Source organism: Abrus precatorius, unplaced genomic scaffold (assembly GCF_003935025.1).
Source record: "Abrus precatorius isolate BTA unplaced genomic scaffold, Abrus_2018 Scaffold9, whole genome shotgun sequence".
NCBI classification, from domain to species: domain Eukaryota; kingdom Viridiplantae; phylum Streptophyta; class Magnoliopsida; order Fabales; family Fabaceae; genus Abrus; species Abrus precatorius.
The window spans coordinates 30521578-30802300 of record NW_020874439.1 but is presented as its reverse complement, the minus strand read 5'-3'; the positions used below and the strand labels follow the sequence as shown (position 1 = coordinate 30802300).

General features: G+C 30.5%; 31 protein-coding genes, 2 non-coding genes and 2 pseudogenes across 59 annotated transcripts; 21 read left to right on the top strand and 14 right to left on the bottom strand.

The window, feature by feature from the left end:
* The first annotated feature begins 4378 nt into the window (after positions 1-4378).
* On the top strand, positions 4379-9448 carry LOC113849126 (cell division control protein 6 homolog B-like). The gene is made up of 17 exons (XM_027478782.1): positions 4379-4552; positions 4652-4721; positions 4815-5035; positions 5171-5245; positions 5317-5417; positions 5561-5667; positions 5774-5833; positions 6003-6076; positions 6274-6324; positions 6534-6583; positions 7290-7383; positions 7877-7966; positions 8444-8506; positions 8630-8725; positions 8867-8956; positions 9142-9171; positions 9290-9448. The coding sequence occupies exons 1-17, from the start codon at positions 4439-4441 to the stop codon at positions 9293-9295; spliced, it is 1392 nt and encodes a 463-aa protein (XP_027334583.1). The 5' UTR covers positions 4379-4438; the 3' UTR covers positions 9296-9448.
* Positions 9449-14516: 5068 nt separating this feature from the next.
* LOC113849125 (disease resistance protein RPM1-like) lies at positions 14517-18345 on the top strand. The gene is made up of 2 exons (XM_027478781.1): positions 14517-15552; positions 15944-18345. Exons 1-2 carry the CDS (start codon positions 14955-14957, stop codon positions 17965-17967), a joined length of 2622 nt encoding a protein of 873 aa, XP_027334582.1. The 5' UTR covers positions 14517-14954; the 3' UTR covers positions 17968-18345.
* A 13238-nt stretch (positions 18346-31583) lies between these two features.
* LOC113849613 lies at positions 31584-34419 on the top strand. 2 transcript variants are annotated; one of them, XM_027479633.1, is made up of 3 exons: positions 31584-31720; positions 31864-33351; positions 34134-34419. In XM_027479633.1, the coding sequence occupies exons 2-3, from the start codon at positions 31988-31990 to the stop codon at positions 34381-34383; spliced, it is 1614 nt and encodes a 537-aa protein (XP_027335434.1). In that variant the 5' UTR covers positions 31584-31720; positions 31864-31987; the 3' UTR covers positions 34384-34419. The 2 variants fall into 2 exon arrangements, with proteins under 2 accessions (XP_027335434.1, XP_027335433.1); XM_027479632.1 differs by having other exon boundaries at positions 31586-31697; positions 31857-33351.
* A 5116-nt stretch (positions 34420-39535) lies between these two features.
* LOC113851193 (transcription factor MYB119-like) lies at positions 39536-41674 on the top strand. The gene is made up of 3 exons (XM_027481667.1): positions 39536-39990; positions 40105-40231; positions 40877-41674. The coding sequence occupies exons 1-3, from the start codon at positions 39536-39538 to the stop codon at positions 41672-41674; spliced, it is 1380 nt and encodes a 459-aa protein (XP_027337468.1).
* A 3332-nt stretch (positions 41675-45006) lies between these two features.
* On the bottom strand, positions 45007-47266 carry LOC113851360 (annotated as a pseudogene).
* A 6042-nt stretch (positions 47267-53308) lies between these two features.
* Positions 53309-54690, bottom strand: LOC113851448. Its single transcript, XM_027481935.1, has one exon. The coding sequence runs from the start codon at positions 54521-54523 to the stop codon at positions 53309-53311; it is 1215 nt and encodes a 404-aa protein (XP_027337736.1). The 5' UTR covers positions 54524-54690.
* Positions 54691-66179: 11489 nt separating this feature from the next.
* Positions 66180-73990, top strand: LOC113848932 (sodium-dependent phosphate transport protein 1, chloroplastic-like). Of its 2 annotated transcripts, XM_027478363.1 has the most exons (10): positions 66180-66586; positions 67257-67364; positions 67477-67632; positions 67812-68027; positions 68249-68458; positions 69426-69563; positions 69902-70003; positions 70278-70343; positions 70550-70634; positions 72017-73990. In XM_027478363.1, exons 1-10 carry the CDS (start codon positions 66227-66229, stop codon positions 72112-72114), a joined length of 1539 nt encoding a protein of 512 aa, XP_027334164.1. In that variant the 5' UTR covers positions 66180-66226; the 3' UTR covers positions 72115-73990. The 2 variants fall into 2 exon arrangements, with proteins under 2 accessions (XP_027334164.1, XP_027334165.1); XM_027478364.1 differs by lacking the exon at positions 69426-69563 and having other exon boundaries at positions 66190-66586.
* Positions 73991-74259: 269 nt separating this feature from the next.
* Positions 74260-75977, bottom strand: LOC113851192 (cytochrome P450 86A1-like). The gene is made up of 2 exons (XM_027481666.1): positions 75307-75977; positions 74260-75142 (listed from the first exon to the last, which is right to left on the bottom strand). The coding sequence occupies exons 1-2, from the start codon at positions 75975-75977 to the stop codon at positions 74260-74262; spliced, it is 1554 nt and encodes a 517-aa protein (XP_027337467.1).
* A 4298-nt stretch (positions 75978-80275) lies between these two features.
* LOC113850327 lies at positions 80276-80881 on the top strand. Its single transcript, XM_027480823.1, has one exon. The coding sequence runs from the start codon at positions 80403-80405 to the stop codon at positions 80673-80675; it is 273 nt and encodes a 90-aa protein (XP_027336624.1). The 5' UTR covers positions 80276-80402; the 3' UTR covers positions 80676-80881.
* A 1313-nt stretch (positions 80882-82194) lies between these two features.
* Positions 82195-82575, bottom strand: LOC113851190 (josephin-like protein). The gene has a single exon (XM_027481665.1). The coding sequence runs from the start codon at positions 82573-82575 to the stop codon at positions 82195-82197; it is 381 nt and encodes a 126-aa protein (XP_027337466.1).
* Positions 82576-86011: 3436 nt separating this feature from the next.
* Positions 86012-99984, bottom strand: LOC113851635 (phosphomethylpyrimidine synthase, chloroplastic). Its single transcript, XM_027482176.1, has 13 exons — positions 99043-99984; positions 98309-98374; positions 98060-98194; positions 97844-97909; positions 97281-97466; positions 97107-97193; positions 96904-97017; positions 96669-96793; positions 96462-96570; positions 88746-89056; positions 88461-88588; positions 87145-87971; positions 86012-86692 (listed from the first exon to the last, which is right to left on the bottom strand). The coding sequence occupies exons 1-13, from the start codon at positions 99871-99873 to the stop codon at positions 86012-86014; spliced, it is 3666 nt and encodes a 1221-aa protein (XP_027337977.1). The 5' UTR covers positions 99874-99984.
* A 1523-nt stretch (positions 99985-101507) lies between these two features.
* Positions 101508-106103, top strand: LOC113851189. Its single transcript, XM_027481664.1, has 5 exons — positions 101508-102889; positions 103110-104040; positions 104658-105059; positions 105690-105950; positions 106038-106103. Exons 1-5 carry the CDS (start codon positions 101703-101705, stop codon positions 106101-106103), a joined length of 2847 nt encoding a protein of 948 aa, XP_027337465.1. The 5' UTR covers positions 101508-101702.
* A 1658-nt stretch (positions 106104-107761) lies between these two features.
* LOC113849425 (beta-glucosidase BoGH3B-like) lies at positions 107762-113468 on the top strand. Of its 2 annotated transcripts, none has more exons than XM_027479332.1 (9): positions 107762-108086; positions 108629-108833; positions 109130-109220; positions 109733-109878; positions 110307-110550; positions 110808-110912; positions 110995-111177; positions 112240-112441; positions 112791-113468. In XM_027479332.1, exons 1-9 carry the CDS (start codon positions 107936-107938, stop codon positions 113267-113269), a joined length of 1806 nt encoding a protein of 601 aa, XP_027335133.1. In that variant the 5' UTR covers positions 107762-107935; the 3' UTR covers positions 113270-113468. The 2 variants fall into 2 exon arrangements, with proteins under 2 accessions (XP_027335133.1, XP_027335131.1); XM_027479330.1 differs by having other exon boundaries at positions 107770-108086; positions 108575-108833; positions 112791-113453.
* Positions 113469-119818: 6350 nt separating this feature from the next.
* Positions 119819-122547, bottom strand: LOC113849329 (transcription factor DIVARICATA-like). Its single transcript, XM_027479170.1, has 2 exons — positions 121100-122547; positions 119819-120717 (listed from the first exon to the last, which is right to left on the bottom strand). The coding sequence occupies exons 1-2, from the start codon at positions 121525-121527 to the stop codon at positions 120198-120200; spliced, it is 948 nt and encodes a 315-aa protein (XP_027334971.1). The 5' UTR covers positions 121528-122547; the 3' UTR covers positions 119819-120197.
* A 6903-nt stretch (positions 122548-129450) lies between these two features.
* LOC113849140 (laccase-4-like) lies at positions 129451-134068 on the bottom strand. 2 transcript variants are annotated; one of them, XM_027478814.1, is made up of 6 exons: positions 133905-134068; positions 131999-132150; positions 131626-131870; positions 131323-131451; positions 130229-131149; positions 129451-129889 (listed from the first exon to the last, which is right to left on the bottom strand). In XM_027478814.1, the coding sequence occupies exons 1-6, from the start codon at positions 133995-133997 to the stop codon at positions 129759-129761; spliced, it is 1671 nt and encodes a 556-aa protein (XP_027334615.1). In that variant the 5' UTR covers positions 133998-134068; the 3' UTR covers positions 129451-129758. The 2 variants fall into 2 exon arrangements, with proteins under 2 accessions (XP_027334615.1, XP_027334616.1); XM_027478815.1 differs by having other exon boundaries at positions 129470-129889; positions 130229-131146; positions 133905-134056.
* A 5176-nt stretch (positions 134069-139244) lies between these two features.
* LOC113849142 (protein NRT1/ PTR FAMILY 8.1-like) lies at positions 139245-142200 on the top strand. Its single transcript, XM_027478816.1, has 4 exons — positions 139245-139350; positions 139454-139671; positions 140467-141026; positions 141405-142200. Exons 1-4 carry the CDS (start codon positions 139245-139247, stop codon positions 142198-142200), a joined length of 1680 nt encoding a protein of 559 aa, XP_027334617.1.
* A 2961-nt stretch (positions 142201-145161) lies between these two features.
* LOC113849139 (protein NRT1/ PTR FAMILY 8.1-like) lies at positions 145162-148820 on the top strand. 6 transcript variants are annotated; one of them, XM_027478810.1, is made up of 5 exons: positions 145162-145432; positions 145776-145994; positions 146084-146301; positions 146769-147328; positions 147626-148770. In XM_027478810.1, the coding sequence occupies exons 2-5, from the start codon at positions 145889-145891 to the stop codon at positions 148458-148460; spliced, it is 1719 nt and encodes a 572-aa protein (XP_027334611.1). In that variant the 5' UTR covers positions 145162-145432; positions 145776-145888; the 3' UTR covers positions 148461-148770. The 6 variants fall into 6 exon arrangements, with proteins under 6 accessions (XP_027334611.1, XP_027334612.1, XP_027334614.1 ...); XM_027478811.1 differs by having other exon boundaries at positions 145180-145437; positions 145877-145994; positions 147626-148670; XM_027478813.1 differs by having other exon boundaries at positions 145180-145326; positions 145877-145994; positions 147626-148580.
* Positions 148821-149685: 865 nt separating this feature from the next.
* On the top strand, positions 149686-150446 carry LOC113851415. Its single transcript, XM_027481881.1, has 2 exons — positions 149686-149786; positions 149935-150446. Exons 1-2 carry the CDS (start codon positions 149753-149755, stop codon positions 150324-150326), a joined length of 426 nt encoding a protein of 141 aa, XP_027337682.1. The 5' UTR covers positions 149686-149752; the 3' UTR covers positions 150327-150446.
* A 707-nt stretch (positions 150447-151153) lies between these two features.
* On the bottom strand, positions 151154-152852 carry LOC113850448 (protein OCTOPUS-like). The gene has a single exon (XM_027481003.1). It carries the CDS (start codon positions 152802-152804, stop codon positions 151257-151259), a length of 1548 nt encoding a protein of 515 aa, XP_027336804.1. The 5' UTR covers positions 152805-152852; the 3' UTR covers positions 151154-151256.
* A 3138-nt stretch (positions 152853-155990) lies between these two features.
* LOC113851443 (probable E3 ubiquitin-protein ligase RNF217) lies at positions 155991-157362 on the bottom strand. The gene is made up of 2 exons (XM_027481925.1): positions 156372-157362; positions 155991-156258 (listed from the first exon to the last, which is right to left on the bottom strand). The coding sequence occupies exons 1-2, from the start codon at positions 157172-157174 to the stop codon at positions 156180-156182; spliced, it is 882 nt and encodes a 293-aa protein (XP_027337726.1). The 5' UTR covers positions 157175-157362; the 3' UTR covers positions 155991-156179.
* Positions 157363-161439: 4077 nt separating this feature from the next.
* On the top strand, positions 161440-164076 carry LOC113849761 (glutamyl-tRNA reductase 1, chloroplastic-like). Its single transcript, XM_027479904.1, has 3 exons — positions 161440-161759; positions 162176-162417; positions 162496-164076. The coding sequence occupies exons 1-3, from the start codon at positions 161507-161509 to the stop codon at positions 163624-163626; spliced, it is 1626 nt and encodes a 541-aa protein (XP_027335705.1). The 5' UTR covers positions 161440-161506; the 3' UTR covers positions 163627-164076.
* A 3055-nt stretch (positions 164077-167131) lies between these two features.
* On the top strand, positions 167132-169180 carry LOC113851188 (uncharacterized protein At3g49140-like). The gene is made up of 9 exons (XM_027481663.1): positions 167132-167335; positions 167435-167537; positions 167695-167720; positions 167839-167895; positions 168007-168099; positions 168182-168337; positions 168492-168629; positions 168963-169058; positions 169163-169180. Exons 1-9 carry the CDS (start codon positions 167132-167134, stop codon positions 169178-169180), a joined length of 891 nt encoding a protein of 296 aa, XP_027337464.1.
* Positions 169181-170575: 1395 nt separating this feature from the next.
* LOC113851187 (probable E3 ubiquitin-protein ligase RNF217) lies at positions 170576-171076 on the bottom strand. The gene has a single exon (XM_027481662.1). The coding sequence runs from the start codon at positions 171074-171076 to the stop codon at positions 170576-170578; it is 501 nt and encodes a 166-aa protein (XP_027337463.1).
* A 1508-nt stretch (positions 171077-172584) lies between these two features.
* On the top strand, positions 172585-173220 carry LOC113848855 (histone H4). The gene has a single exon (XM_027478214.1). The coding sequence runs from the start codon at positions 172643-172645 to the stop codon at positions 172952-172954; it is 312 nt and encodes a 103-aa protein (XP_027334015.1). The 5' UTR covers positions 172585-172642; the 3' UTR covers positions 172955-173220.
* A 2420-nt stretch (positions 173221-175640) lies between these two features.
* LOC113848853 (calmodulin-binding receptor-like cytoplasmic kinase 1) lies at positions 175641-180276 on the top strand. 2 transcript variants are annotated; one of them, XM_027478212.1, is made up of 6 exons: positions 175641-176101; positions 176409-176653; positions 176833-176998; positions 177363-177452; positions 177647-177945; positions 179588-180261. In XM_027478212.1, the coding sequence occupies exons 1-6, from the start codon at positions 175855-175857 to the stop codon at positions 179894-179896; spliced, it is 1356 nt and encodes a 451-aa protein (XP_027334013.1). In that variant the 5' UTR covers positions 175641-175854; the 3' UTR covers positions 179897-180261. The 2 variants fall into 2 exon arrangements, with proteins under 2 accessions (XP_027334013.1, XP_027334014.1); XM_027478213.1 differs by having other exon boundaries at positions 175693-176101; positions 176842-176998; positions 177647-180276.
* Positions 180277-182628: 2352 nt separating this feature from the next.
* Positions 182629-190856, top strand: LOC113850214 (alpha-glucan phosphorylase, H isozyme). 7 transcript variants are annotated; one of them, XM_027480648.1, is made up of 17 exons: positions 182629-183008; positions 183111-183155; positions 183252-183504; positions 184161-184340; positions 185003-185179; positions 185271-185356; positions 185472-185661; positions 185999-186091; positions 186575-186753; positions 186880-186997; positions 187079-187207; positions 188224-188442; positions 188531-188734; positions 189018-189176; positions 189598-189861; positions 190049-190239; positions 190662-190856. In XM_027480648.1, the coding sequence occupies exons 3-17, from the start codon at positions 183280-183282 to the stop codon at positions 190786-190788; spliced, it is 2541 nt and encodes an 846-aa protein (XP_027336449.1). In that variant the 5' UTR covers positions 182629-183008; positions 183111-183155; positions 183252-183279; the 3' UTR covers positions 190789-190856. The 7 variants fall into 7 exon arrangements, with proteins under 7 accessions (XP_027336449.1, XP_027336447.1, XP_027336448.1 ...); XM_027480646.1 differs by having other exon boundaries at positions 182633-183008; positions 183111-183135; XM_027480645.1 differs by adding an exon at positions 187992-188036 and having other exon boundaries at positions 182850-183135.
* A 1425-nt stretch (positions 190857-192281) lies between these two features.
* On the bottom strand, positions 192282-196421 carry LOC113849649 (serine/arginine-rich splicing factor SR45a-like). 10 transcript variants are annotated; one of them, XR_003502121.1, is made up of 8 exons: positions 196315-196421; positions 195200-195222; positions 195023-195109; positions 194303-194411; positions 194017-194166; positions 193763-193866; positions 193475-193538; positions 192332-193368 (listed from the first exon to the last, which is right to left on the bottom strand). XR_003502121.1 is itself a non-coding variant. In XM_027479696.1 (7 exons), the coding sequence occupies exons 1-7, from the start codon at positions 196315-196317 to the stop codon at positions 192659-192661; spliced, it is 1146 nt and encodes a 381-aa protein (XP_027335497.1). In that variant the 5' UTR covers positions 196318-196421; the 3' UTR covers positions 192282-192658. The 10 variants fall into 10 exon arrangements, 1 of the variants encoding a protein (XP_027335497.1); XR_003502125.1 differs by having other exon boundaries at positions 192348-193368; positions 193763-193854; XR_003502128.1 differs by having other exon boundaries at positions 193293-193368; positions 193763-193851.
* Positions 196422-203304: 6883 nt separating this feature from the next.
* Positions 203305-221115, top strand: LOC113849395 (DExH-box ATP-dependent RNA helicase DExH11). 2 transcript variants are annotated; one of them, XM_027479288.1, is made up of 23 exons: positions 203305-203556; positions 205282-205539; positions 205730-205984; positions 206104-206172; positions 206399-206477; positions 206646-206815; positions 206930-207052; positions 208177-208278; positions 208561-208761; positions 208873-208983; positions 210666-210733; positions 211145-211511; positions 212848-213003; positions 213068-213178; positions 213378-213431; positions 215263-215520; positions 216894-217003; positions 217610-217763; positions 218850-219312; positions 219718-219932; positions 220053-220291; positions 220476-220602; positions 220697-221115. In XM_027479288.1, the coding sequence occupies exons 1-23, from the start codon at positions 203422-203424 to the stop codon at positions 220907-220909; spliced, it is 4038 nt and encodes a 1345-aa protein (XP_027335089.1). In that variant the 5' UTR covers positions 203305-203421; the 3' UTR covers positions 220910-221115. The 2 variants fall into 2 exon arrangements, with proteins under 2 accessions (XP_027335089.1, XP_027335090.1); XM_027479289.1 differs by having other exon boundaries at positions 206945-207052; positions 220697-221113.
* Positions 221116-238537: 17422 nt separating this feature from the next.
* Positions 238538-238609, top strand: TRNAM-CAU. Its single transcript has one exon. It is a non-coding gene; the product is annotated as a tRNA-Met (tRNA).
* Positions 238610-248924: 10315 nt separating this feature from the next.
* LOC113849964 lies at positions 248925-252420 on the bottom strand. The gene is made up of 4 exons (XM_027480246.1): positions 252076-252420; positions 251153-251245; positions 250416-250550; positions 248925-250316 (listed from the first exon to the last, which is right to left on the bottom strand). Exons 1-4 carry the CDS (start codon positions 252313-252315, stop codon positions 250275-250277), a joined length of 510 nt encoding a protein of 169 aa, XP_027336047.1. The 5' UTR covers positions 252316-252420; the 3' UTR covers positions 248925-250274.
* Positions 251916-251987, top strand: TRNAG-UCC. Its single transcript has one exon. It is a non-coding gene; the product is annotated as a tRNA-Gly (tRNA).
* Positions 252421-255255: 2835 nt separating the features above from the next.
* Positions 255256-257497, top strand: LOC113850182 (protein GRAVITROPIC IN THE LIGHT 1). The gene is made up of 2 exons (XM_027480591.1): positions 255256-256021; positions 256523-257497. Exons 1-2 carry the CDS (start codon positions 255340-255342, stop codon positions 257299-257301), a joined length of 1461 nt encoding a protein of 486 aa, XP_027336392.1. The 5' UTR covers positions 255256-255339; the 3' UTR covers positions 257302-257497.
* A 382-nt stretch (positions 257498-257879) lies between these two features.
* LOC113849464 (mitochondrial uncoupling protein 2-like) lies at positions 257880-262446 on the bottom strand. The gene is made up of 9 exons (XM_027479388.1): positions 262265-262446; positions 261112-261330; positions 260948-261026; positions 260205-260338; positions 260011-260109; positions 259799-259903; positions 259358-259432; positions 258835-258921; positions 257880-258266 (listed from the first exon to the last, which is right to left on the bottom strand). The coding sequence occupies exons 1-9, from the start codon at positions 262334-262336 to the stop codon at positions 258243-258245; spliced, it is 894 nt and encodes a 297-aa protein (XP_027335189.1). The 5' UTR covers positions 262337-262446; the 3' UTR covers positions 257880-258242.
* Positions 262447-264377: 1931 nt separating this feature from the next.
* Positions 264378-266062, top strand: LOC113850126 (proliferating cell nuclear antigen). The gene is made up of 4 exons (XM_027480501.1): positions 264378-264775; positions 265154-265306; positions 265410-265507; positions 265658-266062. The coding sequence occupies exons 1-4, from the start codon at positions 264457-264459 to the stop codon at positions 265886-265888; spliced, it is 801 nt and encodes a 266-aa protein (XP_027336302.1). The 5' UTR covers positions 264378-264456; the 3' UTR covers positions 265889-266062.
* A 472-nt stretch (positions 266063-266534) lies between these two features.
* On the bottom strand, positions 266535-268315 carry LOC113850442 (annotated as a pseudogene).
* Positions 268316-280723: the final 12408 nt, after the last annotated feature.

Sequence of the window (280723 nt, the reverse complement as noted above, 5' to 3'; positions counted from 1 at the left end):
AAGTGATAAGGAGTTTGGTATCGTTTAAGCAACTTTGATTAGATTCAAATTAAACTGGATGAGAAAAAATTAATTATTATAATTTTTATATTTTTATATATTATGAATATTTTTAATTATTAAATAAAAATAAATAATTATATATTTTTAAGATCATAAGTATACATACAGTACATTTTATATTTATTCTATATAATAATAAAAATATTATTTAAAATGCGTAAGTATAGTACATATTTATAAAAAAAAAATCCATAAACATTGATTCCATCGCAAAGTTACTTAAAGTATAAATTAATTTATTATTGAGAAACTTTAAAAAAAATGAATTTTTATCATTAAGCAAATATATCAACTAGCAAAAGTTGCTTTACATAATCTTAAATTTGAATTTCAATAAATATAATAGCATTGAATACTTAAAAGAAAAGTTGTCGGCCAAAGTAATTTTACAATTTTAACAAAATTATTTATAATAAAAAATATATGTAGTCTAAAATCTAAATAAATAAAAATAAAATAATAACAATTTAATTACAAAAGTTAAACACACTCCTAACAAATTTTATTTGCTTTACACTAAAAGTTTTAAAATTAAATTATGTATTTAGATTCTATACTTGACATTTATCTACATAATAGTCTTTATATTTTTAAAATTATGTTTTAATTCTTATACAAATGATTTGTTATGTTTTAATGGTGTTAACATTGTTGTAATAATAAAGAACAAGACATAACACATTCATGAAGAACTAAAAACATAAGTTTTTTTTATCCTTTAAATACAACGACTAATTCATAAGCAAGTGTTAAAATTTATATTTTAATTAGAAGTAAAAAATAAGTTACAAAATAAAAGAATTATTAATTTAAACAAAATTAAAACACACAAATATTTAAGTAAAAAATCATTTATGGTATGAGATCATACATGTTTATTAATAAAATTTATTGATTTAGTAAATATATAAATAATAATAAAAACAAATATCATAGTTAGTAAAATACTACATGTAGTAAAAATTTTTAACACAATTTAAAAACATGTAAGCATGTATAGTCTTTTTAAGTCATGTAATATGATAAAAATGTATGTATATATATATATATATATATATATATAATTTTTTTTTATCTAATTGATAGAAAAGTAATAAAATGACAAACTAATAAGATTTTCCATTGATTTAATAAGAATCGCTTATTTATATTGTGGTAAAAAATTTATAAATTTATTTATATAATAAAGATAATTTTCTAAAACTTTAAATAGCAGTGTAATTTTATATTTAAATACTGTAATTATTTCATTTCTCATATGAAATATGCATATATATTATAAAAATTGATACATCACATAAACAAAATACAAACTTAATTAAGTATCTCCCTTCAAAGGTTACACAAACACTTAAGTAGAAAATTTACTTTTAAATTATACAGCTTCTTTAGAAATTAAACACTTGATTAATATAATAAAATGTATTATACATAAATTGATATAGTTACATGTTATAAAGTTATAATAAAAATACTAATCTTGATATTTTATTTATTATTCTAAAAGTAGAATAAAATGTAAAAAACACACATAAGTAAAATTATTCATTAGTCAATATCAAAATGTTAAAAAGATAAAATTGGTTTATAATTATATGCATTTTCCAACTAAATTTGGTATATTATATTTTTTAAAAATTATAATAAGTTAAAATTCATATTTAATTTCAATATTTGATATACAAAATAGTTGTTGTACTTAAAAATATTTATATTTTAGTTCATATACTAAAAAAACTTATATGTTAATTTCTCTACTTAAAATATCTGATATTTTTGTCTTTACATGAATATTTTATTAAAATTTGCTCTCTTTTATCATTTATGTTATTATAATATTATAAATTAAAATATAAACAACATATACTAAAACATAATAAAACACTTGTATAAATATTAAAAAATAAGTCTTTTAAATATAATAATTATTTTATAAATATAAGTGAGTTATTTTGTATTTTAGTTATTATTTGATGGAAGTATTAGGTAATGGTCGTTAACCCTTCAAGTTGAAGCTTTTAAGCATTAATGGAGATAGAGGCAACATGAAAAGGTTAAGAGAAAAGAGCAAAGGTTTGTCGGAGATGCGAGTGAGGATTGATTGTGTCAAGAACTTTGTCAGCAATGGAGTGGCTTGATTGTTGTTGTTGTTGTTGATGGGTTTGATCTGAGATCATTATCTTGCATAGGATTTATACTAAATGCAAATAATAATAAGAGTGACCATAAAGTAAAATGCAAGTAATAATTAGATGGAACTGTGAGAGCAAGTGTTTGGAGGCAAGGTCAATTCAGATATAGAATTCTAAAAAGTTAGCAATTAAAACATACTTTGTCTCCCAAAAGTCTTCAATTCCAACCCCACCCACCACTGAACCCTGTGGCTATGGTTAGCAACTGACCTCAGCATGCCATGCCCTTCTTTTTATTTTCCCCTTTCTTTGTTTGGGAACATTTTATTTTCATACTTTTTAATAAAATAATATTTTTATTGCTTAAATTTATTTTTTAAAAGCAATGTTAAAATATTTTTAAGTCATTTAAAAAAGTTAACAAAATAAAAAAATATACCTACAATACCATTCTTGTGGTTATAGATTTTGTTTTGTATAGTTTGAGACAAATATGGTCTCAACAATCACTCGTGGAATGAGACACCATCAAATTGTGCCAAAGGTGTTAATGTGAAAAATACTCTAATGGTTAAGAGATAATTTAGAAAGGTGATAATATGAACATAAGTATTGTATTTTGTTATTTATGAACGTAACCTCAATTAATTTTTCTTGACTTTTATAATCTAATATAATTGTGGAATTTAACTTTAGTTAACATGTATTTATGTATGTTAATTCTGTTAAATCCTGTAATTGCTGTTAATGTTGTATCTTATAGACACACACGTTGTACTAGATTGTCATATCCAATCATATTAATACAATTAGTTTTTATTTATTTAAGATACCATTATTTTATTCGTGTTTGTGATACAATTTTTTAACAGGTATGAACTTCTGATAATTTTTTAAAATAATTTAACATTAAATGGAATTGAACATCTTAAACAAATCACATTGTGATTTACTTGTGTTATGAGACAATGAAATAGATCTCCATGACTTGCTCTACTTGTTTATTTTAAGATTAAAAATATATTTAATTCTTAGGTTATGGATAGATTGATAAAAAGATTATTTATATTAGTTAATAATAAAATTGTTATAATTTTTATTGATTATTATTGTAAGAATATATTAACTTAATAGATAATATAATTTATTATCGTTATATTATTATTATCACAAAAATATTATTGTTTGAATTATGTTTGATAAAATATTTGTTTTACATTATATCAAAAACATTTCTTCAAGTATTAAAGTATTTTATATACGCGCATCTACGAACGTATGTAGTACAAAATATAAAATAAATAAATAAATATATATATTTATTTAATGTTATTAATAATTTTTATATTACCTATTGTCAATTCATATTAATACATAATAATAAAATAATTATTAACTAGTTGTATAATTTTCTTTAAAATAAACTATATTTTTTATGCTCTATAATAGAATATATATATATATATATATATATATATGTATATATATATATAAACAAAATATTGTTTGATTATTGATTGAATAAAATATTTTTTTACAACATGATAAAAAATTTATTATGTCATAAATAAATACTTGATTGTGTATAATAATTAAATAATATATGATGAGAGAGAGAGAAATGTATAAAAATTAATAAAATAATAGTTAAAATTGAAATTTAATTTTGAAATTGAAAAAGAAAATATAAGCTTGGATTTATAAATATAGATATAAATAGTATTGCAAGTAATTTTTGGCAAAATGAGAAAACGGAATATTTTTGTGTTTGGGTGTCTTGCAAGAAAAAGTTATTTACGATAAAAAAAAACAAACCGAGTCACTTTTATTTGAATCTATTTTTATTTAAACAATGTCAATAACACATTCTTAATTTACATTTTTATTGTATTTTTTTGTCATAAAATAAAATTTATTTGGATTTTAAGAATATGAAATCTCATATTCTATCTACTAGACCTCATTTATTATTTAACGAAATTCACACAATTTATTTATTTATTAATTAATAAGATCAATATATTAATCTTCTTGTATACAAAATCTGCCCAGAATAATGGCGCGGGAAAACGAAAATCCCCGCGCCAACGTTTTCCCGCTCTCAGAACCTTATATCTCTCTCTTCTTTGATCTCTTCAATCTTCAATCTTCAATCTTCATTCGTAAATTCTATTCCATTCTTCAAACTCCAAATCCCTAACTCTATTCCCTTTCTACTTTCTCCTTTCTCAACATCAGCATCAATGCCAGCAATCTCCGCCAAGCGCAGACCAAAATCTCACGCGCCACCCCCTTCCTCACCCATCCGTAAATCGCCTCGCCGATGCGTCGCCGCATCCCCCAAGTCCGCCTCCACTGTAATCCCAAAATCAACCTAATCCTAATTCTCCAGCATTCACACTTATGACTACTTTTGATTCGTGTAACTGAATTGGTTTGTGGTGTTTCATTTATAGGGAAACAAACTTGAGGCTGATGAAAACCAAGTCAACATCGTAGTTGCGAAACCCAAATTGAATCCCAAAGGTGAGCTTCGTTTTTCCTTTATTTTTTTATTTTATTTTTGTCTTTGTGGTGGGAAATTTGATTTATGTTTTACTTGTGTTGAGGAAATTGTAGACGGTGAGCAATTGAAGACGGTGAAGTTGGCATTGCACTTATCTACTGCGCCATCTACGGTTGTGTGTCGTGAGGAGGAGCAGAGTGTGGTTTTAGGGTTCGTGAAGGGGTGCGTGGAGCACCAAAAGGCTGGGAGTTTGTACATATGTGGGTGTCCTGGAACGGGGAAATCGTTGTCTATGGAGAAAGTGAAAGAGCTTTTACTCAATTGGGCTACGGAGGTGTGATACACTTGTTGACTTCATGTTATTGTTGCTATGATTCATTGTAATTGTGTGGTTGGTTGTGTTTTAGGTCTTTAATTTCAAATATTTAGCAATTTATTGATCCTCCCACTAATACAATCTAATTTGCAGGCAGGTCTCCCCCTGCCAGATGTTTTATCTCTAAACTGTACATCCCTCGCCAATACGTCTGATATTTTCACTAAGGTAGGATTGCCTAGTTACATTTTATTGTAGTCAACACTATCAGTTGACTGACCCCCCTTCTGTTTTAGCAGATACTTGGGTTAAACAGAGAACGGGGTAAAAAGGTTACGGCCACACCCTTACAGCAACTTCAGAACATGTATTCTCAGAAACCTTCTATCAAGAACATGACGTAAGAAGCAAATCCTTTCCCTGGACTAAGACACATTAGAAATCTTAACTGAATCTTAATTGACAGGCATATATGATTTTCTTCTTCTACTTGTTTCTGTAATTTGGATGTTATTGAAGGTTAATATGACTCCATTGTAACAGGTTGATAATAGCTGATGAATTAGATTATCTGATAACCAAAGACAGAGCTGTGCTTCATGATCTTTTCATGCTCACCACTTTCCCGTTTTCTAGATGTATACTAATAGGTAAATTTCTTACAAATGAGAACTTGTTTCTGACTTTGTTATAACACTGAACTTATAAAATAATCTGGGCTATGTTGGACTTATTGTGCTTGTTTACTTCATGCAGGTGTAGCGAATGCAATTGACCTAGCTGATCGATTTCTTCCAAGGCTTACATCATTAAATTGTAAGTCAAGCCAAGAAGTTTATACAAACATCTTTCATTTAATTTCAAACTTGGTGGATATTTTCTCAATGACTTTAGTAATGAAGCCATCCTTATAGTTGTTTACGTCCCCAAACATTATTTTTCCTTTTCTCTTATTTTTAAAATTCTTCCATTTGTTTTTTTCTAGGCAAGCCTATTGTTGTAAACTTTCGAGCTTACTCTAAAGATCAGATCCTCAAGATTCTTGAAGAAAGATTAAATGTAAGATCATTGCTTTTGAACTTGATTGGGTTTTAGGGTTGTGACATTTTCAACTTGAATAATGGATGTTGGAAGAAATTTATCATTGTGAAGTTTGCTTAAAAAACATCTGCATGGCTTGATGGAAGAAGAAAAAGTTAACCAAATTTTATATTTCTTGTTGAATATTTTTATTAATAGCTTTGTCTCACTGTCAGGAACTTCCTTACACTGTATTCCAACATCAAGCACTGGAACTATGTGCTAGGGTGAGTCCATTTATCATCGCCCAAAGTTTATATTTGCTGTTATCATGTACAGTCTCTACCTGGGATCTTGCATCTAATAAAAGATTTCGGTTTATGGAATTGGTTTCAATAAAATAACTAGTAAGAGGAGAATAAAAAATGCTATCATAATTCATCTTGAAATAATATACATGTATTATGTGGAACCTAATTGGCACTGCACTTTGCAGAAAGTTGCTGCTGCTTCTGGAGATATGCGAAATGCTCTTTGTATATGCAGGTCAGTCATTTTTTTCATTATTGTTGTAAACTATTCTTTGGCTTTTATACCCCATGATATTTGAAATTGAACCTATTCATATAGATGGATCTTGAATTTTGGCATCCATGTATGCTCATTCGTCTAAAGTGTCCATTTTATTTTACCTTTTTTATAGAAAGATTTAAATGGAACTTGGGTGCATGCGGAACTCATTCCTGTTTTTTTTTTTTTTTGTGTTTAAATTTAAATTTTATGCTATGGTATTTGAAATTGAACCAGGAACTTATTAGGCATCTTTCAGCCTTTCAGGAGTTATGACTGTGCTAGTAAACCAGCTATTATAGAGGGTTTAGAGTAGGACGAATAAGAAGGGCAATGAGGTAACTAGGACTGAGTGAGTTAGTTACAATAATACTTGTCCATCAGACAGTTAATTATATTGGGTGTGGTTGAATTGATATTTCAGTTAGGGGAGTTCTTAGGTCACTTGAATGCTTGGGAGGGTGACACTTTTTTTTCGATTTTTCACTCCATCACTGTTCTTGTATCTTTTTGATACTTACCTAGGGATTGAGTAAGTGAAAGTAATACAATTCCTAGAATCCTAGTTCATTTCTCCAATACTGATCCATTCTTGTTAGATTGCTTACAAAAGATTTGTTTTTGCGATTAGCCAGAGTAAAATCACCGTGGGAACAAGTTTAATGGTTATTTTCTTTTTCAGGAGTGCAATAGAGATTCTGGAAGCGGAAATTAGAGAATCTGCCTGCAATTTGAATACTTCATTGGAGGAGAAATCATCCTCTGAACACATTCTTGCTACAGCTTCTGATTTCTTGAAAAAACGAGAATTTGATGTTGTAAGTGCTGAAATTTTTTTTTCTGATTTGCTGGCTTACCCGTGGATGGAGTTGTGCTGAAAATTGTGAACCATTTAGGAAAGGATAAAATAGAATGAAAATAATAAGCATTTATTACACATCTCTTTTGATTCTTTATTAGGTTTGAATGCATTTCCTCAAGTTTTGTTCCAAGTTTCAAATTCAACCACCTTAGTCTTAGGTGTTGTTACAACTTATAAGTAGTACAAGATATTGGCAACTTTGTTTAATAATAGCACTTAGTATAATTAATTTGTAGCTGCAATGAACTATTTTCTTTAATCAAAATCTGCACTGTCGTTAAAGTGTTAAAGACAGGGGAGCCCCAGTATACAACAATTTTAAATTTACTAAATGGTTAGAGTTCTTCTGTTATCTAATCTTCCTCTTCTTGTAGCTAAAAGCCTAAGTTCTTCAAAATAAATTGTAGGTAAGGATTGATCATATGGCTCTTGCCTTGTCCAAGACATATAGATCGCCGGTTGTGGATACAATACAGTCTCTGCCGCATCATCAACAGGTAAACCTGAACTATGAGTATGTCATGTTATCTACTGAGCTAAGGCTTCTTGTTACAAGAAGTAACATAACTTTTCAGTCCTATCAAATGTGCTAACTGACCTGCTCTGCCACGGATCTTTTAGTCTCTACAGTCCTATTTGTTCAAATTTTTTTTGTCCTTGTATTGTACGGATTCTCCATCTTCTGCAATGAGCTAACATGTAAGCTAGAAAGAAAGATGGAAAAAGGGACCTTTGTTGATTAACCGTATGAACTGTTGTAGAAGTTTATAGTCATTGAAGGGTAGGCAGAGAAACATTTGTGATAACAAGGGTAGGTAGTTAGTTATTAAAGGCTTGTTTAATAAAGCACTCAACTAACCTAAAGATCTTTGACTGGGTACTGGACGTGTAATTTTTTTGCTTGTTTAACTGAATACTGAATTTAACACTAGGTACAGACTATAACCTTTTTTCTGGATCTGTCCTATTTGCAGATTGTACTCTGCTCATCTATAAAACATTTTCGTGGAGCCAAGAAAGATACAATCCTTGGAGAGGTATGCTACACCCGCACTCAAGGACTTGACCCAGTTTAACCTATATATATATATATATATATATATATATATATATATATATTTATTTATTTATTAATTTCTAAAGTTTTAATAATGATGCAGTTGTATAAATCATATATGGAGATATGCAAATCATCACTGATTCCCCCTGCAGGAATCTTAGAATTTTCAAATATGTGCAGAGTGCTAAATGACCAGGTATTTAAATCTATAATTGATTTGAATATGAATTTCTAGATGTAGCTTCCTGCAAGTGGATGAAATTCATATTCAAGTATGATTTATCAATGAGGACAAGTGATAATAGGCAAGTTTATGAAACATACAATACAATTGCAGGGGCTTATTAAACTAGGTCAAGCTCGAGAGGATAAATTGAAAAGAGTAACGCCTAAAGTAGATGAGGGTGATATTACTTTTGCATTACAGGTAGTCTTTCACTTCCTTGAGACTTTGCATTATTCGATTTTTGTTATTCTTTAATTGACTGTATCTGTAGATTGGCAGTTCATCTTAAATAATTTTTTTGCCATTTAAATTCCATGACACAGGGAATCCGTTTTTTTCGAAACTGTCTTCAATGATTTTTCTAATGGACTGTGGCTTTCATTCAGCTTCATGTGAGACTATTCATCCATATATTATTAAGGTTGGAAGCTTTTGTTGGACCTTTTTTCTTTTTACACACTTTTAAATGTCTTGGGCCTTAACACTAGACTTTTTTTGCCAATATTGTAATAACCTGTTTCCTTGTACTTGTGCAGGTGAGTTCATTTGGCTCCGACTGCCGTCTTCAGTAAATGAAGTGGTCAAATGGACATAATTAAACAGAGTTGAAACCACGTGAGCAGAGTTTTCAGCAACGAAGCAGGACCTGTTAGATTTTAAAAAAAAATATTTTTATGCTATTTTATTTATTTATTCTCTGCGGCAAAAAATAGCAATAGATACATCCTTGATTTCACGGTGAAAGTAATTCTTTTCTCATATGTTGAAATCAGCCATAAATGTTATATTTAGCTGAGAAATACCTCGGCATGTTAATTGTAATATAGTTCTTGAAATAGTTGCAATCAAATGCAAAAATTAGTTTGATGGAATTTTAGTGACAAGAGGTGAGGTGCATTAAGCAAATAATGTTTAGCTAAATATGCAAGTTCTTAAACTTCATCAGTTTGGGCTGAAATGTGGTCATGTGCACGCTGTTTGGGCAGTTTTTCCTATGTTATGACAAGATAAGCCTTTAAGAGGGAATATTTGCTAACTGATTATTATTAAAATGTCTCGTTTGTTTGCCACAATAGAAATGTAACCTGTTGCAATGTCGTTCATATACTTGTTTTTTTTTTGTGTGTATTCAATCGTGCATATTTTGCATGTGATGATTCTGATTTTGGTGCATTTATAACAGTTATTACATAAGAAAGTATAAAAGTGTAATTTTATTTTTCTCATAAAAATTTGTCATTTTTGTATGCTTAAAATAAGTCTTGAAGAATAATGTTAATAATAATAACAAGACTAACAATGATAACAAATGAAAGTGAAAGCATTTAGAGAGAAATATATTTTGCAACAGGTCAATTCTCAAAGTTGAAATTCGATGAAAACAAATTCTTCTTTAAGCATTCTTGCTGCTCTTCCCTAAAATGTTGCACTAGATTTGATAAAATTTTAAATTAAAATGAGAAAATATTGTTTGTTTGTCCTTCTTTAACCCATAAAATATTAAGTACACTCGGACTTGTATGCCATTCATATAATGAATTGAATTTAACTGAGCTTTGTTTGCAAAATAAAGTGTTTGAGATTTGAAATTAAACTTTCAGATACTTATAATAACCAACAAAACTTGGTAATGTTTATAATTCAACCGATTATGTGTTCAAAAAATTGGTGGGATAATAGAAGCGAATTGTATTGTTTTTCTTGCCAAATAATAATATATTATAACGATTAGAATAATGAATAAGGATTCACATAATTAAACTTTAGCTCGTCAAGGATGATACTACAATACAATCAATCCATGTTTTGTTACTCATAAAATTGGGTCCCATTTTGCTTAAATTACGATTATCTCAAAACGTATTTTGTCATGTTATCATTGCAAGGTTAACATAGACAAGGTTATGGCAATATTTAGTGATTGTGCCATTGCGAAAAAACAACCAAAAAATGCATTCTCATCACAATGTTTTTTCTTTTTCTTTTTATCAAATAGTTATAGATTAAGAGAGCTAACGAAACTTACAATCAAGTAATTACAATATTACACCGTAAAAGATCAAACATGCATATTTAATACTAAATACAACTTTATGACTACAAAACACTAACATTAAAAACTAATCTCCCACTTCCCAGCATAATAAACATAATTACAAAAAACATGCTTCTCTTCTCTCTCTTTTTTTCTCTAGATTAGTCCAGTTTGAAGAAATTTTTTTACCTTTCAGATTATCACAAGTCTTAAGGTGGTTCCAATAATTTAAATGTAGGAGAGAAAGGAGCCAAATACAGTAAAAAAATAAAATGAAAATAAGATAAATAGTAAAAGAAAAGATAGAGAAATAGAACAAAGATTGGGAAGAAAACTCTCAACATAGACAAAAACCCACTGTGTTAAGGATAGTGGCAATAGTAATAAGAAATTTTGTTAAATATATTTGACCTTATCAGAAAGTATTGTCATAAAAAGAATACCTTACCCAAAACTACCTTCTCATAAACACATGATCTATCTAAAGAGAAAAATTGGCTAGCATTTATCCAAATCTAAAAAAATATGGTGTCACATTTCGGCCTTTCCTTTCATCATAGTGAGCAGCCAAGCACAGTAAAATTAAAGTAACTAAGGTGGTAGTCTTCACTAAATTAATTAGTTGCAACTTGAATTCAATTGTAAAATGTTAAACTCAAAGTTTAAAATATGAAATATATTTGTTGGTTAGTAATATACCTTTGATGTAAGGTGTGTAGGGTAACAACTAAATTAAATACTTATTTAACAATTTTTTATTGTATAAGGGATTTATACTATAAATATAATTATAAAAATTGTAGACAAAATTTGAAAAAAAATATTTTAATAAATATATAAAAATAAATTTATTAAAACAAGTTTTAGAAAAATCATAAAAGTCATAAATTATTTTCATAAATTCTTCTTACATCCTGTTAATTTAACGTATTTTATTATTGATTGAAGTTTACATGAGTCATGCTAAATTATATGAGATTCAAATCTTCGTATAACAAGTCCTCTTTATTTGCATTGAAATATGCTTGAGTTTTAAATAAAAAATTCAGATAACTACAATTTAATAACCAAAAAAACTTGGCAATAGATATAATCCAACCAATAATGTGTATTAAGTTTTTCTTGTAAAATAATACGATATTATAAGAATTACAATAATGTATACACGTTTAAAATATTAAACTTAAGCTTCCTCAATGATGGTCAATTAGAGTACAATCAGTCCAAATTTTGCTACTCCTATTCAAAATTTGGGTCTCATTTTGCTTAAATTGGGGTGATCTCAAAACGTATTTTGTCATGTTATCATTGCAAGGTTTCCCTACGTCATGGACAAGGTTGTGACAACAATCTTTACTAATTGTATCATTGCCAAAAAAAATCCCCAAAAATATTTTCTCACCACAATGTGAATGTAACTTAACTGCACAATCCTTCAAATAATTTTCAAATGGTGATGATGGCCTTGGTGCAAAATTAGCATCACTAGAAAGACTGTGAACTTCATCAAGTTGTGTTGAAGAATGGCTACATTTATTCCAAAATTGGTTACTCCTTTGTAAAATTTGGGTTCTATTTGCCTTGAATTTTGGTGATTGTAGAACATATTTTGTGAAGCTGTCATGGCAATGTTTTCCCATGTCATGGACAATATTATGGCAACAATCTTTGCTAACTGTTCCATTACCAAAATATATTTTACCAAACACATAGAGTTCATCACATGGTGGGTGTAACTTAAGCATACAATTCTTCAAGTAGTTTTCAAGCGATGACAATGGCCTTTCGTCATACTTAGTATCAGTAACAGGACCCTCAAAATCTTCATATGAAAGACTTGTTTTGACGAACAAAGTAGCATTAGCCATGAAGATCACTACCATTAGACAAAAGTTTTTGAACGTTGCCATCACCTTTTGAACAATAAGATTTTATTGAGGCCACTAAAATGCTTGTTTGTACTAATATATGAACAATAAGAGCATATTTATACATGAAAATATCAACTTATGAATGAATTTTTGTAACTTATAAGGAAAGAAACAAAATAAATTTAATTGTTCTTTATTATTTGATAAATGCTATTCTTTTCAGTTTTCCTCTACACGAGTGCTCTTTAATTTTCTTCTCCATTTTAACGTTTGTGTACAAAGGTATTATTTCTTATTATAGTTGTCAACTTAAAGTTACCAAATTAAGCAGAAAATTGCAATTATTATCTTGTAACCGTGCAACAGGTTAAGATGTGTTTAGTTGGAGGAAGATTAAGATGGAGATTAGAGAACAAGCATAGTTTTCTCTAAACATAATGGAGAAGAAGTATGAAGAAAAACTTAGTTCACACAAAAATGCTTGAGTTAGTGCTATTTTCCAATGTTGTAGATAAACTTGTGGAAGTTTTAAGAGTAAGAAAGACTTGTGTAGGCTTTGGCCCAAATTTATCTTGTATTATATTTGTACTTTGAATTTGGATCTTGGATCTTTAGTAGATGAAAAATGGATTTTAAATAAATAAAATTATGATTAATGTAATAATATTAAAAAATTATTAAAAATGTAATGAGGAGTTTTTAAAAATAAAAACATACCCTTAAATTGGTTCTCCGAATATTAACATTTTTTACCATATAAGTTTCCCATAGATATTTAACCTTTCCATATTCATTTTTAAAGAAAATGATAATACAAAATATCAAATTTGATATCTATTTTGTGTTTAAAAATTATTTTAATGGTATATATATATAAAATACGATGACACGTTAATTAAATTTTTAGTAGTATAAATATTTACCTTTTAAATTAACTAGACAATATATATTTTGTAATGACTTAATCATGCTCATGGTCCTTGGTATGCAAATTATTGTTGTCTTTTAATTTGTATTATTAGATTTGTAATTTTTGTATCCCACACTCATAAGCAATGAGTGAGTCAATAGTTTGATCCAGTCAACGCTCATCGCTAATTGTATTGTCCAATGATTTCAAAATCCTTCAGTAAAAACAAGTATTGAAGTGTCATGTGGCTGCTAGAGTGATCTTAGAGCATAAATCTTCCAATGAGCCTTATATATAAGCTTTAACAAATTGAGTCAATTGAAGGTCATTCTGGTTATGCTTAGCAATGACACAAGTTATGCTTTTTTGCTTTAGACTTAATTTCTAGACCTCACTTCTTGATTGTTTAGTAACATTTGTGGGCAGATTCATCTCATTTTCTACATTAATTAGTTTGCTCAATTCCGCGTTCTCATCTGTACCGTAGACCTTAACTTAATTACGAACTATCAATCAATTATTGCCTCCATTTTTTTTTTCTCATCTTTTTATGCTTAAATTTTATGTCAATTTTCCTAAAAGTTTAATTTTCTCTTTTAAAAATATTATTCTCATTAATAAAAAAATATTGAATATTTTTAAAAAATATTTTTATTTTATTTATTGAAAAAGTTAGTAACATATTTTTTAACATTTTTTATTATTAGATCAAATTTATTTAAAATAATAAAAATAATGTAAATATTACTTTTAATTAATAATTTGGATTTGTACTTTACAATTTTGACTAATAAATAAATATATATATATATTTGAAAAATATGTTAAAGATTACATTTTTGTTCCTCCTCATCTTATTGGTTTCGATTTTGTTCATGTCTGGAAATTTAACTGCTATTGATACTTCAAACTTCTCTATTTTGATTTATATCAGAATAAGTAATGTTGCTATGAGCCATTTGTGACTCTGACTTATGTACTCTGTATTTGTTGTAATTTTCTGATTTATCAGAGTTTCACTTTGCCATATGTAGCCGAGTAATTTCCATATTTTAGTTTCTATTATTTAGCGTGTTTGGAGCTGAGTTAGTTGAAGTGGATATTTTGTGTGATGCTTAATTAGCCAAAGATTGAGATCAGATTTTTGAAACTACTATTTTGCTCTACCTGAAGAACTATACAGATGAGAAATTATTGATTGTAAAATGATTTATGATTTGGGAAATTCTATTGGCAGTTACAAAATTGATGAAAGATTTTAAGAGTATCTACTCTGACTGGTTTTATATTTGATTTTTAAGGTGTGTGTCTATATATCCATGATGGTTGCAAATCTATCAGCAAGCTTAGGTTTGTATCTTTGTTACAGGTTTATTTCATCAAATGGCAGAAATAGCAGTGAACCTTGTGATTGACAAGTTGATCCCTTTACTTAGAGATGAAGTTAATCTTCAGAGAGGAGTGCCAAACCAACTTGAGTCAGTGAAAGGCCAATTACAAATGATTCGTGCTTACTTAAAGGATGCAGATGCAAAAGCGGAAATGGGAAAAACCAACCACTCATTGAAAGAGTGGATCATGCAAATGAGACAAGTTTCATATCGTATTGAAGATGTGATTGATGAGTACTTGTTGCAAGTGCACAATAAGCTTCAAGACAATTGTGGGGTTGCTAGTGTCATATGTAAAATTTGTGACTTGCTCAGATCTGTCATGTCCCGCCAAAAGATTGCATCACAGATTGATGAGATCAGAGAATCAATAGAAAGACTCAGCAGAGAAAAGGAAACTTTTGGGTTCAATCCGTCTGCTCTAGAATCAAGGAGTGATATTACCACGCTGCATTATCTTCGACAGGGTGCCCTTTTCATTGAGGATGATCAGCTTGTGGGGATTGACCATACCAAGCATGTATTATGTAATTGGCTGTTAGAAAAAGGTAGTCGCACTGTGATCTCAGTGGTAGGCGAAGGTGGTCATGGTAATGTCCTAACTCTTTATATTAGTATTTTGAGCCGTTGTTATCTACTTAAATGATACATTAAAAAAAAAACAAAAAACAGTAGCTCACAATGTTAATATAAACGAGGGTTTGTCTAAGTTTGTTATCTCATGAGAAAAATAATGCAATCCTAGGTATATTAATGAATTTTTGTTTATGAACTTATATAGATGTCATGAACTCAAGATATAGAAATGTTGTATCTTTTTAAAGGATTCATAAAACATTGAAACATCAGTATACTGTTTTATTTTACCACTTCATATATTCTTATGAAGAGATTAATTTTTATATTTTCTATGATATTGTAACATCATATCACATTTTTAACTTTTTCAAAATTTTATTTTGTAAACTTTTTTATATCAAGGTAAAACAACTGTTGTGAACAAGGTATTTAATCAAAAGAAGGGGGAAGCATCTTTTAATTGCTATGCTTGGATCACTGTATCTCGATTGCTCAAGGGAGAGAATCTATTGAAGGATCTGCTAAAGAGATTTTATGAGGAGGCTGGCGACAAAGGATCAGTCAATGAAATTAGTGAAATGGACAGAAACGCTCTGATAATAAACCTAAGAGAATACTTACAAGGAAAGAGCTATTTGATTGTTTTTGATGATGTATGGGAAGAAAGCTTTTGGGGAGATGTAGAACATGCATTACCAAGAGACAAGGGTATGATAATCATCACCACAAGAGATAGGAGAGTTGCTGAGTTTTGTGGAGGTCATGGACCAATTCATACCTATGACACGCAACCACTGAATCATGAGGATGCTTGGAACCTTTTCTGTCTGAAGGCTTTCCGAGAAGATTGTCCCAAAGATTTGGAAGGATTGTCAGAAGAGTTTGTTAAGAAGTGCAATGGAGTGCCACTTGCAATTGTGGCTATTGCTAGTCTCCTCTCAACCAAAAATAAAAATGTCTTAGAATGGAAAAGGGTATATGATAGCCTACGCTCAAAACTTTCAAGTGATCCCCATCTTAGCTGCGTCCATCAGGTTCTGTCTGAAAGTTACCAAGATCTTAGTTACCACCTCAAGTCATGCCTCTTATACTTTGGCCTTTTCCCTGAGGATTACTCGATCAGCTGTGTGAGGCTCATTAATTTGTGGATAGCAGAGGGTTTTGTAGAGAACAAAGAGAATGATGGTCAAACACTTGAGGAAGTAGCGGAAGAATACTTAAATGAGCTTATTGCTAGGAGCTTGGTTAAAGTGGTTGAAGTGTTCCCGTATGGCCGGGTTAGACGTTGTAGGGTCCATGACTTGATGCATGATTTTATTCTCAGAAAGTGTGAGGAGCTGAACTTTTGTCAAGTGAAGAAAAGTAAGAGACTCGTGTTGCATGAGTGGACTCGGCGCTTGTCAATTGACGAATGTGTTGACGATGATCCTGTGAAGAAAAGTGTTGCAAACTATGGGCTAATACGGTCTTGTTTTCTTTTTGGGATTGATCGATACACACCAACTTCTGTGTTCGAATCATTGTTCTCAAGGTTTAAGCTCTTGGCAAGATTAGACTGTGAAGATGCACCTCTTGATTATCTTCCTAAAGCAGTTGGAGACTTATTCCATTTGAAATATTTGAGTTTAAGGTCAACCCGCATCCGCTCGATTCCCAAGTTCATTGGTAAGTTGCAGAATCTTGAGACCCTGGACTTAAAATATACTGGGGTGCGTGAATTGCCATGTGAGATTGAAAGACTTGCTAAGTTGCGTCATCTTTTGGCATATGAATTTGGTGTCGGTGTGAAATTGAAGGTAGGAATTGGACATTTAAGTTCACTGCAGAAGTTAAGAATGGTTGAAGCAAGTAATAATGGGGATGTGATTATGAAAGAACTAAAGAATCTGAAGCAGATAAGGGATTTGGGCATCTTTAATATAAATAGAAAAGATGGGACATTATTATGCAATGCTATAGAGTGCATGACTTGTTTGAGGTCATTATCAATTAAAGCAGCAGAAGAAGAAGTTATTGAGTTGGAGTCATTGAGAGTCTCTCCTGAGAGTCTCCAACGCCTTTACTTAGATGGGCGTTTGGAAAAGTTGCCACATTGGGTTCACAAACTTAAAAGTCTTGTGAAGCTGCGCTTGGATGGATCACAATTAACAGAAGATCCACTGCCTCTTATAAAAGAGTTGTCAGCACTGGTAGAGCTCCAACTTTATGAATCATATGAAGGCAACGTGTTGTGTTTCAAAGAGGGATGGTTTATGAATCTGAAGGTTTTGAGAGTTGAGCTTTCCACTTTGATAACATTAAAAATAGAAGGAGGAGGAATGCCTTACCTTCAATTGTTGCAAATACATCGACGCCCTGAAATGCTGCAGGTGCCAACTCATGTTCAACCAGTAATCAAATACGGACACTATGACCTGAGTGAGTAAATTGATTGTTTGAGCTTATTTTTAAATTAATTGATATTTTAAATTGTATATTTAGTTTCTATAATTAATTTTTGTTTATAAATTAATTTTTGTGTTTAATAAAAAGCTATATTTTAATTTTTACACGTAAGTTTTTTATACTTCACTTCCAATCGTTTACGATTTAATCTTCAATGATATGTCACTGTTAAAGATATATATCATTGCAGATTTGTTACATCAAATGGGCCTATGGCCCAAAATGCCTTATAGACTTGTATTGATGATGGGCCAATTTATAGATTTTGTTCAGATTATATATTTTTTACAATAAAAAAAACCATCTATAAAAACTTATCGATCTAAAAAAGAATTTCTCTTAATAAATGCTAACATGGTTTAGGGTTGAGACAAAGAAAGAGTTGAGGGATTTGATCCTCAGTAAAATAATTTCCATCTCTCTCATTTTCTCTATCTTAAAAGAAAAATTATATTAAATTTTAATTGAAATACATTAATTTTATACATATTTTTTATAGATTTAGCTGCACTTTAGGTTCCTATATTTTAACATGTATGTGATTTTGATCTTTCTAATTTTAATAGTTCACATCTAATTTTTTTATAAAATTTTTCGAATGTTCAAATTAAATCTCCGTCCAAAATTTTATTAATAATATAATATATTATACCGATAAATAATGTTATTAATAAAAATATTAATATATACTATCAATATATCAAGTGTTAGTATAAAATGTAATTTGTTAGTATCAATTTTAGAAATTTATACTAATAAAACTATTCAAAGAGCAGATAACTAATAGTTGGACCCTCGAAGTTGAAACAGTAAACGATGGAGACCAATATACCCCAATGCATCTACAAAATGACACCATCCACCCTAAGATATTTTCCCTCTAATAATTCATATTACCAAAATATCCCCACCACACTTTCACTTCTGTTCATCATAGGCTAAATATCATTTATTAAATTACCCATTAAAATTATACATTTCAATCAATTTAACTTTCCAGTTTACAAAAATATTATTTTAGTTTTTAAATTATTGAATATAAATTATTAAGGGAGGGTGTTTTGGTCATCTGGGTTGAAGATGTTGGTGGGAATAGCACAAGGGAACAAACACTAAGAGTGAGATAGAGATTAGGAGAGAGCTATATAGGCTTTTTATTTTGGGTGGGAGAGAAAGAGTGATGAATAGATTAGGAGATAAGGAGAATGAGATTAATTGGCGTGGCAGTGCTATCGCCTTCTCAAGGTCTTTGTCCATTAAAAAAATAAAAAGATAATATATATATATATATATTTGAGGGAGCTCTTCAATTTAATTATATTTATATCGAGAAAGTTTTATTTTATTTGACTTAGATTAGTAAAAGTTTAATATGGCTTCTAACTATTAAATGTTTAAGATAAAAATTGTTCTGAAAATTTTATATACAATATATACTCATATGTGAAATAAGATGAATGATGTAATTAAAAAAAATAAAAGATGAATTTATTATACTAAAAAGAAATGTGAGAACATTTTTATTTTAATACAAAAAATATTTAAAATTATTTTAAAATTTTACGTTATATAATATTTTGCTCTTAAAAGATCAGTTAAATAACTACTTTTAAATATTAATATTAAAAAATAGTTATACATGAAATTGATTACATAAATTGAACGTTACTTAGAAATTAGATTACAAAGAAAAATAAATTAATAAATAGTTAATAATAAACTATTTTTAAAAATATATATTAGAGAGCAGTCTAACATTAATTATTCTTAAAAGTATATATTAAAAAATAATTTTCTATCTCTTAGAAATATATAACAAAGAGTAGTTAAATGCTAATAACTTTCTAAGTATATTATTACAAAATAATTTTTATTAACTATTTTACAAGTTATAAAATATTGTTTCTGGCGTAGTAATTATAAATCAATGTGTAGAAAAGATGTGAAGAACATTTATTTATTTTGGCTTGGGTATGGGGCATCGTGTACAAGTTTGCTTCCTCTAGGGATATGTAGTACAATCATGCACACAATCCCTTCTTGTCCATACAGATAAATAGGAAATCGTTTTCACATAACCAAACCAAGATATTATATACACATAATCTATCATTTTATTTATTCAACTCAGTATACTCTTTACTTGTTTTTAGTCAAAATATGATGCATGAATGGCAACTCATGGTTCCAAGATACGTGGGAGTAACACTATATTATTTTATTAATGTGAGAAAGTGAATTATAAAAATAAGTTATTAAATTTTATATAAACTATTAAAATTAAAGTTGAACTTTTAATTTTCATTATTCATAAGTAATTGTATAGTTCAAATTTAAATTACGCTGCATATAAGCAAGGTTGAATACTTGATTGACTGAAAATGTACTGAACATCAAACCCAATTTTGCACGATTATACAATTTCTTTAAGCCTTTGATATTTTGTACTATCAAACGATATTTGGAACCTACGAGTGGCATAACAATTGATCATAGCCAAAGCTATTTCGACTCTTAATGTAATAAGACAAAATTACAAGTTTGTCGTTAACTACATGATTTGAACATGAAAAAAATAATGCATCTCAGTAGTACGTGAATTGGATTTTATTTCGTACTATTTAAATAAACAGCATTTCTATGAATTTTTAAATAAGCATCAAATATGGCATTAATTATTTTATTTAAATAACATGTATTATTTTAAGATAAATACTTTTTTTATAAATATGATTCTTTATTAATTATGTAGCTATGTATACATATTAATTCTTAATAAAGAATATTAGTAACATTCTCACTTACCCATTTTCTTAAGATTGTGTTATATGATTTGTCTCAAATTGTGGTGAGAGTATATAAATAGCAGCATTACTTAATTAACTGTCTCCGATTGGTCTGGTGTGATTTAAAAATAAGAATTAGTTAACAATTTTTTTTTAATAAATAAGAATATTTTTAAAATTATAAATACTTTAAGAAGAATAAAAACAACTAAATAGCATCCACAATAAGATATATGAAGTAATTGAATTTATAATTCTTTTTTCTGCAGCAGCGACAACAGCTAATTCATTTTGTTGTTCTTTTGTGTTCTTATTGATCAATGAGCACAAATAATTTGTAAAAAATGGATTATTATACTTTTTTTTAATAATATGAATTTTATCTTTGATTTCTTAATAATTGACATAACATAACAATTCATTATTACCTAACCACTGTAATAATTTTAATATTTTTACTATGATAAATTTAGTAAAATTAACTTATTTTTTCATAGTAATATGTAAAATTAATTATTTTATTAAGATATATATATATATATATATATATACTTTATTATCTAGTAAATTTTAATATAAGATCGAGAAAGTATTATTTTGATTTAATAATACTATTTCACTTCATCTTCTACTAATATCTTTTGCAATAAAAAAAAGTGATATGATTAAAAATACATTATAAAAGTTGTTATAAAGATTTGTGAAAAATATTATATTATATTATATATTGTGTGTGTGTAAAACGTACATTTCACGGAATGCTTTGGACATGAACCAACGTGTTTTTGAATTTTGGAATCTTTTATATGCAAAGTAACAACTGTCCTCACACAACCAAAAAAAATTGGCATATCCTAAGGTTTGAAGTCAGATTACCCTCTATTTATATATATAGTTTTTGAATTAATAAAATTAAATTTTTTACATAAATATTCTGTGTTTTTATTAATAATATATCATATTAATAAATAATTTCATTGAAATAAAAATTTAATAATATTATTAATATATTAAATATTTATATAATATTAATCTAGTATCATTTTAGTAGATCTAAAGACAACCAGTTCAAAGCAACTTATAGTACTTTGTGTTACTACATGCTCATAGGGCTGAGGTTGTCCACAATGAAACGATGTATATACTTATAAAGAATATTTTAACGTTAAGGTTAGTAATTACACTAATAAAGTAATATAAAACAAAATAATTGTATATTTTTATATAATAATTTATGCTGATACAATAATTTAAAATTAAATGATGATATATAATACCTTGTTAGTATGTTTTAATCAATTTTTTAAAATCACTCCTTTTTAAAATTGATTATTACTTATAATTTTTTTCACGATGATTAAAGAAGATAATGAAATCTTAATAAATGGAACGATTTCACTCAACTATCTATTTGTTTACTTAAAATTTATCTTACACAATACTCAAAAAGCATTTTATTCATTGTTTATTTGGAGTAAAATTGGAATAAAATGATTAATGACAAGTAAATTGAAATTGAGAGAGTAACAAACTGATTTATGCAAAAAAAATATAAATAATAAGTTAACAAATAAGCTACTCTTTCAAAAATATTAAATTAAATCAATTTTTAAGAGACAAATTTTACAAAAAAATCAAAATTAGACTTTAACTTAAAAAAAGAAGAGATTTTTGTAACATAAAATTCGAGTAACCCATTTCACCAATCGACTAAGCTTCTTAATGAAACATCTTTCGAACATCAGTCCTAGTAAAGGGGATTCAAAGGAAAAGATAGAGACATCACCCACCCACATAGCTTTCCACTTGAATTCTCCATGAAATAATTGGAGGTTGAGGCTTGAGATGAGAATCCATCAAAGGGCCCCTTTTTTTCTTTGTAATTGTGCTATGTGAGACACATGAATAAGTTTTAGTGGTATTGATCAGTACCAGGTACGAAGTCTTAAGCTTTCCAAGTTCACACTCTCTCAATATAAAGTGTTTGTGTGTTAGTCCATAGGACAGGGACAAGGGATTGGCTCATGACTGTGACCACCTTAAATGCCGTGTCGACCCCTACGCATTCAGCCAAAAGAAAAAATGCTACTCATAATAGTATGGTGTTATATTATGGTTGGTTCCACTATATTACTTTCTCTCTCGTTTTTCATTTTTAACTCATGAATTGCATGTTTTATTTGTTCTTCTTCTGTGGTCTCTGTGCCTTGTACCACATTCACACACGTATACATGCTAATTAATTGCTTGCAATCCTCGCCAAAGAATAATAATAACTAGGGTTAAGGATGATCGGCTAAGTGAAAAATGTATTAATTTAACAATAATAATAATCTATAGAGACTATTAATACTACTAATTATCAAATATAATGTTACTTTTAAATACTGATTATGATAAAATTTCTAAACACATACCCTGATCAAATTCTCATAAAAATTCAAGATTACAGCATTTTTCATCATTATTTAATTAAAGAATTAAGTTATAACATGCATGTATATCTAACAGCACTTGATCTCACATTAATCCACTCAAGTCGCATTGTCTGTAAAGACTAGCTATTTAGCTAATGGGTCTTTAGTTCGTTTTAGAATATTCTCAACAAAAAAAGAAAAAGGAATTGAAAAAAGATTGAAACCCAACAATGGTTATTGTTCCACAATAAAATCTGCTTTGGAGCAAAAGTATAAGGGAGGGGTGATTCTGAAACATCACCTAATAAAAATGATAATGACAACCGGCAGGTCAATGATTTATGGTCATACACCTAAGTAATTTGAAAGTGGCAGAATTGTCAGGTGCTGTATGGAAGCTAGCACGAACATGCTCATGACGTTTTCATTTCATGTGTGAAATCAATGAAGAAAATTTAAGCAGTTTTGGGCCACATGATATTGGTTCACCTTTACTCATCACAAAGCTTCAAAATGAAATGTGCTCTCTAACTATTCTTCCATATAGACTTCAACAAATTGGTATGTCTATGGCCTACGTGAGACCTTGAAACATCCCTTTATGTATATCAAGGGTTAACTAGTATGTTCTTATTGCATTGCTTTCAAAGAGATATATGCATGTCTGTTTTCGTGAAAATGATGCATTATTTGGTTTCTTCTTGTCAAATATTGTTAGCATTTCATTGGAATTTTATTTTTGGAAGTTTTGTTTGTTTCGTTTGATCATGTACTCTCTCCCTCGTCTTGCTCTTTTGGTTCTCTTTGCCATTCCTCGACATAGAACATGATCATTGTCACAACCCCACGCCCATAGTATTTGCATCTACATTTAGTTTTGGTCTTCTCTTTATCTCTAAAGACGATTGATTTGATCTTAGTAATTAAACTTGAATCAAAGCACTTTATCACACTTTAATTACTCTTTAGTTAAGAAAATTATTTTTTTGAGAAGCCCAAAAGAGATTATTCTTTTTGTTAATTTAAACGACCAATTTATGTTGGCCAAGCAAGAGAATGACTAATTTGTAGACCTTTTTAAATTTAATTTTTGAATAAATTCCTGGAAAAGTTTTGAAAAGTGAAAAAAGTTAATATAAAATAAATAATTTTCTCTCGTAAATTAGAAATTACTTATATTTTTTATTTTAATTTTTTTAAAATTTTAAAAATAAATTGTTTTTAATTTATAAAAATTATTTATTTATGATATTAAATTTTTTATATAAAAACTTTCTATAAATTTATCTAAACGCACCCATAGAAAGATTATTAAAGTAATATTCATGTCATCTCCATATATTGAGTATCTAAATATTGAAGTGTCATACTTTACTTATACAATTTCTCTTAACACATTTAATTCCAAAAATATATTTTAGGCATTAAATTAAAAATTAGAGATTTTAAATTGCATTATTATTATTATTATTATTATTATTATTATTATGGAAGCTTCATTCGCAAACGCTTCACTTTTGTATGCTGGAGCTGCCCTTGTGTGTATTAATTTAAATTAATTAAATGAAATAATTATATTATATCAATAATTATCTATTCTTCTTAGCACAGAAAAGGTTTAAGATAAAGAAAGGATATTATCGTTTTACGAGCACAATAATCTACCAATTCTTAATTTTTTATTTTTTGGTCCAATACCAATTCTTAAATTTAAACTCATTTGTATATAAATTATATGAACTGAAAATTTATGTTGACCAATAACTGTGTGTGTGTACGTAAACAACCTTTTTTTTTTTCGACGGTAAACTCTTTTTGGGGTTAAAATGACAAGGAATTTGGATTCGTGAATATGCTTTTCTCCTTTGGGCTCTGGTTGAACATCCCAAGTCAAGTTAGGGTCCTAGTCTCTCTAAAACTATTATTATTAATTATGTTGTATAAGAATAAATCAATCTTAATTCACTTTTAATTATGTTATTAATTAATGAGACACATTTTTACAAAGCGACTTAAGAAAAAATGAGTAAAATTCCGAGAATCAATCTATAGACATGGATCACCTCATACCCTTTTTTCCTTGGATCACCTAATATCTAGTCTTATACCATGGCTTCTTAAAGGAAGAATTTCCGAGGGTCAAATAGCATTATCCTTAATAACCCATTTCTTTTTCTCATGTTTGAGGTTAGTGATCTATCTTCAATTTGACATTAAGCACCAAAATTTTAACCTTTATGTAGAAATACACCCACCTCTATTCCCACAAGCTATGACTAGTCCATTATAATTAAAAAAAAAATTATGAATGCTACATTTTTTCTGAGTTATTGCCCAGAATTGTGGGGAGTAAAAGTGGCAGTGAAAGTCAATTGTCAAAGGAGCTTATCCCTTCATTTGAACCAATGGGATGAGAATCCTTGACATAACCAAAAACCTTTGCTCTGTAAGCAGTAGAGAATAGTAACCCCATTCACATGCCAACCTTGTCCATTTGCTAGGTTGCCTCTCCTAATACAGTAATTCAAGTAGCATCACTAGTTGTTCTTTGCAGCTTCATGCTAACAACTCATGCCTTTTCATCCATTTGGGCCCACACAACAGTCCCCAACAGTGACCCAACTTTACCAACTGGGCCCAGCATGTTTGACTCCACTCCCACAATTTTGACGGCTCAAAAATAAAGCCAGTTACGGATCATGTGCCTCTGTTCCGATGCAGACAAAATGTTCAGTCAGTTTATATTGTATATGATATGAATATAAATGTTGTTTCATTACATGTATATTAAAAATATACTAAAAAATGAGGTAAATTTTAGTAGTCTCTTAAACTTGTTAAAAGAGCATTATTTACGTTTCAACATTTGTCTCAAGCTCCTTCAAAACTACACATTTGTTGATATGAAAATCAATAATATACTATACTCCAAAGTTTATCTGTAGATAGAATGAAAGAGGTGGATACCTTTTTAATAAATATTTTTAATTTAATGATTTTTAAATAAAAAAAGTGATAAATTATTTAAGTTTCATTTTTTATAAATAAATTTTCTATTACATCCATAATGATCTGATGTGCATTTACCATTGTATATCGTTTTCAAGGAATATTTTACATATATATTGATTCACCTATCAACTTGTTAATACTGTAATCTAGGTCTTTTAATAAATATTATAAGAAGACTATGATTGCGACATGTGGTTGTTAGGGATACAACTAATAACATGAAGACTTAATAAGCAATGAAGGAAGAAAAGTAAAGTTAAAATGATAAAAAAATGCATGTAGACAGAAAATGAAGCAAAGTGAAAAAAGAAGTTGCATGTAGACAACGTTGATGTCTTAGTGCATTGAGTAAATTTCTTCTCATGCATCAAGAACTACACATGATTAAAATATTCATGTTATTATTTTCCCTCATTGTGTTGTTTAATAATCTTAATGTAATTAGATGTGTTTTTAAAAGCTACTTAAACCTAAAGTTAAAAATTACTCGAAGTTACATAATTTATGGTAGAGATATAATTTTATTCTGGACATTTTATTAATTATAATAAATTATTCAGTGCTTACCCTTCTAAAGTAAGTGAATATATCCATATAATCTTGTGAGTATTTGTTTATATATGTGCATAAACCTTTTCACAAGATAATTAACCTTATCTATTGTCAACATTTTTTCTGGATACTCATTAAGTATCATATGTGTTCTCATGCTTAATTTAGTTATGAATAATTAAAATTAAAATATTAACTCGTAAATTTTACATTAAAAAATCTATCATTAAATACATCTTCTGAATATATAAATTTACATTGACAAGATAAAAATATTTAAGAGCTATTTAGTTTTAAAACAAATATTTTCATTTGGATTTACACAAAGATATTAAAAATAAGACAAAGCAATAAAAAATTTAAAATTTAGCTTGAAAACTATTTACAAAACTTATATCTGATTGCATTATTCATCTCAAAACTATCATTTCTCTTATGTTTTATAAAAAATATTTTTTTAAATCTTTAAAATAAAAAAAAATATATCAGTCTTCAACAAATCCAAATAAACTACGTATGAACATATTTAAAGAGACATATTACATACCCCAAACAATAAAATTATTTTACCCAATTTATTTCATTTGGGTGATTATTGACATAACAAGTTAGCAGATTCATGGTTTGGGTAATGTTTGTTGGTATTTTCTGCATCATGATTTATATATTCGCTGTGCAGAAGCACGCTTTCCAAACAAAATATGAAGAATAGACATTCAGTATTTTAATATGTTATCTGCCATTGTTTTCAAATAATTCATCATATTCGCACGAGTACGACAAAGTACGAAAAGAATCTCTCCCTTCACAACACTCAGATTATTATCAAGAAAAGAAAACTGAAAATGAAATCATACCTTGGAACCAATCTGGACCCTTGAATCTCATACAAATATCACGGCTTAGCCGTTGATTTGATTCTGCTGTCTCCCTCATGGAGCCAGCTTTTGCAACTTGCCATTATTTTCACTTCCGTTTTCTCCAATTATTTTATTTTTAGTTTCATTCCACACCGTTGGTTTCTCACCCTCTTTCTTTTCCCCAACCCAAATTTTAGATTTTTTTAATATATTTCTTTTAGTGTTTTTAGTGCTCGTGAATAATATAAAAATAATCACCATGGAATTAGATAAGAGGTGTAAGATTTCTTAATGAAGATATTGGTCGCTTACTAAATAATTAGAACCCTATTGTATACAATGCGGTCTTTAGTGGTAATCATCATAAAATCTTAATTAGCGATTGACAAACTAATCCACATGTCCAAATTCATTACTTGGATTACTCAAATATCTATGTTGTCACTTTGATTTCATGAACTTGAACATTTGTTTTGCCTTATTTTCCTAGTCAATGGATTGTGGAGTAAGGTGATGGATACAATTTATATTTTGTTACAATTGTGCAGATTTGTATCATGAGGTTATGTTTTGGCGAGAATATGCTTGCAAAGAGTAATTTAGACGCTGAAATTTTTTATTTTGGTCATCGATAGTATATATCACAAGAATTCTAAGAAATTACTTGTATACTTGATTATAAATTTAGTCTTGCATAAACAATGGATAAAATTAAATAACTGTAATTAATTTTAACCATTTATATGTTATTGAAGTTAATTTTTTTTATTCATCACTTAATTGTCACATAATTGCATGTATTTATGTGTTTTTGAGTGATTTATTTAAATTTTTATTCTGAATATAGTTTTTCAAAAGTAATTGTTTATCAAATTTTAAAATTTTCTAAACAAAATTATATTGACTGGTCTTTACATACAACTACAGCAAAATGATAATATATTTAATTTTAAAGAATAAAAAAATGTGTTATCAAAACATTCCTTTAAGCCTACTTTTAAAAATAATATTTTAGTGAATTAATATTTAAATATATAAAAATATATTAGTAATATTTTGTTACCTGAAAAAGACAGACCTATTTGTCTTATGCAAGGGAGAAGCTACCTGGCTGGCAAAGAAACTTAGAAGTATGATGAATATTTTATCTTCGTTAACTTGTAAACTAACTTTGAAAAAAATGTACTATTAAAAATAGATAATTTTTTTATATATTTAAGATATGTTTTTGAAATTCACATATTAGAAAAATAAGCACAAAATAGAAATAGTGATTTATAATATTATATATAAATGGTATTAATTTGTGGTAATTTAAATAATAATTTTGATTTTTATGCTGTAAATGATATCATTTATCAACAAATAAAATTTATAAAATTTTACAACAATTTTCTAAAAAAATTTATTAATATAAATTTTAAAGATTTATACTAACAAATAGTAAATTATATTAACATTTAACTAAATGATAATATATATTAATAAATTTAGAATATTTATATTCATGATTTGATTTTTTTTAAAAGTATACTAACTAAAATTAATCTAACGTTAAATTACTAATAAATAATTTTTTATGCTGTTATTTTTAACATGAAAATATAAAATGGTATTTAATATACAACATTCCAGTGGTTTGTCACGTCTCCAAAAATGGACAAATGGTTCAACTTCAACAACTATCATCACCTAGTAAAATGCCAAATTAGCTTGCGTAAGCTCAGAATCAAGTGAAAGTGTTAGTAAAAATTTTAAAATAAATTTTCAATTGAAAATAGCTTGTTTCAATCAAATAATAATAATAATAATAATAAACGTTTCTCTGAAACTTGTTTTAGTAGCTTGAAGGAAATAGAATCAGCGACGTGGTCTCTAATAAGTAATACAAATATCATGAAGGAACGATTCTTTAGTTGATGTCGGTGATCTTGGGATTTCCAAATTATTAAGAATTAACATGTTCAGTTTAAGGTCTAATTAAATCAATCAAATCTTTACTTTAAAACTACAAAAAATGAAAATATTAGCACATTCATAATTCATGTGCCACAACTTAAACATTAAGTTAACTTTAAGAATAATGTATCTTATTATATTTATCATTGAATTGTATTTATAAGCTGGGATTATAAAATCCTACTCTTCAAATCGATTTTCCGAGAATTATTACATGAGATTTTTTGTTTATATATATATAACTACTAATTAAGTAAATATACTTTTAAAAACATAATGTTTACAATAAATTTTATTATTTAAATTACAAAACTCAATACCGTTGCGATATCATGTATTGTTATTTTTGTCTTTCATTCATTTTTTAAAACTTTCTTTTATACAGTCATGCTAAAAATATACCTTACATTTAAAAAGACAACTTTAGGTGTTCTTTTAGTGTTTCAAAACAATATTTATACATTTTAAACGCATTAGGAACAACTGTCATTTAATATTAAAGATAAATTTGTTAAGACTTGAAAACAATTAAATTATATTGAATATTCTCTAACTCTAAAAATGTTTCTTTTTATAAAAATTAACTTACTTTATATGAATGGATTTTATAGAATCAACACACGCTTTCACATATTCCATTATTTAGTAGTATTTGGAATGACTCTTTTTACCCCTTCTATGTTGAAGTAAAGATTCATTAGAAAATTGGCATGCCAAGTCTATGTGCTTACCTTATCTTTGTAGCTTCATTTTGGTATTCTATTTAAAGAGAAAAAAAATCACATTTATGATAATAAAATTGTAAATTTGTTTCTAGATCTGTAAAATTTCCATTATGCTATAAAACTAAATAAAATTAAAAGAAATGGTACCTCGGTTTTTTAAAGAAAGTATCAAGGTAAGAAACTGACTTTTCATGAAATGGTAAGATATACAAAATTAAAAAAAGTACCTTTAACGTTAATTTAAATAAAAATATTTTATAATAAGATATTATTCCTAAGTTTTCAGGTATGAATAAAATAATTGAAAGTGAAGATGTATGGGTAGAGAACAAACCTCTGCATTATGAAGAAGAGGACAAAGAAGAAAATGTTCGTAATGTGTGGACGGTAAGGATACGTGTCAGTTGCTAAGGTCATTAGAAAGGAAGGGTGGGTGATGAATCACGGTATTTTCACGACCTTTTCGCAAATTTCTCGCCGAAAGTAAAAGCAATTGTCGACACGTGTCAGTTTCTTAACGGTCAGATCGGATCCCGTGAATTTAGCCGCGTTGGACTGAAAGTTCCCCTCTACTAGTTTCTACTTTTTTTCGTCACAATACAAATAACCCCAAATTAATATATTTAATGATATTAATTACAAGATTTGTTTAAGATATTTTTTAGGTAATTAAGTTATATTAATCGAGTTTAATTTTTCGTTAATGATGAATTATCAATGTAAATTATTACATCACTTAATTTCTTTTATTCACATTAAAGCTAAAAAATTTATTTAGCACAAGTTTCACATGATTTAAACCTTTTCGTGCATGCAAGTCATATTCACAAATTTGATAAAATTAAAAGGAGAAGGTATGAGATAGTACCTTAATTAAACCTTTTTAGATGGATTAAACGGTTTAATTTAAACCTTGATAATGCTAATCACAAAAATCCTATTACTGCGGATGAATCATTATAAAAGTGGGTACGAAAAGTGGAAATTCAATATCACATACAGTGGAATTCAAATGCATATCCTCTCAACCAATCACATCCCTTCATACAAATTTTCTATTAATCAACGGTGGAAAAAAGAAAGAGAAGAAATAATCAGAGTAAATAGGGCCCCACAAAAAGACCGGTAACCTGATGCAGCTGTATTGCACGATGGCGGTTCGCATGCAATAGTGGGACCAGTGGTACCGCAACAACGGGTCAGCAACAACTGATATTTTTCTCGCTCTTCTCACACGTTTTGCCTTTCCCTATATACATCACACCCTTCCCCATTTGCCCCTCTTCATAGAATAACTGAAGCCTCTTGCGCTTCGCCTCCGCCGCCACCCGTGTCGGAAAACACTCGCCGACGTTTCAGTTCACCGGGAAGTAAAACGCAACCGCATCAACTGTTTATAGGTAGGTTCATATGTATTAGTATCGTAGCACACTCTTCCATTCTCTTGGATCCTGTTCGCCGATCCGGTTTTCATGGAAATTATTATCATTATGTTGTTAATTTCAATGACCCTTTTCTTTGTGCCTTTTAACAACGAATCTGTTTGGTTTATTTTGTAGGTTGGAGTGAACTAAAAGAAAGAAAGCCACGCACTTTTCCTTGTTTGGTACAAAAGGGTTCCCAGTTTTTATTTGGATTCTATAACTATTTAAACTGTGACTCAGAGTTGAAACAGAATAACTTCATTGATATGGGACCTAAGGTTTTGCAATTGTCGCAACCCGTTCTTCCTCATTCTCCTTCATCTCAAACTCTGGCCTCTGCGATTTCTTCTCCTTCTTCCAAACCTCGAACACGCAACCACAATGGAGTCTGCAGATTCGCGCACCGTTCGAGCCTCTTCCCAAACACACACCTTCTTCGCAGGTCAAAATCGTTCGATCATTACCCTGTTTTCACTCGCAGGGGAAGCATAAGAAGGGCTTGCAGCGCAAGCTTGGAGCCTTTTTCCGACGAAGAATTCGCCAAGAAGATCGAAGATTTGGCGCTTAAGTTTCAGCTTTCCGATGATAGTAATGGGAACGATTTAGATTCTGAAGTTTTTCCTTCTTCTGGTGAAGAGCTTTCCTCTTCTTCTTCGGCCGTGAATTTTGTGGAGGAGTTTGAGCCGCCGGAGGAGATTATTCCGGCGAATATTGAACGGAAAGCGAATAGCGTGGAGCTACCCTTTTCGTTGAGGATCATAAAGAAGAAGTTGCAGTGGAAAGAAGGGTTCAGAGAGGCAGGGGAATCAGCATATTGCTCTGTTAAGAAAGCTTTCTCTTCTATGGTGTTCATCATAAGTGAACTTCACAGTTACACTTTACAAATGAGGGAGATTCTGTTCTACGAAGATCTACAGGGGATTCTCCAAAGGGTTCAGAGGGAAATGCACGCTTCCTTCGTTTGGCTCTTTCAACAAGTTTTCTCTCACACCCCAACCCTCATGGTTTATGTAATGATCTTGCTCGCAAACTTCACTGTCCATTCAATGGGTCACAACGCCGCCATCGCCGCCGTCACGCCGCCGGTGGAGGTTTCTTCCGTCGTGGAAGGTCAAGACTGGGAGAGTCACAAGTTTGATTCCGCTGTTATTAAGACCTTCTCTGTTTCTAACTCCAACGGAAAAAACACTGCCTCCGTCGGTGGCGGCAATGGTGGCGGCGGGAAGTTCCGACCAGCGGCGAATGGCACCGATGGCGACGGCCGGTTTGACGGGTCGGACCGGTCGCCGCACGCTACGGTGTTCCCCGACGGTGGTGCGTCTTCTCAGGTTTGCAAAACAGGGGAAACAGAGTCGGTGTCAGGGCAAGAGGAGGAAGAAGCGAAGCTGTGGAAATCTATGGTGGATGAAGCTTCGATTATGGAGGTGAATCGGCGAGGAGAGGGTTTGGATCGGGATGTTATGAAAGGGTTTGTTTCGCCGGTGATGGCGAGGATTGAATCTGATGATTATGCAGAGTATTTGAGAACAGAGCTTGTTTACCAAACAGGGTTGTCTCAGGATCCTAGGAACACTCTTCTTCTTGCCAACTATGCACAGTTTCTCTACCTCGTTGCACACGATTATGACAGGTACGTGCTTACGAGACATGTTTTACTTTTTTTTTTTTTTTGTTTAACTTTAAATTTCATTGCTTTACTCGTGTTTGTTTTTAGTTGAGGTTGCATTGAAATATTTTTATCTTCTTGCACCTTATACCTTATGCTCATGGTTAAAATAAATTTTACTTGATTTAGCAATTTTAAAACGAGAAAATGTCTAAAAGGAGAAAAGGAGGAATTAATTATCATTCATTTAGCATTGATTAATTTTATAAAATATTTTAATTTAAATTAATGATAACTAATAATTTACTTTATATATCTTTTCAACGGAAAAATGCATATTTTTTCCTCTTCCATCTAAAGAAAAACATCTTATAATGTTTCCTTTATTTTTAAGGAGTATTTTGAGATATCTTTATATAATAAATAAAAGATTTTGCTTATATTAGTTTTTAGAGTTAAGTTATCTAGGGAGGTTGGGTTTGAAATGATAAAACAAAACGGGTTTTTGTCGAATTGAATATTGATAGCCAAGTATGTGGTGTAGTTTGCCTACACCACTGGTTCATGAGCAAGATCTATCGTCTTTCGCACGTGACATGCAAGTGCAGGAAAAGAAAGATTTGACACGTAACCTAGTTGACTTTTACTTTTTGACGTATAATAAGTTGAAAATTACAAGTGACGGTAAGATAAAGTATAATAATAATAATGAAGAAGATGTTTTAAAGTAATTAAATTGAGTTGCTTGCAATTGCAATATGCATGTGAAAGGTGGTTGTGTTATTGACAAATTTGACTGAACACAGAGCTGAAGAGTACTTCAAGAGAGCGATAGAAGTGGAGCCACCAGACGCAGAAGCTTATAATAAATACGCCACTTTTCTATGGAAAGTGAAAAATGACTTATGGGCTGCGGAAGAAACCTATTTGGAAGCCATTTCAGCTGAACCTAATAACTCCTATTATGCTGCTAACTATGCTCATTTCCTATGGAACACCGGTGGTGAAGACACTTGCTTCCCTTTATCTTCCCCAGATAACTCCCAAGAACTTTAAATTTAATCAACAAATATAGAGATCAAAAGAAAGGATCAAAAACAAAAAAGAGGAAATTTTGTAGCTTATATCTTTCTTTCTTTCTTTTTTTGTTTATGTTCTAAATTTTTTTATTGGGGTGGATGAGGTGAGGAGCGATTAAGGAGATGGAATAATGATCATTGTATCCTTTTGTAATTATAATTGTACATAAGTCTTACAATCGCTACTTCTTAGTTATGAATAGTTATTTGAGCAAATAATTCATTATTCTTAACTTTATTTTTACATAATGATCATGTAGATAGAAATTGAAGTGAACAATTATACAAAGGGTGTAACGTATAAAACTATGTAGTATTGGCAACAAACGGCAATGCGTTTTACTTTGAGATGATATTTTGAGTTTGAATGGGGAAATGGACCAATGACTTGTTGTCATGAGTCAACACGGCAAGTTCGGGATGCAGGATTTGCTTTTGCACATATGATCATGATCCCATATATTTTTTCTTTCCTTTTTCGTTTGTTTCACATGGCAAACGTAGTTAATATTTTTGGTTTATAAAAAAAAATAAAAATGCTTTATGAATTGGTGATGAGAGGGTCATGAATGTGATTCACGTGGGATATTCCCATGAAGATACCTTTTTTCACCTATTGCTTTTATTATTATTGAAGCGATGATTTCATTTGCTTATGTAAGCAATGTTGTTGGATTCTCGACAATTCTCAGTGGCTGCAATCAGCGATTCTTTCTTTTGCTCAGAGAATCATTGGCGATGAAGAAACCAGAAAAGCATATATGGTGAACGAGTTCCTGTAAAACGAAGGAAGGGATTTTTTTTAGGCTTATTTTCAATTTAGCTGTGATTTCCTTTTCTTCTTCTAATTAATATGATATTGCGAGATGAATCGATTTCTTTCTTTTCTACTTTGCTTTTATTGCTTTCTTGTATTTTCCAATTAACATATTGTCGTGTTGATACTTTTTCTATCCCTATTTTAAAAACAAGGAAGAAAGGGACGAAAGTTAAGCTAATGCATAAAAAATTGGGAAAGACCGTGGAAATATTAATATTATAAAAAGCAGATTCGAATTTTCTATAATCATATATGATTTATACTATACTTTCATTTTTGTTTTGTTGTCAATTTAAGAAATGTTATGATTGCATGCTAGAATGATACTGAAATAAAGACATAACTATAATCAAATTTTTTGATTTCTTTTCTATTATAAATGATATTTATACGAAGAAAGATTTTTTCACAAAATTTTAAAGATTTTATATTAAATCTGAACTTTTTATTTAACTTATATTTAACCGTTAATAAAGTAATAAATTATAACATATTAAATGTAAGTTAAATAAAAAATTTAAATTGAGATTAAGAATTTTTAGACTATATATTAATGTAAAAAGATTATATATATTCATATTTTACACTATTTACATATACTTCACATCCATTCACTACTCCATCTTATATTATATTTTGTTAAAATTTGAAACACATTGAATTTGTTTATAATTTTTATTCTTTGAATATGCTTTTGTGGACGTATACTTATTGTTTATTTCAATACATAAGAATGCCGAAATTTACTCAATTGAAAGAAAATTGTGTTTGATATTAAGAAAAAGGGATAAAACATTGGTATGGGGTAAGATCTTGAACAATAGATGAATTATTGAGGGCTTTTGATCTTGCCTATGAGATGCATTGATTATGGAATGGGTTTTGCACTATTAAGATAAAGTATTTAAGTGAAGCCAAGCAGAAAGTGACGGTATTTTCACGTGAAGTAGTAGTAGTTGGTAGGGGTTATTAGGTATGAGGTTCAGCTTATTCACCCTTTTTTCCATCCATCACCCCATTACTCTTCTCTTTAAATTGTCCATGCCTGTTTTTCTTTTTCAATAAAATACAAAAGAAGAACAAAACTATTTTATCTTTTCTATTCCTATCATTATTCACTCTTTTATTTTGCTTGTATACATAGAAACAGATCCATCATATATATGGAAAAGAGGAGATCAAATTGAAGTGCAGGTAAATAAATATATTCACCCCTTTTCATTTTAACTAAAATTAATCTCAGATACCAAATGTTTGGATTTGAATATTTTTGGAAGAAAAGTTGCTTACCACTTAAAGATTTTTTATTGATATATAATTGAAGTTTTTTACCAACCTTTTGAAAGAGGGTCTATTGCAATTTTTATATATCTATATTCACTTTTATTTTAAAAGAATTATGTAAAAATAGTTTTGTTATTGAGTCGTATTGCAATTCATTTGTCTTTTGACTGTGAATGTGGCTTGCCATATTTGGCATTAATGAAGAAAGGAACATCCAATTTGCAAAGTTGACAAAGGCAATGGGCCCTGAAGTGAAACAAGAACACCTCCTACTATTCCAATTTGTTCATCACTTCATTATATCTCCAATGAATCTTTTCTTGTGGATCAAAATAAAAAATATCTCATTACTTTTACACACAATTTGCTCAGTGCCACAAAGTTCAAAGGGTTGGGCCCTGCAGTGAGACAACACCCGCCCCCCTTTTCCCAAATTCAGATTTTTCTATGCTATTCTTTCTATTTCTATCCTTTTTTATTATAAATTTTAAAATTTATTTCACAAAGTGTTTGATTTATGTTTAAAATTTAGCTTTTAAAATGTATAAATTTATTTCTAAAACTGAAAATTTGAAAATAATAATGATCAAACTTTTAAAATTATTTTAAAAGTTACATTTAGGATGATTTTTAATTATTTGACAAAATAATAAAAATATATTGAAAATGACAACAATAATTCTTTATTTCACTGGATGGAGTTATTATATGAATCTCATCATTAGATTCGATAAAAACTAAATTTTTAAATATATTATTTACCGTAAGATATCTTTTAATAAATTTTTAGGTTCTTTTTTTATTTTTTTACATATTAATAATATGTAAAAGTAAATTATAGTTAAAATGAATGATTAAGAATAGCAATGAATAAAATAATTTTGATCATTTAAGTGTGTGGAACAACACCATAATATTTCAATAGTTAATTTAAAAATCAAACTTAAAACACTTTCTAATTAAGTAATAATGTAAAAATTTATACTATGATAATGTATCAAGATTAAGATCTAATTAAAATTAATGGTCAAAATTAGACCATTTCATGAATAATTGTTTGTTATTTCAATTTTTTTGTCAATTTTTTAAATAAAAAAATATAAAGTTAAACTATTTAATAAATTTTATTATTTTTGAACCAATAATAGGTCAATTAAAAAATTATTCACAATGATTACCAATATTATAGAATGAAAAAAGATAGACATATATTTAAAGTATTTAAGGACAATCCGTCCAATAAAAATATGAAAAAATTACATAAAATATAACTTAAATAAGTGTTTTTTTTTATTATGTGCTTATCCAAAACAACAAACTAAAAAAATAAAACTAATACACATTTAATAAAAAAAATAAAATTAATGAGGGTATTGGAGCAAGAATTATATATTAAAGTAATATCGTATCATGCATCCATGACAAGAACACCACACTAACTTCTTGACAAAAGCAAATGAAAGATGGGAGAAAAAAGAAAAGAATATAAGGGTATTAATAGTAGTTTATGGTTTTTGGTAACCCTTTGGTTTTATTAAATCTCTTCAAAATATAAAGAAATTTTCATGACATAAATTTCTTCTGTTATGCCATTAGCGTGTAAATAAAAAAAATTAAGAAATAAAAATTGTGACATAAATAGACCAACAGACTTGATACAAACATTTTAATGAAACGGTTTGCCTACTTGTTCAAATTCACAATTCATAGGTATTCTGTAAGACAAATATACTACCTAACAATCAAGAAATAAGTGCTTAAAAAAAAATAATGCAGACTTATATAAAGAAAAATAATAAATATAAAATATTAAATTAATATCAAAATTTAACGTTGTTAACCAATTACAAGATATTATAACTATAATTTTAAAGTAATTATTATAATTTTTTATAAAAATTAATAAATTTTAAAATGATATAATTAGTTGTGTAAAAAATCAATTATATTATCAATAGATTTTAATTAAACTCTTTTACTCTTTAGTATGGCCTCTATGATTGTCTTTTTTTCATAAGATAAGTGTGTAAAGAATTAGGTATAAATAAAGGCATAATTAAAAAGATAATAATTAATATCACCTAATACTTCTAAATAAACAAGTAATTAAAAATATTTTAAAAAATGAACAAATAAAAAAAAAAAGTTATGTATACATGTAAAAGCAATTCACAAGTTTTATTATTAAACCTATAAAATTTGAATTTTGATAGTGTAAATTCACAAGTAACTATTTTTTTTAAAAAAGGAACAAATAAAAAAAGTATGCATAAATGTAAAACTAATTCACAAGTATTATTATTAAACCTATAAAATAAAATTTGAATTTTGATAGTGTAATTTTTTTTTATTATCATATAGTTATATATTGTCATATATTAATAAAAAATATTAACATTTATAATGATTAATTTAAAATTCATATTTATCACATCTTTTAATTAATTAGTTAATTAATAATATAAAAAATTATTTATTTCATAAATTTGTATATCATATAGTAAAAATTTGGTATATTGCATGTAATGTTTAAAGAAAAAAATGTATGAAATTTTTTATAGTCTTTAATGATTTTAAATATATAATAATGGCTTTCAATGGAAAATTAACTCAAATTTATGTCAATATGGCCATTAATTAGTCCATTATGACTATTAAGTTACATTTTAATATCAATTACATATAACAATAATAAAATATTCAACAACTCTTTTACAAGAGAAATTTATAGAAAATTCAAAAATGAATTTAGAATTAAAATACATTATTAATGAAATAATAACACCCACTGATTCCTCCTCACTCATTACATTTTGCCCAAAAGGAAGTTCAGGAGTTACAAACATCACTGATTCCAAGCCGTTGGATATATATATAACTCAATCAATGGCTGCTAATCCATGTATCATAGAATAATCTTCATTTAGCCACCAATTTTTCCTCATAAACAACCTATAAGCTAGGCCTTACCATTAACCAATTAAGTTCTTTCCCTTTTGATTTTGGTCCTCATTAAGCATCTTTCATGAAAGGCATTGGAGGTAAAGGTGTTGGTGGAAATGCTATTACTCACCTTCATGTGTGTGGGAATATTAAGGTCACTAACCCTTCTATGTGTCGTTCAGGTCCTCCTTTGACAGCCATAGATAGGTTCTTATGGGGCCAACAAAGCCATTCCCCTCAGAAGCAAAAGCCACAGAACATTGCAAGCAATGGCCATGCAAGTGTTTTTGATGGTTTTGCTTGTTCAGGTGGCTCAACCAACAAGTGTCTCTGGCCTAACATTTCTCAAGAAGCCAACTTTATTGACCAGATTTTAGCAAATGAAGTGGCTCTGAATTGGACACAACACATCCCCACATTGTGTGTGAAAGAAGATGTGCAAGTTTTAGGAAAGAATGCCAAAGTGGCTGCACGTAGGCCTAAGAAAGGGTCCTCTGTGCCTTTGATTAAGGGACAATGGGCTGTTGAAGAAGACAGGTAGAGTAATGAGAATAACACATTGTGATATATAAAAAATTATATTTTTTATTTTATTTTGTGTGTGTATATATATATTTGCACTAAAAAATTTTATTTGATATATAATAAAAGGAAACTGTTAAAGTTGATAAAGCAACATGGTGTAAGAAAATGGTCTCAAATAGCTGAGAAGTTGGAAGGAAGGGCTGGCAAGCAGTGTCGAGAGAGATGGCATAATCATTTGCGGCCTGATATTAAGGTCAGTTTCTCGTTTAATCCTTCTGCACTTTGATGCCATGCTTTTATTTTTTTAATTATATAGTTTCATCTTAAAAAAGAAAAAAGGAAAAAATAACCTATGCCCTAGGGTTTTATTTGAAATATATACATGTTTTCTTAATTACGGAACATCGAGATATAGATTCAGATTAATCTTCGAGGATCTATTTGGTATATATTTGTATAGGCTGATCATATACTTCCTATATTTCCTTTCTATATCTCTCTCAAGAATGTAAATTTAGGTTAAACACAAAAACTAGGTGATATCACACTTCCTTAAATAACCATTCATATATTTCGTATTTTAGCGTTCAGATCATGTTTCATGTTACGTTTTCTTATATCATTGCTAAAATCACGTTAGGATTAATTATCAGATTATTACTAAAAAGGTTTCCTTAATTTTTTCCTGATAACCTTAACTAGGCTTTCTTCTATTAGTCGCTTGATTAGTGTTTTACAAATGAATTAATACAGTATCAAGAAGTACGTGCAATTAACAATTCCTTGTTTGTTATTTCATAAATTTATGGAAATTGCGTTTTATTGCCACTTAATTTGAATCGAAAAGAAATGTAGATTGCTATAATTTTTCCTTGGGTATATAACATATATGTGGCAGAAAGATAGTTGGAGTGAAGAAGAAGAGAGAATATTGGTAGAAACTCATTCCAAAATTGGAAACCGTTGGGCAGAGATTGCAAAGCGCATTCCAGGAAGAACAGAAAATGCAATAAAGAACCATTGGAATGCAACAAAAAGGAGGCAAAATTCAAAGAGAAAGAACAAAAGGCCAGCAACCTCAAATGGAAAGCCACAATCCTCTATACTCCAAGACTACATAAAAAGCTTGACTCTCACCAACACAACACCTACCACTCCTTTTGAGGACCCTATTGCAGCCCAACAACATCTTGTTTCCCCTCAACTCTCTGATTCTGTTACCAATGACAATTCCTCATCACCACTAATAGCTGAATCATATGATGATGAGTTGCTTTTCATGCAACAACTTTTCAAGGACAATTTCATTGTTGAATCTATTAATATTAAGCACTCAAAGAACAATAACTCTTCAACCTCCTTGGCTTGTTATAACCAAAGTAATGGTGATCAGCTTCTCACTGATGTCAATGAATGTGGATTTATTCATTCCAACCCAAACACGAACTCACATAACATGTTTTTTGATGAGAATCTCATTATCCCTAGAAAGACTCATCCTACCCCTACCAACTACCTTGATTCTGATGCCTATCTCTCTCACTTGCTGAATGGAACTGCAGCTTCATCACTTTGCTATAATTATGGGATTGAAAACCATAATATGGACTTGGATGTTGGAGAACAAGGTTGTTTAGAGGGAAAGAGAGAGATCGATTTGATAGAGTTGGTTTGTTCAGCTCAGCTTCTCCATTAGCAGCTTCGTAATTTAGGATGTTTTAATCATGACTCTAGTTGTGACTTTGGAATAACTATGCTGATCCTATACACGGGATTAGGATCTGCATTCTCGATCTTTTTCTCTGTTTAGATTGTGTCTCACGTTTTAAATAAATCAAATTTTTTATCGTATGCTCTTTTTTCCTTAACTGCGCCATGGTTGAACTCTAGAGACTATATCAAAATCTCAGTGTAATATGTTAGGGTTTTGCATGCCCAACCCTAATTTTTTCACAAACTAAAATTTCATATAAGTTTATTTGAAATCTCAAAATATGTTCAAAATGAGTACTATGATTATTTTTAAGTTTTTTTTTAAATACATTTGTTTAAAAACATTTCAAAAAATTAGAAGAAACAAAAATACTCTTTTAAAATGTAAAGTTATACACCTAATTCTTGCATCCTACCCCTGTACTTGTGTTATAAGGCTTGACAAAACAGTTCAACGAGTTCAATTTGATGAAGTTAATTAAATTAATTTGCTATTTTTCAAAGACAAATTGAAAGTTTTAAACTCGTTAATCCACTTAAAAATAGCGTTAAGCAATTGAGGACAGATTGAACTATCAAATTAAAGTTTTAAAAATATACAATTAAAATTAATTTTTTTTAATATAACTTACTTATACATATAATTTAGTAAATATTAATATTAATTATTTATTTAAATTAAAATTTAACTATGTATATTATATATATATATATATATATATATATATATATATAATATGAGTTAAACTCAACTTTTTTTATTTTAATATAAAGAGCTAATAAGCCCAACAACAACAAATCTAATAGCTTCAAGATTTAAGTGAAAAAAGCAAAAGGAAGAGAGCCACTTCAAAATGACGCAAATACAAAGATATTCTTAGAGGTTAAATTTAGCTGACCTATTAGCAGCTAGTTTATCTAAATACATGTATAATTCTAATGAAAATAGAGACAACTCAACCTATTTTTTTATAGGTTGAAAATAGAGATAACTTATTTTGCTTTTCTTACGTGTGATTTTGTAGTGATATAAAAATATATTTAATATTTTATGTCCAAAAAAGAATAAAACATCCTTAAAAAAAACATATATTCAAACATTCATCTTATAAAACAAATACAAAACCGAGAGAGAGAAAAGTACGATTAAATAAATAAAGAGACAGAACGAGATAAAAATAATTATACAAATTTATTGTAAAGTTATAAATTCTCGCTAGCTAACATGATATTACTTTATCGAGTTTGTCACTGAACTGTGGAGTGTCATTATGTATATATTCATTTCACGTTTAATAAGTATTTTCTTGAAAGGGTGTTTATGGATAAAATTATCCTTTAAGATGAAATAAATTGTAAAAAATAAAAAGGGTATCAATGAATATCGAATCTTCTTATTTATTGTATAAACAATGGGTAATTATCATTTTATTTTTGTTATTAAGGCTATACTAAAATGTTTGGAAATTTTTCTTTTATTGCTGTCTTTTTGGTTACTTGCTATGTGGTCTGTGCCTACAAAACATCGAAATGCTTGAAGTAAATGAATTGATGATTATATGGATCATTTTCAGGCCAATGCTTTCAATTATTCTTTACATTAACAAATCGTATAATGACGATTAATTACGGCAAGCAAGACATAAACTTGACTAGGCTTTGAATCTTGAATTTAGAAAATTCTCACGTGTGACTCCCCAATGACTTGAAGAAATTTAGAGTCACATGATGATTATTCAATTTTTTTAAAAAAATTAAAAAATATTAGTTAACTTTAATTTATAATTTTTTTTATCATATTACTATTTTATTTTATTTTTGCTAATAATTACTATTTTATTTTTTACTCTTATAAATAATGCGTATGGAGAATTTTATTCAAAATGAGAAAAAAAACAATTTTAAGATATAAAAATGCTATTTACTAATTTGAGAATAATGTTTTTTCTACGGTGGTGTCTTTGATTTTTATTTTTACATCATCTGTGTTACGTTAGTTTTTTTTTTTTTTTTTGGGTAAATTGTGCCTAGACCAAAAAAGTGATGCCTTTATGTTATGCCACTTGGGTTAACAAAACACTTGAAACAATTGCAGAGTTTGGGGGTCTACACCACATGGCAACATTTGGAAAGTCGATTATTTGTCAAAATAATTGTTTATTTATTTTGAGTGTTTCTCAAAGAGTAATATCACATCATGAATAAAATCATTTTCTGAAAATTACAAGTGGCCAAAAAGAAAAATTCAAGTATTCGATTCAAGGATATTTCTTTTTTCATGGGAAAAAATTTAAATATCAAAATATGAAATTTTTTAAAAAATTACAAGAATATAAAAAGTTCTAAAAAATTTGCAAACAAAATACTTGTAGATTATTTTTTTTACATATGATATTTAGAAATTATATATGCTGAATTATGATGTTTTTTAAAATCTTACAGAAATATAAGATTTAAAAATTATCAATAGCAATTTTTTATGTAAGTACAAAGTTTAAAGATAAAAAATAAAAAAAGTCATAAAGTCTCAAAAATTATTAATGGAAATTTTTTAAAAATATATTAAACAATTTTAAAAAAATTAAAAGTCACAATTGACAGTTTTTAAAATAATAATAAAACATTTAAAACATATAAAAAAATAGGTCAAAAGTTGCTAACAATGATTTTAAAAAATATATATTTTTATAATTTTGTCAAAAAAATCTCTATTTCTGTAATTTAAAAAAAAAACCATATAGAAAAAGCCATTTTTGGTAGTTTAAATTATTATTATTTTTAAAAAAAAATTAACATTGACAATTTTTTATTTTAAATTTTCTAAATTTTTGGAAAAATCATGGGAAATTTTTTAAACTCTAATTTGTTTAAATATTTTTTAATTGTTCCATATCTGAATCTAAGTACTTGCACCTTTGAATTTTCATATTTTCATTACTCTTCCAAAAATCCCATATTTCGGTATATATTATTTTTAAATGTCATATAAAAATAATAATAAAAACCTACATTCAGTGTCATAATTCCTGTTTCTAATACAAATATAACTACATACAAATTAAATAACACATAAACACAATGTTTTTATTCTTCAACAGGAACAGTCTTGCCAGCTTAGCAATTCTGCTTCCAAGTTCCAATACTAATGCAAGCAAAACTTTATAGTTGACACTTCTTGCAGGCGTATCACATACTTTTTCGACCTTTGAAGCTATATTAAGCATTGAATTTGCAAAGCTTAAAAAAAAACCTATATAATTATAACAAATGTATTAATTCTCACACCTCATTGCTTATTACTAGGATCTTCTGCTATCATGATATTTTGGCTCTTGCAAAGAGTACACCAGCCAAAAGACCTGAAAATAGGTGCATTATACAAGATTAAAAGGAAGATGATAATTTCCAAAACGAAATGTAGAGTGGTTGTGATGAATTACCAAACAAAATGCTGAATAAATTTGATACACTGAGATGAACTTTGAACACTAAAATGCCAGCGATAGAGATCGGAATCTTGTTTAAGGAACCAACAAGACTGTAAAACAGACACAAAAAACTCATGAGACATTGATGGATGGAAAAAGAACTCAAAACAGATAGTAAATATCTGAAAGAATCAACTTTTAGGGTGCGTTTGAGAACGTGTTAATTAAGCCATTCAATAATCTCTTTTTATATGAGGGCTTATCCCATAATTTGACCATAAAATTTCTTGGGGTAAGCTGAAAAATGTTTATTCTGGTAAGTTACAGTGAGAAGCTTATAGGCTGAAAACAGCTTATGGAAGCTATAAACTATTTCCATAAGCTCCTTATAAGCTCTTCAAAACGTACCCTTAGTTGAATACAAGAATGTTTAGGATGTTCACTATAAACTATGGTATCTTTTCTTGTCCCAAGATTTTATCCACAAGAAAACACATTGCTGTGACTTCAAACAAAACCATCCCTCCATTGATTTGTATTGAATTTCAACTGCATCAAATTACCTATATGTTGTTGGGCCAGTTTGATGTAAAAACCACATTGAGGTAAAGCTGATGGAAAGTCCAAGTAGTCCACTAGCTGTTGCAATCACCCAAAACATTGGCAGTTTAACCACGTCGCTGGAAATCAAAGTGAAAATAATTGTGAGGATGCAGAAGAGCTAGTTGAATTTTAAAACAAAGAAACATATTCACTCACGCATGTATTACATAATCCCATTCGCCAAAAAGGAAAATCATGATGATGGCAAAAGGTAAAGAAAGTAGATTGTTCAGCAACACCATTGACACTTCATTAAGAGATCCAGATTTTGTTGACTTCTTAGCTTCATCCATAACCCACCTAAGGGTAAGCTGTCTCAAAAAGGAAAACGTTTCATCAAAGATTAAGATTAAACATAACGGGAATTTGTTCCAAAAAAGGTTCTTATTCTCAAACTTCTCAATCTTAGCATCAAACAAGAAGTCTGTTACAAAATAACAATAACAACAACATGAATTACACGACATTGTTGAGCTCGGTCAAAAGGAAAATTCTCCCAGATATTATTTACCATAAGTCTGTTACAGAATACAGAAAGAAAACCAGAGCTAAATATACATACTGAATAACTTGCAGTAAGAACACAATTGATAAGCTGCCAGGCATAACCAACTGAATCATATGAGAGATCTGTAATACCACCACTGACAGCAGAGATAATCTGTATGAAGTATGAATAAAGAGGGTAAAAAAAGACTTCAAAAACTTATATACTAACACTTCAGAAAGAGTAATAACTATTAAGACCATCAGCATGTTGGTAAATAAATTAGATTGTTGAAGATTTTTTATAGGAAGACACAAAATTTGATGAATAAATCAGACTACCAGCATTTTCTTTTCTGTGATTTCTAAGAGGATGAAACAGCAAACTTCATTCTCCAACTATTCTGACCCTTAAATGTCAGAACAAAGCAATGTTTCACAAACATTGTATTATCAAGGACTAGGAAATAAAATATTAACTTTCCCTTAGTTAAGCAGTGTGAGAATCTGTTGCATACTTACATCTGCATCTTAACATCTCCCATCTTGTTTTACCTTGATTAAAAAAAATGTACAATTTGATAATTTGAACAGAGTTTTACTACTCACGTGCATAAAATTTTCATATGATAAGATATTTTTTAGCCATCCAAGATTTAAATGAGATATAAATATTTTTCAACTTGGGGTCCTAACCAGTTACTAAAATAAAATTTGTCCAAAAATAACAGCATATCAATGATGCAATTCAAGAATGCCATATACCATAAAAAACATTGCTGTCCACACTCTGGAATTCTGACGTTTTTGAAATAAATATAATTCTCCAATTGCTGTTAAGATATTTGTCATGTTCTTGAGAATTGTCACCATGGCAACATTTATGTATTTCAAACTGAAAAGAAAAATGAACCAGAAGACATTAAGTGTAGGTAGGAGCAGCACAAGATATACGATCATTGACTACAAGACTGAGCAGTGGAAAGAAAATTGACAAAAAGCAAAGTTTATTCTATACCTATACATGCCTGAGACAAGCATGCCAATAAATATCACATTGACAGGGATCCAGACCCTGATCAGCCTCCAGCTGAGTTTTTCAATCGAAATTCTATGAGAAAGAGCCAGCAAAACAACAACCAGAGTACTGATGAAGTTCTGCAAAATACAAGGCAGAATAAAGATCTCATTCTGATTGATTTTGCATTGAAATTATCATTCTTAAGAATTATAGTCTGATTAGAACCTTTTGCCATCATTTAATACTCTCATGGAGCAAAATGAAGGACATAAACTAACTTACTTGATAAAACATCAATGATATTCCTGCATTGAAATTGTAACCTGATAAAACAATTTTGTTGAGCATTATCATAGAGCAAGAAGAAACACAGTAAGCTGCTCCAGAGATAAGAGGAGAGCTTTTAGTTGATCCATGCAAACGATGGCTTTCCTCCCCATCAAGAAGACTAACACTATCACCAATGCTAGCCTTATTTGCTTTCAGAAATCTGCTTGTAAAGGTAAATGTGTTTTACATTTTACTTAAGTACCATTTTGATTAAAAAAATGAATAATCATAATATTATATGGTTAAAACGTAAAACATGCACCCCAAAGGCCCATAATTTAAACAAGAATTTTCACCCATCCAAGAACTAAAACAAAATATCACAGAACAATTTAGTGAAATATTTTTTAAAAAATGAGAAAATTACACTGACATCCCTTGAGGTTTAATTGGGTAAAACCTCAGGGGAGGTCAATGTAGTTAGCCCTTAAAAACTGATACAAAAATGAAATTTGACTCGTGAAACTTAGAAGAACAGAATAGTAATGAAAGCACAGAAAGGGAAATGCATCAATAAATAGATATAAGCCACAGAGGTGTAATTCAATTAAAAAAAAGGATTTTTAAGAATAACAAATGTGGAAAAGAAGATTTGTTCCACACCTATCGTTCAAAGCTCGGCGCTCCATGTTTGTTGCGAAGTTGTTGATTGACGTCTTTCCTTGCTCACGAATTCCACTAAAAATTGTTTGCACTGCATTCTCCTTATTATCTAGAGACATTCTTGAAGCTATGGTGGTGCTTAACCCTGGTTCTTCAGAGTTACGCTGGGTAACAATCTCTAATTTAAAATCAGATGACATTGACATATTATAAACCTGAAAGTAGGGAAAAGAGACAAACAAAACAGAAAAGAAGGAACAGTTACTTATTCCAACTTTACAAGACTAAAGATAAAGAAAATAACAAATTCAAGGAAAACATACAAAAAGATAAAAATATGTTGAGCAAAAAGACTAAAAATCACACTCCAACCAAATGAAACTTTGAAAGTGATGTTTAAATTCATGTTTCGCATTGAACCCAATATCCTGAATAAAAAATATAGCAAACAGAAATCATCTAATGTGTCATGCAATTCTTACCAGCTACAGTTAAGAACAAAAGTCATGATGAAAGGAAAACGGCAATTCAGCAAAAAGGAACAAGCAAACATAAAAGAACAACGTTAGCACCAAAGAAACAAAAAACCATCAACAACACAAACAAAACAGCAGCAACAACAGACAAAAGCTCAAAAACCAACGAGAAAAAAGTGGCTCACCGGATAACTATCTCAAACACAGTGTCCACGGCGTGATCATCCACAAAGATACAAACTTGAGCTAAATGGAGAATACCCAAATGAAGATAAATTGACAAAAACTTCAAAATCTCCCTGGGAAACAGAAGAACAGCGCCTACCCAGTTGCGAAAAAGGGGAAATCAGAGCATAAAGTGGGAAATGTCGAAACTTTTTGAAGAACACGCAAAGAGAGAAAGCGCACTTTAAGTAGAATAATGGAGATGGAGCGGATTCCGAGGGCTTCAAAGTCAAAGAGATTGAAGCTGCCATGCCCATGGAATTGGCTTGAAGAACAAGTAAGCGAACTGGAATTAGAGAAAAGAAAAGATGGGTTTTGCGTATGAATGTGAGGTTTTCGAGGGGTTTTGTTTAATCGAAATTTTGGAGCGAACATGGCATGTGTCAGCATCTCGTTCACAACCTGTTCAAATTTCTCAATTTTGTTATCTCATTTTTACTTTTATTTTTAATTTTTAATAAATTTTCTAGACTAGAATCCTTAAGATGCTTGCTAATAAAATGTTTAGGTAATTTTAATCAATCTTCCATTGGTTTATTAATTAAAGATAAAAATTTAATAAAAATTACATTAAAATATTCGAAATATTTACACACACAAATAATCAAACATATATTTTGAAATGTGTTGTTATCTTGGCTCTTTTCAAAATATATCTAGCTATCCAGACTAGTTTAGCTTAGTTTTAGTTTAATCTATGGTAAGTCACTGTGAGTTGCTCTTCATTTTCTTTCGTTTTCGTACAATTTTTTTTATGCAATCTTATAAAATGATGAGAATTATTGTGAATTAGAGTTGATAAACAAAATTATATGAATCATTACTATTAAAAATACATAAATTAAAAATATTTTTTTAAAAGGTTATCAACGATTTTATTATTAGATGAATTTACAGATATATTAAAGTCATCTATAATTTTTTAAAGTAAATTAATATAAAAAATTTAATTAAATAAAGTATAGAAAAAATATTCATATGTAACAATTAATTTATTTTTGTTACTTGTATAATTATTTCTTCTTATTTCTAAATATCACATTAATTTATTTGTAAATGGGTCATTATAATTTCGTCTTTGTAACAAAATATGCAAACTTTCAAACAATAAAAAAAGAAGCATTTCCTTATATATTAATACCTAATAAAAAAAAAGCATTTCTTTCACGCAAAATCAATATATTATATAAAAAATATATTAATAAATAAATTATAAACATACATATTACAATCTTAAAAAATTTTAAAGCGTATCATTTTGTAACTTTACAGTAGACATATTTTACTATATTCTTAAACAATTAAGAGAATGATCTCTACACCCATCCTCTAATCCTACAACTCTATCTTAGAAATTATAAGTCTTTATTATATATAAAAAAAACTAAATTAATTAAAAATTAGAGTATTGTAGAAAGGATACAATAATGCAATTTGTTTTCAAAATGGACACTCTAACTGGTGACAATAGGTAAAAAACTAAAGATGGTAGAGAGAAATAGGAAAAAAAAATAGAAAGTGAGAAAGAAAGAAAAAAAAACACGGTTTTAATTTATTTTGTATGTTACAATCAAATTTTTCTATTTATAATTTCATTAAATGTAGTTACATGTAGAAAAATTTGTTTGTAACGAGTTATATAAAAAGACAAAATTATGTTATAAAAATTCATCATAATTCTTGCCTTAATTTTAAAATGCAGGTAAAAAATTTTATTTATAATTTTATTTGTGATATTATGCATTAAATAACGGGCATTTATAAATAAATTTTAATAATAAATTTTTATGTCAATTTTATAGATAAATTTACCTAAAAGTAATATTAAAAAAAAAATTTAATTTATTATCTGTAAATTTGTTTATAATACAAACTAAAAAATTTGCCGATAAAATTTGTTTGTAATTTATGTGTTTCTGGTAGTGCATTCTGAAATCAGCTTATTAAGAGAAAAAAAAATGTAACTAAATGAAGATTATTCTAAGCCTTGTAACTTGATTGTGCTTTATGATCCAACGCCTTGGAATCAGTGATGTTTGTAACTCTTGAACTTCCTTTTAGGCAAAATATAAAGACTCGGAAGGGATCAGTGTGTGATTATAATGCATTTCCATTCCCAATTAATGATTGAATTTTCTATAAATTTGAGTTATAAAAGTGTTATTGAATATTTTTTTATTGTGTGATTGATATTGCAATGCTACTTAATAATCATAATGAACTAATTAATGGTGATATTGACATAAATTTGACTTATTTTTCTATTGTAAGTCATTATTATATATTTAAAATCATTAAAAGGCTATAAAACAATTTCATCCATTTTTTTCCCTTTAACCATCACATGCAAAAAAAAAATAAAAATTGGGATTTGAAAAGTTTAATTGAGAAATTAACAAATTGCAAGAGGTGATAACTTTAACCAGATATATACTACACTTTGTACGAATGTGATTTATGAGTTTATATAATAAGTAATAGTTTATTTTTAATTATTAGCCATTCAAAATATATTAATAATACTATTAGGAATTTAATTTTAATGCATTGTTAGTATAAAAAAATTACATAATCATTCAAACAGAATACATGTTAGGTATATTTTTAAAATTAATTATTGCAAAAATAAATCATTTTCTTTAATATAATAATTTATAACTGTATAACAGTATACAAATATGTACATATTAATGAATTTTAATTAAATTCTAATATTAAATCATTTTTATTTTAACAAATAAATCATTATCAATTATGTTAAAAATGAAAAGCATTAATTTAGTATTTATTCAATAGAAATTAGTATATTAAAAATTATGGTGTCAAATAAGTTGCTCAAATAACATCAATAAGTCAATTTTCAATTTATAAATTGAAAAATAATTACAGATACAGACACACATTAAGATTCAAAGGACTAAAAAAGGTTAAAGTATTCCATTTTTTTTTTTGACTCATAATGTGTTCAAAATTCATATTATTGTCAAATTAAAAATATTAAATGTAATAAATATTTTTCCAATTATAGCCTCACCTAAAAAAATTAAAAGAATGTGAAGGTAATTTTTTTATTTTATTATCTTCTATTTAATTTAATTAGAGCAGGTAAAAATTGGTTACTCAGCTGATTCAAACTGGCCTACACAATCTTAAGCTAGTTGGAAAAAAAAATCCAGATATACATACACTGAATTTTGTATGTATAATTATTAGTTATTCAACCAATATATAAAAAAATTATATTATCAATCAATTAAAATGTTTCTTAAATATAATATTTAAATTAACTATTATAAAATAAAATAAAATAATTTTACTAATATAATATTTTAAGTCCCAGATTTAATTCATAGTAAAAATTAAAATTAAAATAAAAATCCTCTTACATTTTACAAATTCAGTTCAATCTAGTTTGACAAGGCCCATTTGAGGGAAGAAGATATGGATACATCCTTGTTCCGATCCAACAAGGTTCTATGAACTACAAACACAAACCGAGTGACAGTTCACTGCAAACAAGGACATTTCTAATAATTTATACTTGTTCTTGTCAAAATTTCTTGAAACTCTTCAATTTATACATTGAATTTACTCTCTGTATTTCCTTCTTTTTCTTCATCCTCTCCCAAGAAGATAAAACAAAAAATACTTGAGATATAGCTTTTCAAAATCAAGGTTTTAATTAGAGAGATGCTCTAATCAAGTGGTTGAGAGAGCAAATCAAACCTAAAAGCTCTTCTTATAACAAGAAATTTATCAGTCAAATACAGAAAAACCCAACACATGCATGATACTTCAAAATCAACGTTTCAATTATAGCTTGCTTCAACTACTAGTTGAGATAGCAAATCAAACCAAAGTGTTTTCCTTATAATAAGAAACAAACAAGTCATTGCAAATAAAAATGAAAATTTTAAGCATCTTTTGCCATTTGAGAGTCGCTTTTTATCTCTTGAGACGTTTGGGGTCATTCAGAAAGAAACAATCAAGCATACTAACAAAAGGTTAGTTAAATAAAACTTATATAGTCATACAATTTCTAAACTTTAACAAGCTGAAAATTTTCACAATCTTCACATTAAAAAGCTATCCAATTACCAAATAATCACATGACAAGCAATGGGTACCATTTCTATGTTTGAATGAACCCACTATGCTATCTGCCCCTCATCACAAACTGAAAATTAAAGAAAATCACAAAGAGAAAGGCAACCCTAATAACACAACCAAAAGGTATTCACCTCAACACACACTTACATCCAACACATTTCAATTTCTATACTAAGTAGTGTCAATTCAATGCACACTTTTTTGTGCACAATGATCCAATAACCATCATTATGTAAAAAGTAAAAAAGCATCTCTTAGCTACAAAATACTTAACCAAATTAAAATTACAACCCACCATCATGACCGTTGGATCAATCTCACATAATAATCATTCATCACACACTATACACAATGACAAAGCAAGGAAGCACAGCCCTAGGATTAAACACCAACAGCTCCTCCTCATCAAGGCGTGTGTAAACTCCACTCTCTCCACGCGCCATCACCGAATCAAAACCCCCATCCTCCTTTTCCACGTCATCAGAATCGGATCCAACCCGACCCGCAATTACCCGACACACTAGCATGGCCCGCTTCACGTTCATGAAGCGAAACTCACGCTCCACGTCATCAGGAATTGACACATGTGCACGCCAGCTGGTGGACAGCGTGGAAATTCCATCAAGCTTAGGAGAAAACCCTGATTTTATGATACCACAAATATTACAAAATTGCTGTGAACAAATCGAAGAATCCCCATTTTGTCCCAATTCGCATAAGAACGTGGCACAGTGGAAACGCATGAGCTCGTTGCCGTCGGCGATGCACCGCTCGTCACGGCGGCGCGTGAGGGTGCCATGGCGCGTGGCCTTGGATTTCACGCTCTCGCGGTATTCCTCGAACTTGGAGAGGATCTTGGGGCTGTTGTGGATCTTTAGGATTCGTGTTACGCGCGGAAACTCCTTGGTTTCGGGCCAACCCGACTTGAATATGATTTGGACAATGTTGTGACCCGGGTCCGATCCGGTTAGCTCCGAAACGGCGTGTTTTGTGGATTGGTGTTGTTCGAGGAACTGGGGTTTCTGAAAGATCTCGCCGCACGCGGTGCAGGGGAAGATGTCGTTGCGGAGAGGGAAGAAGAGGTTGTTGTCGGCGGAGATATCGGATTCGGGGCACGGCCCAGTTGGTTTTTTGCGTTGAAGATCCGGAGAAAACAGGTCGGGTTGTGTTAGAGAAATGAGCGATTGGTGGGAGGTTCTTGCGGTGGTTAAGGAATTCGCGGCGGCGGCGGCGGAGACGGTGGTGTTGGCGGTGGATTGTGGGGATGATTGGGCGGTGGCGGTGGTGGTTTTACAGGACTTGGTGGAAAAGAGGTGTTTGATGAAATGCCAAGAAGATGAAAGTGCTTTGTGGGTTTTGAATTTGGGGTGGGAAGGAGAAGAGGGTTGGGATAAAGGTGAGATTTTTCGTTTCTTTGACTGCGGCGCGTGGCGGTTGTCTTGTTTTCCGGCGGCAGTGGAGGTGGTGGTGGTGAAGATGAAGCAGCCAAGGTGGACAAGAAGGATGAGAAGATAGAGGAACTTGTTGAAGAAGGTGGCAATGGATGCCATAAGTTGTGTGTGCCAAAAATAGAATCTTTTGTGCTCTCTCTCTCTCTGTCTATATCTTTGTGGATTTGTAGTCACAGCTAGCTATGAGGGCAATGCATGGTGGTGAATGGGGTGATCTTGGTTGTTCATTTCATTGCAAGTGATCAGTGAGAGGAACATGCATGAGTTAGTCACTGATGGGGTGAAGAAGGTGAGAAGGAAAGTAAACAGAGAAAGGGAAGAAAAAAGAAAGAAAGAAACAATGCAAAAGGAAGATTGATAGGTGAGGTTATAGGGTGTGGGGGCATTAGAAGAAGAAAGAATAAAGATAAAGACTATAAAGAGTAGTTGGAACGCAACTTCATTGTGTTAACTTAGCATTGATCTCTTTCTCTCTCTTTCTTATTATGTGCCTGTGTTGTGTCCCATATAGAGATTATTAATATTATTTGAGGAAGAGGGGTTTGGGGTGTGAGTGGAAGAAGCTTAAGGACACTGTTGTGTTGATGACGTACAATCTTTAACCGAAAGTAACGCTCTGTTATTCTACACTTTCCTAGTTTCCATTGCTAATTTCCCCTTCAATTCAGGATAGAAAGTGATTCTCTTGCTATCTGGTGGCACACGGTTAAGCAATTATGAAGCAAAAACTCAACTCAATTTTACCTCTTCTATGGAAATTGGAACAACCATTGACGTGGATAAGCAATTATGAAGCATTAAATTAGCTCGAGTACACTTCATCCACAATAATGAGATTCGTGTGTGAGTAAGAATTAAACTACTGTAAAAGCACAATAGGGTGCTAAATATTGAGATGGAGTATTAGCTATGCAACAATTTGATGAATGAGTTGTCTTTGTTAATGTCACATATGGTCATGTTTAGATTGATGTTGAGTTAACTTATTTTATTATTTTTTAAATATATTTTAATATTCATAATTATAGCAATTTTGTGTTTGCTAGTTTTTTTAAAATTTATTTAATATCTATTTTTTTGTTAGCTACATAGTTAACGTCTATTGATATATATATAATAATAAATTTATTTTTAAAAATAACATTTTAAATTTGAAGCTCAACATAACTCTCAAATACCAAAAATTTAGGACAAAAAAGTTGATAATGTTGAATTTATAGCAAACTATTAAATCTTTTCACCATTAGCTTACATTCAAAATTCTCATAATGTTTTGCTTATAAATGTTTTCAACACAAATTAATTGAATGGACAGTTTTCTGTATTTTTGAAGAATTATGACAATGTCAAATCAAGGTGAGAAAGATGCAATTAATTTTAAACCCCTAAAAATATGAGTCCTGCGGAAGTGTTAAATGTGCTGTTGTGTATATTTTCTCCAAAAATAACTGTACCTTAATTTTATGAAAAATAAATAAACAAATCAATCAATTATACTGATAATAAAAGACATCCCTTCCCATGTCTTTGATACAAATCATAAATGATTGGCCATCCTTTAAATAGTTCATTGCACTGTTGCAATTTAATTAGCAATTCTACTTTTTGGTAGCACATAGAAAAACTAACGAGATTGTGGATCACAAATTTATTTATTATTAAGTTGGAATATTTGATTATCAATAGTCTTTTCATTCAAAACTTTACACAATTACACAAACAACTCTATTGGAGTTTAGTTTAGAGCAGGGCCACTTTCCAATAAGACCTCGTTTTTAATGGAAAAAATTCTTTCATAATAATTTTGTCTCTGTGCATCTAAAATAACTTGGAGGCATTTGGCAAGAAAATATAAAAAAAATTTCAACACAATTTATAAAATATAAAATATTTAGAACAAATCACAAATTACTATTAATATTCAATCATGGTTGGAGGGAAAATCTAGTCCAAAAAAACTAATAAAAACATACAACAGATTTCTTTCATTTTTCTCTTTTTATTGATTGGTTGTTTTACAAAAGACAATTGTAATACTTTACATTTTTAATAGCATATTTGAGGTATAAGAATTATAAAAGGTCAGCATTTTAGTGTTAAAAGAGATTTAAAAGTTTACCTTTTTGTATAACCAATAAATATTATAAATATGTTAAAACAAAAATTGTGGGTAACATGTAATTTACAGTTTTAAACCCGGAATGTGTAGCTAGTTAAGAATTCAGAATAATTAATTACAAAGAACATGAATGCAATCCCAGACATGCAAGACAATGATGTCAGGATTGACATCTTAAGAAGGCAACAAATCATGTTTGCCATGTGAATATCATAAGAATTTTACTCAAGATTGTGATCCATGCAATGCAGATTCTTCAGCTAGCATCTTTGGCTAAGCATAGGAGAATTTTCTAACTCATGTTAATAATAATAATAATAATAATTTCCAACATATATATGACACCAACGTGAGTATCTCACGTGGAGAGTTGCTGAGGAAGCGGTTGATCCACTTGGATAACAATTTCTTATCACAAATCAAATATGAAAAATGTTAATCAAATACACTAATTAAAGAATCAACATAAAACTACTTTATTTGAAAACATAAAAATACACTTTTATAATCTTTAATATATTTTAACATAACTTATAGTAAAATTTTATTATTTATGAACTTTTTAAACTAATTCCATGACCCATAAAATATATAGTTAAGTTGCTATTAATTAATTATTGTTTAGAGGTAGCTTAAATGAAATAGCATTACAATTAATCCGTTTCTTAAGGAGAATCCAAAGTGAGCACTTGAGTTTGTCTAGTCCTTTACATAAATTTCCTTTTAAAGATTCGAGAGTACACACATGACTTTGTCTCTTAGTGCCCATTTTCTGATTTAAGTGCTTAACTTATCACCCTTTAACGCTCTTTTGGGATTGTAATAAATAAAGCTAAATGGTGTCTATTACAATGTATTTATACTGCTTCACAAACTCATTTGCATGCTTCTTATTGAGATTTGTACTATGCAGTGTCTTTGGCTCACAGACAAATGTTCCTGTCCGTTAAGGACGTTGAAGCACGTGAGAATGAGATAAGCCACTTTGTCATTAACTACAAGACACCTTAGAGGGAACTGTTTTTAAGGTTTTATTTCTCTGCTTCAATTTTAGTGCCTTATGTTCTGCTTCTGCCCAATGATATATGTAATGTATAAGGTGGGCTATCATTTGAGACCATGAATGAAACCAAGGGCTCATAATAGAGAAGTAAATTTCATTAAGATAGTGATTGTTATTAAATTCAATATAATATTAGTTTTTATTTTATTAGTATTTTATATATATATATATTTTTAAATATAATAAGTAAAATAGTTATACTAATCAAGTTGTTTAAAGATTAAATAAAGATTAACTAATAAAAGATAAATTGAAAATTATTACATAATTCTAATAAAATATTCAATTCTTTAATTTGTGTGTTTTTTTATTTAAAAAATAAGTCAAAACAGAAAACTCTCTAATCGTATGTATAAAAAAATTTCACTAATATTTTTTTTATCTAAAATATAAAAAAAAGGACATATTTTCAGATACATTAATTATTAAAATATTTATATGCTTTTATTTATTATGAGATTTATATTTACAAGACACTTATCTATTACTCATAGAAATGGTGACAATACATTTCAAAAAAATATTTTTAATTATTAGTTAAAATTTATTAAAAATTATATATTTATGATAAAAAAAATATTAAATTAAATGTAAGAAAAAGTAAAACTTATATAATTTTTAATAAATTTCAACTAATAGTTAATAATGTGTCATAAAAAGTATATTATTAAAATTCCTCTTATCCATATAAGTAGATATATACATCCATTTAATATATAAATATCAATTTGATTATTTATTAGTATAAATATTTTTGAAATGTTAAATTTATGATATATATTAATTTTTATAAGAAGAGACTAATTCCATAAGAACATGTTTCAAATCATAAAAAAAAGTACATTATTATAATTTTTAATAATTTAAAAAAAAAAGTTAACTAGTATTTGAAAGATATTAGTTAGCAAATTTTCAGATTTTTATTATTTTATCTCAATGTTCCCAAAATTACTAAGGCCATCCATCTATATCTTTAGCTGAATACTGATGTAGGAGTGAGATTCTCTAGTGCTGGAGAGATACAAAAACAAAAGACAGAAACTGCTATTAGTTTGGAAATAGTAAAATGTTAACCACTTTTGAAACAATTTCTCTTTATAAACGCTAGCTGTAGAAGCTGAATGGTAAAATAACGCAGTAAATGATGACTTTATCATATGGTTTTGTTCAAACACGGCTCAATAATATCCACAATTCCAGTCCCTATCGTCCTTTCTATCATCTGTTGAATACAAGCAGCACGTGAAGGAATAGGAGATCAGAGAAACATGATCAGTTTCAAATACATCATCTGTTTAAATTTATTGTAAAACTTGTGTAACTATATTGTATTATAATAATAGATTTTGTTTAAACACTTCTAATGCACATTTTGTTGTGAAGGCTAAACCAAATATATATAATATGGAGACTTTTTATGTCTCTTTTTTGTTTTAAATTATATAGATAATATTGCATGATAACAAAAACGAAATATCATTTACACAAACTTAATTTTTAATAACTAAGGAGGATTATATATAAATTTAATTTTTTTTAGTAAGGGCCACCATCAACTAAGGGCCAATTAATCTCATGTGATATATTCTTTGACAAGATTAATAGTCCAAATCAATTGATGTACAACATATGAAGAAACACCATCAATGGACTCTATCCCACAACATTTTTGTGCACAATTATCAGTTGAAAAATTAATTTTCTTAATTTGTTCTAATAAAACAATATATGTTCTCATTCTAATAAAAAAATTTGACTGAGGTTAATTTTAGCATATATCTTAATTATGTTTAACAGTTTAAAATTATTTCTATCAAAATTAATTTTATCCAACTTTAAAAGTAGAAAGTTGAGAAAAGCTTGACATTCCGTGTCTTCCTCTGGCTCTGATTATCTGAGGGATGCGTTTCTATTTTTTAGTGACACATCTTGGAACTTGAACTTGAACTTGATTACTGTATAAACTTGTAACTTAAGCATCAACTAGATCAGACCAGTGAGTTTCCTTCTATATTATATAACCAAATAGCCAATTTAATCAGAACTTCAATGCGCTTAAACCTTAAGTCACTGACATAATCATGGTATGATCACCTGAATGTAATGGACATGCTTCAGAATTTGAAGCCTCAATTTCAGATTTACAAGATTGAGATTGTAATAACTATTTGGCCACAACATCAAGTAATCATAATTTTTTTAATGATTGCTGTTGATTCAAATTTTTTTTTACACATAATAAAATTTGAATTTATAGAACTTTCTGCTAAATAAATCGATCACATGTAATAAAACTTCACATCCGTGCACTAATTTTTCAAGTCGTAGTTATCATATAAATTTTAAATTAAACCGAGAAGTGTTGTGTCAGAAACTTTGAATCACATAAAACATGAAGCAAATAGCCATAAATGGCTATGTACATTTAAGATCAATTTTGCTTTCTGGAAATTATGGCTATGTACATTTAAGATCAATTTTGCTTTCTGGAAATTATACTAAAGGATGTTTGAGAATTGTGGAGGGATATTTCAGAAAGAAATGATCGGTGTGTATAAATTCTTTTACTTTAACAAAAGATTCTTAATTTCATATTTTTTAAAATAAAAAATGAAACAACCCTTCAATTGGGGAATGACCTTGTAAAGCTAGTAATAATTGTTAAATGTATGTTTCTTTGACAATTTTCCATTTTACATTTATCCTGGGAGGCCTGTTGTGTTTTTCATGATGAAAGTGGGCTCCATAGAGACAAGGATTTCCATGTGGGCCACATGATATGATCTAGGTTCTGTAGTTTTGTCCCTGATGTGGGTCCAAGTGATCTTCTTTTTACTTAGTTGATCTAGAAATGTCTCTTGTTTATTGAAGCATGCCCCTTGATTTGTGATATTTATGTCTTACATTATATTAGTATGGCCTGGCCATTGTATTTTGATGAGTCCTAAAAGCTTTTGAGTACCTTATTTGACTTTCATTTTGGTGGATTTGACTCTCACAGTAAATATTAACGGTTGGTTTAGAGAATTAGAAAAAGGGTAATTTTGCTCTTGTCGAAATAGAGGCTATAGGCTTTTTAACAATTATTGCTCTATGTCCAAGTTATTCCTAGTGAGCATTTATTTCTCTTGTTAAATCAAACTAGAATCATGCTGTCACAAAAACTAAAGTGGAATGTGTTCGGATAAACACAAGCATCATTAGTTGAAAAATGACTTTCTAGTGTCACAACATTTATTTTTCTCAAAAAGTATTAATATGGGGAATGCAGATATAATTTTTCATTGGATTAGACTGTTTTATTTCTCAACCTGATCAAAATTGCGGAAACCTAATCCTACCACACCTAAAACAATTTAAAATAAAACCCAACACCAAGAAAATCAAGGAAGAATCTCAATTTTGATACGGTATGCTTTAACAATAGGTCTATATACATTGTTAAAACATCACATTTAAGACAAGTTAGGTGGGCACTAATTTTATCTATTGAACTAAGCTACAAAATACAAGCATATAATTCTCCAAGATTTTAGAACAATTTTCGTTGTCAATTTTTGATTAAAAAAAAAAAGAATCATTCTGGTTTGTATTCAAGTTTATAAGACATACAGTCCCTGGGTGGATTAAAAGCAACTGAAACTTTGTTAATCTGTTAAACCATTAGTGGCTCTGACTTTGACCACATGGTTGACTGATGAAGAGGACATAAAAAGGGTCTGAACAAAAAAGCAAGAGTCCACTATATAGGCAGTTAAAAAGAGTTTTGATTAATTGGTTCTCTCTAATGGCCTTTAAGGACAGCACAATAAAGCTTTTTACATGTTCTCTTCTTTTTCTTTCTTTATTGTTCATAGACTAAGAGAAAGCTGCCGACAGTGTGGTCACATAGGTTATGGCATATGATACAACCACTTTCATTTTGTAACAACTATCCTTGTTATTTTTGTTTCTGTGTGGACGAAAACATGATAATTTATCAGAATGTTACTATATATTGATCCCACTTTCTAACAGTTTAACAATGAAAATGAAATCTCCAAACTCCAAATATCTCTAGTGAATAATTCTTCTTGATTTAGGGGTTGTCATGACACTTTCAACATTTAAGTTTTAATGTTAATTGGTATTGTATTAATATGATGTTGTTATTAGAGCATTTGTGATCAAGTAATTAATATAAGGGTAGCTTAAAGTTTTAAAAGAGTTAAGAATACAACATCCCACTTAAACTTCTAAATGAAAGAACCATAAAATCCAATCTAAAATGAAATGGAACTTGACACCCCCACTAAGAAAAAGCAAGTTAGGCTCAAAATCAAGTAAATTTTTACCACTCGACACTTGCGCAGCATAATTTCCAGACATTTGGTTTTGTTGTGTAAATACATAAACACAAGAATGATGAAACATAAACTAAGTTCATGATTTCTAGAATAAGGAATAGAAAATGTCTCACCAACATTTGCGTCCCCATGTCAAGTGACTTTATTCACAACCCCTAATCAATAGAGAAAAGCATGCTCTTATCTGTTGATCAATATCCATGTTATTAGGCAGCTTTAATTGTGGCTTCAATCTTCGTAGTCACAACTTACATACAATAAAGAAAGCTCCACTAAGATCTTACTGATATAGGGTACATTTTACAATCTAATTAAATAGTTTCTTATGGAGGAATACACCGTATAAAATTTTGTAGAATGTTACATAAATATACACCATAATCATTTTTTTTTTCTTATTCACATTATTTTATATCAATAAATGTGTACGGTCTACTTTGACCCGACCCCATGCCATTTTCTAAAGGGTCCTCTAATTGATAACATGAATGAGAATTGAATATTCCTAGTACTCTTTTCCAAAAGAGAAGGCGGTAAAACATGCTTTAGAGGTAATCTTTGTGTTTCACAACTACCCCACAACCAAATTGAAACTCTCATCTTCTTGCTAGTGATAATTGATTGCCACTCATTATTGGCATTTTCTGACACAACATGGTGAACCTGCACGAGTTTGTGTGATTTAAATGGGTAGTTTATGCTAGCAGTTGTCGTGAATATGATGGATGGCACTTGGCACAAGTTAGACCCCACAGGAGCTACAAATTTTCTAATTTAGCAGAAGATGATAATTGACATATTGGTAACTATTTCATGCACTCCTTTGTCTAGTTATAGTTGTCTATTTCTGTGAAGTAATGCAGTAAGTTACTTCAATTAGTTGGATAGAACAAACAAAAAGGGGTGTTAGGGGTGTGTTTGGATTATAATTTAACTTAACTATACTTTGGAATAACGGATTTATTTATTTTTTACATATCTACTCAAACTATGGTTAGGTATCCAAAATCATGTTTAAGTGCATTTCAACTATAATTTTGCTAAAAGTGTCAGTTATTAATGAAATTCAGTTTATTTACTCTCCAAAATACGGTTTGGAGTAAGCAATTCAAACATGTACAGTTTGATATATACTAGTAGGTTTTTATCAGCATCCATAGGTCAATTATAAGTTTAATCATTGTTAAAATTTGTTTTATTATTAGTTTTTGTTGAGATTTATCACATACCCTCATTTTAAAATATGGTAACCTGTAATCTCCTAAACTAAAAAAGAAAAAGAAAACAAGAGGTGGTACTGGTGGGGTGTGGTGAAGGACTGGTCTTAGCCCGTAGGCCTGCAAGCTATAGAACTATTATAAAATAGGTGATCCTTTTCTTCATGGTAGTTTGTTGATTTGCATTTTGTAACGTTGATATGGTCTTCTCTCTATCTACTTTGCAGTAATAAGTACAACATAATTTACTTAGAGGTTAAAAGGAAGGAAGGCCTCTAAAGATATTGCTGTACTTTTGATAGGTACAAGAGTTGGACCCTTTTTATTTTTTTTCTAGTAATACTTTTTTACATACTTTTTAACACATTGTTTATGATTGTTTGAATTTTTTAAAACTAAAATACTTGTTTTATAAGTTTATCATTTTCTAAAAAAATACGTTAATTTTTTTTTATAAAAAAGATTGATGATCATAATTTTTTTTAAAAAAATGTACATTAATTAAAAAAATGGAAGTATCTCAAGGAACAATAATGCATCATCTATTATCATATTTAACTTCATTTTTTTCTTACTTTTTCTTGTTGAATTTAGATGAAACTATTTTTCTGTAATTATAAAATTTAGATAGTCACCGACAACTTAAATAGTTGGTAATGGTGTATACTTATGGGGCCTTTGAATGTTAGTAAGTAAGATTGAATTCAAGTACATATGAGCATTATAATAAAGTGAGGTGTGCTCATAAGGCCATATAGGAAGGAGTGAAGGAGACTTCTGCCTTACAATTGAAGTGTTAATGTAAAAGGGTAGGGGGACAGCATGGGCTATGTACCTTCTCTATTGCCATTGAAATTCTTCAAGTAAACATGGCCTTTAATGTAGTCCATTAAAGCAATCAAAATAATGGTAGATAATGACTCACATTATACTTGTAAGAAACAGATCACATATCATGCAATGCAAGGAGAAAGAGAGAAAGAAAGAAAGAAAACTCACATATATAGGGTAAAAAATATATTCATCCTCTGTTATTTGTTTTTATTTATGATGTTTGCATTTTTTTATTTTTTATTCACATATGAGAGAATTTTATATTATAATTTTAGGTCATAGGTTTGAAATGTGGAGGGAATTTTGTTATATTTTCCTTTAGTTATCTATTTTTAATTTATAAAAAATATGAGTAAATCTTCAAATATTATTTGTATTGAATTTTCTTGAGTCAAAATTTTATATTCTCACGCCTTAAATTTCTCTTACTTTTATTTATTTATTTTTTGTATTAAGAAGTCACTTTTCATTATAAATCTTAACTACCTGTTACATGACTATATACTAGTATATATAATATGCAAATTTGTTTCACTTTGTTAGAGTTAGGGCTTTAGCTGTTTATGGTGCATTTGATTAAATTTTGAAAAATCACTTCTATGATATTATTGTTTTTTCAGAAGCTATTTTTTTCCTACTTTTCAGAAGCTATTATTAAAACTATTTGTTTTGAAAATTCGCATTCAATTATTTTAAAAATTTAGGCATATTTTTATTTATAAAACACTTACATTTCAGGAAGCCATAAAGATATTCTTACGCAATCTCTCTTTCCTTACTTCTTATTTTTCATGCTTGTTATTTATAATTTTATCTTCTCTCTTCAAAAGATGGAATTGGATTCTATAACCTTTGTTCCGTAGTTTAGATTAATGTAGAAAACTATGGTTTAAAACAATCTAAATGTGAATTATATGATTTTCACCTCCGAAAGCAACTTATGGTGTATACTTTAAATAATGAGTTTTTTTTGGGCCAAGGACATTTTTGTTGTAAAGGTCTAAGCAATACTAAACTATTGTTCTCCAAAGGCCCAAACAGTTTCTTTGTGAGCAACTGGTTATTGGGCTCTTGTTCATTTTAATACAATTAAACCCTTTTTAATCACGACCCAAGGGGGGTCGAACAACACTAAATTATAAAGTTTGACAAAGAGATTTAGAAAATTGGCTAACTCATTCCCGACAATTAGCTCCAGAGAATAAAATTATTCTAAATTTATAAGAAATATTTTAATTATATTTTTAATTAATGTGAAATATCTATAAAAAAGGGGGGAAATAATGAATAAAGGTTGGTTTTAAGAATTTGGATAAAGATGAAACCGATCATCCCATGAACCGAAAAAAGAAAACTTTAGAATCCTGTTGTACTTTGTTTTTGTTCAATTTTCCTAGTGTAATTAAAAGTTTAAAGATAATTAAAAAAGAATAAATTTGAATGGATATAGAATAACCATAATTTGCATTCCAACTTTTCTAAGGAAATTTTGTCCAAAATTTGACATAAAAAATTGAAAAGGGAATCCAACTTCTATAAGGTTTCATTTGTCTATCTTATGTATAGATTAAACTACTGTTAGTTAGAATAATGTGATCTTTGTGAATTCAACGCACTTTAAAATACATAGTTGAGACTTGAGAGATGCTTATTTGTACAATAAACAAGTGCTTATTTGTATAGCAAAGCTAATTTTGTCACGGGACAATTAACTTTTTTTTTTTCACAAAATATCTTTAAAAAAGTAAACAAAGTTTTTAAGAACTAATACAAATGAAATGAATCCTAAGTGCCGTGAAAAAGAAAAACCAAATCATAAAAATTATATTTAGTTAAGCTTTATTTGGGTAAATTTAAAAAAAATTATATATTCAAGTAGTATTTACTTAAGTTTTTTAAGTAAAATGTTGAATTCAAAATTTATGAATAATAAAAAAAAGTTTCAAAGAAAGAGTTAACTTAAAGTAAAAAATTTATGAATAATAAAATCCTATAAATTATATTTGTAATTTTGATAAAAATAAATAAATTATACAGATATAGAGAGGTTTTAAATTGACTATTCCATTTTATAATGACCCAAGAGGAGGTAATGTTGTGTATGCAACCCTCCACGTGTCAAAACAAGAGCCAGTGCTGATAAATATCCTGAACTGTTCCTTAAAATCTTCAAGTGTTGAGGTAACAGGAAAAGGAACAGCAGTGCCGAACAGAGAAGCCACGATGAGTGGCAGAGCCATTGTTTCATGTTTCTCTCTGCCTTCAACTTCATCAACCTCTGCCCCCTTTCTACTCTCACGGAGATACCATCTTAACCATGCAACTTCAACTTCACTCTTCCCGTCACGGCGGTGCCTTGTTACCGGCGGCGGAAGGGGCGGTGGCAAGGTGTGGACCAATGTGAAGTCGGAGAAGAACGTGTCTGAGTCACCCAAGTACGAGGATGTTGTTGTTCAGAAGGGACGTGGTTTGGATAACTTGGAAGCTGAAGTTGCATCAGCAACGTGGTGGCAAGTGTTTCCCAAGAGATGGGTCATTGTGATTCTCTGCTTTTCCGCTTTTCTTCTATGTAACATGGATAGGGTATGTTCCTTTCTTACGTTTTTTAAACTGCATTTGTTTCTTTCTCAAACCATGAAATGAAATTTTGGTTATGTGATAGAGATAATTAAGCTGTTGAAGCATGATTAGTTGTGATTAGTTAATAAGATGAAGTTTAATTGATTATACCCAGTACAGAATTTTAGTCGAAGTCTTTGATTATGGTTTTTTATCTAGAATTGGCAAATGCAATGTAAGTCACTCCATGCTTAGGCATGGAAACCTTGTCTCAAATGCTGGGCCCAACTGTGGTTGGTTGCATCAATATTCAATACAAGTACTGTACTGGTATGGTTATAGTATAGAATATGGCAATTTTTAAAAAATCATAGTATGCTTTTATAATTTTTATATAAAATAAATGAAGAATGTAAAATAGAACATACATAATAAAAGAAAAGGAAAATTATTAGAACACTGGTTAAGGAATCAAAAGTGAATTGTTTTTTTACTAAAAAATGTTATTAATACACCAATTCCTATGATTTCCAATGCATCTTAGCGTAATTTTGAATAATTTTTTTTTTATTTAGGGCACTGATTAGCAAGATCCTAAAAAAATTAATAAAACTTATGTCTTATATTTCACACTGCTGTGGAGTCTGCAGTTAGATTTACCTCTTAGAAACTTTCATCTATTTTTCATTTGCAGGTAAATATGAGTATTGCTATACTTCCTATGTCTGCAGAATACAATTGGAACCCAAGCACTGTAGGTTTAATACAGTCTTCTTTCTTTTGGGGCTATCTCCTCACTCAGGTAAATGTGATTTCATTTTGACAAACTTAAGTTTGACTAGTAATTTTTGCTTGTTTGTATGATTTTGGACTTAAGGGCATGACTCTTAAGCATAGTTGGATTTTTGTTGCAGATTGCTGGTGGAATATGGGCAGACACAGTTGGAGGAAAACAAGTATTGGGATTTGGTGTGGTTTGGTGGTCTGTTGCGACAGCACTCACTCCTATAGCTGCAAAACTTGGATTGCCTTTCTTACTAGTTGCTCGTGCATTCATGGGAATTGGTGAGGTGAGTTTTGTTAAAATTCTCTGAATGATATGGTTTTCCTGCATTCTACCTGGAAAAAGTAATATTTGCTATTATGTTGTGATCAATTTGAGTAAAGAGTTGGTTTATCTAGTTGATGATGATACAATTTGATGATAACTTTTATCCATATGGAGCTCACTTCTTTTGGCCCTTTCTAGGGGGTTGCTATGCCAGCCATGAATAATATTCTCTCAAAATGGGTTCCTGTGGCAGAGAGAAGTAGATCACTGGCACTGGTCTACAGTGGCATGTATCTTGGATCAGTCACTGGACTGGCCTTTTCTCCCTTCCTAATTCATCAGTTTGGATGGCCATCAGTATTTTACTCCTTTGGTTCTCTGGGGACAGTCTGGTTTTCTGTGTGGCTTAGTAAGGTAAGAGTATGTAAAATTATTTCCTTTGCATAGATGCTTCCTTTCTGAAGTTGGAGATACTTGTACACGCATTTTCTCTATGAATTTTTTTTTGTCTTGAAGTTGATTATTTACTGCAATTTTTCTAACTACAGCATTTTCTTATTTCTGAAAAGTTCACTCTTAGTAGCATTTTCTACTTGCTCATGAGCTAATCTTTTCTGTTCTATTGTGAGCTTTAGGCACGTAGTTCACCTCTTGAAGATCCTGAACTGCGGCCTGAAGAAAAGAAGTTAATTACTACCAACAGTTTTTGCAAGGAACCTGTGAAAACAATACCTTGGAGATTAATTTTGTCAAAAGCTCCAGTCTGGGCTCTGATAGTGTCTCACTTTTGCCACAACTGGGGAACTTTCATTCTTCTTACATGGATGCCAACATACTATAATCAAGTAAGTCTTCTTATATGCTCATCCTTTTCTTTTTAGTTCTTACATGGTTCTTTTATAAATTTCTTTAAATGATAAAATTTCCTTATCTACATGAAAGAAAAAAGTACTTAAGGTCCCACAACATATAAATACTGCTTCATCTGGTTCTGGGCATAATATGAGATAATGGACAGGAATGAGGTAAAGTTGGTTTTATGACAGTAAGGTAGGAAACCATGCTAATGATCCAAACATTATAAGGAAAAGAAAAGAATGAAAGAAAGAATAAGATCATGTGCACCATTGTCATTTAGCTTTAGTACATGGTCTTTGATTTGAAGCTATTTTGTCATGGACTTCTGTATGTTTACTGCTGGGTAATGTGGCAAGTTGCATTATTTATTTTCGGTTTATTTAAGGTTAATTTGGTTTAATTCCAGTAAGCATTAGTGATATTGGTGTATTCTGAGTGTAACATAAATGTGATGCCATTGCTTTGCTGATGCTTCTGATTTTTACAGTCTGGCAGTTTTTTTTATTTTTATGGCTACAATAGAGACTTGAGTTGAGATTATTATCTCTTCATTCTTTCTCCTAAAACCCTAATCTCTGTGTTCAATCTATTATCTTCTTATCCATTCATCTCATTCTCTGGTCAAAGCTATTATACCTGATAATAACATGATTTATTTCTGTAAACAATAAGTGAGGCATTCTGTTTAGTTGTCCACATCTGATATCATAGAATTCAATAGGTGAGCAAGCTTGCTTATATTTAACATTTTAACTTTTAAGCTTCCTACTTGACATATTTGTCAAACCTCAATTCTCAGCATTATCAATATTTAAGCTTATAAAGTTCAATTTTTGGTTGGAAATATAACTAAATCCTGACATACAAATTTTTTTGATTTGTGATCTTCTTGGATTCTTGGAAAACCAATGACACTGTTTAAAGTTAACAAGTTATTTTCAAATATAATCCTAGGTCTTGAAGTTCAACCTTACAGAATCTGGGCTATTTTGTGTTTTACCATGGTTGACAATGGCCCTTTCTGCAAATCTTGGTGGTTGGATTGCAGACACTCTTGTGAGCAAGGGTTTATCAGTTACAAGGGTCCGCAAGGTATCTCCCTTCCAGAAGATATACACACACATTAATTCTTCTTATAGCTTCTTGGAAAAATAGTTCTTTAGATAATAAATTATAGTTCTTTAGATAATAAATTCCTGGCCAGCGTCCACTATATGAAGGCCAGGGAATTATTGGCTATCCTGCAATTCAAGTACTAGTGACAAAAAAGAAATAAAAATGAAAAGAAAATTAGACTCCAGTTTTGTTGTCTTACCTGTCTCAAAACTAAAGAAAATCAATCAATGAACAATTACTACTTGGTAGCTGAACTCAATTCCATGGCTACTAGGTTATTAGTTTCTCAGTTTAGTTCTACATTTTCTTTGCAGATAATGCAAACCATTGGGTTTCTTGGCCCTGCTTTCTTCTTAACTCAATTGAGCCACATTAATTCTCCTGCAATGGCTGTTTTGTGTATGACGTGCAGCCAGGTTTGTTTCTGCCATTAAAGTTTCCTAGATTTAAGTAGCATTTAAATATTCTTTTTTTTTTGTTATGGATTTTAGTTCATACTGCATAATCTATTGGTTTGATTGGCAAAGTTAAATTATCTTGGCAATAGTGCACTGGAACTTGTCTTAAGACAGCATAGAGCTATGAATTTCTTTTTGCTAAATCTTCATATAAAATTTTAAAGTGTTTATTTTTCCATTCATTCCATTGATCTTTCTCTTTCCTAACTTATTTCAAATTCTTGCTGAATAGGGAACTGATGCATTCTCTCAATCTGGATTGTATTCAAATCATCAAGATATAGCTCCTCGATATTCTGTAAGCAGATTCATTGTTCCTTGATTTTTCTGCAACGTGAAATTCTATATTTGATATGTGGAATAAGAATGCTACAAATATTTTTGTTTTTCCATGCTGATTGGTGGCCATCTATAGTCATCTTCTCACAATTAGTTGGTTAAATCATTTTTTCATTCGGCAATGAAATAAAATTTTTATGTTTATTTCCTAAAATTTGTCCTTAGGGGATATTGCTTGGTCTATCTAATACTGCTGGAGTATTGGCTGGTGTTTTGGGAACAGCAGCAACAGGTTACATTCTGCAGCATGGTAAGTATCTATCCTCTTAATTTCTTGGTTACTGAATGTTAATAATCAACTATCCACAAAGCTTAAGCTATTGAGCATGAATGATTTTATGATATTGCTTAATACTGAAGATTGAGTATAGGTTTGGATTATCCACAATTTGAAGAGTCTCAATGAGCCTTTTGTTATGGAACTTGGAGAGAAATGCTAATAACACACTCTTTCTAAAATGCTCTCCACTTTTAGGTGAAATTCATGTGAGGATTACTAAATCATGTGAGTTCCACCCCTTTATTTAATGAGCCCAGGATGAGCCCCGGTTACTATTTAGTGCCCATTTGACAAACTTCCAAAATCAATTTCTCGCACTCTAGCTTATAAATTTCAATGTAAAATCTATTGTTGAGATTAATTTGGGAATACATTTCAATTATTTTCAATTATTTTATAAAAAACATTTCTATCCAACTTTAAAATAAACAAGTCCTTAGTGCCACACAAATTTCACCCAATAGTGAAAAATATATTGGAAAAAAAAAGTGTGTTCGAAAATGAATTGCTGTTGTTCCTCATTATTTTGATTCTCAGAAACATGGTGATCTTTACATACCCTATGGTAAAAAATTCATCTATTTGTTTATTTATTTTGGAGCAACTGTATGGTTCTTTATCACTCCACTTCGATGGGGAGAGTGGAATGGATAGCTTCCCCATTTTTACTTCCATGTTCATGTAAAATAGTAAAACAATACAATATCAATGCTGTGGTTCAAGAACATCTTGGTCTCAAGTATCAACGTTTAGCTCGTTACTCAATGTTGATGCTTTATAAAAAACATTTCTATCCAACTTTAAAACAAACAAGTCCTTAGTCCCGCACAAATTTCACCCAATAGTGAAAAATATATTGGAAAAAAAAAAGTGTGTTAGAAAATGAATTGCTGTTGTTCCTCATTATTTTGATTCTCAGAAACATGATGATCTTTACATACCCTATGGTAAAAATTTCATCTATTTGTTTATTTATCACTCCACTTCGATGGGGAGAGTGGAATGGATAGCTTCCCCATTTTTACTTCCATGTTCATGTAAAATAGTAAAACAATACAATATCAATGCTGTGGTTCAAGAACATCTTGGTCTCAAGTATCAACGTTTAGCTCGTTACTCAATGTTGATGCTTTATAAGCATGTGAGTTTAATTTAGTTCATCCTAATTTGGCTTCTGCTCTTCTAAGAAAACATTTATTTCCCTGTTCTTTATTTTAAATGGAGATTGGTTGTCATGCAATTGAAGTTCTAAATCACTTTAGTGAATGTGGAAAATTTCCAACCTCCTGTTGTTTGGAACAGAATTTCTTGTGCTTAATATAATAATGTTTGTTATCTTTGATTATTTTCAGGCTCCTGGGATGATGTTTTCAAGGTTTCAGTTGGGCTGTATTTGGTTGGAACTGTGGTGTGGAACCTTTTTTCAACTGGTGAAAAGGTCTTGGAATAACTTATTCTCATCGATAATTGGCACTTGTCATGCCACATGTATAGACAAATCTTGAGGACATTCCCCCAAATAAGGACCATGAGAAGAATAGGAGGTTCAAGTATATGAAGCAACTCATTTTACTTAGGCTTTTGTGCCTGACAAAATGGTAAATTTTGTGGATAGAGCATTAAACATAGATCAGAGGGATGACAGGTGTCCTTCTCCTTGAAAATTGAATTGGCACAATTTAATCCCTGATGTTTTATCAAGGGAAAAGGTTTAGATTCTATCCCCATCTTTCTGTTTTTTCCCATTTTTGGTGGGAAGATCGAAGTAGTTGCTTAATTTGAAATCTTACTTGTAAATATAATTTCATACCAACACATCAATTTTGTGACATTTCGTCAAGAAAAGTGATTTGTGCAGTATTATTCACCAAGCGTCTTTGTCTTTCCTATTTCTTATCTGCCTGCTTTGCTTGCATCCTTTGGTCAAATAAGTAGTTAATGCGAGTGTTGCATTCTATAAATGACATACTGATCCTGTGGATGTTTCTATTTCTTTTCTTGTGGGCATCAACTGTTATCCCTTTCTTTTTTTGGTGATGTATGAGTCTATTCATAGATCTTTATATTTTCAGTTTTGTAAACGTGATACCAAATTTACATCTACATTTTTCCAATGTACTAGAGTAAGTACAGTCTATTGTAGGGCTTTAATTCATTATTTGGTGTGTAATACTCTGATAGCCACAATAAAAATGCTCTTATATATATATTTTTTTACATGTCAAATAATGATTCATGTGCTAAGAGAGTAATTGGAAAAGGCTTTTACTTACATGTCGAAGAAGTAAAGTAATTAATATTTATTTTCATGTTTGTAATGATATTATGGGGGCATTTTGAATAGCATTACTTGGACACTCGAGAGAATTTGTTCTCAAGTTTTATTTTTAATGAAATTATTTTGCTTTTAAACAAATATAAGAAGGGTTTATTGAATAATGACTTACTTAAAATATGCATCCAAATACGTTCTGATCGGTAAACAACTTGGAGTTTCTCCTTTCACTGATCAATCATGTTTATGCAGCAAAAAAGTGATGTGCATACACCAATCCATGCATATAATGTTGTAAGAATTGTGATATAAGTAAGTTTAAGAGCAAATGATTAACAACAAATTTCACCTAAGCATATGAATGTTGGGTGTGGATTTTTAGTATTTCAGCTAAAAACAATTCTAATCATATTTTTTGGAAGCAAATTGATATTTTATGGTCAATTTCCCATGTTAATACCTGAAATAAAAACTGCAGGAGAAAAAAAGGTAGGACAGTTCTGCTAGTAGTTGAATTAACTTACAAGTGAATATATCAATAATAAAGAGTTACATAATGCAAGCAAATATGCTCCTTTTAACATCTGTTACCATAAAATAGAATATAAAAATAAAAACTGTATAATTTGTGTGTAATTGTATTATTGGTGGACAACATAAGAATATGATCGGTAAACAACTTGGAGTTTCTCCTTTCACTGATCAATCATGTTTATGCAGCAAAAAAGTGATGTGCATACACCAATCCATGCATATAATGTTGTAAGAATTGTGATATAAGTAAGTTTAAGAGCAAATGATTAACAACAAATTTCACCTAAGCATATGAATGTTGGGTGTGGATTTTTAGTATTTCAGCTAAAAACAATTCTAATCATATTTTTTGGAAGCAAATTGATATTTTATGGTCAATTTCCCATGTTAATACCTGAAATAAAAACTGCAGGAGAAAAAAAGGTAGGACAGTTCTGCTAGTAGTTGAATTAACTTACAAGTGAATATATCAATAATAAAGAGTTACATAATGCAAGCAAATATGCTCCTTTTAACATCTGTTACCATAAAATAGAATATAAAAATAAAAACTGTATAATTTGTGTGTAATTGTATTATTGGTGGACAACATAAGAATATGAAAACCCATAAACAACAAAGGACACGACTTTAGTTGACCAACTGTAAACGGTAAACTCAAATATGACCCACACAACCCAACACGAACAAAAGAACCACCTCACCCTCCCAAAGGTAAATAAATATACATAAACAAATTAACACCGTCTGATGATCAAATGACCATTTTGCCTTCTGGTCATCACTTTATGCAGACCTAGCAACCTTTGGTTGGAGTTGACGTGGATGCAAGAATACACGGAGTCCATGTTTCATGAAGAGAGTGAGCGACATCTTTTGTTGCACCTGATAACCAGGAACTGGAGACAGCCGGTAACGCAGAAGCACAGCAGCAGCTACAGACTTCATCTGCAGATAAGCTAAGTCTTTACCCAAACAGGTTCTTGGTCCACCGTTGAAAGCTACAAATTTGTATGCATCTTTGGGCGGTTCAAACCTGTCTTTCTGAAGTGATAAAAACCGGTCTGGATTAAATTGCATGCAATCCTCACCCCACACACTTTTCATTCTCCCCATTGAGTATATCGAATACGTCACCGTCGAACCTGCTGGAACCACCGTGCCATCTGGCAACACGTCGTCGGAGACCGCGTACTTGAAATCCTCCGGCACAGACGGGTACAAACGCAGAGTTTCGGCCAATGCTGCCTTGAGATAAATTAGTTTATCCGCTTCCTCAAAGTCCACGGCTTCCTCCGTCCACCTTCGCCTGTCACTGCCGCGCGTCGCTGTGAGAACTGCCGTTAATTCGTCGATGATCTTCTCTTCCACGGCGGGGTGGTTCATGACGAGCCAGAAGAACCAGCTTAGCGCCACCGATGACGTGTCCCTGCCAGCTAGCACGAAGTTCAGCGCGATCTGTCGCAGCACGCCGGCACTTAACGGCTTTCCGGCACCGTCACGCTTCTTCATGAACCTCGATAACAAGTCGTCTGATGGTGCTTTCTGGCGAGCGGAAAGGGCGTCGTTCATATAAGTTTCAACTATCTTTAAATTCTGCTTCAGTTTGTTCTCGTTACCAATACCAAGAAGCTTTTGGAATCTCCACAATAGTCCTGGGTAGAGAAGCCTGGACATGATGAATAAAAAAAGCTATTAAATTATGAACAATAATCAGAAATCTTAGACTTAATCATTTGAAAACCTGGGAAAATAAGAATCTATATCATAGATGAATACAACTTTTGAAAGCTAAACTAATTATCTATGACAACACTGAAAATTGAACGTTACCTCTGCAAGGTGATTTCAGTGGCAGTGTTAAAGGCAACAGAGAAAGGGTTTTCGGGTAGGTCCGGAGACAGAGTTTCAGGGTCTTTGCCAAAGGTGAGTCCACATATATTATCAAAGGTTAAGCGTAAGAGAAGGTCTTGCAAGTCCACGTAAACCTTTTCTTTTGAAGCTTTATCTAAAATGCACCAAAGCCTATTTTTTATGGTCCGATTCACCCAACGAGCCATGGCTTGTCTAAGGGTTCGGGTAGTGAACTCTAAGGCAGCAGTTTTGCGTTGCATGAGCCACGTTTCACCGTCACTATTGAAGATTCCTTGACCTAGAAGATCGTGAAATGCAGCTTGCCATTCCGGTCCTTTCGGGTAGTTATCAAACCGAGTTTTGAGGATGTGTTCGATGTTTCTGGGGTGACTTGTGACTGTGTAGAAACCCTGTTTTCGAGCAAAGAAGGGAAAGGGTAAGGTGCAGGTTTGGTAAGTGGCTGAATGGCTTCGGTGTAAGTTTGTGGCAATCCAGTCGTGAATCCTATTACGATTCATGAAGAGAATTGGGAGGCTGCCAAAGAAAGGCCATACTCTTGGACCGGTCAGCGTTCGAACCAGGAGGTGAAACCAAAAGAAATATACAGAAACAATAGCAGTTAGGGTGAAGAGAAGAGAAAGTGTTTCCATTTGTTTGATGTTATTGGAGTTTAGATTACTTTTGATTAAGCAAAGTTTTGAGTTTTGAAATAATAAAGAGGAAGATGGTGTTTATATATCTATATGACTCAACAAGTAATGAGAAGAAAGAGTTTAGGAAAGGTGGGTGAGACTTTTTTTGCTTTCTAGAGTGGGTGTTTGGTTGATATTGGAAGTGTAGCAATTAGGAGAGATAAATAAGTATGCTTGCATGAGCTTCTCTGACAATTTTTGTTTATGTTTTTATCATGTTTTGGTTGGCATGTTTTTGCTTTTGGGCATAAATATGATGCTTTTAGTTGTTGTAAGAGGATCTTGAAATTCAAAATGAACTTTACGGTATGAGGGATGATGACTACTGGCTAGATGTTAAATGGTTTTCCAGATTCTTTTGTTGGTTTTTCTCTTTGTCATCATCATCATTTTTATATATAATAAATTTAACTTTTCATTTTAAATAAGCAAGCTAATATTTTTATGTACTGTCAATAGTAATCATTTATATTAATTTGTTATAAATAAAATTTATTATTAATATTTTCAATCAATATTTATAAGAATAAATAAGTAAAATAAATCACATTTATGTACTTCAATTTTTAAAGAGGATTAATAATTTAAATAACATAACTAACAAATATATAAAATTAACTGAGAGAGCTGCATAATACTATCAACTTATTTACTTTAAACGAGAATATATTAATAAGTATTAAGTAGAATTACTCTTTTCATATCATGTGCATTTTAAAATTAGAAATGATTGAAAATAATATATAAATTATACTATCTCTTGTTACAATTATTTTACTTTTTATTTTTATTTTTGTTAATTCCATTCTAAATTTTAGAAATTAAACTGGTTATTTAACTTTCTTTTATTATTTATATAATTTAATTTTTTATGAATACCTATTTTTATATTAAAAAAATATTATCTTATATAAGTTTTCAAAAATTTCTGGTAAATATATATGTTTATATTTATAAAAATAAAATTTAACTTATTATTTATAGTGCTCTCAATTAAAATTTTAAACAATTACATAACATTTTCATGTAGAAAATATACTTTTTTCCTACCAGAAAATGCAAGTCTATTAGCATTTTTTAGGAATTGGAATCATAAAATTAAAATCAAAATAATTTAAAATAAATTTATTATATATAATTCTTTAAAAATATATAAATTTTTATAATTTAATTCTTAAATTATTTGTATATTTATTAAAATAAAATAATACTAAACTAATTAATTAATGATTTGGGGAGTACCCATAAATTATGTTTATTTAGCAAAATTAAAAGAGTTAGAAAGTTTGGGAGTTAGAAACTTTCTCAAAGGGAATGGGCAAAATTCTCTATTGAAAGCTTTGAAAGTATCAATGATTTTAATGACTAAATGAGGAAAATGAAAAAAAATGAAGAGAAGAAAATAGAAAAGATTTGAACTCATATAATGGCTAAAAAAATATTAGAACAAAATACATTAGGAGACTAAATCCAATAAAAAAAGAGAGAGTTAAATAACACATTGAATAAAAAATATTAAATTAAAACTAAAAATAAATTTCGAAAATAAAATTATTAACTTTTAGTTTATTCAAATACTCTATATTTTACCTTTTGTTTAAATTAAATACTTCAGAAAGATGCGTCAAAACATGGGTAACTGCACATATAGGATAAAATTGAAGTTAAGTTCTTAAATGTAAATTTCAAATGTCTTTAAGGGAGAGCACAATTATTTATAGTTTTAAATTTTATTATTATATAACATACAACACGCCTATGTAATTACATTATGATATCAGAGCAGATTTTATTATTTTTTATAAAATTTTTAAAGAATACGATTTTATAAATAATATTTGCTGTAACGTAATATCATTAATTTACAATTTATTTTTATTATAGTTTAAAGAAAATATGAGTGAGTGTACCTTAGATTTTACCATTGGAGGATTTGTTCTAAAAATTATACTCTGGAAATTTGAGACGCATGGATTAATTTGAACCGTTTTTGAAATTCTCAGATTATTAATAAATAAAGTTTTTTGTAAGAAGCTTTGGTTTTGAACAAAATGAAAGGTTGTTTTAAGTAATGTATAATTTTATTTTCTATTTTTAATGTTTGAAATGAACCTGAAGAAGATGAAAGGTTGTTTTTGAGTCATTTCTCTGAAAAATTATTCGGAATTAAAGCAGTAAATCGCGCAATTGCGTGTTACTTTCTCAATGATAACGTATGAAAATGTTTTTTTTAATTGTTTATCCCTTTGCTTTGTGAATCATGCATTTTTAAATCCTTGTTAGTATCGTAGTTCTTGCCGTTAATGAATCGAAACTTCATTGCATTATTTTTATCTTAAAATTAGGATTAGATAATTGCTTATGTATATGTTTCTCAAGTTGTGTAAGCTTTGTTGGTCTTTTATGAACAAATGAATAAGTTTCAATATAAAATGTTCAAATAAGAAGTATTCACTGCTTTGAAACAAATCCTGAAAAAAGTGAGCTAATAAAGGCATAGAAGTGACACAAAAAATGGTGGTAAACCTTTCACCTTTCAAATTATCACTATCATTTTGTTCATAACTGAACTATCGTGGCACTTCACTGTCCATTACAAATCTCAATTAGACTATTCCTAACATATATTCCTACCAATATCATAAGTCAAATATATCTAAGTGACAGCAAGTAAGTACACAGCCCTACCTACTATATGATGAATATGCCAAACACCTTTCTTTTATGGCTATTTTTGAGAGCACAATACAGTGTAAAGTGCAAGAGAAAGGGTAGTTAGAGACAGTTTACCCAAAGGGAGAAAATGGGTTTGCTACAAAATTTGGAAACAAAGGCAAATCTATGGATTGGTCGTCGTATGAAGAAAACATGTATAAACCAAAAGAGGTTATTAGATTGATTGTCTTGAGTAGAGAGAAGGAAACCTTTGAAATATTAAGAAACGTCTCCTTTAGACCCTTTAACTTTTCCCTAGTAAACTGCACCAACCCATGGTTTCGTTTTTCACTTCTTTTCTATTTTCTTCTGAAAACTAACCCTTGTCTTTGAGTCAAATGGTTTGTCCAATTCAAATGCAATGTAACAAATTTGAGAAAAAAGTTTGCTTTTACCCACAACTATTTGCCAACTACGTGCTTTAATGATATAAATTTTATGTTGTACTGAATATTCAAATTATAACTCAGATATTATCTCATTTACATAGATAACAAGTAATGGTTTTATTTACAGAACTTGTAACCAAAAAACAATAGTAGATATACATAACTGGTATAATAAAAGGATATGTTTTTTCTTGTGAATGGTCAGTGTTATTTTATTTTCTCAAAGCAAAATTTTCTCGAATTCGGTCCCTTGTTTTTTATTTATTACAAACAAGTTCTTCTGTTAAAATTTATTTAACTAAAATTCCCAAATCTTTATTTTCTAACTGAAAATTAAATATCCACAACTGAACAAATTAAACTATTTTAAAGTCTCCAACACTTAAAACCCATGAATCAAAAAATATCAATTTTTACTTAAATTTTATCATTTGTTTGAAAACCTATCTTTTTTCAATAAAATATTTTATATCTCATTAAATTTTTGAACTATTTAAATAATTTTTATCCCAATATCTGCTGAACCACTAATTATTTAAGTATAAATTGAGGATTTAAAAATCTTAGTAGGTAGATAAATACTAACAAATATATTTAATTGTAACAGTTAAAAAAGTAAGAGAATAAAGTTAAATAAATAATTATTGAGAGATCAAAATCACACATGAATCCTAATAAAAGATTAAAAGCCTTTTCACCAAAAAAAGCTCTTAAACATAATAAAATATTAAAAGTATAATTAAACAAAACAGAACCTTTCTTTTACAAAAAAACAAAACCAAAACCTTATCTAGTTTTTGTTTTTTAATTTTGGACCCAAAAGTAGTAAGTCGGAGACAATGGACACTTTCCAATGGGCTAAAAAGGCCAGGACCTAAAAAAAGTATCCCAACAGAGGCCCATTTTCAAGTGGCAAGTGGCTTCTAACCAAAATCAGAAAAAGGCAATGGTTGTGGTGTATCCACATGTCAAATTCACAGCCTCAGCAGCTGAGGATGAACCTCTCAACTTGCCATAATTTTCCTTCTTTTTGTGTACCGAAAAAATTAGCAACAATCAAGATAAGACACTTGTGGAGAACTCGTGCTATAGAGTCCTATAGCATCACTTAAAACAATCCAACGGCTCACATTCACTTGTGAGGTGCTACCACAAGAGATCATATATATTATTTTCACTGGCACTGACCTTCCACTCTCTGTTCAACTTCACCAAAAGCACTTCATTTTCTTCCTAGTAACATATAAAGTGCTTCAGATTCGGTTCCATAGTTTGGAACATGGCTTCCCTCATCATGTCATTTGCTCCAGCAACTGGTAGGGTCTTTGCAGCCACTGCAGCTAAGGGTGCAAGTGGTAGTAACAAGGAAGAGAAAGGGCTTCTGGATTGGATTCTTGGAGGGTTGCAGAAGGAAGATCAGCTTCTAGAGACTGACCCTATACTCAAGAAGGTTGAGGAGAAGAATGGAGGCACCACCACTGGCCGCAAGAACTCTGTGGCCGTGCCACAAAAGAAGAAAGGTGGCTTTGGAGGCCTCTTTGCTAAGAACTGAAGCATTGAAAAATGAATTTCTTTACCTTACATTTTTATTTAATCTGTTTACAAATGCATGCATTATTGTCTTGTCCACTTAGATTTCAACCTCTTGATCTTATGGAATAGTTCGAGTTATGTTTTATTCTTCTGGAAGATCATTGTATTTACACAACAATATCTATTCATTTTGGATCAGTTACCAACATGATACAATCTGATAAAAATTAGCTATATTTGAGATTTTTGGTAATTTACTTTTTTTTTTCTTATTAACTTAAAATTATGTATATTTAATATTGTCTCTGGTAATATCATCCAAATTTTAATGCTTACAATAGAAAAATTCGATTCATCATGCTGAGGGCGTGGAAAGAAGATAAATAAATATTAAATAGTGTGTTACAACTTACAAGGACTAACTACCCAACATTGTATCTATTCATGTTTCTTACAAGAGAAAAAGCAGAGTATGTAGCTATTGTAGCCAACATGAAGATTGAATGAAATCAAACAATCATAGACGAAGGCTTGAAAATTCATTGTGAATAAACCTTATTGCCTCAAGTGATTCGCTTTGACACCCTGTTATTATTGTTGGTCTATGTTGGAGATTTTATGAAAAGAAACAATTATATACTATTTTGCTTGTTAATGATATCAAAATGTTAACTTACTATTCAGTATATACAAGTCCCACAGCTTAGATGGAATTGACCCAACTGGGAACTTATGGTTAACTAGACAACATCCGAATTATTCACAAAAGGTGCAAGGCGTGTTCCAACCTTGAAAATAACTCTTATCCTAGGGACTTGAACATATAGAACCTTCTGCTTTGAGCTTTGACTCTAAACCTTGGACTCAGATAACCTTGGCATTAGGACTATCTTTTCGTGCAAAATGGACAGCATAAAACCATTAAGATTTGATGCTTGTCAAGAATCCTTAATGATTAATGGAAGACCATTACTCAATTTGCTAAGGATATGGAACTATTCCTTTACTGTCATCAGTGTATGTAAAGTAGGATTAGGGGTTTCTTATGCTTCTAAATATTTGAGACCGAAATTATATGGTCCAACAAAATTGAGTAGCCCTGTTAAGTGTTATGCAAATCGAATTCCAAGTTCCAACAGATCCATAGAAGAAAGAAAGTGGGAATATAACATCTATTAAATGGTTTTAAATGATTTTTTCCTAATTATGTATGTGATCGGTTTTAACTTAATATTTCCATGAATTATTGTTAATAATAGATCAAATCATTTACAAAATAACTGTCAAAGGAATGAACCATTGCAAATATATTGATACTGTTTCAGTCATTCCGCTGAAATGAAGTCCGCACTGTTACAACTTAGAAGCTCACCAGAAGTAGATGCAACTGATTATTTTTATTTAAGCACATAGTATACATATTAATAAAGCAGCAACTTTCTTGTCACACCATTGTTATTTTGTAACCTGAGCACATTCAAGAGGATAGACACTAAATTATAGTATCAAGCACACCTCAATCTTTTACAGTCTATGATTCAAATTTTCTTAAAAGAGTATTTGTAAGTAATTTCTTCTCCTGGTGTTGCTGTTAAAGAATTTGATCTAGAAAAGGAAGAATGCATGAACTCAATGCAGTCCTCAACAGCAGCTGCTCTATAATAATCAACAGAAGCAACTATGGGTTTTGATCTTCTCATGGAAAATGAACCTCGGTTTGAAGATCTTCTCACAGATTTCAAGCACATAGCTTCCGTGACTTTATCTGCAACACCCTTCAGAAACTCAATGGGAGAGAGTTCACACCGCCAAGGAATCCTGAACATGCATCTCCTCTTATGCTGGTTTCTAGTAGCTACTCTTTGCCTAGTGTTGTGTTTCCAAGACAAGCTTGTTTTCTCAAACCCTGTGTGATTCATTGTGTTGATCTTTTCTTCTTTTGCACAATGATGGTATTATAAACAAAAGAGGGGGAGAAAGCAAGAGAATGTATGTATGAAGTGATGTGGTAACAGACAAAAGGAATTGTAGGTAAGACTCAACGACACAGTTGTTGGAAAGGTTGGAAATATGAGATGAGGAGGGTCTTGTGTGCTTGAGTGAGAAAACTAATCCTCAAACCATGTTTCATATTTATTTAGTGCCTGTTTGGAATAAATTATTTTTAACAATAATGATTTATATTTTAAAAGTTCCCTATAAAACTGTGATTATTTCTTCAAAATAAATTAAATTAAACATATAGTTAAGGTGTGTTTGAATAAACGACTTAATTAATATGACAAATTTGATCATGATACTTAATGAAATAAAAATAAAATAAAATATTTTATTAAGTTATATAAAGAAATTTACTAAAATAAGTTTTGAAAAATTCATGGTTGATAATCTCAATCTGCAAACATGGTGTGTTTCTTGTATGTATGCCATGTAAGAACTGCATAAAAGGTGCAAAAGCGTGTGGCAACAAAGTGGGTTAAGGAGGTGAGAAAAGAGGAATAAGTGATGATGGATAAAAAAGTAAAAACAGAATGGGCAGATACACTTGCTCACTTCAGTCTTGATTTCTGATTTCCAATGCACTGCCGCCCTTTGACTACGTGGAGAATAATTTTCATGATGCTTTACTTAGGGAAAGACACACGAATGTAGGTCCCACATGAAACCTGCGGGTGATTAAGATAGGTATCTATGCAAGAAAATTTCTGGAGGGTATCTTAGGTTGAGTAAAATCAAACAAAGTTGGAACATTTTTTGTTTCAATTGGGTAACACTTGAACCTATTATCTTTGCCAAAACTTCTAATAAAAGACAACTAGTTTGTTTGAAAATTAGGGAGGTTTTGGCATAAATAAAACATGTAAGTTTTGGACAAAAATCAGTGTCTACTTATAATACTAACCTGTAAAATAATATTATATATCCTGTAAAATAAATATTAAAGAATAAAAGATAATATTAAGCCTTTATTATTCCTACAACTTTTTGTACAAAAACACTTACAAATTAAAAGAGAGAGAAGAAAGAGAAATTAAGGATAAGATATATAATGTAATAATGAAAAATAGAAAAATAAGTAATAAAAAATGCTATAAATAGAAATTGTGAGAATGTCATTAGCCAATAGTTAAAAGTGATGGTGTTAACATTTGACCAATTTTCAGTCCATCTGATTCTCCACGAACTATGAGCAATAAATGCTCTTCACATTCGACTAATTCACTTATAATTATTTTGGTTTTTTTATTTGTTTAGTGTGTGTGTGTGTATTATTCAGGTCTTAGGTCATAAATATTGTGGTTAACATGATCATATTCATCATTTTAAAAAATACCATTATTCTTGAGCATATTTTGTCAAATAATGTTTTTTGCAAAACAAAACCAAACACCTTGTTAAAATTAGATTGAAGCCTTTTTCTATTTGTATTGTTCGTTGTCATTCCAGAAACTTTGCTCATCAGATTTCATGTCATTAATCTGTTAGCACATCTCGCACAGAAAGGAGCAACCACTCTTCTCCCTGAAAACGCTTATTTTTTCAAAAAAATTATACCGAAAAGCATGTAAATTCGATTTTGTCTTTGGATCCAGCATCACTACTGGAAATTAACCCATTGTATAAATTTATTTATAACGCATAATATTCATACAAATTGACATGTAGGATTATGATGCATGCATTTACAGTCTGATAGTTTTAGTAGTGAAAACTTTCTCTTTAATTAAAAGAAATACTAGTAATTTTCTTTTCACAAGGATCCTCTATATAAAAAATTTGTGTATGCTTCAACAGAGATCCAAGAAAGACTTACATTTTAACACACTATCTATTATCTAGTGAAATCCAAATGAAACTTGCTACAAAGGAAATAAGACCCACCAAATGAAAAATAGGCCATCATCATTTGGCAAGACTGATTCGGATTTCCCTAAATAATAAAGCCGGGTTTTGTTAATATCAATCCTTAGAATTGATTTTAAGCATATAAAAATATTTGTTACACTTTTATATTCTTGATGTAACAAATATTTTCTTTCCTAATAAAAACTTATCCCTTTTAACTACTAGGCGGATATTAACATCTTCCTAACCAAGAATGTGTTTAAAATGTGTTGCTAGCATTTCTTGAGGATGGATTTTATGCTATATTATAAGATCTTGACTATATAAGAACAGTAGTATATTACTAATTCAGAACATGAAGTATATTCTTCAAATTCAGCTACTTCCAACAGTGACCAAATGGCATGGCCAACATGCTGAATCTGCTTCCCAGCATTAGCGAAGTCCAAACCGCACACACAAAGCACACTTCCTGCAGAAGCATGAAAAAGAGAAAAATGCACTCTCCCTACGCAGGCATCACCCTGATCAGGTTCAAAGGGACTATCTCAGCCTGATCTGCTAGCATCCTAGCTTAACAGCCAGAGCTCATGCAGATTCAGGCACCCCTGGTGCATCTCATGTGTCAATAAAATAGAACTAAAGATAAATATGGTATTAAACAAGATACTAGAGTAATTTATTGCTGAGAATTGGATAACACAACAAAAGTAAATAAAGATAAAGTTCTTAAATGTTGTCCACAAGTATAGCTAGAAAATGCTTCTCTTCCCTAATAGACCAGTTGTGTAGCTAGCTCCAACTTCTCTCATATGATTTGCTCCATTTATGTAGTCCTACAAAATAATTTGCATAAGATAATAATTCCATTTTCAGATGACAAACATATACAAATCAAATGGTTGACAAACATTTTCATGCAATAGTTAGGCATTAAGTGGATATTTGCTTGAAAAATGGGAAGTGATGCAATAAACTCTTGAACACTTGAGCTTGATGAAGACGTTGGTTGGAGGCTTATCCTTGACTGGGTGCTTGCACCATCACAGTTCAGAAGTTTCTTACAGTTAAGATGTATGTACTAGAGCATATACTAATTCAATTTATTATAAGAACATTAATAATGGTAGGTCATAAAAGTATACGAAGAACAATGAATGATGAAATATAGTTTACTCTCATAGTTATTATGAGAATAGAGGGTGGGACTTGATGCAACAGTAATGTTGCAGTCATGTAGCCTGAGTATAAATCACGTGAGGTTTTAGCTTCTAATTTGAGGAAATCTTAAAATTTTTCAGTACAAGATGGTGCTCATTTTAAGTAATCGCTCAAGAAGACCTCTGCTTCATGTAATAATGTGGATTATTGCATATTCTATATGAAATTTTCAACTCAGTTTAAGTTTCTTGTTACATTATTTATCAACTTGATTCGCAGCTTGTCTTTCTAATCCCTGACGATGAGAAAAGAGTCATCTTATTGAAAAGTAATACAATATCGTTAGTCTCACCTCTCCTTGGAACTTATGTAAGTTTCTGGCAAGTAGATCTCTCCACCAGCTTCACCATGTTGTTCTCCACTGACAGTTTTCTTGGCAGCGAGAAATTCAGCACTCATAGCATCCATTCCACGCAGCAAAGCTTCCTCAGCAGTTCCATAGCCATGTTTCTCAGCATACTTTCTCACATCCTCTGTTATCTTCATAGAGCAGAATTTAGGGCCACACATTGAGCAGAAATGAGCCACTTTTGCACCTTCTGATGGCAAGGTTTCATCATGGAAGGACATGGCTGTCATCGGATCCAGTGATAAAGCAAACTGGTCCATCCATCGAAATTCAAATCTTGCCTTGCTTAATGCATCATCCCAGGCTTGTGCATGTGGATGACCTTTAGCTAAATCTGCAGCATGCGCAGCTATCTTGTAAGCTATAACTCCAGCCTTCACATCATCCCGGTTTGGCAACCCAAGATGTTCTTTTGGAGTCACATAACAGAGAAGAGCTGTTCCAAGTGCCCCAATATTTGCAGCACCAATTGCAGAGGTGATGTGATCATAACCAGGGGCAATATCAGTTGTTAAAGGACCAAGAGTGTAAAATGGCGCTTCATTACACCATTCTAACTGTTTCTGCATGTTTTCAGGTATCTTATGCATTGGAATATGTCCAGGTCCTTCATTCATCACCTGTAAAGTAACTCAAAAGTAAACAAAAAGCACTCATTGTCGCTAGGGATATATTAAAGATAGTAATATGGCATCAACTGATGATAGTTTAATATCATATGAAATAGAATTGGTCACCAACTCACAAAATCTATAAAAAAACACAGTGGATTATATTTAGTTTTTGAGGCCAACTAGGAACTTCATTGGCCAACATAGCAGTGGTATAAACCTTTCTTCTAGTATTAGTCTATTCCTATCCAAGTGAATAATTCTAATATAATCAGATTAGAATTATCCCTAGAAAGTCCTAATTGTTCATGCTGAAAAATGATGAATCAAAAGAAACATGATAAGCAGATGTGAAGACATTGTGATGAAATATAAAAATTGAAGTTAGAGAAAAGATCACTTCAGTTTTCCATAAATTTATCAGTATCATGCGATCGAAAAAGTTTGATGATTTATATCACCTGAACATCCTTTTCCCATGCTCTACGGGTCAGTTCTCCTTGTGTCAAGAGCTCAGCAAATTGAGCAGTGTCATTTGCATCGTAGATGGATCCAGGTCTTAGACCATCACCGATGGATAGAGCCACATCATACTGATTGCAGATGTCAAGTATGTCATCCCAATGCTCATAAGCAAAATTCTCTTTGTGATAAGCTAAGCACCACTTTGCATGAATGGATCCTCCTCTGGATACTATTCCAGTCATGCGCTTTGCCGTTAAAGGAATATATCTAAGAAGAACTCCTGCATGGATGGTGAAGTAATCTACACCCTGTTCAGCTTGTTCAATCAAGGTATCTCTGAAAACCTCCCAGCTAAGATTTTCAGCAATTCCATTAACCTTTTCAAGTGCTTGATAAATAGGTACAGTCCCAACTGGTACAGCCGAGTTGCGTAAGATCCACTCTCGAGTTTCATGGATGTGGCGACCAGTTGAGAGATCCATGACTGTATCAGCTCCCCACATAGTTGCCCACTGAACCTTGTAAACTTCCTCTTCTATAGAGCTTGCAACTGCAGAATTTCCAATGTTGGCATTCACTTTCACTAAGAAGTTTCTTCCAACTATCATGGGCTCTAACTCCAAGTGATTCTTGTTGGAAGGGATGATAGCACGTCCACGAGCAACTTCTGACCTCACGAACTCTGGGTCAAGCTTCTCACGGGTGGCACAAAAAAGCATCTCCTCAGTAATGATTCCTTGCTTAGCATAGTACATCTGAGTGAATCTTGGTGCACCCATTTTCTGCCTCCTATCAACCCACTCTTTGCGCAATTTTGGAATTCCTGAATATCAAATCCATGAAAACAAACCGATTAGATAAATGTAAATTTCCAAAAGCTTATGTAAGTATACATAAAAAACCACAATTAGACTTTTCAATGATGGTAATAAATACGATTCCATCACTTTTGAGGTATTAATTCTACAATGGTTGATAGAAACCAAAAGCCGTGATGAATTGAGCACATATAGATAATGGTAGCAAATTGGAGAAACTCAGGATTATCATAAACTAATACTAGATTCAAAATGTTAAAAAGAAAAAGGTAGACCTTCTAGAACAAAATTACATATATATATATATATATATATATATGGCCTGTTGATGAAATTCAATAAAGGAAATTTCACATATAGTTGTTCTATTCACTCACACCAAAAAGAATGTCTTTATGAGCCCAACATTATTGACAAGGAAAATTAATGTACTACAGAGTACTGATGCAAGATATAAAGAAAATGCACTAAAGTTAGATTTTCATAGTTCATACCTGTTCTTGGGCTTATATTTTGAGGACCACTAGTGTCATAGGTATCAAATTGTTCTTCATCCCCAGACAGGTGAACTCGACGAAAGGGAACTTTGAGCACATGACCAGTTTCATCATGAATGACTTCCCTGTAAGCATGATGGATCATACATTAATCGCATCAAGCCATTTGAGGACTAGTGAGTTGTGTCCATATCCAGTTTATTAAAAAAGGTGTGGAAAACCCTATTATCTGTAATCAACATCCATTAATAGTATGATCTAATACAAGAAGATAAGGATCACCTGTATTCTTTTGTGCTCTTTGGAAAGCATTGTTCAAAGGAAGGAAGAGGAAGAAAATCAGGAGAAGCAGGGTCAACAGTGTGCTTCTTTTGTTTGGATTGCTCCGAATTAGTAGTTGGAGGATCAAATGTCAATGTGGCTTTAGGTACCAAAGCCATGGAAGATGGGAAAAGCTCCTTCTTCCAAGTACTCGAAACACGCCCAACAACATCAAACCCAGGCAAGAACGTAGTACTAGGGAATTTTGATTGAGAAGCATGGTTGCCATTCTTGCAAACAACTGATGTCACATTTGCATGCACCAATGCCATCTTGATGCAGAACTACAGTATTTTAAATTTGAAAGACAAATTTTTGGTTAAATAACAACAGGCATGAAGTATAATGTCAAACATATCTATTACACAGAGTGATCTTACCCAGCTCGAACAAAAATGTCTCCAATGGAGGATACCTGTTGTCTAAACCAAAAATATATCTATACACACTGATATCAATAGATTCTGTGTCAGGAAATTAATTTCACATATGAAATTATGAATTCTCACTTTCACAAAATAGTTAATATCCTCTTCACTGTAATTTTCCAAAGTTCTAATTAGAGAGCTTCATAGAAATGAAATCTGAACCTAACAAATTTCACTTCCAAAAAACTTAAACAGTTAAACCAGTGACAGTGGCTTTTCATCATCTTTATGGAAAAGGTTGAAAAGGATTCAATTCCTCTGAAGTGATGAGTTCACTTTAGACGGTATAGTACAAAGTTACAATATGAGAATGAAAAACAATTGTCGTGTATCCTTTTTATCTGTCACTGAAGGTTATTTGATATTTCACACGGTTTGTGAAAACTAATTAATGACATTTGAATTGAAATTATTATCTAATTTTAAAATTTACTTTTCTTTTCTTTAACTAGTTAATTTTTTTATTAGTTTCTAAAGTGACAAACAAAAAATAATTTTTTTAAAGCAATGAATAAAAAGGATAGAGGGAGTAAATTACAAAGTTGTTAAAAGGGTAAAATGGCGAATTTATAACCACTGATCGAAAAATCCACAATCATGTATAATAAATAGTTTTCTAATGTTTCCATGAATTTATATGCAGGAATTTTTTTATCAAAAATTACAAGATACCAGATGATTCAATCCATTAAAAACACTAAATATTATAATTTTTTAATAAAATATTATTATTTATTGAGCACAATAAGAAAAACCATATAATAAATTGTGAATATATTAGAATCTATTTCAATGATTTTCCAATTTAACATTATAATTTTTCGGGAAGAGAAATTTTTTCTGTGGTGGTGGTCCTGGTCACACATTCACTTTTTCTCGTAAATTATAACTTATTTCCACATGGCATAATATTAGTGGCCTAGAGCGCATGATCCGGACCACTTAATAATTTTTGGGAAGAGAAGGCAGGGTAAAGTTTTCATTTCTAATAACTTTTCTTTAATTTAATATTGAAATAAAATCAAAAAATAGAATAAATTTAATATCTTAAAATTTTTTTAATTAATTTTTATAAATAATCTATAACTCTCTTGATTTAAAAATAAAAAGATTTCATTAAAAAAAAAAAAGTTAAAAAGATTTTCCCTGTCTCCCCTTTTACTCTAATAAAACCTTACTTCCAAACACATCCAAAACAGCTTCTGTAGATTAGAAGAGCCATATCCTAAATCAAGAAAATCATTAGAGAATGGAAACATTTTTTTTCTACATGCAATAAATGGAAGCAAGTCTTCAAATCCATATATCACTGTTGATTGTTCCGATTCTCAATTTTGCTCTTACAAAATAACACATCTAAAACTGAGAAGGAAAAAAAAAGACTCACATGCAAACTTCACATTCACAAGGGGTTGAGTAAGGATTCTTCCACATCAAAAAATCAGAACAAGACAAAAACAAAGACTTTCAAACAACATCTGCCATACCCTTTTCATTCCAGCAGCACCCCTTTTCCCAAATATATTTACAACACCAAAACAAGCCATTAAAACAAAATCATCAAAAGAGGATATATACACACGTACATATCTATATAGATACAAATATGAAGAGAGAGAAGAACAAGTGAAAGACAATATAAAGTTATAATAGATGATGATATGAAAAAAGAGAGAGAACCTGAAGTAAAACGGGTGTTGGATTGGTCTTATCTGCAACGTAATGGCGCAGTTTGAGTTGTGAAGTGAATGGTTGAAGACAAGCGTTCGAGTGTGTTACATTATATAGAGAAAGTTGGAGAGAGAGAGAGACTGTGTGTGTGTGCTGTAAGCCCCACACCGCAGACACCAAAAAGTGTCACATGACGTGACGTGGCTCTGGTGACTTGGCTTAGATATTTCGATATGATCGAGTAATCTAATGCTTATTTAATTCATTTCAGCTTCCATACTTATTATATACATTACATTTAATACAATTTTTTTTAACTTTAAAATAAAAAATTAATAAATAATATTTAATAATATTAATTATTAAATATTATTACACATCCTTAAATGTATACTAAAAAAGTATTAAATTTAATGAGTTTAGTAAAAAATATTAAGGTTAGTAAACAATTTTTTTAAGTCTGATCTGTATTACACTGATAATTAAGACAGATTAGACTTTTAAAAAAATGTATGTATATCATAAAGTATTTAAAATTATTCTATTTATAATTTAAAATTTTAAATATTGAATTTATCTGTTAACCTTTACACTACTACTAAAGTAAACGTAAAAAATAGTCTTACAACTATGACAAGAAACATCACGGATTATCAATGAAATTTGATATAATTAATAAATAATTATGTCTTTTAAATATGTTAACAGAGTTTGACTGTTTAGAAAATAATAATTACATTTTTAATTTGTCAGAATTGGTCAGGGCGAGATTTTCTCCTCCCAATTTTTTTGTTAACGAATTACATTCGGTTGTTTTAAAATATAAGAAAATTTGATCTTGTCTATTTTTTTATGTAGAACATGTATACCTTTTTTTTACTCAAAATAGATTTAAATTAAATTAATTTTTATTAAAATTCAGTTGTTAAAGCATCAAAATTTAGAAAAAAAATATTTCCCCTTTAAATATTATCAAGTTTTTACTCAATTTTACATTTCTAAACTTTTAAAATTATTTTATATCACAATATTTAAAATTATTAGATAAAAATAATAATATAAGAATATTAAGTAAAAATTTTGACAAGAATTAATTTTTCTTAATTATAAAAAACAGTAATTAATTAAAAAATTAGTAAATCAAAATCACATATAACCTGAATTACAGAGGCTAAAAATAAAATGAATAAAAAAATACGACTAATTAAGAAAAAACCTTAACGAGAATACGAAAAGGTAATTTACTTAGGAAGAAAAGAAAAAAATGTGTTGCGTAAGTTTTAAACACTTGGAAATGCCCACAGGAATGGTGCCTCTCATGCTAATCATGTTTTCAAACTAACAATCTCCCACAACTAATCATACTTCTGCCTTAATTACAATTTTTTCGTTTAAATTATGGGAGAATGTTAATCAATCTCACCTCTCCTAGTTGAATTTTGTTTTATATAAATATAATTTTTGTGGATCAACTGTTGATTTGTAAATATATATTACTTTAATTATTAATTTTAATAAATTTGAATAAGGAATCAAATAATTTAAATTCATCTAAAATTTAATTCTAGAATCAACCCTTCAATTAAAATAATTTGAATCCATAAAAATAAATCTCAGCATGCATTATATTCAAAGCTCTCTTCTCTCCCAAATTTAACTTTAGTAATTGATAAAATGACTGAACATGTTATTTTATTTGACCAAGCCGAGAGAGATTAGATATGTTAGATGTAAATTTTTTAACGTGCATCTTAACCAATGGAGATTACTTTCAGCCAAGTCTTCTTATATTTTTATAATAAAGCATTCGTCCATATTGTATAGTCAATAATATTTAAGAAATTATAGGTGAATACAACATCATTAATAAAAAAAACTTAGTAATAAAATAACAACAAATATAATATTATACATTATTATTTTTTATGCAAAAATTATTTAAGTATTATTCTGAACTTTTATTTAGTTGCACTTCGATTCTGTTATATAGTATTGGTCAATCTTCTTCACTGCACCTTTTGTCGCATGCCTTCTACTTGTGAGTACTTAAAACTCCCACGCAAGAATTAGTGACCATTTGGTTTCCATTTAAAATACCAATTCTTAATTACTAATAAAAGACATGTTTTAATAAAAAAATCATAATTAAGATTAGCTTTGTGATATATCCTAATCATGTTCAACAATTTAAAATTAATTTTATCTTAATCAATTCAACACAATTTTAAAACAAACCGACCCTTAATCATGGCAGCTGATATTATGCTCTACGCTTTTGAATATGCAACCTTTTAAGCAGTGGAAAGACACAACATCATGTCTTACAGTGACATGAACATGACATCATAACCATAAGCATATAGCAGGTTATATGCTATTGTTCTTTCTCTAACCAAAAAGTACAAAAAAGTTGCATTCAGAGGGAAACAGATATTTTAGTCTTTCCAAAATATCAATAATTCTACTGGAAGGATACAAAATCATCATAATCATTCACGCCTTGACAAATGAACTACAAACAGTGTAGTGTAGCCACTTATTCTCCAAAGGTTTTTTGTTTTCATATGCTGCTCCTCAACTCAATAGTTGATTATGATTCAAGTGCCTATTTTATTTTTACGGGGAGAAAGGCCACAATTTGAAAACTGATTTTGTTGATGTTACTCGCAATTCCAACAAAATATTTTGGAGTAACATTGAAGAGTCCTACATATTTCACATAATCTAACCGTATACAACTGTAACAATTACACTTGCAGACAATCACAAATCATATCACCAAAATAATAATTATTATACAACGAATTCACATAAGTATGTAATAAAGGTGGCAGCAGTTAAGACTGGTGAAACCTTTGAAGAAGCATTGATGTAAATATATCTGCAACTTCCCATTTCCTGTTGACTTTGGTTGAGTGAATTTATAACACAAATAACAGGCTGGCTACTTGTAAAAAATGATGCCAGAATTCACCTTACAGAAATATACAGAGTTGTAAAGGTGAACTCATGTTATTTGAGGTATAACTTCACAGGCTTCTTCTAAACCATATCAAAATCCATAACCCAGGTTACACTCCACATTGCTAGCATTAGAAACAACTTTTATCCGTCAGGAACCTGTCCGTAATGGGAGAAGAGACTGTTGTGTACCTTTGACGAAGACTGCAAGCTCTGTAGGTGCAACTACCAATCTTAACCACTTCTGTAGCTCTTCACCCTCAACTTTCTCCTTTTCTGAAGAATAAGCACCATTAGAACACAGTTGCTAAATCAAAACTGAATAGTTACACAATATCAGTGTCAATATACACTCATGGAAGCAAATGATGCTAAGATCCCAAGTTCAATAAATTTTTTCACATGACCAATGTATTGATTATAAATTCCAGGAGGAGTGAAGTTCAAAACCCATGTTTGATTGGTTACAGATGATCAAACCCAAATCTAAAAACATGATTCTTCTATGTCAACTGGTGGTGTGATGCAGTATACATGTTATAAGATTCAAATATATGATTTCCTTCTTTATATTTTTTAAATAGCAAAGCCTTAACTTAATCCTAAACATGCCTATTACCCATTCAATTAAGTTAAAAGATATTGCATGTTTTCATTGCTATTGTTTGGCCATTGCCAGAGAACACTGCTAAATCACCAAGCAGTAAAAAGGGTAAGTGCAATTACCTTCCAAATAAGCACCAAGCCCCTCCAACACAGTAGGATTAGCTCGGATAATGGAAAGTGCTACAGCCAGTGCAGACTGCAGTAATGTTTGCACTTCTCTTTGAACGAGATCAACGAGATGTCCCTGTTGTGTTCATTATAAAATCAGCATATGCAAAAATTGAATATGAAGGAAACGTGAGTTACTGTACTACAGGACCTGATCCTTTCCCCAAGGAACTGCTCCGCCAGACTCGTCAATTCCACCACTAGAAAGAGTCGCTATTGACACGGGGCCTATAGTCTGATTAAGTCCATATTCAGCTATAGCCTTATATGCCATGTCAGTTGCTCGTCGTATGTCATCAAGGGCACCTGTGGACACTCGACCAGAATAAACAACTTCTTCAGCTGCACGTCCTCCAAGAAGGGTCACCAGGCGACCATGCAACTCATCAATGAATAGCAAGTATCTATCCTCATTTGTTGGAGGAGTATAAGTAAAGCCCAAAGCCCCTCCCGACCTTGGTAGTATACTTAGTTTCTGACAACAAAAACAAGATATTACTTAGTTTCTGACAACAAACACAAGATATTAAAGCATCAAATAATAATCATCCTCAGAGCATTTAAAGACAACAGATGAGCAACAAAAGGATTTTCAACATACAACTTAGACCCAATTTGGGTGAGCTTCTGGATAAGTCTTTGTAAGATAAGAAAAACAATATAAAAAATTAAAAATGAATAAAACCCCTCCCATAAGTTAAATTTAACTTATACTTCTCTTTTTTAGAAGTTATTTTCATTTAACTTTCTTTAAAACATGAAGAGATAAGTTATTTTTAATTTATAAGTTTTATTCATTTTTTATATTGTTTTTCATCTCTTACAAGGATTTATCTACAAGCTCACCTAACTTGAGCCTTATTATATATGGAAATTGGAAAATACAGAAGTAGGCTGCAATTTTTAAAGAGTAACTTCTACAATTGCTAGTGAAAATATTCATTTACCAATAATAAGATAATCAATAAACAAAATGACAAACTTAATGAAGCACAGTATACATGATTTGCTTCCAGATGTCTCCTATCCTATCTCAGACTTTCATCTTGTTTTGTATCGATCAGATATCGCTCAAAAGAAATTTATACATTGTTCACCAGTACTGCTTTAATTTTCAAATCCAAACCTAAATGATGCAAAAATGAATATGAATGTTGACCCGTCCACCTCATCTCAGTTAGTTAGGCCTTTTAATTGTAGTTAGATTGCTCCCTAACAGCAATAGCAAGATATTCATTTCTTACAAGTTTCAGATTCAGTTTCTATCAGAATTCCAAAATTTCAAATCTGCAAGTAAATGTAACATAAGATTAATCTGCATATCTGTAATAGCAGCAGCATCTCTGAGTTGCCAATACTTGAGCATCTTTAATGGTTTACCTCAACACGTGGCTGCCCAGGTAGAAGTTTTGCAACTGCAGTACCTACTACAGCATGACCAGCCTCATGTCGTGCAACTACAGCCTTCTCACTTCCTCGCAACTTGGCAGTCTTCTTCTCTATGCCCTGCAACGAATAATTTGGTTCATATTCACCACAACTGATTACAAAACTGAATTTCAATTCAACAATTTGTCATATGTCAGTTAGAAAATTCTTACCAAACTACATGACTACAAGTTTAAACTGTAAAGGGTTTAAGTATTAAATATATAAAGAAACATTCAATTCAAGAATATTACAAGAACCAAGGTAAAGAATCTAGTCATGTTAGTTTTTAATAGATAGTCTCAAGTCAGACTACTTTTATCCATATCATATATCTATATCCAACTGTTTAAACAAGGTACTAAATACCAACTAATTAGAGTAAATTATAGAACACCATGATTGAGTGACTTACAGCTATAGATCTTTCTACAGCTTGGATGAAATCAATTTTCTCCACCACAACTTTATTTTGCCTACCAGCCAGCAAAGCAGCCTCATTTACAAGGTTTGCAAGATCTGCCCTGTAATGATGTAAAAAGTAGCCAATCAAAATTCCAATCTATATAATTTCAAAGGGTAAAAAATACAGGATGGAAGGTAAAAAAAGCACCACAATTACCCTGTGAAACCAGTGGTCATACAAGCAATGTCACTAAGGTCAACATCCTTGGCTAAAGGAAGTTCTTTCTTGGAAACATGAACTTTTAGGATGGCTTCTCTTCCAATCCTATCAGGTGTTTCTACCTAAGAATTTATGGGGAGATTGTTACAGATGTGCAAAATTGATAATTATTTTTAATAGCAGTACAGCATAAAAACCAAAGGATGTAATGTGTTAACACTTGAATACAGACCATAACTACACGATCAAATCTTCCTGGCCGGCGAAGTGCAGGGTCCAAAACATCTGACCTATTAGTAGCTCCAAGAACAATCACTGCAGCATTGCTGTCAAACCCATCCATCTCCTGCAAAAGCATCTTTGACAAATTAGCCTCATTGGGATAGTTTTTCTTAAAGATTTATAAGAAATAGATAATGTCAAAGGAATGCTGACAGTGAGCAACTGGTTCAAGGTTTGCTCTCGTTCATCATTGCTCACAATGCGAAATTTACCATCACGACTTTTAGCCACAGCATCTATCTGCGTACCAAATGAAACTATGACTGGTTTGATATTAAATAATAGATGTTGAACCAAATCATCACAAGAGAATACATATTTTTATACCTCATCAATAAATATTATGGATGGAGCTTCCCTTTTTGCCCTAGCAAACAGATCTCTAACACGGGAGGCACCCATGCCAACATACAATTCTACAAACTCACTAGCAGAACAACTTATAAATGGCACATCAGCTTCCCCAGCCACAGCCTTTGCTAGTAGAGTCTTACCTGTCCCAGGAAGACCCACCTGTAAGATAACCAACAGATATTCACTGCCTACATGTCAATCCAAACCAATATTATAAATCATCAAATCACATAAACAACTAGTTCACACATGCAGAAAAGACATAAGTGAAAACATTTCAGGAATTTATCCCTAAGAAAACATATACCATGTACTGGGTAGTCAAACACAATATCTAATCATCTTAATTAAATATGAGAACTATTCATATAACACAGCTGGATTTTAGCCCAAGAAATCTACCATTGACCTTTTACATGCTCAGGCAATTATCCAAAACTACAAAGTGCTGGTAAATACAAGTATACAACAACATATACTTTCACCCTGGGATCATGAGGACAATTGTTCAGCTACTCTGTCTAGCTAGAACTTACCAAGAGAACACCACGTGGAGGGCGTGCACCAAGCCTTATGTATCTATCTGGATTACGAAGAAATTCCTGGCAAGTGAACATCAGCATAACCAAAATTACAACCCCGTATTACCCGAAGAACTAAAAATGAAAATATAAGATTAAGGTGCACACTAAAAAGCCTCTAAAACACCCTACATATTGTAAGTGCTGAAAATGGTAAAGAATCCAGCTTACCACAATCTCTTCCAACTCCTCTTTAGCCTCATCAACACCCGCAATATCAGCAAAAGTGACGGTTTCACCTTGTTCAGATGACTTCGTACCAGCAGAAGTGCCTGATTTGCGGTTTCGAATCTGACCAGCTGCATGCTGCACAAAGCATACATTTATTTAGAAAAATATGTTGTTTTAGAGCAGGAGGAAACATAAGTTGAAAAAGAACGTCCAAGGAATTAAGATGGGGGCAAGAATGCAAACTCACACCTGAGAAAAGCTTACAGGGAATCGATGGAGAAGCCCTGCAAGCACAGCAGCATAAAACAGTGCTATCTGCATATATGAGAATGAAGTCAGCATGCCATGTGATATATGGTATCTATCTTGAGAACCAAGGAAGTTTATAAACCAATTGGTATAAGAAGGTGAATATCTTGAACCAGTGATATATGAAATCAAATGTATAAATGAAGGTTGGTGTTTATTTTGCATAGATAATGCCTGATGCAATAATTGTGAAAACAAAATTAGCCTGGTCGTAAACTTGAACATCAAATATTTAACAAATTTCAAAAGGGACTTTATTAATGTGTGCAGATTCAACTCATGAAGCCAATTAATACTTTAAATGGGGTATTGTGGCTTTCAGAAAAAACATCCTTCTAAATAGCATAACAATTTATAAAGGATGGGAGCCGCATCTCAATTTCTAATTGCTTATTGCTCTTCAAGAAAAAGGAAACACTTAAGTACCTACCCTTTAGTCCTGCCCCTTCATCACTGCTATTGACATTGAGCATTCAGAGTTTAAATAGCTAGAAGTATGGTGAGACTCAACATCCATTTCCAGCATCAACCTCCTCACTCCTCACACCCTAAACTAAATTCAGTTCAGGCATAACTTACATCTGAAGTTTCCAGCACCACATTAATAATGCTAGTTCTAGAACGCTTCACAAAGCTCTAAAATCACACAGACACAAGCGCTGCAACATGCTTACCAATGCAGAGTTAAAGAATCCACCAGAACGCTTATCAGGCGATCCAAACTCCACCGCGTTGTCCAGCATCTTTTCATAAGGAGTTCTGATATCACTTGGCCTTGTGGTAGTGTAAACTATCCTCTTGGTTGGTGCAACACTCTTCACCAATGACTCCGATTCCGGTAACCTATTAGTATTACTGCTCCCTGAAACAATCTCACCATCATGGCTTGTTCCAACACCACCCTTCAACTTGAACATTATGTGGACCCCATCAACCTCCACCTTCTGCACCTGATTGCTGTTGATCCTACTCAAAAACTCACTGTAAGGCACACTCACAAACATTGTGGGAGCCCTAGGATCCGACCCGGGTAAGGGAATTCCTGGTCGAAGCAACCGCATAACGAAGACCACAATCCCTAATTGCAGAAGCAAAACCCCAATTTCCTGCGCCTGAATTAGCGGTTGCCACCGCCACCGTCGCCACCGCCACCACCACCCACCCTTCCCTTGTTTCTCCTTTCTCCGGTCCGAACCGGAGCTCGTCGAACCGGCATCGTCGTCGCCGGTTTCCTTCTCTCCGGAATCCGCCGCGGAATCGGTTTCTCCGGTGGAACGGCAAATCCATGTTTCGGGTCCGTGGCCACCCCACAACCCAAACCTAAGAGCATCGTTGGACGAAATTGGGCATCGAGAACGACAGGAAGTGTGGGCAAAACGACGAGGGTTTTGCTCGAGGTAAAAAAGGGAAACCCTAGAATTTGCGCGGGAAAAGGGTTGGTAGGCTTTGCATTTGGTGTGGATTAAGGGAGAGAAATGGTGATAGTGATATTCTAAGCGTAACATTCGAAGAGAGTGAATGATACTCAGAAACAAAAAATTGGAACTTGATTGTGGGTTTTGGTGTTTGCAGAGAAGCAACAATGGTGGGGGAGGAAGAGAGAGAGAGAGAGAGAGAGTGGTGACTTGAAAACGAACTAGAATCGTTGGATTGAGAGAACACTTGGAAGATCTGAACCGTCCATTTTCTCCATTTTAGATCGCTCGTGTTTTGTCTCTCTCATGCGTCTTCCTTTTTTTTTCTTTTTTTTTTTATTTATTGTTTCCATTTCAAAATGTGTTTTTATTTTTTAAAAAATTATTCGTTCTTTTATTTTGTAAATAAAATATTCTTCGTGTTGGAATTTGAAGGACCTTTTTGGGAAATATTTTGGCAATAAATTCAAGTTAACATTAGAGGATTAGTCCATAAATTAAAGTCTGAAAAAACACCTAATGAGCTTTTTAGAAAGGAAAATTACATTTTACATAACTTTAGTGTAGATCAATCATATTAGAACATAATAATATAAAAAATTCACATCAATTTTTAAAAATTAATAACCACAACTCTACTTAGTTATTTTTAATAAAATACATTAGTGGTTGACAAGATTAATATCACCTACACTTTGTAATTTTTAAAGACTAAAACCGTTTTATTTTTACATTTTTAACACTTGATTGCTTATTTAAAAAATTTCCAAACCTCCTTACCTTCTATTAATTACATAGGAAAATAAAATATTGAAGAAATTTTCTTTAATCATATTTTCCTTTCTTTTTCTTTAATCAAATAGAAGAAAATGCATTATTATTCATAGTTTTTCATTTTTATTTTTCTCTTATCCAAATAAATTATTAATGTTATTTTAATATTAACTCCTTGTGTAAATAAAATTTATTTGTAAATTTCTTTGCCTCTAAAATTTTTTTATTCAAAATATGTCACTGCACTTGTTATAACTTCAGCCACGATGGGGGAATGAAACACTGTTTTACCAATAACAAGCAATTTTCCAACTACTATTTTTAACGTTTTTGTGACAGCCAAGAAGCTAATTTGTTCAATAAGATACATTTTTATCTAGTTAGCTCGCTTTTTAGTAGAATAAAGTGGTATTTGTATCAACTTAATTTATATTTGAAGCCATTTATAATTAACATCTTAATGAGAGATTTCTTATAACAATTTTTAAGAAAAATCAATCCAAACATGCTATAAATAATTTACAGCATGATTGCATTATAAGACTCATGAAACTGATTTTTCACTTCCCCCTTTTTTGGATCCAATTTTTCCATTTATATATAGTAAACTCCTAAACAAGAGGATCTATAAAATTTTGAGCCAAACAATAAATTTCCTTGAAAAAGACAAAATAAACTTTAAACGGCTAACCATTTGTTAGGGAAAATCAAACTGTCATTGTTGATTGTTGACCACCATTTAGGGGCTAGTTGACCTTGTTTCTCTCTATTACTCTTTTAGTTTTTCAATTTTCTGAATGGAATCTATGAACCTTATCAAATTCAATGTTGTACATTAGTTATCTACAATTGTTCTCCTAATTTGTTCTTCAGCTAAAACGCCAGTTACATAACAACTTCCTATCCTAAGCCAATGCTCAATATTCACATTTTTTCTTTTCCTTAGAATATTTCTTCAATGGGGGGTTTGTAACAAACAAGTTACCTATTACTGTGATGATTATGGTTACTTGCTTGAATTCAATGATGAATAAAATGGGTACAATTTGAGTGTCCATTGTTGGGTTGTGACTTGTGATAATTACATTCATTCATCCACAAACTAGAAAGCATCTACATTTGGACAAACATTCAAAGAGACAAAGATGGGTTTGAATGTAAAGGATACTCTTTTTCGTTTATTTAGAGCTGTTAACGATTCAACCAAGTCTAGTTATACATTTCTACAAAGGCATCCATTGGTTTCAGGTGCCTTGTTAGTTTGTTTAATCCTATATATATTTCTTTCTTATATTTACCACTTCTTGGTTTACATGTCCCCTTTTCTTGTATGTGTTATTATATTTATAAGAATCTTTTGGAGTTCTGAGCAAACTCAGCTCAAATATGTCAAAAGGGAGGAAGTAAAGGGAGAGCAAAAAGTTGTTGAACCACAAGATCCAAAGAAAGCAAATAATAGGAGACATGAACTGCTTTATAAGTATCCATCACATAATGCCACAAGTAGAAGGAGAAATTTCAGTGACAAAAAATGGGATGTATATGGTGGTTTGGAAGAAAAGGCCAAGGATTTGTCAGCAGTTTTTATTAATGAGTTCACTAAAAGAAACACACGGAACAAAGAAGCTAGATCTTTTGAGAAGGGAGAAAGCTCTTTGGATTATGGTTTTTCAACCAAAAAAGTTCAAGTTCCTAGAAGGCAAACCTTAAGATCTGAACCTTCAATGGTTGACTTGGTGGAATGCGGTGATGTAGAGATAGAAAATGATGATGATGAGGAAGAAGGAAAAGAGGATAGAAATAAGGCTATAGAATGGACAGAAGATGATCAGAAAAACCTTATGAATCTTGGGATTTCAGAGATGGAAAGAAACAAAAGGTTGGAGAGTCTAATAGCAAGAAGAAAAGCAAGAAAACAAGTTAAGATGCAACTAGAGAATAGCCTAAATGATAAAACACCAATTGCACCAGTGCTTACTTCAAAAACCAATCCTTTTGATCCTTCAAAGGACTTTGAAGATGACTTAGAAATGCCTGGTTCTGCCCCTTCTCTTATGCCAAGAAGCCCATATGACTTCCCCTATGATCCTTCTGAGGAGAAGCCTAACTTCACAGGAGATCATTTCCTTCAAGATTTTTCTTCTCATCAAAAGGATGTGCCATTCTGTAGACATGAAAGCTTCAGTTTAGGCCACCTTTTGCCATCTGACATTCATCAAGGGAGGAAATATTCAGACAGGCTTGCATACTCAAGATTCAGAGGGCCTTCAGGTGACAGCCACATTTTCTTCTTATCCTTTTTCACCTTCCTCTCTCTCTCTCTGACTAAGGGGTATCTAAAAGAGTTTATATGAGGCTTATTTGGACTTATAAAAAAGGGTTTATGACATATTATTATAAGCTATTTTTATCTTATTTCAAAGGTTTCACACTTAAGCTTATAATATAAGCTCACATATGATAAATATTTTGAAAAATGTATTTATTACGTTGTTTATCCAACAAAATGAGAAATTATGGTAAAAGTTGATTATGAACTAAATGCATTTTAGTCATGCAGATAAGGGAAATCATGATTGGCTAATTGACCAGTTGATCTACAATGAAAATAGTGAAAGTGGACTTCAACCATCTGATCCACTGAGAAAGGGAGAGGGAACAACACATGAAGAGGATGAAAAATGTAAAACAGATATGGTTAACATAAAAGAAGAGAAAATGGAGAATGATCATGAAACAAAATTCATGTCAGATCAGGTAAGTGAGCCAAACTTAGTTCCAAACATCTCAAATATTGAAACAGATAAAGCTTCAGAACAACAAGGGCTAGGGCCAAGTTTTCCTAAGCCTCACAAGCGGCTTCTCAATTTACCAATATCTAATACTGCTACAACTAGTACTACTACTATAAATGACTCTATATATGACACTGTCACATCTATAGTTGATAAGAGACAAGAAAATATGTTTTTAACCGACAGAAGACTTTGCCACACTCCAACATATTCCATAGCTTCTGATTTACAAGTGGAGGTTTCTGAAATTGGTTCACCAGCATCAACAGTTGATGAGAATGCTGAGACTAGTTCATCACCTGATAGAGACTCTATACTATATGATGGTGACATTGATAAAGGTGTTAGTTCTGGTAGTGAAGATTTGTGGGGAACCTCTTTCCATGGTGGAAGAGAACCACAAGAAGCTAAAAATGAGGAGGATAATGCAGACGTGAACAACATCTCAAAAGGTGTTGTTTCACCTATTGCTCTTAGACAAATAGATGAAGAAAATGTTGCTGATGTGAGCTCTTTGTCCTCAAAATCTGATGTGCCTGAAGATACTCCAACTTATGCAATAAATAGTGATCATAACATCTTTGGTTTTGTGAAAAATTCCATGGAGGAAACTGAAGCACCCCAATCTTCCAATGCTTCTCATGTTTTGGATCAGTTGCCTAATGAAACACTCTCAGAAAGACCACAGGTGAGTCATTCTGGTGCTATTATGTATTAAAATTGTTAATGAAATTCTCTAAAGCATGTATTTTGCCAAATGTACTGGTGCACGTTGAGAACACTTGAATACTTATTAAGATTAAATTATTTTAAAATAATTACATGCAACATAAATAAGACCTTAACGAGATTAAATATAATTTAAGATATAGCTAATTATACATTAACTACCAGTTAGACCAATTTTCATCTAAAAAAAATTACAATTTTTCTTGAAAATGTATAGATTATACTTTTCTTTCAATTTTCTCATATTTTTTTTTTAATTAAATCATTCATCCTTACTTATAAATTGTGGGTGACATGAGTTTGTTAAATTTTTTTTATCATATATATTTTTACAACAATCTACTAATGTACCTATATCTTTAATTTTTAAAAATTGTCTTATTCCGTACCCATATATGTACTGGGTGCTCATGCAACATAGATGAATTTGTTATTTGTGAATTCAAACAAGAACAAAGTATGTCACTCTACATAAGAATCAATCACTGCATTTTTCTTGTTGCTTCCTTCAATAGAAGGTCATCAGGGAAGGATAAGAATATTGCTCTCATTTGTAGAATTTTTGTTGTTCAATAGGAAAGGTGCAACTTGCCAGAGAGTGTGATAACTGAGGCACAAGTTATCAATGAAGTGAATAACTCAGAAGGCACAGAACAAGATAACATTGAGAACTCAAGAAGTAATGAAGATCCTCCTAGCACATTAGTAGTGAGGCAAGAATCAATTGATGACGCCTCTATCTTCTCAAATTTATCATCACCAAGGTCTGTGTTGCCTGAGAAGACCATAGCAGATGAAGTTCCATCATCACCTATTGATCAACACATGCATATAGATTCTCAGCAATCTATCATGGAGAGTATGGACCAAGAAACTTTAAATAGTGAAAGTCTATCTGATACCATGCATCAAACTATTCAGCCATTGATGGATGATACAATTGATGAATCTCATAATGTTGACTTCAATCATTCTCAGGTATGTATTCTAGGATATAATATATAAACTTAACAAATCAATTGCATATATCAAAATTTCAATATAAGTGGAGAACATGATTACTTCCATCACTGAAGGCCACATTGGCGAGGTTATATATTATTAGTTTTACTTCATATCTTAACAATAATAATATCTATCTAATTATCATATTCACAAAAAATGAATTATAAAGGAACTTATAACTTCTATTAATCATGTGTGTAACTAAGGGCCTACTTGTTTTATAAAGATGTTTTTAATTTTTTTTTCTAAAAAATAATTTCAAAATATTACTACTTATTTTATTTTCTTGAAAGAGGAAACGAAGAAAATACAAAAGTAAAATTTTATAATTATTTGCAAAAGTAAGCAAGGAAATAAAAAAATAATAAAACTAAACATTTCTATCCACAAATGTTAGCATATTGACCAGAGTTTGATTTCTAATAACGTGTATGAAAATAAATTTTGTTGGGAGTCTCTTTAAAAGGAATAATATTCTTTAGTTATAGGCTAAGAATATCTTTGGTGCACACAAAAAAATGAAACAAACTCTTAAGTCTTCTTTTTCAAATGAAAAAGAAAACTGCAAGCCTGAATTTGCACTCTATGTATGACATTGACCAGGAGCAGACTAATCTGCCAGAGAATTCTACTCCAGAATCAAATATCTTTGACAATATAAATGGTGAAGAAGTCTGCATTAATGAAGAGAAAGAGAAGTTAAAGAATGATGAGAACAGTGAAGACAATTCTAACCACCCTCACAAACAAGAGGCTACAACAGAATCCACTATACCAAAAAATGAGATACCAACTTTGGAAGACATGAATGAGAAATCAAGAGATTTAGTGAATGAGAAATCAAGAGATTTAGTGAATGATAAAGTAACATCTTTTCTCTAAAACTGATATATTGGTTTATAATGTATTGTATTAGATTAAATAACACACTTGCATTGTACATTTGAACAGGTGTCATCTATGGAGCTGATTGAAGATGATAAAAATGACAAACCATCAAGTAGTAATAATTCATGAGAACTTGCCGCAACAAAAGTTCACTCATCCAATGGTTTGCGCCAAAGATACATGTTACGATATATTTGATTAATTGCAATACCATATCTTAGAGATACTAGAAAATATTAGTGATGCTAATTGATTGTAATTTTCAATATTTCCTTATTTATCTTAGTCACCTTTATGAATAGGATAGGGCTTTGCCAATGATATACAACACAAAAGTAAAATTCCATATTTATTTTTCTTTTCCCATGGCATGGAGTCTTAGATATATTGAATTTTAAGATTATTATAACATTAAATAATCATAATTTGAATTTGTATTTAAATTTTAAATTTTGATAGATCATATTATAAAATGACGTGTCTTGATTGAAACATTTTATTTTCTTAATTTATTTCAATTTTTACGCTTATCTCTTTTATTTTTTATTTAATAAAATATTTAAGATTAAAAATACAAATATCTATTATTTCTTTTAATTTTTTATGCTAAAATTTAATTCAAAATGTAAGATATACGTACAATGTGCAGAAACTTGTTAGTTGTTTTTTAAAGGAAATACTCCGATTTACTATATTATCTTCTTTAATTCAAATAATTTAACAATCTTACAAACATAATAAATATTTAGTTTACTTATATTAAAACAAAAAATATAACAAATATTTTTAGAATAGTAACCTTGATTATCTTCTAAAATAACAAATATATTTACTTTATTACACTAAAATTATATTTAAGGAAAATATAAATTATGAAAAAAAATTAAAAGACCAACCTTAAATAGTAATAAATGAGAACAAAGCTCAATGTGGGTATTTAGTTGGAGACTGCCTATGAAAACACACACACACCCACCCACCCCCACACACACACGTATGCAAAGCCATGAGTGGATAGTGACTTAAATATTTTTGGATAATAATAGTATTATTTTTACAATAGTTTTTACATGAGAAAAAATTATAAAATAAAATCAATAATACTCTCTCAATTTTTTTTCTTTAACACTTAATGTTTATATAGAATTTTTTTAAAATTAATATTTTAAATTTTATAAAAAATATCCATTAATTCTATAAAATAATAATAAAATAAAGGAATAAAAAAAAGTACATGGGTAAAGAGTATTGTAAGAATTTATTATAAGAATAACACTATTCAAAGAGAGGGGGAGAGGAAGGTAGAATTCGTTGACATTTAAATTTAAATACTTATATTATTTACCAATTTTTTTATAAACTATAAGTTTAATTAATTTAATTTTTAGTTTAAAATATTTTTATTAAATAAATTATTTCTTAAAATTTTATACTAAAACAAAATAAATAGTTGCTTTATCTCCTTGTTTTATTTTAACATGTAATTATTTTTTTATATAATATATTTAATGTTCAAATTATGTGAAATTTGATATATATAATTATAATTAAATATTAAAAATTATTAAATAATGTAAGTGTTAAAATTTTATAGCGACCAATGTTAACGTATATATTATTAAAACATTTAAAATTTACTTTAATCATTTTTACACCACAAAAATAATAAACTTCAATTATCTGACGGAAAAATGAAAATATCGTTAATATTAATTTTTTTAAAAATAAGGCTTAAAATTTTGGGAGTAAGTGACACCTAACTAGCATAGAATGTCGCGTAACAGCCGAAGGAAGCACATTAGCTAATATTATTATCCGTTCTTCAAACTTCTAATGGCTATCGGATCGAACTGCCTCCGATTTGTTTTGTATTATATTATAAGATTGTAAGATAAAATGACACCAAATTGAGTTTTGTTCATCGTTTGTTGTCTACAAAGTGTTACACACACCAAGAAGCCATGACTTGTGTATACAAGAATCCCAATGAACCCATTGAAGCTCGTGTGAAGGACCTTCTTTACCGGATGACTCTCAAGGAGAAGATTGCTCAGATGGCTCAAATTGAGCGCACTGTTGTTACCCCTTCTGCCATTAGAGATCTCTCCATTGGTAATTTTTCCCATTTTTTCTCTCTTGTTCAAGCTTAAGATATGATTCTTCCACTTTGTAGTTTTCTCCTGGCTTTGAACTTGGAGTTTGAAATGAATTTAAGGGACCCCATTTGAGAGAGTGTCTTAAAGATTGGAACTTTGATGTCTCTGTGTGCTTCCATTTTGTTTGAGCTTTGAACATTTTGGAAGTTGAAATGATTTTGAGGGACCCCAATTGAGACTCTCTTAAAAAGGGAAATTTTGATGTCTCTGTGTATATTTGTACCTCCGTTTTGTTTAAGCTTTGAACTTTTTGGAAATTGAAAGGATTATAAAATGGGAATTTTTGTCTGTGTATGTTTGTGTCTCCATTATAAATAGGCACGTTGATGTCACTGTATATTTGTGCCTCCATTGGAACTTGTTGGAATTTGAAATGGATTTGGGCGGAGTTCAATTGAGAGTGTATCTTAAAAATGGGAACTTTGATGTCTCTCTGTGTGCTAGTGTTGTTTTCGATTGGACCCTTCTTTGGCGTTCGATTATATGTGCATTTTATAGGGAGCATACTCAGTGCTGGAGGCAGTGCACCTTTCGAAAATGCTCTGTCATCTGATTGGGCTGATATGGTGGATGGATTTCAAAAATTAGCTCTACAATCGCGACTGGGAATACCTCTCATCTATGGGATTGATGCAGTTCATGGTAATAACAGCGTCTATGGTGCTACCATATTTCCTCACAATGTTGGCCTTGGAGCTACTAGGTTAGTAGTCACTTTTTTCTGTGCTTTTAAACTCAATTAGTAAACCTTAATATTATTTCCGTGGAAAGGGGTTAGACTTTGGAGGGCAAAGTAGTAAGACTATGAAGTTCAAATGTAGTTCTCTTGTATGGAAGAGAGGGCAATGTACTAAAAAAAAACAAAGATGCTAACTTCATCAGAAATGGTGCTGCAATAATTTGCTGGATATGCTGAATCTCATTGGCATTTGAATTGATATATAGTCCTCTTTCCCGTTAGAAAAAAATTCTTACTTTTCACTGGCGGCATGCTTGTAGGGATGCAGATTTAGCTCGGAGAATTGGAGCTGCTACGGCACTTGAAGTTAAAGCAAGTGGAATGAACTATAATTTCGCTCCTTGTGTAGCGGTAAGGTGTTGCAATCGATTAGTCATTCTTTGGATGAATTATGCCAAATAGCTACATAGGTCATGCCGCTTTTACAATGTAGAATTGCTTGGATCTCCATTTTGTGCAAGTTTCTAGATTTTTGGAACTTTTGCAAGAAAACTTAGTTGTTTCCCAGGTTGGACTCATTATTCATTAGTCTTTGATGTTCATCGGTTAACAAAGTATAGACTCAGCAGTGAACCCTTGACTGGTAGCTTGATAATGACAACACTTTGCTAGAATCCTGGACTTCTCAAACAATTCTCGTAGATTGCACCATTTCTAATTTCTACAGATTTAAAATTTATTCATTCAAAGACTGGAGGTGGTGCATTATTATACATTTCTGAAAAGATATAAATATTTTTTTTTATATCCTTTCCAAACAGGAGAAGAAGGATGATCATATTATATAGCTTTCATATTTTTCCCATTGATGTTTCTGCATCTAAACAATAAAGAAATGCCAATTTCCTTGGTTAAATACACAGGTTTGCAAAGATCCTAGATGGGGAAGGTGCTATGAGTGTTACAGTGAGGATACTGAAATAGTCAGAAAGATGACTTCCATTGTTTCAGGTTTGCAGGGCCAGCTACCAGAAGGACATAAACATGGATACCCTTTTGTAGCTGGAAGGTAGACAAAAGTTATTTGTATAAATTTTAACAAGATTTTTTCTTTTAAAAATATTGAAAAAAAAAAAAAACTCTTACTGTCCCAATAACAGTTTTTATTGACACTTGTGGACAGGATGACTACACCTTTTTGTTCTTTCTTATTTGCATTTATTTTCTGTATATTTCACTTTTCCCTAATTCATATTTTAGGAAAGGATCTTTTTTCCCTTCGAACTTTTCTTCTTTTGTTCAATTGTAAAATATGATTTTCCTGAAGTTTTCATGCTATTAATATTTTCTTACCTATTTTCCAGTTTGTATATTGTCCTCTTTCTTCATTCTGCACATGGTATAAACTTATGATTATTTTTCAAACAAGTTTACCAAATTAATGATCATATATTTTCCTTATCAATATTTCCGCCTTATGTTTAATTTATACTCCAGGAACAATGTTATTGCTTGTGCCAAGCATTTTGTTGGAGATGGAGGTACTCATAAAGGTGTGAATGAGGGAAATACTATATTATCTTATCAAGACCTAGAGAGAATCCATATGGCACCTTACTTAGACTGCATTTCCCAGGGAGTTTCAACCATTATGGCATCGTATTCTAGCTGGAATGGACGCAAACTCCATGCTGACCATTTTCTTCTAACTGAAATCTTGAAAGATAAGCTAGGTTTTAAGGTATAATAGGCTTGTGCTTTGTCTGTATTTTATAAGTCCAAAATAATATTGCATGAAGAGGCACCATATATACATAAATCATTCCCAAGCCTTCTCCACTTAACAACTTAAGCTTTTAGAACAATTGGTCCTTGAAATTTTCAAGAAAGTGGTAATAACATATGACAACAATAACTGAAATTGTTTTTCATTTTCTTTTGTTTCTGGTTTTGATTATAACATGATTTTAATCTACTCCTAGACCATTGCTACTATAGGGTTTTGTGATTTCTGATTGGGAGGGACTTGACCGACTTTGCCAACCTCATGGATCAGATTATCGGTACTGCATCTCCACTGCCGTCAATGCTGGAATTGATATGGTATATAGATCTTTAGTTAGAAGAATCTTTAATCATAGTGTGCTTTTCAAATCTGTTTTCATCTTTTCCATAATATATGCAGGTGATGGTGGCTTTCAGATTCAAAATATTCATTGAAGAGTTGACTTCTCTAGTTGAATCAGGGGAGGTACCAATAAGCAGAATTGATGACGCCGTTGAGCGAATTTTGAGAGTAAAGTTTGCTGCTGGTCTTTTTGAATTTCCTTTAAGTGACAGATCTTTGTTGGATATAGTTGGTTGCAAGGTAAGCTAAAATTAAGCACATGGTGAATCTCTCTTTCCCATTGTTTACGCTAAGTTTTCATTTCACATATTTCTATTTCTGATCAAGAATGTTACATCATAATCAAAGTTTTTGGTTTTACCCATGGTTTTTTTTTTCTGCAGTAATTTTTTTACCTATAATTTTAAGAGTTTCCTATGCATCATCAGAAAAATAATTTCTCTAGTCTCTTGTGGATGAAGTTGTATTTTTTATTTTAAATATTCATTACCTTCACAAAATCTCCTAATATATGGAAAAAAAATATGTATGTTAGTGATTCGATTTGCCTTACACCTTTTCATATTGTATTTTGCTTTGTGTGGAAACACTGCTGTGTTCAAGAATGACACTTTTAGTAAGACTGTTTTCCTTTTTTGTCTTTGACTTTTTAAGTGATCTTTGGTTCATTTTAAAATATTAATATCATTACAGCTACTGGTGTAAAATATTTTGCTAACCTGTGCATGTATTTAAATAAATTGAAGCAAGCAATTGAAAATTAATTCTTCTCCTTCATGTTTTCTTTTGACCCATCATTATAAAAATTATACATTTGGTGTTAATAAAAAACACTACACTAGAGGTTATAGAACATTCCCATCCTGGAATATTAAATGAAAAAGAATATATAGAAATGGAAAGACAAAGGAAACATTAATGGTAGTATTTTATAGATCATTATTTAGTTTTCTGGCAACATTTACAACCTACGATATGCCATTGAACATATTTCAATTTAGAATGAATTTTATCTAGCAAATATGTTAACCCTCCCAAAATATTCAAGGTAATTATATAAAGGGATGGAGATAATATTTTTCTGACAGTTCTAGGAAACATATGCTCCAACTTAGAATACAGTCAAGGGATCTTGATAGAAAACACAAATTAGTAAAATTGACTCTTTTAAATTTATATTGTAATTATTACTTACTATTTTTTGGCATTCTAATTTTTCTATGTTCTCTGATTAATTGTTTGTTATGATAATGCATGACTTATTGAAAAGCTTAACTTCGTTTTACTATATTATTTCTGAAGCCACACAGAGATCTAGCACGTGAAGCAGTTCGGAAGTCCTTGGTTCTGTTGAAAAATGGAAAAGATCTTAGCAAACCTTTTCTTCCGTTGAACAGGAATGCTAAGAGAATCCTTGTTGCAGGAACTCATGCAGATGATCTTGGATATCAATGTGGAGGTTGGACTAAAACTTGGTATGGATGTAGTGGGAGGATCACAGTTGGTAAGCCATTCTTTTTTATTGCTTTTCCAAAGTTGTTTGTTGACTCTCAAAATCTGTGAAACTTTGTTGCTCCCTATGGTAGTGAAGTATTTTGTTGATATTGTTTGTGTTCTTAAGTACACTAATTCTTTCTGATTTGATAAGTGGAAATTCATTTGAGTCGATCATTCCCTCCCAAGTTTCATGTATCATTTTTCTGAGTCCTTGTCTTAAATGAATATTTATAAAGAACGATTTATTTATATCAATGCCTAATGTTAATGCCGTTTCTTTCATTCATTATCCTATTTTTTGTTTATTTTCCTTTGTTAATCATGGTTGTTTCTATGTTTTACAACTACCATATTAGGGACAACAATCTTGGATGCTGTTAAGGCAAGTGTGGGAGTTGATACCGAAGTTATACATGAAAAGTATCCATCAAAGGACACCATAGAACATAATGAATTCTCCTTTGCAATTGTAGCTGTTGGTGAAGCTCCATATGCTGAGACCTTGGGTGACAATTCAGAGCTTACAATACCCTTCAATGGAGCTGATATTATAAGCTTAGTTGCTGACAAAATCCCTACTCTAGTTATTCTGATATCTGGTAGAGCTTTAGTGTTAGAGCGATGGCTATTGGAAAAGATAGATGCTCTTGTTGCTGCTTGGTTGCCAGGAAGTGAAGGAGAGGGAATCACAGATGTTATCTTTGGCACTGATGACTTCAAAGGTAAACTACCAGTGACTTGGTTCAGAAGAGTTGAACAGCTTGATCAGCCAACTGATGGAATTAATTCAAGCGCACCCTTATTTCCTCTTGGATTTGGGCTGACATATAAGTAGGAGAATTTAATTTTACATGAATATGTGCTAAAATACCCCTAAGATAGGCCAAGAACTTAATATATGCAGATTGTGAATAATGCTTGGCTTCCATTTTAGTTAATCACTTGGTCTGTTTCAAGTGAGATGGGTAGAAAATATTGTAAAGCTTATATATTTAATAAAAATTACTATATCATATTATATCATAACGAGTTTCTCCCTTCACAGTCCTATAGGTTGCATTTGCCTTATTAGCAGTTCCCATATGATATGGCATCTGCATTAGGGTTGCCTTATTTGCTCTAATGAGTCATGTCATTGCAGATGCCTTTGATAAAGGTGTCACAGTTTAATTTGGATTGGCTTGTGGTGTGGGGGAATTAACCAACTTAAACAATGAGATTTACATTTGGATTGAATTAGTTGTTTTCATTTTTGTTTAAAAAACAGAATTATAACTTTGAAGTTCAAATTAGAGTAATTAGTAGTATTTTATCCAGGACTATTACCTTGATATCCAAAATAATTATCAAAACATGTCCAATATAATCAATTTTTAAGCATACAACAAAAGTTCTGAGAGAAAAAAGAAAAGACGATTCAAAATTTAAATTTAAAATACTATTAAATAAAGTTAAGTTAAAAAAATGAGATTCAGAGTTTTTTAATAAAAATATATATATGTAATATGTCAACGTTTTGACTTGTGTTAGTTTGAGAAAATGAAACTAATAATTGTTCCGAATCAATCAATATTTGACTTAAAAAAGTATAACACAATTTTTTGGTTTTCTTCTTAGTTTGTATTGACTTTGAATACCCTTAGCATTTAGTCTGAAAAATGTTTTCCATTTTCTGTCTACTTTGTCTTTCAATTTCAGCATTTTATATGGATTTTTTTCTTCTTAGTTTGTATTAGTTTCAGAAAATGAAATAAATAATTGTTCCAAATAAATCAATATTTTGAAACATTTAACTACCATCATTTAAATGATGAAACCATCATCATTTAAAATTGGAAACAGAAATAGTACTTCGGATCCATTGAGGGTTAGTCTCACATATCCATTACTATAAGTTTTATCATCAAAATATAAATTTTTATTTTGCTTCTTAACAAAAGCATGTGAGATATGATTCTTTAGAAGCTCTTTACTTTTAGGAATTGTCAAGTCTAAAAAAGATTCACATTCCCCCGCTTAATGGTGAAAAATATTATAGTGACTTACACGTGGTTGATGTCCATTGTTTATATATTGATGTTAAAAATATTGTTCTTACCTAAATACTTTCACTTTTTCCTTTTCCATGGTGGTGACACATAATATGCTTTAAGATAGTTTGATAATTTCTATTGTAAATGTTTCAAAGATTAGGCATAGAAATGGCATAACTACGGAGGGTAGAGTACTAATAGTTAACCATTCTATAAGGTATTGATTACCTTTCTTGAAGTAGATTTGCCTGCTATGTCTAACCATATATGGGAACGCTGTGGCAGAGTTAGCAATTTTGTGTCTTTCTCTTATGCCATTATTCATTTTTCTATTTTAGTTGTTAGTTCTTGGTGGTCTCTGATAAAAGTTATTGTGAGAAAGGTTAACAATACTCTCTTTTTTAACATTTAGTTATTAATTAAAATTCATTAAAAATTATAAAAAAATTATGTAAGTTTTACTTGTTTACTCTTAATTTAAGCATTGTTTTTTTTTTTTTTGTATTTTTATAGTTTTTTAATAAATTTGAGTTAATAATTAAGAATATACTAGAGAATATATTCCTAACACTCTTCGTTGTCATTTTTATTTTATTTGCAATGCAATTTTATTAACAAAGTACAAGGTTTCTTTGACTCATACAATCCGAAATTCGCATATCTTGATGTTCCTAGTCTTTTAGAGCTATACCCATCAGACAAGATCAATGCAACAATCTATTATCCCAAGCTAACATGCATAAGTATGATATAATTTGATTGCTCTCTACAATTTGTGTGCTAACTACTTTTAATACATTTTACCAATTAGAAAATCAATCATTACACTTTTCAATCCAAAACACGTATTCAAATAAAAAATATATATATATATATATAATTTAAAGTAATTTATATGCATATCTCAATTACATTCAACAGCTCAAAATCAATTATACTTAACTTCAAGCTAAAACATGATTTTTTCTCGTGACATGAGTTTTGTTCTATGGAACAAGATTAATTATGTGCATGCACCAAAGTTCTAAGGATGATCATAATAACATGAATATATGAAAGTATAAGAATTGGCTTGTTTTGGGTCCCATGTCATGACTTGGAAATTTCAGACCTACTATTTCAGTTTTCTATTCTCAACCCAAGAGATCTGAAAATCTTGTTGAGAAGACATGTCCTTTACCGTTTCAATCTATTTGTCTATATAATCTCTAATCATTTACTTTGTTGCCCAATATTCTGGTTTATTCCCATCAAGGGTATGAAATCTTTCAGATACAATTGCATTACCTAATGATAATGAGATTTGATGCACCAGCTTTCCGTCCTTCTCTATTCTTTTTCAAGTCTCATTTAACTACTATCATTCTCAGATTCTGGGCCAATGAAAGCATAGAGAGAATCCTACCCACTTTCTCGTAAACCCTTGGACAGTACTTTCGATTATGGTAAGCAAGGTCTGCCATAATCTCTCCATTTAATACCTAACGTGTGCATGATCTGTGACCATGTTAAAAATGCACTAATCTTTGAAAAGTACATAAAGCACTTGTTAATTGTTGAATGACATGGTTAAGAGACTAAAAAATGTCATATATTAATAGTTAGGCATTGTGTTTGTCATTGTTGATATATTTTTTGTTTAATAAACTACATAATATAATACATTACACGGTTATATTATAATACCTTAACGGTGTTATGGTTGCGCAAAAAATAGTGTTTTCTTTTCAAAATTTTTCTGTAAATATGGAAAAAAAATGTTGGGACCTTAAACTATTTTTATTATTTATGATTCAACCATCCTTTATGCAGCATTAACTTTTTGTAAGTAACCAGTAATAATAATCACTGTTAAAAATATTTTTAACGAAAACATGAAGATCAATTTTTAGGACTAAGAATAAGCAAAAATTTTAGTAGAAAAAATATTTATTAATTTATGAATATTTGAATTCAAGTTGAGATTTACAAACTCTATTTTTAATGAAGAGAGCCTTAATGCATAATATTTATTTTTGTTATAATGTGAGATGTTGATATGAATATGATAAATAACATCCACCTAAGAATTTTTCCTATTGTGATTCCCTAGATGCAAAATAAGGAGAACCAACTATGTAAATTATATGCTAACTAGCTTGTAGTAATGTCTGTCACTGAGGGATTTTCTCCACTGAATTAACTAGTTATTGTTCATACTCAATTAGATGCTTACTCCTCATTATACAAAAAATAAAAAATGAATTACTGTATCAAATTGGTCATAACTAGTGCAAGTGTTGATGGAAATAAGAATAAAGTGGGCAACTTGCTTTTGAATTCCACTTGCAAAAAGAAGGGTTTTCTTTTGTAAAGGATGGTGGTTAGTCTTGTCATATACTGTAGCAAAACCGAGTAGCAGGACCATTTGGCTTGTACCTCCATGCATGGTGTGGTTGTTTTATTAGACTACGCGGATTTTATATCCTTAGCCAAGTTGCAAGGGAAGACAAGGGTCGTTGTAAAATGCATCAATAATTTTGGAATTTCTATGCATAATTGACGATAAAGTTAGCAAAAAGTGAAGTACTACTTTTTATAAAGGGTCACATTTTTCTTCAAAAGAAAGTTTGGGTTAATGCATGTAGAATTGTTGTGCCCAAAAAAACTGCTATAACTCGTCATGTGATTCCATAAACGTAGTCATCCAACATTTTTAGAGTTTTTTTTCTGTGTGTTTTCTAATTAAATTTTTTGCTCTAATGTTTTCGTCGTAGTTACCTTTGAACTTTGCGAGACATTCTTCATAATGACTACATAACTTTAACTACGTTAATTGGGTGTTAATTGACAATTTTTCACACCCAAACCAATAAAATTAGAGACCATTTCAGATTTGCTCTCTCTGCGAGGATTTGCAATCACTCTTTATTTTTATCTAAGTGTTTCAAAACCCAATGCTAGTTATATAGGACTCAAGCGTTCACATCTTTTTTTCTTTGTATTGTCATTTTCGTATTCATTGCAGAGAAATATACTAGAGAAATAAATTTTATTTAGAAAGTCTTGAGACCTGAGGTACACAAATATCAAAATATTAGAGCTAGTTATTTTATAGTTAAAAAATCATCCTCACATTTTAAAAATTTCCAATATAAATTTGTAATTTTGATTAATTTACGCACATATCTCAGTTATATTCAATAATTCAGGATTAATTTATTCAATTCAAATTAAATCAGCATTTAGGCTTTTTTATGTTTTCACTTAAAAAAGTAATTTTAGATTGGTGCGTTGACTTTTGCCGTACCTTACAATGTGAAAAATTTAGAAGACTTAAATGAATCTTTAAAAAAATAAATAGAGGATTAAATTAAAATTTAATTTAAAAGACGGAAAATGATAACTTTGCCAATAAAATTTACATTCATAATTGTCTTCTTACGTCTAATATTCAACCATTCTTTCTTTTGTAAAAAATGAAATATATGTCGTGTACACTTTATCATTAATAGACCAAAGAAAAAGACAATACTTTATTATTCTGTCTAAATGTATATCTTTGAAAGCCAACAAACTTGTCCATACCTACATGAATTTGCATTATGCACAAATTGAAGCGTAGCATATATGCTCATACCTATTTGAAAAACATTTGAGATTGGTCCAAAACAAAGGAACAGTGGAAATGTGCACAAGGAATTTGTCTTGGCATATACTATTTCCCAATGCCAAGCTTGTGGAAAGTGGTATAGATGTGGTCAAAATAGCCTTATTGCAATGAAGAAAAGCTTATGAGTGATTATTTGTATCTCTAATCAAATGCATATAATAGCTTCTATTTCAATTATTGCAGCTAGCTTTGTATTTACTAGGTTGTGAATCACTGATGTAATTAATTTATAGATTCTCCTTCCAAGGAAAGGTTGTAGGCGTGTCTTTGTGCAATTTAGAGAGGGAGAGAGCACATATTTAAGAATCCTCTTCACTTTATAAGTTTAATCATTCAGAATAAGTGGTAATTGACCATCATAATAGTTTATAATAATATAGAGTTAAACTTAATTAGAAGGTAGCTATAACCCCACTGTATTAGCAACTTCATTAGTTATTTCATGTCAAAGATGATTGATCACAATGCTTACTTTGTGTCATTGGATATTTATTTATTATTATCATAAGGTCCACAAAGCACTCTTTGGGGGAGGGGTATGGTAAGATTCTTCCTTCTCATTTTCAAAGAAAGGCAATATGTGGTCAATGAATTTTCTCACCCAAAAGAGAATCCTGGAACTCCTTTTGTGTGTATATATAAATGAGTTAATGTGGTCTGTATATTAAATCATACATAAAAGTCAAATTAACGCATAAAGTCATAATCTTTTTTAAATCATAGTAAATATTACACTCAACACTCCCCTTTTCTTCAAAGAAACTTATACTGCACTATTATTCCTCCAATTTTAAAATTACACTTCCTTTGTTAATTTATTCTCGCTTGATCTATTTTCTAATGTGGACAATTTTTTTGGGGTACTTGATTCTTAATATTATCGGCAACTAAGTTTAATTTCTACTATCAACTGTGAAACTTTGTAAGATGAAATAATGATTTTGGTTAAAGTTTCAGAACCGATAAAAAAAAGATATCTAAAACTTTATTTAATCTTTAAAATTCTTAAAATCAATAATAAAATATTCAAAATAAATTATTTGTAACACTAAGTTATATAAATACAAAATAAAAAAAAGGTCTTCAAGATACTTGCTCAAAGTTGTTTATCACCACTAAGTACTTTACTTACATTAAAATGAACTAAACTGTGAGCACTTCATCATTTCGACAAAGATAGTGTAATTCTTAAGGGATTGTAATTTAAGCATTTTCTAGAGTAGCATCTTAAAAATTATGATATCATTTCTATTGGTAATCATCCACATAAAATTCAATTATCAAATTTTGCTCGTCTCATATTATTAATGAAAAAATTATTTTTGGCAAAATAAAAGGCTTAGTTTGTCTCCATAAATGGGATCAACGATTTGAGCCAAGATATGCAGAACAGTGAATCATTTAAAATAATGTTTAACAAGTGAGATCCGTACATAAAGAATCACAACGACTATGATGCTTTCTTTGGACTTACTTAGGGTACAGTGTACAAACGGCCATACAATTGTGCATGACCAAAGCCTTTTGTTAAGAATATATTACCCATCTAATCCGACATGAATCACGATTGTACCATATGTCTATATTTATTCTAATTAAATAATTAATTAATCCACATGAATCTCACTTTGTACAAAATATATTCGTGCATCTTAATCTTATCTTGGAAGAACCATTTCTAAGGTACCAGATTATGGATCTCTCAAACTCTTGCTATTTACCTTTAAATACAATTCCACTAACAGGATCCTTCACATACATTAATGCCTTCCCATTGCACGTGTCTCTTTTTACTTTAAAGTTAACATTTCATTCTAAACTTACCTTAAAATCCAATATTCTTAAAAAACATTGAAAAACCCAAGTTTTGGTACTTGTTTGTTCACCATTCATAAGTTTAAGGTTGTTGAAGAAACAAATTTTCAACACCTTCCTTCAAGTTAATACACCAAGAAGGCTAGAACTAGCTAATATTCTAATGTAAGGTATTCATTCACATAGGCACAAACACTGTACTAGAGTAGTGAACAAAAGATACTGGTTCTAGCCATCAATAATTCAATACAACCACCACCACATCATGCATGGGAATAGTTTTGGGAGGAATGCATTTGGAAAACCATGTTTTGGGTCTGAGGTCCTATGTAAGAAGACTCATGAAGAGAATTTCTGTGCAGATTCTGACCCTGCACTTTAAATCCATAAGAGTTGAGGCCATAAGGAGGCATGAACACTTGCTCATGTGCTGGATTCAGTGCCATAGCTACTCCTGCACTTGGCTGATTACTCCATTGAAAATGCATTCCAGACGAGGCGGCACTAGGATTTGGCTGCTGGTGTGAGACCATCATGGAATGCTGAGGTGAAGTGGATCTCTTGTTGTCTTCCGAAGGAGAAGTTCTTGTGGTCTCCGCGAGATTAACCGTTGTTATATCATGGATGCTTGCCCTCCTCTTGTCTTTGCCCCCCGAAAGTTGCCTGATGAAGTATTTCTGAGCATGGCTTGCCACTTGGGTTGGAGTTCGAGTAATCACAAAATTGCGTGATATGTTTCTCCAATCACCTTTTCCATACTTTTTCAGCCCCAGTAGAAACAATCTGTGGAGAATTTTCATAAATCATAATCAAGTTTAACCCCCAACAACTTCGATAAAATAAATACCACATGAATTTATTTTACTTAACTAACCATCCATAGCTACCTCATGAAAAGCTAGAAGACCTTAATACCAACAGGAAAAATATCTAACACTATATAACAACAGATAAAATGCTTGTTACTACTCCTAGGTTCATATCATTACATAAAGCACAACCTTAACTACATCCACTAATTCCTGCTTTCCTTATATACAAAACACTACTTTTTCCAAACTGATTTACATTTTCAAGAACTAAATAGTAAAATCTTCATACAGTGTTTTACACACACACATGTGAAATTAAAAACAAAAGTAACAAAAACCAATAACAAGCTTACTTGTGTTCCTCTTCAGTCCATGGCACGCCTTTCTTCCTTTCCTGATCAGGAGCTCTACCTGAGGAGGATCTCTTTGCAGTGAGTCCTTTGAAGCCATCATAGCCAGGAGTGTTCACCCAATCTAAGGTGAAGGGTGAAGTGGTAGTGTAGCCAGGAATTGGGATCAAACCAGCTTCTATGTTACAAACATCAACTTCCAATTCCTTGTAGTGCTTTATCACATCCAAAACTGTTTTTCCAGGTATCATCTCAGTCACTTTGTGCCACCGATCTGGGGTGTCCTTATCATACACTGCAAGAGCATTTTCAAAGAGCTTGTTCTCTGCAGGGGTCCATTTGGTGTTGTTCCTGTTATCATCAAGAAGCCAATTCGAGTTGTGAATATATGGTGCGGTCGGAGGAGGGAGGATTTCCATTTCCCACTTCATCACACACCAAAGTCACAAGAAACACACAACAAAAACTAAGGTAGCATGAAGAAGAAGGTTTGGAGCAATTAAGGATGGTTTGGTTTGGTTTGGGTGTGTGTTTGTGGGCTCAAAGATTTCACTTGAAAGATTACAACTTTATATGAAACAGGGTTGATTCAGAACAAGAGAGAGAAAGAGGGAGAGATAAATGAGAAGCAGAGGTGGAGGTTTTACCACAACATTATCAAGGATAAATCAACAAGCATTTTTTAAAGGAATCAGAATACCCTTTTTTATGTGTAGGAAAGGAAGCATGCTCCTCAGGAATCTAGAAAAGACCCACTTTGTAAAAAAATCAAAGAGAATGCTCCAAATTGAGGTTCAAGATTATTGCCTAATTGGTCCAAAAAGAAAACCCTAGAACCACTTGTGAGATCTAAAATCCAATGAACTTCCCTCTCAAATACTAATCTGGAATTGAGACACACCAAAATTCCAGAAAAAAAAATCCAAAAAAAAAAAAAAAAACTTGACAATTTTTAGAGAGAAAAATCTGGCAACTCTTTCTGCACCTTCAACTTCAGCTTAGCCCAATTGGGAAAGTAATTGGAAGCCAAGAAAAAGCAAAAGGGGTGAAGCCAGAGACAATGAATGTGCAAACCCAATTAGGAAATAGCAGAAAGACTCAGAATTTATGAGGTACCGAAGAAGAAGAAGAAGTGAGAAAGAGAAAAAGAAAACCTTGTTATTAAAAAAGTCCCTCTTTTTTTAAATTCCCTTTTCTTGATGCTATAGAGCAACAAAGAACAGAGAAAGAAATATTGAAAACAAACTAAGCACAAAAAGAAAAGCAACAAGAGCCCCCAAATGGAAAAGAGGGTAATATATGGAAGCTGAAAAAGCAAAGTGACCAAGCTTCAGGGAATGAATCTTAAAACAAAGTTTGCCACTCAAAGAGGAGGCATCAAAGGAGAGAGAGAATCAAAAAACAGTGGATGAAGGTGGTGAGCTGTGATTGGGTGCTATGTGTTTGTGGATCCTGAAACTAAATAAAAAGTTCCCTCTTATTATAATAGAGGCCCCTGCTTCTGTGCACTTTTTATTTAAATAATAATAAAGAAATTAATAATTTATAAATACATCATATTCTTGAAAATATTACTTTATTCATTTGCTCAGATTTTGTTTATTGTTATCACAGTTTTATTCATTTTAGTTTTTAAGAGTTGAATTTAAACATCTAAAAATATTTTTTTAATGAAAAATATTTAAAAGTAATTTTTAAAACTATTGTTATTTTTGGTCATGGATGATGGAGGCTCAGTTGTGTGGCTGGTCAATGAAATTTTAAATCGAAATTTTATTTACAAAAAATAAGAATTTATTCTTATATTGTGTCATGAAAAAGAATTGGTACCTACATTGTCTTGTATAATTCCTTTGGGCCGTTTGATGAACAGAATGCCATAGAAAATAATATGAAACATAGAGATCAATAAAGACTAATAAAATAATATTTTTTCATTTATTTTATATTTGATGTTATTAAAATAATAAAATTTATATTTTTTAAAAATATTTAAGAAAAAATATATAAATTATATGTAAATGGATAATATTATTTATTTATTAAAAATCAATGTTTTTAAAAAATGAAAAATTTTAATTTTTAATATATATGTATATATATATATATATTAAAATTTAAAAAAAAATTATGTGTATGTAATATTAAAATTTAATACTAAATTATTATAATTTTATTCAATTTTTATAATTAATTTTTTGAGTAAAAAATTATAGTTAGAACAAAAAAATTATAAACATGTATTTTATAAAATGATTTAAATTTTTTTTATAAATATTTTGTAAAAACAATATACTTTTCTTAAAATACTAAAAATAAAATAAAATATAATAAATTTATTGCTCTTATGATGTCTATCAGACGAAATTTTATTATTAATATATTTAAATATGCAACTAAACTTGTGCGAAAAAGTTGACTTTAATCATTATTTTATGGAATCTTTTTACAAGTTCAAGGACTTAGGAAAAACACGTAAGTAATCCTTATACAGTGATCACTTTTATTTGGATCCAATTGACTATAAAATTACGTTATTTTCATGCATTACATATTTTATTCACGATATATATTAATCACTGTTATTAGTATATTAGTTAAGACATTAAAAATATTAATAATATTTTTTCACTAATTTAATATAATTCAATATATTTTTAATAAAAATTATTTTCGATTCTTTAACACCCTCTGTCTAATTAGAGGCTAGTAATCTATTCCTTCTGAAGGTGCATTTTTAGAAAGTTAATTTTTATAATTGTTAAAGTGGAATTTTAAATTATTTATTTTCTAAGGTGTCTAAAATTGCACCCAGCATACCTTATTGAAACATTTTTTTAATTTGATAACGCTATGAATGAAAAGGTAAATTCTGATTTGAAACTCGAATTCTGTAATTAATTTTCAAATTCATATTTTTTATTAATATATTTAATTTAGGAAACGAATTAAATTACTCGAAAAATAATTCCGTAATATATATTTATATTAGTTAGTCAGTTAAATTGTTAACAAACTGTGATAATTTGAATCCAAATTTCTGATCAACAATAGCACATTTCTGATTAACATATGTTGATAATATAAGTGGATAGGACTCTTAAATCATAATATAAGATATACTTATTTAATTTTTCATTTAATCACTCTTAAATTTTAGGTATTTTGATCTAAAAAATACATTTTAAAATATATTTATCAATTTCACATATTATGATTTTATTTTCAATACTTATTTTGCCTCTTGACTAGAGAGAGTAATTTTGCCTCAAAAGTGACTATACTAGATTGAACATGTCACGTGGCTCATCATCAAACACGTGTGATATGCTCAAATTCATATCACTCTCGAATATGCAATACTTAATTAAAAAATAATAATAATAATAATAATAATATCGTTCATGCAAGTGTGATATATCTGACGTGAAAAAAAAAAAGAAAAAAGCTTCAAACTTATTGATAAATGGTTTTAAAAAAATCCTAATTTGACAAATATTTTTTAAAATGTATTTTTTTTTATAAAGAAAGGTAAATTTTATCATAAAATTCTGAAAAGTTGAAGGGCAAAAGAGTAATAGGAAAAGGGGTAGCCGCCAAAGCAACGGTTGAGATGGACAGAAAAGTGTGACTGGGGAAGTGGGTCCAACGCCACCTTTCCGCATTATTATGGGTTTTAGGATCTCTAGGACGTGGGTCCCTTCCTCAACCTTCACACGTGTCCTTCTTTCATTCCATAACTTTTTATCATTACCTCATCACTCGCTCTTTAAATTCTGTAAAACACCTTCATATTACTGTAACTGTTAAATTTAGATATTTATATTATTCAAATAATATATAGTATTTATTTAAGTAAATTTTTAAAATATTAATAATAATCATCAATCAACCACCGCCTCTCTTATTTTTTATTTTTAAACTTTATTTACACATATATAAATAATATTTTTTATTATTTTATAAAATGAAATAAAAATACATAATTTATGATCATCTTAAAAAATATAATTCAGGGTTTATGAAAATGAAAGATAAAAGATTTAAAACAAATATAATGGAAGATTTGTTTTAACTTTTTCCCCCTAAAAAAGCAAAACAGAGCATGTGCAGCATGAGCAGGATCGACGAAGAAGCGCGTGAGAAGAGTGTGTCGGTCTGCGGTGGAACAGTGGGAGCGGAGCGTGAAGCGCACGCAGCATCAGGTTAGGGAGTGCTCCACGGCATGTGGTTGGGAAAGCAAAGAGCAAAGGGCAAAACGGTCCCCTTCTGATGTGACCAACTGTTTAGAACGCGTCTTCTCCTTTTCACTTCCATTTTTACCCCTCTGCAATACTCCAATGTCATTTTCCTTGCATCTATAATAATAACTTTTACTTTTTTAAATTAAAGAATATTTTATATTTTTTATACATTAAATAATTATTACTGTTAATTTTATAATTAGTAGAGTTTGTGTTCAAATTTAAATCTGACCATTTATTTTGTGTAAGTTGACCAACTTGGTAGCTCGCATTTCGCACGTGTATAAATGATAAACATGGAAATATCATATTTATATAACTCTGATCAGTAGAGATAAGTTTAGTCTTTATATTTTACGTATGAATTTTAGAAAATATCTTTATATGTAACTTAAATTAAAAATATTATAAATAATTTAGTTATATTTAAGGGAAATTCGAGTAGGTGTATATGATATTTGAAGTGGTCGGAAATGGATCCCTACAATCCCAAATTGTGCTTTAAAAGACGGAAAATGACGAAAGCAGCATTTTGCATTTCTCTTTTGTCCATATTGTTTTACAACTTTTTTTCTCTGTCATACTTTTTATTATATGATGAAAGCTATCCTACAAATAAATATCAACTATTTTAACTAATGGAAATCGATCCGAATAACGAGTGATTAGATATTATTTAAATTAAATTAGATAAAAAAATATTAACTCTTTTAGTATTAATTAATTTTTTTACCATTTAATCATGCCTCGATCTCCATTTTAGAGCATAATAAAATGATATTAAGTATTAAATTTATTTTAAAACGTAAAATAAAAAATAATAATTATATGTGTATATACGTATAATAGATCATATAATTAAAGACTATAACTTATTAATTTATTCTATAAAATAAACCCCTCGTTTCATAAAAATTAAATTTAAATTAATTAATAAGTTACAAATTAATATGTTTTTTAATTTATCTTTTTTAAAGAGAGGAAGTAAAGTGAGTGGCCCCTCCTATGAAGACCTCCCCCGAATTTGGACAAAATAGAAGGGATGTGTTTTTTTATTTTTACAAAACTTATATAATGTTCTTTAAAAGTTATTAATGTTTTTATTAATTAAAATATAGTTTTGTATTTAATATTATAATAAATTGTTTAAATAAAACTTAAAGAGCTGTATTTAAATGTATTAGTTTATTTATTTTAATAATAATTATTTTATAGAATCTAAAAAATTAAAATAATTGTTTATTAAGAAAAATATTATATAAAATTCTAATTTTTATTAAACTAAACTTTTATATATATTAAATTATTTTTTCACCTTCTTTTCTCATCTAAATAGTACATTTATTTTATTTGTATTCTGTCTTTTTATCTTTCATTTTTTTTTCTCATCATCATTTTTATTTTGAATTTTTTTTTCAGTTAATTTGCTAACTAAATAGACAAGCTTATTAGATTATTAGCATAGATGTTTATGTGCATACAATATATAACTCGATCGGTCAAAAAATTAGATTCATTGGGACAGATGATTAAAACGAGCACGAGGACTAATACAATATTTGTCCATTTAATTATGATTATGATCAGTTAACATAAGCTTGGTATGAACAAGTATGCAGTATTTGTAAGTAATTAATTATTCTTATGTGAGGTGTATATTGGTTTTCTGTTGGTATCTTTTTTTAATGTTTTTTTAGATGGACAAAGATGAATATTATTATTTCTTTTGAAACTGACACTTTTGACACATATTCTATCTAATATATTATTCACATTTAGTAGAGTGCATGCATTCACTTCTTGGGAGAACAAAACCAAACAAAACTATTCAATTTATTAAAATGAATAAAAAGTTTTATTACTCTTTTTTTTAAAATACTAATAATATTGAAGTATTAAATTATTTATTGCCATTTTTACAGTATAACATAATAAGAGACATAATTTTTTTTATATTGGTGTAAATTTAAAAACTGTTATATTAAATTTAAATTTTTTATTTAATTTACATCTAATAATAAATGAAATAATAAATTATAATTTATTAAATATAAATTAAATAAAAAAATTTAAATTAGATGTAAGAGTTTTAAACTTATATGAGTATAAAAAGATTATTTTTTATGTAATAATGGGTATAAATGATAACAAGTGTCCCTCGAAAGTCATGGAGGGAAAGGGTAGAGAGAGTTGTTGGGAAGAAAAATTGATTCCACAAGAATGAAAATAATTAAGAGATAAATGAATGGAAAGCAACATTAAATTGAAGAATGAATAAAATAAAGAAAATGGTTTGGGAAGGACAATAGCTACCACCAAATAGTTTCCATAAATGGAAAGATTCCCTTTTTAATTGTGCTTTCTATAAAAGTGAGACAAATGTGATTGTGGTGTTCAAGTTGAGGTCTCTCACTCATGTGCGCGCGTGCAAATCCAGCCAAAAATAAAGGGTTTAAATTTAGGTCTATAATGCACCTAATGCATCTAATTTTAAACATCACACTACCAAACCAATCAATACTTATCTTCTCCCCCTTTGTTCTCTTTTTTCCCTCAAATAACTTTGTACTACATATAACCTTTCTATTGCATGGATAAATGTTTTTCATTTTAATCAATATGTAGTTTTGCCTTCAAAGTAAATCATTTATGTTGATTTGTTCTCTAAATATATTTATTTTTTTAAAAATCGTTAATTTATGATTAGATTTTTAATTATCAATAGATAGTTAATTTACATGGTATATGGGCATGTATATATATATATATATATATATATATATATATATATATATATATATATATTTAAAAAAATTAAGATTTGGGTTTTGTGAAAACTCAAAATGAAACCGCAATTGTTAAACCAAAAGAAGAAGACTCAACCATAGTTAAATTGTGAGTGAATTGATATTAATTCAATGTATATTTTTATTTTGTATGATATATTAAATAAAGGTAATAATATAAAACTATCATCAAGTAATGGTAATAAAACATGAATTTAATTAAAATATACTAACAGTATAAAGATATTATATAGTCATTTAATTATGAATTATTAACAATTATTGATTTTTGTAATATTTTTTAAATTATATTTATAATAATTTCTTGTTAGTTGATAATGTAATTTTTTTTTAACACTAACCATGTACTGATATTAAAGTCATTAAACGTGACAAATATAACATCTATAATTTTATAAATATTTTAATTATAAAAAGTCTATAATAAAGTGCAATATTTAATATTATGGATATTTAACTGGGAAGCAAACAGGCAGTAATATTTGTTGGTATCTAGATTGTATTAAATCCTTAAACAATTCCTTGTACAAAATTTTCTAATTTTTTTGTTAGTCATTTATTTTTTTTGGACTTTGGCCCAAGAAAAGGAAAATAAGCTACTTAATATTATTTTGACTTGCATCATTTGTGAGGTTTGGGCTACAAGAACTTCACAAAAACATGTGTTGGTGGCAAACATTATGATTGAAATGAATCCAAATATAGAATGTAAGATTAAAAAATTAGTTCAAATATCATAATAAATAGAGAAGGACTAAGACCAACTTTGATCAACAAAGTTAATTCAAACAAGAAAGATTTACTAAATTATTCTAAGAATAATTTGTTCTTAACCAGCACTTAAATCCAAATATCGGCTATACTTATACGAAAGATTTAGAGCTAGTTTGACTCTCTTTTTTTTCATATTTTTGTTTTAAAATCTTCTTTTAAAAATAATTTTTAAAATATTTTTCAAAAATGAAGGAAAAAGTAATTTACAATATGTCTTCCTCTTTCTTAGTGAATTTTGTTATAAACTTGTCATTAATAAATAGAAAAAGAGAAAATTTAAAAACATGCGAGAGTTGTTTTATTTTGATTTTGATTTTTAAAATGCATGTTTTAGAAACGATTTTTAAAACTTAAAAGAGATAAGAATAAACCATATAAAAACATTTCTTTTTTACCTTTTTGTTAAAAATAAAAATAAACACACTCTGTTTTGTCTTAATTTCTATTGCGTAAGCAAGCAGCATTGCAATTTTGTCATTACTGGTAACAAGAAGTTAACTGAAATTTTGATGCAGTGCAAGACAAAGGGGCTTAAAAATCCTTAAAATTCCAATTAACATTTTTATACATAATTAAAGCCAAAAATATCATTCAAGAAGGAGAAAGATAAGAATACAAACAATGTTAAAAAAATAATGAAAAGGAAAAATGTTGAAGACATGGAAAATGATCATTTGGTCTTATTTCACTCTCGGCATCTTCTCCTTTCTTTACTCCAAGAAAATCTTGTTATTAGCCTTGATTGTTGTTCCTCCCTTTGCCATATATGGTTTTTTTTTTTCCTTTTTTAATGTTTTCTCTTCCTCACTGAGCTTAGAATGTTACTGTGCAGTATTCTCAACACTTTGGGAGGTCACTTGGAGGTGGTAATAGAGATTCATTTGGTCCTTTACCATTGTCCACTACAAATGCCATCTTCAATCCCCATGTGGTATGAATTTCTAAGTGGCAATGCATAAACCAAACCCCTGACAAAACAAAGTATCATATATATTTATATTAAAAAAATAAAAATATTAACATAAACACTTAAAGTTAAATTTAAGTAACTAATAATAATAAAGAATTTATTATATTTTTTTATGCAATGAATATTTTTTTAAATAAAAATTTACTATTTTGAATGTTAAAACTCATTGTTAAAAGCTTATAGATTTACATTTACTTTAGAGTTACTAGTTGTAGCTTCTTGTTAAATCTATGTTTACAGTATTTTCAACATTGTTTCCAAACACACCTTTATTTTTCTACAAATTTCTAAGCATTTGACTTAAAAAATTTAGGCATAATTAAATTCATGACTTTACCTGGATTGTCAGCCCTGAATCTAATAGCAGTCCACCCTCCAGCTGGAACACCAACTGTGTTTCTCTCCACAGGATCGATAAGGTTAAATTTTTTTGGGTCCTTTGTGGATTCAAAATTCCCTTGACCCTTGCCAACTACAAAGAAATTGAAACCATGAAGATGAATAGGATGATTCTCAGGTGTTATCATTCCAGTATCTTGCAAAACTAATTGAACTGTAGAATTGTAAGTAAGTCTATAGACCCTTGTCCCTTTCATGGTATTTAAATTTGATGGTTGTGGCCCTGTGAAGTTATAGACCATAGGAGGATTCCCAGGAAAATCATCAGTGAAAACACCCTTAATGTTGAAGAAATGTGCTTGAAGAAGAGAGATATTCGGCATCACAAAGGTAACATTGTTGATATCTGCAACCACCCTACTATTATTCACACAAGTAGCACAAGGACTGATACCAAGGCTAACAGTGAAAAGTAAGTTATGGTCAATTTTTAATGGAACTCTAGCAGGGTACTTTTTGGAGTTTAAGCTTCTAAGAGAGTCAGTGAAACTTGTGGCAAGTGGAGTAGCATTTTTAGGAGGCATAGAAGTGAGGGTAGTGATGGTGGAGCCAAGGGTGCCTGAATAATGTAATGTAGCAGTGGCAGTTTTGTTGTCAACTGCAATAGGAGCATCCATGAAAGGAGAGGCTGCAATCAAGTATTTGCCGCTTGCATGGTTGGTTGTTAGAAGTACATTTGTGGTTTGGCCAGGTGCTATGACTATGGTATCAGTTTTAAAAGGTTTTGTGTAGGTTGCATCAACCTCAACAACAGTGAGTTCATGGCCAGCAATCCTAAAGAAGAGTTCTTCATTGAGGGCAGCATTGATGATTCTTAGCAAGTAGGTGTTTCCTTGTTGAACTTGGAATTTAAATCCTCCTATACACAAAGAAAAATTGAAAAATACTAGTTAGTCTTGTGTCAGGAGAAAATAAATGAAAAGTTTTAAATTTTTTTGTTCTTTGGCTTTAACTACATATGAAAACTTGTTAATGTCAATTTTTTAGACACTTTGACTCTTGGTCTATTTGCATTAGAGTTTGGTTCCTCACCTTGTGAAGCACAACCTTGAACAGATCCTGGATGGCCATTAATTGTGTGAGCATCCGAGACATTAGGAGCCAAACCAGATTTTAAAGCTTCATTTATAATAGCTTCAGTGTCTGATTTCCACCATTCACCTGAATCAAATTGAGATATTGTAAGAATTGTGAAATATACTTTCTATTCTATTAGAATAATTAATCAAGGTTAAAGGAAAATGTTCATTATGATTTTTTTTTTAAATTCATTATTAAAACTAGGAAAGTGAAATATTTAGCTACATGTAAAAAAATTAAAACAGTAGAACTTACTCAATATGATAACCTGTTCCATATTTGGTTTGGGAAAAGGGTAAAGAACTCCAAGCTTGGGTAATATGACCAAGGCGCCATGGAGAGTGGCCCTGAGCCAGAGGATATGTGCATGCCACCATAATGTACCTCTTTGGCCCGTAAGGGTAAAGTTGTACACATAATTTTGGCCTGGTTGAATTGGGCACTGGGTAATGTATGCTGGCCCATCAGCCCAACCTGTTCTCAATTGTCTGATTCCATGCCTGTTCAAATAATTAATTTAATAGTTGACCCAAAAAAATTAATTAATTTAATAATTTTTATAAAAAAGTAATAAAACAATAGCAAAAAATATTGAGATATGAGTGATAAGAAACTCTAGCACCCTTACCAATGGATGCTAACATTGTATTTGACATGGTTGACCACCTTAACAAGAACAGTGTCATCTTCCCTAGCATAAATTGTAGGACCTGGGAACTTTCCATTTATGGTGACAATGGGCTTGGTTGAGCACAATCTTGTGGCATTCTTCAGCACCACCTGTGCATAACATCAACCAATTAATAGCCATTATTCAGGAATTTCAAGTTGATTTGTTGCACCAATCTTGATCAATACGAAGAAAAAAAGTGTAATTACGACTTTACAAACATCTACTAATTTAAATGCTTTGGCTTCTCAACTATTCCACACCTAATTGAACAAGAAAGGTAAATTCTATAGTAGCTCTATATTTAAGGGACATCGATACTTAATATGAAGTTATTGTAAAAAATTGAATTCAATCTCGTAAAATCCTTTTATAAGTATAAAATTTGTTACATATTAATACTAACTTTAGTTTATTTATAAAGTAATTTTAATATATACACATGACAAGTTTTTATTAATTCAAATAAAAAGATATTGATACTTCTATCAGACAGCAAAGTGCTGAAATGATCACCTCGAGTCAATTAGAAAGATTTTTACAACTTAGGTCTCGTCGCTTAACCATTCTAGTTGTGGTTGTACTAATAATGTAGTGTAACTTTAATGTTTTTGCCAAAACATGTATAAAAAATGAATGTTACCTACTGGAAATCAAATCATGTACCTACCTATCATCGAATTTTTAGTAAATATGTCGATTGAAGCAATAAAATGTTCGGATTAAAACATAGAAATAATGATCCAACCACCAAAAAATAAAATCCAATATGTATAATTTGCCTCCATGTAGGTGTGTGTCATTTCAGTTGATGAACATGGCAACTAAAGAAAGTTCTGTCACCAGCTTTTTGTCAAGAGAAATTCATTTATCAGAAACTGGCCCCGGTCGGGTTTAGGAAAGGGAAAGCGTTTAATCATTACAAGGGTCATTGTTGGCTTCTTACATCTCTCATGAGATTAACATTGATTAGATTGTTAATTAAGGTTTCAAAAACTTTAATTTATTGTAATGACAACAGTAATTGAAAAGGACTAACATTAACTACCTCTGTGGAAGCTCAAACTAAAATTTCTAACATTGGTGGTTGAACTATTATATTCATCAATAATAATAGCTCTAGCTCACAGCAGTCAAATATATGACTGATGGTAGAAGTAGTTAATATTTTTAGATGCGAACGTTAATTACAATTAGTTGTTAGTATTTCACAAAATTAATAAACATTTTCAACATTCGGTGCACTGTTAGCTACATCACCCAAATTATAATCCCATTTCAAATATATACTAGCCAGATTAGTCAAAATTTACTCATCCAAAACTCTTAAAATTAAGAAAGTTGATGCTATGGTAATTACTGTTGCATTTGAACGATGGTGCTGTTTAATTGTTAAAATCCAATTTAAAACTCTTGACATGCAACGATTACAACTAAGTGGAAGAGAAAAAGGTAAACAAATCTTCAATGCATGCTTTTACATGAAAAGTAGATTAATAGAAAATAAATGAACAAAAGAAAACAAGCTTAAATATGTTAACACATGGCTTGAAAATCAATAAGTGACAAACTCTTAGTTAATCACGTGATTATTAAAAACCAAAAGTGTTAAATTTAAAAAATTACAGCCTAAAATAAAAATAAGCACTAAAATTAAAATCTTATAAAAAAAAATATAGGCTAACTACATATTTAAGCATAAAAAGACATATACGATATTCATTTTGATCTTATGAAAGTTTCATTTCATTTCATATTTCTTCATCTCTCATTTTCCAATGATATAAACTTAGCAAACTTCATTATTTTATATGCTTTGCATGAGTGGCATGATAAAATGTAAATAATATAACAATGCACCTACATTGAACTTGTAGTGGCGAACCATAGCTTCCACAGATAGTGGAAACAAGCAAGCTGCAAGCAGTAGCATAATTCGAATCCCTGAAGCTGCCATAGCCACCCCTTTTGAGCTCTCTATTCAAATAGCTTCTTCTTTGCTGGGTAGCCACTCTCTTGAATACACTGCAAGAGACAGAGCAAGAAGGACAACCTTATAAAGAGGCACTCTCTGCTGTAATGTCCCTTTTAATTAGTTGGTAGAAGGAATACTTAAGAGTTAAGATGTAAGGTCTATATATTATAAAGTGCAAATAACTCAAAATAATAATAATAAACACCAAAACACTATCACAAATTACTGTTATTTATTTTTCTTGTGTATTACATAAAGTAGTATCCATCAACCAGAACACATTTTGAAGCTAAGCTAGTTGAGTTTCTGGGGTGTGATGTCTATTTTTTCTATTCCTTTCTACTACAATAAGTGGTCCAATTCAGATGCTGGGTTTGGTCCACCCATTTAGGGTAAAGTACAACGATTCTCAACAAACATGTACCAATTGATGAAATGGACACACATTTTTACACCTTATTCTACTATACGGCTTTACAAATTAAGAATATGTATAGCACCTTAAGTACACATAACGTAGCTTCTAGTTAATCATTGGAAATTTCGGCAATTGGTTCCAAAAAGTAATTAGAAATGAATCATATCATATATTATACATTTTGAATGGTATTTGACTAAGTTCATTTGTATTTTAGTTAATAAGAATGTGAGTACTGAACATTTAATTCCAGACCACTTGATTAAAGAATTTTGATGCCCATTATTAGTTTTCTCAAAAACCCAACTCTTAGGACTTTAAAAATGATAATTTAATACCTATGATTATCACAAACACAGACACACATAACTATAATATGTATTAATGTATGTATATGTTACTCTATGTGACAAATTTTCAAAGGTGTTTTGGCGTTGAAGGAGGGCATGCATGAGATGTTATGTTAGTCCAACAGAGTTATATTGGTGAAGAATGGTTTTCAGTAACTGTTGAGTGTAGACAGTGGCAGATTACATCAAAGAAGTTTCTTCTTGAAGGCTAAAGATTATAGGAGTGGTTGGCAATTCATCTCATTGAGCCAATATTTTTCATGTACACCACTTTTTAACTGGTTTTTTATGCACATTTAACTCACTACCTACTCATGTTGTTCATGTACACTAATTATATATTTTATTGCCTTTCTAACTCACTACCTACTCATGTCTCTTTTACCCAGTCAGAGCCTAGTTTGATATATATTTTATAGTGCCAAAAATGTTAATATATACATTCTTTAAAAGTAATTCAAATTAAATGAGATTCTTCAAATAATGTAGGTCATATTCCTTTTTCAAAAAGTCTTATTCATAATTTATAAATCTTGTTTGATTTCAATCAATAATATTTTTTTTAAAAAAAATATGTTACTAATATTTTTCTTATTAATTATACCTAATTGTTGGTTCACAAAAGTGAGGCTACTTTTTAATATTATTTATCACGCAATCTGTAATGTATGAGATTGAGTTTAAGGTTACAATCTTAGCCTATAAATTTATTACCAAAAGTGGATCGCCATTCATGTGTAAAGATAAGGGGCTGTTCAGGAACGTCTTTCTATTTTTATTTTTCACTTTTATTTACAAACTTATTACCCTTTTTATTTTATTTCATAAATTTATAAAAAAATAGTAAAAATAGAAAACCAATATTTTTTACTGTTTTTTTTTTTTACAAATCTTTGAAAATAAAAAATAAAATGATAATTTTGCAACTAAAAGAGTAAAAATATTTTCTAAAACAAAACAGTTTCTAAAATTCTCTAAATTAATTTGATTTGTTTTGAGAATTTGGATTACTAGTTACTTATTGTGTTCAAAAATTCATTTATGTTCAATAAATTAAACTACAATACGTTTTATTTTTAGAAGAATAAAATTGATTTTTCAAAAAATAGAAAGAAACACAATATAATTTAAATACGAGAGAGAAGTATTCTTTATCTTTCTTTTTTTTCCTTGCAACTCACTTGAATATCAAATTTTGGATGTTAGTTCTTAAGTAAATTAAATCAACGACATATATAAAATTAGTTCTTAAGTAAAGTTCAATATAATAAACTAAAATGACATATTTCCATTCAATTGGCTTGAATGTTTTGGTGCTTGAATTGTTTCATCAACTTTAACTTTTATTTGATTCAACTTGTTTATGCTTACAAGAACTACAACCTTGCTTAAAAAAAAAAAAACTCAAAAGAGCAAACAACACAAAATTGTAACAAGAAGAACAAGAGTTTAAACCTCTAGTTTGATTAATTATAAGCTTAAATATATTTTTATTTATTTTTCTTATTTAAAATATTTTTGTTAGTTTTAATTCTCATAAATTTAAAAGATTTTAGGAAAAATCTCTACATATAATAATGTAACATTTTGATAATCATGTAACTTTACAATGATCACTAAGTCTCATGTTATTTAATGATAATAAGAATTATTTTTTAAAAATAAATTATAAATTCTGAAATTAATGATTTTTTTCAAAGGATCAAAACTAAATAAATTCATGTTAGTATGAGTTACATTTATCATACATTATATAAAATTAATATATGGACAGAAATTTTTTGCAGTTTTGTTGCATTTTTTGCACTTCTATTTAAGCGTTTAGTTTAAACGAAAGTGCAAAAAAAAACACTAATTATAGTGTAATTGTTGTAAAAAATTTTGATCTCTTAATATATAAGATTGAGCCTAGCAGAAGTTAGCAATAATAATTACGTGAATGTGGTATTTTCAGTAAAATATCTATTTTAAAGAAATATTAACCACATCCTTTTTTATAAATTATTTAACTCTTATTTCTTTTTACTTATAAATTAATTTTTTTCATATGATTAATAGTTAAAAATATATTAAAAAGAGTATATTAAATAATATATTACTAATATCCTACAGAATTAAACAACTATTCTACCTAAAAGCTATTATTCCAATCACATGGTTAAGCTTCTATACTATTATTTAGTTTTCCACTTGCTATTTACTAACATTACCAATTCTCGATGAAGATAAATAAAATACACTCTGGAGATTTTTGTAATAAGGTTTTCTCTGGTAGTCACCACATGACATTTCACTACTTTATATTATTTAATGTGTAAATATTTTTTCCTTGAATCATCACTTAGGGCAAAAAAAGAGAGGGGGTTGCTTGTGATAATATAAATATTTTTATATTATCAATTAATTATAATATATAATAGGTATAATCTTTAAGTTAATTATTATAAAAGTCAATAATTCTCATTAATTCGTCAATCCATGGTTGTATATGATGGTATAATATACTATCAATTATTCAATTCTTTTCAATTAAATTATATAATTTTTTTTATTGTGATGATTTTATGGATTTTTTTAACATGTATTCAAGTATACAATAAAAAATTAATAAATTTTATTAAAAATTATAATATTTAATACTATTAAGATATTAGATCTTATGATATCATATCGTTTTTAATAAAAAAATTATTTACTTAAAGCCCCACAAAAAATATTTTTATGAGTTACTACCATTCTTGAGTGTATGTTGTGCCTGTTTGTATAGATTTAAAAATATGTTCCGGTGACCAAGTGATTCTTAGCAAAGATTCTTAAGGAATTTTTGCCTGACACTGAAATTTGAAGCTTGTCTAGATGTTTCTTGTTTTTATGTCATCTTTTCATTGTTTAAAAAAAAGGTTTATTCATAATCTTTTCATTAATTATTGATAATCTGCAAGTTGCCTACACTTTCCAGTTGTATGCACACTCATTTTGAATGATTCACAATAATTATTCTGTTAAGAATGTTTAAACATTGACTTACTGAAAAAAAATGTTTTAGCATTGACCCTATTCTTCAAACAAACAATTCAATCTTTGTATAATTCTTTGTCTAGGATTAAATAAAGTATATTCTCTCTCATTTAATAATGAGTAATTTTTACTGTATTCTCTCTCAATTTTTAATTTTTTTTTGGTGCAGTCTTTCAAAGAACTTGTATTGTTTCAAACTCTTTCAACTTTTAAAGTTAAGTTCTCTTCCAACTAGTTATAATTTTCTTTAAAAAATAATTTAAATTTAAAAGAACCCCTAAATTAAAGTATATAAAATACTCATCAATTATAGATAATTTACTGTGTAAGTAATTTTTCAATACGATATATAAAAGGTTTTCAAAACTTTCTTAAATAAGGTGGGGTTGGATTTTTTATCTCTCTTTGGTAATTTGTATAATCGAGAGACGTCTGTTTTAGTTTTTTCATTAAACTTTAAAATTTTTTTATGCACTTATCTAAGCTTTTTTTAAAAAAAATAAACCTAAGAAAAATAAATTTATTATTATTTAAAATTCGGAAAATATAATTTAATTTAATTTTTTATAATTATAAACAAACAAAAACTCTTATTTTTATAAAAGTTTTTATAAAAAATATTTTTATGCATTCTTAAAATCATTTTATTTTAAGTTTAAACAAACACTCCCTAGCTAGATACACTAAAATTACATGGATTTTTATCCTTAAAAAAACTATTAATCCCAACCATGCACAAAAGAGCAACTATTTAAGTTGGTAGTGGTACCAATCGTTTTAGTCGATCACAAGTGTGTATACGTCTTTATTCATTACATATTGCTGCATGATGCTTCCTTAAGTTGCCAACTTTAAGGTTAGAGATGCTCTTTGATTCCATTTTGTGCTTAGTTGTATCATAATTTGGGTTTTATCTTTTTAAATTTTGACTATGGTTTTCAGTGTCTCACTTTTTTGTTATATTTACTTCTACTGATCTATAGACGCATTTATTTCAATCTTGAAACTTTCTATAATTCTCAAAAACTGCATTCTTTTTAAAGGGAGAAAGAATTATACATATAACTATCAAAATCAAAAATTGGTTTCTGGAATCTTGTTCTTTTGCCTAAGACATCGGTTTCAGAAAACGTTTTTTTTTTAATTACAAAATGCTACATTATTGTTTTAAAAAGTTTATGCAAGGAACATGAAACAATACAAATCTTTAAGAATAGAAACAGATTAAAGTAAGGTGAGATTTTTGTAACATAAAAAGTGAAAAAAAATATATTTTAAAAAGCCAAACAGTTTTTTTTCTTCTTGAACTGAGTCCAATTTTGACCTTGATGAAATGTTTCTGTTTGTCTCTTAGTGTTCTAGTTTATCAATTTCTGTGTTGCTTGGTTGCTTGTCATTGCAAAGGTAAGTGACCAGTGTGTACTGTACAAGTTTTGAATTACAATGGCAGAGGTTGATGTTTACACAAAAGATGGAACAGTAGATTACCTTGGAAATCCAGCTAATAAAAAGAAAACAGGAACCTGGAGAGCTTGCCCCTTTATCTTAGGTAATTTTGGTGTTTGTTCAATTCCAAATATACTTGTTATATGTGTGTGTGTGTGTGTGTTTATGAACTATGAAATGTGATCATTCCAAGCTTCAATTTACAGGGAATGAATGTTGTGAGAGATTGGCTTTTTATGGGATGAGCACAAATCTGGTGCTTTATTTTAAGGATTGGCTAGGTCAGCATAGTGCTGCTGCTTCCAACAATGTCAATAATTGGAGTGGAACATGCTACATCACACCATTGATTGGAGCATTTGTGGCGGATTCCTATCTTGGAAGATTTTGGACCATTGCTTCTTTCTCAATAATCTATGTTATTGTGAGTATGGTCTCTTCATTCTTTACTTGATTACAAGCTTGTACTAAAGGGATGTGTATAATTTTGGAGCTACAATAGCAATCACTGAAACTGAGGAATTGCTGAAAGTTATCTTTGTAGCATAAACATTAATTTGAGATTTGGTATGGATTCCAAATAAATCAAGTAGAATGAAGAAAGAAAACCCCACAACCCCTCATCCCTTATAAGAAGTTTCACAATATATGATGTGAAATGAATCCAATGTAGTTATTAAAACTAGATCAATCAAACCCATGTGACTGGAAATTAGTCATGTCCATATCTGAGTAACCCAAGAAACTGATGGAACAAAAGCTGTTAAAAAAACCAAGCAAAATCAAGAATCAATGTTATAAAATTGGTTTGAATAGTTTTTCTAATATTTTTTAAATATTTATTAAGAATTTACACATTTTTAAATAAATAAAGGCATGAGTATGAGAACAAGGAATGAATTACTATTACATAACTATTTATTAGATTTTTTTTTTAATTTTGTAGGACATGTAAATAATCATATCATGCTACTTTAAAGTTAAACCTGTCATAATTTTTTATAATTTCATCTCTTATGATATATTATTTCAAATTTAACCTAAGTTGAACTAATGAACCATAAATTAATTCTTTCGCTGGTTTAATAAACGATACAATTTTAAAAGCATTGCAATTAATAGTACAATCATGTGTGCAAACTGGTTCAATTTTTTATCAAATTATATCTTCTACCCTGTTAAGCAACATCTAAAAGGCATTCAAGTTGATGAACAACAGGGAATGACACTCCTGACATTGTCAGCATCAGTTTCTGGCATGAAACCAACATGTCACGGGCATGGAGATGAAAATTGCCATGCTACTAATGGACAAAGTGCAGTGTGCTTCGTAGCTCTTTATCTTATTGCTCTTGGCACTGGTGGAATTAAACCTTGTGTTTCATCCTATGGAGCGGATCAATTTGATGATGCTGACCCTGTTGAGCAGCAACACAAGAGTTCTTTCTTCAACTGGTTCTATTTCTCAATCAACATTGGCGCTCTTATTGCTTCTTCTCTATTGGTGTGGATACAAGATAATGTGGGTTGGGGATGGGGCTTTGGCATACCAGCTGTTGCAATGGCAATTTCATTGGTGAGTTTCTTTTTAGGCATAAGGTTGTATAGGAATCAGAAGCCTGGAGGAAGCCCCCTCACTCGTATATGTCTAGTAGTTGTGTCATCTATAAGAAAGTATAATGTTGATGTACCGGTTGATAAGTCTCTTTTATATGAGATTGCTAACACTGAGTCTACTATCAAAGGAAGCAGAAAACTTGACCACACAGATGAGTTAAGGTAAGACAATGGCAACAAATTTGTAGATGACCACTTTGTACTATTGTTTACTTTATGCTTTCATGTCACTTCACATGCTATCATATCAAAATATGATAACCATATGATCACTAGTTTTTCAATTGTTCAATAAGAGTGTTAATTACAGTGGAAAAATCAGTAGGGCTATTTTTGTTTTTTAGTTAAAGTGACTCGATGTTGGATCTACAATAAACTCTGAAATAAGGTGAAGATTGTTTTAACTTCAGTAAGTTTTATTTTAGCCGTATCTGTGATCGATGTAGGATTTCTACCATATTAAAGAAGGTCGGTCACAAGTGTTTCTTAAATCTTATCTAATTTTCAAATTTTTATTCACTTTCTTATTGTATGTAACAGATTTTTTGACAAAGCAGCAGTGCCAGGACAATATGATGATCTTAAGGGCCCAATAAACCCATGGAGACTTTGCACTGTAACTCAAGTGGAAGAGCTGAAATCCATTTTAAGATTGCTTCCTGTATGGGCTACTGGCATTATATTTGCCACTGTCTATGGTCAGATGAGCACCTTATTTGTGTTGCAAGGGGAAACCATGGATACTCATGTTGGCAACTCTAACTTCAAAATTCCACCAGCTGCACTTTCAATCTTTGACACCCTTAGTGTCATATTTTGGGTCCCAGTGTATGATTGGATCATTGTGCCAATTGCTAGAAAGTTCACCGGGCACAAAAATGGCCTAACTCAGCTTCAGAGAATGGGAATTGGCCTCTTCATATCCATATTTTCAATGGTAGCTGCAGCAATATTGGAGCTCATAAGACTTAGAATGGTGAGGAGGCACAATTACTATCAACTTGAGGAGATACCCTTGTCAATATTTTGGCAGGTTCCTCAGTATTTCATTATAGGTTGTGCAGAAGTGTTCACATTTGTTGGTCAATTGGAATTTTTCTATGAGCAAGCCCCTGATGCCATTAGGAGTCTGTGTTCTGCTCTCTCACTAGTCACTGTTGCACTTGGCCAGTACTTGAGCTCTCTACTTGTGACAATTGTGACCAAGATCAGTACTAAAAATGGAAGTCCTGGTTGGATACCTGACAATCTAAATTATGGTCACATAGATTATTTCTTCTGGCTATTGGCAGTGCTAAGTGTTGTGAATTTGATAGCATACATTCTATACATATAAGAGACCAGTGGGAACTCTGAGCTAAAAGTGGGTTGAGTTGTACAATGGAACTTTCATTATTGATGCTTCATAAGTCTCGTTTTTCATATTTGGTTACTTTTACTATTTCATTGTAATCTCTATGTCAAATTCTTGAAGCTTTTCAAAATCAATGCTATATCTAAGTGCACTTTTACCTTTTTTGTCATCGATCAAAATAATTTCACTTGTTTGTATTTTCACTTTAAGATGCTTGCTTTGCCTACTACCATCCTTTCCGGGCTCTTCCTCTCTTTGCAATTGGTTTTGGGCTTAGCACATTTAACAAGGCATGCCTCCATATTAGGCTGAACTTGTAATGCTGCAAAATTTTATTGAGTTAGCATGCCTAATTTTTTACTGTGTAGTCATTATATATTATTATAATGCTCTTGATATTTAAGCAGTTTTTTTATTATACGTGTAGTTAGAGTTGATAATTTATAATTTTATTTTATTTTAATATGTAATATTATTTTATATTTTCTCTCACTTAAATACAGCATAAATCTACCTTTTATATTTAAATAAAATGAATCACTCTGCAATAAAAAAGTCAAAATAAATCAAGTGAAAAGTCTAAAATTAATTTAAATCTAAAACATAAACCTTAACGAAATGTTTTGAGGCTAAAAGTAGAGGTTGGAAAAAGAAATTGAACAATAAAATTGGTATAATAAGAAGAACGAAACAAAACATTAACCGTTTGTGTTCGATGGAAAGAAAGTCTTCATCTGGTTTTGCATTAATTTGCATAAATAGGTTTATAAAATGTTATGGTGGCCAAGTGACTCTCAGCAAAGAATCTTCAGAATCTTCTCTCTTGTAAACCTTTCCTTGAATTTTGAAGCTTCTCCATGTTGGTTTGTCGTTTTTGCGTCATCCAATTCTTTATTCATATTGTGTTCACACTTTCCAAATTGTCGTCTACTATATGTAGCCAACAACACACACAAGACTATGTTTTTAGCATTTACCCTATTCAGCAAACAATTCAATTTTTTTTTATATATTTTTATATTTAAATTAAAGTATATTCATTTAAATAGTGAACCAAATGTGTATTATATATTCTATCCCAACAAAATGATTGGTATTGTTTTTTGTTTTTCAACTTTAGAGTCAAAGTTTCTTTTAACCGGTTATATATATTTTAGTAAATACATAAATTAATCTTTGAAAGTGTATTTTATTTAATTTTAATTTTATAAATTTTATTTTGTATAATTTTTTAATCTATTAACTTACTCATTTTAATATCTTTTTAGAAACTATATAGTTTTCAAAAATGTTGGTACGTGCAATTTGGTCTAGAAATGCTAATTTTATTTATAATTTGCTCTTATTTTATTTACAATTTTATAAAAAAAATAATTAAAATATTTTTATTAATTTGGACGACATGTATCTTCTACCGAATATAATTCTATTCGGAGCAATTATATATTTAAATATGAATAAGTTAATACAATAAAATAAATTATATAGACTAAAATTTTTAGTAATAATTAGTAAACAATATATTTTTCCAAAAATCAAATTATATATTTAGTATCTGTTTATTTTTTTTTAGTAAGTCAACAATACGAAATTTTAGAATTTTAAATCAATGGTGAACACAAATTTCAAGACATTTTATATGGTTTCAAATTTTTTTTCCAATAATCGATTCTAATGCTTTTCAACGACAAACGAATTAGAGCCTTACTTTATTTTTCTTTATGATAAATAAATAAATTTATATATAAAATACTCACTAGTTATGGATTATTTTACATACTCTTCATGTATTTTTTTTTTTTATGAATTATATTACTTAGTAACGATTTTTTATAATATTATTTTTAAATTTTTTTTATTGCATCACACATTTGTTTATTCTTTCTATTTTTTAACACTAATATTATACAAAATTAAATACAAACGCAATGCGTCACTTGTAAGTGTGAATCTCCATCTCATTAATTATTGGTTGATGTGATAATTGATTATCTTACATAAGCATTACGTTATTTTCAAATAACCTATAATTATTTATAAGGATGTTCACATTATTGATAGTGCCCATCACCATCATTAGTTTGCAAGTTCTTTCTTTTACTCAAACACATGACAAATCAACGTCAAATTAAATTTCATGTACTCTTATAAAATAACTTTTATTTTTAAAATGATTTTATATTATTATGTATTCATATTAATTGTGATTTTTTTTTAACCTTTTCATGAGTATAAATCACGATAACAGTGATTATCATTAAAAATCCTTCGACCAATAATCCCTTATCTAAGACGTGTCTAGCAATTTTATATCAAAGTAACTCATTTTTAATATCATATAAAAAAGAAATTTTTAAGCTTACTCTTTAATTAACAATTAATAATACCAACATTTCATTAAAAATGTTAATTACATTTTAAAAACTTTAATATAATAAATATATTTTTTAATAAAAAATTACTACTTTTAAATTATTAAACTAACAAAATTCTACAAAGAAAATGATGATTTACACATGTATAAATGATTTCAAAGTCGATGGATTTGTGTTCTCATTAATTAACTATTTGTGTTGGACAATTAATAAAAAGCTTATCCAAAAGAAAGTCTCCATTCACAGCCAATCAAAACTCTAAGCATGTGCCCAATTTTTCCTTTGAAAGCTAAATTATATAGTGGGAAATCTGCTTTGGCTTTTGGCACCGCTTTAAGTTCCCCCTATTGTACACTGACCCACCTCACACTTACGTAGTCAAACTAAAAACAAATTTCCAAAATTTCCAATTATCATTTTTATTCATTTTCTATTTTTCATAAGAGATCTAAGATATTGTTAGGTGCAAAAATAGTTAATTATGACTGAGCAATCAAAATTCAAAACGAAAAAACTCTATCTGACCAAAATTGTAGAATTTAAGGTCCAATTCTGTTTAATTTTCTGTGTGCTATGAACTTGGCAACAGAAAGAGGGTAAATCCCAAAATCATAGGTCAAATATTATATGCACCATTCTTTATTCACACTGCATGTGAGACTAGTCAACAGTCTCAAACTAGGATTACCTTGTGGTATATATCCAAGAGAATTAAGGTTAGACTAAAAAGCAAGTACCCATCTTTTAGTCCATCACAAGTGTGTGTATATATATATATTACATCAATATTACTCATCACACCTTGCTGGGCGATGCTTGTGTTAGTTGCCAACTTTAAGGTAAGGTCAGAGATGCACTTTCTTTTATTTCATTATGTGCTTTTGTGTTCTGATTTGGAGTTTATCTTTCTGGGATTTTTCCATTCATGTATTTGAATCTTGAATCTTTCTCCTATTCTTGAATAAACTGTCTTCTTTTTTAAGGAATTGAATGACTAAACATTTGAATCAGAAACTGACTTCTGCAGTTGTTTTGCCTAGGGCATCAGTTTCAGCAAAGTTTTGTGGCTTGATTATAACTGAAATTGCTCAAAAGAAGTGTTTTTTTTTTTTTTTTTTTTCCTTTTTCTTTAACTGAGTCCACTTTTGAATTTATATGACTTGTTCCTTTTTGTCAAAACAGAAGAGTAATCTGTTGTTTTCGTTCTTGGTGTTTTACCCTGTCAAGTTTTGTGCTGCTTGGTTGGTTGCAATCGCAAGTCAATAATAGGCCGCTGTGTACAGTTTTGAATCACAATGGCAGAAGACGATGTTTACACCAAAGATGGAACTGTTGATTGGCGTGGAAATCCAGCTGACAAAAACGAAACTGGAACCTGGAGAGCCTGCCCCTTTATCTTAGGTAATTCTGGTGTTATTTTAAGTCCAACTATAGTTGTTGAGATATATATGAATTATGAAATGCTTATCATTTCTAGCTTTATTTTATAGGAAATGAATGTTGTGAGAGATTGGCTTATTATGGGATGAGCACAAACTTGGTGCTTTATTTTAAGAAACGGCTACATCAGCATAGTGCTACTGCTTCCAAGAATGTCTCCAATTGGAGTGGAACATGCTACATCACTCCATTGATTGGAGCATTTTTGGCTGATTCCTACCTTGGAAGATATTGGACCATTGCCTGCTTTTCAATAATCTATGTTATTGTGAGTATTTTGTCTTCGGTTTGTTACTTTTGCTGGAAAGAAAATGTTAACATCAAGGCTGAGGATAAGCAATTAAAAGTAATAAATTATTACTGAAAAAGAAAATATTTATCATCTTAAAAAATACAATAAATATTATGTTTTTAATAAATAATAATAATACTATTTTTCTCAATTCTAAAATTAAGGTTAACAAAACCCTTGCTAGAAAAGGGATATGGTTTTGGATTGTTGAAATTTCCATATAGCTTAACATATCAGTTAGAGATGTAGTATTGATTCCAAATAAATTTATTTGAAAAGAAACAGCATCACCACGGCCCCCAAAAAATGTTCCAGAATTTATGCTGCGAAGTCAATCAACGTTACGATAATGTGTGCAAACTGGCCAAACTTTTTCTTAATCAAATTAAATCTTCTGGCCTGTTAAACAACATCTAAAAGGTAATCTTGTTGATGAACAACAGGGAATGACACTTTTGACAATGTCAGCATCAGTTTCTGGCATGAAACCAACATGTCATGGGCATGGAGATGAAAATTGCCATCCTACTACTCTACAAAGTGCAATGTGCTTCCTAGCTCTTTACCTGATTGCTCTTGGCACCGGTGGGATTAAGCCTTGTGTTTCATCCTATGGTGCTGACCAGTTTGATGATGCTGATCCGGTTGAGAAGGAACGCAAGAGTTTTTTCTTCAATTGGTTCTATTTCTCAATCAACATTGGGGCTCTTATCGCTTCTTCTCTATTGGTGTGGATACAAGATAATGTGGGTTGGGGGTGGGGCTTTGGCATTCCTGCTGTTGCTATGGCAATTGCAGTGGTGAGTTTCTTTTCAGGCACTAGATTGTATCGGAATCAGAAGCCTGGGGGCAGCTCCCTCACACGTATCTGTCAGGTGGTGGTGGCATCAACGAGAAAATACCATGTTGAAGTACCTGCCGATAAGTCTCTTTTACATGAGGTTGCTGACACTGAGTCTGCTATCAAAGGAAGCAGAAAACTTGACCACACAAATGAGTTAAGGTAAATTAAGCAAAGGCAACAAAATTCTAGATGACCAATTAATTTTTTTTGTTACTCAGCATCAGAAGCAAGCTTGATGTCACACTTGCATTATATTGTATAGAGAGAGGCATGGATTTAGTCATCACTCATGCCATTTCACATGCTATCATATAATATATGACAATGTCATGATCACTAGTTTTCAATTTTCCTTGCAAATTATAGAAGGGCTGTCCCAAGTGTTTCTTTTGATCTATTCTACATTAGCCTATCATCTTATCGAATTTTTATTCACTTTCTTATTGTGTGTAATAGATTTTTCGACAAAGCAGCAGTGGTAGGAGAATCAGATAATGTGAAGGACTCAGTAAATCCATGGAGACTTTGCACTGTAACTCAAGTGGAAGAACTGAAATCCATTTTAAGATTGCTTCCTGTGTGGGCCACGGGCATCATATTTGCTACTGTCTATGGTCAGATGAGCACCTTATTTGTGTTGCAAGGGCAAACCATGAACACCTATGTTGGAAACTCTAACTTTCAAATCCCACCAGCATCTCTATCAATCTTTGACACCCTTAGTGTCATATTTTGGGTCCCAGTGTATGATAGGATCATTGTACCATTTGCTAGAAAATTCAGTCGGCATAAAAATGGCCTAACTCAGCTTCAGAGAATGGGCATTGGCCTCTTCATATCCATATTTTCCATGGTGGCTGCGGCACTATTGGAGCTCATAAGACTTAGAATGGTGAGGAGGCACAATTACTATAAACTTGATGAGATTCCCATGTCAATATTTTGGCAGGTTCCTCAGTATTTCATTATAGGTTGTGCAGAAGTGTTCATGTTCATAGGTCAATTGGAGTTCTTCTATGAGCAAGCCCCTGATGCCATGAGAAGCTTCTGTTCAGCTCTACAACTAATCACTGTTGCACTTGGACAATACTTAAGCTCTCTACTTGTGACAATTGTGACCAAGATCACTACAAAAAATGGAAGTCCCGGATGGATACCTGATAATCTAAATTATGGTCACATAGATTATTTCTTCTGGCTATTGGCAGGGCTAAGTGTACTGAATTTGATGGCATACATTGGAGTGGCCATGATGTACACATATAAAAGACCTGTGGGAACTTTGCGCTGAAAATTGATTAGTGCGTTTTTGTAAACACGCTGAAAAACCTATAAATCCAAACTTGTGCTTGTACAATGGAAGTTTCATTATTCAGCAAATTGCAAGTTTCCTTCACAAATATTGTTTTTCATCTACACTATTAGATGTGGTCAATTTTATTTGTAATGTATGATCTCCATGTCAAATCTTTTAAGCTTATCAGAATCTTGTAAATTTCTTACTATCACCACTGTTTATAAACATTTGAGTTCTGTTAGCATTCTCTTTGCATGTTAGATCTTTTCATCAACATGCTTGCAATGCAGGAATCAAAGTTAACCTATGTTTGCTCCGTTTCATTTTTGTAAGTTAACTTGTCATGTGAACTTTTACCTTGATGTTTCCAACAAACAATGGTCGTATAAGGCATTGCCAAAGATGTCATAAAAAATTGAAAATCTGTAATATTCAATAAAAGGATAAAAAATATACTCACGAAAAATATCTTATGCATGTTGTGAGTCCTCTAAGATACTTAAAGCGGTACTTAAGCATTAATGAACTAATCTTTTGGGTTGAATTTTCTTTATATGTTTATGACAATTGGTGCTTTCATTGAGAGTTGGGCTACGAAAAGGCTTGCTTACGCACAATGTGCCGAATACTGATAGGTTAATGAGCTGCCAAACGGAAAACATTTCCTTCTTCCCACACAATCATTACTTCTAAAAGTATTTGATATATCATCAAATTATAAAAGTACTTTTTGTCAATAAATGTGTAAATAAATGTTCTTTTACTACAAAACAACAAAATATAACTTTATACATTAGTTATTTAGCATCACATTTGAGTTCAAATATGATTATTGGCAAATATATTATTAATGGGGTGTTTTTTTTCACAAACCGTAAAATTCAAATGTTATTTGAGTTTAATGGTGATCATATTTCTTTTTACTTAAAAATATTAGTAGTATATACTCTTTATCATCATTAGATAATTTTTTTTGAAAAAAATCATAAAAATTTGATGATCAACAATTTATCAAAATAAGTACATTAGATGATGTGTTACTAATTCTTCTCTTTTTCACTAAAATGTGAAATACATATTAGCAATGCGTTGACTTTTAAACGGGCTTTTGGGCTGGCCGAAAACCAGGTCTGGGCCCCGCTTCTGTGAGTAACGCTATGTGACGTTCCCATCGTGCTTCTCTGATAAGTTAGTTGTTAAATCCAAGTTTTCAACTATGAAGTTATCCCTGACAAAAAAAAAACTCTCTACCCTAAACTAGGACACTTCAAACTTGGATTTTTGCAATGTTCCCTAAGCGCTTTCGGGACCCGAAAACAGGTACCTTTCTAATGTGCAATATGTTGAACCATTTCAATAGAACCCAAGTTTTGCCTATCACGTGCTTGATGAAATGCCTGAAACAGAGACTCAAAAGTTTTCTTTTTGTTTCATTGCATTTTCTTTATACACTTATCTTCCAATGCAGGTTTTCATCTGCTGAGTTCAATGCATGCTAAGAAATACCTGAAGAATGTTGGGGTGGAAAGAGAGGACTACTACTTTTTGAAACAGGTTGGGAAGGCCTTACTTTGCACATACACCATAATGGGGGTTTTCTGGCTCTTCAAAGGGACTTCACCACTGGAGAAACTGGCTCCACGGCTGAAGGAGCATGAAGAAGCATTGAAGGAGTTCATTAGCAAGGGAGGGATGCTTGGAACCACTATTGGTCCAAAAGGGATGGTTGAGAATGATAAAGATACATGCAACTGCCAGAATGAGCTGCAGAACAAGAATCAGGAGGCTCAGAAGCTGTGGTTGCGGATGAGGAATGAGGTTGTTGCTGAACTTAAGGAGAAGGGCATTGATGTTGAATGACTGTAGGGTGTACAGTGAATGCCAATGTCACTCCCATGATATATGAACTGATTGTGTGGCTGTAATAGTAGATGTTACGAAAGTTGTGCATGCTGCATGGTAAATAAAGAAGTAGCATTATTTGTGTGTTAATGTTTGGTTAAACATTGAATGGTGATAAAAGGCATGTAATGATCAATCTACGCTTCTTTGTTGGTCCCATGTTAGTGTGTTTGCCCCAGCAAATTTCGGCCACACGAATTCTAGTAAGATGCAAGTTGACACACATCCGCTCCTTTTAGATCATTGATTTAACGAGATGGGAGAAAGATGAGAAGCAATATAATATCCTATTTTTTATTTAGGGAATTTCACTTAAAATTAATTTTCATTCCTGTAATACAATATTAAGGCTTAACCACTTTTTTTTCAATTCTAAGTTTATATAACACGAATAAGAGCATTTATATAATCTCGAAGCACAGAAATTTAATTTAAAATAAAGAAAAATATTGCATACTGGAAAAAGAAATTAGATTCGTGATAGTTACAGATCAGCAATTTACAAGTAGGTTTCTTTCATGCATCTATAACAATAGCATAGCTAAACCAAAAATTGGAGGGTAAAGCTTGCTCTGTGCTGAACAGGCTTTAAAAACATTACCTAAATCTTGCCCATATTTATGAGTTCCGTGCAATAAATTCTAGCAAAATCAATGGTGGTAAACTAGTTTACTCCTAGTAGTGTTGCAATCAGAAATTTACTATGCAATATTATCATACTATGAATGCTTTATTCTGCTACCAACATCATGAGAACAACTGCAACCAGAACAGTTATAGCTTTAAAATGCCTTGCAATCTAAAAACGTGATAGGCTTTTATCTCATGGACAAGAAACAATTACATTATACATGTCTTTACAACCAGAGTTCAACAGTTACAACTTTACTAGAAACTAGTCGTTGTTGAATTCATATCCTTTAAGCTACTCTTTCCAGACCTGCTTCGCCTATAGCTCTTCAGCGGGGTCAAATAGAACCTTAACAAACCAGTGTCAACATTATTTGGCGAACACCTAACATTCCTATTCCTCTGAAGCATAAACTTTGTTGTTCCATTCAAAGCATTGGCTTTGGTCTCAGGAGCCCCAAGACCGTTAACTAAACCTGCGATTCTACAACGATCTCCATCTGGACAACTAACACTATAGCTACGAATAAGCTTCTGGCTAACTGACTCATTCTTCCTTAGTTTCTGCCAAGATTCAGCAATTGGCTTATTAACCACATCACCAGCAACATGCTCTTCCTTTCTCCTCTGAACTAACCCTAATTTATTCCACAACCTACCCCACTTGTGAAACTTGTTCAACCCCTTTTGATCAACCCTAATTGCTACACCACCATTGGAAGCAGACCCCACTACACAATCAGATTGAACACCATTTAAAGGTTTAAAATTTGCATCCCTCAAATCATTCTCAGTGATCAACACCTTTGCTCCATAGAATAACTCAGTGGTGGCAGGAGAAACCTTAGCATTAGATATCACTCTCAATTCATCAACATCACCCATCACTGATTTTCTCCGAGAGTTTGATCTATCAAAACTCTTCCTCCGTCTATTCCAATCTGAATAGTAATGCTTTGTCTGAGCTGAACCACCAGGACAATGCTCTTCACCATTTCCCAATTTCACCTCTTCTTCCTCTTCCTCAACCAAAACCCTCTCATCAACATTAACCATTGGAGAAAAAACCCTAGGGTTTGTTCTTCCTATCAAATAACCATCCCAAGAAGCTCGAGGAGCATCGATCGAAAAACGTGAATCATCCAACGATAACCTCGGATCAGTGTCGCACGATCTTCTACCTAACGTTAATCCATATTCTCCAACCTCCGATTGTGTTTCCCTCGTTGTTCTTAACCCTTGCGTTGGTGTGCCATCGTCGTTGTTGCAGTTTCTCTTCAGCTTCTCTTTCCGTCTCCATTTCATCAATCTCTTGCTGAACACGGAAGCAAAACTCGCCGTGATGTCTCGGAAATCTCTCCCTGCGTTCTTCCTGCCGCGCAATTCGAGATCTATGAACTCCTTCATTGTCTTCGTCTCTTCGTCATCGTCGCCGCAAACCCTAACATCGTTCTCACCGATTCCAACGCCGGAGGTTCCCGAATGGATCGCGAGGTTCCGATTCGGAGGCTTCTTCTTCGTCTTCTTCTCGTCGTCGAGGGTGAAGAGGACCGACAGCGAGCCGCGTGGCGGAGCCGCGCGGACCTCACATGACCGGCGGCGGGGCTCGTGGACGGCGGAGGAGGAAGGAGCGTCGGGGACTTGGGCGGAGAAGGATTTGGTGCGGCGGAGCTCCGGCGAGGTGGAGGCAGCGGGGGAGGAATCGATGCTGGCGAGGCGTTCCCGGAGACAGGAAGCGCAGAAGCCGGTGATGGGTTTGGTTGGGTGACGGTGACAGGTAGCTAAACGATGCGTTTTGGAAGTCATGAGTGAGAGTGAGAGTGTGGTCGGACCATGTTAGTTGGAGCGAAAGTGAAGCCCACTTTTTATGACCATTCATTATACTTATATTCTCTACTCCTTCATAACATATTTCTTCTCACTTAATGTTCACATCTTTTAAAAATTTATTAGTTTAACTAATTATTATGCTAAAAATTATTGCATTAGTTAAGTGATGATTAATTTTAAATTATTTTAATTATTAGTTATCAAAACTATTTTTAATAAATACAAAATTTCAAGGAATAATTAATATGATATATATATATATATATATATATTCATTTTAGATACTGTAAAAATTTACTTAGAATGATCTGTGTAACCATACTATATAAAAAATAACTAAATTAATTAATGTAATCAAAATTATTATTATGGTCAATTTAAGGGTCAGTTATGTGAATTAAAATTATATTTACTAAGTCATGAATTTAAACTTTCATTTACCTTTGTAAAGTAAAATAAATATATTTTTTATAAATATTCTTTTAAATTTAATGGGTTTTATTTTCCTTTAGAACTACCATCTTCTCTTTCTTCTAAAAATTTTTGTAACAAAAAAATTATCTTCATGATGCATATGGATAATTGAGGTTTTAATGTCTCAAGTGAATGTAACTAGTATAGTACTAAAGCAGTAAACCGAGTTAGAACAGAAAATAAAGGAATAATTTTTTAAAGTTGGATATTTTTATTTTTTTTAAAGATTTTTAATTTCTTGCCAAAGTGACAATAAACATGGTTGAATAAAAAATAGAATCCATTTTCCTCATGTGGAATATTATTGTATTTTAATGAATCATTAGTAAATTTGAAAAGTACCAAAACTTCAAAGATTGTCATATCAGTGGCACTTTCATACCCATATTAGATCATCCGGTCTTATAATTCTTTTACTTTTTCTTTTGGTCAGGAATTCTTTTATTTTTTAAACTTATAAAGTACTGATAAAGTTTCCTTTTGAAAATACTTAATTAGAGGATAATGTCATCTAATAAAAAAGATAGTGTAATCTTAGATATAAGCACACTTATATGATAAAATTTTTAGAAAATAAAATCCTTCATTAGTTAGAAAATGTAATTGGCATATTATTGTTAAGTAATTGCAAAAGGAAAGGATTTCGATGTGAAATTAGGGGGACATCATTTGCACCATTGTTGTCTGCCATGCGTTGGAACGATGGTTGAATTGAATAAAGCCCAAAAGAAAGAAGATAAGAGAAGAACAAGAAAAAGTGCTACGAATTACGATTCATCAAACAAATCTACGAGGTTTCACATTTCCCAAACACCTTTTGCAAATTAAGATTATCGTAAATTGAGTCCTTAATGGTCCACTTGTCCTACACATGCACTCCTTCCTCAATTTATTGCTTTAAGATTAATTATACCATTATTTTCTTTTTTTCTTTTTTTACATTATGGGCATGTTTGAATAAGTTATAATTAATTAATTAAACATTCTCTACAAGTTAAAATTAACAAATGAGATTTTTTTAAAAGCTAAAGCAAATAATTTAATTTAATTGTTATATTTTTTATATATAACGAGAGAAATAGAAAGAGAATAAAAGAGACGGAAATAGATAAATAACATGATAGAAAAAATTAATATAAATATATTATTAAAAAAATATTGTAAAAATAGTATATCTCATGTTAAAATAATGATTATTTTCTGAAAACAAGCCAGTAACTTCATATAGTATAGTGTAATGTGCTTTTGATATTTATCAATGTTATTAAGTTCAAAAATATGTGAGAAGATTGTTTCATGTGTCATAATTAATTGTTATTAGAAAGAAAGAAAAGTAATGTTTAAGAAATAACACAAAAAGCAATAACATTCTTTTTGGTAAGTCATATTTGCACCATTTAACAATTTTTAATAAAAAAAAAACAGAGGGTGAACAAATATTTGAACAAATATTTTTAAAAAGAAAAGAAAATGCGAGATAATACTATTAACACACACACACCTAGCCTGAAATGCCAAAGATATAACTACAGAATATTTACTAGTTTTACAGTTTAAATATCAGGGAAACTTTGTTACATTCTCAAAAATGAAGTGAAAAAGATGAAATTGAACCAATGCAAAAGACATATAATAAATGACAGCATAATGCTCATGCTTTGAGCTGTTTCAGTGATGTTGTTTAAACAATTCTTATACACATAATGTGCAGAACTGCAACAGAGGGCCTAAGAGGCTCCACCTGAGTTGAACCAAACAAAAAGTTCAAGCTGGCTTAGATGTGGCTCGGTGGAGCCAGCCAAACTTGTCCACCTCACTTCTCTTTTGGTTTGTACTACTCAGAACAAACATACTGTTGATGGCAACATTGCACGTTATTGTTCTAGATTAATTTTGTAGTTATTATTATTTATGAAGACAAAATTTAAAATACAGTATTTTTAGTGTTTTTATGTTCTTTAATCAAAGTTAGAATTACTTGCATGATAAAGATCAACATTAAACATAAGTTTTAATTAGTGAAATACAACTATAAATTTAATTGGACAATAACACTTAAAGAACTTAAAAGTACTATAAATTAAGGAAAAGGAAGTGATTTCTATTGATCCAGGTTTGCACATAAGACAGCAATTCTAAACTTTATTAAAGTGGGTATATAATAGTGTTGGAGGTGTATTAATGCCTTCTTATAGATCAATTATTTGATCTTGAGAACAAGATGTTGGTTCTCCTGCAAAGGCTCTATGCATAGAGTCCCTCAAAAGTGATTTTGTTACTCTGGCTTCTGTTGCAAATAAATGGCTAGTTGGTTTAACCTCTTCACAACCCGACTGACACTGATTATTTTCTGATGGTATCAAGTCATCAAAACAACATATGGTTCTTTCCATGCTATCAGAAACTTATGAAGCCAAAATTAAAGTGAAATATAATTGATAAATAAACAAAACCGTAGTTTTTTTTTTCTTTTGGCAATTCAGTAAGTTGGACAACTTGTTAAATTCAAGACACAAACAGCACATGCTAATATGCTCACAGCCTGAGACTTGTACTTGGAAGTTATCTAAGACATTTCAAAACCTTTATGTTATCAACCTATGGCTTATCAATGCCTATTACCATACACAAAGCATCTTAAAAACTTTAAAGTATTTTTTCACTGGAGAAGAACTGCAGAAAAATTAGAGCCTTTGTCAAAGGGAGAAACAAGTATTTGATATTACAAAGAATTTACATGTCTATAATGAAAAACCAACACATCTGAAAACAATTTATAGAAGACTGATTTAGTGTATGGAAACATAAAATGGGGTATCCTAGAATTTATAATTGTTAAATTCAAAATCTTCTATTTCTGGCCATTGGTACCGGATTTTATGTGGACCGAGACTTTTTGCATATATGTCCAAATTTCCAATTCCCCCCACAGTTGTAGCAGAAGTTGCATCCACACCTGGAAAGATAAATTGAAGCAAGCACAATTTATTTTCCACACTTAACTATTATGATGTAAAAATAGATTGAAACTCAGAAGTTGTGAAAATGATCAATGATGCATAACACAACCTGCAAGTCATGTGTTCACAACCACCACGTCTTTGTACAAACATAGCACATTGGGGACATTTTTGCCACATTTTCCCTTTGGCCAACTTGAGAAACTTCTTATCCAACTCTTTTTCATCTCTACTCTTTTTCAGCCTTTGGTACTCCTTACAACTCCACCCTCCATGCCAAGGAACCCTACACTGTGCACAAAACAGCCTATGACAAGAAGGGCACTCAGCACTGATCACAACTTTTCCTCCATCATCCAACAACAAAACAGAACAATCTTTAAAGGGGCAATAAGTCTTCTCCGACCCAACAATCAAAGCCTCACATCTGGCAGTTTCCCATCTAACAATAACTTCTTTAGGCAAAATGGTATGCAAAAATTCAGGCTTTAATTCCATAGAACAATTTGGATTAGGACAATTGACCTTGAGAATATTTTGGTGTATTTGAGTAGCCACGTGTTTGGATATGCAGATTGTGCAAAAAGGGTGGTTACACTTACCTTGTTTGAACATATCAGACACTGGTTTGTGATCAAAACATATACCACAAAGGAATTGTGAGGGTTGACCAATCTTCTTTGCTTCAACAACATGATCGTGATCATGATCAAGGGGTGATTTTGTTTTCAACAAATTTTGGTACCCCATGAATTGCGCTTGAGCCATTATTTGTTGCTGGAACCAGTTCTTGATTAAATTGATTAACTTGTTGACTTGTTCCAACAGGGTAAAGAGAAGTTGGGGGCGGCTAGCACCTGGGTCTTGTTGCTCTTGTTCTGTTCTTGCTTGCATGTTTGCTTTGAAAAACATGGTAGTTAGGAATGGAGTTAGATTTTTGGTTAACGTTGTTTGTGAGTATGTAGAAGCTGAACTTCTTCCTCAATGTCAGCGATTTGCAAACTGGTCAACGTGCTTTTACCTCACAAATTCCGTCATCATCGCTTGCTTCTTCAACTTCCGTAGCCCTATTCAAACAAGGGTAAAGACTGATTTAATTTAAACTTTATGAATTTACAATGAACTTTAATTTGTCCTATTCGGCGTCAGCTAATGGGGCCAAGTTTTTCGAGCTAATATTTAGACTATCATGCTTTTGTTAAAAGAGAAAACCCATTTTACTGGGGAGATGGATAAGATATCCCTGCACAGTGCTATCTTGATACTATTCGGAACCATAAAAAAAAGGTCCAGTGGATCACAATTCCAAAAAAAAAGTATTTTGTTTTGGTTAAAATGTCAAGAATTAAAATGAATCACAACACACACATCACTACTTTTTTTACAGAAAATTATTATATTTATGCCTTAACTAAGAATATTATTCCAAAAATTTCCCCTTTTCTAATTATAAGATAATTATTTATAAGATATTATTGCACTTCTAAGGATCATTTCTCAGTCCCAAGTCTCCCACATTCTACTTGTTTACCTAACCTATCATACAAATAACAAAATTAACAACTAAACAGGAATATATTAATCTACTTATAATAGACTCTCTCCATGAACAAGGCCTTGCCTCCATGGCCATTTTTGAACCTCCAAAAACTAGGAAGCCTCTCATAGAAAATTTGGATACAGTTGTACGAGGAAATGAAGCTTTTGCCAAGTCGCATCTTTTGGACTGGTATGCTCCCACTAAACCAAAACCTCGGTAACTAGCATGTTTCCACATTTCTTCATTCTTCTGTCCAATATGGCCAATGGACGAGCCTGAAATTCCCCTTCCTCATCGCAAGAAAGCAACTATTGTGAAACTGGGTGGTTGCCTTGCCATGGTGCTTCTTGAGAAGAGACACATTGAACACATTATGCATTCGTGCCCCTTCTTGCATTAATGAATCACCAACAAGCAAGGGAGTGTTAATAGTAGGAAGATATCCATATAGTACCTCAAAAGGAGTAAGTTGGGTTGCTGAGTGAAATTTTGTGTTGTACCAAAATTCTGCTAATGCTAGAAACTGTGACAGTTGATTTTGTGTTGTACCAAAAATATTAGATCGTAGACTTATTCTTTATCCCTTGTGCTAAGTATGTAAGCACCTAACTTTTTTTATTATATTAACTAATTATTTTAGTATCCTTAATACCGTCAATAAAGTTCTACCACTGCTTTCAGCGTTGGAAAACTTATGAAAAACGATTACTATACATGTTGCATTTAGTTACTCTGTTATTTTGAAGGTATTTTTTATAATAATTTTACTACAGAAGACAAGTGCGACAATTATGAAGCAGATATGGATGTCAATATTATCTTGAAGAAGATCATAAACTTTTATTTTATTTTATACTATTTTAAACTTTAAATTCTTATACCAAATTCTAGATCGTGCATAGTTGGAAAATAGCTGGCTACACAGAGATCAACAATTTTTTTTAGATACCATGAGTAACATATGGAGAAGAACAACTAGAGGCCCAGAAGTAGGCTGAAAGCTGAACAATTATCTTGGGACACACCCCATGATACATACAAAAATAGAAAGAAGGTAATTTCAAGCTAAAGACTTGTCGATTGAAATCATAATTTTTCATCAACTTAGTTTATTATTATTCAAACAAAATTGAAAAGCCCAAAGCATTAGTCATGTCCTGAGTTAGACATGTGTTCAGGCATCTTATTAGATTGTGTAAAGCAAACATAAATGCTTAGTTCATAAGAGTGAAAGAGAAAAAAATTGCAACTAGAAAAAAACTGTGCGCATCAAGGCAAGACTGTCTGTACAATACACAGATGTTATTAGGCATTGATAGCCTATAGCAGGCTTTGGGCTAAATTTTTTAATCAACTTTGCTTGGGTTTGGTAGTGAAGCTCTAATACTACTTTGTTGCCTTTTTTTCTGATTTAATTTCTTTTTGTTAATTTTTTTTCTATAAAGGGAAGTTCTTTGTCTTAATCAATTGAAGATGATCACTCCAAGCAATGAATTGTTAATTACTTCTTAACAAAGTTTTAGGTGACTTCAAATCAAAATTAGAAGTATGATAGTTATTTTACGCTGGAAAATACTCTTATTTTTGTGCGTAGAGGTAGGGATATTCGTGGGTTATGTAAATTCAACCAACCTGATTAATTTAATTTAATTCAAGCAAAAATTAAGAGATGAAATTGGCTAATAAAGTCTTAAAAATACAAACTTGATCATTTACAAGTTGGATATAAGGTTTATTTATTTGCAACTCAATGAACCCAATTTAATCTGATTACATTTAAAATTTTGTATTTTAATTTTAATTTTTAAATATAAATAATTTATTTGTTAAATATAAACAAGATTTTGTATAAAAATATTTGTTAAGTATCCTAATCCTGAGCTATTTTTTTTTTTAAGACTCCTCTTGTAATATTGTCACCCTAATAGAGTTTAACCACTAAATTTAAAGATGAATTAGTGCGTTCTCCCTACTTTAGAACATTAGAAAATGAGGAAAAAGATATGAAATTAAAGTAAACATATTAGCTATTTATTATGATGCCTTAATTCTTGAGTGGAAGAAATATAAAAATATATTTTTCATCTAAACTATTTTAATTTAATTTGATAATAATTAAATGTTATAAATTATAAAAATATTTTTATTTTTACCTAAAGATTCAATTATTTGACCCAGATCAACTAGTTCATGATCAGGTTTGGAACACATATAAAAAATGGAAAAACAAAACCTAACCGATTGAATTTTAATTAAGTCGACTAAATTTTTTACTCAACCTGGTGCAACCCAACAAGTGAACACTCTGTATAAAAGTGTTCATAAATACATATAATTCAATTTCTAATACAAAAATAAAATACATGTGTGTGTGTGTGTGTGTGTGTTAGAAATATTTTAGACTTGGTTGTGCTTCGGCTATCGCTTAGTTAAGCATACTTATCTACCAAACTAGTTTAATTGATTAAAAGTACAGTCATGTCCTTAACCGAATGAAATAATGGGAATCACACATTAACAAAAGAACACATGCAACGATGGCCACAAAATACACACAGATATACCATGATTTTATCAGGTAAGTTTGTGGCAAACAAAGACCCTGAAATCTCAGAGAGCAAAATCTATGTATGTAATGTTATAAAATATCATAATTAAACAAACACATATTTAATTGTAAGTAATATTTCTGCTGCAGAGGATCTTTGTTGCCTCTTCTTGTCTTATTCTCTTATGAGCTCTCTCTAGGATTATTTTTTTTAATAATGATCCGACCCTGTTTGTATAAGAAACAAAATTGAGTCTTGTGGCAAGAAAAAATGTTACTTTGGAAAATATTGCTTTGAAATGTGTAATTTAACACTAGAAAACATATCACAACAGATTGAGATCCCTAATAGAGGACAGTGGTATGCAATTTTATAATTAAGGTAGAATTTAGTTCAATATTAAAATTTCTTATATTTTAGCAACAACTTTTCAAGTTTTTAAGTACATTCTATTATTTTACACTTATGCATTTTTCTCTTTTGTTTGTATATACACGGGAGAAGATTGTTTTGGTATTAAGTATTGTGTCCTTGAGTCCATCTTACACAAGACTCTGTCTTTAGCTAATAATAATTTGAATGTGAAATTTAGATTAGCACGTACGCATGCTCCCTGTTCAAGTTTAGAACATTCACAGTATGTTGATACTACTTTTTTATTATATTTTTATTTATACTCATTTTTAAATGTGAGACCTTACTTATAGATATTTAAACAAGTATTATTTAAATTAACTCTCATTAATTGACACATGTTGTTAGGGATGGGGCTAGTCATGTTGTTTATGGAATTGGTAGTAGCATCATATTGTGATACTTAAACTCAGCCATAAGAATTAACTAAAGAGAGGATATTAATATTTTTTAACTAAATTATTAATTTTTTTTTATTAATATAAAATTAATTAAAGATAACAAATCTCTTTAGTTGTCTGAGTATCATAATTACATCTGTTCAGTTGAAATTATATTTATTTTATTATTATTATTTATAAAATGATGTGTAAAAATTACTTTAAATAGAAAAATTATTTTTATTTTAATAATTTATCTCTAATTTTACCCTAATTAGGTTAAAAAAATCCTCCAATTTTTTCTAACTACCCACCATTATGTTTCTCTCTCAATTCTAGGGTTAGGGTTCTGACGTGCCAAATGGCCGTTTCAACAACTTTCTCCGGTGCCAAATTGGAGGCTTTATTGCTCAAATGGTCTTCATCTTCTTCACCATCGTCTTCAAGGGCATCATTCACTGCTACCCATTTATCAGTTCTCCACAAAAACAGAAGAACCCTCTATCAGAAAGGGGTTATTCGCTGCGGTGCTCAATCCTCTGATGAAATTCTTAAGAGCGATGGTTCTAACACTCTCTCCGCTCTTGAGCAGTTCAAGACTTCTGCAGCTGATAGTAACTCTTCTTATCTGTTCAATTTTATGTTAATGCCTTCATGATTTGGTTATTTGGTATTTTTATTTTCCCATTAATGGGAATTCCGTTCCCATTGTTTCATTGAAGTTTGTTATTTTATATTTTTCCTCTGTTGAATTGAAGTTCTTTTGCATTTTAACATATGAAAAAACAAACGAAATGGAGTTTGAATGTTCAAGCGATTGGGCTTTTGTGCTCCATGACTGGAATTATGCATCTATAGTGTATGGACTTTTAGCTTTAAGGACTTGTGGCAAGGTCCAGAGTGTTATTTACATCAAAGGAAATAAAGAAATGCAGCTTTGCACGGCTGTCATTGGTTGATATGTACTGGTTAATTATCTGAAATTTGCTAGTTGCAATTTTTAATTCATTTGTGCAATTAACTTTAACAGGGTATACAAAGGAAAGGAGCAGCATTGTTGTCATTGGGCTAAGTGTGCACACTGCACCTGTGGAAATGCGTGAAAAACTTGCCATTCCTGAAGCAGAATGCCCTAGAGCTATAAAAGAGCTGTGTAGTCTTAATCATATTGAAGAAGCAGCTGTTCTGAGCACCTGTAACCGAATGGAGATATATGTTGTTGCTCTGTCCCAACACCGTGGTGTAAAAGAAGTCATGGAATGGATGTCAAAAGTAAGCGGCAAGTTTATTTCCCAGATGGTATTTGTAGTGCATTACTAAATATTTAATGTCCTGTTAATTTTTTTGCAGACAAGTTCCGTCCCTGTTTCAGAGCTCTGCGAGCACCGGTTTTTACTGTACAACAAAGATGCCACGCAGCATCTTTTCAAAGTATCAGCTGGTCTTGACTCTCTTGTTTTGGGAGAAGGTCAAATCCTTGCTCAGGTTAAGCAAGTTGTCAAAGTTGCACAGGGAGTTGAGGGCTTTGGGAGAAACATCAGTGGGCTATTCAAGCGTGCAATTACTGCTGGGAAAAGGGTTAGAACTGAGACTAATATTACTGCTGGGGCGGTTTCTGTGAGTTCAGCTGCTGTTGAATTGGCCTTTATGAAGCTACCTGAAGCCTCACATGATAACGCCAGGATGTTAGTTATTGGTGCTGGCAAGATGGGAAAGCTTGTGATCAAGCATTTGGTGGCAAAAGGTTGCAAAAAGATGGTTGTGGTCAATAGAACTGAGGAGAGAGTTGCTGCTATACATGAAAAACTAAAGGATGTTGAGATAATCTACAAACCCTTTTCAGAATTGATCGCCTGTGCTGGCGAAGCAGATGTAGTCTTCACCAGTACAGCATCAGAAAACCCATTATTCTTGAAAGATCATGTGAAGGACCTTCCTCCTGTAAGTCAAGTTGTTGGAGGGCGTCGCTTATTCATCGATATATCTGTTCCTCGGAATGTGGGTTCATGTGTCTCAGATCTTGAGTCTGTGCGAGTTTACAATGTTGATGACCTCAAAGAGGTTGTGGCTGCCAATAAAGAGGATCGCTTGCGAAAAGCAATGGAAGCACAGGCAATCATTGCTGAAGAATCTAAACAATTTGAAGCATGGAGGGACACACTGGAAACTTTTCCAACTATTAAGAAATTGAAGGATTATGCTGAAAGAATCAGGGTTGCTGAGCTTGAGAAATGCTTAGGTAAGATGGGTGACAATATATCAGATAAAACTAAGAAAGCCGTGGATGATCTTAGTCGGGGTATTGTGAATAAGTTGCTTCATGGTCCAATGCAACATTTAAGGTGTGATGGGAGTGACAGCCGGACTCTGAGTGAGGCACTAGAGAACATGCATGCTTTAAATAGGATGTTCAACCTTGAGACTGAAATATCCGTTTTAGAGCAGAAGATTCGAGCAAAGGTTGAAAAAAACCAGAAATGAAATCCGACACCATACATTCATTCATGATACAGATTTATTTCATTCATCAGAATAAGAGGAAACACTCCCTTTTAGGATTAATAATCGTGTTATATTTAGTTGCATAGTTGAAACAGCTGCAAGTCTCCATGCGGGATCTTCAATTGATTGTTGTGTGTCTGCGTCTGCTTGGCCTAATGTTTTTGGGTCACGTTCTTCCGCAGCCACATCTGGCTTTGCATTATACAAAATCAAGTTTTTGATGAGTTTTGTATTTACCACTAATAAAATTTTCCTAAAATGGGTACCCTGTATCGGGAATATGAATTGTAAGAAGCATTGATATCACCGCTGTACAATTTTGTTTCTTCTATACTGGAGACAAGATTGGTTTTGGATGTTCCAAGTCTTTTTTGGTATTGGTTTATTCCCAGATGTGGTTGCTCATAATTTAAGATAATTATTATTTTTTCAAATATCATCCAATTCTTAAATGTTTTACACAATTATCTTAAATGAGAGAGAAACAGTACTAGAGGAGATGATAGAGTTGTAAAGTAGGGAGAAATTAATAAGATAGACAACAAATAAAAAAGATAAAAGGCATCATAGGAAGTTTTAAAAATTTTGATACAACAATATTAATCATAGGAAATCTGTCTTGGATTTTCACTATTATGCGTTGGAGATTGGAGAATACTTTGTTATTATGATTTTCTAATGTTTGTTTAAGAACTATAAACTTTATGCTTGCCGAGTTTAGTATCTGTCTTGGATTTTAAGGGTCTATTTGGTGGTCAGGATAAAGATAGATAGGAAATTATATATGTATATATACTCTTAAATAAGTGTATATTTGTTGAGTTATAAAGATAAGATTAGTTTATTTTATTATTTATTTTATTCTATTGTATTAATGTAATTATTATTTTGAGACTAAATTAGTAGAGGAAGGAAAAGATAATACTTATCTTTTTTAAAATATTCTTAATGTATTCTATTATCTCTCTCTCAACTCTCTCCTTTCTGTTTTTATATATTTTTAAAATTAAAAAATATTTTAAATTGTTTATATATTTTTTTATAATTAAAAATGAATAGCTTATAAAAAGTAAATAAAATAAAATTTAATTTAGTAAATATAGAAAAAATTAATTTTATTATTTTTTACACACTTAGTATCTTATTCTTTTTATCAAGTTTGCATCAAACATTATATATGATACTATTTTCGCCACTAGACGAGCTTTGGTTTAAATTCTTGTTACTACAAAAGTAACATTTTCCTGTCGTTAGTTCACAGAAAAAAAATTTAAAAACTTCAACTTGATGCTGTTTTAGACAAAACTTAAATGTACTTGTTTAAATATTATTTTATTAATTAAAATTAGAATTTTATTTACATAAAATATTTGTTTTAATTTTTTAAAAATTATTAAAGTAAAACTATAATTTTGGTTGATAAACAACATCAACAATACCTAAAAAATCACACTTAATTTTTTTTCATAATCTTGATAGAATACAATCGAGCAACAAGTGATGGTTTAGATAACAAGAATAAAGGGTTTTTGTGATATTTTTTCAGGTGAAATATAATATGCTTATTCACATAGATTGAGACAAAAAAATTCAAAAATAAAAAATTTATTTTTAAATAACCATGCTATTTAAATAAATTATTTATGTGATTATTAAAAAATGATGATTAAACTTAATATTTTGTTTTGTGATAATCCTTTAATTCTACATAAATATTTCAAACTATTACAAAAATTAAGAAATGTGAAGTTAACATTTAAATATCCAAATTATATCTTTTGATATTTTAAAATATTAAATGTTAAATTATTGCAAGATGCTCACAGATATTCTGCTTTCCTTTTGGTTTGTAGGGTGAAGATTTTTTTTTAGGTCAACTAGAGTGAAGACTTCAACCATTTGAATTGCAAAACACAGATTTAAAAGAATAAAATTTTGTATACTTTTTTAAATACATTTAGTAATATTTTTAACTTAAAATTTTAATTTAATAATTTGCAATAATTAGAAGCATGAATTTTTATCATGCAAGTTATCAAAACAAAACTATAATTCTAATTAAAAAAAAACAAAAACAAAAACTACTTCTATGTTAGGTACTATGTTTGTGAGTCAATTAACACAATTCAAAATAACTTGTGAATTCTAGACGTGCATTTAAATGAAAATCCAAACTAGCTTAAACAACTCAGTTTAAAATTCCCCGCAAGAAGAGTTCAGAAGCAATGCCTTGCGATGGTGCAATCTCCATTAAGTACTGTACAAAGAGAACAAAAATAAATCACATAGTTTATGTGAGTATGATGATATTTTATAGGTATATAAAACTTGAATGCAAATAATAGAAAATTTACTTACATTTTAGGAACTAGATAAATAAGTCATGGATAACCTATCAATGTTAAGAATCTTAAATTATAATTAACAGCACAAAGTACGAACATAATAACTAATTAATTATATCAAATAATGTACATTAAAGTGAAGAATATTTCTAATTTTTACATTATTACTTTTATTTTATATATAACTTAAGAGAATTTTTTCAAAAATCATGAAATTTATTTCAACACATAAAAATTTTATTATTTTCATAATTTAATTTTATTTTAATACTTAACTTGACAATTTTAGCTTTCAGCTAAATAATAATTTTTAAACATTAAACTGATTTTTTAACTAGTTATATCAAACATAGTCTTATTTTATATGGTTTTTTTTTGCTAATTTAAAATAAAATTAATTAAAATAAGAAAAAGGTTAATTACATTTGGGTAATCGAATGTTTAACTCAATTATTATTTTACATGCTTAGACATTCTCTAATCATATTATCATATATTAGAATTCAAGGCAATTATGAAACTAATTTAATTAAGAATATAATCTAATAATAATATAAAACAAGGTTTCTACTAAAGTACTCCACGTCGTTTGTGACATTCCTCATTTTTTTTTGTCATAAATAATGGTATATTATATATTTTAATTCTTTTTATAATAATTGATTTGAGTAATAAAGACAATTAAAATATGTTTTATTTACATATTTAGACATTTAAGGCATAGAACAGGATTGCATGGTAAACTAACGTGATCTAATTATAGTATAGATAACTTTGGATCTGATGATAGGCATAACTGTTATATATATATATATATACCGTGTTGTGTTGTTGAATGTGCATCGACTCCTCGTTAGAGCCACGCGCCGTCTCCGAGGGCATGGTTGGCCAAGTCGCTGCTGGGAAGGCCGCCGGCGTCATCCTCCAGATGACCAGAAGGAAAAATCGCCGGTCAGTCTGGTACCGGCAAAACCGTCATCGCCATGGGAATGGCGAAGTCCCTCGGCAATAACTGAATGATGGCATAGTTAGTTAAAATGGCACAGTTAGTTAAATAATGATGCCTTCGCCATTAGTAGCTCCTCCTCGCTATATATACTGTATACACTCAGAAAATCTTAATTTCTCATTTCTCAACCATGGCTCTATCTTTTCTTCAATCTGTGTTTCCACGCGTTTCCCTATCCAAGGGATGCCTTCCGAAGTTAGCTGCAGAGGAGCATTCAATTTTTAAACCTGATTACTTTAACAAATGGTATCATCCTCTTGAAGAAGTTACAATTTCTAGGGATGATGAGCCTGCTAGACTCTCTCCTGCTCAAATAGCAAGAACAACGTTAGAGGTTGGTGCCAATATGCTCGTAAAACTAGTTAATTTGCACTAAGTGTAACATATTTATGGGTAATGTCTGTCTTAACCGCATCCTGTTTATTGGTATTAGGCTAATAAATACGCTCTGTTAGTATTTCCTGGAGCTGTACACCGTCAACCACATCACGACGTTTCATGGGGAGAGTATCGATACCTCATTGATGATTATGGAGGTTTTTTGTATAGAATATATTTTTTTTATGAATTGAGAATTATCAAGTGCTATAATAGATCCATGATTTAATGTTAAATTTTAATGTAGTTTTCTGTTTCCTTTTTTTGTTGTAGATTTATATTTTGAAATATATGAAAATGCAAACCCTCTGAAAGATCCTGCAGCAGAAGATAATCTCGTGGTAAGAAATTTCTGTAGCTCTTTTTCAAAGAGATTTCTTTGTTAGAAATTTGTAGCTGTTCTCGAAGGGATTCTATTAGACAAGTTTAGCTTATATATTATTTTTTCTTTCTCTTCAGAATGTTTTGATTGGAATGGATATGAGGACTGTCAGTGAATTCGACGATGATAACCAGGTTTGTAGTTTCAAATGCTTGATTAATGGAATTTATTCAGTTGTTTGAATTATTAATTGTTTCTTCAATGCATCTAAGAAATTCAACTACAATTGCATTCTCTTACATCAGGTACAAGAAACAGGTAATATCCCGGAGAATTGGGGATTGTCAAGTAGTACAAGCTCAGTTCATCCACTCTTTTTTTCAGAGTGCTTAACAAGGGTACTCCCAAACCATAAATCATAGTTTCATGTTTAACATATTCAAAAGCTCTGGAATTGATCCTTTATTAATTATCTTCTAGGCTGTCTACGTGGACCACGTTAAAAGAATGAACCATCCTTCCAATGTTGTTTCTATTAGAGGGAACCTTAGACGAGCTTTAGCTTTTGAAGAGGATTTTCTGTGGATTCATGTTGAGGATGGTGATGACAGAGACACTAGTTTCACATTCTATCGGGTTGGAGACGTGGGAAATTAAGCTACACTCGTGTATGGATATCAGGCATGTCTCTCTCCATGTATAGTCTGCAATTCGAAAAGAGAACATAAGTTTGTACAGATCTATTTTGAATTACAAATTATGCATGTTCTACTTGTCAAAAAAATTGCAGTATGATATTAAGGAGGAGGAGTTTCTATATGCTGAACCTGATATTTTTGTAAAAACTTCGGCAATTTTGGAGCGCTTCAACCCAAAGTGGAACGATGCTTTTAAAGCTCTTTGCAAAAGGAAAGGTCTTGACGCTGAGGTAATCCAATTTTTTACACCTTCTCACATTATCCAACTTTTTTTCACACTTATTCACGTACGCTTCATTTCTTTTCCTCGATGAAACCAAACAAATGAAAAAAGCCTCCCTTATTTTCAATTGGATAACCAAAAAACTCACCTTTATAATAGAGGATGAAAACCTAATTAAAACATTATATTTAAGTAGGGTACACACATGTGCGTGCATGGGAAATACCCATTATCTGGTTCGTGTTGATTCTTTTATATCTTGTTCTTAACTTTGTGTATTTACTGTTCACATTAGATTTAAGCAGATTGTTATTTCAATGTTATTAGTTGCCTCTTTCAGGAAGCTTACTTGATTGGGGTTGACAGCCTAGGCATAGATGTTAGAATTCTTACAAGTGCAGAAGTAAAAACCCATCGCTTTCCATTCAAAGTCCAGGTAAGCATTATGGGTTTCAATGGAATGTACCCTCAACTGAACATATGCGTATTAATTATTAAAATAATCTCATCATTAATGGAATTTTTTCCTTTCATTTGCAGGCCACATTGAGTATATGAAGTCATGGCAGAGTTGCATAGCTTATTATTTAGGAGGATTGCAAAAGGACTTACCACGATATGGTAATAGATTTTTCAATTAATTTCTGCAGTTTGTGTTGTGAATTTTGAATTTAACATATAGAGTTTGCAAAAAGAATTATCACCACAAGATAATTTTTTAAAAAATCATATGAAATTTATTTCAACATATGAAAAAATTTAATTATCTTTATAAGATATATATATTTTTAATTTATTTAATACTTTTTAATAAATTTTATTAAAATAAGTATTTAAATTTTTTAAAATAAATTTTGTTTAAATATATGATGATACTATATTTTTAAAATCTTTTTATCAGTATTAAATTTTTAGGAACATTTTCTTATTTAAATTAAAAAAATTTAAATGTTGTTGAACTTAATAGACAGAGATTCTTCTCGTTTATATTGAATTTTTTATTTTAAAAAATTATATAAAAACAATATGAATAACTCGTACTATCTTTAAATTTAATATTTCTTGTACTTGTTTGTAGATTTTTTTAAAAATCTTTTAAAAAAAATATGGTGATATAATTTTTATAATTTAAATTGAAAATAAATTGAAAAAAGATTTGCTAAAACTAAAATCTCAAAAATGCTAAATATTTCAAAAATGGCAATACGTTACCGTTTATATGCTCTCAACCAGTGAAGCAGAAACCACACACCAAAGTTCAGACCCTAAAACCCCCTCAATTTTCCGAAACCCTCCGTCACCGCCGCAACCATGGCTGAGCTGAAACTCTCCGAGAGCCACCACCTTACTTTTGTGACAAATGCTATTTTAGTTAATAATAAAAATAATAATTTATTAAAATTTAGGTTTTAATAAGTTAAATGCTATTTCAGATGTTTTTTATGTAATAACCTTAAAAAAAATTAAAGCTCTTTTTATTTCAGTTTAACAAACGCTACTACTATTATATTTTTAAAAAGTTGTAAACTTACGTTACTAAATACATTTTACTATATAGAGTAAAGTATTTCAATTAACATAAATTTTGTTTTAATTAATTTATAAATTTATGGATAAAATAAAAGTTTATAATTATCAAGTTTAATTTATTAGTTTGTAGTGTTTTTTAAAATAAACATACACTCAATATTATCAGACAAAGAACAAGAAAATCCCCTAGCTTCCTCTAAAACCAGTATTACCTAATAACAAATTAATTAACAGGTCAAGCAAATCACGATAATCCAACTCAATGAAATAATCACTAAATTCTAATAAGAGAGAAAAAAAAAATAAAAAAAAGTGAACAACCTGCTATTAATAACATCAATCTCATGAAGAGTAACGCAATGCACAACATCGCACAGCATCCTTCCTTTTCTGCAACTCTCCATCGCACAACTTCACCTGCGGTCATCTCTGGCTTCTATTCCTTTTGGCCAAATCCAAAAACTTGCTATCCAAATCTCCTTCATCATTATTCCTTTTCAGCTTTTGGAATTCCTTACAAGTCATATCTGCATGCCATGGAACCCTACATTGAGCACAAAATAGCTTTTGACATGAAGGGCATTCAGCCCTTGTCACAACTTTTTCTCCATCATTCACTAACAAAACTGAACAATTCTTAAAGGGACAATAAGTCTTTTCCCATTCAGCAGTTGAAGACTCACACCTTGCAGATTCCCATCCATCAATAACTTCAATTCCACATAAAGGCTTCAATTCCACTTCCGCATGACTATTTGGATTTGGACAATTCTGATTGAGAATACTGTTTTGTATCTGGGCAGAAACATAGTTGGTTATGCAGCCAGTGCAAAAGGGGTGGTTGCAGATGCTTCTTCTGATTCTGAACGTATCAGACTCTGGTTTGAAATCAAAGCATAAGCATTTTGAGGGTTGATCACCCATTTTTATTTTTAGTCTTATAACATAAAAACCATCTTTATATTGTTCTCTTTTTCTTTGTTCTTACGTGACAGTATCTTCGAATAATGCAGGACTCCCCCGGATTCTTTCTTCATTTATCAGTGGTCTTAATTACCTTTATTATTTTGATTCTTGATCACCTTAATATCTAAATTCTTAATTATTATAATTGTCTTGATGTCAACGTATATGTGATTCGATAAAGCATAGATTTTTATTTTTATAATGTTTATTGCTTAGATTTTTTATGCTAACTATTTTGATTTTGAAATATGACATGATTGGATATATGAAAGTTGCACCAGTTATTTAGTTACCGTGATTGCTTTAAATATATAAATTATTAAAAATGTAACATAATTTAAATTTTAAGAAAATGATTAAAAAGGTAATACATGATACGACCTATTAGCAATTGCCTCGATTTTTAGTTATGTTAATTGTATTAGGGCTTTTATCAAGCTAATTTTTTACATATAAGCTGATAGAATAAATGTATAAATATGTAAAGAAAAAATATCATGATTGTCTTTATTATTTAAATCAATTATTATAAAAATATGGGGATGTCACACACAACATAGAACACTCTAGTTTAAAGTTTAAAAAAATTATTATTTAGTCGAAAGTAAAACTTTCAAGTTAATTATTGAACTAAAAATATTTAATAAATATAAAAAAAATGAAAGGACATGCTTAAATAATATATGTGATTTTTTAATTTATTGAAAAAATGTTTTAGGTAATTATAATCTTCAGTTTATTTTAAAAAAACGCTACAAACTAATAAAATACACTTTTATTTTATCAATAAATTTATAAATTAATCAAAATAAACTATATGATTGGAATACTTTACTCTGTGTAGTAAAATGTTTTTAGTAACATAAGTTTTCAAAGATTCTTTGTTAAACTAAAATAAAAAGAGCTAATTATAAGTTTATTACATAAAAAATGATCTCAAATAGCATTTAACTTATTAAAAGGTAATTTTTAATAATTTATATTTTCATAAAATAAATTTTAACACATTTTATTTTTTAAATTGTTTTAGTCAATTATAAATTATGCATTTTTGTTTATTTTATGGATATAAATTTTCAACTGGCACTTGTGACGTTCGTGTGTTAAATAGAAAGAAATTAATGATAGAAATTAATTTTAAAATTTTTTAAAAACTATTTTCAAACAGTACTTCCTGACCTATTCTATTTTATCTTAAAAAATTGTAGAAGATAGGTACCCACCAAAACTCGAAAATAGAGAAAGCAAACTAAGTCCCAATCCGCAGACATGCCCTGCAAAACAATATCCTACCGTTAAAAAATATCAATCGACGTTCCTAGATTTCCCATATATCAATCCACGGATCACAAACTTGAACCGTGGATTAATTTAAAATCCAATGGTAGAGATCAAAATTCAAAATTCACGAACCTCTTCCTCCCGCTCCAATAAATACCACACTCTCATCCTCCTTAATCACTCCAATTCTAACAGAAACCCTAAATCCCCAAAGTCGTGTTTACTTCAAATTTTCTCGAGAAAATGTCAGGTCGCGGAAAAGGTGGAAAGGGTTTGGGCAAGGGAGGTGCCAAGAGGCACAGGAAAGTGCTTCGCGATAACATTCAGGGAATCACGAAACCTGCAATTCGTAGATTGGCGAGGCGAGGTGGCGTGAAGAGAATCAGTGGGTTGATCTACGAAGAGACAAGAGGAGTTCTGAAGATTTTCTTGGAGAACGTGATTCGAGATGCGGTGACGTACACGGAGCACGCAAGGAGGAAAACGGTGACAGCCATGGATGTCGTTTATGCTCTCAAGAGACAGGGAAGGACCCTCTATGGATTTGGAGGCTAAAGGATCTCTCGTTTTGGGGGTTCCTTTGAATGTTGAGGATGTTTGTGTTTGTTTTATAAAATGAAGCATGTTAGGTTCTATTTTCCATAGAAACAGAGTATGTTTAAATGGTGGACATAATATCTCAAAACACTTGTATTTGACACCATTTATGTGATGTTTCATGAGAATGTTTTGAATGAAAACATTGTAGTGATCGGCTTATAAATCAGTTCTTGTAACCTTGATTCAAAAAGGCAAGAAAAAACGTATATGTATAATGCCCTCTTTTTTATATATTTTTTCAAATTTTTTTTTTATTCATGCGTTTTAATTCAGATCCTATTCGGACGCGTTTAATCAGTTTTTATATATTTTTTCATTTTATACAGTAGTATTGATTTACTTTTAATTTTGAGCACAAAATGATAATATATAATGACTTAAAACAATCATAGAATCATCGAAGAAAAGCCATTCATAAAATCATTTGTTCTAATTAGGAGTAAAATATATTCCAATTTTCCAATAATAGTATGAAAAATCAACCACGTATGATAAAATATATGAAACAATTCAAAGAAAAATAATAGTTGGTCATGCTAGTTCACTCAAATAGAATTTTGTTTACTTATAATATTCCAGCTTCAAACTTTAAAGAAAACTATGTAAAACTATGTACTAGTTGAATCAATTTCATCAACAATATTGCAGTTTCTTTGAATATTAGCTCTACATTCTTTGAATGAATTGCTTTTCCTACCAACAGTGGATTTGATTAACAAAGTTGTTTGGCTCCAAGACTTAAGAGTCAAACCGAAGCGATTACATTATAAAACGTGAAAGAACTCAAATAAGAAAGGTTCACAGAAGGGTCTTTCAATGAGAAAGCAAAAGCCTTATATTGGAAGGCAAAAAAAAAACTCCACTTTTCAGTCAAAGATACTAAAAGCATTTTTATAATTTTTTTAAAAGGTTTTGTTAATATGAATTTTTAGTGTTGAGGATAAATAGCTAATAATAATAAAATTTTATTAAAAATATTTATTATATTTTTATAATTTTAATAACTGTGTATTTTTTTTTATTTATAAATACTTAAACTCATCTGTAAAGGCTAAAATTAAATAAAATAAAATAAAATAAATCATCTACGTTTTATCAAAACATCGTGTATTTTTTAATTCAGTGATCAGATTGTATAACTGAGAATCGAAGAATCCATCGATTTGCCTTAAAATTGAGTTTGAGAACCAAATTCAATTTTGAGATGCCCAAATTTACCCTAACACACTTGAAAAATTACAAATACCCTTTTCATTGAAGGGTGCTTAAGTTGGAAAAAAGCCAAATCAAACAAGCACTAGAGTATTATACCATTACATTAAAGCATAAATATATTATCTTCAAACCTTTTAATGTATATTTTTTCTTTAGATCATTAATGGGACATTATTATTATTATTTGAATATATTACTTTTATTTAAATTTAATTACAAATACAGTTTTAATAATTTTTTCAAAAAAAAAATTAAAGATTAATAATACTACAATAAAAATAAACTAATACAAATATTAACTATTTAAAAAAATAAAGAACTATAAATAAATAAAATATAAATAATCTTTTAATATAATTCTATTTTACTTAATATATATTAACATATTCATATAATTTTTTAAAAGATCTTATCAATTAATGTATTAAAAAAATTGATTAAAAAATAATAAATGATAAACTTTTATTAAAATCATAAGAATAGTTAATAAAAAATTTTACTTTTAATTCTCCAATTAAATTTACGTTTTTTATTTGTTGATCTAAATAATTCTATTTAAATCAAATAAATTTTTTTTATTTTGCTTGATGCCACGTGTTAAAACCTGTAGTTTTTACGTGTCGTATTTATATTGTATTCTAAAGTACATGTATCCGTGCAACATCCATCAAACCAAACTGTAGTAACTGTTGTTTGCGCTTGTTTTTGTTGAGTGAAACTATCAAATACATCACATTTTGCGGGTCTTCTGTTAATTTCCATGAATCTACTGTCTTCTCTTGGATCTCAATTTCCTGGAATTGTCAAATGGGTCTTTCTTCCATTACAAGACACAGAAGAAATCAAGGAATGTTCAGATTTTCTTGTAGCTATGTAACATGCTGACAGCTAGCAATAGCATACCCTTATGGTCAATCTGCAGACCAAAAAATTATTCATAAATTTCTTGAGTCTCATTTTCGTTATAAATATACTTACGTATTTTTTTAAAATTCGTAGTCCACGCCATACCTTTCATCAAGTAAATAAACAAAATTATCAAATAATGATAACACACATACACGAATAATTATATCCCTTCTTGTGAAACTCTTGGTATTAATTACGACATTCTTGTACTTCCCATTGCTTAGTTTAAATTATTTAATTAATAACCTTGGCTGAGTGGACCCTTTTATATAAACAATGTCTGACTTTTCTTTATCATTTTGCCCTTGAGAAGGAGCACTATATTTAGCTTTACACCCCTTTGTGACATTTTGTGTTCAAGTCACCTCAAACTCAAAAGTCCAAAAGAACTGTTTGTGGCATTTTTGAAGTATAGAAAACGCGTAGTGACTAAGACTGGCACATTATGGTCCAAACTCCAGCTAGCCATGGACCTGAAATGCTTTTATTTATTTGTTTGTTTGTTTTTTCGTGGCTGATGATCCTTTGACTTGGTGGGAATAAAAGGGATGAACTTTTTGTTATAAAAAAACGTGAAGAAGAACTAGAAGAAAATCTGTTTTGAAATCAGCTTTAAATGAAATTTGAACGCATGGGAAGAGAAGAATGCATGAAAGGAAAGCAAGTTAGACCATATTCTTGCTGATTTTTTGTTACCCTTTACAAAAGATGATATGGAATAGCTTGTGCAAATGAAGAAAACACCAGGCATCAGTTTGCATCAATCTAGACAAAGAAAAAGGGATGTTGGTTTCCATGATAATGGTGTAGGCAATGGCACACAAAGGAATGGTGTTAAGAATCATACTGGCATGACATATTTCAAGTCTGCTTTCAAGAGGGTTTTTACCTTGTTTCTCTCTGGGAAAAGAAAAACAGCCTCAGAAGGTGTTGAAAGTGAAGACAGAAAGAATACACACAAAGTTAGAGGGGTATCATGTAAGTTTGATGAACAGTGATAAATGTTTACTTTTTTACCATTTGATGATGTGAACTCATTTCATTGTGTATGATCATGATTAAGATTAACCCTTCATGTTTTGTTTTTTAGGGAATGATAAGTGCTTTTGCAGTATTCGTGTATGTTTGGAAACACTTTGAAAATCATGTAAATATGAATTCAATGCAGAATTCGTTAAAATAAACATTAATTCATGGTCATTCAAACGTGAATCCAAACACGCACGTTTATCTTTGTGCAAAATCATGTGTTTTATCCAAAATTAAGATTTCTTGGAATTTGCAGCTTCTACAGATTTATCATCTGATAGTTTCCAGAGTTCATCAAAAGGGAAGTTTTCTCATTCCTCTGCATCATCATCTGCCACTGCAAGTAGTCAGCTTGGAATGGGAAACTTCTCCTTTGAGGAAATTTACAAGGCAACAGCAAAGTTCTCTCCAGATAATAAGATTGGTGAAGGTGGGTTTGGAACGGTGTATAAGGGAAAGCTTAATGATGGATCCCTTGTGGCTATAAAGCGTGCCAAGAAGGTATTGTGGCATTATGTTCAAATTTTGATTATATCCCTTCAATAGAACTTGTTCAATTGTGATTGAGTAGATGAAAGAGTTCATCATATATGAGCCTGATCATATAAAATATGAATTATTTTTTTTTTAGTGTTATTAGTTTTTATCAATGAGCCTGATCTAGTGAAGTTGCCTGACAGGATATACAGAATAAGAACTTGGCTGAGTTCAAGAATGAAATAAACACCTTATCAAAAATTGAGCACCTGAACCTTGTGAGGTGGTATGGATATTTGGAGCATGGAGATGAAAAGATTATTGTTGTTGAATATGTTAATAATGGAACTCTTCAGGAACATCTACATGGTAAGTCAGGTTTTAAACAGAACTCTGTGTAAAGGTCTTGGTAGTCTATGGGCTTGTTTGGAAGAATTTATAGAGAGCTTATAGATATAGCTTATAACTCCCATAAGCTCATTTCCATTTATTTCAGTAAGCTTCTTGATATTACTTATCAAAATAAGATATTTTCAGCATATTCTAGAAGTTTCATGATCAAATCCATCCCATAAACCCTTATATTAAGAGTAGCTTATTGAATAAATGCTTAATTAAGATGGCACCCAAACAGGCCCTATATATTGGTATATAATGCATTATGAAATACATCAGCTTTATAATCAATTGTTAGCGCCTAGAATGACATAGAAGTTGTCAATTATTAATGCAGGTACACGGGGAAATGGACTAGAAATTGGTCAGCGTCTAGACATAGCAGTTGATGTTGCTCATGCAATTACATACCTTCATATGTACACAGGTACGTTTCCTCAGATTTGAGAAGAAAAAAAATATGTAACCACAAATATGAGTTCCTTGACTATTGATTTGTTTCCACCTATACTCAATAATGTTACAACAATCATTTAGTCTTGTTTGTGCTCTTAATACCAATGTATATGTGAAAATATTTGAATGATTACATGAGAATCTGTGTGTTCATTTGGTTGACAGATCATCCAATTATTCATAGAGACATCAAAGCATCAAATATCTTAATCACTGACAACTTAAGGGCCAAAGTGGCAGACTTCGGTTTCGCGCGGTTGGGTGCACTAGACCCAAATGCAACCCATATTTCAACTCAAATTAAAGGAACAGCTGGTTACATGGATCCTGATTACATGAGAACACAGCATCTTTCTGAAAAGAGTGATGTTTATTCATTTGGCGTGTTGCTTGTTGAAATGATGACAGGGCGGCATCCAGTTGAACCAAAGAGACCTCTCAGTGAGAGAGTTACAATTAAATGGGTAAGTATGTCCAATCTTCCAAAGAGGAGTGCTAGCAACACACTATATTACACACTTTTTTAACACAATTATTAGTTAAAGTTTGCTAGAAACTACAAAAGTATGAGTGAGAATCATTAAATTAAGACAGGGAGCACATAGTTTTGTGATTTTTAATAAATTTTAGCTAATAACTAATATTGTACTAGAAAGAATGTGTTACAAAGTGTGTTATTAGCATTTCTCATCTTCGAAATGCATTGCAAAATCAGAAAAAAGAAATTTTTTTTTTACTTGATGAGAACATTATCATTTTCGAATAAGTTGTGATTGGTTCAACTATATCCAGACAAAATATAGAAAACATAAAGTGAATTTTGTGCTGCATCCAAGTAATTCTAAGAATGCACAGTGTGGTTAGTGGATTATTCTAAGATAAAGATATTACAGGTTCTGACTGACAATATTGTTTTGAAAGATGTAGGAAGTAGCTAAACTATCCCAGGAATCATTTTGAACTATTTAAAGCATTTTTGCTTTTGTTTGTTTGTGTACAACTAACTAATTTAAAAGTAACAAACCTAATGACAAAAGAAGTTGAATTTAGTATCTCTGTTCACTGCAAATTTCTTAAACAGTGCCAATTTTTGGTAGTTCATTTTGGTTTAGAAATGTGTATCTCTAGTGTGGTTCCTCTTTTATGCTTGTCAGACTAATTTAGAACTAGGCTAATATTTAGTATTTGCGCGGGTCACGGTCAGAAGTGGGTTGTGACACAGGGAAAGGAATAAATTAATGGTAACAAGTAGTTGCTAACATTACCTTATCAGTGGACTAATATTTTCACTTATAGTAGATGTTAATTGACAATTCTTCTCTTAGGAAAGTTTAAGTCACAAGTTTAGTTCTACAGGGTTTATTTAGTTTCCAGTCCTCCATGGGAGTTACTGACTATATAATGCCATGACTAAATATATCATTCTTTGCATATAACTTGCTTTCACAAGTCATTACACTTGCAAGGCCAGAAAGTACCAGTTTTGGCTATTAAAAGCTTATTATGGAACGTAATAAGCTTACAGTATATGATATTGAATTTGGGGATTCCACGAAATGCAGGAAAAATAATTAAATATTTTTATAATTTTTCTAATAAATAAGTTTAGTGAACTAATTATAATTAACTTATTAATATTAAATTAGTAATATTGGTCAAAAAATGAACTCAAAATAACAGCATAAGCTCTCCAATAAATTCTCTGTTTCTAGTTTTGACTCAATGATTAAGTTTGATTATATATCTTCGGAACCAAACCTCATTATAATAAAACACGCAGTATTGTTATAGATAGCTATTAACATTGAGGTTGTGGGATGACAATAGTTGAGCAATGTTTGTTAACCGAAAGGTATGTTAGAGCCATACAGTAATCCTTGCTAAATGTGATCAGTAATCAGCTTACTTCATGTTTCTGCAAAACTATGATTTAAGTTCTCTTAACAAATTAAATTAGATTAGCAAGATGCTAATAACATGAAATACAAAGCATAGTATGCTCCTTCCCTTCCCTTGTCTCAATCTTATAAATATCATAACAATGAAAATAGAAGATGTTAAAACTTGAATGAATCACTGAATTGGTACATTTTGCATGGTATGCAGGCAATGCAAATGTTGAAACAAGGAGAAATTGTGATTGCCATGGATCCAAGACTGAGGAGAAATCCAGCCTCAAACAAGGCAGTGGAGAAGGTTCTGAAGCTAGCTTTCCAATGTCTTGCACCGGTGCGACGATTACGGCCATCCATGAAGAGTTGTGCAGAGGTTCTGTGGGATATCCGTAAGGATTTTAGAGACAAAACCTCTTCTCATTCTCCTCATGGTTCTCACCATTCTGGAGATTTTCCTCAAAGAGATGTTAGGAATAATAGACACATGACATACAAAGGCTATAAATATGTATCTGCATAACCAAATTCATTTATGAAATTTTTTCATTGATTGTTTTGATAGTCAACACATGTTTACTACAGCTATTGTTTGCATCATGTTCATTACTTGAAGCTTTTAGTTTCATGAGGTTTTTCCTCTTCCATTGAAATTCTCTAGGTTTTAGATTTTTTAGAGTGGAAGCTTAAATGGGTTGAGATTGCAAAATAAAGGGAAAATCAGCAACTTGGGTTTCAGAGTGTACCAGTTTGATCTTCTGTAGTGCATTTTTTAACTGCAGCATTCTTTATATGGTTGTTTGGGGTGTTTTGTAAAGGCTATTTGAAAACAGTGAGAATAATAGATTGCCTTTTTAAAAATACCATTTTTCTAATATGAGCATCGTTTCATATAATAAAAATGTATATACAGTAAGTTTTATTAATTCAATGCATTGATTCTAGTAAATGTTATAAGGTTTAATAAAAAAATATTAATAATGGGTAATAATATGAGTGTTATTTTGGGGAAAGCCAGCATTCCAAGACCATAGAAAGTAAATCAGTTTCTAATTAAGAATAACATATTCTGGCCTATTTTATTAGTCTTTTTTTCCCTTCTCGTCTTTACATTTTCTTAGTTAAATTGTGAGTCATGACAAACAATAACAATTAAGCCTTTTTTTATTAAGTGAGGCTGTTTACGTGCATCAAATGATGAAACAATATTCTATTGTAAATCATGTCTACAAGTAAATTATTGACCTCTAAATTATAATGGTTTTTTTTTATAACTTTTCTCAATTTTCTTCAACTTCTAGTGACTGAGATACTTTTCATGTGATCTACTCTCCTTAATAAAATTTCCACAGGTCTTATACCAATCTTGTTGGTCATACTTATCTGAATGAATCTTGTTAGAAATAAGGAAAATAGAAGTATTGTGCTTAGATAATCAAAATTTCAACAAACCTCAGATGCAACTCGATATTTAACTTTGTTTTTAAGGGTTTTATTCCAATGATACGATTGTATGTCCAAATTTGAAATCAGAAGTAGCATGAAGCCTCACAAAACAATTGCTTAAAAAAAGGTAAAGAACAAAAAAATCAGTGTGCAAGGAATAATGAAATAACAAGAATATTAATAGTTAATAAATAGCCTTCAATACTAAATCAATTGTGATAAAGTCAAATCAAAATAAAAGAAAGGCTAATAATAGCGTTTGTTTATAAGCAGCTAACGTGAAAAAAACTTGTGGCAATTAGCCATGAAAGCCAACGGATATAATACAATTATGTATATAGCCTTCAAAATGCCAATAACATGTTATAAATGAACAATATTTCAATCTGCTTAATGTGAACATGTTTTCGGTGATAAAGGTAATCAAACATTACCATGAAATCAACACATGACTAATTACCTGGTTATAATTAAAACGATTTTGATTTTTGTCTAAAATCAGAAGTATAATTAAGAAAATGATTGACACTTGAATCTCATATTTCTACAAATCTTTTTCCTATAAACTAACTTCTCTATCCATATCCAGTAATAAATATTTAGAACCTTTACTTAATTCTTATTATATTCAGGGTAGCAACTTTTGCTTATTTAATACTATATTCAAGGCAATAACATAACATTAATAATTATCACCTTGTTGATTCATCTAACAGAGATTTGACAAAATTTTGCATTAGTTGTTGATTGTTTTACATAATTCTTACTCTTTTCATCTTTGAAAATTACTGTTTAAAGTTGTCGGATAAGATTTTAATTTTCTTATTTTATTTAAATTACTAATTCAGAATTTATTTATGCAAAAAATAAATAGAAAGAAGATAAAAATATAAGTTTTGAGATAATAATTATGTTAAAGGTAAAATTAAAAGAAAATAATCCTAGAGTATAGTTATCGAATTTCTAATTAGCAATTCAAGTTGTGATAAAATATAGATTATGAAGTTGTTATAATTGCTATTGTTGATTAAAAAAATAACAAATATAATTACAGTTTGTACTTTAAAGTGTATATTTTCACCTTAGTGCCCAAATTCTTTATTGGCGAGGAAGAAATAAACTTATATTATTGTATTATTTTCTTTTTATACAATTTCTTGTTGCATATATTGATGAAGTTTATGTCTAAGCAAAAAATAAATAAATAAAATGGATGGTGATACTACAATAACTGCAAGTGTACTACCAAGCTTAGTTAAATTTTGAATTTTCTAGCTCATGAACTTGATGCATAAATATATAGGCATTAAAAAATTAACTCAAGTATTTTTATTATTTCAAAAAGAAATTTTAAACAGAAAAACGCTTCTTCTTTATTTTTTTCATTTTTTTTTCTTATCCTTATAACTGATTTATGAAATAGAAAGAAAAAATCGATTAAATTTTATTTTAAGCTGTAAATAAACTAAAGAACAGAAGAATGCAGAGATCCTCCCTTACTTTAGAATCTTTTTTTTCTCACATGTTTATTGGTATCATGATAAATTCAAATTAGATACTCTTTATTAATATTTAATTAAAAACAACAAATCAGTTACAAAAAATGAAAAAAAAAAACACTCAAATAAGAAAATTAGACTATGAAACCCACCAAATAAAGATATTCCTATTTTTCTGCTAAAATTACATGCCACGTGAACACTAAAACACTTATCTTACACTAACGTTTGTATCCTTTTCCGTGAACTCCGACCGCTCTCATAGAACATTGGTGAACCTTTTCTCGTTGTTACCGCTTCCAATCAAAGCAACCACGTGTCCTTCTTCTCACCGTTCCAAAACTATCTGATCCCATTCTTCTCCCAATTCCAAATTTTGCCATCCCAATATAACCACCCACTTTCATTTCATGTGACTCTTTGCTTCCTTCACTCTCACTACACTCTTTTTTGTCAACTTCAATAGGAGAGAAGAAAAAAATATCCCATTTTGTATGATATTTTTCTTCTTTTCTATTCATCATTCACATACTCCAAATCCTTCTCTTATTTTCCTTTTTATTTTGTCTCTTTCCACTTTATGATATTTTTCTATTCATCATTCACAATCTCACTTGAGCTATCATTGGGCATCAAATCTACTGATTCTCTTTTGTGGCCTAGCAATAGCACTCCTTGAAATATCTTCACGTATGTTTCCAAACCCTGATTTTCATTTTGCTTATATATTAATTTATTGTTTTCACACTTTCCTATTTCTTCAATTCTTGATCTCGATTAATTGATATATAGGTGGCATTAGTTGGAGTTGGAAGTGGTAGTTTTCTCTCACTTGGGGTGCTTTTTGTTCATGATCATTTTGATTAATGGTGGATAAAGTTTCAATTTTTTGACAATTTGGTTAATTGAGTGTGAAAAAAAATGTTTTTTTAGGTGACAGGAGAAAGATAAGGAATTGGAAATGGCTACTAAGGTAGAGGCTAATGGTGGTGGTAAAAGTGGTGGTGTTTCTACAGTTTCTGCCAAAGTTCCAGCGGTGGCACATCCATTGGCTGAAAAGCCTGATGAGGTTGCATCTAATATCAGTTACCATGCTCAGTTCAGTCCTCATTTTTCCCCTTTCAAGTTTGAGCTGGAACAAGCTTACTATGCCACTGCAGAGAGTGTTCGTGATCGTCTCATTAGGGTATGATGATATATTCTTTGAATTGGGGTGTCTATAAATATTCATTTGTGAGTCAAAACTGATTTACTTATAAACCGCAAAAGGCACTCTCCTCTTCCTATAGGAATATGGATGTGTTTCCCTGTCATGGTTCTGTTGTGGTTATAATGGTGATTGATGATGTTAGTATCTTAATAGCAATCGAGGGTTGACATCCAATAAAATAAGCTTTTTCATTGACAGAGAGTTCTAGGATCACAAATTAGTCATGCGACCAATTTGAGTGTTTCAGTGTATGTAAGTGTGCATGTGTGTGCACATGTGTGAAGTTGTGATCCGTTTTAGGGGAATGGATCCTGTCATGTCAAATTTTAAAAAATCATATACACGTGACATCTCAATTCAGTATTGTGAATTGAACTAAAATCAGGCACATTAATAAATGCTGGTTGCCATTTGTAACGAAGGGGCAAGTTGTGATCCGTTTCTTTTGAATCTATTTAGGATAAAAGCTACATAAATAAAGGATAATTAAATTATGCCAGATACATTGCATAAGTTTTTCAAGTTTTGTAAATAGTTTGTCCTTTCCTTAAGTAGTCCTAGGTTAGTTTAGTTGTATTGTTTGTTTGGATAGGACTAATGCTGTTATTGTACACTGATGATAACCACTTCAGCAATGGAATGAAACATACCAACATTTTCACAAAGTTGATCCCAAGCAAACTTACTACTTATCAATGGAGTTCCTTCAAGGTCGAGCTTTAACCAATGCTATTGGAAATCTGAATATCCAAGATGCATATGCCAATGCTTTGAGGAAATTTGGGCTTGAACTTGAAGCAATAGTAGAGCAGGTAACAACTAATTGCAATGTCATGACCAATCCATGCAAAAACATTTAATTGCAAACCAAATGTCAAGGACAAAGTCTCTTGAAGAAAACAGGCTCACTTTACCTTTGCCAAAATTCTATTTTATTATAAAGAATGGGAACAGCAAGGATTAAACTCATCTACTTTGTCTAGCATAGGCACTTTGATATCATGCTAAGAACCAACTCACCTTAAATCTTAAGCCATTAGACGGTGGCACATGAATGGTTTTACATCTCTAACACCTCGGAATTATTTATCGGAAGAATGAAAACATGAATTCTGGCAAATAATGGTTTGTTTGTGTTTTTTATTCCTGGAAACATCAAATCTCAACCAATGTAAAATAATGCAAATTCAAAGCGAGCATTCCATGTTAAAATATTTTTTAAAAAAAAGAATATAAATAGGTAAATAATCTAATGAGTACTGAGTAATCTTACGTTATACTGTGACGGGATTCATCCAAAATAGTTTACATGATTTTTATTTCTTAATCATGAACTAGTTTTAATAAATTCAACTTTTTTTTTTTCAGGATGATAGTTTCTTCCAAAAGTTTACATTTCATCATATCTGTGATTGATTTTAATCTCTAGAATATAAAAATTGATTGCTGGACCATTCAACATGAAACTTTGCAGGAGAAGGATGCAGCACTAGGAAACGGTGGTCTTGGTAGGCTTGCTTCTTGCTTTCTAGATTCCATGGCAACACTTAATTTGCCTGCTTGGGGTTATGGTTTGAGGTATAGATACGGGCTATTTAAGCAGAGAATCACCAGGGAAGGTCAAGAGGAAGTTGCAGAGGATTGGCTTGAGGTATGATTTATATCCTTTATTTTTAATCTATGGAAATATAACACATTTTTCATGGGATACTGATGTGTAAAATCAAATGAAAATCAAACAGAAGTTTAGCCCCTGGGAAGTTGTGAGGCATGACATTGTGTACCCCATCAGATTCTTTGGTCATGTTGAGGTTAATCCTAATGGAAGGTAAGAGTAAATCTACTTACTAAATCAGTTTAATCTTAATTTAATTGTAAAAACAAGCTATACACTATTCAGATACAGTGATATAAAAGTATTCACACTTTGGTGTGTATACCAGCCGAAAATGGGTCGGAGGAGAGGTTGTGCAAGCGCTGGCTTATGATGTGCCAATGCCAGGTTACCAAACCAAGAACACCATCAGTCTTCGCCTCTGGGAAGCAAAAGCGAGTGCTGAGGATTTTAATTTATTTTTATTTAATGATGGACAACATGATGCTGCTTCAGTGCTTCATTCACGATCTCAACAGGTTTGTATCAGCGATTTTATTTTTTTTATGTTCAAGAATAATTGGGTTGTCATGGAAATGACTGTGAAGAAATTGGTGAGTGGCTACTGTTTGTGACCAGTGCCATATTTTATTTATATTAGATTAATAGTTTTTCTACCTGCAAAGATCTGTTACAGTTATAAGAATGAAATACAAACAGAAATATCTTTGCCATTATAATATCGTAAAACAAATCCTGTTGACTTATGTTATGTCGCCAACTCCCATAATCCTCTCCCCTTGTCTTTGGTCCATGTAAAGAGGATCAAGCATAAAATTTTGAAAAGTGATTCTATATTAAAATTTGTATTTGTAGATTTGTTCGGTTTTATATCCTGGGGATGCCACAGAAGGTGGAAAGCTTCTACGGCTGAAGCAGCAGTTCTTTCTCTGCAGTGCATCACTTCAAGTGAGTTAAATCCACCTTATAGTTTTCCTTTTCATTTTAAGTGTGCCTTATGTTTCCCTTGTAATTTGAAGCTAGGATTGAAACTTTTAGCAGTGGTGGAAGGTAAATGATTGTATTATGTTGATTTAATGTTGTCTTATCTTAACTCAAAGCATAGACCACCTTCATTTGAAGGTTTAAGAGATATTATCATTTATCACTAATTCACTATCCCCTCTCAGTCAGTTGATGTAACAAAAAAAATGTTCTAGTTTCTGTTGGACTTATCATAATGAAAGCCTTAGCTAACTACCCTTTCTTAATGTAACAAAGAATGTATTCTGGTGTTAATGGCATATATACTTTTCACATGAGAATCAATTAGGATTCAGGACCATATTTACATAATTCGTTGTTCCCAGATACCAACAAGAAATTTAGTTACCTCTATTGTTTGACATGCTTTCCTTACTATTATTCACTCCTATCTTGGACCAAGTACAGGATATAATTTCCCGATTTAAGGAGAGGAGACAAGGACCTTGGAACTGGTCTGAATTCCCAACAAAGGTTGCTGTACAATTGAATGATACTCACCCAACACTTTCAATACCAGAGTTGATGCGATTACTAATGGATGATGAAGGGCTCGGATGGGATGAAGCATGGGAAGTGACAACAAGGTCAGTAAATTGTAGAAAATGTTGCCTGTAATGGTTATTTGCCATTTCTTTCTTCCATCACCCCTCACATTTGTAGTGTATAACTGTATAACATGCTGCTAAAATGCAATGCTATATCTTAACCAGGACCATTGCTTACACCAATCATACTGTCCTCCCTGAAGCACTGGAGAAATGGTCTCAACCTGTTATGTGGAAACTGCTTCCTCGCCACATGGAGATCATAGAAGAAATAGATAAGAGAGTAAGTTGCTCACCTTCCTTGTTTCTGATTGATTAAGGTGTACTCATATTTTTTAACATGGAAATCATTAAATGCTTGCAGTTCACTGCAATGATAAATACCAGCCGATTGGACCTTGAGAGTGAGCTTTCCGCCATATGCATCTTGGACCATAATCCCCAGAAGCCAGTAGTTCGGATGGCAAATTTGTGTGTTGTTGCTTCTCATGTGGTAAGTAGTGCACTTCTTTGAACTTAATAAAATAAGAGTCTCATCCATCTTACTGTGTCATTGTTTTCAGTCCTCTTATTTCTCCAAGGTCACCAAAACATTCCAATACTGATTTAGGAAAACACATTAAACTGAACAACTTAAATCAATTTCCAGTTACATTTTAATTCTAGCTAGTATATTTCCTGCGTGTTATATTATTTTCTTGAAGATCTTTTGGTTGTCAAGAACCTCTGCTATGTTAATGCCACAATACTCAGTTCACTTGTTTTTCCAAACTCACCTAGTGTTCTATTGGAATAAATGTTAAACTGAACATTTGAAACGAAGGTAAATCAGAATTTTGTTAACATGTTACTCTTCCAACACATTACCTGTAAATAGATTCTTGGGTTTATTTCATTGATCAATGAATACTGCAATTTATTCGTAAAAATGGATTAACCAATCCCAAAGGGATTTCCTGAACTAACAGTATCTCCTAAATGAATCCTACTGGGAAAGGCATGAAAGCTACATATCTGGAGATAATAGTACAGGAGAAAGATATTACACTGAGAAAATAAGGGAGAAACAAGAGGAGAAAACAGTGAACATTTATTGCAGATTTCATTAATCTAAGTGTAAATTATTCTTGTGATGGTGTCATGGTTCTTCAAAGTGAAGAATATTTGTTAAATGAACACCATTATGCTCTATTCAAATGTTACTTTTCATTGAAAAATATCTGTTAAGATCTAATTTGTTTTTTCTCTATCATCTCTTCCAACCATTCATCTAACAGAAAAACTATTGCAGTGTAAAAGTTGTAACCGAAGAATTAAAAATGGTCAGTGCAGTTGTCTTAAATTATGAATAAATTAGGTTGTCTAAGATAAGGAATACCAAACAGCCATTTATGTGTAACCATTTTTTTTAATTATTAGTTTTCTTTTGCTCTATAAGCCTGTTGTTTATATTTGTGCAATTGATTTCAAAGGAATTTTATTTACTTCTTGGTGTCTATCTCTTTGCAGGTGAATGGCGTTGCCCAGTTACACAGTGATATATTAAAGTCAGAATTATTTGCAAATTATGTTTCAATATGGCCAACAAAGTTCCAAAATAAAACCAATGGGATTACACCTCGAAGATGGATCCATTTTTGTAATCCTGAGCTAAGCGGGATAATCACCAAGTGGTTAAAAACTGATCAATGGGTAACCAACCTTGACTTGTTAACAGGTCTTCGACAGGTGAGTACCTGGATGCTTCTCTGCAGCTAACTGATTCTCATCACTGCAGCATTCTAACCATAAATTCCTGGTGTATTTTTCCTTGTAGTATGCTGACAATGAAGATCTGCAAGCAGAATGGCTTTCTGCAAAGATGGCTAGTAAGCAGCGCTTGGCACGGTATGTTCTGCAGGTGACAGGGGAGATCATTGACCCAGATAGTTTGTTTGACATTCAAGTCAAGCGTATCCATGAATACAAGAGGCAGCTACTAAATATTGTTGGTGTGATTTATAGATATAAGAAGCTAAAGGTATGAGAAACAGCCCACAATTTGATAGAGTAAATTTGTGAAATGAACACTGCTCTAATTTACTAATATTTTTTGTTAACACGTTTAACCCATACTCATAATGAGTCATGGTCACATGTGTCCTTATCCTTCTACACAGCAATAGTTAGCAACCTATGTCAGAAGCTAATTCATCAACACTGACTAGTGGAGTATTTCATCTGCATTCATTTAGGAGAAACTCACCATTATACTAAAGATATGATATATGCTGAAGATAATCATTATAACTAAACTGTAATAGGAGATGAGCCCTGAAGAGCTTAAGAAAACTACTCCACGCACTGTGATGATTGGAGGAAAGGCATTTGCAACATACACAAATGCTAAAAGGATAGTCAGGCTGGTGAATGATGTTGGTGCTGTTGTCAACAGTGATCCTGAGGTCAATAGCTACTTGAAGGTAACATAATTTGTATAACTTTCTAAATGTGCCTTGTTTTGAAAGCAGAGTAATCAGGATACTAGATGCGTTGTTCAGAAGTTATCATACTTATATATTTATAATGATGGAGGCTGTGAAAGTTTATTGCTAATGGTTCCATGTCAGGCCCCCAAAATCGATTGGGCATACCATTAGTAAAGGAAATTTAATGCAATACCATATGTCCTGTCAGTTTTTCATTCCTATATATTGCAGCTGGATAATTTACCCAAACTCCAATTTTCTGTCCAAGTGCTGGGGGCAAACATATATGTATATTTTCACAATTGACCACAATAAACAATATTGTTGAAGTTCCACATCAACTATAGATATGGCTAAATAAGATTTTATAAAGGCTAAAGCAATCATCAGCTTATATTCTCACTCTTTTTTTCAGGTTGTGTTCATCCCGAATTACAATGTGTCTGTGGCAGAAATGCTGATTCCAGGAAGTGAGCTTTCTCAGCACATTAGCACTGCCGGCATGGAAGCAAGTGGCACAAGCAACATGAAATTTGCTTTGAATGGGTGCCTTATAATTGGTACTTTAGATGGAGCTAATGTGGAAATCAGGGAAGAGATTGGTCAGGAAAATTTTTTCCTCTTCGGTGCAACTGCAGAGGATGTCCCACGACTGAGGAAGGAAAGAGAGAATGGCCTGGTATGCAGTTACATGCATTCTTGTAAATTTTTGGGTACTGAATCATTTTCAGTAAATACACACTTTTCTTTTCAAGAACTCTCTCACAAAGCTGAAAAACTAAAAAATTCTCAAAATAAGATGCTTTTCAAATTTTCAATTTTTTCACAAAGACTTGTTAACACATGACCATTTTTTGTGATTTAAGTTCAAGCCTGATCCTCGATTTGAAGAGGCAAAGAAGTTTATTAGGAGTGGAGTGTTTGGAAGCTATGACTACAATCCATTGCTTGAGTCTTTAGAAGGAAATTCGGGTTATGGTCGAGGTGATTACTTTCTAGTTGGTTATGACTTCCCAAGCTACATGGATGCTCAGGCAAGAATTGATGAAGTGTATCGGTAAGACTCTATCTCTCTTATTTCATGTTTAAACTCATAACTAGTTAGTGACTTGTGCTACTGCATGAATTATATTACGATAAAATTTTAAACATAGGTTAATTTATAAATAAATTGAATAATTTAGTCATGTATATATTGTATAAATATTTTAGAACTATAAAATTTTATAACGTTATTATATATAGAAAAGTACCATGTGAATCGGGCAAGAGAAAGATACAATACACAAACTTAGGTTGATATTTTCAATCCTCGCCTCATCTTGATCAAAAAGCCAAAAAGAGATAAATTTATAATTAGATAACTTCTTAGTAATGGGAAAACAGGTAAACTAAATCTAAAGGATAATCTAAGATATAATATGATTAAATATTTGAGTATTTTCATATATTCTAACAATTTGTGTGATTTGAATGCAGTGATAGGAAAAAATGGCTAAAAATGTCCATCTTAAGCACTGCTGGGTGTGGAAAGTTCAGCAGTGACCGGACAATTGCTCAGTATGCCAAGGAAATTTGGAACATAGAAGAGTGCCGCGTACCGTAATTTCAATTGGATATCTCTTTCATTCAAGTTTCTGTATAGCACAAAAAGAATTATAAGTAAAAAGAAGTGAGTACAAAATAATTTACTGAAAAATAAGAAAGATTTTAGCTTTCTATTTAGCATATCATACAAGATTTCAGCTGTATTCTTATGTTAGATACTCTCTCAGCCATCTGCTTCTGACAGATAGAGATTGCTATATGCAAATAAATCTGAAGTTTAATATTCTATTTTGCAAGTAATATCAAAATTTGCTCAGCCTTCCAAATTTGAGTAGTAATTTTTATAAATAGTTTTTTCTTTTCTTTTCTTTGCAACTTTCATCTTCTCATTCATAGTTAATTTTAAATACCTTATTATTGATTGTGGGACTTTCGAGAATAAAATTTAAAATTTTTATATTTGCTTGATCTTTTAAAGTATCAAAATAATAAACATGTTTTTATTAAGATGAATTAAGTGCCTGATTAGTCTACTTACAATCGATTCTTCTACAATCGTTGCGGTCAAATGTGTAACAGTTTACATAAATAATATCCCGGCCGTCTATAAAATTTTAAGAAATCGATTGTCTTCTAACGTCAGAGCAAACAAGCCCTAAAATGTTAGATACACTAAACTCTTGAAAAAGTATGTTATAATTTTTTAAATAAATGAAGGGAGTATAATTTAATTTAAAAGTGAAAATGTAATTTGCCTCCCCTATTGATTTTAGACTAACAAGAAAATAAGCATTTTGAGTTACATGACACTTTTCATTTACTAAATCCCTTAAATTACCTTGGGAAATATTCTAACAAATGTATACAAAGAAGTTTATAATAAACGGCACACAGTTTGAACTCGGTATATTTAATGAAAAGCCAAAATTTCAACTCATGGTTAATAGATTGGCTTATAAGTACTGGTCTAGAATACAGAATTCAAAAGGATTCGTCAAATGAAAACGGAAGTTGTAATATTTGAAATTAACAGAAAAGAATAAAGTAAAAGCAAATTTTCTTAGGTAGAAGTGCCTCCTACAAGCTCTAAATTAACTTGTGTGGACTGCTTAAATCCAAATTAAAAATACGTGACATCTATTCAATAATTTCTCTCGGCCTGCGTAACATGTGATCATACCTTGTGTGTTTGAGCAGTAGTTCTGCACCCTGATTTTTTTCGTGTGCTCATAGACACTGTCGCTAAAAATTGGACAACAGGAGCATTCAACAGTTCAGTAGTCCGGTTGACCAAAATAAAAATTCATTAGTCAGACGGCAGCTACGACGAATTAACCAGATTATGCAGTGTATTTGATTGATAGTTCATCTGATTAATTTAAATGACGTTATTATAAAATTATTGTAGAACGCAACAGAGTTAATTTTCTTTCAAATGCAAAACATTTTTTTTTCATTTAAATATTTTGTAAAAATTGATTTAAAGTTAGTAAAATAAATGTTTTCCCAACTTCAACAAACATGCTAAAAAAAATTAGAATATTTTTTTAGAATAAGGACTTTCTATATTAAAAGGACTTTTGGCCCGAGTACACAGTACGGAGTAATCGAGTACTGATTTATATATTGATCCTTTATTTTCAACATTAAGAAAGTCAAAGTGATAATAGTCTAGAAAAGCGGACAAAGAACAAAGTAAAATAAAAATGCACCCAAACCAAAAGAAACTACGAGATCAGGTCATCTACACTGACGGTGACGTATTTCCAGCAACCATGATACAAGAAATAGCATTCGGGGGTCCCAAGACAAGCCCTGAACGGAACTAACGAAGAAAACTCCATCTACAACTACATATACCTACGTGTCACCAAACCAGTTTTCACTATAAGCCTAAGATGTTAAAGCCGATCGAGGACCAACAAATTTCAAGCTGAAGGAGAAGCAGATCCTGGAGTATTAGACCTCGATACTGATCTTGAACTTGCACTCACACTCACACTCGGGCTTCTTGAGTAGCGTTTTGAAATACGGCCACTTCTTTTGGAGCTTCTTGAATGAGTACTCCTCCTTGATCTGGGGGACACACTTCGCGAGTAGCCCCTCCTTGAAACAGGAGAGGCACTCCTTGAGTAGCTCCTCCTTGACCTTCTCTTTGGCCTAGGAGAGGCACTTCGAGAAACAGACCGGTAACGGTGCCTTCCATAGTGGCGATCATCAGGTGAGGCACTTCGAGAAACAGACCTGTAACGGTGCCTTCCATAGTGGCGATCATCAGGTGAGGCACTTCGAGAAACAGACCTATACCGGTGCCTTCTGTAGCTGCGCTCATCAGGTGAGTCATATCTTGAGTCATAGGGAGAGTATGATCTGTCCCGTATGCTGACAGGTGATCGAGAATATGACCTTTGTCGATCATATCGATAATAAGACCTGTGCCGGCTATAGTATGGAGAGTAAGACCGCCGCCGCCGGCGGTAGTGGTATGGAGAGTAAGACCTCCTCCCCCGCCGGAAGTCAGGAGAAAAAGAACGACTCCTGCTACGATCAGAAGAATATGGTGACCGACTATAGCTTCTTCTGTAAGGAGAATAGCTTGGAGAGCGACGAGGAGAGTGGCTTGGAGTACGGCGACGACCTATATGTAATGAGATAATAGAGATTAGCAAGAGTACACTAAAAAAAAAAAATATCTCCACAATCAAGAACAATAAATAAATGAAATCACATGAACTATGACACACCTCGAATAGTCCTCAGCCCAAGATACCGTCCAGGTGTTGGGGTTCGACCACGTCGTCTTTTAGCCTGCAATAGATGCAGAAAACAGCATGAATACAAAGGTATAGTCATGCACAGGTAGGCAAGCAATAATAACATCAATATAAAGTTAAAAACATTACATATATCCCAAAAAAAACATCTAAACACTGCAAATTGTGAGAGAAGGATCTTTCAGGACCATAAAACTCAAGAAACATAAAATAAGATTAAAATGCAATAAAAAAGGAGAGAAATGCAGGGCATACAACCCCAATGATCTGATACTTGTTGATGTATTTGATTTGTTTGTTTAGTTGTGATTTGAGAGTTTGCTGAAGAGCTGCTTCACACAGCTAACCTGCTGCCACAGAAACTTCAAATGGAAAGAAGCACAAAACTTTCAAAACTCAAAAAGAACTGAAGAGCAAATCATTCATATAACTTCCACACATTGGAGTAGAACAAAAATTCAAAGCAAATAAAGACCCAATCCCCAAAATGAGACATTGCCCGAAAAGTATACCTTCTCCACAGTGATAACACGTCCTTCAAGTACAGAGCGATTCAGATACTTTACACATCGATCAGCCTCTCCAACAGTTTCCATTGTCACAAAGCCAAACCCACGGGATTCCCTTGTCCAAGGATCAACTACCAGATGTACATCTATCACCTAAGAAGAGCAACCCAAAAGTAAGACAAAGTAGACCACCATTAATAATTTAATAACAGCACAACTACATCTCCATGGCATACTAAGCTACTTCATTAGAACTGCCAACAAGCATATAATGGATTGAAGAGCTTACTTTTCCCTCAGTTGCAAAATGCTTCTCTAGTTCTCTCTTGGTGATCCTAGGAGACAATCCTGTCACATACAAATTGTTTCCAGGATTTTCGGCGTCTCTTGATAGACTCCTAAATCACCAGAAGAAAACAAATTTAAACACCAATGCATTATCAGATAATCAACAGATGATAATGAGCAAGCAAAAGATCCCACAAATGTTAGACTGATGATTCAATATGGGATTCAATACTACGAGGCGGGTTAACAATTACATGATAAATAACAAATGGCTTTGAATTATACAATATTTGCATATATCAATGTAAAACCATATCCCCCATTCCATCACGTGATTCAACAAATCAATTTTTCTCCTTATTTGCTTTTCTTTCACAATGCTTGTGAAAGACACTAAATAACTCAAATAAGATTAAATTACTAGATGAAAAGGAACTGTAGAAAGATGCAATACTAGATGCACGATGTTTCCATTGATCCATATGGCCACTCACTCTATGCACACCCTATGTGGCAACATCATTACTTGTTTTCATTCTCTCTGAAGTATGACATGTCTTATAACTATGCTCTGTGAAGCTTATGTATGACTTACTTGTTGGATCAAATTCTAGGTTAAAACTAATCATTAAACGTAATTTACATGCTATTTTTAATATTATGATCTTATGGTACTATACAAATTAAAGGGAAAAATAATTTACGGAAAAAGAATTCTCACCTTGACCGGCTTCGGGATCTTGACCTTGAGAGAGACCTGGACACAGACCTACTGAATCGCCTGTATGGAGAAGGAGAAGGAGAATACCTACAAAAATGAAATGGAAACATCTATTGGCAAAAAATGCATGCATCACATAAAACAGAAAAATAAACCAAAACACTGCGAACATCTAACCTTGATCTCCTTGAATATGACATCTGCAACAATTCCGCAAGCAACCCAAAAAATAAATAACAAATCAGTGTTTGAAAAATAAATATGGGGATACCAAGTATATACTAAGACAATGGTCAATCCACGTAAAATATCAAACTTAAAAAACTGGTTAATGTATGTATTTATTCCTTATAGTTGAAACTCATTTACGAATCAGTTCTACTGAAAAATACTTACGTTCTACTGAAAAAATACAAGTGTTTTATTACATTATAATTCGTGCAATCATAACACCGTTAGTAATAGTTACTATTTTTTCTTAGTATAATATTAGTCAGTGTTATACTTACAAAAGAAATTAAAACGTAACAAAATACTCAAATAAAAACTAAAACGTAATTTATAAATGAGTGCCAACTATAAGGTATATTTTAACCAAAAAAGGGTTGAGGGTACTTTTCAATTTCCCAACACACTATTTGTCCAACAAATACAAATTACCAACATCCAGATCCAAAAATTACGAAAGACTAGAAGTGTGTTTAGATTCACAATTTCATGTCTCTAAATTCACGTCTACTTTAACATTAATAGTTGTAGCTTGTATGTTGAATCCAGTTTACAGGACTTCCAACTTGAATTCTATCACACGCCATACTAATTATCCGTAACTTATCACAAATTACCAGTGTCTCCTATCAACAAAGCTTCAAAATAATGAAGTCCAATAATCAAGTTGTCATCCTAAATCGTAATTTAGTAGTTTCAAATCCTACTACTTTTAACGTCTAAATCCGATCCAGCGCTTTTCTATTCCATCGAACATCACAAAAACACAACCACACACACGCATAAAATTCAAAATCAACCTTATCATAAGTCCCTCTACTAAAACTCTAATCCAATCTACCCTGGTTCCAATAAAATTCTCTCCTACGGTCAGATTGTGTGTGTTTTTGTGTGTCGAAACTTCTAGAATTTTTTACAACAAATGAAATCCTGATAGAACAACAACGAGATTTCAAAGCCGGAGGGGGAACAAGTTCAATTCTCCACGCAAAATTCACGAACCGAAATCGCAATCAGCAAAATCGTTGTCCACAAATCCAATAAAGGATGAGAATGGAACTTACCATAACAACGGATGAATGAGGATAACTCGCTTTATTCAAATATGGAAGGAAAAAAAGGGGCCAGCACCGCTCTCGGTGAAGGACAGGGAGATGGTTGCGTTTTAGATGGAAAAGACGTAAAGCAGTAGAAGAGGTGTTTATATAGAGGGAGAAGCTTGAGGTTGAGATTACCCTGTGGAGGGTTCTGGAGATTCGGACGCCAAACGAAAATTAAACACGCTTGAATTCTTCGTGGGCCGTGGGCCGTTGGCTTCCGTCACGAAAAGAGTGGAGTATCTAATATCTATCATGCACGGTTCCGTTTTGTGCGGTTCGTATTTGTTGGCTATTGAAAAAACGCCAAGTGTGTTGTGAGGATCAAAATCGTCCTGTCTGCAAAATTTGAAAAGTAGAGAATAATTCTTTTTAATGAAAAATGTTGACTGCTTGAGTTTATAATATTATATAAGAGTGAGATGGTTATTTTTAAAGTTATAAATATTATAACTTTATTTTATTTAATAACCTAAATAATTATTTTTTATCTATATTTTTTAATTATGATATTTATAAATAAAATTAATTAAATTTATAAATATTATATGTTTATTTTTATTCTCTTATAAACAAATAATTTAACTAAATTAAAAAAAGAGATAATGACTAAAGAAATGTAATTAAATATTAAAAAAAAATTTAAAAATATTCTCTATAATTTTTACTCAAGTTATATTACATTTGCTTAAGTTAATTTTATACATCAATAAATATATAAATTTTATTAATATTTACTTAAATAATTATTTTTAGTTTAAGTAAAATTAATTTAGCTTAAGCTCAAATATTATACTCAATTTTTGTTTAAGTTATACTTTATTTGCTTAAGCGAACATTAAAAAGTCTAACTCAAGTGAATTAATAACTGCTTGAGTAATATTCATCCACACTACTAAAAAAACATGTATATATAGATAGATTTTTAAACTATTATAGACATTTTTTGAATTTACAGACGGACATAAACCGTCTGTAATATCCTCGTCAGTAAAGAATTACAAATAAATTTAACAATCTGTCTATAAGTTACAAACGAAAAAATTCTTCTATAACTTACAGACGAAAAAATTCGTCTGTAAATTACAGACAAAAATGTACATCTGTAAGTTACAGACAGAATAAATCATAGACAGAAAAATTCGTCTATAAGTCACAGATAGATTTTTTTGTTTGTAATATATTTTACTATTATTAGTATTTTTTATTTATATGGATAGTTATTTGTACCTGTTCCTAATTATCACAATTTATAAACATAATAAAAACTATAAATTGAGCATCTAAACATTCAAAAATGATTTATTAAATATAAAATTTAAATGTCATTACAAAAGAAGACAAAAACATCCAAATAAATAATGTTAAAAATAAAATACAAGTGTTCATTATGAATAATCTATATGATCATCATCCGAAGGAGTATCATCATTAGTAGACGAGGAGTTAGAAGATGAATGATGTATGGAGTTGAAAATCAGTGGTGTTGGAGCAGGTGGGGAAGGGGGAAGAGGTGTGGATCTGCTTGCTCTCATGAGCTCAAAATAAGCATGCATCTGCTGCATCTGCATATGTTGTTGCTTCATCTGCTACTGTATCTCCCTTTGCATTCTCGATGCCACCTTCTTCTTTATTTTTTTCTCTATTTTCTTTTATCACTTTTTCTTCCATGCATTTTCCTTGGTCTTCCACATCTTCTCATTATACTTTTGGAGTTCTTCATTGACGGCATGGATATGAATGCGGACCATGTCCTCCACTTCCTCAAGTGCAAGAGAAGAGGCATCTCCGGTGACAGATGGAGGGGACATGGAATCTGCAAAGTGGCCTCCAATGCATAAATGCGACCTTTATAGTGGTCATCTATTGTTTGTGACCACATAGCATCTTCATTAACTGATTATGGATCTTGAGAATATGTCTCATCAAGCCTTTGAACATAGCCATCTTACAGTTCAGTACAAATAATTAGATATTAGTCTGGAGAACTATTTAATAAATCACTAATAATAACATATAGTGTCAATAAGAATGACTTACAAATGTGGCTTGAGATCGTATATCAACTCACAGGTTTTTATCTTTCCTGCGAGTGTGTGTCTCCTTGAACAACTCTCCAGTCGTAGGTAGCTTCTTCAACGACTTCTCCTGCAATTTGAAATAAATCACAATTTCAAATATGAAATTATAGATAGAGTAAAATGAATTTTAAAATCACATACCAAGTTTGCCTTAGTGTTAGCCAAAGTTGTAGACCCACTAGTATGTAGTGATCTTCCTTATTAAATGCCTTATTTGTCTTGTTCTTTATGGAGAGATTTTTAAACTCATTCGTACCCCAATACTCCTGCAAGGCATGAAGAAAGTTGGGTGCTATACAATCAGCAGTAGAATGGTCTTGACGAGCCTCAGTGTACATCTGTCTTAGTCGCTTTGCAGTACGACTCTTTCAGGCCTTGAAAATCATCTTTTCGTCCTGGGTGGAATGGAGAAGTTGTTCTACATAAACACAATTTCATTAGAAGAAGTACAAACAGTCATATATAATTACACTTAGTTAAAATTAATACACTATTATTACATTCCATCTTTATATCCTTCGGCACCTTTGCAAAACTTGTGTAAGGCGCATCATACATCTTCTTAATGGTATTTGTGACCTGGTGGAGACCTTTCTGTGGTGGCATCCAACTGATAACACAAAAAAATAAAACAATTATTATAACATTCGCATAAAATACGCAATGTTCAACATATTTTGAAGGAAACTTACCAAATAGACTCATTCCATCTCAAAGTTTGCAACGATCTCGATAATGTCTGTGTGTGTGATGACTGTTGCCCACTTACAGCTGGGATAGCAGTGGATCCCTCTCCTGTGCCCTATGTAGTAGGTGACTGTATGGCCTATGTAGTAGGCGGTGTAGATTATGAAACTCGCTGTACTGGAGGAGGATAAACAATATACCCAGGATTGGACACCATGATAAATTGCTCCTGCCTCTTTACCTGGGAGGTCTGCACTATAACTGGTATGGAGGTCGAAGTGGGAGCGGTGGGTGAAGAAGTGTTACTGTTCGGAGGGCAAGTGTATCAATCGAGAAGTAATAAAGAGTTTTTAATTTAAGTTCCCAAAATATTGTCCCACAAGGATTATTTTCTAATTACTAAGAATTTTCTAATTTAATTGTTTAAGCTTCAAAGATACGAGATTAATTAAAAATAAGAATTTATAAAATCAATTATAAAACTAAAAGTAATGAATACAATGCACGTTTTAATTAAACTTATTGGAGAGGAACCTAGGGCATATGAATTTTCTCATTCAATCCTTTATGTTATTTTTCTATTTAACTCTCAATTTGATTTCCTTCTAATTACCAATCATTCATACAAATACTATTAATACCTAATGGTCATGCAATATTAATATTCTTTTCTCTAAATTAACATCCCCAATAGTCATGCAAGACATCAATTTAAGAAAACTTAAGGAACTTATGAACTTGTTAATTTAATAACGTTTAGAAGAGAAAGATTGGTTTGGTCCACCTAATCCTTTGTCTCATTTTACCCTATAGATTTATTAATTAACCGAGGTACGGTCGCCTGACGATATAATTACTGAGAATTAAAAGAGAAGTGCAAAAATTCCATAAATTCATGAACAATAATTCTCATAGCCCTAACTATGAGCTTAGTTACTCATGCTAAAGAAAAGAACTAAAATAATCATAAACAAAGCCATAAAGAAAAACAAACTAGAATGAGATGAGTTCTTAGTCTTCAAGTACGATCGCTCGAAGTTCTAAGTCTTGTCAAGTATGTGCCAAGGATCCTGTGCAAGAGAGACGAGATAAAATGTATTCTAGATCCAACGCTAAGATAAAAACGGTTCCTTTACGATGCCTAAGATCTTCCCTTTTATAGGATTTGAAAACCCAAAAAACTCTTCATAATTGGGCTTCTTGTAGATGAGTACGGCCGTGCAAGGCCCTAAGCACGACCGTGTAAGACCTTAAGCACGACTGTGCTTATTAAATGGGTCTGGGCGTGCTGACTGTTGCGAATCTCTAATCTTCCATCAATTTGGGTCCATAATGTATCCAAAATTGATAAAAAAAAAATAACATTTTTAACTAGTATGTTATATAATTAGATTAATCCATCTTGCTCCATAGTGATTTAACAAGTTATTGTAGTTTAATTGAAACAAAAACAAACTGTGTAAAATTATTGAGATGTTTAAGTCTAAATTTTAGTTGTGTAAAATAGTTGAATAACAAAAAAAAATAAAAAATTGTTAATGTGTAAAAAGTTTGATTTGAGTGTTATGACTAATGAGTATTAGGAAATTACAATTTTAAAGAGAGTTTTATTTTTCAAAACAAACATGGCGTTTTTAAAAGTAAGGAATTTTGATTAGTTTAAAAAAAAAAATCAAAATTGGACATATATCATAAAGAAATATAGAATGTATTTAAGTCAAATAGTATAAAGAACAAAAGCATACATTTAATTGATAAAAAAATGTAATTAAAATTAAACTAAATTATATTTTTATGAGATGATTAAATTACATTTTTCCTTTTATAAGTACATTTTATTCTGGTGATATGATAAGAAAATAATATGAGAAATAAGATAAAAAAGTGTTATTTGGATAGATAAAAATAAAAATAATGAAAAATTTTACTTTACTTACTTGAATAAATAAAAAATAGATAGCTTATGTAAAGAATATTATTACAATAGTAATAAACATTATTTTTAAACAAAATTCAAAATTTAATAAAATATTTTATATGATTTTAAAAATTTAATAAAATATAAAAAATATCACCATCTTTTTCTCATAAAATCTCACTGTTTTGTATTGGAAAAGGTTATTTTTAGATCTCACAAAAAAAATATTTTTTTACTCACATGAAATAAAACATCCAAACACATAAAAATTTTATTTTCCTACATTTTTTTATCTCTACATACAATTTTTTCACTAAAACAAATAAAATATTAGTGTTAAACATGAAGTGTGTTTTAGGTTATCTTTAATTTTAAAAACAAGCTTAAAAAAATATTTTATCCTATCTTCACATTTTTCAATATTACTAACTTTGTGATTTTAGATGATGAAAAATATATTTTAGTTCAAATTACTAATGGACAGTAGAGTATTTAATTTTTTTTTTATCTTTTGATTTTATAGAATCAATAATAAAGTATTAAATATTAGTTATTATAATAAACAAAGGTTGATTTAAATGACAAGTTATTCAGTATCACTTAAATAAGGTCTCAAGTTTAAGTTATGTACAAAATCTAAGTGTGCGATTCAGATTAGATTTAGATTAGACCTATAAATATTAGTTATTATAAAAAAATATGATTGTAAAAAATTTATTTATAATTATATATTAGCCTAATTTAGTGAGTTTGTGAATAAATTTTTTATAAGAAATAAATAAATATTTTTGCTTATATATTAAAAATAATTATTTATTTATTTTTTCATATTTTAGAGAAGTTAAAAAAAATTACAGTTAATTTTAACGTATGAAAGAAGTTTAATTCACTAAACAAATTGTTTTTTTACTTTTTCAATTACTCATTAAAAAAATGTATCCAAATAAATTTTATTATTCAAATGTTGGTTAACATTAAAATAAACTTGTATATGTATTTTGCAAAACAAAAAATATTATTTTACAAGAATGTTGATGGTTGCTCTTTAATAATCTTATGAAATTTTAAATTGTTGTAACGGGAAGATAACCTTATCTATCATTGTTGTAATGCAATATATTACTTCAATAATTTTTAACTTTTTTGTGGATTTGTTACTCTACACAAGAATAATTTGATTTTCATTCATTTGAAATAGAGAAAAACAATCAACTTAATACAAAATGAACAAAATATTATAGGTTATGGTGTCTATCAGAAAATAAACTGTATAACAGAAAGTAATATTAATGCTAATTCTAGAAGGATCTAAAAATTGAAAGATAACAGAATGCATGTGTTAGTGTAGTTTTATTCTTGCACTACAGTGCATGTGTCGATGTTTAAATTGTAGTATTACTTTGACCGGATACTCCCTGATTGAAACGATATACGATGGTTAATTATTGTATTTGAAAATATTCTCATGTTATTTTTTTAGCAATTTATTAGTGTTATAATTGTGTTTAACAATTTATGCTTGCTGCCAAGAAGTTGCATGTCACCATTGGTATTTTAGATGATTTCGCTTAGTAGATTGCATTTTGTTTGGGTTAGATATTTAATATAATGTGGATCAAAGTGACGTGCTACATTATTGTACGCACTCAATTTGATAGATAATAGATTATTGACCATAGAAAAGTGTTCATATAACGAAAATGGAGTTTATTTATCAAAAGAAATGATTAGTAAAACCGTGAAATTTTTAAACCAGAAATTTCACTGAAGAAGTTTCTACACATTTTCACTTGCCACGTTTATAGCAACATGATAAAACAAATTTTAATAAATGAAATAGTTATTAATATTTCACATGTATCTAAATAAACTAAGCAAACATACTTTGTTGAGAGAAAGATAACCCGATGTTAAGTATACCTTAAATCTCAATTAAGGAATAAGAAATAAGGATACTTGGGAGTTAAAATTATGGTTAGACTAATACTCAATGTTAAGCAATAATTTTTAAAAACTAAAAAAATAATGATTTACGGTTCAGTAGTTAGCAATATTTTGAATATGCACATTGATTCACGGTTCAATGTGCAGTGTTGTTTTTCTAAATCTAAACAAGTAAGTGTTATTTATCCTTTTTAATATCATTATATTTATTTTATATATATTGAGCGGGAATTAAGTATAGTTATTATTACATCCCAAAATCCTGTTATAAAACGAACAAATTAAGAGAAAAAAAAAAAAGGGAATATTCTTTGCTTGCGTTGCACTTTCGCGTTAGTGCAATTTACCCTTCTCACCGCCACACCCAAAACCCGCGAAAATCAAAACCTAGGCAAAGCAAAAAGAGTAAAATAGAAGAGAGAGCGAGCGCACAGTGGCGCCCCAATGGATCCGATCAAAGTAGCCAACGAGCTCGCTTTTCGGGTCGGGTTTTCCGGCCACAGTGGCCACCTCAGGCTGGAACCGCTTTCCACGGTGGAGCGTTCCAACCCGCTCAGGTCCATTCCCGATTTCATTCCGGTGAGTCACTGTGTCGTTGACCTATTTGTTATCTTCGTTTACTCCGTTTTCACTCTCTGTAGGTTTTTGCTGTCACGTGCTCTGTCACGCTATCACTTCAATTGCTACCTAATTTTTCTGATTCTCTTCTATTATTCTGCTTATGTTGTTTTCTATCTATGTTATTATTGGTTGTCTTTGACTAATTAACATTTTCAGTAATAGATGTTTCAATTTGTTATCTGCAGTAGGTTTTCCATAGCATTGTATTTGAAGTAAAATAGTGGAAGATAAGAAACTCTTTGTTTTAACACTAGGAATTATTTTCTCACTGTTTCCGATGTCAAATTTACGCTTGGGATTTACTTGGATATACATTCTAATTACATTCAACGATTTTTAATTAATTCGTTAAAAAGTAATTATTCTCAACTTTAGGACAAATGAACTCCAAGATGATAAGTTTACAAAACCCTAGGGTTACGTTTGTTTCGGGGTATGATTTTTCATTTCTACAAATAGCATTCCCGGGAATGTTATTCAATTATCTTGAAAATCCTTTATGTCTATGGTTGATATTTTTATGTTGTTTAAAAAGACATTCAAAATAATATTTGATGATAAGACAAAAGCATTTCTCAAAATAAATAAAATTTCATTCTTCTCTTTCATTATCCGTTTTTAATAGTTACTATGCATTTGTAAAACTTCAACCACTCCCATGGGATTGAATTATTCTTAACTCCCTCTATGGGTATGAAATGGCAAGAGTGGTGCTAAAAACACAAATGTGGAAGAATAAGTTTTATGTAAGAATAGTATTGCAAAACTTGAAAGTTGAAACAAACATGGGAACATTTTGTAACTACATCAATGTTCCCCTGGAGTTGAAAAGCAAACGTTGAAACAACACTTTCTCAAGGTAGTTTGAGAGTGAGGTTTTTGAGGAAAAGGAATGAGAGGATGATTTTTTTTTTTTTGAATTAAAAGGTTATAATGTTTATAAAAATAAACAAAAATTTAAGACATTAAGTTTATGCTAATCTATCATTTTATTTTGAAAAATTATCAAATTAGAGAGAATATTTATTAAAGGTAAATTCTATGGTGCCCTGTGAATTAATAGAGAATTCTATGCCCTCTCACATATAGAACAATTATTACTATTAATTTTATATTAAATATGTAGAAAGTGAGGGTTATTGGTCTATTTGAAAAAGATATAAATGTCCTTTAATCTCTAAGATATTAGAGGAATCACAACCATCAATTTAAAGATGATATAAAATGCCATTGTACCGTAGCAAACACCATTATTAAAAATGAAATTTTGTTGTTCCTTCCCTTTCCCTGCAAAACCGTTTCTCAAACATGCCCTAAATTGCTTTTATGCCTGTATCTAAGAGTACCAAATGCTAACAGGTGGTTATTTTATTAATATTGTGATTAGTTTACTTGTTTCACATTATAAATGGCAAGCCAGTTGGCCAGATTTAAGATTTATTTCTGGTGCCTCACCTTGGCACCTTTGACTGAATTGGTTTTCTTGTTTACTTTTAGTGCACATGCTTCATGCTTGGTTTAATATATTCTGGACGAAAATATTTATTTTTCTTTACAGCTTCCTTAAACTTTTGAAAAATAAGGATTAATTTTCCTACAATAAGCAGTTCCCAAGCAAGCTAATCTTTGAAGCCCAAGTTTAATTTTTGTTTGCATTGATGAGTTTTGCCTTCTTTATTTCAGCCACCTGCTTTTCCTAGGGAGACGCCTGAATCTGTAAAGAAGTACATAGAAGAGACATATCTGCAGCCAAGATTGGATCCTGATGAATTTTCACCTGAAAAAGTTGGGAGGCAATGGGAATTTGACTGGTTTGACAGGGCTGAAGTTCCTCTGGAGCCATCGTTGCCACGGACTATGGTAGTTCCAGTTTGGGAACCACCATTTCGACGTTCAAATGGTGGATCAGTGAAAGGGATCTGGGAACCAAAATTTGAAGAGGTGGGAGGTGCTTTCATGTTTGATATTTATGTGTTCCCAACTGATGGTCCATTTAGTTGTGCATGGATATGCAATTACAAATTCTGCATCCGTTTTGGAAAGTTTGGTTAGCGATTAGAACAAGTTTAGTTTAGAGTTGATCTTAATTCATCTGTCACCTTTATTGGTAGTGCCTATAATGTTGTATTAGGTGGATGTATCAGATCTGACTTCAGGAGCTGTAGAATCTGGGCCATTACCGCGGACTTCTGGAAAGGACTTTGTTAGGGGAAGCATCAATAATCGTCCTTTTCGTCCAGGAGGTTTGGATGATTCCCAAAGTTTAGAAAGAATTCTGCCAGAAGGTGCTTCTAATGGGGAATGGGTGTGTGAAATTTTGAATGGTGGTCCTGCTCAGACGATTCCTCCAAGCTCAAAGCAAGGATTAGACTTTGGTGTTCTCAAGGTTATCTGTTTTTTACATTATTCATTTGTGAGGAAAATCACTGCTTGTTTTATGTTTGAACTTATTACTAGTTTGAAAATTCATTCAACTCACATGTTGTATTTTATATTTTTTTGAAGCCACACCCATACTCATGGAATGTTTGCAAGGATGCTAATTCACTCAAGAGCTCATTGGATGAAAATTTGGTTAGTTAATCATCTAATTGCCATTCCCCTTTTCCAAAAATTGTGAATAGCTGTTTCAATTTATCTTCTTTTGTAGACATTGTAGACCTCCTAATTCCTATGCTAGACTGGTGCTAGTACCAAGGAGATTGTCAATTCAAAGATGTGCTTGTTTGTTATATTTAGAACTGATCATATAGATGATCTGCTAGCTTAAATGATTTTCTGAAATCATACTTGTATGCAGAGTGGATTGTCTGTGCAGTTTGATGACTTATTTAAGAAGGCCTGGGAAGAGGATGCCGTTGAAGAACAAGTGGAAGATGGTATCTGACATTCTGACTAACTATTGGAGTATTTTTTTTTTTTTACCAATGTTTTATGTCTGGAAAATCTTGTATTGTACTATAACTAAATGGGCTAAACCACTGCAACCAATGCATATTTTTTAATTCTTTTTAGCTTTGTTGTTAATGATAATACTGTTTGTTAAGGTCACTCGTTGGAAGTAGAAACTGTTATATTGGAAGCTGAAGTTGACACAACTGAGGTATCTAGTAAAGCACATGGGAGTGAAATGTCACTCGATGATATTTTGTCAGCTGACTCAGAAGGATCAAAACTGCATTTGGATGGATTTAGTGATGGACAGCAGAAGCAGAAAGTGAGCAATTACAGACTAAACTTATCTTGAATTGTATTTAAAATAACACTTCATGTTCTTGTTATACATCATGATTTTGTTGCTGTTTATGTGGTAATGCTTGTGATGGGAAAGCTATTCTCTTGGCAGGCATGGGCTATGCATGAAGCCAGTGAACACATTGTAGATCGCTTTCATGACCTTGTTCCTGATATGGCACTGGAGTTTCCCTTTGAATTGGATGCATTTCAGAAGGAGGTATTTATTCATGCTAATTTTCTTCTAATTTGTCATCAGGGTACAGTGACCTTACTTTGGCAAGTATGGTAGAAACTAAAGCATAGGCATGCGATAATTGTTTTATAGAAGTGAGGCAGTTAAAACTTCAAACTAAAAAGATCTATGTTTAAATATTTTGCTTTTCTGGGATGGAAAGTGGAAACTAATCTTTTCATCCACATTTTTCTGAGCTATATGCACCTTTTACTTGTGTGAACATGTCTGCAACTCTGCATGGGTGTTCCAAGTACCCAATTGTTGAGGTCTTCAGTATGTATTACTTGTTGAAACTTTACAAGATATTACCTACAAGCTTGAGAAAACCAATTAGAAAATGAGAGAAAATGCAGGGAAACATAACATGTGATGTGATAGAGAAGGATCTCAAGAAAACAGAGAGGAAATATGTGATTTCTGGAGTTATGATTTTATTTCATACTATTGAAGGCAGCACTACAGATAGATATTTGTGCATGCTATTACTAAACCTATAACTACCAGTTTATATTTGAAAGTACTGACTGCTGTCAGTTGGTGACAGACTGACAGCTGTAGTAGCTACCTAGCAGATCAGCAACTGATCCGTGACTAACTATAATTTTTTAGCTATATAACAACTAGATACTATGGTAACAAAACTTTATTATGGTAACAAAACTTTTCTTTCTTCTTTTGTACTGATCTTTGTAGTTTCTACTTCTTTCCGTATCTAGTTTGTTCCTTTGATTAAATTCATTTTATGAATTGATTAGTTAGAATTTGCTCCTTTTTATTGTTAGTAATTATCACTTGTTCTTGCAAATGCATTCAATTGATTGTACAATAAATGGGGTTGGGAGGTGATGCTGTGGTATTTGGAAGCATTTGTCTTTTGGCATTTGCAGAGTTGCCTGGTTGCGTCATATGCATCAGGAGGAGCTGGATCACTCAATTTTTAGTAATTGTTATATTAGCAGAAGATTACTCTTTCTCAGAGTCAAATTTTTTTTTAACTATGATAAGTCACTTGTATTATATTTTCTTCTAATGTCAATTCTAGCATGATATGCTACTTGTATTTGTCTTCTAATTTCTTTTGTTCCATTCCTTTTTAACATATGTAGGCTATTTACTATCTCGAAAAGGGGGAATCTGTTTTTGTGGCTGCACACACATCAGCTGGAAAGACTGTAGTTGCTGAATATGCATTTGCTTTAGCATCAAAAGTATGCTCCGATTTTTTTACTATTGATTTAGTTTATTTCCTTTTACTTCCTGGCAGTGTGACTACACAAAGTCATGCACCATATTGTTCAGTTTCATTGGAGCCCTGTGATTCAATGCGACAGTGCTTTTATTCTACTATCCTCATGATATTTGACCTGCTCTTATAACTATAATATTGTTTAGTTTTTCATTATTAAAATTTTCTACCAATCAATTTGACTGCAGGAATAAGAACAAATATCTTAAGATTGAAAATTTCTGTTTGAAATTTATCCATGCAGCATTGCACTAGAGCTGTGTATACTGCTCCAATAAAAACCATCAGCAACCAGAAATATAGAGATTTATGTGGGAAGTTTGATGTTGGGCTTCTCACTGGTGATGTAAGCTTGAGGCCAGAGGCTTCTTGTCTCATCATGACGACAGAAATTTTAAGATCAATGCTCTACCGGGGTGCTGATATTATTCGAGACATTGAATGGGTAAATAACTGTCTGGTTTCTCTCCAGTTATGAAAGGCTTGTTCTAGTGAATTTGTAACAATTAACGACTTGTATTTGTTTGTGTATTTATTTTCTGCACAAATGTGGTAGGTTATATTTGACGAGGTTCACTATGTCAATGATGTTGAAAGGGGAGTTGTTTGGGAAGAAGTAATTATCATGCTTCCAAGACATATCAATATTGTCCTCCTCTCTGCCACGGTATAAATTGTTCCTCATTTGTTATCCTGCTTGAGATGATTTATGTTTGATATTCTGTGTAATTGTAAACTATATTTTGTGTTCTGATCTTCCAAAGCTTAATTTATTTCTGCAAGTCAAAGGACATGGAGCACTATAATGCTTGAATCATTTTAACAACAGAAAAGTAAAAATTTCTACAAAAGAGGTAAAACTGGCCTGGGGAGTTTTTTAAATAATTAATTTTATTTGTGCATATATTTCTCCAATTTTAATCAGGGTGAGTAGTTTTAGCAACTTATTGAACTCCTTAGGAAGAGGAGAAAGTGAGCCAAAAATTTTGAATTGTGTAAAGATATGGTGGTTACTACAGGAATATTTTTATTGTTTAATTTAGTTAATATGGTTGGTGACATCAGCTCAGGTGTATCTTTTAAATAGTAATATTAGTTACCTAGTAAATAGTCAAGCTAGTCTTTAAGAGATACAATATCAGTCATGTTAATCTGTTAATAATGTAAATTATGGACCATCACATTAGTCCTTGGGTATGTATTTCGTTGGTCAAATCAGTCCTCAAAATCATTGACACATGCTCTAATTTGACTGTGAAAAATACATATTCAGAGATTTCAAGTGTGTTTTCATGAGAGTGACTGATACAACTGACCCTATATCTTTTAAGGACTGATTTGACTAATTTACTCATTGATTACTGAATTGATTTTTTTTTTAAATTTATTAATTTAGGAATAGACAACCATTTTGGTCCTTGCAAGTTTGCATCCAGAATGATGGCTAGTAATGGTAGTTTAGTCCTCTGAAAAAAAATGTCATTATTGGTGTTGAACAGCTGTTTTACTTCCCCAAAGACAGTTTAACTTTTAATTTACATATTATCAGAACTTGGGCGTCTTATTATGGCCTAATCACTAATGGAATTTCGTTATGCAAATGTTGATCCTGATAATTGCTGATCAGTTCTTTGATAATCTAAAATATGATAACAGCCTAGTTGTTTCACTATTGATAAATGTTGATCCATCTTATTATGGTGTTGAACAGCTGTTTTACTTCCCCAAAGACAGTTTAACTTTTAATTTATATATTATCAGAACTTGGGCATCTTATTATGGCCTAACACTAATGAAATTTTGTTATTTAAATGTTGATCCAGATAATTGCTGATCAGTTCTTTGATAATCTAAAATATGATAACAGCCAAGTTGTTTCACTATTGATATTTGGATTAGTTTTTTTACTACTATTATTATTATTATAAGCTCCACTAAAAAACTGATGGGGGGTGGGGTGAAAGAGTGATATGTTTCTCAGTTCTTACTTGCCTTACTCTGTTTGAAGTATGCCAAGATGCTGGTTGCTGCTGAATGTTTTTTCCTTGGCTATTTGGTTGTGCATCAGAACATCTAATGTTTTTTCCACCAAAATCATATTTTGATTATGTGATGAGCTATAGTCAGTTTCTGTTAGGAACCCAAAGAAAATAGAATGGAAACTAGTGAAGAAGATTTAAAGAAGCAAAACTATATTGAAGAATTGAACAGAAAATAAAGAATAAAATTCTCCCAAAGGGTTTCCCCTTCACAAAGTATTTCTCCTTTTCACAGTGAGCTAAAGCTCAATTTACAAATGTTAACATATCTCCCTGTCTTAATCTGTCATAATCTTAATTTTTTCTGCAGGTTCCTAATACTATTGAATTTGCCGATTGGATTGGCAGGACAAAACAGAAGGAAATACGGGTGACAGGGTATGTGTTAATCTATCTTACAAAGGGTGGCATTTGATAGTTATTTAGCAGTCAAAAATACTGTCAGTGGAGTATTCATTTAAACATATTCACCCATTTGAAAATGTGCAAGAATGTAGGAAGGATTTGTACAACACCCCCCCCCCCCCGCGAAAAATAAAAAAAATTTGCATAAGGAAATTAGAATATGCCATATGAGCTGTGACCATATCCTCTATAACTTGTGTTTTTCTTCCATTTCAAAGAATAGTCAGTTGTCTTTAAAGAAAGTTGTCAGATTTTGTAAAGGTTAAAAAAACTGTAGGACTGAAAATCTACACTGACAGTTCATAAAATAGAAGTTATAATCTCTTCCATGTTTTCTAATTGTCTTATTACTTTTCTTGCTATAATGATCAATTTTTCCATCAGGACAACTAAAAGACCTGTCCCATTGGAGCACTGCCTGTTTTATTCTGGAGAGCTTTACAAAATTTGTGAAAGTGAAATATTTCTGCCTCAGGGAGTCAAAGCTGCTAAAGAAGCTTTGAAAAGAAGGAATTTGACTGCTGGTGGAGGTTCTGGACCAAAGCCAGGTATTTCAGCTGGTCATGACAATGCCCGAGTTCAAAAGCGTGAAAATACATCTCGAATGAAACAGCATGGAGCTAAATTCTCAGGAGCTGGAAGAGGCTATCATAATAATGTCAATGGCCAGAGCAATTGGGAACTGAGGAGAGCAGATGCTTCAATGTGGTTGATGCTTATCAACAGGCTCTCGAAAAAGTCATTATTGCCGGTATGTTGAATGGTTCTATTATTAGTTTTTAACAAAAAACTACAAAGTAATCCTTTGTAAAACTATTTCTGATCGAGGAACAACTAATTGTTTAGTCAAGTTCAGAAAGTGGTTAATGGTAATTGTTAAATATATGTATATATGTTATTTAGAGAAATAGTATCTGTATAATTATAGTAATTAGGTAACCGTATATTTGTTCTTGATTATGTAGCTATAATTGTGATTACCCTTGTTAATATAAATACTCAGCCTATGGTGTAGTTGAAACACACGGAATTCATTACATGTTTTCTCGTTTTCTCTTATTTTAACAATAACAACTTGAGAATTTAATTGTTCATAAATTAGAAATATTTATACCAAGTTAGATATTGCGATTTTTCCTATATTTTATTAGTGAGAGCTACTATTAGTTGATCATGTTTTAACTTGTTATACTATATACAAAATATCTCGTAATATTAAGTTATATTTAGAGTATCTTAGATTATCTCTATAAGTTAGTTTCTCTATTTCGTCAATTTCCATATTTCCTTGTATTTTATGATTTATTTTCTTATTTAATTAAGATTAAGAGTCTAGTCCATATTCTGTTTTAGGATCTTGCTAACTAGCGCCCTTAGGGCACTGTTTAAGGAATTGGAAGTTGAAAATTTTTATTGGAAATTGTGATGGATTTCATTGAAAATCATGTGAGGAGTTGTATTTATTATATTTTCTGACAAAAAAAATTTCACTTTTGGTTCCTTAACCACTGTCCTTGAGGCATTGATTAACATTTGTCTTGCTTTAATTAGTTCCTTAATTTTTTATTCAACTTGGTCTAACATTCAGGCCTGCTCAAGTGACAGTTGGCATGGCCAAATAATTTGGTTACATGTCATTCTATTGATGACTTGATAGTTTTGAACTCAATTGAAAGAAACAAATAAGGATCTGATAGAAACTGTTAGGATGTCTCATATCGGTTATGAAAAGAGTCAAAATACTCATTATCAAGCCTGGGTAGCCTTCTACTTATGAACTAACTTTTAAAAGTGAGTTAGACATTTTTCTTAATATGATATGTAGAGCATATCTAATTTGAATATTGGACTACTAACAGATGTTTAGTCTTGTTGAGCTACTAGTAGATGTTCAGTACTGCAAATTTCCCTTACCAGATGTTCAATCGTGGGTATGGAGAGTGTGTTAAGATGTCTTACATCTTAATAAAAACAAATTTTGAACTTGTTTAGAAATTCCTCTCTCTTTTGTGGAGCCAAAGCATTGTTATTATTGTTATTATTTTTAAATATTAACTATGTATTTGGAATTTGACTTGGGAGTGCAGGTGGTTATATTTTGTTTTTCCAAGAATCGCTGTGATAAGTCAGCTGATAGTATGACTGGAACTGACCTCACTAGTAGCTCAGAGAAAAGTGAAATCCGACTATTCTGTGACAAAGCATTTTCACGATTGAAGGGATCGGACAGAAATTTACCACAGGTCAGTTGGTGTGTAGCTTAGTGTTTTTCTGATTGAGCTGGGCTTCTAATTATGTGATATACAGGTTGTTCGAGTACAGAATCTTCTTCGCAGAGGTATTGGTGTACATCATGCTGGCCTTCTTCCAATTGTAAAGGAAGTTGTTGAAATGCTATTTTGCCGTGGTGTTATCAAGGTGAGACGTTCATGGTTTATCAGACATTATATCAAGGCCATCTGTTAGTCAAAGATGCAGTAAACCACTATATTTTGAGCCAGCTATTTGTCATATATGCATCAAACTACATTATATTTTGAGTTCACAATATTTTTCCTGGTTGTAGTGAAATTATCTTAAGACATGTCTGACTGCTTGATTTAATTTTCTGTTCAAGGTCTTGTTTTCAACAGAGACATTTGCAATGGGAGTCAATGCACCTGCTAGAACGGTGAGTCTCTTCAGGTTGCATTTAAATTGGAGATATGTTTTAATTTTTCTTTGAAAATTTCAATGAAGTCCAATTTATTAGCTTAGTAATTTTATGGCTATTTGTTTGAATGATGTTTCAAATGACTGTTAATGCATTAAATAAGAAGTTTGCTGTGGTTGATGTTGAGGCTTGGATAATTTTAAGATCTGTTTGAATCAAAAGGAGGTTACACGTGATCTTTTTGAAAAGTGAGTATCTCAAGCATTACAGAGGTTCTTCTAAATTAGCAAGAAAAATGTTTATTTAAAATTGGAACAATATACATACTTAGATTAAATTATATTTGACATTGACGTTTAACAATAGAGAAGTTAAGAATGACTTGAGTATGATGACACGTCATTCTTTAAGGGAGAGTACAAACAGAAATTAAGCCATTCTCAATCTCAAGTAAGAGTACTCTGATATACTAAGGGCATCTGTTAAGTAATAAAAAATGGAAAGTATTTAATTTTAATGAGAAGTACAATATTTAACATATTTGGAACTTATAAAGCTTTTCTTTTCATTGAATACTTTCCATTTTGGAATCTGTTACTAGTGCCTTGATGGCACGTGTTTGCATTTGCCTTTATTAAATAGGGTTGGACAGTTGAAGTTTTCTATTAAAATATCATTCTTAAATGAAAACAAAAGTCAAGATCATAAAACAGAAACAAATGAACTTGTTGGGGTTGTTGGCCCAAGTGACGAATTAAGGGAAGGGATCAGTTATTGGATCCTGTTGTTGAGAGGCCCAAAGTGTGGAGGGTGTATGTGAGAAGGAAAAAGAGCAATGGGGCAAAGAAGGAATTTAATGCATGAGTTAGTTAGAAGGGGCATGATAAGAGTAAGGGGAGAGGGAGAGAATTACAATTCTGTTAGAAAGGGCAACAGGGCAGAATTTCAGTGCTATCAGGATTTCTTTAGGAGCCATAGGCTCTGGTTATGTGTAGTCACCTTTATTGTTGATATTCAATAATATTGCATCTCAGTTTCCATCAGAACTGTCAGACAAGGAAATTTACTTAAAACAAACCATTCTGAAACACTTACCAAAAATAGGCCAAGAGCACAATCCCGTTCCATATGTAAGGGAAAACAAATGACCTTAAAATTGTGTGAATTATGTTCCAGGTAGTAACCACCCAATACCTCAAAGAATGGCAAAAACTGCATGTTGCCTCAAAGGTTGAGCCTATCTTTGCTTGCTATCAAAGACAATCTCTCTAATTCCTAAAGGCTAAGCTCTTGGTTGAAAGCACTTGAATGGTTTTATATATTTAATACTCTTCAAAATCTTTGAAATGAAAAATTGCTCCAAGGTGGGAAAACTAAATAATATATAACTATATTTTCCCATATTTAGCATACTGTTATACACTTTATTGGACAATTACTTTAACAAATTATTTGTTTGAAATGAGAAACTACTCTAAGGTGGGTGATTAAATCTTTTATACACTACACGGTCTTTGCATTTGGCAACTAACACTCAACATATATTTGGCATAATCTATGTTACTACATGATCCATGCCTTGTGACTTGGAGGTCACGGGTTCAAAGTAGTCTCTCTGCTCACAGGGGCAAGGCTGCATGCATCTGCCTTCTACAGAATTAGTTCTGAATGGATTTTTTTTTTTTTTTTTTTTTACAAATAAGAAAAGGTGACAAATACCCAATAAGAATTAGTTATATTTCTATTAGTTTTTTAGCTCCTAGTCATTGTTTGTGGAAAAGAATCCTATAACATTCGGTTTCAGATATGTCATGGTTAATGTAATTTTTTTTTTTATCACCTTTTACAGGTAGTCTTCGATACTCTAAGGAAGTTTGATGGCAAGGAATTTAGGCAGTTACTACCAGGGGAATATACTCAAATGGCAGGTCGTGCTGGCAGAAGAGGACTTGACAAGATTGGTACTGTTATTTTGATGTGCCGTGATGAACTCCCAGAAGAGAGTGATTTAAAGCGGGTCATTGTTGGAAGTGCAACTCGTCTTGAATCACAATTTCGGCTAACCTATATCATGATTCTACATCTCCTTCGAGTTGAAGAATTGAAGGTGCACATGGCAATCATTTTAAGTCTATTATCTAACATATTATAGCAATGGTGTTGGAGATGCAGTAAGTAATAGTATTGCAAAAATTGATTGGATGGGAAACTTGGAGGATAATTCAAATTCCTTTCCACTTTTAGGTAGATTCTCTTAATTTAAATAGCTAATTGGATCTGATGGAAAAAAAAGTTCATGCATAATTGCTCTAATATAATGATCAATTGATCATGCATTTCAGAATCAGCAAATTTACTCCCTAATTCGAATAGCACCCTAAAAATGCTTTAGCGGTGTAGTGCATAGTGGAACAAATGCTATTCTGAATTTTTTCATACAGCTTACATAATTTATACTGTATACGTATAAATGCTGAAAAAGATTAAAAAAAAGAGCTCAAAATTAATGACATATTCATAGGTGACAATAAGAAGTCATAAATTTTAAACAAAACATATAATAAGTAAATAGCAAGGAGCTTAGACAAAATGATAAGTTTGGGTCTTTGGGAGACGGGGCAAACTTGAGAGAACAAAGACATTAGAACAAGGAGAGCACTCAGACAAAATAAATAAATAAATAAAAAAGAATAGAAAGTCCATCACCAATAAAACACAAAGAAAAAGCGAATAAAGAAAAGAAGAGGAAAAGGGGAGAAGAACAACAACCAGTAGGACAGTGAGAACAAAAGGGAAAACAGGGCACTTGGCCGAAAATGAAAGTCAGATGATTTTTCTTTTAAGTCTGAAAAGGATGTGAGATAAATTATTATGAATCAGTTGGTTAAAGCTTTGATTTTAGAGCACAATGTGAGACTTTGAAGGTCAAAATAAGGTCTGTTTCAATATATTATATGGGAATTTTGCAGATGGATGAATTGGATTTTTTTCTTTAAATGAATGAACGATACTCTGGACTAAGGTCTAGAATGAAGACAGAGTAAGGGTTTAATCACAAAATTTCAGTTTCAGATTATAATAGAAGAGCACTCTGGATAGCTTGGGCATCATCAATGTTTCACCTTGCATCTCACCTCATTATGGAATTGCGTTGAAGAATCCACGAACCTGCATTTTAGCTTTTTAAGTTATTTTTATTCATCCAGTTGATGGCTTTGTAAAGTTTGTGTATTTAGGAAAAATTGGAATAAATTCCTGGATTTAAGTCATTCGAACAATGATAAGGACATGAAACATGACTGTACTAGTGCACTCTTCAGTAAAACACTCAATAACTTATAATCAAGGTGCAATTACAGCCTCAACCATCACAAATATTAACAACATAGCAAAAATACTATTATGAATAATTTCATCTTATCTTGGCAATTTGAATTCTTGATGAATTATTACCTTATTGGGCGACATATTGGGATGCAGGTAGAGGACATGCTTAAAAGAAGTTTTGCGGAATTCCATGCTCAGAAAAAGCTACCTGAAATGCAACAGCTTTTGAAGCGAAAGCTTAATCAGCCTACAAAGGCCATTGAGTATGTCAATTATCCAATCCTTTTTAGGATGTTGTTATCCTTCAGGACATGTCTCTTCATAATACAATCTTGCTGTCAATATCTACTGGCTTTTTGGCTGTTTCTAAATGAACCTGTGATGAGTGGTCCAATGGTCAATTACTCAGATTTGAAACCATTCAGGATCAGGAAGTAAAAAGAATGTTAGATATAAAACCATTCATGATCTTTCATCTAACAACTTAATCTTTTGGGTGAGGCTGTGCATGACTAAAAATACACAAGAACTGTTATATTTTATTTTGTATTGTGTGATATGTAGTGCCTCTGGATTAGTGAAAATATTGGACAAAATAAAATATGTCGGTTGGTGTACTTGGATTTTCAGTATAGCATAAATAGTTTGATATGAAACTTCATGTAGTCTGACTTTTATGCGTGATGAGGAGAATGGAGTACAATTAAATATTGACATACATTCATATGCAAAGGATTTTTTTTCCCGGTTTATCTGCACAAGATACATCAATCCAGTTCTGTCACCTTATTTGGATGAGATCTGTTTTTCTTATGCCTCATATTTGTCTTTAGCTTCTGAAGCATGATATATATATGTATTTTATTCAGATGTATAAAGGGTGAACCAACCATTGAAGAATATTATGATTTATATTCAGAAGCTGAGACCTACAGCAACCAGATATCAGAGGCAATTTTGCAGTCTCCTAGTGCCCAACAATTTCTCAATACTGGAAGAGTTGTTATTGTAAAATCAGAATCAGTGAGTTCTTATATTTAAATTTTACATTGGCATCTGTTGGAAATAGTGGAAGAAGTAAGTATTCCTTGAGGAATATTACTGTTCAGTTTAGATGAAAGTTTGAAGGAAGTTGTCACTGAAATTGTTGGCTCAAATGATGGATGAATTGTCATATTCATGAAGTCCCTTAAAGTCATAATATTCTATTCTAGCTTGGTGCATATGACTTATATGCTTCGGTTTTTATGTGGGGGGTGGGGGGAATTATGGGGTTAATATCAGTGAAAGGATTAGAGTCATAGGAAATACTTCAATTATTTAAAATTGTTCATGTAAATGTAAGATGTATTTATACTGAGTAAATAAATATGAAGAATGCTGAGTGCTACTCACTCAAGCAATTCACAAATATTTTCCTAGTTTATTCTCAATTATATCTTTGTAGATCTAAAAGTTGATAACATTGAACTTTTACATGCATGAGAACTTGATCAAGCTTCTATCCTAAAAAGAAGGAATTAGTTGTCTGGTCTAAGTAATTTATCTCTTGAAGCAAACTCCTGAAACATTTATGTGATTAACTTGTGATGAGTGTGCGTGAAACATGGACAGACCAAATTACTGAGATTGGTCATTAATTTTGATGGAAAAATGTCAGTTTGATGACATGGAATGATTTCATCATCAGAAGCTTGAAGATTCTGACTGAATTACCTCAGTTATGGCTGAGGTCAACAAGGAAATCAAATTCTCATTTGTCGAATCGATCTCACAGCTTGAAAGTTTTGTAGAAATATTAGATTCCTTGCTTTCTAATGTATGCTCATTGCTTAGTCTCATTAAGGTTTCATTATACGTCCAGAGTTAGAACTTGAAGAATTAGAAGACTGGCCCTAGTTTTATGGAGACATACTTTTATGTTGTTTTACAACTACAATTGCTTCCTGCCCTGTGGTTCTTCATAAATTTTAAGCCGTAGATTTATTTTAAGGGTATACTGTTTGAGTTAACATGTTCACTTTTTGTTTTACAATTTGAATCTTTAGTATATACTGAGCTCCTTCACCTAGTAATAGATGCTTATCCCATTTCATAATTGATTTACAGGCCCAGGACCACTTGCTTGGAGTGGTTGTGAAAACTCCTTCTCCAACTAATAAGCTGTACATTGTTTTTGTGATTAAACCTGACATGCCATCAGCAGTAGAAAATTCCTCAAGTGGTGGTAACATGCAGAATAAAGGTGGTGCATTTGACCAAGGTTATTTTGTAATGCCAAAATCAAGACGTGGTCTTGTAGATGAATATACTACATCTGTTTCTGCTCGCAAAGGAAGAGGTGTCGTCAACATCAAACTGCCTCATCGTGGTTCTGCCTGTGGAATGGGCTATGAAGTCCGAGAAGTTGACAGTAAAGAGTTTCTATGCATATGCAGTAGCAAAATTAAAGTTGACCAAGTTGGACTTCTTGAAGAAGTTAGTAGCTCTGTTTATTCGAAAACTGTTCAGCTGCTCCTGGATTTGAAATCAGATGGAAATAAGTATCCTCCCGCTTTGGATCCTGTGAGAGGTATTATCATTTTGTGGTTTGAAGATTATTATTATTATTATTGTTGAGAATTTGTCCACTTTTTATGAATAACAAGTGAATTATTTTTGGCCAAATAAATGTTTTAAAAATTATTAAAAGAAAAAAGAATAACCATAGTAAGTTTCTCTGATGGATATGCACATGCACATGGAGGCATTCTAAAGTTGTAAAAGCATGAGGGATGAAAAAATAATAAAAGCCACTTTTTTTTTTCAAGTTATTGATGTTATACTACACCTTACCTGCAAAATTGATGTGTCTAGATTTGAGGTGTTGTCCATACTCCATACTTATTTGGGTGTAATAACTTTTTCTTTTATTTTAGCACTTACATAACCTTCTCAGATTTGAAAACCTAGATTTAAGCAAATATTGCTTTTTCAGATCTAAAGTTGAGAGATGTGAAACTTGTGGCAACATACCATAAGTGGATTCGATTGTTGGAGAAGATGTCCCAGAATCAGTGTCACGGGTGTATAAAATTGGCAGAACACCTTAAATTGGCAAAAGAGATAAAAGCACACAAAGAAGAAGTCTATGCTCTTCAGTTTCAAATGTCAGATGAAGCTCTTCAACAGATGCCTGACTTTCAGGGCCGGGTACAAAATATGAATCCTTTTCAATTATGCTTGAAAAGAAGCTTGATGTTTTGGTTGTTTTAGTACTCACTTCAATTATTTATTTATTTAATTTTATTTTGAATGTTGTGCTTTCTCCAGATAGATGTTCTGAAGCAGATTGGATGCATTGATGAAGACCTTGTGGTTCAAATGAAAGGTCGTGTTGCTTGTGAGATGAATTCTGGAGAGGAACTGATATGTACTGAATGCTTGTTTGAGAACCAACTGGATGAACTGGAACCAGAAGAAGTAGTGGCGCTAATGTCTGCTTTTGTGTTCCAGCAGAAGAATACGTCTGAACCTTCACTCACACCCAAGCTGTCTGAAGCAAAACACAGGTAACTCGCAGTTGTCAATTTTTTGAAATAATGTCTTCATGAGAAACGCTTGTAACATAAGCTAAGTAAAACCCTAATTATTTTTATGACAACACACTGTATGGTATCATTTTGTCTTCCTGCCTCTTCAAAATTCACATTGAAATCAGGATACGAATTCTAAACTTGAATATATTTGTTACAGATTGTATAAAACAGCTATAAGACTTGGAGAGCTCCAAGTACAGTTTAATCTACCAATAAATCCTGAGGAGTATGCCCAAGAAAATCTCAAATTTGGTCTTGTTGAAGTGGTTTATGAATGGGCAAAGGTTTTAATTCTACAGAACATAACAGTGTGTAGTTCCATTCTTCCATCATTGATTTCTTGGGCAATTAATCAACCAGTCTATTTTTTTTATGCAGGGTACTCCGTTTGCTGACATATGTGAGCTTACTGATGTTCCGGAAGGCCTGATAGTAAGGACCATTGTCAGGTTGGACGAGACATGTCGGGAGTTCAAAAATGCTGCGGCTATTATGGGTAATTCTGCTCTCTGCAAGAAAATGGAAGTTGCTTCTAATGCAATAAAGCGTGACATTGTATTTGCAGCTAGCTTGTACATTACTGGTGTATGATCATTACTGAACATGCTAATGTTCATTCGAGCTCCAAGTGATGCATTTGTATATAAATGAATTCATTGCATAACTTGTATGTACCTTACTTTTCTTTTTGTAACTTCTTTTTTCTTTTGCAATTAAAAATAATAATGATTTCATTGTTGTCCTCATTCTGTAGAATACTTCCTTATTGGTCATGCAACGGTTCACTGTTTTTTCATTCATTTTTATGTGGCTTTACATCATTCTTAAATAGCTAATTAAAGGTTTTATTAATATGATCCTTGAAACTAAATTTAAGCATATAAAAGGTGTTGAGGTTTTTATTAAAAAGAATTAGAAGGGTTAAAGTAAAACAAATATATTTTTTATAATAAATCTTTACTGTTATTGGTTTCTTAGACTGCGTTTTAAGAGTTGAGATTAACATTGTTCTAGAGTATCATATTCAGAGTAAGATTCAGATCTAGCCAATAAATACCCTGAGGATTATTAACAATATATTCTTAACATACTTTCTTAAAATACTATATTATTAGTTAGAATATTTTGAAAATTATAAGTCAAAAATTTTAAATCAGGATTGAGATTTATATAATTTTGTATATTTAAGTTTTATAATCCAGATAAGAAAAAAGTATTAGGAGGGTTTTGTCTTTTTAAAGAGGACTAAGTTTCATTTATATTTATTGGACTATAATATAATTTTTAAATATTGAGTCTCTAAGACCAAAATATGATTTAATCAGTAAAACCTAAGATGTCTTGCATAAACAAAGCAGAGTTAATTATCTATTGTAGTTTATTAATAATTAGTTATTGTAATTAATGATGTCTTAATGAATTATTGGCGGAGTACATTCAACTTGGGTCAACAAAATCTGTGCGTCCTTCGCCAAGCACTTTGCATTAAATAGACAAAATACTTGAAAAATATTATTGTGCCAAACTTATTCTTAGGAATTGATGATGGATGGTTAGAAACAGAGATGTACATATTTTATACCCTTAAAAAGAAATACTCAAGTGGTTTGAGTTTGGGTAAGAGTAAATGTTTACAAAAATTGGTGGGTATAGATATGGGAAAAAGGTACTAATATTCATGTGTATTTACCCGCGTATATATATATATATATATATATATATGAAATTAGTATCTCTTAACATTAAATGTACCATTTACATTTTTTAATATTTTTTTTATAGAATATAAAATTAACCAATTTAATTATTGAATTATATTATTTTTTAATAATCTGTATTAAATTTCATACAATTCTAACATTTGTATATATATCATGTAAAATTTGATATTTATTTAATATCTTAAAAATATATTATTCATAAAAATAAAATAATGCAATAAATGTCTATTAAATTTTTTATAAAATTTTTTAAAATTAATTTATTTGATAAAAATTTTAAGACTAATATATATATATATATATATATATATATTAATTTTTTTTATATCTTGTAAATATATTATATTATGATTTATTTATTTATTGTTAGAATTTGGTATTTTATTTGACTTTGGATGAATAGTTTTTTTATAATAATATTTTTTATTAATTTGTAAAAAAGTATTAAGACTTTTTTATTAATTTGTCATTAGTCTCATTCTCCATCCTCAGTCTTCATCTCATTCTCTATAGTTTCTCATTAATTCAATTCGAATTTTGCTTAAATCCATTTAATTTGTTAGGATTAGATATATTTATAGGAAAGTTAACATGTGTGCTGATTTGTTAGCTAAGTTTGGTCTTGAAGAGATGTCTCTATATATTGCTGCTCCTATTTTCTTTCACCTTTTTTTAATCTGGATGCTAGTGGCGCTTAACATCTTAGAATTGTGGTCTGAGTTTTATTTTTTTTAGGTCTTTTGACCCTGTTTACTATAAAAAAAATAAAATAAAAATATTAAAACATTATATTTTTGTTAACAAATTACGATTAACTGACACAAATATAGAAATTTAAGTATCTTATAGGAATAAGAACAAAATAGGTCATTTTTCAATAGGAACAAATATTATAATATAATGCTCTACCTTTTGTTATTCTGAATTAAAAAATATATGTTATTCAAAATATTTTTTTTAATCTACTAATTATGGAGTATTTAATATGTTTTATAAAATACTTTTAATTACTTGAAAATGTGTCTTTTTATGCTAATATATTTCTATTTCAAATTAAACAATTTTATATTTATAATTACTTTAACACGATCTTAAGGTACTTATTAATAAATTTCTTTAAACTATAATAGGTTTTGATATATCTTGTTATAGAAAGATATAATCAATATTTTTAAAAATATTCAAATTTCAGTTGAAATTAGTACTTTAGTTGTCTCTTTTTTTAGTTTTATTTTAATTTAATTTTCTGAAACAAAATTAGAAAAAAAAATTATTATATATATACATATATATATATATATATATATATATATATATATATATAATTAGTCAGGTACATGAATTGGGACTCACCCTTGCCCTGCATTTAATTTCTTTTGAATTTAGATAAATAAAAAGTTTAAATTATTAAATTATGATAATTTTTATAACATTCATGATATATATAATGTATTATAATCAAATTTGTAATTATTAAGATTTATAAAAAATAACAAAAAATTAAATAATGATAGATTAATATATTTATTTCATAATTATTGATATTTATAAAATATATCTTTCAAAAAGAAATTCTGACAATTAATTAGACATATTTCATAAAAATTATGAAAATTTATAAAACAAAAATTCAAATTAATATAAAAATCAAATAAATTTTTATATTAAATTTGTACTTACTATTTTTTCTAAAAAATATCTGAAAAACATAAAAAAGATGATAATTAATTAAATTAAATTTATAATAATTGATTTGAAAAAAAATAGAATTACTATGACAAAAAAACACATATTAATGTATTTATTTCGTAATTAATGATATTTTAAAAAATAACTTTGAAAAAAAGTACTAACAATTGATAAGACATATTTTATAAAAATTATTAAAAATATAATTAATATGATAAAATTAACTTTAATTAATATATAAAAAAGATACAATATAAAAATAAATTTTATAAAATATTTAGTTATATATTACATATAAATTGATAAAAAAATAAATTTTTATTTTCTATTTAAAATTTTGAAATTTTTTGACAAATTTAATTAAAATCAACAAATATATGTATCCTATTTTTATTTTTTAATTTATGTAAATATTTATCAATTATTATATTTTAAATATATATTCATAATTTTATTTTCTACCAAATTATTTTGAACAAACAATATATGTATGTGTAATTCACTAAAAAATTTATTATTTAATGTTCTGTATTATATTTATATTGAAATAACCTTATTATGTATAAAGTTAAATTATAATTAATTCATAATTATTAATATTTATAAAAAACTAAAAAAATAATTATATTTAATTCTTTCAAACTATTTGATTGTTATGAAACCATAAAAGCAAAAATATATATTACATATATATATATATATATATATATATATATATATGCATAATAGTTTTGTTAACTAATTTATTTCCAAACAAATAAAAAAATTAACAAATAATATATTAAAAGTAGTCTTTATTTATTATAATTAGAAAATAATTAATTTAATAATATCAATATATTAAATTGTTTTTAAGTCTACTATTGATAAAGTTATTTCAGTCATAGTGAATTTAATTTTGCTCTAACAAAATTGTCTCAAGTAAAAGAGATCGATGGTTTAGGCAAAAAAGAAAATATATTAAAATCTACAAATTTTTAAAAAAATGTTAAGTTTAGCTTGAATTTTATGTTAAAATAAAAAGAGAAGAGATAGGTTAAATATCACTTACCCTTACTTGGAAGTTAATTAAATATAAAAGTAAGAATTAGAATTTTTTCTAAATCTCAAAATTTTTTCACCCTTATTTTTTTTAGTTCTCTCATTTGATGGGAGTTTAATCAAGTCATACGGTGAGATTTATCATTTATATATTTATTTGTTAGATTAAATATTTAATATAGTTTACATTTAGAATAATAAAAAATAAAAAAATATTTTTTTGGAAAAATTAGTCTGTAGTATGAGAATTTTTTAAAATATTATTTTTAGAAGGAAAAATATTTAATTTTTATATATTTTTAAAAAATACAAAAGACAAAAATTTATATAAATAAAAAAATAAAGAAGTAATACTATTATCCTTCATTTTTAATATTAAATATTCAAATAAAAAAGGAGTTTAACTCTTTTTTCTTTTTTTTAACAAATCTTTTAAACTTTTTTATTCTCTTTTTTTCTAAACTCTCTAACAAAGTATTAAGTAATATTTTTAAAACATTATTTAAAAAATAAAAAATAAAAAATAAAAAATAATTAAAAAATAAAAATACATTTATCTTAATATATTTAAATATATATTTTTAAAATTACTATCTATATTTCTTTAACCAATGTATTTAATAAGATTCTAAATTTTTATAAAAATTTTATCGTCTACTTTTTTCTATAGATAAAAAAACTAAAAAAAAACCAAAGCTATGAATGAAAAGGAGAAACATTAATGTTACTATTTTTATACAATATTTTATTGTTGAGTGAAGATAACATTACTTTGATTTAATAATAAAAAAAATGTGGTGTTGATGTGTTTGACATAAAATAAGGAAAAGAAAACACAGGCATTGATAAGTGAGTGAATAGTCAACAGCAATGCGGTTCCATTGAGTGATGTAACGGTCACCGCAGAAGATCAGAACCGTTTGTGACTCGTTGGAATTAATGTCTTTGTTGGCTGCATGGAACCTTACGCTTACACATTGCACTCTCTGCTCAAAAGCCTCAGTTTCTCACATCACTCACATCAAATGCTTTCAAACGTTTCATTGCCAATGCCAATGTTCATTTAACTCTACTCTTATTTTCCCTTTTCTCTATCTCTTGTTCTCTTTCTCTCTCTCTCTCTGCTCACAACCCACCTAGCCATGGCTCCAGACTGGAGCACTCGCCATATGTATCATGCAACTTCACCACCTTCATTTTTCTTTCTTTTCATGTCTTTTCCTCTTCTGGGTCATGCTTGGTTTTCTCTTTTGCTCACTTTCCCCCCCCTTTTTTTTGAAGGTTTGAACGTTACCTTTATGATTATCTCGTCAAAAGAAATATGCACCAAACTGCTGAGGCTTTCAGGAATGAGGCTAATCTTGAGTTCCCTCCCAATGCTCCTTCAAGTAATTTATGTGTTACATGTTAATTTAGTTTTTTTTTTTCAATGTTGTTTGCTCTTTTTCCTTCATGCTTTGGTTGCTCTTGGTTGCTAAATTTCTCTATGCATGTACCCTTTTGGAAAATTTTATCTTATTTTATTGATATCATGTTTTAGTACCTCTATAAGTACTCTCTTTAAATTATGTTTAAACTTTGAAGCATGTTTTGACCTGAAGAGATTCTGCAACCCAATTCACCTAAACCTTCTGTAAATAAATTCTTGTTTTAGTACAAAAATTTTCTGCGGGGTAAGTTGATTGCAAGGTTGTAACGGGGAGTTAATGAATGTTGGGAGCTCTGGCATTCAGAATGAAAGCACCAGTACCCGTTTCATGTACCTCAAATTAAATTTTGTTTTCACTCTAGAGTTGTTAGTTTTCCTTGGGTTTAAAGTTAAGTAAAATTAATTTTGAACCGTTGAATTTTTTGAGATATGTGCATGAATTAATCTGAATCACAATTTTATTAAAATGTGTATTTTGCATAAAGTGTGAGAGTTAATTCTCCAACTATAAAACAAACAACTTTTAAGTAGTTTTGTCGCGAAGTGTTACTTTTTAAATTGGAGGGATAGGAAATGGAGATGGCTGATTTGATTTTGGTGGCATTCTCTATGTTATAAGCAAGTTCACAAGGAATGAGAGTAAATTTGCTCAAATGGTTAAGATACATTGGTCTATTAATTTTTTTCCTCTTCCATTGGACAATTCAAACCTTATTTTCTCCAAAATAGAAGCTTTGAAAAATTTATAAGGAATACTACACTTCGGATCATGATCCTCTACAGTTTTTAAAACAAAATCATAGGAAATATCAGCTGTAAAAAATAGTTTATCTTGTAAAAAGAATTGTAGCATAATTTTCATAATATAAATGGTGGGATTTATCTTGATAAAGTGCAATAAAAACCGTTGTTTGAAAAATCATTGGTTAAAAATTGTGATAAAACTTATGAACATGTAAAATAAAATTATGAAATTGTTAAAATCTCCATCATCAATTTTTTAATATAAACTTATTTATCAGCACATTATCCTCTCCAATTCAGAAAAAGCCAAATTTATAAAGGTGAGATTGTAACTGCACAATGCTACAATTTTTTTTTCAATTGTAGACAACTCATTTTCTTGAATGAATATAAGGTTGACTACGTCATATTTGTCCATATGCCAATTTTTAAAGCAATTCAGTTACGGTTAAAGTAAAGTAAATAGCATATTTAAAATTAATTAATATATATTAAATAGTCACGATCCAAAAGTAATTGTCATTCAGTATTTTTCCCTCTGGTGAAATTCCGCCACCTAACCGCGTTAGGTGAATAGCCAAGTTCAATTGGAGCAATATTTTATATATTTTTAAAAGGTTTTCTTTATGGTAAGCTCTCCTTAATTATTTTGTTCTTTCATAACAATACTAATGTAGTTTATGCATTAAAGCTCCACTTAAATGTTCTTACATCATGTCAGGAATTATTAATTATTATGAGGCAGTTTTTGTGACTGGAAAATATGGGATAATTTTTTCAGCAATAGATGTACCAGAAGGATTTTTGCTGGAGTGGTGGTCGCTTAGCTATGACTTCGAATTCTTTAGATCTTGGCTGCAAATGCACGTGGGTTGCACTGCTTCCTCACCATATATTTGATTGTGGCCCAGTTCAAGTTGGTTTATTGGTTTAATAATGAATTCAAATCTCACTCTTCTTGGATTTAATTTCAGGAGAATCATGGGTTAGAAGCCACACAACTGACACAAGTATGTAATGCTTCTCCACTAGGAGAGTGTTCCATGAATGCAGAAGCAAACAATCTGTTGCCAGATAATTTTACTCCTGCTACATTTCTTGGTCTGCCTCATCAGCTACGTATGGAAATTTTATATTGAATGACCAAAAAAATATTAATTTGTCCTGTCATGGTTATGTACTTATACTTTCATGAACATTATATTGATGAACTTTTGTTTTCAAGTTTGTTCTTTCAAGTTCAATGTGATATGGCTGGTTCCATGTAGCCAACCCACCTTAATGGGATATGGTTTGGTTGTTGACATGTCCGGTGAGCCTTGATATGGCTTATCTGCTGATAGCAGACCTTTTTTATGTGATAAATCCACTTTATCCAACTGCATGTAGTTATACTTTTCATAAAATGAAGTAGAAAATGATGCATGGCAAGAGTAAGATCAGTCTACTTTGTCATTATGAGTTAGAATAAGATGTCAGTTTATCAACAGTCTTATACTTAAAATATCCTTAACTTTCTGTGGATGATAGTTATGTCAATTAAAAAGTTTGTTATACATTTCTATTTTCTGAATATTTGTTCTCTTGTCAACAATCAGAACTTGGAAGAGACTCACTTCTTCTACCACGTAATTTCCTCCTTTCAATACATTCAATTGTAGTGAGGTTATTTAGACATGTTAAAATAAAAAGGGAGTAGAATTTTTTTTTGGTTGCCCCCTTGACCTATTCCTCTCTCCTTATTTATTTATTTTGTGTTGCAGCTTTAAGCATAGGGAGTAACTCAATGCCATCACATGTAATGAGCATTACCTTAGCTAATATTTTAGTTTTCTTCCCAAAATATTTAACATTTACTGTTGAATTTTTAATAATTATGTATTTTTGTTTTTGTTTTGGGGCAGTTAACTGGTGAACTGCCATTACTTTTCTTACCATCTTCACAGCAAGAGGTAGGTTGTGAAATGCCACAACTTTTCTTACCATCTTCTCATCAAGAGGAAGTGCTGGCATCCACTTTAAGAACAGTCAACGAGGGAAATACAAATGTTCAAGAAGTTGAAACTTTTGTCCAGAATGCATCAAATGCTGAATATACTGCATTTACTGAGGTAGTGACAGTTGAAGTGGTTAAGTTGAAATAATTACACATTATTTCGTATTATACTTATAAATTGCAATACTCATTCCACAGAGTAGAGAACACCAGCTAGAATTTTTAGCGTGATAGAATTTCCGATTACTGCATGTATTTTTTATAATTTAAAACTATTCTATACAATATTCTTACTGTCAATAGTATAACTAAGTTATTTTTTCTATCAAATATTTTTGCAGGAAACAGATCCGGTGATTGAGAATTTATTAAATTCATTTTGGTTGTTTGAACAAGATCAGCCTGATCTATTTGACAAATCAACTCTAGGAGAGGTAATACATAATAAAATCATCAAAACTGGGTTAATGTGTTTTATGACTTAACTAGGCATATCTTATTTTGTAAAGTTGAACTCATTCTATTATAGTAATATATCTCTATCATACACAAAAGCAATGATTTAGTGCATATTTGATTTAGATTTTTTAGATATATAATGACTTACCTTGCTAGCTTCTGGAAATATTTTTTTAAAAAAGAAAAGAGACTATTCTCCAAAGAAAGTTGTTCCCAAACACATACTTAAATTTATTATTTTATAAGGTATATACTATAAGTTATTTGGAAAATAGAATTTTTTCCAAATATAATATGAAATGTTTTGAATTGTAGGAATTTGTGATTGTGTCCATGAAGATGCCTAGTGTACTCATTCTCATTATTTTTCAAATGCGTTTTTATTGAAAATTATGTTAGACCATATTGGAAATCACAGGAGAAATTGCATTTATATAATTTTTAATAAAAAAATTCCTTAAGGTACTAGTTAGCACTTTCATTACACTTTGGTTTTGTCATTATTAGAAATATAGGCCACTAGTCATTGTTTGTCAAACATTAAGTGTGTGCTTCAAAACTCAACATTAAATGTATAATATTGTATCTTTCTGTGTATCTATATGTAGACATAAACATTGGCATGTTCATACCCTTGTCAAATTGACTGAAAAATAAAATTTAAGTAGGAAAAAGAATATAATTAATATTCCCTTCAATATTAAACATATATTATCTTGTGCTGTTGGCACTACAGGGTAGCAGAAATATGCAGAATTTGCTGGCATTTGGAGAAGGAAACAATGGTATGAATGAAGTTGACAGTGTTACTTCACCAGTGTTGAAGGAGGATAATAATAAAAGTGAAACCAGTGATTGTTCCAGCAATTTCCGATTTCTAACTGCTGATGCAGATGCTTCAATGGGTAACTTTTTTGGGATAATTAATTTTAGTGCATTAATTAGCATTATCCTATGACTACAGTTTGTATAGTTTATCTGTGTTGCATATCAAGTGAAATAAGCTTTTTTACTAAGTTTCTTTTGGACATCTACAACTTTTCTAAGTTTACTATTGGATTTCGAGGTGAAACAATTTAGTATGGGACATTAATTAATAGGGATAATTACATTGAACTCCCTTGAGATTAGCATTAATTACCTTACATATTGATTGAAAACTTACAGCTAACAACTCCCTCACTTTATATATCATTGTTACATATCTGACACCTGTTGTATTTTAGAAAGGTACAAACATATAACTCCCTTATTTTTGCTTGGACCCTACATATAGTAACCTTAAAAATAACAAAGCAAGTGATATGCAAGGGAAAGTGAGGTGTGATTTTTCAATCAAGAAGGGTGTAAATATAATTAGCACTAACCTTAAGGGAAGTATCCATAATTAATGTTAAGTTGTCCACGAAATGTACATGTTTATGTATTAAAATAACATATTATGACAAGATAATTTGATATTAGCAAATATAATTTCTAAGTTTGAGTATAGACTATGGATGATGGAATGAGTTTTTTAAGGCAACAAAGCATGCAATCAAATTACATGATTGATTATTGGTAATGTTGTCAATAATTCAGCACTTTTTTATGTCAATGATTCCAACTATTTGCTCATACATAAATCTCTCTCTCATATGTGTGGTGTGTGTGAACTTTGTTTGTTGTACCTTTTTCCTATTTCATTCTAATTATGACATTTTTTTGGCAGCTCATCAGTTGGAATCTGGTAAAGAAACATAAATCAGTATCTTCAAGCATGGAATATGATCGATTTGTCTGCAATAATGAATTCCCTTGTGTAAGAGGATTTGTTACTATGTTCTAATCAATGTGCAGTATTATATTGCTAACAAATAACTTTTAGCTGGAATTCTGAATAATGTTCTTCTAGCTCAGTTTACTATTGTACACATGGCTAGTGACCTATTATATCCATTTTGTTCTTTCTGTTTTGCCTTTATCCTTTTTTTTGGGGGGGCGGGGGGGAATAGGGACTTGGGGTGTTCATGGATTCGAGAGAAGGAAAATGCATGCATCCATAGACTCTATTTTGTGTCTAATATATAATAATAATGTGATACACATAGTGATGAGTTAAACATTTGCTAGTAGGTATCTAGTAGCATTCTACAATTTTATATGGTTTTCTTGAAGGCATGAATAAGCATTGCTATGCTTAAAATCTTTGACGAAGCTTGAGTTATAGATAAATACTTTTTATTATAACACCAAAAACAACCGAGCCTTTTCTCACTTGGGCTGCTTGGATCAATTGAACACAACAACATTGGGCCTATCAGAGAGGAAATTATTAATAAGGCCATTTAGTGAAAGGACTTGTTGTTATGGTTTCACTGAATTTTTTCTAAAGTCTTCCTCTACCTTTTGTTGGATTATCTTTTATTTGATCCAATTTTGTCATTGAAGCCTCTATTAGCATTCTTCTCACATGAACAGACCACCTTAACTGATTCTTCATCATGTTCTCCTTAACAAGTGTTGCTCCAACTTTTTCCTGGATATATTTGTTCCTAGTCTTATCTGTTCTTGCATGTATAGTCATCCATCTGAACATTCTTAGTTCTTTTACACTTTTTTTTTACTTTTATTGGGATTTCACAACCCAAAACTCTTGATTATAGAACATCGACGGTCTTATAGCTTTATTGTAGAACTTTCCTTTGAGGTCAGAAGAAGCTTTGAAATCAAATTTATGCTTAAATGTCTATTTCTCAATTTTCATTACCTTTTACATGAAAATAACTCTCCTTTGGAGAGTTATAATGCTGATATGACTCCTGATGCCTGGGATCTATATGGAGCTCATGCTTAGTGCTTTATTGTGCCTAAAAACAAGGGAGTTCATCCAAAAAACATGATATAAACAGAGAAGATCATGGAAGAATCAAATAATTGAGGCGTCAAAGATAGCATCAATCTCATTAGTTGGAAAAGTGAAATAGGAAGCATTAGTCCATGATGTGGTTGAACACATGTAAAATCATGCTGAAAAGATGTCTTGATTAGGGAACAAGTCCTCAGTGTCAACAACTAGACTAATAGCCATGTTCGGAGGAAAGCTAAGTAAATAGGCTTGTGCTTAGGTACATACAAAGTCATATGGAAACAAAGGAATTCTCAAAGTTGCCTTGGTAAAGGAATAGAGTCCTAAGTGAGAACAACTAGACTAATAGCCATTTTTGGATGTATGCTAAGTAAATAAGCTTGTGTTGGGTATATGAGAAGTTGTGCAAAAACAAAGACAAAGGCTCAAATATGTCTTGATAAGGAAACAAGTCCTCGATGCTAAAAAATAGGCTAATAGCCATGTTTGAAGGTAAACTAAGTAAATAAGCATTGGACTCAAGTTAGAGTGATTTTGTAATTGAACGCGTTGGTCTAAGTGACAACAGACATTAGTAGCAAGTTTATATTGTTCATTGCTTAATGCATGTTTTGAATAACCTCGAATTGCAAAGTAGGAATATCATCGGCAAAATATTCTATAGATTCGTAAGAAAAAGTACCAAAGTTATACATGCAAGAGGTTGTTGTGGTGGTGAAGGGACACACCCTGGATAATTGCAAATGGGATACTACTACTGGCATGATTATCTAGTTCTACAAAATCTACGTCACGGGAAAAAGCTAATCTCAATTTTGCGATTTTCATCATGTTGAAGTCCTAAGCAAGTATTTTAAACTTTGGTCAATAACCTTATTCTAACCATCAATTTGATGGTGAAAAGTTGAATAAAGCTTTTATTCATGATCTTTTGAAAGGTCTTCCAAAAATAGCTAACAATTTAACATCTTTCTTCTATATACGATTGAAGGCAAAGGCAAACCAAGCAAGTGGAAAATATCGCAAAAGAACAAATCGACAAAATGCGTCATTACTAAAACATTATCAAGAAGAGGGATCAAATCATGAATCCTAATTGTTTGAAATGTTAGAACAAAGTCCAGTCGTTACTAAAACTTTATCAACAAAAGGGATCAAATCAAGAATCTTAATTGTTTGAAATATTAGAACGAAGTCCATTGTAAGGCTGTTCCAAGGCTTACATGGTGTAGATAAAGAAAGGAATTCATAATTACCAGGAATGATGTACAAATATGGTTACACAACTCATATAGGTAAATGATTCATCATTCTTTTACATATTCATCTTAAGAATTTTGCTAAAATTAAATCTGACACATTTTCTCATACAGTGAATTCAATAGTGAGATATAAAGTTATTGATAGGATCCAATAACTATCGTAAAGATTATACTAGGAAACCTTGGTATAGTGGTTCAATAAACTTAAGGATTTGAGTCACAATGCTCCAATAACTATCTTTAGAAGGGTCCTGATGACAACCTTAGTCATGACCCTTCTAAAGATGCTAGGTGAATTGGGATCACCAAAAAAGCATTACGAGCTACTCATACAGGCTATTAAGGTTCATAAAAGGTCTTTTTCCACACATTTCTAAGATAGGGATCTATATTTGATTGTTTTGTTGATGGTCTACTATCCTGGACATTCACCAATATATGTTTCATTCTTAAGGGTCAATAAAGTAGGTACAAGATAATGTGCACAATATGAGTGGCATGTGGTTGGAATACTAGGTTTCAATACCAATTGGTATAGAACTAATGAAGAGAGGAAGCCTATATTATTATTCACAATTGTGAGCTACCTTTGATTTTACAGAAAAAGGGCTCTAAAGGCCATGTTTAAAGGTGGGGACCCTATAAAATTGGTCTATCATTGGTTCCACCCATGGTTTCTTATTTAAGGATTTCCTTGTTAGGTATGTGTATAGCCTTAATACCTTTTTTCTGGTTTTTATTAATTTCTTTATTCTATTATAGGAGGATATATTATTCTCTGTTGTAGCATTAATTCCTTGTTAGATGTTGAATAAGACATGTAGAGATGATTATTTAAAATCATTAATACCAAAATCCCTTTGTTCTTTTTTTTTTTTTCAGGGAAACAAGTCATTTATTTGAATATTTATTGCTTTGAAGATGCACAAGCACCACATCTGAATATGTCCTAACTTTTTGTAAGTGTATGTCTATGTTGATGAAAGAACGTATTTATATGGTATTGCTTCCTTTTTCTCTGATTTTTCCTATATTCCTCGTTGATGAAAGAACGTGTTTCTCCAGCAAGGTGCAATAGTGTGGAGAAATGGATTCACTGTTAGCTTTGGAGGTCCTTGTTGCTGGCTTACTTCTTTACTGTTTGATCCCCATTATTTGTTGTGGTTGACAAACAGCAGAGGAAAAAACCTGCCAAGCAAATTTTTCAACTACCAAAGGAAATGGCAAACCTAAGTAAGAATTTCTTCAACTACCAAATTGAAGAAAGAATATCAATGTGAGAAAACCTTAGTAAGCTCCGGGTCTGTCTATAGGAGAAGTAAAAAACAAAAATAAGAGGCTGTTTGGTTTTAAAAAAGGTTTAATGGTAACATTTTTAAGAGGCAAAATTGTCATTTTATTTTTATTTTGTTTCCTTTACAAATATTTAAGAGCAGAAAACAAAATGAAACCATGGTGACAATTTTATAATTTAAAATGAAAACAGTTTCCTAAGTTAGTGTATGTTTAGATGCAATCAAGTTGACGCAGAATCACTTTTATTTTATTGTAACATGATTTTGTAAAAGAAATTGATGTTTGGGTGTTCTCAATCAAAATTGATTGTCTTAAAAGTCACGTTTGAATCAACATGGTAAATTGTAGCTTTTGCGTTAAATTGAATATTTTATACTAACTTTATTGTAGATTTACTTTTAAGAGATAAGTTTCCAAACCTAAATCATCTTACTTTTAACTCACTTTTAAACAAAATCAATTCTACATAATCAAGTTCATTCCAACCAAATTTAGAAACTCTCACCCAAACACGCACTTAGTAGTGGAATTTGTTATATTTTCTTTTTCATTTTTTCTAATTATATGGTAAAGTTTTTATTTTGGGCAATTTCTTTGGTTAACAATTTTACAAAATATGGCATGAAGGCACAAACACTTCAGCTGCTCAGTCAACTTAATCTTCAGTATTAATTTGCCAACTCATCCTTTTGTTTTTAGTTGTTATTTTGTAAATTATCTTTCACGCATAACTCAACCTTTTCCTTGTCTTCTCTGCAGCACTTGGAGATCATTCAGTTACTCAGATATTTTTATCTTTTCCTTCAGTTACGTGCTGAAATGAACAAAGGAGGAGTTAAAGATGCTAATTCACTAAGATTCCTGTTGTGTAAATCATGTCATATGTAGCAAGCAAGCATCTGTTTAGAGTTAATGCTGACGTATCTCATGCGACTTCAACAATGTGCCAAAAATGAAGTCTTGCACTCATACAAGGTTTTCTGATCTTTTACTATTAGCTTTACCAGTATGTGACAACTCACCCTCACAATAATGCTTACTTTGTACATGCAATCATCTACTCTCTTCTGCTATTCTACATTTAAAATTCATTTCAATTTCATTTTACTTTTTCGCACCCATTTTTATAGGGAAATATTTTTTACTACTGATTGAAAGGATAACTTGCATATGAAAGAGAATTGAATTTTAGTTTTCTAGCATGCATGAACACAATACTTATGTCCTCACTAAGCTTATACTACCATAAAACAGAAAAAAGAAAAAAAAAAGAGAAAATAGAAGGAAAAGAATTTTGTGTTGAAGGGTTTGCTTTTTTTAACATCATGAAGTGTGATGTAACAGGTTTCTGATGTTCCAATGGTTGAATTTTTGCATAAGGGAAAAGGACAATCACAACATTGTTTCTTCTATAATTTTTTGTCCTGTGATTGGTGATGAGTACTATCTTTTCCAGTTCATACAAAAGTTTATTTTCCAAATACATTAAATCTTGGTACAATGGGCTACATCTATAGCTTGTCATTTAGGAGGATTGCAATCCGGTACTTGGGCGGATACAAAGAAACAAGAGGAAAAAAAAAAGACTTCAAAGGAAGTTTCATGTAGAGTTTGCAAAAGGACTTAACACCAATTAACTTCTGCAAATGGTAACAGCCTTTTCAATTAACTTCTGCAGTTTGTGACTTGAGTTTTTAATTTAACATGTCTGTTGACTTTTGAACTTTCTGTAATGCTACTAGTGTGTTGATGGTTTTACTCAATTTATAACTCGCGAGTTTCTTCTCTTCCTCTTGTGGTTATAATTCATTTATCATGTTTATTGTTTTCAATACTCAAGTCATTCCCCTAGCTAAGGTTCTATTAACTGAATGTCCTGTTTAATGTGTGAGCCTACATCTAGTTATTTATTTATGACTATATTTCTTTATATAATGTTGATTTCCTTGAAAACCTATTTTCAAAGACAAGTTTGCACTTGGCTATCTTATAATTATCACATATCCATATTTAACTTTATTAATTATTTAGCTGCTGCAGCAACACAAGTAAAGCGTTGAAGTTTATTATAATGTACATAATTTTAATGATGTTTTGATTACATATTCAAAGCTTGTCATTCGTATGTGATGTCTCAAAAAGAAGCTCAGATACCTGATCCTTAAATAGTTAAGTATACTCTTCCTCTCTGGAAACAAGCATTGGCATGCACAAGCAATGCAAGCAAATTTGTTTCACCAATCACCACACTGACTTTATTGAGAACTATACAAAATCTAGTTAGTAAATTGGTGTCATGTATTTCTTCCTTTCACTTTGTAGTGCAACATTTTGCTGATGGAATGTTTTCATGTAATGTTTTTGGCTCAGACACCTCTCACAAGTAAGCCAATATGTAATGGTGGAGGTGGAACCCAACAAATAAAGCATGATTGGGAAAATAAAAAAAAGTGAAACTTTTGTTTAGTTAGATTATGTTATGAGGATTTACTTAAGAAATATGGACATAAACGACATAATAGAGACTTCTTACATCTTGGGTCGTTTATCATTGATGATGCCAAAGCTAACACATGCTCTTTTGTCCTGGAATGCTCAACTATTGGTAACAAATGTAATTGCTTACATTTTGCAGAGTAATTGCTTTGGTGATATTCAAATACTTCTTATTTCGTTAAACTTTTTTTGATTGATTTTGCACTAATATAAAAAGAATGTTGAAATATTTGTGTAAATACTATTTTTTCTTGTAATACACTAACTAATACTAAGTTAAGAGACGTTAATATTTTTGTCTTAAGAATTTATGTTGTATGTTATATATTGTGGCTTGAGATTATTAAACTTTTAGATAATCTTAAGATTTTTATCCATGCTTTAGAGTTTGTATATGTGTGTCGCTTGTGTTGCTCGTGTGTTTCTAGTTTGTTTGTGAATTGGATTATATTTTAATATAATGCTTTGAGTATTTATTCTCTTTCTCACTTTCTTTTATATTCATTCTTCATCATTTCTTTTTCTTTATCTTTCTATTTTTGTTTATCTATTACATCATTAACATCCTTTTTTTTCTTATCTTTTTCTTCTTTCACCTATTCCACACCCTATTTTAAGAGTGTCAACTTAATATTTTCCTATCTGCTTTGTTCAAGCTCGCAACACTAGATGTTACGCCACTGAAGTTATTGTTGTGCATATTGTGAGTAAATAAAAAAAAAAACATTAACCTTACTCTTTAGGTTAGTTTCAAGCATTTAAAAATTATAATTTATTAAAAATATTTATTATATTTCTATTATAGTAAATATTTTCTTTTTTAGAAATGTTTTTTTCTCTCCATCATTTGACTTATAGCTAAAATTACATCAATTTCATCTTATTTCCATTGGCCTCTGCTACCTACAAGAAACAGCAATACTTGCTTCCATATCTTCTGCAATTAATTTCAAAATTAAAGTTCAATGTGAAGAGCCCAGAAAGAAGGGTTGGCCATTAATAAATGGGAATTGTGAAAAGTTTGCTTTGGAGGAGTTGGGATACCCAAAGTGCCAGAGATTATCAAAAGTACTCCTTCTGCACTTGAATTCCTTCTCAGTTCTCATCATGTTCCTTTGACTTCATTTTTATTTTTCCAAATCTTTGTACCATTTACTCTTTTCTTTTAATTTCATTATTAGTTGTTGTAAAATGAAATTTAAATAATGTAGTTACAATTATGATTGTTGCCATCAACAATCAGAGTGGCGCAGCGGAAGCGTGGTGGGCCCATAACCCACAGGTCCCTGGATCGAAACCAGGCTCTGATAAAAAAGAGAGGCTTCCGAAATAATTTTTTATAACTGAAAATATTCTATAAATATTATAAGATTGAAAACTCTACACTAGACAAATCAAAGCATTAGCAAATATCAGAAGGTATGTTTCAAGAAAATTATGATGGCATCCACTCTATTAGGTCCCAATATAAAACAAGAAAATTTTCATTGGCTCAATTTCTAAATAGATTAAATATGTTTTTATTTTCATGTTTTAGTGAATTTTTTATTTTAATCTCTTTAAATAAATTTTTTTTAATCTTTATATAGTTAATTAAAATATTACAGCTTGTCAATTTTTAATTTTACTAAGTTAATGTTAGAGATTATAAATAAAATTTATAAAAAAATAGAGACTAAAATAAAAACAAATTGTTAAAATAAAGGATAAAAAATTATTTAAGTCAATTTTTCTTTTCTCTTTTTAATTTTTTTACTACTAGAAAAGCTCTATTTATAGACGGACATTATAGATAAACAAAAATTCATCTGAAATACAGACGAATTTTTTATTTTTATCTTTTTAAAATTTTCTGAAAAATTCGTCTGTATTACAGACGAATTTTTATTCATCTGAAACAGCCGTCTGTAGTTGACTCGCCATTTAGCATGAAGTATTATAGACAAAAATTATAGACAAATTTTTTCATTTGTAATTTGAAAATGAGAGAAAAATTTGGAGTAGGAGTTACAGACGAAAAAATTTGTCTATAAATATTGCCATTTTTTTTTATCAACTTTTCATTTAGAAATTTGCAGACGGATTTTTCCGTCTATAACTGTATTTGATGAATTTATAGAAGGATAAATTCGTCTATAATTTGATAATGGGAGGAAAATTTGGAGCGGAATTTACGGACAGAAAAATTCATTTGTAAATATTGCCATTTTGACTGACTTTTCATTTGACAATTTACTTTGAAACATGGAGGAAAAATTCATGGTTTGATTGCCATAGGAGATTTTTAGATATGGAACATCCTTATAAGCGGCAAACCTACAAATTTAGAAAAGCAACTGTTGAAAATAAGGACTTTTTCGTCTGTTTAAATAGTCATCAAGTATGGGATAAAGTTAGACATTTGCCAAAAATAGTAGAAGTAGGAAAATCCATTAGGTTACTTGGTTATGTGATGACAAATAATTGGACCAAACAAAATATATTCTAGAAGCTCCCATATTGGAAGGATAACTTAGTTTGCCATTGTTTAGATGTGATGCATGTGAAAAAAAAATGTATTTGACAATATCATGAATACTGTAATGGACACTGATCGAATTAAAGATAATGTAAAAACAAGGCAAGATTTAGAAGAATATTGTAGGTGTCTAAAATTAAAGTTACAACAACTTGTAGATGGTCGATGGTCAAAGCCAAAAGCAAGTTACACTTTGACTTTACTACAAAGACAAGATGAGTGTAAGTGGGTGAAGGACTTAAAAATACCTGACAGTTATGCTTCAAACCTCAGTCGTTGTGTGAATGTTGAACAAGGAAGATTTTTTGAGTGAAAAGTCATGATTGTCACATATTCATGGAGTGTCTTCTACCTGTTGCATTTAGGGAACTATCTGACCATGTTATTGGCGAATTTACTATGTTAACGAGTATAAATTTCAAATCATTGAATCATGTAAAGGGAGATAAACAGATAATAGTGTGGTTAGTGTGAGAGAAAATTCAAGTGATGGTGACTGTCATTGGTATGAAAAACTTAATGAAATAGTTGAACTTGAATATGCTGATGAAACCATAAAAAGGATTATCTTATTCAAGTGTGAATGGTTTGATCCGACACGCCCAACAGGGACACGTAAACATAACTATTACAATATAATTGAGATTAACCATACCAAAAGATACAAATGCTTTGACCCTTTCATCATTGCACAAAATGCAAGACAAGTATATTTCTTATCTTACCCTAGAAAATGTAATAAAAGTTGGAGGATTGTAATAAAAACTAAACCAAGGGGTCAAATTGAAAGTTATGAAGTAGATGATGAAGATGCATATCAAATTGATGACTCAATCCCTTCACGTGTTGTAATAGACACTGTTGTCCCTCCAATTTTATCTTCTCCTCTGAATGAAATTGAAATAATTGACCCTTCTACCCAAGCTTTAAGAAATAATGAAATGGATGATATGACTGAAGATGAGGAGGAAAGATTTATGGATGACATTTCATCGAGTGATGATGAAGGTAGTCTTGAACGATCAGAGTAATTGAGGTAAATTAAGTAGGTTCGTCAATTTACTATGTTTCTATGATTATTTATTTTGAGTTATCACCAATATTAATCATATTCCATTAGATTATGGTATTCGTCTCTAAACATATATTGTATTTGATTCAGATATGGCAGGTAAAGGTAAAACAAGGTGTTGCTTAGCGTCCTGATCGTGGTAACACTCCTTCATCCACCACTCTCACTTTGACTTCCACACCAGCTATAGTGCATACCTCCCAGGTTATGGGACAGGAGCAATTTATCATGGTGCCTAATCCTAGGTATATCGCTCTTCCCCCTCCAGTATAACGAGTTTCACACTCTGCACCGCCTACTACACAGGCCACACAGTCACATTCTACACAGGGCACAAGAGAGGGATCCACTACTGTCCTAGCTATAAGTGGGCAGTAGTCATCACAGACTCATGCATCATCAAAATCGTTAGAAACTTTGAGATGGGATTGGTCCACTTGGTAAGTTTCCTTCAAAATATGCCTAACATTGCGTACTTTATGTGAATGTTATAATAATTGTTTTATCAGTTGGATACTACCACAGAAAAGTCTCCACCAGGTCACAGATACCATTAAGAAGATGTTTGATGCGCCTTACACAAATTTTGCAAATGTGCCAAATGATACAAAGATGAAATGGTTCAAAGATTAGAAGGTAATAATAATGTATTAATTTTAACTAAGTATAATTACATATGACTGTTTGTACCTCATCTAATGAAATTGTGTTTATGTAGAGCAATTTCTCCATTCCTCTTCCAAGATGAAAAGATGATTTTCAAGCCCTGGAAGAGTTGCACTGCAAAGCGACTAAAACTGATATACACAGAGACTCGTTAGGACTCTTCTAGTGCTGATTGGATAGCACCCAACTTTTTTCATGCCTTGCAAGAGTATTGGGATATGGATGAGTTTTAAAATCACTCCATAAAAAAACAAGACAAATAGGGCATCTAATAAGAGGGAATCACTGCATACTAGTGGTTCGACAACTTTGGCTGGCACTAGAGCCGGCAAAATGGGATGGCCCGACGAATTGGGCCCAAAAAATCCTTTAAATGGACGGGTTTGAACTCTAAAAAATAAGGCTCGAAATTACCTTTGGCCATTTTGGCCAGGTACTCGATCGGGCTTTAACTAGGTTGGCCCATGCAGGTATGGGCAGCCTGTATATATATATTGAGATTAAACCCTAAGCTCTAAGAAGTTTGAAAGAGAATATATTTTAATTTCAAAACCCTAAAATTAGAAGTCTAAATTATATACTTTTACACTGCTACAAAAACAATAAAAAAAGAAACCAGTGGCCTTTTACAACTTAAAAAAAACAAATAAATAATATAATACAAAAATTGAACATAAAAAATGAGTGGTCTGTTAAGTTCATGCAAAAATAGCTTAACAAATATGTTACAAACACTAAAAATAGCAATAAAAACAATGATTTGTTGTTATAAAAACAGTAAAAAAAATGACATGTTACAAAAATAAGAAAAAAAAATTATTTGAGTTGTCAGCCCAGCCCGCAGAAGCTCGTAGCCTGCATAGGATAAGGCTTGGACAGTAAAAATATAAGCCCATTTTTACCTTAGGCTAATTAAGCCCGACTCATTTGAGCCCGCTACCCTATCGGGTCAGGCCAGGTCGGGCCGAGCTGCCCGTTTTGACAGCTCTAGCTGGCACTAAGGCGAACTTGGTATGTGATTTTAAAATTCATTTTACTCTATTTATAATTACTTATTTGAGATGTGATTTAATTGGAATTGCAGGAAAAGTCGTTGAAGAGGCCACCTACGCATAGAGAGTTGTTCAAGGAGACACACACTCGTAGGGAAGACAAAAACATGTGGGTTGATATACGATTTCAGGCCACATATGTAAGTCATTCTTATTGATACTATATGTTATTATTAGTGATTTATTAAATAGTTCTCCAGACTAATATCTAATTGTCTGAACTGAACTGTAGGATGACTATGTTCAAAGGCTTGAGAAGGCATCTTCTCAGGATCCAGAGTCAATTGATGAGGATGCTATGTGGTCACAGATAGTGAGTAGCCTTTACAAAGGTCAGATTTATGGCATGGGAGACCCTTTGCAGACTCCATTTCCCCTGCATCTGTCACCAGAGATGCTCATTCTCTTGCACATGAAGAAGTGAAAGACATGGTCTGCACTCAACTCCATGCCCTCAATGAAGAACTCCAGAAGTAGAATGAGGAGATGTGGAAGAGCAAGGAAAGTGCATGTAAGAAGAAGTGGACAAAGAAAATAGAGAAGAAGATAGAGAAGAAGGTGGTATCTAGGATGCAAAGGGAGATCCAATGACAGATGGAGCAACAACATATGTAGATGCAGCAGATACATGCATATTTTGAGCTCATAAGAGCAAATAGCTCTACACATCTTCCTCCTCCTCCACTAGCTCCAGCACCACCAGTTTTTAGCTACATGCATCTTCTACTGATGATGATGCTCCTTCAAATGATGACTATACAGATTATTCGTGATAAACATTTGTATTTTATTTTTAACATTATTTATTTGAATGTTTTTGTCTTCATTTGTAATAACATTTAAATTTTACATTTTATAAATTATTTTTGAATTTGTAAATTTAATTTTATAGTTTTTATTATATTTATAAATTGTGATAGTCAGGAACATGCATGAATAATTATGTATATAAACAAAAAATAACAAAAATAGTAAAATATATCATAGACGGATTATAAATGAATTTTTTTTATTTATAACTTACAGACAGATTTTTCTATCTGTAACTTACAGACGGATTTAACAATTTGTCTGTAATTTTTTACTGAGAAGGATATTATAGACGGTTCCTATCCGTCTGTAATTTTAAAATCTGTCTGTAATGGTTCAAAAATCCATCTCTAAATCCGTCTATATATGCAGATTTTGTAGTAGTGTTTTCTCTACATGCCTTCCATGTTTACAATCTTTTTTATTTTCAATATCAATCAATTAATTTTTTTAATTTCTTTTGTTGTGTAATATTAATGTTTCTAACATCAAGAATCTTATTGAAGGTAATGCATTGGGTTATCTTTCCCTCAATTTCTAGTTATTCTTTAGTTGCACAATATTTCATAATAGAACTGTCTTAGGACACCTAAGATTAAAGTTTTGAATCTTTATTTTGATTATTGGTTATTCCACTTATCACTTGTCATTCCCTCCTATATCGTTGATAGTGTGAGCATCTTAATTTCCTGGAATAGAAAGATGGGGATATCACCAACCTTATTTTTTTGTTGCATAAGTCTTGATTCTTTTTTTGACAATTTGAATTGTTTAGTAGTTCACTGGACCAAATAATGAACCTAGAGCGCATTCAAATTTTGTATGTGCACAGACGTTTTCATCAATCTTTGTTTGTGTATGATCCAACGCAATTAGTTTGCAATTTTCATCGTGGTGCGCTTTGGATTCGTATGAAATTTTATTTGACCACAACAATTAATTGCACGATCACAAGAATAGTAAGGGTCTCCTAATATTTATTGTGTGTGTTATATCAAGAGAGCAATGTATTTATAAATTCTTCTGTCATCATGATTTCTTTTTTTCTTTTTTTGTCAAAGCATCTTAGTGAGAAGTGGCATATTTACTAGTGATAATGTCAATATAGTTGCAATGCCATCATAGTTACCCAACATTGGTGTGATGCAACGTCTTTTATCCCTTACAAAACTCTCTCCACAAATTTTATAATTTAAAAATAAATTATATATAAACAATCCCACATAAAAGTTTTGAAATCCCAAATTAACCCAAACAAATTTAATATTTAAATCACAAGCTACCAGTGGCATAGTCACACTCGATACCTTCTGGAGGGAATCAGCGTTAATTCAAGAAGGGCATGATAAACACACATTACAGTGCCTCCTTGGTTGAACAACCCCACTATAGTGTGCTAAATGATCAAGAATCTTCAGAATCATATTGAAAGATTGTTTCTTTCATATATATACCTATTTTTCTCTCTCTCTTGTGTCTCTATGCTCTTTATTTTGATTATTGGTTATTCCACTTATCACTTGTCACTCCCTCCTATATCGTTGATAGTATGAGTATCTTAATTTCCTGGAATAGAAAGATGGGGATATCACCAACCTTGTTCTTTTGTTGCATAAGTCTTGATTCTTTTTTTGACAATTTGAATTGTTTAGCAGTTCACTGGACCAAATAATGAACCTAGAACGCATTCAAATTTTGTATGTGCACAGACGTTTTCATCAATCTTTGTTTGTGTATGATCCAACGCAATTAGTTTGCAATTTTCATCGTGGTGCGCTTTGGATTCGTATGAAATTTTATTTGACCACAACAATTAATTGCACGATCACAAGAATAGTAAGGGTCTCCTAATATTTATTGCGTGTGTTATATCAAGAGAGCAATGTATTTATAAATTCTTCTGTCATCATGATTTCTTTTTTTCTTTTTTGGTCAAAGCATCTTAGTAAGAAGTGGTTTGTCTACAAAGTTTGGAGGAAATTAGGGTTAGTCATTGATTTGCAGTGTTGACCAATAGACAAAAGGCTAGGGTTTATTAAGCTTAATGTTAATTACTAAACAATAAATAAATAAGTCTCCGCATAATCTGACAAAGATTTTCTTTTTCTCTTTTCTGTTTTCACTGCTGTTAAGTCTTTAAATTCCTCCTTGATTTCTATTTGACCCAATTTTAAAAGCACAACTTATAGTTAGGGGTGGTCAAAAAATCCAATTCCATAAATCCAATCCATAATCAATGTCAAATTGGTTTTAAAAATCTAGATCCATATTAAACTAGTTTTTTTATTAACTATAGTTGTATAACCAGTTTAGTGTCTAAATCCATTTTTTAAAACCGGATTTATTTGTAGTTATCCAAATCCATATGTATGAAGCAACCTTATATCTCTATTTACTAAATTTTGGCGTTATATTAGTTTACAAAATTTTATTGTAACTATATTTTACTACTACTATTTTTTTATTAATCTTAATTCTTATAATTAAAATATTTAAAAAATTAAAATATAACAAATATTTTTAAATTAATTACTACTGTTATTTTTATATTTATGTTATTTTTTAATTTTTAAAATATTATAACATAAAATTTTTATTATTATTTATATTATTAATTTTTATTTTTATAGATTTTAATTTGAATTTTTATTATAAACTCCATTTATTAAAAATAAGTTAAAAATAATAATAAATATTTTATATACTTCTATAAAATATAATATATTAATAAATATTGTTATAATCTTTTTCAAATGAACTATTTTAATATAACATTTGTACAATAAATTAGTTTTACCTTAAAAATATAATTCACAAATATATTAAAAATTAATTTTGCGTTAAAAATTAAATTTAAAACTAATTCAACGTAAAACCAAATTTAAAATTAGTTTCAACAAAAACTAAATTTAAAATCAATTTTAAATTAAATTTAAATTTTAAAACTATTTTTTAACCGATTAAAAAAATAAAATAAAATAGTTTAAAATTTAACTTATATAATTAATTTGTGTGATGGATAGATGATATAAAATATAATATCTCTAAATATTTATTATTTTAATAAAATATAAAATTAAAAAATACTATTAAGAAATTAAAATATATGTAAATAATCTCTTAACATGTATTGTTAATGTAATGGGTTAGAGTACTATTTATATTCATATTTTATCTTTGATAAATGTTGATGCTTAACAAATATATATATATATATATAATATTATATTATTTATTTAAATATTTTAATATAATAATTTAATAATAATTAAAAAATAATTATGGTATATTTTTACCATATATAAAAACAGTTTAAAATCAGTTTTAAACTAAATTCAAATTTTAAAACCAAATTTAAATCGATTTTAGAAAAATTAAGATGGATTAGTTTATAATCCAATCTATATAATTGAATTTTAAATAGATTTAGATTGATTTTTTGAAAATTCAATCTTTTAACACCCCTAGTTATAGTGTCATGTATATTAATTGTTCTTGAACTTTATTTAGCAATTCGTAGCATGCTTTGATACACGTAAAGAATGGAAATTTTGCTTTTCATTTAATCTTTCCTTTAATTCTATTGCCTTATGTAAAGAATTATGATTGAGAATTTATTGACTGAGAAATATGGGTTGATTATTTCAGTTATAAATCCTTCAGAACGAGTACGGGCTAAATGGAGAAAATCAGTTGTAAGAGGGTTTACTCCATTGAAGAGCTCATGGGTGAAAAAACTCTTGTTAATGAGGTTTTAATCTGATCACAGTTCGAACAAGTTTTCACAAATGTTTTTATATGTCACTTTTTTTTTTACTTTAATTTTCAGGGTAAAAAATTCAAGGAAAGCATGCAAGACATGACTAGTTCTCATCAAGTAGGAACATATCCAACGAATGTGAAAGCAAACAAACCGTTGTTGCTAGACAATCGTTCTTCCTGTATGTTTCTTGCTTCTTCCTATTGTAACAATGTATACTTATTTAAACATTTCAAATAAAAAGAGATCGAATATAACTTGATTTTGTTTTCACCAATTACATAATACTACTAACTTAAATCTTCATTTTCATTTACCTTGAACTCAAGTTTTAATAACTTACATTGACTAATTAATACATGACTTTTTACAAACTAATACATCAGTTTATAATAAATAATATGTGAATGGACTTACAAGAATAATTCATAATTATCCTTCAGTATTGCCATATAATAATAACATCAGAGATTTTTTAATTGTTTTTTTCAATGTTGCAGCAGTGAATACAGGAATCATGACTACACTCTCAACAGGAATGCATGTAATTATAAGCTTTTCTTGTGCTAAGATAAATTTGCTTACTTAAATTTTAAAATTTTCCCAACTTTGCTTCATTCTTTATTATATCACTTTATTTTGTACAGGTAAACGGTGACATGTTCCAAGGTTTCTCAGCTGATAAAGTGGACCTACAAATATGCAAACAGGGGAAATGCAACCCTATCAGTTATTCTAAGATAGTTAATCAATCAGAACCAGTGTTCTGTGCTCTGGAGAAAAAGGGAAAAGCTGCCTATGAGGATACGGTAAGGTCAAGTGCAATAAAATATAAACAATAGAATATAAACAATAAACCTTTACATTATTCTATACTTTAAAAAAGTTATTGTGAATGGAATCACTAACTCGATTTTGTTTTTCTTTCGTTTTTGGTAATTGAATATGTTGACAGGAAATGGATCCAGAGATTCTGAATTTAATAGAGTCATTATTCTGGGAGGTTGATAACTGTCCACAGCCACTGCAAGGCGACATAACCCTGAATGTAACACGAAACACAAATATACGTGCATGTTGCATTGTTGAAGTAAGACGAAATATTCATGCATATATACAATACATTATCTTCAAGTAATTAGTACGAAATGTTCATGAATATTTTAGATACATTCACTGTTACGTGAAAAGTTTATATATTCAGCTTCACTTAAACTACAGTAGAATGATAAACGAATTATTTTCATGTAGCTAACATATTTTTTATCTTCTTTATAATGCATATGCATTTGTAGCCTTTACATATAACGATGAATGTTATTATTATTATTATTATTTGAAGTTTTTATGAGTTACGTGTATTTGACCCTATAGTCTCACTATATTTTGTAAAGAGTTGATAGCTTTTTAATACATATTTCTTCTTTCCAAAGACTTTGATCTCTTCTACGACCTTGTCTCTTTGCTTTTCATGGCATTTCAACAGTCATATAATATTTTTTTATTACTTCTTAAAAAAAATAATTATCATGGTCTCTATCTCAATTCCCGTATTTGTTAGAAATGTTAATTTGACTTTATAAACATTATTGCAAATGTTACATGCAGGAGGATATAAAAAAAACAAGGCCTCCTCCTAAAAAGCTGCAAAGCGTTTCAAGATTTGAAGATCTATTTTAAAATCTTTCTGAAGGGAATTTGTTTTCTATATTTTTTTTTTCTTTTTTTGGTACTTTTTATTTTTTATATTTTGGAATAAGGTATCATGGTTTCCAGGATTATTAGTTACTCGCTAGATTTATTTATTTTTTGGACATTTTCCATTTAGTGATTTATATGAATTATTTTAATGTTTTTTTTCATGATTTTCTTTTATTTTTTATATCTGTCTATGCTTAAACAACATAAAAAAAATATTTAAATACAATAATTACACCAAGTCTTATTTTTATGGATTCAAGACTTTGCTACTTTAGGTCTTTTAACCAAAATGTAAAAAATTATAATATTATTTGCTCTACAATTTTATTAGTTAATTATACACTAAGTAGAATGATAATGGGTTATGCAACTCTTTTATGGCAATTATTTACACCTGAGAAGTTATAGTCCGTTCCATAATTCAATTCCATGACAATTATATTAGACATCAAAATATATATGTAAATCAATTGCTATAGGTTGTGTTGGCAGTAGTTTAGCATGGTGTTATTGCCAATTAGAAAGCTTTATTGTATCCAGATTTTTTATGAAGTGTAGTTTAACAATCCTACTGAATGCAAATTTCTTAACAAGTATAAATAACATGAAAATTAATTAAACTTTTTTTTTATAAAATTAGCTTATACTTTTTTATATTTTTAAAAGTTCTCTTATTTATTTATTTTTATATTAAAGTTATATTTGGTGAGGTGACCTTATAACTTATTTAGGAGCTTATTATTTTTTTTTTTAATAAACTAGTAAAACTATTTGATAACTTTAAAATAGAAAGAGTTTATACAGCTTTTAAAGCTAACTTTTGAAATTTTTTTAAATAATATTTAATTTATAATTACAAATTAAATGTAAGTACAAAATTTTAAATTTATCTCTTTATTTAATTTTAATATAATAATAAATATTCTTTTTAGTCATTTAATATATTTCAGTTAATTTTACTAAATAGCTTTATATCAACTTGCTATAAATTATAAGTTTTTGACTAATATTACCAAGCATAATTTAATTTAATTTTCTTATAACAACTTATGTGAAAGCTTATTCAAATTGAGTGGAACACAGTTTCAATTTTACTTTTCACATAAAGAAATGACCTTATTTTTATCATCATAAGATGAAAAAAATGCATTCCTACAATAATAATTTGCATGAAATTTAAAACTTATATTTATGTTTCCATAAACATAGGAAATAATGTATACAACATGAAATGCCAAATAGCACCATATTTAACTTAAATCCAAATCACAAGTCTTGTTTTTAAAAATATTTATCTGGTTTCCAACTTTAAACACCACATGGAATCCTAAAATATAGAATTAAGTTCAAACATTATACTCCTCATGCAGAGCAAACAACAGCAGCTCCTTCATTTTCAGTTGTCACTCCTCTTTGGTTTGTCTGAATTGAAACCAACCTGAAACATATTAATGTCATAGAGAAATTTTTAGAACAACACAAAGATGACATAATCAGTATAAAGTCAAAGAGCAAAGTACTATATATGGTATGTTACATCAGTGGAAGGAGTAGGAATCCAATCATTGGTTGCAGGATTGCACTTGCAAGAGTGATGGCAGCCAGTGTCACTATCTGGTTCTATGTGGAAGCTTTTTTCACTTTTCTCTACTTTGATAAACCCTGTTCCAGTCTGTGGGTAAAGCACACATATTCATGTATACAGTTACAGTGTTTGAAACTCAAATGATTAAAATTATATATAACTATCTTCATTCTTAACTCTCTTTTTTATCTTTTAAATGCACATCTCAAATACTCTTTTAAAATCAAAGAAAACAACAATGAGTTTTGGTACCTTAAATTGTACCAAAATCACTTTTCATTCGTTAACACCAATGATTTGTAATATATAAATGATTACATGTTACTAATATAAAAATGTTATCTCATGAGAAAAATGTCAAAAAAATAATTATAAATAGGAATGATATTATTTGAAAGCTATATTAATTATATTTTATTTTTATCTTTCTCTTCTGGGACATAAAATTGTCATATTAATAAATAAAGTGAAAGAATCCAAATCTATCTGCAAATGCTAAACACAAATCTAAGTGTTCTTTTAGATATGGCTGACTGTATGCCATTGAATATAAAATTCCACTATAAAGTAAAATGGGTTCAATATTTTGCAATCAAATTTACTAAACTAAGAAGAATATAGCGTAGAGATGTATTTGTTATAAACTTTTAATATTTTGAGAACAATGCAAGTAGGATGGAAATAAATACCGTATGATGGTGTTTGTCCACGCTGTTGAGATCTTTGTAATACTCTGTTTCTACAAATTCTTCTGTAACTTCATTTCCATTGTACACCAATTTCTGAATACAATTGTGGGGAAAAAATAATTGAAACCTATTAGAAACGCCGACATATAAAGTCTAGTATGGTATTGATCAAAACTGAAACATTTCAATATTATCATTCATTCACCTATGTATTATCAAGTCATTAAATTAAAAAGAAATTAACATGATAACAATTGTATGAAAAATGAACATTGTTAAGGTGGATCAAAACTAAACTCTGTAATACCTTAGCTTAGAGCAACTCTATCAACTATCTGTAAACCATTTTTTTATTATCAAGCAATGTACCGTAACAAAAATGCACTATTTAGAGTGATATGATGTGGGGATTATGTGCAAGGAACTGTTTTCTCTCATAGCAATCCTTGCATAAAATAAAGACCAATTCAAAATGTATAAAGAAAACACGAAAACATGTACTAAAACTGAGAGAATGTGATCTTTTAATGCAAGATCAAAGGAATCATACAGATAAAATAAACATATACTGAAGTTACATAAAATATAGTGAAATAATGGGTAAAAAGAAAAGATCTATGGAAAAAAAATTAGGCAATCAACTTACGCTCCTGTTTCAGAGATTCTCTTTATACAAATACCCAGATCTAGCCCATATGAAAGTTTTCTCTTAGAACTAATCATGAATATATATATAATTGAAAAAATAAAAAGGAAACAACAAGCGTTTGTAGTCCAACGGTTAGGATAATTGCCTTCCAAGCAATAGACCCGGGTTCGACTCCCGGCAAACGCAATTTTTTTCATACATTTTCTTACATAATTCAACAAAATTTTTCATATGATGAAAATTTTAAGAGAAATAATATAGTTTTGAAACGAACCTTTTCTTGAGGATCCTTCTCAAGGCGTTGGAATTGTAGCAATTCTGGTGTAGAAGAATCGTGGGAATTGATGTTGGAGAAAGCATCAACATATTGAGTAGAATACTCACTTCGTTGAGGCTTTGTGTGGCGCTTTGGTGCCATTTCATCAAAATACTCTCTTGTCTTTGCTTCTATGGTGGCTTCTTCCTCAGCTGAGAGATGGATGTCACTCCTGTTTGGCCTACCATAGCACTCCATTTTTGTTCAATGAAAACTTGTTCCTAGGAATGGGGTGTTTTTGTTTGTGTTTGTGTTTGTGTTGTGTGTATATTTGTATGAATTGGTGGCTATGGCAGATATTTTAGTTTGGTTTTCACATTTTTTGTTGTTACTTTGGAAAATATGAAAATATCACTTTGAGGGGCTTTTTGCCTTGAAAATATCTATGAAATCTTATCCATTTGGTCTCGTTAGATGGCTGTGATTGGTGGGAGACTACCAATTTATGTAGAAAAGTTTAGGTGAGAATGATAAAAGCTCATCGGTTTCATTGAGATAACAATAATCAAGGAAAGTATGCCTTCTCCATGAATATTTTGTTTGCAACTATAGAATGAAGATTCAAGGTTAAGTTTTAATTTTGGTTCTACATCAAACTTGTTTTCTATTTTATTCATTATAGAGATAAAAAAAAATTATAATTTGATCTTTATGTAAAAAAGTATCAAAATATTTTTTTATTATAATTTTTTTAGGATTAAATTAAAAAATAAGCATGCTATGGGCATAAGTTAAATGTCATTTTTATATGTATGTGAAGAGAATATAATGATTTTTTTTATATGCAAGGATTAAAATAAAATTTTAATAATTTTAGAGATTAAATTTAATATTTTTATAGTGTTGATATATATATCTATAAATTAGTTTATGAATAATTTTTATGTAAGAATTGAAATATATGATTTTTCATATAAAACAAGGTTGATATGAAGAAACTATATTTATAATTAATCAACCCAAGACTGATCAAAATGTAATGATTCCAAGATCTCAAGTGAAGATGGAGAGAAAGGGTTGCAATTTGGCATGTTTGAATGAGTTCTTCAAACACATGCTTGAATATAATATAATATTTTTTTACATGTTTGCTGTCGGCATATAAAAAAATTAAATTTATTTTGAAAAACACTACTGACTATAAATAAAAAAAAAACTAAATTGAAACTCTTATATTAAATTTTATTATAATAATTTGAAACAAGAAATGAAATGTAAATCACTTCTTTTAAAATCGGCATGTTGGTAAAAAAAAAATCATTTTATTCATCTTTATAAGAAATATATTAATTACTTTTTTAATAATAAAAAATAAATATTTATTCTTAAATGTATTAAGTGTCAATTTTTTATATTTTATTTATCGTTAAATTTGATTAATAAGATATTTTTTATTACCTATTATTTGTACAAGTGAATATATTGTTTATTTTAAAATATTAAATTATTATAAATATATATTAAATATTTTTATTTTTATTAAGTTTTAATTTTAATAGATATCCTTATACACATGTGATTGTACGAATACAATATTAATTTCATTGACTTGTTATTTGGTTGGAATTTTGAATCGGAAATCTTGTCCTTTTTTATATTTTTATAATCTAATTCGAGTCAAAGAGAAAAGGATGGCACAACTGCAGAGAAGACTCTGTTCAATGGGAAGTTTCTGAAATTGGGCTTATTAGGTTGTCAATGCGGTTTGAATATTAATGCTATGGTTAGCATAGGTTTGGACCATAGAAGTTAGTGCTGGACTATTTAGTAGGAAAATACTTTATAGATAATTCAAATATATAAATTATATATAATATTTATCTTATGAGTTAGTTTTAAAAAAAAGGTGTCTAATTTGTGAATTATTCATGTAAATTAAAAACTAATTAATAATTAATCAAACAATTTTATTTTAACATTTAATCTACCTTTTTAAATTATAAATAAATATGAATTATAAAATTATACATTTATGAATGTTTAATTTATTTTAAATATAAGATGTATAATTAACATGAACATATAATTTTATTTAATTAAATTAATAAAATTTAATAGTTATAAGGAGTTATTAAAAATTAACTTAATCTCTGCTGAATTAATAATTTTATTCTATACATGACATTACCCAAATGATATTCAAAGCAAGAGACTATCTTTTTCTGTCTCTACATTGTTCACTGCACTCCCTTATCTTCCACATGCTCTGCCACAAAGCAATTAGTAACCCTGCTCCCAATCTGGTCCACCACTTCAATTCACATATAGTGAATGGCACCACCTACTTCCATTGTTGAACATAACAACTACCGGTCACACCCTTTTCCGCCATCAACCGCCGCACGCCACCAACTTACTCCGGCAACAGGTTAACCATGTGGTATTCCCTAATGTCAACTTAACAAGGAATTTGAATCTTCTCGTGTCATTTAACAATTTGATATAATCACTTAAAAAACATAATTTTTCTCAATTCTAATTAATAAAATTTATAATCTATCAAGACAAATTCTTAACTAATAAAGATTATATCTTTTTTTTTCTATGATACGATCATATTATATTATTAACATAAAAACTCAAATCTCTTACCAAATCATTGGTTTAAGTGTCATATTTTTTTCATTTCTTTTATCATTAGCTTCATGTCCTGCTCAAACTCTCCCTTCTTAAAACACAGGGGCTCACAGCACAATGCTCATCAGTACTGTCATATTCTACAATTATTATTATATAAATGCATTTATACAGACCTTACCTCTTGTATACGGCATGGATAAAGTTCATTCAATTTTACACATTCTCCCCTACATTCTGTTTGTTAGGTTGGGTAACTAATTCATAATTTTATTTTTTTTAATCATGGTGCATGGAAACACAAGAAGAACTTAAAAAATTATTACATTTATTACATAAAATTACAAAAAAAAAGTATTAATATTAATTTTATAAAAATATGGAAGAGCAACGTTGTTATAGTACGCACCCTCCTCGTGGGTGGTCTGACATTGGTTCACAGAAACCAGCGAGTCACAGTCTCACATATACACACAGCACGTGTTCGGAATATGCGTTAGTAATTGTTTATAGCATTATTATCATATCACTGGTCCCACACTCACACTTGTTTCCCACCATTTTTGTTCTCTGTTTCGCTTCTCTCTCTGTTTCTCTCTGACTCAGTGAGTGGTGACTCTGTCAAACCCAACAATCTCCGCACCAATGACGAGAAAGGTTTCCAATTTCTCCGATCTGATCCAAAGGGTCACCGCGTCATGCCTCCTTCATCCTCTTGCCGCCGGCGCCGGCGGCAAGGTGGAGCACAACTCGCCCTGCGACTCAGAGGAAAACAGAGACGGAGAAGAAGATTATGAAGAAGAGGAGGAGGAGGAAGAAGAAGAAGAGAAAGGGTATGGAGAGGAGAATGACGAATTCGAGGAAGAGAAAATGGTGGGGTTCAGGGCTTTGAAGGTGAAGCAGATGGAGACATTGATGGAAGAGGTGTTTGAAACGGTGTCGTCTATGAAGAGGGCTTATGTGAGGTTGCAAGAGGCGCATTCTCCGTGGGACCCTGAGAAGATGAGGGTTGCTGACGTGGCGGTGGTGGCGGAGCTCAGGAAGCTCGCAGTGTTGAGGGAGAGGTTCCGGCGATGCGGCGGCGACGGCGGTGGGAGAAAGAAGGGTCGGAGGAATGGTGGTGGTGGCGGTGGTGTGGCGTCGCTGAGGGAGGTGGTGGCGCCGTATGAGGCGGTGGTGGAAGAGCTAAAAAAGGAAGTGAAGTCAAAGGATTTAGAGGTTCAGAATCTGAAAGAGAAGCTTGAGAGTGTTGTTGCTCTCTCTAGTAATGGAAGCGGTGAGAAAAAACCTGGGAGGTCTCAGTCTAAGAGGAAAATAGGAATTCAAGGTACATTGTGGAATATGCAAGCCCCTATTTTAAATTTTATGAAATGTTGTGTTTGGATGGCTGGAATATTCAGTAAAAGTGAAAAGTTTCTTTTTTGTTTTGTTACTTTGAATTTTGAGTATGTATAGATTTATTCAAAGTGATTCTTGCATGTGCATTTTGTTTTGGCTTTTGGAAAACTAAATTAGATGATTTCGGGTTTCTGAAGCTCCTTCAAGGTAAACCAACGTTTATGCTTGGCAGAGCTTGCATTTGGATAATAATTTATTTAATTGCTTGTTCAATAAGTTCTTATTGTAGAAGGGGCTTATACCATAAATTTGACTACGAAACATAATAAGGTGAAAAGAACTTATTTTGAAGTTATATGAAAAAACTTATTGAAATAAACTGAGCAGAACTTATAGGAATCATAGCCTCTTTATGAGCATTTCCAAACATACCCTGCGGACAAAATGAATAGAGGATTTCATTCTCTTCTTTGTCAAATTATTTTTGCAGCAATTGTAGCAGTTCCAACCCCAGAACTCTTTGAAGCAACAATGGTGCAAGTGAGAGAAGCATCAAAGTCTTTCACATCTCTGCTCCTATCTCTAATGCACAATGCACATTGGGACATTACAGCTGCGGTTCGGTCCATTGAGGCTGCTACTGCCTCCACTGACAAATACCATAATACTTCAACCACATCTATTGTCTCAGCTCACCATGCCAAGTATGCCCTTGAATCCTACATATCTAGGAAAATCTTTCAAGGTTTCGACCACGAGACTTTCTACATGGATGGCAGCCTCTCCTCCCTCCTCAACCCCGATCAGTTTCGCCGTGATTGCTTCACTCAATACCGGGACATGAAGTCCATGGATCCAACCGAGCTTCTCGGAATCTTGCCAACATGTCACTTTGGCAAATTCTGTTCCAAGAAGTACCTTGCCATTGTCCATCCCAAGATGGAGGAGTCCTTGTTTGGTAACTTGGAGCAGCATAATCAAGTCCAAGCAGGAAACCACCCTAGGAGTGAATTCTACAATGAATTTTTAGGGGTGGCAAAGACAGTGTGGTTGCTTCATTTGCTGGCATTCTCATTGAACCCTGCACCAAGTCAGTTTGAGGCAAGTCGTGGAGCTGAGTTCCATCCCCAGTATATGGACAGTGTGGTGAAATTTGCAGGTGGAAGAGTACCAGCTGGTCAAGTTGTAGGGTTTCCAGTCAGCCCTGGATTTAAGCTTGGGAATGGGACTGTTATAAAGGCCAGAGTTTATTTGATAGCGAGAACATAAGGTTTTATGAAGTTGTGTGTTGTAAAGGAGCTGATTAGAGTGATCCAAGTATTTGCCTAGCAGGATTACTAGGCTGCAGATGTAATATGAAAATCCTTAGGCTAGGTTATTGATTTCGAGGTGAATTCAAATTGAACATCCGCTATCTTGACCGTGATTGAGTCTAACCTTGAAGTGATTATGATATAGTTCATTCTCAAAGCTAATATATTTTTAGTTAAAATGCACATTTAATTTCAAAAGTTGATACTCATTTACACATTAATTTTACATTTTAAAAATTAATGTTTTAATATATAGTTTAAACATAAGCTTTTGCAGTATAAATATCAATTTATAAACAAATGTAATTGAAATTACATGTGAATTTTAACCTTTTTTTTTTCTTTTGATTTTTGGCTTACAAACTGAAGGGAGACTTATTAAATTCCCCAACACCAAAGTATTTGGATTCTCTCATGGAACCAACCACCTAGCCTTTTGTTTTCAATGGTAATAGACCCCATAATAATATCTGAATAAAGGGATAAATTGTAGACCACAAATAAGTCCTAACTTCCATAAATGTTTCATTTCATCTGTCTATTCAATGAGTTGGGAAATGAACAACTTATTTCCCAAAAAAATATGCATACATATCATCGATACAGTACAGTGCAGCCCTTTCAAGTAAATGTAAGTTCACGGTCTATTCATTGGCTAAGAATGTTGAACCGAGCATCCACATGGCACAAGTAGGTAACAACCAAAGGCAATTTGACGGTTTATTCATTGACTAAGAATATATGAAGCGTGGCATCCATCCACATGGCAGAAGCAAGAAACAAATGTAGAAAGGCGGCCTTTCTTCTGTAGCAAATCCGTTGACCATCTGATAGCACTCATCCGAGAAAGAACTCTATTTTTGCTTAATGAATCTCAACCATTAAGAGTAACAACAATTATCCTCTAAAAAATCTCTTGGCCTGTCACATGAACAAATAGGGAGCACTTTCAATATTGACAACCAGATTCATATGGTCATATACAAGTTCATGTTTACTGAAAACAGATCCGCAAAACTACATATGGTACCAGAAAGGCGAAAAAGCAGTCTTTTAATATTCACACTTGTCTTCACCAAATATGAGTCTGGAAATGGATTTAAATCATTTAATATGAGAAGGTGTGTAAAGAAAGTAAGCAGGTATCTATCCTTAATTTGAAATGGATTACGAGATAGTGCTATGACAATGTTTATACAAGAGATCTACTTATAGATTGTGATCAAGGTGAAAAGGAGTTACTAAAAGCCACTTTCTTTAGAAGACATGTAATAGTAGAAGCTGAAGTAGAAGAAAATTTTTCATTGAAAATATTGATTAGACAGAGACAGACCTAACGTACACTTTTCAAGCCACATAACTGAACATATATAGTAGTGGCTCAAACCTTTAAGCTGGACATTTCTTACTGGATAACAAGGCACAATAAGATATATAAATTACATAAGATAAAACTAGCGGCTTTGCCAAAATAATATGTATATCTTACTTGTTCAAGAGTAAGAAACATAACGACATTCCAGGCTCCTACACGACCAAAATTAGGAAGGAAACCTTTATAGAATGCCAAAAATCCCTGCAATACATTTGTGATGTGAGCTCAGGCTGTCCCGAAACAAAGATAAACTTTATACAAACCCCCATGTCAACTTATTTATCAAACCAACAAGCTAATGGCAACTACTAAAAATATATTCAGCATGTTCAGGATCAATGCATGCAAGGTTGCAGCAAGTACGAAATGTTAAATTCATAATTTCCAGATTAAGTGCTGCTCAATAGCCTCTTTAATTAAGCAGTAAGAAGTTTGTGTCCGGTCCCATGTCACCTCATATAATTGAGGTCTTTAGAGCCATTGCATTTATAAAACAATCAAAATAAAAATTCAAAATGAAAACATAGCAACAAAATGATGCTAACCATTGTAATGAATCTTTCATTTCCCTAGGTTTCAAGATTTTGAAGTGTCATTACAACAATGACCAAATCAAACAAGGAAGAAGTTCACAAACCTCATTAAACAAAGTCTTGAGAAAGCAGTCAAATGTGCTTTTGTAGGTTGAATCCCCCATCATCCTGGATTTGACCTGGAAAATTATAGGAATGGATAAAATTCATCATTTACTTGAAAAAAATAGAGGGTGGTTCTTCATAGGACTTTCATCAATATAACTAGTGAATCTTGCATTGGTTCTAGGATTTCAAAATACTAAGAAACTAAAAAAATTGAAAACAAAATTCCCTTATAAAGTGTTAAGGTTATTTTTGGCAAGATTCAGCACCAAAATGTTACATGGAAAGATTAAAATTGTACCAATTTGAATGCCTTTCCTTCTTTTTTTGTCTCTTTTCATTTATAAACAGGACTGTCATTGCTTTCAATGCCATGTTCTTCTTAAGCAAAAGTGTGGACAGTAGATAAACAGAAAGGGGGAAGGAGCGGTAGCACCTACCACATCAACAGGAGAACCAATAAAGACAGCAAATAGACCTGCACCTAAGCCAGCTAAGATGTGAGTATAGCCATTGTCCATGAACCCTGGAATTTTCAAAATCATCTGCATAAGTATAAAGAATCAGAGCAGCATTGCGATTAAATTTTATGTAAGGAAACAACTTTGAATTGAAGCAAATATCCAATTGAGATGTCCTATAATGTGATTACCCGTTTCACTTTATCATAACTAGCTAGTTCAGCAGCATTTATAATTGCATTCCGTGCTATATTAGGCCCAAGCCCAGTCCACAATGCCCCTATCCCTTCCTAGTTTAACAAAAAGTATAGAGAATTATACTCAATTAGTATATTTTCAACATATATAAAAGCACAAAACCAAAATAATATAAAAAAATGCTTACTTGTCTCAATATAGTTAAATACGCATCAATAGCACCAGAATAACGCCTAGGCACCCCAGATGGGAATTGACCTTCAGCTTGAAGCCTAACTTTGACTAAGTCAGTTGGATTAGCAACTGTTATTGCCAAAGCACCTATAAGTTCAAAAAAGAAAGTCAGTGATTATAATATATGATACAATACAAAACCCACACACACATATATATGGGGAATGCTATCTTCATCTGTAGAAGTATAATTCTCCATGCTTGGAATTGGACAAGGAACCACTATTTTTATTTAGAAGAAAAATACAAGTTGTGAGCATTTAAATCTTTTCGTTGAGAAGAAGACAAATCTAATTAATTCTCTTTTGAATTTCCTTGTTGTCTATTTGCATTTCCCATCCCTTAAATTTACAACCTTTTTTCTTCAACTTCAATAACCTGAGTGAAAGTCATAATTTAACTCTAAATTTACATTATGTGAATTACTATTGTACATTTATGATGAAGTCCTTTGCTAAAGTATCAGGACGAAGTTGTTGCTTGATAAATAATTAAATAAACACAAACACAGCTAAAGTTTTAATTTTCATGTAAATGGGGAAAAAATGAAAGTAATTCAAGCATTGTTTTCCTTTTAAATTGTAAAGTGTTCTTTTGTCCCAGTAAAAGCATGGAGGATGCTAAGCTCCACACAAAGGTGAGAAGGTCAATGAATGTTACGCAATCTGAACTACAAAACTGTTCAGAAGTACTCACCTGTGAGCAGAGCAGCAAGTATCATATGGTATAAAGGAATCTCTCCAACGAATGCACTACCAACAAGATATGTTTTGACCTGTCCATGGTGCAGTTCATATGTACAACCCATGTTCCTCCAACGACATAGTCTTATTCAACGAAAGGAAGTTATTTATACTCACAGGATCATATAACCCAATTCTTAAGCCCCCATATAAACATTGGCGATGCAAACCAGGAACAATGCCTTTCCACAGAGCTGATATACCCTCTTCTCTAGCAATGGTCTTAACAGTGCCCAGCAAGCCCCTGTATTTAGGTGAACCCACTCCATCATCAACGCCTCCCTTCTTTTGGAGCTGAAGTCTGACCTTAGCTGTGTCCAGAGGAATAGTACAAAACTACGTGAAACACAGCACAAAGAAATTATTAGAAATACTTTCTAATAGGAATGTTTCGAGCTGAAATTCTTTAGCAGACTTGGGATAGAACATATACACAAAGATATTTATTTGTCAATAATGTAACTTCAGAGAAGCAGAAATGAAGCATGTAAAGAAGTTTCATTAAGGAAAAAAAAGCAGAGTGCAAAGCTAGACAAGAGGATATGAAAATGTCTCCAGAATTAACAAAAGAAACATCTAGAAACTAAGAGATTGAGTCAGATAACCAGGGATGCCAATATATTTGCAAGTGAACACACCACAGTACAATTACCACTTACATTCACTTAAAACCGAAACCAGCTTGTAACCTCTCTTCATTAACTAGAATCCATAGTTCCTTTTTTTTTTTTTTTTTTATCCCCAAAACACTCATTTATTAGCATTTGAACTCAAAATTTCATTTGATTAATGATACACAATTCTCTCCGTTCAAAATATTTTTATATCTTAGGTGAGGAAATGGAACCATTTACTCTTTTCTTTGTTAATTTTTACGGCCAGAATTTATTTTTTTTTAAAAAAATTATCTAAAGAGAAATAAATAAAGTTCAACTAGGTGAGATAAGATTCTTCCAAAAACACAGCAAAAACTAAATACAACGAGGAACATTACATAATGCACATAGCGAAGTTAATAACACGCACGATTTCACTTTTGACAACTTCCACTTCCACATACACACGAATATACGTGATAAACTAAACAGTTGATAAGCGAGTTGTTATTTAAATTTCCTGTCGTTTCTAAATGTGCGATTCAGTTTCTATCTAAGACGATCGAATGTGCGAGTAACATATGCTCGTTCAAAATGCTGAATCAACAATACAATTCGAAATCGAAAAGAAAGGAATAAACGCGCAGGTGCAGAAGGAGGAGAAGGAAGGTTACCTCGGCCAAGCAAGCGGCGAAAGCGCTGCACAAGAAGGCTTGACCGAACGAAATCTGGTTCGGATCTGACATTGTTGGCGTTGGTGAGAAACTGCGAAGAAGAAGAAGAAGAAGAATGCGTCGGGTGAGTGATTAAGAAGAATGGTAACATGAAACCTTCCTTCAAACGAGTTTAACGAGTTCGCGGTAAATAATTACTCTCGTGTTTTTCATAATATTTTTTAAAAATATATATATTACAATATATTTTATAATTATTTACTATTTTATTTATTTATAATAAAAAGAGAAATAAAATTAAAATTAGTAAAGATAAATTTTAGTTGTGTTACTTTCGCACCCCACAGAAAGTTTTCGTTCAGATAGTGGTTCGGTTCTAATGAAGAAATGAATGTGAAAGTGATGCAGATGGAGTACCACTGGAGAAAGCTACCCCCTTAAATTGCGAAAAATATAATTGTTGACAACTGTCATTTTTATGACAGATTTTTAAACTAAAAATAAAAATAAGTAGAACACCATTAGACATAATTGGTGTTGTTGATTGATTAAATTAAAATTTCATGTTAATAATAATAACTATATTAAAATTAAATATAAATATATATTATTGAAGTGAGATTCGAATTTTGATTGAAAATAGTATATAAATATGAAAGGTTATAAATTTTTTTTTTAACATAGATGTGTTTTTAGAGTCTCAGAGACTACTAATTAGTTTTAAAAGATCCATCTCGAGTTGACAAAACTATTCAACATTGGTAACAACAAAATTTCAATTAAAAAAATTTGTTCACACCGTCAGCAATACAACCTTACTTAACAATTTTATTTTTTTAACCAAATCTTAATCTTAGTTAGGAGAAATGTCACGTAAGGAAACCTTTTATTAATATTCTTATTACTTACGCCAACTAACATGTGACATAGTACAAATTATGAAGTCTATGCATGTGCCAATGCGAAAAATGCCAAGGGACCCATTTCTATGTCTTGAAGAGGGAGACCAACTTTACAAAAACATAGTACTGTTTGCTTCAAATGTTGGTTAATATAATCTAATAATACGTATTTTTACGGGGAATCTAGTGATGATATATTTATGTGTTTCATGGGAAAAAGACATATAAGCTATTATTTTTTCTATATTATCATTTTGGCAACTGAAGTTTATGTCATATTAATTTAGTCACTACAAATTTTAAATTAAATTCAGTTTAACTAACATATATTTGTTAGAGTGGACACAAAAATTTCAGCCTTCCAAGGATTCAGATAACTGTGCAATCTTGGTGTTTCAGTCGATTATATGCTTAGATTTTTTTTTTTTTGGGCTCAAGCACCTGTATGCTTGGATTGGATTAGTCCCATGAGACAGTGTATCTGTTAAATATGGCCTAATGAACTAGTAAGGTACCTAGTACATGAGCCCAATCTATTGGTCTCAAACAAACATTGTGTTATAAATGGTTGCTTGACCCAAAAAAAATTGATTGGACTCAACTTGGAAAAGGGAACATGTTAATTGGTCATTTGGTTAATAATTTATGTTTTATTGTAGCCAAATATTGAGTTCTTAAACTAAGTTCAAAACATTGTGGAATTCTTAATAGACATTTCAAGAAATCACAACAATAAATCAACTCCATCTGAAGCTAACAAAAAAATAAAATAAAAAATCCCTTTTTCTTATTTCTCTTCCATTATTATTTTCTTTTTACAAGGAAACCAAACGTAGTATAAATTCAGATATTACTTTACTTTATAGTCTTTACTATTTAACATTATTAGGTTGTTTTTATTTATCATACTCATGAGAAAATTAAATATGCAAGTCAATGGACATTATCACTATATAGCATATACTTGATAGTTGTTGTAATGAACCAAGTGCAACTTATTTTGTATGGTAATTTAGATTTTAAAAATTAAAAAATTTGAAACTAAGGAGAGAGAAAACATAGAAAGTGAAGAAATAAAAAATAGGAAAAGAAAGTTCCCTCCACACATTCCATTAAAAGTGATGGCGGGAATTCAATTATTTCAGCCAATCCCGCCAACTTGTTCTAGAACCTTCTACTATAAAAGCCCTTTCCCCCCCATTTCTTCTCCCAATTTCAAATTCCCCGAGAAAATCGAAATCCGCAGATAAACCCTAATCCTCAGAGAAAGCCGTCAAACCCTATATCGAGATGTTGGAACTTCGTCTAGTCCAAGGTTCCCTTCTCAAGAAGGTTTTGGAAGCCATCAAGGAGCTCGTAAACGATGCGAACTTCGATTGTTCAGCCACAGGGTTTTCTCTCCAAGCTATGGATTCCAGCCACGTGGCGTTGGTGGCATTGCTGCTCCGATCGGAAGGGTTTGAACACTACCGTTGCGACCGCAACATCTCCATGGGCATGAACCTCAACAACATGTCGAAAATGCTCAAATGTGCCGGTAACGATGACATAATCACCATCAAGGCCGATGATGGTAGCGACACTGTTACCTTCATGTTCGAAAGCCCTAGTAGGTTTCCCTCTCTTGAACAATTTTTTTAATTTTTGAAATAATTGCCTAAATCCATTGTTTTAGGGTTTTTAGTTCAGTGCGATTTGATCTTTCTTTTTTATATAGTTTATGGTTCGTTCATATTTTTGTTCACTTTCCAATTATTTGTCATTGGAGAGGTTAATTTTCACTCATTGGATGCTGCTTTTACGAATGCATCAGTGTTTTGTAGTTTATACAATAGTTAAATGGTTCTGAATTTTCTTAATTTTAGGGTTTTAATGTTTAGTTTTTGACAGTATGTTTTATTAATGTGTTATTAGGGTTTGAATTATAAGTTTTTAAATTTTATTAATTTTATGTCTGATTTGGATTTTTGGGGTTAATGTTTTCTAGCGCAAGACAAGATTTCAGATTTTGAGATGAAGCTGATGGACATTGATAGTGAACACCTTGGAATTCCCGAGGCAGAATATCATGCCATTGTTAGGATGCCGTCTTCAGAGTTTGCCAGGATTTGCAAAGATCTTAGTAGTATTGGTGACACTGGTAATAATCTTGACTAGTTGTTTTCTGGGTTTTTTTAATTCTTACCAAGTTGTTTTGAAAGGTATACTGAGAAATGTTGGTAATTTTATGATGTATGCTGTAGTTGTAATTTCGGTTACTAAAGAGGGTGTAAAGTTTTCCACCAAAGGAGATATTGGAACTGCAAATATAGTTTGCAGGCAGAATACATCTGTGGACAAGGTGAGACATTGGTTTATATCTCATTCTCTGTTTTAACCATGAATTCTCAAGCTTTATAGTTAACTGGGCTAGTTTATTCTGTATGTTTATAACTTCAATGCACAGTGATTGACATTTTTACATTGCTGTGTTTTTGGGTTAATGTTGCAGCCTGAAGAAGCCACTGTCATAGAGATGAATGAGCCTGTGTCTTTGACATTTGCGTTGCGATACATGAACTCTTTCACTAAGGCAACACCATTGTCTAATACAGTTACTATTAGTCTCTCAAATGAGTTGCCAGTTGTGGTTGAGTACAAGATTGCTGAGATGGGTTATGTCCGGTTCTATTTGGCACCCAAGATAGAAGAAGATGAAGAAGAGTCAAAACCTCAAGTTTAATCTATTTATTAGATGTTGGATTTAGGATTTTAATTCGGTTGTACTTGGATGCCTTAATACATCTATTTAAGATATTTTAACTTGGGCAACAGATTGGTGATCTATGAACTTCATAGAGGTGTATTGGTTTCCTACCACCTTATTTTCCCTTGAATATATTGTAGTTTAGGACACTGAAACTATGCTTGTGCATTTTTCATGATGATGCGAGTTTTTTTTTATGGCCTGGAATAGCTTCATGACAAAATATTGATCTATTAGCCGAAAACTTGAGTTTGATATACAGCTAGAATTGGGTTCTGTTGACAGTCTTGTAAATTACTGATAAGCCTTTTCCACATTTTAAATTCATTTTGTTATATGCGCTTTAATGAGATAGAGAAGAGCAAAGGAGTTGCTTATAGAAGCTGCCTAAATAATTTAGGCACTTGCCACGAATGTACAAGAGGAAAATAAGTGTCTCTTAACATTTAGTCAGAAGTTTGTGTATATACGATCAATAGCTCCCTGAAGGTGTATTTAATGAATCATTTAATTCTTAAAAGGAATTTTGTAAATTCAAATGGTTAGCTTCAGTAGTTTAACAAGTGGATAGAAGCAAAATTGATATAACGATGCAACATTATGATCAAATGACTCCTGTTTCTTATCTACCCCGTTTCTTGGCTTCACTATATAAGATGACTCCAATAACTGTGAGAGAATATCCTAACATTCCAGTTACTGATACAGGATTTCGAAATATCACAATGGAGATAACGACTGCCACAGCTCCTTTGGCATTTCCTAGGACCTGGAACAGTAACGATGATTCTAGTTAATGGTATGAAATATTAATATAAAAAATGCATGGTTAGATGTTGCTGAGTGAAAAAAAATATATAATTTGTTTGTATATTGGTATGAGAGATTCCTATAATTTCAAAGGGGAAATAGACATGATTACCTGTAGTGTTAATGCACTGGTGTGCTTTGTCACTAAGAAATTGGTCAAATTGACAAGATATGCCATTGCAGAATTGAAGAGGAGTAACCACAAGATCTTTGAATCATCTCTAGCAAGTGCAATTGTAATTCCAACTACATCCTCCTCCATTATAATTGCAGCTGGAAGAAGGAATGCAACAGCGACTGGTGCCATGTACATAAGAAGGTTCATAGAATTAAGCTTTTCCCTGAGAAATCAAAGAATTAAAGAAACTATTTCAGTACCAACCTAGCCAAAATCTTAAACGATACTATGTTAGGAATGTCACTCATTCAGTATCATGGTTCAAATAAAGTGGCAGGAAAGTTTGAGCTCATTACCCATCAGAAGACAGCAAGACCCCTTGAAGCACTGTTTTGAGTGCCCTGGCTGCTGTAGCACTGATGCACATTATGAATCCAAATAGATGAAAACTTGGTTCTCCCTTTAACCATGCAAGAGAAAAGATTGAGCAAAAATCAATAACTATAGCTTGCAATGCCCAGCAGGGCCCATTTTCATCTACATTAATGACATTGACACCTTCCAAATCTAACATTAAAAAAATTCATCTTAAGCAGAATAGACTCAACATCCAAAATCATATTAAATATTATAAAATAACCCGAAATCACATATCTAATTTCTGTATCACATGCTTAACATAAGAATTTTCTTCAACATACTAGCATATAACATTATAAGTGATTTATATACGAAATTCCTCTTAGATAATAAAGTAATAATGGTTTAGTGAAAAATTACACGTACTTACAAACCAAATTATGAAGTTGAAATTTTTTTTAGTGTTGAACCTTTACTTTTGAAGAAGTAAATCCAAAAAATAGAAACCTAGAATTGCATGCCCACCATTCAAATTCTTCACAAATTCTTAACCAGAGAAAACAAAGATACACATAAGTCCAATTCAGTAGTTTGTCACTTGCACATACAAAACACATATCCTCTTTATAGAAGAGACAAAAACAGATCATAAGAAAGAGAAGTTATACCCCACTAGCAATAATAACACCAGCGACAACAGGGATGAGAGTGATGTATGTGAGCAAACCCTCCCTCTTGGGGGTCATCATATAAGCAAAAACCGCCGTGAAAAACGGCGTGGTGGCGCCGACGGCCTGGTTAAACGACACGGGGAGGTAACGGAGGGAGATGTTACCTCCTACCACAGACAAACAGAATATTAGTCCCAATGCTGATATCTTCACAAATTGCACCCTTGAACGCACCGTTTGCATTGGCACCAATTTGAGCCAAGCTATGGCAATGTAGCTAAGGATTGAACATGCCATCATGTGACAAAGTGTTAAGAATATTGGGTACCTAAATCCATAGTTGCTAAGAAGGTACTTGTTCAACAACAACACTCCAATGTTTGAAGCCTACCATGCACTTATCAACCCCACTGTGAAGAGTTTTCCAGATATTGAAGGCTTCATTATAATGTAATTAATGTGTCAATGGTGCTAATGTTATTAGTGTTCTTTGTTTTTTTTCCTTAGAGATGAATGAAGATGGTGTGGAAAATATGAGAAAAAAAATGAGAAGGAGGAAAAAAATTTGAAGTTGATCACTTTGGTGGATAAAGAGAGGCACTTGACGATGTGGGAGGAATGAAGGGTGGATTGGGGAAGTGGGTTTTGGTTTTGGGAGAAGGAGGAGAAGGAACGAAAGAGAGAGAAAGAAAATGGATGATGCAGAGTGAGAAGCTCTGTGGAGAAGAAAGTGTGTGAAATTTTGTTACGTGAATCCTAAAACATGAGGGGATATTATTATTTATACTATTATTAAAATAATAAAATTTTGAATCCAAAAAATAAAAATTGATAGCATTATCCATACTTTGGTTTTATGTAACATCTTATCACAGTTTTCTTTTATCTCTTTCCATTGTATCATCTTATCTTTTTTTTTTTTTTTTTCTTTATCTCTTTGTTGTTTAGATATGTCAAAAGAAATTTAAATATGAATAGCATTATCTATTAAAAATAATAAAATGCTTTTCTGTTGATGTTTTTGGCAGTTAAAGATGCTTATGATCTGGTTGTTTACGTGATTAAGCATTTCAAATTTTCTTTTTTGATGACAAAAATAAATTGCTTCCATCCAATAATGATCTCAACGTTATTGAGATTCATGTAATTGTGTTTTCCATCTTAAACAAACTATATCTTAGTAATATGAAACAGACACGAAGCGTTTGTTGAATAGCAATTTAAATTCAAAAGATTGACCAAAAAAAAAAAAAGTAGCAAAAAGAAAAGAATTGTTTTTGAATATTAAGGGTTATGCTTTCCAATTAATTTGGGATGTTTTTATTTTACTGAATTTTAGTGGCCCAGAATTAGGAGAAATAATATTTATATAAGCTTTGATTATTTTGATAAATTAATTTCTTATCCACTTTAACATTATAAATTTAAATCCTTACTCTTAAAAATAAGATTTACTATTGTTATTACTAGTGAATTTCTCATGCATTAAATATATATTATTGAATTAAAATAAAAAAATATTGTAAGACTATTTTTAAATTTAATATTTTTAAAAATATTTTTATTATTTATAATAAATATGGGGAAGGCACCCACTTTACCACTTATTTCAGAAATAAGAGTGACAATGAATAGAGTTTATATAGGGTATAATAGTCTTTTTCCTTAATTTGTATTTTAAAAAATTAGTCCTACGTGTTACCCATTAAATATCAAATCCTTATTCTCATACTCGTTAATTACGTAAATTCTTATACTTGTATTAGTTACCCTGAATTTCTGAATTTGTTAACTAAAATATATATTTTTTAAATTTTTTTGGCAAACTAACAAAGTATGAATATTTTAATAAAATAATTAACATTTTCAAAAAATATTTGAAATAAAATGATTATTCTATAGCTATTTAAAAATACCATAAAATACCAAATTATAATATATGTATGAAAATATAACAAAATAATTCATTCAAAACTTTTTAATTATATTTATATTTATGATATGTGCTTATATACACTTATTTTATATAAATTAGTGTTGGTATGTCAGTTCAAGTATTATAACGCTCGTATTCATCAAAATTTGTAAGTATTTATTCATATTCGCATCCAAACCTGTTAAGCAGATATTTACTTACTTACTGTGAGTATTTATTTATTTTTACAAGTACTTAATGAGTATAAAATTCATGGTCATTCCTACGATAATTTATCATGTTTAATATCATATGAAATTTTAAATAAGTTAAATATTTATAATTATAATTAGAAAATCTATAATTTAAAATTTTATTCTCAACAATCACTTATACTTTAAAAATATATTATATATTACAATAAAATTGTTTAATAAAATGTTAAATTTTTTTATAACTGAGTTAAATATGTTTTAATCTTCGTATTTTAGCAAATGTTTAATTTTAATCTAGCAAATAATTTTTTCCTTACATTTTTATGATTTATTTATTTATTTTTAGTTCATATTGCTAATTTAGTATACTAAAAGACAATCAAAATCACTTTTTAATTAGATCACATCAACGAAAAAAACTTAAAATAATAATTTATTAAAATATAACGATTAAAATAAAGAAATTGTATGAAGAATCTAAAATAAAAATACTAAGATATAATAATTTAAAATATAGTTAAACTTTTACGATTTAACTTAATTATATTTTTTGTCTCCTTAATTTTAATAGCTAAATTTAGTCTTTCTAATTTTTAAATACTTAAATAAGTCCTTTCTCTTCAAAATTTTATACGATAATTAATAACAATATAATAAATTTTTTTATTAATTATAAATAATAAAAATCTTAATTTTAAAATAAAAGATTTAATTGGAAAATTTAAAAAATAAAAATATCTACGTGTAAGTAATTAAAATTAAAAAAATTACACATACATATAATTATAAAAATTAAAAGTACAAATAAAAATAAATTTATGAGTTTACTAATTTATGCCGCTATTGGTCTTTAACATCTTGAATTTTTCGTTAAAAAATAAAATTATATTTAAATGTAGGTAGAATATTATATTTAAATTATGAAATATTTTTATCATCATCCATATATGTATATATAGTAAAAAAAAAAACTAAAGATAACACAATCAAATTATAATATTAAAATAATCGTATAGTGACTAATTAATTGTCTCAAATTACTATTAGCCGTTATTCTCAGCCATGAACACTGTCAATCCATTTCAATAATTTTTCAGTATTAACAACTTTTATTTATTGTTTTTATTATTTTTACAGATTTTATTTTCAATTTAATTGATTTTTTTATTCCATAGAAAAAAATAATATTCTTTTATATAGATTGTAATGTAAAAATATACTAAAAACATTAATTTCTATAAAAATATCAATGATACAACATTTCTTATTATTTAAATTTAAATTAAACAAATCATAAATGTTTAATATAATTACGATAAATATTATTTGTTAATAAATCCATAAAATCATGCTCCTTTTCACATTATTTTAAAATTTACAAATTAAAATATATAATATTAAAAAATAAATCATTAAACTAATATATCATAAAATTGTGTAACCGAAATAAATTTTATTTAAATAATAGACAGGAACATGCCATTCTAAATACTCGCAACGTTATATTCAATAACTATGATATTTTGTCTTATTTAAAATTTTAATTAAATATGTGTTTGTGAATTTTTCTAAAATATAAATCAGTGCATTCTTATTGAAGGACAAGGGAAGTTGCGCGGTTAGTGTGCGTTGCAGTATTGTGGTTCTTATCGTGTGGACTGCGTGTGGAGTGACCCATGCAATGCAACACAACAAAACCTATGATATATAAAAAGGAACGAATGTGGAATATACGCTGTCAAAAGATAAGCACAACACTCAAACCCTTTACACCCTGCGAATGCCAGAAACACACAAGTGAGTCATTCTTCACTTTTCTCATCTGTTATTCTTGTTTCTTCTAACATCACTGCATAATACCCATCTTTGGATCCTTCATTTATAGTGTATACATTTCGGTCATCACGTTGGAGCTGGCTTTAGTTGAAATCAAGTATCAAGGCTCAAGCACAAGCCCTTTCCATGAATGGAGCCTAACCATGTTGCTTTTCATCATTGCTATGTTTTGTCATGCCATTGCTCTAAGAGCTAATATCAGCTTCTCACATGCTTGTCTCTTCCACGTTTCTGGGGTGACTGCATGTGACTTACTCCTCTGGATCCTCCTCCATGAATTTAGGAGGTTCATCATCGTCAACATGCTTCTACTGTTAGTAAGAGCATTGTTCTTCCACAATAAGGATATTTCTAAGCTGTTAAGTACATGTTTTCATTGCATGTTGGTGGTGGAGACTTCTTGTGCGATTTGGCAACAAGGTTTAAATGCTGATCAATTGTCAGACTTGGAAGCACAAGATGGAACTGATGCTCATGTGATACACGAACCAAATTAAAGAGTAATTCCTTAATTATTGTTTAACACTTAAAAATCACATCGCTCATACCTACTTAGTAAACCGTTGGAAATAAGTGTGTATGCCCTCAAAGTTATCATGTAATTCTATAAGGTATAATAATAAAGTATTATTTTCTTTCTTCATTTTATATATATTATTTTTATATAATAGTTTATTTGATAATTTTTTTAATTAAAATTAAAGATTTATTATTATAATAAAAATTATAAAAATAAGAAATATATCTTTTATAATTTAATTTAAATTGTTTTTGATTATAAAATTATTATTAATAATATGATAATTAACAAATTATTTATTATATTTTAATTTTTAACATCTATTGCTTTAAAACAATAGCTTAATGAATATTTGATATAATTAAATACTTATAAGATTAATGATAATTTAATAAGAGATCTCTCAATTCTAGATAATAAATTTAAAATCTATTAAAATTAAAATTTTGAACAGTATAATTGAAAGAAAGAAAAAAAGAGCTTTTTTAAAGTTATTTATGATAGATAAATTAACTTGTTAAAATATTAAAAAATTATATTATATTTTAAAGTTAATTCAAAGCGGTAAAGATAAAGAAAAAGTTATATTATTTTTTAATAATTCTTGAAAGTAAAATATATTGATTCATGTTATCTATATATTGAAGAGTGTTGCTAAACGCTAATCTTAATTAATAAATTAATTTATTAACAACTCAATAACGAATCTATACAATCATATACTAATAAATTATTTTTATTTTTATTAGCACCAATAATATTAATAACAAGATATTAGCATGATATAGTTTGTTGTTTGATAAAATTATGTGTACAAGTGAGTCTTTACACTATTGAATTTTTTTTTACAATTCAAGAAATCATCTACGTTTTTCATATGATATAATATATTTTGATACAAAATAAATTCTAATGAACATTAATTTTACACTACAAGCTAGACTCCCATGTAACTTTCACTTAGAGAGTGTCATATCAAAAATAGAAAGAAGAAGATTATACTGTTTATTATACTGTTTATGTTGTCAATTTACCAAGTCTTTGGTGAATCGGTTTTCATTTCAGGTTTATGGTTAGAGTTATATTATTTCCACGACAAACTTCTATAATAACAATTTTTTTTTTCTATATGATAGATATATGATGTGATTAATAATTAAATTGGACAGAGGTTAAGTTACATGCAGTACTCTAAAGGGCAGAGCCGAACAAGTATGCAGTGTTTGGAGTCCTACGAGATTGGAATGTATGTTTAGCAGCTTAATAGTTGCAATGAACCATACTAATTCACTTCAACAAATTTTTATAATATGCCTCCTCATTGAGCCTAATCCTACTGTTAACATTTATCTTTCTTACTTTAAATTTAAGTTTCCGCAAACTCTATTTATTAAGAGCAAAGAGAAAAATATAATAAATATTTCATAAAAATTATAAAGTGCATTATAAAAAGTAACACTTAAAACTTTTAGAAGAAACATTATTAAAAAACAAGAGTATGCAGAATTTATAGTATTATTATGGGTACAATGCGTGCAAAAGCCTTTAAAATTGAAAAATGTGTCTGGACAGAGAGAAATAAAGCTACACCAGACTTTATTAATAAATGCTTAAATTAATCTATCATTTTCTTTATATTAAAAATGATATTTACTTTTAGTCTTTACTAATTTATACTTTATTGCATATCGTAAAATGTGGAAATTTGTTTAAATAACTGGACTAAATTTTCTTGGAATGCTGTGTGGGCTATCTCCTGTTGATTTTTATGATTTTGAAGAAATATATAGTGCTATTCATAATGACAATTTCCTGTTAAAAATATAATTTTAATATAAATTTGAGGTTTGGATTAATTTAAACACACTTTATAAGTATACTGAAAGATGTTTCTTTTGAGAGGAAAAAAAGTTTGTTCTTTGTCTTTGATAACTTTTAGGTATGCTAATTCCTTTTTTATTTTTCTTATAATTTTTGTTCTAAAATTGTCATATTCTTTTTAATCCTATCGAAATTATTAGGTTTTATGATAATAATAAAAATATACCTACTACTATATATTTTAATTGAACGAAAACATAAAAATCTTTTCACTGAAAAGTATCAAAATTAAAGTAATCTGGTATTGAAGTCGTGTTGCCCTAATTTCTTTTACATCTCTCTTCTTAGTTTTTAATCTCTCTGCCTTAATGACAAAAGTAAATAAAAAATAAATGATCCACAAATGTCTTGTTTCCTACTTTACCTGTTTTATGTTTTTTTTATTATGCCTTATTATATTATTTTTATATCTTTACTTTAGATAATATATAGTTTTATTCTTTTAATTTTATTTGGATCAATAGTGTTTTTTAACTTTAAAAAGTTAAAAAATTTATCTTTTATCTAATATTTTTCACTTAAAATTGTAACATTTTTATTTTTTTACTAAAAAAATTTATAAATTGAATCAATTAAATTAATTTCTACTCAAAACTATAACTTTAGATCTTATAAAATTATTTAAATTTAATCATAAAGTGGTCACGGCTCTGTATTTGTGATTTGTTATGGTTCTTTTGTTCTGTATTTGTGATAGGATGGTTCCTGATAGGTTGTGATTTGTTATGGTTAACTTTAGATCTTATAAAATTATTTAAAGTTCTTTGTTATGGTTGTGGAGATTTGTACAGGAAGTTCTGATTATGGTTGTGGACTTTGAACATAGTTCTGCGCCATGTGAATAGTTTTGAATGATTATGGCTGTGGACATTGTCCCTATTTGTTTTCCCTATTTATCTTTGTCTATGTTCTCTATTTGTGTTATTATGTGGATCCAGATTAGGAAGTTATGCAGATCCTACCCTAAGCAACTTAAAACACGATGCATATCCATTTCATTTAACGCAGGAGTTAAACATCTAGTTTCATTTTCATTCAAATAAAAATAGATTCGGTTAAGTAAAAATATAAAAAATGATAAATTTTTTTAATACAAAATTAATTTTAATGAATTTTTTTTAACTTAAGCAAATTTTATATTTTCTCTTTTAATCTTTTCTTCTTCTTTTCATGCTTAATACTTTCTCTTCAACTTTCATATTCAATTTTTTTTAATTTTTATATTTAATATTTTTCTTTCTCTCATATCCAACTCTTCTCTTCGTCTCCCACTTCTCTTCATACCTAATTCTCTGCCCTTTCTTTCTTCCACTACTATTCTTATATTACCACTTTCTTTATCTCTATATTACCACCTTTCTTCATACCTAACTCTCTGCCTTCTCTTTCTTCCACTACTATTCCTATATTACCACTTTCTTTATCTCTATTTATTCTCATTTCTCTCTTTCTTTCACACCTAGCTTTAATATTTTCAAATGTACAAATTTTGTTTAAGTAAAAATAATTTATTTAAGCAAATCTGTAAAATTCATTTAAACTAAAAAAATTTGTTAAAATTAATTTATATAAATTTTTTTTATCATTTTTTGTATTTTTATTTAAAAGAAGCTATTTTTACAAACTAGACATCTAATTTATGTGTTAAGTAGACCGCCATTCACTTAAACCTATCTACTAAAATAACAAGAGTTTTTCTTTTCAGCCATTCATGTACTGTAGACATAGATATAGGAAGTTATGTGGACCCTATTTGTTGTTTTGTTTTGTGTGTTCTTTGGTGGTGGTGACTGGAGATTTTTATTGATATTTGGCTTTTTTTCTTAATTTTCTTAATTAAATTTGAAAGCAGACTTTGATTATTTCTTTTAATGTAACAGTAAAGTAATAATGAATTTTAATATTTTAATAATTTTAGTATAAATCCATAAATCTAAATTGAGTAATAATTTATTATTTAGACTAAATTATGATTTATGATAAAATTTGATATTTTAACAAGTTTTTTATATTTATTATATATTTAATTTTTTATTTAATAAGTGCTACTTTCTTAAAGAAAGGTTATCCATATTCTAGTTTAAAAAATTTCATAATAAATATCAAATATTTTTTGAACAGAAAATTAATCGTGGCAAACTTTTCGTATCAATTTAGAACATGGAAATGGATAAAAAAAAAATAACTGTAAAGGAATAAATATCTATCGCGTTTGTATTTGCTTTGAAGGAATCTTTCAAGCTTCTGCGTCTTCTTCCAGAATGCTCTCTCGTTTTGTTTTTTTGTTTTTTTCTTTCTATTTTATTATCATTTATGATCATTAAAAAAATATATTCTAGAAAACTTTTATTAACATTTGGCGTTTTTCTTAATTAAATTTGAAAGCAGGCTTTGATTATTTGTTTTAGTGTAACAGTAAAGTATTATCTTGAATCAGACCAACTAGCCCCTTTATCAGCTGCGAATCATTAGGTCACTGTTCCTTTTATATAAAACTAGCTACTGTTTCTTCTTCTTCATCCGACATTTCGGAAGTTGAAGAAGAAGACCTTGTTGTTTTCTACCGCGCCAATAGACCCAACATCGGAGTGGAGGAGGCACACTGCTCGTGTAAGCTCGCAAAAATCTCGCCGTAGTCTTTGAAGCACGAGATGGAGTTTTGTTATTTATGTCAAAAACCCCATTCTCATCAATAGCCATACACAATAAGATCTTCCAGTGACATGGACTTTGGAAAATATCCTCTGACAATCAATAGTATCATTCACCATCTTCTTCGGCTGCCACTATTTCTCTTACTGTTCCCAACAATGCTCCATTTTGAGAAAATATTTCAATCTATTCAAAGAGTGCAGGACATTTTTCTGAGTAACTGATAAGTGTAAGGTTGGTCACATTAACAAATAGAATAAGGAAAAACAGAAATTTTATGATACGAATATTTTATTTTTAAAAATATATATAATTAAAAAATAAAAATAAAAGTATACTGAAGAGTTAAGACTATTAAAATTTAAAAATATTATACAAAAAAATAATTAAAATTAAGCCACATTATCTGTATTAATATGATATAAAAATTTAAATTTAAATTAATTTAGACAATAATAACTTTAAATTTTAATTTGTTTTTTAAAATAGTTTTATCTTGATTAATAGAGATAAATAAAGTTCTAATTAAATGATAAAATCATCTTATTAGTCATACGAGAATTATCGAGTAAATCTTGTGAGATTTTTTATATTTTTCTTATACTACAAAAACAAATTAGAGTTCTTTATTATTTGTAAAATTATTTAAACTTAACTTTATAAGCAAGAATATTATTTATTGAAATTTTCCGTAAATATAGAACTATATTTAAAAATACGTATAGCTTATAGTATCAAAGAAATTCCTAATTAAATAATAATAATAATAATAAATATTATATTATATTAAATAAAATAAAAATTATAAGAAGTTTTTTAAATCAAATTAAAAGAAGTGTTTCTCAAAATATAAAATAAAGATAAAATTATCTAATAAAATAGTTACACATTTCGATATCAGAAGTAATAGGTCAATATCAACATGGATAAGAAGTTTATCAGGATTTGACTTAAAAGAAATTTGAATCCAAAAAAATTTCAATCATTAATAAAAATGTATATTTATTTAAGGTTCTTTCTTTACATTTTCTAAACTATTTATGCAGGTAAATTATGGTCGATAGATATATCACTATTAAAAATTGCTTGGTGGCCATTAAAATTTTCAATTAATAAAGTTTTTATTTGTCTTTAAATATTTTTCTAGTAATTAAGACATCGATGTTATAATTGGTGAAACTAAACTAAATCGCGGCAATTTTATACAAATATTGACCGCAGTAATTTAGTTATTTAATGGCTGTTTTGAATTTCGCTAAGTTTTGAAATTCAAATGTTAGAATATGTGGATCTTAAACGGCAGAGAGCACATTTTTTTTATCTCATTGATTTGATTAGGTTATAAGGGCATATGAAATTACCTATCTTCTTGTAGAATCAAACAAACAAGCCACACCTTTTCATTCTAAGAGAGAGCTTCACAATCCTTGAACATGCTTATTTTGTAAATAATTATTTCAAACTGATGTTAAACTCTTTATTTGAGTATTTTGTAAACAATTATTTATAATCGTCATTAATAAAGCAAAGCTAGATGTTGAATTTTCATATTATGGCCATACTTTTTTGATGAAGTTTTATAAAGTACACAGGCACCAAGTCAAAGTGTTCAAAGGGTGCGCAATCGATGCTGAGGTAAACTTGAACAAAGGACAAATTAATTTTAACAGTCATCCCTTAGCAAATAAGCAAATACTTGTCGTCACAGCGTGTGAACGCAGGATCCTCAAGCAACATTGGAAGTGCCTTGCCAACCATTGGCTCAAATCACCACCACCACCACCAAGGTGCCTCCTCAAGCACTTCTAGAAGCCTTCCAGATTAGACTGCGCATCAGCAGTCAAAGTGGTATTTTGATGTAACCCTTCTCCCTATACAAAGGGTGTAAAATGATGCCCACGTATTCGAGCAAGGACCTCAAATATCACATGTATTAAGACAAAAGGAGAAAGAGATTGAGAATTGCTAATAGGAAAAGTCAATTTCTTTTGTTTAGCCTTGTGATAAGCATTGTAAATAATATTTCTGGCAAAATTCAAAGTGGGACAGTGCTGTTTCATGGTTAGATACGGTAATAGAATGAAGCAAGAGAAAAAGAGGTATTTTGATCTCTCGATAGATAACTTTGTGTGTCATGTTCATTCAGAATGCATGCTGTATTAAGTTTGATAGGATAAATTATTATAATACGTTGTTACTTTATGGGACATTTTAAGTCAAATTTTACCCTAAATAAGCTTTACTTGTTTTCGAATTCAATATTTTAGTCTGGTTTATTAATTATATATGAAATTCTTTACCGGTGAAACTTTTTTTAAGAGTTTAACTCACCTAAAAGCTTGTTTAAAATTTTATTTTATCATAAGATCTTTTAATCTTTTTATTGAAAATTTCAAAATTTAATTCTTGTATTATATTATTGAAATAGCATTTTTAGTAAATTTTAAGTGCACCCAAGTAAGTAAAAAAATGTTAACGTGAAGTTTTATAACTACTTTAACTATTTTAAAAATATATTTATTATAATTTTATATAAGAATTATGGTTAGTAAAAAAATAGGATAGATGAATTAGGAGATAACATATTTGTGAATTTTTTTTATTTTTATCATTAAGGCAAAGAGATTAAAAAATAAGAAGAAAGATGTAATAAAAATTTTGATAGTCAAAGATATATTTTTTATTATTTATTATAAAAAAATAATTTTGATAAGATTAAAAAGAATATGACAATTCAGGATTTAAGAACAAAAATTATAAGAAGAATAAAGAGGGATAATGTCTTACCTAAAAGTTATCAAAACAAAGAACACACTTTTTTTTTTCTCTCAAAATAACTATCTTTCAGTATATTTACAAAGTGCGTTTAAATTAATCTAAACCTCAACTTTATGTTAGAATATATATATTTTTTTATTAAAATTTATAATTCTATTTTGTTGCTATAAAATATCGACTGAAATTCACAGATTCAAGGACTATGTGACAAAATAAAGGACATTCAAAAAGATTAAAGATTATGCTTATTGTTTATGCTTTTATTTATAAAAGTATATTCTATTCTATTAATTTTTGAAGTTATTTTTTTTTGTTTTACATTTTTTTCTTTGTTGTATATTTTTTTATATAAAAAAAATATTTAGCATCTTTTATCTAAATAAAATATTTATAAATAAAGATATAAAAGTTAAATCATTCAATCCTAACTAAAGCATTTGATGCGGTTAAATTGAATTATATTGAATACTATATTAAAATTAATTTAGATTAAATCACAGTATATTTATATCAGTAAATTAAACAACTTTGTATTTAAAAATTAATTTAAATCAAATTGCAAGTACTTTTCATAATCTCACTTAATTTATTTTTGTTTTAATTTAGTATGTAAATTTGATTTTTTTTAAAAAGGAAAGAACATTATTTATCCGTGATCAAGTGACAAAAATCACGTCAGAGATATAAATAGTTTTAATTTAGCATTATTTTAATAAGTTTTATAAAAACATATTTTTGGTAAAAATTCCATTAAATTGATTGAAGTTGTGTGATATCCTTATTTTGGTGACTTAAAAAGTTTGAACATTGTACAAATTGACTTAAAAGTTTATCATACGCATCAAGTTGATCACGCCGGCCGCTTAATAGCATCTTCGAATGATATGAAATTTGACTAAACGTAATGGTTTGGCAATGCAAGGAACGTGGATTTTTGTTAAGTATTAGTTATAAATTGATAAATAAATTTAAAAAAAATTATGATATAACATATTATTAAGATTAAATATTATATTTTAGTATTTTTTTTATTTCTTGAAGTAATATTTTTAGAA

Excerpts from the sequence above, each read along its gene's own strand:
- LOC113849126 (XM_027478782.1), top strand. The coding sequence starts at position 4,439 with ATGCCAGCAATCTCCGCCAAGCGCAGACCAAAATCTCACGCGCCACCC. Across the intron at positions 4,722-4,814 it reads ACCCAAATTGAATCCCAAAG|ACGGTGAGCAATTGAAGACG; the intron begins GTGAGCTTCGTT and ends AGGAAATTGTAG. Across the intron at positions 6,077-6,273 it reads TTCTTGAAGAAAGATTAAAT|GAACTTCCTTACACTGTATT; the intron begins GTAAGATCATTG and ends TCTCACTGTCAG.
- LOC113849125 (XM_027478781.1), top strand. The coding sequence starts at position 14,955 with ATGGCAGAAATAGCAGTGAACCTTGTGATTGACAAGTTGATCCCTTTA. Across the intron at positions 15,553-15,943 it reads GGTAGGCGAAGGTGGTCATG|GTAAAACAACTGTTGTGAAC; the intron begins GTAATGTCCTAA and ends TTTTATATCAAG.
- LOC113849613 (XM_027479633.1), top strand. The coding sequence starts at position 31,988 with ATGGGACCTAAGGTTTTGCAATTGTCGCAACCCGTTCTTCCTCATTCT. Across the intron at positions 33,352-34,133 it reads GTTGCACACGATTATGACAG|AGCTGAAGAGTACTTCAAGA; the intron begins GTACGTGCTTAC and ends GACTGAACACAG.
- LOC113851193 (XM_027481667.1), top strand. The coding sequence starts at position 39,536 with ATGAAAGGCATTGGAGGTAAAGGTGTTGGTGGAAATGCTATTACTCAC. Across the intron at positions 39,991-40,104 it reads TGGGCTGTTGAAGAAGACAG|GAAACTGTTAAAGTTGATAA; the intron begins GTAGAGTAATGA and ends ATATAATAAAAG. Across the intron at positions 40,232-40,876 it reads ATTTGCGGCCTGATATTAAG|AAAGATAGTTGGAGTGAAGA; the intron begins GTCAGTTTCTCG and ends TATATGTGGCAG.
- LOC113851448 (XM_027481935.1), bottom strand. The coding sequence starts at position 54,523 with ATGGCATCCATTGCCACCTTCTTCAACAAGTTCCTCTATCTTCTCATC.
- LOC113848932 (XM_027478363.1), top strand. The coding sequence starts at position 66,227 with ATGAGTGGCAGAGCCATTGTTTCATGTTTCTCTCTGCCTTCAACTTCA. Across the intron at positions 66,587-67,256 it reads TTCTATGTAACATGGATAGG|GTAAATATGAGTATTGCTAT; the intron begins GTATGTTCCTTT and ends TTTCATTTGCAG. Across the intron at positions 70,344-70,549 it reads ATATAGCTCCTCGATATTCT|GGGATATTGCTTGGTCTATC; the intron begins GTAAGCAGATTC and ends ATTTGTCCTTAG.
- LOC113851192 (XM_027481666.1), bottom strand. The coding sequence starts at position 75,977 with ATGGAAACACTTTCTCTTCTCTTCACCCTAACTGCTATTGTTTCTGTA. Across the intron at positions 75,143-75,306 it reads ACTGAAATCACCTTGCAGAG|GCTTCTCTACCCAGGACTAT; the intron begins GTAACGTTCAAT and ends CATCATGTCCAG.
- LOC113850327 (XM_027480823.1), top strand. The coding sequence starts at position 80,403 with ATGGCTTCCCTCATCATGTCATTTGCTCCAGCAACTGGTAGGGTCTTT.
- LOC113851190 (XM_027481665.1), bottom strand. The coding sequence starts at position 82,575 with ATGAATCACACAGGGTTTGAGAAAACAAGCTTGTCTTGGAAACACAAC.
- LOC113851635 (XM_027482176.1), bottom strand. The coding sequence starts at position 99,873 with ATGTTACGCTTAGAATATCACTATCACCATTTCTCTCCCTTAATCCAC. Across the intron at positions 97,910-98,059 it reads AGGAGTTGGAAGAGATTGTG|GAATTTCTTCGTAATCCAGA; the intron begins GTAAGCTGGATT and ends TTCACTTGCCAG. Across the intron at positions 97,018-97,106 it reads CCTTGAACCAGTTGCTCACT|GAGATGGATGGGTTTGACAG; the intron begins GTCAGCATTCCT and ends ATGCTTTTGCAG.
- LOC113851189 (XM_027481664.1), top strand. The coding sequence starts at position 101,703 with ATGGGTTTGAATGTAAAGGATACTCTTTTTCGTTTATTTAGAGCTGTT. Across the intron at positions 102,890-103,109 it reads TCTCTCTCTCTGACTAAGGG|TCATGCAGATAAGGGAAATC; the intron begins GTATCTAAAAGA and ends AATGCATTTTAG. Across the intron at positions 105,060-105,689 it reads TTGACTTCAATCATTCTCAG|GAGCAGACTAATCTGCCAGA; the intron begins GTATGTATTCTA and ends GACATTGACCAG.
- LOC113849425 (XM_027479330.1), top strand. The coding sequence starts at position 107,936 with ATGACTTGTGTATACAAGAATCCCAATGAACCCATTGAAGCTCGTGTG. Across the intron at positions 109,221-109,732 it reads ATTTCGCTCCTTGTGTAGCG|GTTTGCAAAGATCCTAGATG; the intron begins GTAAGGTGTTGC and ends TTAAATACACAG. Across the intron at positions 110,913-110,994 it reads TCAATGCTGGAATTGATATG|GTGATGGTGGCTTTCAGATT; the intron begins GTATATAGATCT and ends TAATATATGCAG.
- LOC113849329 (XM_027479170.1), bottom strand. The coding sequence starts at position 121,527 with ATGAAGTGGGAAATGGAAATCCTCCCTCCTCCGACCGCACCATATATT. Across the intron at positions 120,718-121,099 it reads TGGACTGAAGAGGAACACAA|ATTGTTTCTACTGGGGCTGA; the intron begins GTAAGCTTGTTA and ends AATTCTCCACAG.
- LOC113849140 (XM_027478814.1), bottom strand. The coding sequence starts at position 133,997 with ATGGCAGCTTCAGGGATTCGAATTATGCTACTGCTTGCAGCTTGCTTG. Across the intron at positions 131,452-131,625 it reads GGAACAGGTTATCATATTGA|GTGAATGGTGGAAATCAGAC; the intron begins GTAAGTTCTACT and ends AATTTGATTCAG. Across the intron at positions 131,150-131,322 it reads TCAAGGTTGTGCTTCACAAG|GAGGATTTAAATTCCAAGTT; the intron begins GTGAGGAACCAA and ends CTTTGTGTATAG.
- LOC113849142 (XM_027478816.1), top strand. The coding sequence starts at position 139,245 with ATGGCAGAGGTTGATGTTTACACAAAAGATGGAACAGTAGATTACCTT. Across the intron at positions 139,672-140,466 it reads TCTCAATAATCTATGTTATT|GGAATGACACTCCTGACATT; the intron begins GTGAGTATGGTC and ends GATGAACAACAG. Across the intron at positions 141,027-141,404 it reads GACCACACAGATGAGTTAAG|ATTTTTTGACAAAGCAGCAG; the intron begins GTAAGACAATGG and ends TGTATGTAACAG.
- LOC113849139 (XM_027478809.1), top strand. The coding sequence starts at position 145,889 with ATGGCAGAAGACGATGTTTACACCAAAGATGGAACTGTTGATTGGCGT. Across the intron at positions 145,995-146,083 it reads AGCCTGCCCCTTTATCTTAG|GAAATGAATGTTGTGAGAGA; the intron begins GTAATTCTGGTG and ends TTTATTTTATAG. Across the intron at positions 147,329-147,625 it reads GACCACACAAATGAGTTAAG|ATTTTTCGACAAAGCAGCAG; the intron begins GTAAATTAAGCA and ends TGTGTGTAATAG.
- LOC113851415 (XM_027481881.1), top strand. The coding sequence starts at position 149,753 with ATGTTCCCTAAGCGCTTTCGGGACCCGAAAACAG. Across the intron at positions 149,787-149,934 it reads CTTTCGGGACCCGAAAACAG|GTTTTCATCTGCTGAGTTCA; the intron begins GTACCTTTCTAA and ends CTTCCAATGCAG.
- LOC113850448 (XM_027481003.1), bottom strand. The coding sequence starts at position 152,804 with ATGACTTCCAAAACGCATCGTTTAGCTACCTGTCACCGTCACCCAACC.
- LOC113851443 (XM_027481925.1), bottom strand. The coding sequence starts at position 157,174 with ATGTTTTTCAAAGCAAACATGCAAGCAAGAACAGAACAAGAGCAACAA. Across the intron at positions 156,259-156,371 it reads TGTGAACACATGACTTGCAG|GTGTGGATGCAACTTCTGCT; the intron begins GTTGTGTTATGC and ends TTATCTTTCCAG.
- LOC113849761 (XM_027479904.1), top strand. The coding sequence starts at position 161,507 with ATGGCCGTTTCAACAACTTTCTCCGGTGCCAAATTGGAGGCTTTATTG. Across the intron at positions 161,760-162,175 it reads CAAGACTTCTGCAGCTGATA|GGTATACAAAGGAAAGGAGC; the intron begins GTAACTCTTCTT and ends TAACTTTAACAG. Across the intron at positions 162,418-162,495 it reads TCATGGAATGGATGTCAAAA|ACAAGTTCCGTCCCTGTTTC; the intron begins GTAAGCGGCAAG and ends ATTTTTTTGCAG.
- LOC113851188 (XM_027481663.1), top strand. The coding sequence starts at position 167,132 with ATGGCTCTATCTTTTCTTCAATCTGTGTTTCCACGCGTTTCCCTATCC. Across the intron at positions 167,896-168,006 it reads AATTCGACGATGATAACCAG|GTACAAGAAACAGGTAATAT; the intron begins GTTTGTAGTTTC and ends CTCTTACATCAG. Across the intron at positions 168,630-168,962 it reads GGAAAGGTCTTGACGCTGAG|GAAGCTTACTTGATTGGGGT; the intron begins GTAATCCAATTT and ends TGCCTCTTTCAG.
- LOC113851187 (XM_027481662.1), bottom strand. The coding sequence starts at position 171,076 with ATGGGTGATCAACCCTCAAAATGCTTATGCTTTGATTTCAAACCAGAG.
- LOC113848855 (XM_027478214.1), top strand. The coding sequence starts at position 172,643 with ATGTCAGGTCGCGGAAAAGGTGGAAAGGGTTTGGGCAAGGGAGGTGCC.
- LOC113848853 (XM_027478212.1), top strand. The coding sequence starts at position 175,855 with ATGAAGAAAACACCAGGCATCAGTTTGCATCAATCTAGACAAAGAAAA. Across the intron at positions 176,654-176,832 it reads CTATAAAGCGTGCCAAGAAG|GATATACAGAATAAGAACTT; the intron begins GTATTGTGGCAT and ends GTTGCCTGACAG. Across the intron at positions 177,946-179,587 it reads AGAGAGTTACAATTAAATGG|GCAATGCAAATGTTGAAACA; the intron begins GTAAGTATGTCC and ends CATGGTATGCAG.
- LOC113850214 (XM_027480645.1), top strand. The coding sequence starts at position 183,280 with ATGGCTACTAAGGTAGAGGCTAATGGTGGTGGTAAAAGTGGTGGTGTT. Across the intron at positions 185,180-185,270 it reads TTGCAGAGGATTGGCTTGAG|AAGTTTAGCCCCTGGGAAGT; the intron begins GTATGATTTATA and ends AAAATCAAACAG. Across the intron at positions 188,037-188,223 it reads TAACCGAAGAATTAAAAATG|GTGAATGGCGTTGCCCAGTT; the intron begins GTCAGTGCAGTT and ends ATCTCTTTGCAG.
- LOC113849649 (XM_027479696.1), bottom strand. Across the intron at positions 194,412-195,022 it reads AGATCCCGAAGCCGGTCAAG|GAGTCTATCAAGAGACGCCG; the intron begins GTGAGAATTCTT and ends CTGGTGATTTAG. Across the intron at positions 194,167-194,302 it reads ATTTTGCAACTGAGGGAAAA|GTGATAGATGTACATCTGGT; the intron begins GTAAGCTCTTCA and ends TGCTCTTCTTAG.
- LOC113849395 (XM_027479288.1), top strand. The coding sequence starts at position 203,422 with ATGGATCCGATCAAAGTAGCCAACGAGCTCGCTTTTCGGGTCGGGTTT. Across the intron at positions 208,762-208,872 it reads TTATTCGAGACATTGAATGG|GTTATATTTGACGAGGTTCA; the intron begins GTAAATAACTGT and ends CAAATGTGGTAG. Across the intron at positions 220,292-220,475 it reads CTGTCTGAAGCAAAACACAG|ATTGTATAAAACAGCTATAA; the intron begins GTAACTCGCAGT and ends TATTTGTTACAG.
- LOC113849964 (XM_027480246.1), bottom strand. The coding sequence starts at position 252,315 with ATGGAGTGCTATGGTAGGCCAAACAGGAGTGACATCCATCTCTCAGCT. Across the intron at positions 251,246-252,075 it reads AGAAGGATCCTCAAGAAAAG|AAATTGGTGTACAATGGAAA; the intron begins GTTCGTTTCAAA and ends AATTGTATTCAG. Across the intron at positions 250,317-250,415 it reads TTCCTACTCCTTCCACTGAT|GTTGGTTTCAATTCAGACAA; the intron begins GTAACATACCAT and ends AATATGTTTCAG.
- LOC113850182 (XM_027480591.1), top strand. The coding sequence starts at position 255,340 with ATGACGAGAAAGGTTTCCAATTTCTCCGATCTGATCCAAAGGGTCACC. Across the intron at positions 256,022-256,522 it reads GAGGAAAATAGGAATTCAAG|CAATTGTAGCAGTTCCAACC; the intron begins GTACATTGTGGA and ends TTATTTTTGCAG.
- LOC113849464 (XM_027479388.1), bottom strand. The coding sequence starts at position 262,336 with ATGTCAGATCCGAACCAGATTTCGTTCGGTCAAGCCTTCTTGTGCAGC. Across the intron at positions 260,110-260,204 it reads ATTTAACTATATTGAGACAA|GAAGGGATAGGGGCATTGTG; the intron begins GTAAGCATTTTT and ends TTGTTAAACTAG. Across the intron at positions 259,904-260,010 it reads GTTATGATAAAGTGAAACGG|ATGATTTTGAAAATTCCAGG; the intron begins GTAATCACATTA and ends ATACTTATGCAG.
- LOC113850126 (XM_027480501.1), top strand. The coding sequence starts at position 264,457 with ATGTTGGAACTTCGTCTAGTCCAAGGTTCCCTTCTCAAGAAGGTTTTG. Across the intron at positions 264,776-265,153 it reads CTTCATGTTCGAAAGCCCTA|CGCAAGACAAGATTTCAGAT; the intron begins GTAGGTTTCCCT and ends AATGTTTTCTAG. Across the intron at positions 265,307-265,409 it reads TAGTAGTATTGGTGACACTG|TTGTAATTTCGGTTACTAAA; the intron begins GTAATAATCTTG and ends TGTATGCTGTAG.